At 37.7% G+C, this 288,358-nt stretch overlaps 7 protein-coding genes across 13 annotated transcripts; 4 read left to right on the plus strand and 3 right to left on the minus strand.

The window, feature by feature from the left end:
- Nucleotides 1-13,776: 13,776 nt before the first annotated feature.
- Nucleotides 13,777-15,760, minus strand: LOC131986245 (LRRN4 C-terminal-like protein). The gene is made up of 2 exons (XM_059351099.1): nt 15,670-15,760; nt 13,777-14,465 (listed from the first exon to the last, which is right to left on the minus strand). The coding sequence occupies exon 2, from the start codon at nt 14,455-14,457 to the stop codon at nt 13,777-13,779; it is 681 nt and encodes a 226-aa protein (XP_059207082.1). The 5' UTR covers nt 14,458-14,465; nt 15,670-15,760.
- Nucleotides 15,761-20,530: 4,770 nt separating this feature from the next.
- On the plus strand, nt 20,531-24,154 carry si:ch1073-224n8.1 (zinc finger protein 70). The gene is made up of 2 exons (XM_059352194.1): nt 20,531-21,669; nt 22,978-24,154. Exons 1-2 carry the CDS (start codon nt 20,970-20,972, stop codon nt 23,922-23,924), a joined length of 1,647 nt encoding a protein of 548 aa, XP_059208177.1. The 5' UTR covers nt 20,531-20,969; the 3' UTR covers nt 23,925-24,154.
- A 10,892-nt stretch (nt 24,155-35,046) lies between these two features.
- Nucleotides 35,047-88,590, plus strand: ltbp3 (latent transforming growth factor beta binding protein 3). 3 transcript variants are annotated; one of them, XM_059352027.1, is made up of 28 exons: nt 35,047-35,644; nt 55,590-55,853; nt 57,710-57,873; nt 57,950-58,055; nt 60,260-60,346; nt 60,527-60,643; nt 62,022-62,177; nt 63,240-63,347; nt 63,434-63,508; nt 65,090-65,167; nt 65,903-66,031; nt 67,539-67,670; nt 67,765-67,893; nt 68,029-68,148; nt 70,264-70,386; nt 70,485-70,607; nt 72,466-72,585; nt 73,431-73,559; nt 73,849-74,019; nt 76,292-76,372; nt 76,590-76,718; nt 77,153-77,290; nt 77,944-78,084; nt 82,627-82,755; nt 84,449-84,610; nt 84,699-84,788; nt 85,442-85,570; nt 87,520-88,590. In XM_059352027.1, exons 1-28 carry the CDS (start codon nt 35,404-35,406, stop codon nt 87,669-87,671), a joined length of 3,723 nt encoding a protein of 1,240 aa, XP_059208010.1. In that variant the 5' UTR covers nt 35,047-35,403; the 3' UTR covers nt 87,672-88,590. The 3 variants fall into 3 exon arrangements, with proteins under 3 accessions (XP_059208010.1, XP_059208011.1, XP_059208012.1); XM_059352028.1 differs by having other exon boundaries at nt 65,906-66,031; XM_059352029.1 differs by lacking the exon at nt 82,627-82,755.
- A 15,812-nt stretch (nt 88,591-104,402) lies between these two features.
- On the plus strand, nt 104,403-165,764 carry sptbn2 (spectrin, beta, non-erythrocytic 2). Of its 3 annotated transcripts, XM_059351018.1 has the most exons (40): nt 104,403-104,833; nt 116,358-116,545; nt 135,926-136,077; nt 137,151-137,324; nt 137,667-137,758; nt 137,915-137,995; nt 139,088-139,203; nt 139,560-139,672; nt 140,068-140,255; nt 140,375-140,492; nt 140,738-140,896; nt 141,559-141,861; nt 145,210-145,363; nt 145,484-145,878; nt 146,520-146,783; nt 146,871-147,082; nt 147,446-147,583; nt 147,677-147,896; nt 148,039-148,575; nt 149,235-149,437; nt 149,532-149,622; nt 150,150-150,296; nt 150,499-150,762; nt 151,142-151,366; nt 151,457-151,546; nt 151,713-151,991; nt 152,074-152,204; nt 152,819-153,023; nt 153,132-153,506; nt 153,602-153,846; nt 153,949-154,087; nt 154,248-154,332; nt 155,301-155,497; nt 155,641-155,765; nt 156,484-156,559; nt 157,912-157,989; nt 159,121-159,299; nt 160,514-160,687; nt 161,867-161,909; nt 162,008-165,764. In XM_059351018.1, the coding sequence occupies exons 2-40, from the start codon at nt 116,389-116,391 to the stop codon at nt 162,218-162,220; spliced, it is 7,137 nt and encodes a 2,378-aa protein (XP_059207001.1). In that variant the 5' UTR covers nt 104,403-104,833; nt 116,358-116,388; the 3' UTR covers nt 162,221-165,764. The 3 variants fall into 3 exon arrangements, with proteins under 3 accessions (XP_059207001.1, XP_059207002.1, XP_059207003.1); XM_059351019.1 differs by lacking the exon at nt 157,912-157,989 and having other exon boundaries at nt 104,404-104,833; XM_059351020.1 differs by lacking the exons at nt 104,403-104,833; nt 116,358-116,545; nt 157,912-157,989 and adding an exon at nt 121,891-122,449.
- A 3,685-nt stretch (nt 165,765-169,449) lies between these two features.
- dpf2 (double PHD fingers 2) lies at nt 169,450-183,079 on the plus strand. Of its 3 annotated transcripts, XM_059351976.1 has the most exons (12): nt 169,450-169,494; nt 174,379-174,539; nt 174,997-175,104; nt 175,375-175,553; nt 175,640-175,732; nt 175,835-175,913; nt 177,582-177,623; nt 180,056-180,193; nt 180,299-180,430; nt 180,549-180,661; nt 180,743-180,824; nt 182,108-183,079. In XM_059351976.1, exons 1-12 carry the CDS (start codon nt 169,463-169,465, stop codon nt 182,188-182,190), a joined length of 1,242 nt encoding a protein of 413 aa, XP_059207959.1. In that variant the 5' UTR covers nt 169,450-169,462; the 3' UTR covers nt 182,191-183,079. The 3 variants fall into 3 exon arrangements, with proteins under 3 accessions (XP_059207959.1, XP_059207961.1, XP_059207958.1); XM_059351978.1 differs by lacking the exon at nt 177,582-177,623; XM_059351975.1 differs by lacking the exon at nt 177,582-177,623 and having other exon boundaries at nt 180,549-180,824.
- A 5,886-nt stretch (nt 183,080-188,965) lies between these two features.
- LOC131987194 (sodium/potassium/calcium exchanger 3-like) lies at nt 188,966-226,444 on the minus strand. The gene is made up of 17 exons (XM_059352380.1): nt 225,784-226,444; nt 211,399-211,509; nt 201,528-201,604; nt 201,344-201,418; nt 200,669-200,753; nt 199,808-199,911; nt 197,884-197,958; nt 197,770-197,795; nt 196,089-196,142; nt 195,596-195,735; nt 194,812-194,978; nt 193,906-194,143; nt 191,461-191,627; nt 190,982-191,096; nt 190,769-190,881; nt 190,547-190,612; nt 188,966-189,666 (listed from the first exon to the last, which is right to left on the minus strand). Exons 1-17 carry the CDS (start codon nt 225,884-225,886, stop codon nt 189,556-189,558), a joined length of 1,827 nt encoding a protein of 608 aa, XP_059208363.1. The 5' UTR covers nt 225,887-226,444; the 3' UTR covers nt 188,966-189,555.
- A 13,186-nt stretch (nt 226,445-239,630) lies between these two features.
- zmp:0000001168 (signal-induced proliferation-associated protein 1) lies at nt 239,631-270,116 on the minus strand. The gene is made up of 15 exons (XM_059351257.1): nt 268,731-270,116; nt 267,625-267,749; nt 267,350-267,538; nt 265,919-266,093; nt 264,278-264,381; nt 261,958-262,115; nt 260,799-261,405; nt 260,442-260,716; nt 259,272-259,700; nt 254,101-254,227; nt 253,865-253,988; nt 251,664-251,762; nt 250,662-250,734; nt 246,430-246,508; nt 239,631-243,294 (listed from the first exon to the last, which is right to left on the minus strand). The coding sequence occupies exons 1-15, from the start codon at nt 269,836-269,838 to the stop codon at nt 243,151-243,153; spliced, it is 3,816 nt and encodes a 1,271-aa protein (XP_059207240.1). The 5' UTR covers nt 269,839-270,116; the 3' UTR covers nt 239,631-243,150.
- Nucleotides 270,117-288,358: the final 18,242 nt, after the last annotated feature.

Genomic DNA, 288,358 nt, shown 5'->3' on the forward strand with positions numbered 1-288,358 from the left:
TTCCAGCAGTCAAAGCCGACAGATTGAGAAAAGCTGAGTGCTATTGTGAAACTCTTCAGACATATTTTAAAGCATTAATTGATTTCTAAATGGATTTGAGATGAGTCATTTAAGAGCACTGACACTCTAATGAATCTTTTTTTGACCGTGCAGGGCACTCTAAGGACGTGGAAAATCTACCTCAGCAAATCCACAATCTCTGTAGCGCTGCAGCACATGATGTTCCAGATCCTAGTGTGTAATTCCTGCCACATGCTTGCATTGTTTCTTGCTGTTTTTATGGGAGCCAGTGTCAATATTGCATGACGCAGAGCTTTTCTGTGTCCTGAAGACTGAAGGCTTGGATTTTTAATGAACAATGTGTGCTCGGTGCTAAAGCAAAGAGAACTGGAGCAAGAAATTACAAGCGTTCACCACTCCTCCCCCCTCTTCCTCTTCCTCCTCCTCCTCCTCCTCCTCCTCCCCTCTGCTTCACTACCTGTGTTTCTCAGCGGATTTCACCACCACTGGAGGCACGTTCACTTGATTCATGGAGCAGATAAAAGAGGTGCGTGTGGATTGCAGCCTGACTCTTGACACATGAACACAGTGCACATTTGCGACTCGGTGTGTCTCCAGACGGCTCCTCCTCTCATCTCATCCCAGCCAGAAAATGACCTAGATTCTGCAGGCTGCTGCTGGGTGTGTTTACATACACAGCACACTGATGACATTGTCAGTCAGACAGCATCGCTCTCAGCTGCGAGGAGAGGGATGCTCTTACAGTAACTAAAGCTCCAATCTGCCTCCTATCATGATGAAATTCTCTGCAGAGCCACAGATCCCTGCTGTCCTCTGACTGCATGCATGATGGTGTTAATGGTTATTGATCCCTCTGGCTGGCAGGCGGCCAACATATCCTGATGTTACTCCTGCTAGATATATTTATTTTTGTACTGAATCACAAGCTGCCCTTCGTTATTAGACTCCCCAAAGGTTCCAGGGCTCAGAAAAGCTTTACATCTCTCTCTCGCTCATCATGAATATTCAGAAAAGGTCAAGTCCTTGCTCTCCTCTCGAGCTCTCTATCCCCCCGTGACTGTGTCCTGAATAATCTGTCCCTGATTCATCTCTTGTTCCAGTGCATGTTCCTGCCCCAGCTGTAGTGTTTTTTTTTTTATTATAGCAGAGATGGGAGGGGTAATTGGGATTTGTTTTGTTCAACATCTGGCCATGCATCAGTCCTAGATTCTGCTTAATGCCTCACGTGTATCTCTAAAGGTATTCTGTGTGTATCTTCATACAGATTGGACAGAAAAATATTTTCCCCCGTGTTGAATCTGTTATCCTGCACCTGGCCTAAATACAGGACAGAATGTGCAAAACTACCTATTTGCATCTAAAAAAATTCCAGTTGTCACATTGTTACACAGCCTCAGTTCACATGTTTTTCCACTTTAATAATAATCATGCATTTTATTATATCAGGCTTTTAATATAGAGCCTTTGCTTTGAAATTGTATGTGTGTATTTTCCGCACTGTTTTCTAATGTTTGGTGAGTAAGATGACTGCTGTGAAAGAGGTCTAATGTAAAACCAACCCGGAAAAAATTAGATTTCAAGAATTTCAAGAACTTTTCTATCTTAATATCTATAATAAAAAAATGTTTTTAATTTTAAACTTCAACTCCTATAATACATCTATAAAAGGACCAAAATGCCCCCATTGAAAACCATTAAGAAAACATTTTTTATGACTTATTTTTTCTAAATTAATGTAATTTTATTGGCAGATTTATTTATTTTTTAGTTACAAAAGTTCAAAATCAACTTTTATAATATGTTTATTAAAAAAACCTTAAGGACCAAAAGGCCCCCATTGAAACCCATTAGAAGCACTTTTTATCCCACGACCATTACAGCATTAAGTCATGCATTTCATTATATCAGGCTTTTAATCTAGAGCCCTGGCTTTAAAATAAAAACTTTTTTCCCCTTTGTTGAATCTGTTATCCTGCACCAGGCCTAAATAAAGGACAGGATGTGCAAAAAGAAAAAAAAAAAAAGATCTATTTGCATCTAAAAAATTGCAGTTGTCATAAAGTTGCAGTGATGCCGACGAAGAATGAATGGCATTCAGCTTTAGGACTTGACTGTGCTTCAATTCGCATGTTTTCCCACTTTTAATGAAAGTTTCCTCCCGCAGTTCAAAGTGGAATGGAGATTGACTGGCAGCCTGTCCAAAGTGTCTCCTTACCTTCATCCAAATGCATGCTGGGATATGCTCCAATGCCCCCCTGACAAGGAAAAGGAAAAAAGCAGGTAAAGAATATAAATGTGGAGGAGAGGTACAGTCAGAATGATGCAGTCACACACTGAGAGCTTTAAACTGTGAGATTGTCTTTGTTGCATGTTATTTATAAAGAGCATTAAGAGTCACTTCCTCCGACCAGCTGAGAGGAGCGGGGAGCGGAAACGGTGCACCCTGTTGGGAAAACTACTCAACCTGACAGGGTTAAATACAGTACAGCTCCTACATAAGATTCAGCAGACGACACCTGAGCAGGAACTGCTTTTATAAACTTTATCACACACTTAAATACAAAGCAAACATACTGATTCTAGTAACAGAACAAATTAACCCCTGTGCTTCATTTGGAACAGATTTGATTTTTTTAATTGTTTTTAATTTCAATAGTTCAACCTCAACTCCTATAATTAGTCTATAATAAGCTTTGTAGCCAAAATACAGAAACTTAGACCCTTGAGGACAAAAAACTTAAACCCACTAAAAGCCCAATTTTTGATTCCATGGCCATACTGCAAAAAAGTATGCATTATTATTATTATTATTATTATTATTATTATTATTAACTTTAAAAAGTAAAAGACTAATTTTCTCACATTTTGCCTGTCAAATTGCCAAATTGAAACATGAAGAATGTAGTTTGACTGAAAACATATATTCAAATTTGTTTCTTGAGTTTTAAGAAAGTGAAAATATACATTGAACATCAAGTAATATACAAAACATTGCGACCCTATGGGAGACTGGTCCATAAATAGTAAAAATAATTTCATCTCACAAGCATTCATTTGTATTTCTTGCTGTGTATGCATTATTATAACTTCATCGGTCATCGCTCTCAAAATCATTACTGCATATAATCATTCCTTTTATTATAGCAGGCTTTTAATCTAGAGCCCTGGCTTTAAAATTGTAGTTTTTTGTTCTATTTTATCATGTTTGTCATTTCAAAATCTCTGTTGTGAAAAACATCTATTGCACAACAAATTGAAACGAAGAAAAATGAATGCTATATCAGCCACCATAAAAACCCTTTACCCTCTTTAAGTGTTTCAAGCATCCATATCCTCTGGACACTGAAATAGATTTTTTTTTAGATTCTCTTATCAAAAGGAAAATGTCATGATTTCTGGCCTGTATAGGGCATGTGACGGTTGAAAGAGCAGGCGTGTGTTTGTGTGTTTGTGTGTGTTTGTTTGTGTGACAGCGCTGATGCCAAAGTGATTGATAACTCTCCTCTCCTCTCCGAGCTTCAAGCTCCGTTTCAACCTCCTCAACTCTGTCCTGTATAATGCCAGGTTGCCATGGTTACACTTGCTCTTCATACAAGGAAATGAGGAGAAGAAGAAGAAAAAAAGGAAGATTTTCTCCTTTATAATACTTGCTGAGCTATCCTGTGGAGTTCAGAGGAGTCGTTGGCGTTTAGCTGCTTCTTCAAACCACTGACATGTAACTAAGTACATTTACTCAAGTACTTAAGTATTTTGAGGTATTTGTACTTTACTTCAGTATTTCCATTTTATGTAACTTTACACTCTACTTCACTACATATTGAGGCAAGTATTGTACTTTTTACTCCACTTCATTTAGCTGCCAGTTTTAATTAATTTTCATGTCGAGATTTAACATAAAAACATGATACATTTCAAGTGATTAAACTTTTTTTTAAATTAAATCTCATAACAGTTTATTAAGTAGTTAAAATGAGCTCTACCTATGTAAATAAATGCATCAATTATAATAATCCAAAAATATGTACTTCTGCTTTTGATGCTTTCATAGCCTAATCATAATCAGAGTTATTTATTTTGTAAGTTTAAGGAGTTTTCTGTGGTGTATTATTGCAAAAGTACTAAATATGAATATAGATTAAGGAAACAAATACTTTGAATCAAAAAACAGCAGCATAAATAGAAAATATGAAGAATAGAAAAAGTAAAAAAAAAAAAACAACATTTAAAAAATATATATAAAAATATGCATTTTACATTTTTTTGTCAGTTTTTTAATCTAGACCTCTGGCTTTAAAGTTGTATGTGTTTTTTATTTTTATTTTTCATAAGATTGAGCCATTTTGTCATGTTTGACAATACAAATTGAAACATGAAGAAAAATAAAAATAATTAATTAAATAAATAAATAACATAAAAAATAACATGTATTTCTATGAATTTAAGTATTTCCTTTTTATTTGTTCTAAACCAATTGAATTGAACTTAAACATAAATTAATTAAATATAAATATAAATGTAAAAAAGTACATTTGGATGCTGATTCTGAAGTAAGTTTTGAATGCAGGACTTTTACTGGTCATGGAGTAATTTCATTAATACTTTTACTTCAGTAAGGGATCTGAATCCTTTTTTTCCCATCACTGCTTCAAACACAAACCCTTCATTCTCCGCTGCGCTGTGGAAATGTGGCCGAGCTGATTACCGCTGCAAACTCATTTTCATCGTTATTAGAGCAACTAATTTCCATTTCCACTACATTATCGCTGAGTGCATGCCAGGGGTGGCTTTGATTTTCACTCTGCTCTTTGTGATAATGACCTCTAGTGGTTCCTGTGAAAACAAAATAAAAAGTAGCTCTGACTCGCACTGAGCTGAACCTGTTTCCAAAGAGATGTCTGGATGATGAAACATGTCACACTTTTTTTTTTTTTGAAGAAGAAGAAATGTAATCTAACACACGCCTTGTTGCATTTGCATAAATCCTCACAGTGACATGAGAGTTACACTGTGAGACAGAAGTTAATCTTTTTATTTACAGAGTCGTGGTGTGAGCCAAGACAGACAGACACAGTGTAAGACAGAACCGGAGTAAACAGATGAGACGCCTGCAGGGGGGGATCAGCTCTACAACCTCCCACTTAGACCCAGAGTTTCCTGTGATGAAGGCCGCAGCATGGCCCAGAGTCCTCCTGTAAAAAAGCAGCTTTTAACTCCAGTTAGATTTAGCAGGGATTCTTTGACTGACATCCTCTTTATTTGCTTTTCTTGTTATATTATACTTGTCTACAAAACAGCTCAGAAGAGCAAAGAAGTGGAAACCTTTTCTACGTTTGAATAAAACCCGGTACACGTCTGTCTAGATCCAATAATGGGCGCTGATGGATGCCTGACCCACTTTGAAGATTTCATGCCCTGTAAAAGCTGACCCCAGCGGGCAGAGAAAGCAGCCATTAGTGCCCCTGCTGGTGGATTACTAATAATAAAAGCTGACATTCATTTTCCCAGCAGCAAATGCAAATTAATTTTTCATGAATAATTAATTGCATGAAAATGAATGAGTGTTTTGAATAGGTACCGGTGTAACGTTATGAGTATCACAATCTCTTCCATTGCAGTAAAACCTCTTAAAGCCTCGGCTGCAAAATACATTTTTTATCTAGAAGTGAAACAATCACTGCCTATTCAATGTAATGTCTTATTCGACACACGGAGTAGACACAATAAAGCAATCACTTTATGAAAAATAATTTAATTTTGCTGCAGAAGAGGGTCATGTTAGGTTGCCAATTAACGTTTTTTCAACCCCTTTTATATAGTTAATTCATCATATTGCTGACAATTAGTCTGATTTTTCTTTGTTTTTCAGGATTTCTATTCAACTTGAAAATACTTTTTCACAGAGGTGGAAAATTTACTTGTATACACAGTTTCTCATAAAGTTGGAATAAAAATATTTTTTACGTCTTTCCATGAAATGATTGTGACAATGTGATTTATTCCTGACAGATAAAGTGTGTTTTTTCCTCAAAACTGTATTAATCAATCTCTTCCAAACACATCACAATGAAAATTGTGGAGGATTGTGGCTGAAAACAAAATCATTCCAACTTTTTACACTCAAGTGTGATTTATAAGAATAAACAAAATGCTTCATTATTTCCATTTTATAGCCCTTTACTTCACTGAGAGGAATATCACACTTTTTAAAAACATTAAACTTTTACATTTAAGTGTTGCAGCTTAATAGGGTTAATGCACATATAATTTTTAAAGTTGGTGTGGCTAATTTATTAGCTTTTGTGCTGTTGTGTAGCTTAATCCATATTAATAATGTATTATACGTCATTTATTGATATTTTGTATTAATCATTTGAATCTGAAAAGCATTTCCCTCTGGAATATAATGGAGTAGAAGTATAAAGTCACATAAAATAGAATAACTCAATAAATTAATTGTGCTGATATAGATTACATGAGTAAATGCACTTAGTTACTTTACAACACTGTATTTCAACCTGTTTCAATGTAAAAATGCTGCAAACATGTTCGTGCACTGGTAACATATAATAAGACACAGACAGTTGCTACTCTGCATAAAAACATGACTTTCCTTGTCTATATAGGTACATTTTGCTGATAATATCTGTGAACCTCGCTTAAAGTAACATTTAAAACTAGGAATTATACTTGTACTTAAGTATTCATACTTTTAAAAACACTTTTAGGTGAAAAACTGAAATACTTCTCTTTTTAAATAGAGACAAAACTGAGATTATTATCTTTGAAGGCTCTTGACATTTTTTACTCTTTTAAGTCAAAAAACAAAGTTGGAAATCTATTTTTTGTTGGTATTATCATTGATTCAGTTCTCAGTTGTAACAGCCACATCAAGTAAATAACAAAGTCAGCTTATTACAATCCCAATTCCATAAAATTCAGGATGTCTCAAATGTAAATATAACAGAATGTAATAATTTTTTGACATACACTACCGGTCAAAAGTTTTAGAACACCCCAATTTTTCCAGTTTTTAATTGAAATTCAAGCAGTTCAAGTCAAATGAACAGCTTGAAAGGGTACAAAGGTAAGTGGTGAACTGCCAGAGGTAAATAAAAAAAGGTAAGCTTAACCAAAACTGAAAAATAATGTACATTTCGGAATTATACAAGTAGGCCTTTTTTCAGGGAACAAGAAGTGGGTTAACAACTTAACTCTATGGAGTCTTGGGCTATTTTGTCCATTTTTGAATTATTTTCATGTCTTTGTAAGTCATTTTGTGTCTTTTTTCGGTCATTTTGTGTCTTTTTTTAGTCATTTTGTGTCTTTTGGTGTCTTTTTTGGTCATTTTGTGTCTTTTTTAGTCCTTTAGTCCAACATAAAATGTGATTTTGAATCTTTTTTTTACTTTCAAAACACTATCATGTTCAATAAAGAATTTTAAATGTAGCAAATGTGCATTCATTTCAGAGTACACTGAGACATTAAACTGTATAATTTTCAATTAAATTCTGGAAAAGTTGGTGTGTTCTAAAACTGTTGACCAGTAGTGTATATTCAATTGAAACTGTACAAAAACCATTTATTTTATGTTCAAACTTCAGTTTTTTGTGAATGTAGACGACACTGATTTCTTAATTTGATGCATTCTGTTTTTACTTGCATTTTACACACTCTAACTTTTCAGGGTTGCATCAACTTAAACATGTAGCGTGACTTTGCAGATACATGTCAAAACAGGATGTAGAGTGACTAATTCATGCCGTCATCTCAAGTAGAATGGACGACTGTAATGGCTTCTTGAAGAAAGCTCTCAGAGATTTCAGCAAGACTGTAAGAAAGCTCTCCGAGTCCACCAGTTGTCAGTTATAGACCTGATTTAAAGTTACTGCTGGTTGTATTTAAATCATTTAATGGCTTAAATATATTTCTGACCCACTTCTTCCCTATCAAACACGATTAATTTTTGTTGGGATATTCCAGTTTAAAGAAATTATCAAAATCAAAGCAGACTTTTAGTCTCTTCATTTCCCATGATACAGCTTAAAAGCATCTTTCATGGAATTGCTTGCAGATAATCAGTTTCTACAGAAAGCTGCTGGATCTAACTAAAGAGGTTCCTCTTAACCCTGAAATTATAAATTATGCATTTTTATTATTTTTTAAATTTTGGAAATTTTAATTTTTAATTTTTTCAATTTCCTGGAGGGTGAATGATGAATGATGGATAATAATAATAATAATAACAATAATAATAATAATAATAATAATAATAATAATAATAATGATGATGATGATGTAATGATCTTACTGCTAATAGGGCTGCTTTAAAATAATAATAATAATAATAATAATAATAATAATGATAATAATAATAATAATAATAATAATAATAATAATAATAATAATACATTTGATTTTATTATTATTATTTATTTTATTTTTTAATAGTTCATACATATATACATATATCTATGTGAGCGACTCATTTGGTAGAGTGGTTATCTATTGATCGGAGGGTTGGTGGTTCAATCCCCGACCATGGCAACCATGTGTTAATTACAATAGTATAATGCACTTTTTATAATGTGTTTCTTGTTCCTTCTTGTAACTGACAATAAAGGGTTGTTGCATAACCAAAAATTGTATTAAAATAATGAATTATGAACTCCAAACCCCAGTTTATGATGTGTTTTAGTTTCTTTTTGAGTGCAGGTGATTTGACCACTGTTGACATCTGTTTTGTGTCATGTTGCAGTAAAACTTTGCATTTCTTTGAGCCGAATATAATTTCATTTTCTTCCTGATTTTGTTTTATTTCTGCCCTTTAGTGCAGCCAGACCTCTTTGCTCAGGATTGAATGTGACCAGCAGAGGGCAATAAGGTGACTGTTGTTCTCCACGCCTCGGGGCATGAACATGGAGCTCTGGAAAAGGTGCTTTTGTCTTTATTTGGAAAATTGCCTTGGATACTGAGGAAAATCCTGGATTACTTAATGCCCCTTAAAAATGTCTAGTCTGCTTAGTGACTTTGTTGACATTTGCGTATTTATAGAGCTAATTAGGTGAGTCATTTCTCGACTTGTGTCAGTTTAATCATCATTAGCATCATAACATGATGCAACACCTGCAGGGGGAGAATCCAGAACTTCACAAAATCATGTAAAGCAGAAGCTCAAAGACTAAACAAATTCTCAGCTTACACAAGCAAAGTGTATCGTCACTGTTAATCATAGTTTTAAAGAAAAAAAAAATGAGGTAGCAGGTAGAGGCAGAGATTCACTGTTTTATGTTTGATCTCTTTACCAGAAAAGTAACATGAGTCACTGCGTTTGCTGAATGAGATAGCAGTGATTCAACATGACTGTCCTGTACACAAAGCACGTCCCTGCTGCTGCTGACCTTGTTGTAAATTCTGCCCGCAGTTACAAAGAATTCACGTTATATGTGAGATTCATTATGATCTGTTTCTGTTTCCTCTTTGTTTGTCATTTCCCCTGCACACATTCTGCACATCACACTGAAAACCTCAGCAGGGTCGTTCCACACAATCATCATCAGAAAATGATTAACAGATCATTTTTTAGTCTGTGTGTCTTCTTCATCCCTCTGAATCATATGTTTCTTTAACAGATAGCAAAAAAAGAACCGTTTGTCTTAGGAAGAAACCGTAAAAACAGGCATTATTGTCGTAATTTGAACTTTTTCCAACAGTCCTTCAATAGATCTTAGGTTCCATTAGTTTCCATTAGAAAAAATGATCAAAAGAAGGCTTAAAATTGTGATATTTCTGTCAAAATCCCTTTGTTCTACATGTCTCATTTAAATGTTGTTAAAAAAAAAAAGATATATGGAATAACTAGATCCTGTTAAAAACATTAAATTCTGCTCCTCAGCAACACTGTGAAGCCATGATTGATTCTGCTGAGACGAACGGTCATGTGACAAATATTCACTGAAAGTCTGTTTACACAGAGCAGAGAGGAGAGGACAGGAGAGGCTGTAAAAATGCAAATAGTTTAATATGTATAGCATTTGGAGACCCTAGTTTTTCTAATATTCATGACACTTGTGGGCACTTGGGAAAGCAAAATGGCTTGGGTTTCAGAGGGGAGAAACCAACCACATAAATATAGATAGATAAATATTAAAATGCTACACATATAATTGGATTCAAACGTCATTGTTCAGGTCTGAAGTTACATTTAAAATTCAAATTTTACGTCCATTTTTTGCTTCCATACCAGCATATAATGAGGCTCTTTTGAAGAGAAAAAGGGGGTTTAATTCATGCAACTTTTATGTCTTATATATCGAGATTATCCATCTCTGGTCTCTACATTCTTATGATCTCAGAAGAAATCAGGAACATTTCAACTCTGAGGGCAGCTGCAGAGGCAGAGAGTATGACTGGATACCAGCCGGCTCATTGAGATGTTTTTAACGTTTTTAGACTTTTTAGAAACTGATTTTGAATGTTCATTTAAAAACTAAAATCTACATATCACACATAGGTAGATTTTATTTTTTAAATGAACATTCAAAATCAGTTTCTAAAAAGTCTAAAAAAGGCAAACCACATTTATTTCAAAATAAGATGCATAAGTACATGTTCTGCCCAGCACTGCTCTGCTGTTAAAAACAGGCCACTGCTGCTGCGGCCACATGATATTGTACACCCATGTTTTGCGTCTCACACTGGCCCATTCATGTCAAGATATCCCTCCCAGTTTGAGAGCGACTGCACTCAGCCTGAATGTCTGTCATAAAAGCAACATCTTGAGGCAATTTCAGCGACTGAAATGAACAATCTGTTGTGTCTCCAAATTACAGATGTTAGATGACTTCCATGCAGCTCAGTGCGATGTAAGTTGTGCAGTGCAGTTGGAATAAGAAAGACGCCAGGAGCAGTGGAACAACTCTGTGGCAGCAGCAGCCAGAGCAGAAAGGAATTATAACATGGCTGCGAGACATGCAGATGGAGGCTTGAACATGAGATAAACTGGGGGGTGGGGGGGGGGGGGGGGGGATTTAAATATTGGACTTTCTTCTCTTTTTCATCATGGCAAAAAGAAAGAAGAAGCCTGAAGCTTCTCACCAGTTCAGTGCTGCTTGACTGGAAGTCTCAGCTGGAATATGAGACAAGCTTCACAAAATCTATATCCGCTGAAAGGGCTATTGTATGACAGCTGGAAAAACAGCGCTGAACACTTGTGCTCATGCAGCACGCTGACACAACTTCCGACAGACACACAGATGGAAAAAACACACCCATCCCAAAGCTGGTATTATATTTTAGCAACTAAGTAAATGTTTTACTTGAGAGGTCAGACCTTTAAAATACAGATGCAGTATAGTTTCAGTCTGAGCAGTCAGTCGTGTTCTGTGTGCTTTTTAGACTTTAGTTTGTTTCTCCAAACTTGTATAAATTTAACCATTTAAACCCATCCCGCTGGCTGGATTTAACATTAAAAACAGGCATTATCGTTGAAATTTGAACTTTCCAACAGTCCTTGAACAGATCATAGGTTACAAAAGTTTCTGTTAAAGTAACCAAAATGAAGCTTAAATTGTGATATTTCTGTAAAAATTTAATTCTGCGTGTTCCATTTAAAATAAACCATTTGTGATAACTAGATCCTGTTGAAAACATTAAATTCTGCTCCTTAGCGACACTGTGAAGTCATGATTGATTCTGCTGAGATGAACAGTCGCATGACAAATCTGTTTACACAGAGCAGAGAGGAGAGGACAGGAGAGGTATATATATATATATATATATATATATATATATATATGTGTGTGTGTGTGTGTGTGTGTGTGTGTGTGTGTGTGTGTATGTATAAGCACAATTTTTCCAATATTCATGACACTGAAACGTGTTGTACCGTATATATAAATTCCATTTTATTTCAAATTTTAAAAAATAATAATTTAGCAAAGAAATTCCACTTGCATTTTTTTTTCTTTTTTTATTCTGCACAAAAGACATTTTTGAGTTGTTTCCATTTCTAGACATGATTGTGCTGATTCCATGGAGCTGCAGGAGGTAAAATTCAAAGCCACAGAGAGTAAAATGTAAATCGCCCTGAAACAGCTTGCAGTTCAGATGGTTAAAATACATATGCAGTAGTTTCAGTTTAAATAGTCTTGTTTTATGCGCTTTATTGTTTGTTTCTCCAAACTTATATAAGTTTAAAGAAACCTGTCAAATCAAACTCTTAACATGTACAAGGTCTACGGCAACAAACCATAAATACAAAACATGATACAGCACATTATTCACTTTCACTCCTTACAATTATAATAAATCCATTCACTCTTTAATTAAATATATTCAATGAAAAACTCTCACAGAGAGTTTCAAAGAAGCATCACTGCACACAGTCTTTTCTCCTCTGAACACAACATGTTTTGACATGTCAACAACAGCTTACTAATCTTTAATTAAATTATTCTTAACTGCAAGAAAATGATTCAAAAGCATTTTAACCTTTTAACCCCTCAGCTGTTGTCTCTAGTTTTTGTCTCTATTGTATTTCAAAACATCTTGTATTCATCATTTGACCTCCACAAATCATGTATGCTGACAATATGATTCACACTTCAGGTGATAGGCACTATCTAATGCTAACATTTGGTGAATGAAGGAGATATATACAGAGGCAACTAGACAAAGTGAAGGATAATTTTTCCTTCACACCTAAATGTGAATTTTGTAATGTTTTCTTTGGTTGGGAAATAGTCCGAAATCTCAAAAATGTAGTCTTTGTCTGAAGTGTCATGCCTTAAATTCTTCAGAAAACCTCAGAAGATTTTGCTATTTACTCAGCTAAATAAACCTGGTAAGCATTCATTGGATTACAAGACAAATGCATTAATACAAAGCTGAAAAGCTCATTGTGCTGGAGTGTTTTATTGAGGAATGAACCAACATATTAAATTCCCTGGAATCAGGGAAAAAGAAAATACTTAAATTATAGTACTGGTATTTTTCGTTCTCATTTAACTAATGAGCTACATTAAATTTTCCACTCAAGTCCCAAATTTTACAACTTAAGTTGTAACTTTAACTCACTTTTCACCAATGACTTGTGACTCTACTTGGACTTTTAACTTGAAAATACTTGATACCCCCCGAGTCATGCTACTGTATATGCTTTGAAACTGCTATGCTATGTCAGTGTAAGCACTACTTTTTTTATTATTCAGTTCATCTTTTTAATAAATGTTTTAATTAATAAATACAAATTAAAGGAAGAAATCATGATTTTTGTAAATTTCAAGTATTGTCTGCATTGCATTTAGTGAAGAATGCATTAAGCAACTCAAAGTTTATGTCTTACAGGTTGTGATAGGGGCTAGAATGCTAGGACTTGGTAAAGGATACTTATGGCTTGGTCCCACCTCTGGGACAACATGCTGATAATATCCTTGCAGTCTTGAGAGCTGTCCTCCAAACAGCTGATTTTGCGATGCAAAAAAAAAAAAGCACACCATATGCATATTATGTGTCTTGTCCCAATCTTGTCTTCTCTTTTAAATGTTCAGAAACCGTGGTGAATAAAAGCAATATTTTTCCTGCAGCTGGCTTTCAAATCATCGACGTGGGAACCTCCTTTTGCACGCCACTGAGGGGTTTTCAAAATAAAAGCCAAAGAACTTTCCAACTCCCTGGGCAATGACGAACCCAGTTTTGTCCTGCATGTTGAAGAAGACAGTTTGTGCAGAAAACCTCTTAGTGAGTCTTAATTTCAGTTCACTGTGTCTCCACTGCGTTGTGCATAGAGATGCTGGCCTCCTGCTTCCTTTGCCTCCTGTGCCGACAGAGCAGGACGGCCAGCAAGAGGAGCAACAGGAAGCCCAGAGCTCCTCCGATGAGTCCTGCTGTCAGAGGCAGGCTGCTGGCCCTGGGCTGGTACATCAAACAGGACTCTTTATCTCCAGCATCATTCACTGCAAACACACAAACCTCTGTGATGTGCTCCACTTCACCCACTCCACCGCTCCTCTGGTCCTCCCTGAACGTCCGCCTCTCTTCCCCCCCTACTGTCACAACATAACGTGTAACATGTGAATAAGGTGCACACCACTGAACTACAACCTCCGTCCCGTTCCAGGACACTGACTTCAGCTGTGGAGCATCTGGAACCTGATTATGCAAAGTGGAGCCAGGACACAAGCAGTGGGTGGAGAGTGATAGATTAGCACAGGGGACCTGATTCTCACGACAGGGATCGTAATCACATCGCTCTTTGGTCCCCCTATGTGTAGTCACTACACTGGGCACCGTGGCAGTATAGTCGTCATAATCTCCTGTGTTGAGCACCAAGGCCTCGGTCAGATGTCTCATGGGAATCTTCCCTGCAGATTGGGAGCCTCTGATGAGAACCAGGCAAACGATCATCATGGGGATAGCACGGTCCCTGCTGGCAGCCATATCGCTGTCTGTAGATCATAGAGAGCAAAATTCCATCAGTTAGTTGGAAAATCTGTTTTTTGCATAGGAATAGTAACTATTAGCCCCTTGGGTTCCAGCCATATGTACATCCAGAGAAACACTTTTTGTTTTTTCTTGCATGAAAGCGGCTGAATGAGGACACACAGTTATTCCTCCCCTGATGCTGTGTCTTTTACAGACTCTATGGCTGCACAGGGAATGAAATAAATGGCTTAAATGCGAGCTGAGTTTCTCCTGAAAAACAGAAGTATAAACTTTCTTTCAAACCCAGAGCACACTGCTTTTTCTCTCCAGCAGTGGTGGGATGTAACTAAGCACATTTAGTAGTACTGTACTGTGTACTTAACTTCATTATGTCCATTTTATGTAACTTTTTACTTCTACTTCATTACATTTAGATGCAAATATTGTACTTTCATGTCAAGATTTAACATAAAAACATGATATATCAAAAGTGATTAAACCTTATAACAGTAAATTAAGCAGGTAAAATGAGCCTTATCTTTGCTAAAGTTAAACACTGCTTGTATAAATGTCTCAATACAAATAATCTGATAATATATTTAGAATTTATAAAACAATATGAGTGAATCCATTCTGCAGAATAAGTACTTTTTCTTTTGATACTTTAAGTACATTTTGCTGCCGATACTTTTGAATGGAGGACTTTAACTTGTAGTGAAGTAATTTCACGGTGTGGTATAAGTACTTTTACTGAAGTAAGGGATCTGAACACTTCTTTCCACCACTGCTCTCTAGTAAGCAAATGACAGCAAACTGTGGCCACTTAAACAGTCGAAATGTTTAATTCTGTGGCATGTTTGTCGATGATTTATGGCCTTGTATACAGAGCTGCTTGGAATAATCCTCACTTTGTAAAGCTTTGCAGACACTTCACACTAATTCAGCATTCCAGGCGGTATTGCACAACAGGTCCAAAAATCCCTACACACCCATGATTCAGCGCAGACCTCTCAGCTGGATCCAGTTCCACTGAAAGCTGCTTGTAGGATTTCCACAAAAATCCACACAATCCTGAATACCTGAAATGTGCTGTGTCATGGACGTGCACAGGGAGATAACAATAAAGCTCATTCATAAATCTAAAAAAAGCCTATTTTTACTGCAGTGGAAACAGAGACTGTTTTTGCCACTGCTTTTTATAAGAGAATGTGAAAGATTTCTACATACCTGTTGCTTGCAGAAGTTTGTAATCCTCCTCAAAGTGTGATTGAGCTCCTTTTCTCCTCGTCTTTCCTCCACTTGCTTCCTCTCTCCTTCTTTATATGCTCCCCTTCTCCTGAACAATCACCTCCTTCTTTCTGCCCTCCCTCAGCCCCCCCCTTCATTCCCGACCCTTCTGCACCAGCTCCACCTCCGTCCTAACGGTTTAGCAATGTGACTGACTGACTGAGGGAGTGAGCGTGCTGTGGTATTACTACAGTCTGCTATTAGTTACATCACTGCTACCTAATTTCCTGGTGAATTGAACCACAAAGAATTCTGTTGCATTCCTTCACGACGTGCAGGTTCCTAGGAGCGTGTCTCACTTGTTAATGAGCTCTTGTTTTCCTTTTAGGGCTGAGGGAGCGTTAATAGGGTCGGGAAATCTCTGCGTCAGGGTGTTCATTGGTATTTGTCATCCTAACATATGGCAGACAGCATGTCCCATCTTCTCCACACCCTAACCTCTCACCTAAATAAATCTAACTAAGTACATTTACTCAAGTACCCTACATAAGTATAATTTTGAGGTCCCTGTACTTGAGTATTTTTATTTTATGTAACTTTATGCTTCTACTCCACCTCATTTTGGGGCAAATATTGTACTTTTTACTCCACTACATTTAGCTTTAGGTTCTTTTCATGATACACTGATACATTTAAAATCAATATACATTTTTTTTATTATAAATTTAACCTCATAACAGTATATTAAGTATTTAAAATGAGCCCTATCTACTAAATTAAAATGCTCCTTATATAAATACATTAATACAATGCACAGGGAATAAACAAATGGCTTAAATGTGAGCTTAGTTTCTCCTGAAAAACAGAAGTATAAACTTTCTTTCAAACCCACAGCACACTGATTTTACTCTCCAGCAGTGGTGGAATGTAACTACCGGTAAGTAATCCTAGTACATTTACTCAAGTACTTTACTTAAATACACTTTTGAGGTACTTCCACTTGACTTGAGTATGTCCATGTTATGTAACTTTATACTTCTACTCCACTACATTTAGATGCAAGTGTTGTACTTTCAGGTCAAGATTTTACATGAAAACATGATCAATTTAAAGTAATTAGACGTATAATTAGAATAAATAATAAATATAATCTTAAAACAGTATATTAGGTAGTCAAAATGAGCCCTTTCTTTACAAAATTAAAACAGTGCATCAATCCAAATAGTCTAATTATATATGTGGAATATATAAAACAATCTGAGTGGGGCCATTCTGCATAATGAGTACTTTTACTTTTAAGTACATTTTGATGCTGATACTTTTGTACTTTTACTTCATAAAGTTTTGAACACAGTGTTGTATTAGTGTTTTTACTTATGTTAGGAGTCTGAATCCTTTTCCACCACTGAATAAAATGTGTGACTCAACCTCCAACTTAGCAAAAGTGAAAGAACTGAACATGTTGTGCAGCTGTTCACCAGAAGGCCGGAAATCAACCTGACTGGACTTGTCAAGGAATGATTTGCAGGCCGATGTATCAAATTGCCACGCGGGTACTTTTCTGACCGAACTGAAATGATGCTGTTAAAATAAAAGGTAACCGAACAACTGAGGGTAAAATATTTGAGATACCAGCAACATCACAACAAGAAAACCCCACTCAGCACTTCCAGGGAGGAAAAGAACTGAACAAGATGTTTTGTAAATGTGACAATGGGGGCTTTTTTTTTTTTATTCAGCTTTACGCTCACGTCTCCACTCTGATTTTTTAGCTTGGTAAGCAAAAGATTGGCCACAATTAGCTGGTATTGTTCTGCACCAGAAGAACTGTCAGCTCTAACAAAACGTCTAAAATCTTAAACGTTTGTATGAGTCATAATTCCTGCTACAGTATGTAAATATATTGCTTTTCTTCTTTCTGTAATTCTGCAGGAACATGCAGCATGTTGACCGATATGACATCATCAATAACTACTTTTTATCCAAGAAAAATGATTAAATACTTTTTTTTTTTTTTTTACACCATTACGGTATTTCTATGTATATTTCTATAGTCTGTCTCCTTATTATATTTTCCTTTTTATTGTTTAGTTACTTTGTCACTTTGTCCTTCTTTGTCTTTGTCTGTTTATTCTTCTATATTATATCTTACATTTTTACTGATGCCTTTAGTCATTGTACTACCCCATTTGCTGTTATTCTATCTTATAGTATCTTATCTTATATTTTATTTAACTGTACATTTTCTTTATTTTCTTTCTGTGTCATATGGTAGAGAGTGTGGGTGTGTAAGTGTGAAGAAGATGCATATATTTGCATTAGGGTTTGTTTATGTAATGTGCAATATATATATTCATGTATTATATTTGAATCTAAGATTGAGAAACATGTATGGATTCTTTGCCTTATGTCATACTTCATGTTTATGGTAAAGTGAGTCGGACACACAGACTTCTTAATAAGTTCCTCAGAACAACGAGGCTGTGTCAGGCAGCATGAGCGAGTTAGAGAGTACGAAATATTTCTGATGTGACTCTGGAAGTGACACTAATACGAGCAGATGGTAACTGTTAGATGGTTTCTTACATAACCCCACAATGCCCCTCTCTGCCATGGATCACGTCACTCTCCCCGCAGCCACTTCGAGGCTGGGATGGGTCTGCTTTATTCATCAGAAATGAATGCGTATGGATCAAATTATTTTTATTTTAGCAGATCAAATGAAAACAAGGTCTTGTTATTGTATTATTAAATATCTATAGTGTTTGATTTAGCCAACATGCATGGTAAGATTTAATAGCGGCAAGTTATTTATTGCAAATTCCATCAATTAATAATCATGTAAAATCAATTATTGTGATTTTTCAACTGGCTAGGGGGGAAAACAACAAGCTTTGACCAACACTGGTTCCCTTTATGTGATCCATAAAACTAACAATTACCTAATTGTTTCTTTACTTAGTTCATTTTTAAATTTCCATGTCATTTTTTAAAGATCCAGCTGCAGGAATGAGGCAATGCAACACTTTTTTGATCATGTTGTAATGAATTCTGCAGGCAGTTTCCCGTAAACTGCATTGTTTCATGATTTGCTACATGTTTCTGGACAAATAAATAGCGAATAATGATTAAAGCATGCACTTTAATGCCAGAGTGATTAGGTGTGTTAGTGTTAGGAGTCTTTCCAAAGGAAGATCTTATCTTACCTCAGCATGACAGCCTAAAGCAGTCTACAGTGCCTCCTAGAGCCTAAAATAATATCACTGGACCAAAAAAAATGAACAAGGGTGTATCAAGCAAATAGCCAGGCGGGGTCTGTGTTTTTTCAGTTACACAATTGGGTGTGGGTGACATTAATTAGTCTTCATGATGAATTCCTTCATGATTCATCTGCGAACCATCAGAAAGTTCATGATCCGGATCCAGAGCATCCCGCAGCAGCAGACTGTTACTGTGGGACAAACTGCTATCTTCCAGTTTCAGAGTCTCTTTGACCCCGGAGAGGTCCATGACCTGCGGGTACTTTAGGTTTATAAAGCCTGGAAGTATAATTTTAGATTGAAAAACGGGGACTTCAGTTTTTTTTCTCCGCAAATGGCTGCTGCGATGCCAAGAAGTTTGGGTCACTTTCAGCCCTGAATTTGAACTTGTAGGCTGCCAAATATTAAGCGATAAAACAAGACTTTATTTATTCCGTCTTTATTACATATAGATCGCTCTCTCTCGCTCTCTCTCTCTCTCTCTCTCTCTCTCTACATATACATATATATATATATATATATATAACAAAACTATATACAAAACTATATATGTGTGTGTGTGTGTGTGTGTGTGTGTGTGTGTGTGTGTGTGTGTGTGTGTCTGTGTGTGTGTATGTGTGTGTATATATATATAACAAAACTATATAGTTTTGTATATAGTTTTGTTATATATATATATACATATATACACGCACACACACACACACACACACGGACACACAACTATATGTGTGTGTGTGTGTGTGTGTGTGTGTGTGTGTGTGTATATATATATTTGATCAGACAAGCAACAAAACTCAAAATGCTGCAGATAGTCCTAATGTTAAAGAATAAAATAAAAAATGCATGACGTTCATTTTCAAAAACATATAATACATTTTGAATGAATAAAGTACCACTTTGATTGATTTTCTCTTGATTGCAAAACAAAAGGACACAATTTAGCACAATTTTATTATTAATTTAATTTAAAATGGTGATATATCTGTCAAAATCACTTCATTATATATGAAACATTGCCAAAAATAAACTGTTTGGAATAACTATATCCTGTTAAAAAACCTTAAATTCTGCTCCTCAGCAACAGTATGAAGCCATGATTGATTTTGCTGAAACGAACGGTCACATGAAAAATATTCACGTAAAATCTGTTTACACAGAGCAGAGAGGAGAGAAAAAATAGTAATAATAATAATAATAATATATAAATAAATATAAATAATATATAAAGCATGTGGTGTCCATAGTTTGTTTGTTTTTCCAATTTTCATTACACTTGTGGACACTTGGAAAAGTGTTCATATAAATTATATATATATATATATATATATATATATATATATATATATATCAGATACATTTAACTTGCATGTTTTCTATGTTATCTATGATGTATGTCATAATAACTTTGTTATTTTAAGTTGGTCCCACTTCTAGCCATGACTGTGCTGATTCCATAGAGGTGCATGACTGCAGTAAAATACATGGCCACGGTGAGTAAAATGTGAATGGATCAGGAAAAATAGGGTTAAACTTCCTTCCAGTCCACACGTAGGGCACAGAGAACCATCAGTGCTTCTTTAGTGAGGTCATAACTGTGCGACGGGCCTCAGCTTACAGTAGTTCCTGCAGACAGGAGCTGGATATGGGTGAGTCGCTGCGGAGGGCCATGCTATCAAAGTCTCTGAACAATAATTTACGGACTTGAATTGCGCCGTTAAAGAGCATTTGCACGTTTTTCTTGCAGAGTCTGCGTAAGTGCAGAAGTGCGTCTCTGGCCGACTGTTAGTTTTTAAAGCTAGCGGGCTAATGTTAGCTAGCGGAGGCAGGCCCAGCGAAGAGTCTCAGAGTTTACAGTGTTTTTATCAGCCACGGTAATTAAACAGCTAATGAAGTAGATGTTATCGATGCCACTTGACCTGTCACTCTTATATCCCAGCAACAAAACTCTCACAACTAATCCAGCTCGTTAAGATTTTGGGGGTGTTTTGAGGTTAGCATAGCTTATTAGCGAACTGAATTAAAAGCGACATTAAAACCATGACTTCCAGGAGGACAGGCTATGCTGGTAGCATGGACTCCTCTCCTTCAAACAGTGGAAACCGTAAACAAAGTATCATTAACATCCCGGAGAGGAGCGGCGTGGAGTCCTCCTGCTACGATCGGAAGGGGGACAAGGCTGGATACGGAGCTCCGCAGGGCGGCATGACTGTCACGTCGCTAAAATCACGCCTCGCCCCGACCATCCAGACTGCCATGTCCGCCGCGGTGGACACTCTGCTGGGCGAGGTGGTGCTTGTGCTCAACGAGACTCAACAAGAGCTGCTGCACAAGGAGCAGGAGAACGAGAGGCTCAAAGTGCGTCTGGAGGTGTCCGAGAGGGAGCTGAAGACTCTGCAGGAGTGTCTGTGCAGCGCCCAGAAGCTCATAGACCAGCTCCAGATCTCATACACGGGCCCTCAGGCCATCAGTCAGTCCGTTTTCGCACCATCGCTGTCTTCAATGGCTTCAATGACATCAGGCTTGGACCGGGACCACCAGAACGCGCGGAATGTGAACGGGGCCGGGGTGGACCTGGGTCTCGGCGGCTCCGTGGATGACTCGCTTCACGGCTTTGAGCCAAGAGATGACTACAAGATGTGCCAGCTTTCAATCCAGCCAGATGGATCTGTGACTAACCACGCTCTGGACTCCTTTACTTCTAACGCATCTCACATGTGCTCCGATTCCAGCAGACCAGGTAAATATAGAATATGTACTGTGTTTCTTTTTACATTTTACTCTCTGTGTCCTTGTATTTCACTGCAATACAAAAGTCCTGCAGCTCTGTGGAATCAGCACAATCATGGTGGGACCTATTTTAAAATGTCTTTTGTGCAGAATAACACAGTTATGACATAAATCATAGAAATAGAAAGTTGAATTCCTCTGATATTTTTTTTAAACATTGGAATAAAATGTTTAATGAATATTGAAAAACAACTTGGATCCCCACATGCTATACCTATTGAACTTACCTATACATACCTATTATTTGCATTTTTGCAACCTCTCCTGTCCTCTCCTCTCTGCTCTGTGTAAACAGATTTTCAGTAAATATTTGTCACGTGACCGTTCATCTCAGCAGAATTAATCATGGCTTCACAGTGTTGCTCAGGAGCAGAATTTAATGTTTTTAACAGAATCTAGTTATTCCAAAAAGTTTATTTTTCGTCACATTTTCAATGAGAGATGCAGAATAAAATAATATTTGCGAAAATATCACATTTTATGCTTAATTTTGGTTCCTTTTTCTAACGGAAACTTTCATAACTTGAAAATGATCTGTTCAAAGATTGCCCAAAAGTAAAAATTTCTGCGATGAAGCCTACTTTTTACAGTTTCGTTCTATGATAAACTGTATTTTTGGCGAGCTTGTAAAGAAAACATAAGTTTGAGGTTCAGAGGTCAACAAAGTTTTTGATTTTGGAGTGCCACCTGACCCACAACCTGTAAAATAAGACAACCCAGTGAGTTTTTGTGTGATGTTGAGATCAGAAACAGGATTCAAAAAGTCAAATTTGGCTTCCACATTATTTATTAACTTAAACAAATAGTCAGTGAGGTTAGTGTTGAGCATGATCAAAAAACATTGTATGGGATCTTCATTTCCCGCTGAAACAACTGATGAAGCTGTGTCTAAAAATGTTATCTTTTCTTCCCCTCAAGAGTGGGAACATAAAAGTGTTATGATGGCAGTATTAACCAAAATCCTTAACAATATAATTATCCTGTTATGATATTAATGTTATAATGACTCCAGCTTTACCTCCATATTCATCCTCGCTGTTTCGCACATTTTTGTTGCAAGCCAATCAAAGCAGACTGGGACATGGAAGTTTCAAACAGAGTGAGGTCATGACATTTAAAAAGACACTGTGAGAAAAATAAAGTTGTATTGGTAACATTAAACCCAGAATACAAGTATGAACCTGAGAAAGAGCGTGATGTATCCGCTTTAGTAAAGAAATGCTTCTCCATTAACCATCTCTATTTGTTTTGTCCTTAGATGACAGACAGTCTCAAGGACCAGGTGGGGCGGCCAGGTTTGAGGTTAAAGAGGAGCAGGGACCTGCTTCAGGCTCTGGTCAGCCCAGCAGGAAGGAGCCTGGGTTGCGTAATGACAACAGAGTCGGGGACGGAGACCTTGGCTACGTCCAGGTGGAGGGGGAGGGAGGTTCCCAGCGGCCCTTTACTCACCCGCTGCGTCACCAAAGACCTGTGCGGGAATGCAGCGGTGCCTTGCAGCAGGGCGGACTTGATGGACAGAAACAGTTGGCGAGGAGTTCTGGAGCCGTGAGAGTGGACAGTGTTTCACCGGGCAGAGCGGAGGACTCTGCGGGACCTTCGGCCTCTGACACGGTAGGGGAGCCCTCCGGAGACCGTCCTCACCACTGCTTAGAGTGTGGAAAGACTTTCCGGCTGATCTCCAGCCTGAAGAAGCACATCCGCATCCACACAGGAGAGAAGCCGTACCCGTGTGGAGTCTGTGGCCGCCGCTTCCGCGAGTCAGGCGCCCTGAAAACCCACCTGCGCATACACACGGGCGAGAAGCCGTACTCTTGCTCCGAGTGTGGGAACTGCTTCCGCCACCTGGACGGTTTGCGCAAGCACAGACGCACGCACACGGGAGAGAAACCGTACGTGTGCGCCATCTGCGGGAAGCGCCTGAGCCGCCTGCAGCACCTTAAACACCACCAGCTGATCCACACCGGAGAGAGACCGTGCTGCTGCCCCTTCTGCAACCGCAGCTTCAAGGAGCCCGCGGCGCTGCGGAAACACATCCGCACGCACCGGGAGGAAGGCGGTCACATGGGGTTGGGCGCCAGCGACGACACGGACCCAGACGGCATGGACGACATTAACAACCTCCACCCGGCAGCTCCGTCCCCTCAGATGAGGTTTGGGGAGTGGGGGGCCGAGGAGGACGACAGCTCGGTGGTGGACTGCGTGTAGAGCACCAGTAAAGGAGAAACTGTCTGCTGGTATTTTTACTCCGGGTGCAGAACGTGGAACAAGCTGTTTGTGTAGTTTGTAAACACGATGGATAAGGTCATCTCTGTTCCATCCTGTTGAAGTGAAGAACGAGGCTACATATAACCCCAGCCTTGGAGCTTAGTTTGTATCCGACATTTTCATGCTTTACACTCTTAGATGTAAAAATAACGTTTAAAATATCCTCTGTACATTCTTCACTGGTGAGTATTTATTTCTGGACATTCATCAGGCAGCAGCAGCAGTCGCACACAGGTTGTTCTTGGCACAGGGAGCTGTGGGTTCGCTAACTTCCCGGCAATAATTTGGGAAATTGATGGCAGAAGTGGACAAGAGCTGTTTCCTCACTTTAAAAATATAAGTGCCTTGAACACTCACTAAACTATAAACCGAGTCGCTGCTGCTGCTGCTGCTGCTTTTAAGTTAGTTCACAGTCAGGACAAACTGTTACATTACAACTCCGGTTATGAGGTTTTTTAATAGTGTCACGCATTAGAGAGCTCGGATTTGCTGTTGAATTTAGTAACTGATTAGGCATGCTTTTGCCAACAAACTGAGCTGCTCAAATAGATAGAAATGGATCCACGGGGCTGGTTCACGCTTCATGTGTGGACAAACAATGTGCATTATGTAGCTGGGCATTAATGACAATACCAAACATCACTCTATTTTTGTTTGATTTTAAATGTTTTTAGCTAGGGGTAGTTTTTACACAATATTTATTAACAAATAGTTAATCTGGTTAGTGTTGTGTCTGACATAGAAGGCGCATCTTTATTTCACTCAGCTGAAACAACTAATCAAACTGTGTCCATAAATTGGATCTTTTTCACTTTAATGCACCCTTAAGAGTTGGAAAATAAAAGTTGTATGATGGCAATTTTAACAGATACAATATCTTTCTCCTATTATGATATTGATGTTATACTGAGCTTTTTTTTTTAGTATTCATCCTGAATGGTCTTATTTATTTTGCTAATTCTATATTGCAGCACTGTCTAGAACGATTCAAGTTTTTTAATGGTTCATAACAGGACATTCTGGACTTTGACATATAAATTAACACGTTACATTCAAACCTTGCTTGTATTTCGCAGTAAGGAGTCGTGCTGTCTGTGGTGACATTCCTCAGCTTATTTATACCATGAACAAGTAGCTTATTAAATCCACAACAATGATGTTTCATGAGCAGTACACTTTAACCAACCGTCTGTACTTGTTGAAAGGTCCTCATAGCTTCTTTTTCTGGCTGTTATTGGTTCCACGATATGTCAGTCTACCTGTATCACCTTGACAGAGAGGAAGTGACAGCTAGGCGTATGGCAGAAATTCCAAATAAACGTCCCAATAAAAGTTCATGCTCAAGATAAAAATAGAAACTTGGCATTCAGAGGAAGCGTAATGCTCATCAGTCATGAGCACGTCAACAGTGTTTGTGAAATTACTCTCACTAGCCGTGTTTCCATTAAAGTTGAAGTGAATTTTTAAAATGTCAAATAAAAGAAAATGCATATTAAGGACATTTACATCAACTAACGCACCAAATAACTGTTTTTGAAAAAGACAAAAACCACCTCAAGCGGACGTAAAATCTTTTTATGCACATTTTTTTAAAGTTTTAACAAATTTTTGTGTTTCCATCAGACTTTTCTCATGTGAATCTTCAAAATGCGCAGAGAAATGAGTTGATGGAAACATGACTACTGTCAGAGGAGGGAGACAGAACTTCTGCACTTTAGCTTTAAGTTAAGAAAAAATTGTTAAAATTGTTTTTTCCAATGTTTTTCCTGCTACAAGTGGATGCAGTCACATTCAAAAATCTAGTGCTTATGAGGGACCAAGGCACATGTCAACATGATTTTCAGGTAGTAATAAATGATGCACAAAATCTGTGTTTTGGTGCAAAAATTCCAAGTGAAATAGAATTGCCAGCCTGGTACTCTACCCTAATGAGGCCCACCTGCCAGCTAAATATTTTGACTACATTTGCTGCTGTGTGTCTTCATGAAACATGAACCAGTTTCAGTGGACAGTGTCCCATCCTGCAGCCCTCATCTTCTCCGCCTTATCTCCTTATCTATATGTGGCTGTACATGCTTTTATCTGCTCAGTCTGAAGAGAGCACGGTCAGTTGGCATCAGCATGCACCCAGATCAACAGCTCCACTTTTCTGTTTCTCCAGTCTCGGTAATCATCTTTCTCTTCCGGACCATTCCTTAGCATTCCGTTTATTTCGTTCAAGCTGCTACTATTTGTCTAGAAAGCCTTTTTTCCTTTTTCTGGACTTATTACGTATTATTGTAACCAGCCAGTCTTTAGCAATTCCTAGCGGACAGATTTTGGTGCTTGCATGTGCATATCTGTTCCTCCGCTGGCATCGATTGCCTCCCGGCTGTTTTCTGTACATAAGAATGTAGTTTTAGCCATTTTATCTGGATTAATGAGGGTTAACATTTGTGGAAAAGTTCATGTGCAACAATTACTTCTTTTTTTTTTTTTTAAAACGTAACGTGCTTTGAAAACATCAGTATGCTAACATAAAATGTAATTATATATAATCTTATTAAAGTTCTTCCTGATGTTCCTCCTGATGCATCGGGGTTAACAGCAGAGCTTCATCTTCTCAGCCTTTTGAGCTATACTGTAGATCTCTGGTGTCATTTACCATGTATACTACTATAACGATCTCAATGTAACTATTCTGTGTACATTTACAAGTGTAAGTCATTTTTAAAAGGCACCCAAGATGTTAAATATCTGTTACTGTAACCCCAGAATACGACTTGCCAAGGTAGTCTTGACCCCAGATGATCATATTTATTGTTTTTTGTATTACATACAGAGGGGGCCTTTGCATGTAGGTTGAAACAGAAATTCTTCCTTCAAAAGTCAGTGTTAAATGTGAAATTGATAACTTTTTTTTATGCATCTGTGTTCAACATATATTCCCCCCACATCACATTCACCCTGTTACCTGCTGTAAATGTTACTATATTAAAGGGCCTTGTTTGTACTTCTGTCCTTTCTGCGGCTGTTTATTCCACTTACCCTCTTAACCCCAACAAGCCATTTCAGGGTGTTTATTTGTTGTTTTTTAAAAAAATGTCTCACTGTGACCATGTATTTAACTGCAATATAGAAATATATAAGCCCTGCAGCTCTATGGAATCAGAACCATCACAGTTAGACACAGGAACCACTCAAAAATGTCTTTTGTGCAGAGTAGTTTATGTGATAAATTATTTTTTAAAAAGTTGAATTTCTCTGATAAATAGTTTTTTAAAACATTGAAAGAAAATGGAATTTATACACAACACTTTTCTAAGTGCCCACAATCTTCATCTTCATCTCCAATATTCATGACTGAATATTGGGGGAAAAAATTGGCCCCCCACATGTGATATATATTGAACTATTTACATTTTTACAGCTTCTCCTGTCCTCTCCTCTCTGCTCTGTGTAAAAAGATTTTCAGTGAATATTTGTCACGTGACCGTGTTGCTGAGGAGCAAAAATTAATGTTTTTAACAGGATTTAGTTATTCCAAACTGTTTATTTTTGAGGCATGTTGAAATGTGATCTCGACCAAAACCCCCCATCAATTTTAAGCTTAATTTTTGTTGCTTTTTCAGATGGAAACTTTCTTAACCTATAATCCGTTCAAGGACTGTCAGAAAGTTCAAAGTCTGACAATAATGCCTGTTTTTACAGTTTCTTTCTACGATAATGCTGTATTTTTGGTGATCTACTTTTCAGTAGAGAAAATTCTCTGCTTCAGAGGGTTAAAAAGAGGTTCCTTTCCAATTTGTAACCACGTTAAATTATTAATTGCGTTGACAATGTGCCAATTTGATATAAGCTGAAGCCACAAGTACGTCCTAATTTTAGCTCATCCCGTCTGTTTATCCGAGCGTTTGACTTCAGTGTCAGTCAGTTCATTTCATTGTATCATGACAGGAAAACCACATGAACCCTGGAGGAGAGATTTCACACAGACTGAAACGTTGCCAAACAGATTGTGTAGGTGCTGTTGACACACCCAGAGACGGGTCTCAAATAACACCTTAACTCTTCTCCCGATGCTGAGTAATGACACCTGTGTTCATACTCACAAGCTGCTATTTGAGGTGGTATGATTACATGAAACTGGAGCTGAACTTTTTGTTGTTGCTTCTTTCTGTTTTTTTGCAAATGCACCTTTTCAATGTTGTTTGGACAAATGTATTGTAATAGTTACAATAGCTGTGTGATGATATTTTGTAATCATAGAGACTGACTCATTTATTTTTTAAGGGAAAATTTACTAATTGATATGAGGGCTGACAAAGTGAATTTTAGAGCTGGAATGAAAATATTTTTATGTGGATTGTTTGCTGATTTATCATTGAAAATACTTAACTTTTTTAAAAGAATAACAATATTTTTGTAAATTTAATTTTAATTTACCTTAGCATAACTTATTCCAAAAAACAAGGCATGATACAGTTATGATATACATATGATAACCAAAAAATAGACCACCCAAAAACAAAGCAAAGAAATTAAGAATATTATTATACAATATACTTGCAATGTATTACATTGTTAACCAATTCTAGAAATGAAAAATAAATAAAAAATAAAATAAATGGCTTAGTAAACACCACTACTGTATGTTCTGTCAGTCAACTGCTGACCATTTAAATAAAGAATAAATACAATTTGAATAAATAAATAATGCTTTTTCTAAATCACCCAAGCTTTGTTTCCTGCATTCTATCTTCAGTAATAGTTTTCATGTTGGTGCCTATTGGACAACATCTACACTGATACTGTTACATCAGCTTATAAAACTGTTATAGTTTTTTTTGTTATTGGTATAAAATTGACTGATAAATAGGTTGAGTTTTACACATTGTAAATTGTTTATATAACTGGAGTGTTTGTGTTTATTTTTCAGTGGAACAGGTGTTGCAGAAATATCTGAAGCTGCTTCATTTTATGCTGTAAATCTGATTGAAATAAGGCACATCAGTGTTTTTTTTAACTTGTAGAACTCAGGTACAGCGTTAGGATCTACATTTGGTTTATCTAAAAATGAATGAAGTTATGCTGAAGACTCACGTGGAAGAATGCAAACTTGTTCCAACAAAACAGACCACAAATTGGAGTTCTGATATCAAGTTGAAGCAAGTGCTGCAGAAGGTGCACAAACATAATATTTCTCCATAACACAAAAGCGGAAATTCACACAGTGCAGGCAAAAACAACACAACACGGTAAATCACCTCTGTGCATCTAAACAAGTCACAACAGCAATTTTAGGACTGAGAGGGAAAAGGAAATCTCAGAAAACACTACTGCAAAATACACTTCCACTGCTGTGAACTCAAAATATTTTCTACCTTTTAGCCCTTTATAGGGCACTCCTGGAAAATGAAAACGTCAACCCTGAAATGTTATTAGAGGATATTACAAGACTTTTTGCAAAATGTTTCATTTTTATATTGCAAATCGAGATCAATTGAGTCATTATTATTATATTTATTATAGTCTCTTTCCCACAGCAACCCTAAATAGACAATAACACATCATTTGCATCCGTCACCACTTTATATTTTATCTTCAAACTATTTTATCTTTTTAGTCTACTTATTACATATCGTTAGCTTCATAGCATATTTGCCTAAGTCATATTTGAACATTTTTGGGAAACAAGAAAAAACACAATTTTTAGTAAGCCCATTGGTATTTTTAATTGATATTGTAACAGTAAGTTCAAAAAGGAGTGTGAACAAGTTTGCATAAAAAATTAAACACATCGATTTCATAACAGATAAAAGTGACTTAGGCAGAATATGCCCTGACTAAGGCAATTTTTCTCTTACATATAAATAATGTAGTTTGGTTTGTATGTAGCGGCAAAAATGCCTAAGTCAAGGAGATGACTAAGGCAGAAAGTGATTTTGGACTCTAACAAGTGTTCTGATAGGTTGAGAACATAGGCAATAAGGCAGAAAGATGCAGCAGTGGTAGGAGAGTAAAGTTAGGCAGATATCACAATTTGGCCAAAAAAGGACTTAGGCAATTATGCTATGAGGCTAACGATATGCATAATGTCTGAATGTCTTTTTTAAAGCACCTTATATATGAGAAGCACACGTAAATTTTGTTTTATACTTTTTTAATACAATGACAATAAAGGAAAGCTTAAATCTTGTGTGATTTACTGATTGGTCAGATGCCACAGTGTCACTATCTGTGATGTAGAAATCCATGTGGTTCTATGAGCTCACGGAGAGCGAGGAGACCTGTTATAGATGTCCGCTCAAGTTACCAAATATGGTTCTTTGCCTGATAAAGGGTTAATTCCAGTATCTGATGACTATTATACATCTTCGTATTGGCAAGTGAACAAACTGAGGGTAAATTACATGTCATCTTTACACTTCAGTGGTGTCTATTTTCCTCCACTTATTCAGGGCCGGGTTGCGAGGGAAGCAGACCAAGAAGGTATCCCAGACATCCCTCTCTCCCCAGCAACGTTTTGCAGCTTTTTCTGAACCCGAGGTGCTCCCAGGCCAGACAGGATAAATAATCTCTCGGGCGTCTTCTGGAGCTACCTTGGGGCTTCTTACCAATAGGAGGCGCCCAGGAGGAGTCCTGACCAGATGCTCGAACCACCTCTGCTGGCCCTGTTTTTACATGAAGAAGCAGCAGCTCTACCTTGAAACTAATTTCAGCTGCTTATATCAGTTTTTTTTTTCAGATACTACCCAAAGTTCGGGAACGAAGGTGAGAGTTGGTATGTAGTTTGACTGGTAAAGAGAGCTTTGGCTTTAAGTGCAGCTGCAATGTCTGCATGACATCTGAAACCGCCAGTTCATCTCATGATCTTTTCTTATCTTTCTCTTAATTATGAACCAGATCTCAGGATGCTTAAAATCCTTCGCTTGGTGCAGTTACTCACTCCAAATCTGGAGGGAACAATCCACTGTTTTCTGGCAAAATGTGACAGAAAGTAGTGTCTTAGTAGAGTCTGACATATATATCAGTTGACTGATATTTTTTCAGTATTGGTGTATATGCTGTCTGATATGTGCCATTATTATTATATATACATTTTTGCACAAAATATAATTCAGTTGCTTTGCATGATTTAGAAATGGTGTTAGCAATTAACTTATTAATAGTAAGCAATAGACTGAACCTGAACAGTGATGATGTTTATCTTTATCCTAATTTTCTCAGTTTTCATTTATAGAACAATCTGACAATGTAATGCATTGTTTGCAATATATAACATCATCTATGTTAGTTTTATGTTTGAGAAAGTAGCTCTCTGTGTACCTTTGCAGAATGGTGCACAATCCACATGCATAAAATCTCTCATTCCAGCTCAAAAAAATACTATATCAGCCACTATATCAGCTATCAATGATATTCCCCCCTCTAAAATCAGTACTTCTACTTCTTCTCTTCTAGATGTGAGAAGTAAATGTTCTACTTTTAACTACACTTTAATTGCATTTTATGTTTATGTTATGTTTTATGTTTAGGAACATTTGCAATATTTTTTTGACCACTTTATGATTTATTGATAGTGGCAGAGTGAAAGGGGGAGACGGGAAGACATCCAGGAAAAGCTCAGAACCAAGAAAACTATAAATTCAAGTAAACGGGGAGCAGCATTTAACAGCAGCAAAACTACATCAAAAGTGTTTACATCTCTCACACAACTTGTTCAGTATTATTTGAACTTCATTTATCCAGTCGTGTGCTCAGAACTTCTCAAACACATGGCTTTACACTCACACTGGCACGCCCACGCAAGTGTGAGATGGTTTATGCAGAACTGTTGTAAATAGTGTGATTTTAGCAAAAATACATGTCTTGGAAGTAGTGAACATATGACTGAAATTAATAAAGCCGACTTGTATTTTTTGCCCTAAAACAGTGATTTAAGTTGGTAGAAATTACTGACATTTAGGGTAATAATGTAAGTTAGCACAACAAAGGAAGCCAGTTGTCTGCTCAAAAACAAGTTGGTGAGTTGTTGTTACTTATATCTTTAAGTTGGGGTTCAAAACAAGGGACAATAGTTCTGCTAACTCTTATTTCTTTGTTGTGAAATTTGGTCATTAGCGAAAGCTAGCGGCTAACTGATGCTAGCGGCGCTGCTTGTTACAGCTACAAGAGTAGCCATTAGCGTATCAATGCTAACTCAAAATTGTGGTCACAACTGACATTCATAGCGGCGTTACAATCGTGCCAGAGAAATTCAGAGTTAAGCAAACTCAAAAACAAAACTTAAAATATTTAGTTTTAGAAAAAAAATTTCAAGTCTGTTGCCTTGAAATTTTGAGTTCACCCAACTTTTCTTTTTTTGCAGTGTAGAGAGTACAAAAGTACTTACTTTTGACATACTTTTAGACAAGTAACATTTTTGAATCCAGAAGTTTAACTCATAATGGAGTATTTTTACATTGTGATATAGATCCTTTAATATAGATACTTTCAAAATAAAGTCATCTATCACATATCAGATAGACTTTTCTCTGTAAGCAGCTGGTTTTATCTTTAGGCTGTGTGAGACGCCTGTTTTAATTCTCCTTTCTGTTCATCTGCTGCAGTGAGTGACACTACAGGGTTTCAGTTTTCAGAAGGGAAGTAATTATATCGTACTAATAATAATACTTAGGGATGGTTTCTGTGTGACCCACAATGTATTTGCATTCTGTATGTGTGTGTGTGTGTTTCTTGGCAGCCGATGATGCAGTGATGGCGAGTAGCAGAAATGTGAGAGCGGCCTGTGAACTCTCTGTAGGCTTATGCAGTCATTTCCTCAGCGACTGAAGGTAAACACTCACTTTTCGGAGAGGAAGTGACTCAATTCTCTCTCTCTCTCTCTCTCTCTCTCTCTCTCTCTCTCTCTCTCTCTCTCTCTCTCTCTCTCTCTCTCTGTGACCCCAAACACTGGCTGACCCCTGTGATCCATACAGTGGTGTAGCTTTACATGAGGAATTACATGAGGTGTTTGAGAGGATTTCTGCTCTATAAAAAATGCATTTCATTACATTATTATTTTATTTTCTGCAAATTATTTATTTATATTCTTTATATCATTGAGAAAGACATTTTGTACTCATTAAACTGATCTGACATGGAGTAATAACCACAATAAAACATTCATGAGGCTTTATTTATACATGGATGTGTGCTTTTCTCAGCACTAAAGCTTTTACTTTTTTTGATTTGTATGTAAGTTTGACTGCTTATAACTTTCATTTAGGTGAAAATTTAAGGACAGACCTTTTGGTTTAAAGCAACTATAAGCGACTTTCATGTTGTGTCGTTTTTGGCGCCCCCTGTGGACAAAACCGGTAGTGTTAATGTTTCCATGAGGAACACCACCTTAGACCACCACCTCTTAGAGATCTTAATCTGGCTGTGCCTGCATTTGTTTTGGAAGTGAGCAAAATAAAGATGCAATTTATTTTTAATTCTGTCGTTTTGGGTTTGCAGAATGTATGTACTGTAAAAAAAATAAAATAATAATAAATAATAAAAATACATTTTATATATATATATATATATATATATATATATATATATATGTACAATAACAGAGATTTTACAAGGTTTTTCCTGTTTCTTCTCTACATAAAGTGCAAAAACATAAAACATTTAAATTACTTTTATTACAAATATTAACCATAAAATAAAAGTTGAAATCCGTAAATTAATAAAAATGGGACATTATAGATTTTTTTACAGGGTTATTTAATTGCCTCATTTTCTTGAATGTTAAATTTCAGTAAATTCTTTGAAAAAATAAACATCACATTGCTAAATATAAAATAAGGCAACTTTCTGCCTTACAACTTTAAATTGAATTGTAGAATGAAACCATATTAAAGAAGAAAAAGAAGAAAAAATACTTGTGTGTGCGTGTGTGTGTGTATATATAAATGTATATATATATATATATATATATATTGTATATACTTTATTGTATATACTTTAATGAAATGTGTAAAATAATGTAATATGATGTAATAATAATAATGTAGAAAAATGTAAACCATTTTGTGGGTAATCATACTCGGGGACAGACCTTAAGAATAACCATATAAAAACAACTAATATTTTTGCTGATGGTATTATTTGCTTATGGAGATCATATAGAGGCATCAAGATTAAATTGAAACTGTGTCATATTCAGTTAAATACTCTTTATAGCTTCTTTAAATAAGCATGTGAGCACTTTGTCTATTATAAGTGGGAAAAAAGGTGCTTATGTCTTTGATTTGATACGTTGAAAAGTGCGACACTAATTACGTTTGACGTCATAAATGTACAGTTTGCACGCAATAAATAAACCGATATGATATGCGATATGAGATAAACGGACCTGTGAACTCCTCACATGTTACACACGTCTGTAAAGCTGTAGTGCAGATGTCACATATTTTTCTCTCCAAAATAAATGTTGAACTATCATGAGACAGAAACCAGATGTCCACCTACAGCTGCCTCCTTACAGGTGGAGGAACTCCTGATGCTGACCTCAGCACGACCCCGATGACCCATATCACAAATGTCTGCACATCTGATAAATCTATTTCTTTTCATGATATATTTACTGGATGTTTGGTATCAACACCATGCTGAACAAATAAGTTTTAGTGAAAAAACACAGATAGTGCAAGGCTTTAATCACACATAAAGAGCTGTTTGAGTGTCCACAGCTAAGTCACATGCTCATTTTAAGGCCTTTATACATCGGAAACTAACCAAACACAAAGGTGTATGCAGCAATATATTACATGTCAGTATTTTTTTATTCTCAGAGTGACACACACAGCTGTGCAGCAATGATTTGCAGAGTGGAGTGTGTGCGGGGGCAACAGAGGAGAGCACAGGAGAGGAGGGGTGTTAGGAGAAATAACCAACAAGGAAACCACTTTCAGCTTTGCTCCTGCACCGCCTGGCTGGCCCGCTGCCAGGTTTCTCCAGAGAGGGTTGGCTCACCCCTTCTCCTCTCCTCCCTTCTTTCTCTCCCAAACCCACATACGCACTCTCTCCAACTCCCCAAAGCAACAGGCCGACAAGAAGGAAGAAGAGCGATACAAAAAGCGAGGAGCGAGGGTAACTTTTTTTATTTATTTTTTAAAAAACCAACAACAACTTGGGGGGCGAAGGAGAAACTTCTTAAAGATGTCAAACGTGTCGGTTTTGCAGACGGATCACTTGGGTACGCGAGGGAAGTGATTTTTCTTGGAGAAAACAGGAGTGGGGAGGACGCGCTTTTTTTTTTTTTTTTTCCTCTCCTCCGCCGTATGAGACGTCAAAAATCCGCCTCGGTTAACAAAGCAGGCGCCTCTGAGCTGGAGCTGAACCCCCCACCGTGTGGTTTAATGTCCCCGGGTCTCTGTGGAGGGCAGTGAAGGATGCCAGGATGCCCACTCTGATCTCCCATCTGCTTGTCATCTGGCTGAGCGTCCACAGGCTGGTGTGGTGCACGCCGGAGCGCTCCTCCACACGGGAGCGCTTCAAGGTGGTCATCGCTCCTCTCATCTGCAAGCGGATCTGCCTGAAGGGACAGTGTCAGGATACCTGCGAGCAGGGCAACAACACCACGCTGATCGCGGAGAACGGGCAGGCGGCTGACACGCTCATCGGACAGGGCTTCAGGGTCGGTGAGTGTGAAACAATGCTGTTTATTTAGGAGCGGATATAATTAGGCCGCTGCGATTAACTCATAGTGCTGCTCTGACCTCTGGGTTTCTCCTCTGTGGTGCACTTTTTCTATCAATATTATAAAAGTTGCACAAGATGATCATACTCTCACACTACTGGCAGCATTTCTGTTAGTTATTCTTGGGAAATAACTACTTTGAATTGTTCATTTAGACAATAAAAGTGCCAATTAGTACAAGGAAACTCCATAAAATGCTCAGAATGGACCCAGTGTTTAATTTTACTACAAGGCAGTTGTGGAAAAAGTGTAAAAATGAACTAGCCTACTTAATGAAGTAAAAATGGAAAATTGTGCTCCTTTACAAGGAAATAAAGTCTTCTTACAGTAAAATATAGTAGTATTTAGAGCTGCAGCTAACAATTATATTCATGATTGATTAATTGTTTGATTTTTAATATAGAAGAAACTTGTTATCAAAATGTTCATCCCAGTTTCTCCACGGTAATGTCGTTAAATACCCTGTTTTGTCAGTCAAAAACCCACAGATGTTTAATTTATTGTGATATAAAACAGAAAAACTGTAATTTTTTTTAATTTGATGGGATGAAAAAAGTTTTTTCCTCTACTTTTTTGAAAAAATACTGGATTATCAGAATAGTTGGTGATTATTTTTCTGTCAATAAACTAATCCATTAGTTAACTTATTGTTACAGTACACCTATAGTACTATTATAAAAAAGTAAAAGTACTGCCTAAAGAGCATATTTCAGTAATTGATTGTCAATAAAGTGAAACTAAAGTCTGACACAAATCTGCAAAAAAAAATATGTAAAAATGCAACATATTTCATGGTTTTATCATAGTTTTAATATATAAAAGACCTGCAAAGTAACTTGTATCTACAGCTGCCAAACTAATAAATGAAGTCGTGTAAAAAGTACAAATTCTGCCTTCTTATTTTAGTGAACTGAAGTCTTTTTAAAGTTAAAATACAGTGCAAATACTGTACAAAATGGCACTTGATTATGTCAAGTACACCTGATACTTTCACCTTTATCCTCCTAAAAGGTCCTCTCTTCTTTATAGCTTACATCAGTTTAACACCAGCTGCTCACATCCACCATGAATACATGTCATTAAGATTTTATGTCAAGTGGGAATAAACTCTGCTCCGCAAATAAATAGGTGGCTAAGAAGAGGTGAGCTGGGTTTACCCTCCACTGCATCGCTGGAAACTGTTCCCATATTCCACTTTAATTACTGAGGCAAGGCTCATTACATCGCATATAAATGTACTCTTAAGATCTATACTTCCCCTCTGACTGCAGTGTCTGGTTGGCATGAGTGGAGCCTTTCTGCGCTCTATCAGATCAGCTGTGGTGAGACGTGGAGCCTTGCAGTCTACGTCAGCCTCCAGCCCAGATCTGGATTTCGCTGCTTCTCTTTTCTCTGGCTCGCTCATAGAATAAGATGCTAAACAACGAAATTACAACCTGATTGATCATACCGGCGTATCTGTAGTGGTGTCAGTCCCCCTTTTTATATCAGCAGATGTTGTTTCTAAGTCACTTAATCCCATTTGTTCCTATGTCTATAATAAATTATAGACCAAAGCTGTGCTTCAGAGCCAGCATACTGTGATGCAACAGCTTTGTGTTTCTGTGGACATCACATTGGTGCCAGAAACCTCTTCTTTTGTTTTGCAACTAAACTACAACTCAAAACTTACTCAACCTTCATTGTGTCCTGTAAAATATTATATTGTGATTTGTCCATAGTTTACCACCCACTCAGGGTGCTTGCTAACGCAAGACAATGTTAATACACTTGATTATAACAAGATTACAAGATTTACAAGATTTGCAGCAGGCAGATTGCCCAAGAAGTAGTGTAGTTGCGTAAAAAGTAAACATTTGTGACTTGGATTTTATGCATTTAGTGTTATTTTTACTATGACAGTTTTAGTAAAATTAGATGTAAAAAATGGCAATTTATCAACTTGCTTACAGTATCCAAATAAATTGCACTATATTGAATTGTAACCCTTGTATCATGATACACAGCTCTCTGAACCCCTCCACCATTGAAAAGTATGTTTTCTTTTAAAGATCGCCAAAAGTACACGGTTTATCGCAAAAAGAAACCATAACTACATGCATTATCGTAGAAATTTTAACATTTTTCGACAGTCCTTGAACGGCTCATAGGTTACGAAAGTTTCCATATAACCAAAACAAAGCTTAAAATATTGATATTTCTGTCAAAATCACTTTAATCTACATGTATCATTTAAAACATTGTCAAAAATAAACTGTTTGGAATAAGTAGATCCTGTTAAAAACATTAAATTCTGCTCCTCAGCGACACTGTGAAGCCATGATTGATTCTGCTGAGAGGAACGGTCACGTGACAAATATAAGTATAGTATGTGGAGACACATTTTCTTTTTTTCAATCTTCTTGACACTTGTGAGTACTTGGGGAAATGTTGTATATATAAATTCAAGTTTATTCCAATTTAAAAAAAAAAAAAAATCAGAGAAATTCAACTTGGGTTTTTTCTTTTTTTTTCCAAATGTTTTTTTTTTCATTATAATTGTGTTATTCTGCACAAAAGGCATTTTTTTTAATTTATACTCACTTCTAGCCATGATTGTGGTGATCCCATAGAGCTGCAGGACTTATATATTGTAGTGAAATACAAGGCCACAGTGATGTAAAATGTAAAAAGATCAAAAAAGGCCCTAAAATGGCTTGTTGGGGTTCAGAGGGTTAATGCTTTGGATTTTCAAAGGAGAAGCAAGGATGCATTACTTGAAAGCCAATAACAAAATCATTCCAAATAAATCATCAACAAGTTATTTTCTTGCAGGGTTGTGGTGCTTCTTACACACAGTTTTGCACAGTGAGGTCATACTGATGTAGCCTGTCCAGCTGTTTTCATTGGTTTAACTATGTGGAAGTAGAAAGGCTGGATTTAATCGAGGTCAAGTGAATCCTACTTGTAGCGCGAGTGACACTGTTCTTCCCCCTGAGAGTCAGAGAGTTGGCTCGAGCACCATTCCTCCCTCTTCTCCCCCGATTTTCTCTGTGGTGCGTCATGTTTTGGAGCTTCTGTGTCAAATAATTCAAGAGAGACATTTTAGATTCCTGGAATACCTCATGCTGCTTCACATTTGGTCTGGATAGAGGAGCACTACAGTCACCTGTCTCCTGGGCTTCGCAGGCAAAGTATCTGAAAAGATCTTAACTTGAGTGTATGAGAGGGTTTTTTTTTCTGCAGCAGGGGATAGAGGGTTCAGCCTGGAGAGGAGACGTGCGTTGTTCAGTGTGAGGGCTGGAATGTGGTGTGGACAAGTGGAAATTTCTCTCTCCCGTGTTAAAACGGCCATGGCTGTAGCAGCAACAATATGAAGACTTTTCCATATTTGAGCTGCTGTGATGTCAGCACGGCGAGGCCCAATCTGAGCAAACCTTTCCTCAAAAGAAATGTAGCTCAGTGTGTGTGGAAGTGCAGGAATATCTTCAGTAAGGATTTTTTTTACAGTAAGTAAAGTTATTGTCTGAACTCAGCTGGAACTCGGTGGACTGTCCGGCCGAGGACCAAGAAACAGTCAGGTTTTAGTGGTGATCTGGGTCTGGGATTTCTGCCAACAGATGAGTAATTTTTATAGCCATTGCTTTGAAAATAAGAGAGATAGAAAGCTCATTTTGCAGGTCAACATGATAAAGTGACCAAAAGCCAGAGATAAAGAACTGTTGGTGTGCATCTGCTCTGAAAACGTACATGTGAAAGATCATATTGCACCTTATTTGTTTCATAGCACCAACATTTTTATACTGTATATCCATATTTATTTATTCTGCACTGGAATTCTATTCTACTCCTTAATACACACTCCTTCTTTAGACACTTTATTTTTTATTGTATTTTATTGTATTTTTATATTTTATTGCTTGAAGTATGCCTAGGTTGTTCTTTTTACTTAATTGTGTTGTCATTGTCTCTGTGTGTAATGCTGCTGCTACGCTGTAATTTCCCAGCTTGGGATAAATAAAGTATATCTATCTATCTATCTATCTATCTATCTATCTATCTATCTATCTATCTATCTATCTATCTATCTATCTATCTATCTATCTATCTATCTATCTATCTATCTATCTATCTATCTATCTATCTATCTATCTATCTATCTATCTATCTATCTATCTATCTATCTATCTATCTATATGAATGAAATCGCAGGGTGAAACAACCGCACAGTGTCAGTGTTGGCAATGTTTGCTCTTTCTGACCAGCTGTCCAAAAAGCCAAAGCTTTCTACTCTCAGTGATATGAGACAGAGAAAAGCCCAGATTTTAATGACTGATATTTTTAGCCATGTTTGCTGTGTGCCTCTGCAGATGGCAGTGTCTGTCTGTAGGTCAGTCGGTCAGTCCTCCTCTCTGGTCAAGACTCAGATATCTCAACAACTATTGGATGATGGGATAGTTTACCCCAAATTAAAAAATACACATTTTCCTACTACCTGTTGGTCAATCTATCGGTCTAGATTGTTTTGGTGTGAGTTGCCGAGTTTTAAAAGTTGAAACGCTGTCTAAAACATAAGTAAAACATGGTGTGATCATTGTTAACTCCTTTCTGAGGAAGAGATATATTTATATATATAGTAGAAAAATAGCTAAATAAGTAAGTAAGTAGTTTATCACAAATATACACTCATTCTGAATTTTATGCCTTCAACATGTTCCATGAAAAGTTGGGACAGAGGCATATTCACCACTGTGGTACATCACCTTTTCTTTTCAGCGTTTAGGAACTGAGGACACTGATTCTTCTTTCTGTACTACTTCAGTTGCTCAACAGTCCGGGGTCTCCTTTTTTTGTCTTTTGTACTTTATAATGCAGCATACTTTTTCAGTTGGTGACAGGTCTAGTAGCTGCAATATTTTCCTTTGAAGCCATTATTTATCATGTGCAGAATGTGGAATTGTCTTTCCAAAACCTCTTTGTATCTTTCAGAATGAATGGTGCCCTCACAGATGTGTAAGTGACCCATGATACCATGGCACTAACTCACCCATAGACCATCACAGGTGCTTGCTTTTAAATTCTGTGCTGGTAACAATCTGGATGGTCCTTTCCTCCTGGACTCATCAGACCACGGCACACTTTTACTTTCCTTCAGTCCATCTTACATGAGCTTGGTCCCAGACATGTTGATATATGGCTTTACTACTACCGTGATGTTGACATTTGCATTTCTGAGTACAATACCTCCGTAAATTTTGGATGGATTGCTATGAAACATGTGGTGCAGACATTCATGTCCCCCTCAGGATGAATTGGCTGGACCTTTCACTGAAAACAGCCGCCTGAGAGCAGTGAGAGTGACCCAAAACAGTAAATTCATGAGCCAGAAAACCATGTACCTGCTGTACATGAGGACAAATCACCTGAACAACAGGCAAGAGACCTTACACACAGACAGACGGAGATTAAAGAAAATCTGTTATGGTTTAGTAAGTCGACATTGGACTCAGTACTGGTCTATTTAATATATTCTGTATGCCATACATCATAGCACTCCGTATATGTTATCATTATTTAACCCTCTGAACCCAAACAAGCCATTTCAGGGTTTTTTTTTGCTCTTTACTCACTGTGCCCTTGTAAATATAAGTCATGCAGCTCTATGGAATCAGCACAATCATGGATAGAAGTGGGAACAACTCAAAAATGTCTTTTGTGCAGAATAATACAGGTATAATGACTAACATCATAATAAAGAAAACACAAGTTGAATTTCTCTGATATATATATATATTTCTCTGATGAGGCTGTTGGTGCGTGTTGGTGGCGCATCTGTGCATCTTACGCCCAAACTATAACTCCAGAGGATTGTGAGTGAGAAGACTAATTTTCCTACGTTTCTATGTATAAATTATTTCTGTAGAGTGGAATTTGCGGCCAGGAGCGCAGTTTTCAAATTTATTTTTTGACAGTTTTACCTCTCCCTCTACACTCTGGCGATGATGTCACCCACTGTGACACGAACATTCCGTGCAATACACACCCATTATAATCTCAGAATTTCTCCAAAAATGATCATGGTCATTGAACAGGGATTGATAAAAAAACTATATGACCTATCGAAACGTGGATTAATACACCGATACACAAGACTTGTGTCTACTGTTTAAAGTTTAAATGGAGTCTCTAGGTGAAATTATGCCGGAGAAGTAGACGTTTTAAAAAAGACGTTTTCCAATTATTGTTCTTTTTCGCTAATTTTTTTTCGGCCGTCCCATTCATTTCAATGCAAAATTTTGGGCAGTTTTTTGCAACTTATGTCGCGAAAAATTCGTATTCTGTAGAGAAAAGTAATAGCACACCGATCCCGATCAAACTGCACATTTTGATGTATAATTTGTCCTGCAACTCTTCGAGTTGTAGGACTAGTAGCGGGACGAAATTGTGTCCGGAAGAGGAAGAAGAAAAAATCCACAGTATAACAGAAGTGCTTGGGGCTTTGCACTGGTCCCTAAAGCTATTGCTGTAGAGGCCAGTGCTCGGTGCGATTGCCCCGTGGCCCTAATTATGCAAATTCAGTAGACATTGCCCTTTTTTGGGTTGGTGTTTTGGCCTAACGACCAACTCAAAGCATCTGTATTTGACACATCACTGCAATGAAGGTAAAATATGTCAGATATGCTCCGGCCGTATGTTTCCAGGGAATCCTCATGTCATTAATACATCTGTATTTCAATGCACACTTCCTAAAACTGATGAAAGCATGGAAACTTGAAAGCCTCCCAGGCATGTTGGCAAGCACAGCTAAGTTGGCGTTTACAGCCCGATATGCCTTTTTTCTTGGATTCCACATCGTATCTGCTGTATGTAAGTCATCATCGGGCTCTGCAGGGGCGCTGTTATCATTTATGTCAGCAATGAAGAACGACTGGTTCTGTGAGAACGTTTGCAAGTTTTTAAATCACAAAGTTGTAAAAACCTTGACTGAACCTTTGCATGTCTCTATGGAACCTGAAGCTGTTTACCGGCAGATGAAGACTGTCTTTGTAATTATCTCCATGTGTTTGGCTGACAAAATGTCCAACGGCCAACTTCTTTTTTTTTTTTTTAAATACTTTTTTAAGCACTTGAAAGCATGGTGTAAATTGGGATAAGGATAGGGTGAGGTAGAGATGCTTATGGGGAGCTCTTGGAGACTGGATGTTTTTGTTTGGCATCTGTCTCACACTGTGTGAAAGGAAGAGTTGAAGATATCCTTTCAAAATAAAGTGGGTGCATAATATCACTTGCCTTGTGTTATTTTCAAAGATTTAGCCCGATTTTTTTGCTCGCACAGAGGCATCCCATCTATCAGCCGCACTGACAGCAGCTGCTCCACTCCCAGAGTCTCGTCTCTCTTCTGCATCTCAGCAGCATCTCTTCTTTATCAGGCCTCCAGACGTCCAGGCTACTCTAGATTCTCATCTTTTCCTGGAATAACTAAACGCATGGGGCCTCATGTTGCACAGGAAGTGGTGTTATCATATCCTGGTCTGGGCTGGTCGCCCCTAAAATGGGCATCATGAGAAGTGGATATGGCTATTTCAGGATTTCCCATGTGGTTCTTTATTTAGAGTAAAGTGACAGTAGTAGCCCTGTGGTTTGTTTTGGTTTTCCCTTGGCATGGGTCAGAGGTCCATGGGAGCCTGAAAATGAAGACAGTCAAATACAGTAGACAGAGCCCATTCTGCTTTCTCTCTATTTAGGAGGTGGGTTTATTTTACCTTTCAAAGCCCTCTGCTTTTCCCCACACACTCTTTTTTCCTCTCGTGCCAGACTTTGGAGAAAGCGGTCTAACACGGGCAACCAAAAACCTGCAGCACTCTGTGTTTTTGCCACAGGCTGGACTGAACTCAGAGGCGAAGCTGGGCACGGCTCCCGTACTCACACCCTCTCAACACAAACACTCATGTGTGGGAGGCTCATGCACATTTATTTGCAGCTTATTCATTATGAAAGCTTCTTCCTTTTGATCCCATCACATTTATCATGCGTATTTGCAAGCTGATCCTTTACAAGGGAGTGTTTAATATTTATGGATGCACATTCTGTCACCTCTCCCTGTCTATTTATGCATGTTGGGAAAATAACATGAGGTTATTTTGGGTCTGACGCTCTCATTCACCTTTTGCCACGGTTTCATAAGTGGGATGCTATCCTTATGGAGATCCCTATGTAGCTAGACTGCTTTGAAAGGTTGCATAAACATGTAATACACTAAGGATATCATAATTCTCCAAATCCATGAGTCAATTAGGTTCTCTATTATACTTTTTTTTGTAAAAATTCTGCACTTGTTTGACTTGGGACTGCATTCATAAAGATCAACATATCATTGCTTTTATCAACTGTTATTTACAATTACACATTCTGCTTTAAGAAGATAGGCCAAGTGTGATATAAGTGCCATATTTCTTTTAATGTACCAATATAAGGCCACATGGTCAAATTTATGTTTTTGCCGATTCCTTTTGATTTCAATAATTGAAACTGAAAGCTGATTTAGAAAGACACCCCTATAATAAACTGTGGACGGCACGTGTTAACTGAGGCTTTCACATTAAGATCATAGGCTCATAAGATATGTAAATAATCACTGTCAATAAGGTAAAATGCTAAAAGATGCTCGCAGCCATTACTACTCATAACTACGTAGCCATTTCTCAATTAATTTTGGTCCCATATACTTAGGCTTACACCGACATGATTCCAAAATAAGAAAGATGTAAATATATAAATTTGATTTGCAGAACTATAATGCATCAACCTAATAAGTTGTTTATCTTATCCGTACATATTCAAGGATTTATAAGCTTTCAAATTGTAAATCGCAGGAGTGACGATCAGGTAACAGTCATTGCTAAACTCTCAATCCAGATTATCAGCAGAATCTGTGTAACGTTCATAAAAAGTTTTAAGGCAAAGTCACTAGATTATATTAAATTACAGTGTGGGTCAATCCATCTTTTGTGGATCCGTTGACCATGACCAAGATAAGTTTAGTCCACACCCTGACTACAACAACAACAACAATATGATTGAAACGTTGAAAAAATATGATGAATAGCCAATCTAGCCAATCAAAATCCTTCTCACTTTTCAGGACGTCATGTTAAAACACTATAGGCCTAAAATAATAAATAAAGTGTTAATCTCTCTATCTTTTTGCTGTAAGGCACAGCAGCAGCTGCTTTTCAACTGTTCTTATTAATAAGAATAATGATAAATAAAAGCTAAATCAAGTTCGTTATCATTCATCACTGTAGAAGCTCACATTTTTGTTGTTATTGTTATATTTCTTGGTGTGGATGACCCTAAAAAAGTTTATAGGAGTATTTTCGTAGCACCTAGAGCTTATAATAAAAAAAAGGACATGGAAATCTCACTTTTTTTTTCAATATTTGACCTTTACAAACATGGTGTAGCAGCCTGACAGCCTATCAGCAACAGATTTATGAAAACTTGTTGTTAAAAGGGTTAAATCCACAGTCACTTCTGTCAGGACTGCACAACAAAACTCTTTTAGAGAGAAAATCGACATCATCTGAGCAGGAGTTTCCCATGAAATCAGACTCCTCCATGTCATCACTTTCTGCAAATAAAAAGCCAATTCTGCTGTGCAGCTCAAAAAAAACACAGCAGCAAATGAAGTTATGAAAACAAAACAGTAATTAGATGTGTTTTGTAACGTCACAAAGGGAACAGTGTGTATATTTGCATGTGTGTGTGTGTGTGTGTGTTTGGTGCTCAAGAGCAGTGTACTGAACCCAGCTCAAACAAACAGCCTTCTTTGCCATCTTTAACACTCTCCTCCCATTTGCTTAGCGAGGGGGAGAAACGGAGCAGTTATTTAAAGCCGCGCAGAGGAATGCGAGCGCTAGGGACTGCACCCACACCGTGCAGGACCCTGTAGCTGTAGCGATTAGCCAGGGTAAACAGAATAACACGGCCTCTGCCAGCGCTGCTGCCTGCCGCCACGGCCCCGAGACTGTGCAGCCTGCAGACATTACCTGCCACGCGCTCCAGTGCTGAGTGCTGAGGATCCCGCAGGGCAGGTATCTGACATAATCTCAGCAGAGCACTGTCAGCACTCCTCTACCTGCCTGCCCTCCGGTCCCTATAGCTGGGGCTTTTAGACAGTCATTATAGTATGACATCATCTCTATCGGTGCCAGGATCCTGTCTGACTCTCTGGCTCTCTTTCCACAAACATCTCTGCCAGAGGGGAGTGACAGGGCAACGCTGGACTCATGCCCACCCAAGAGTGATGGAAACCACACCGCATATTTCCATGACATGTGAAAATCACATTGTGCAAGGCCCGGTTTGATTTAGATTTGGATAATTGTAAAGCTCCTTACTCAGATCTGATCCTCCCTGATGATGGTTTCTCAGGAGAAGTGTGCTCAACGCCACCATCCTCGTTCCTGTTACACTGTTAAAAAAAACCTGTTTAATTTACGGTAAAATACCGGCAGCTGTGGTTGCCAGATCTTCACCGTAAAAAATACAGTGAGTGGGTTTTCTACTGTAAATTTAAATGTAAATATCAGCAAAAACTGTTATTTAGACTGAATAATCCTGCTTTTTGTGACATTATGGTATTTCTCCATTAATTTTACATACATTTTTTAAAATATTTTTACAGTTTAAGTTTTGTACTATTCCTTGATTTACGGTAATTAAGTGTCTACTACGGTAATATACAATTTTGTGTTTTACACCTTATTTCTGATGCAACTTGACAGTGTTTTACTGTAAATTCTACAATGATTTTTTTACAGTGTAAGGTTAATAAACTGTTGTTTTAGGCGCACTGTGAGGAGTAATGAATGACTCTGGTGACAGTGGTCCACACAAAGGGCAGCACCATTGTTTGGATTGCTGAGGCCGAGGCCGCTCAGAGTTCTGCTGCAGGGGGGAGGAGGAATGTGTACGCAGGTTTGTGTTTTCAAAAGGCAGTGATTATGTCATTTACTCCCAAAGTCTGGCTCAGCTGCAGGAGTCTGACCCACTTCATGCGCTGCTCTTTCTCACTCCGTGTGGTATGTGGTCTCACTGTGCCAGTCGATGGTAGGCGTATTTGGGGACGCGGTTTCCTGCTTTGGAGCTGATGGTAAAGGGAAGCACGTCATATGGTGATTGCCTTTTCTTTTATAACCTTGGGTGTAGCGGCGACAGCATTTACAGTTTATGGGACCCAGTGTTGTTTAGTCATGTCACCTTAGGTCGTTAAGATGGTGATGGATAGTAGTAATATACATCTATACTATATATGCGGAAATACTTTTTTAACCTAAATTAGCAGTCTTATACTGTAAAAAAGGAGATTTCCGTGTCTTATTTTATTCTAAAGCAGGTCTATGTGCTGTACAAATACTTTAAAAGTATCAAAACGCTCAATCCCCAGACAAATGCACACAGCCAATATTCAGATGGTGCCTCTAAACGAGCTGTCAGGACAATCTAAGGTTGTGATTTCACAATTATACTTATATATATATATATATATATATATATTTTTTTTTATGCTCACAGCAGTATGAGTTGTATTGCTTAGTAGTGAGTTTTAACCCTTTGAACCCCAACATATGTTTTCTTTAATAGATCGCCAATAATACACCTTTTGTTGTAGAAAAAAAATCTAAAAACAGGCATTATTGCTGAAATTTGAACTTTCAACGAAAGTTTCCGTTAAAGTAACTAAAATGAAACTTGTTGACAGTTGAATTTTCTGGCAGTCCTTGAACGAATCATTGGTTACAACAGTTTCCATTTGAAAAAGTAATTAAAACGAAGCTTAAAAATTTGATATTTCTGTCAAAATCACTTTATTTTACATGTCTCATTTAAAACTTTGCCAAAAATAAACCGTTTGTAATAACTAGATCCTGTTAAAAACATTAAATTCTGCTCCTCAGCAACACTGAAACCATGATTGATTCTGCTGATTCACTGAAAATCTGTTTACACAGAGCACAGAGGAGTGGACAAGAGAAGCTGTAAAATGTGAATAGTTCAATATGTAAAACATATGGGGACCCAAATGTTTTTTCCAATCTTCATGACACTTGTGGGCACTTGGAAAAGGTTTTCCAATTTAAAAAAAAGGTTTATAAGTGAAACGGAACGTGTTTTCTTTACTTATTATTTATTTCATTATAACTATTATACCAAATTTTTTTTGAGTAGTTCATACTTCTATCCATGATTGTGCTGATTTCATAGAGCTGCAGGACTTATATATTCCTCTGAAGTACAAGGACACAGCGAGTAAAATGTTGAAAGCAAGAGTCTGCATTATAACAAAGCTGATACAGTTACTTTTTTGGTTATGATGAGTTATGTTTCCACCAACCTGGTCTCACAGAAATCCGTGAAATAGCCACGGACTTCGCTTAACTCAAAATCCGTGGAATAGCCACGGAATCGCTCAAATTTCCGTGAAACTGACACGGATTTCGCTACAATGCAAGTTAATGACAGTCATATCCCGTGGCTATTCCATGGATATTTGTTCCTATTGGTTTGTTCCAAGTCACGTGACTTTCAAGGTTCCGGCGGTCAGAACAAAAAACATGGTGGACAGTTCTCTCATTTTTAGTGAAAAAATTAATATTTTGACTTTGTTTCTGCATAAAAATGGATTTTGATCACATTTCTAGCGAGAAATTTATGTTTTATTTTCTAAATATTCACTCAGTGAATGTACATAATCACTTTGTGGTGAAGATCTCGCCAGAAAAATATGACTGTCATTAACTTGCATTGTAGCGAAATCCGTGTCAGTTTCACGGAAATTTGAGCGATTCCGTGGCTATTCCACGGATTTTGAGTTAAGAGAAGTCCGTGGCTATTTCACGGTTTTCTGTGAGACCATGTTGGTTTCCACTGGTGGAGTTTTCTCCACCAGTGGAAACATAAGTCATTGTGAATGATCACATTTTTAACCCAAAAAGTGTTTTTTTTGAGGAAGTGGATTCAGACTGGCACTGAATCATAGTGAAGTCAGTCAGTGAGTCTTGCAGACTGGGTAAACTGTGTAAAATGTGACTGTGTTCTTAAAAAAAGGGACAGATCAGGCTTTAGTAACATCTGTATGGTGAGAGATGATGTAGCCTTTCAGCTCAGTGAGCCGGGGAGCTTTTGAGCGGTTTGTCAGGCTGTAATTTGTTGTTTTTGTGTTGGGAGGGTGCGGCTGAAAAGACGCTGTGAAGGGGGGGGGCTGACGATGCGTCATCTCCAGACAGACAGACAGACAGGAGTAAGTGAGTGGGTGGGTGGTCACAGGGCACTGGGAGGGCAACCTCTTTCTTTATGTCTTTCTTTCTCTTTTTGTCTTTCTTTCTCTGCCTGTCATACACACATATTCATGCCTGACATTTTCTGCTCAGCTTCCGAAAAAGACTATAATTTCCCCTCTACCAGTTATTACCTATAATTTGTTTAAAAATGTGCTATATGTGTGTCTGAGTTTGTCTTTATGTGTTTACATGGACATACATGGTGTCTTTTTTTTAGGCCTGCTTACTTAGCAGTTAAGGAATGCATAGTATGTTTTCTTTTAAAGTAAAAAAAAGGTTCTGGGAATCACAATAATCCCCCTTGTAACGTCACATTATTTCCTATTCTCTGGATTTCACATCTCGGCCTGGTTCTGCTTCATTCCCTCACTTTCCCAGATATGTGATATACAGATATGTTCCCCCTGCCATCTCATGCTGAGAGTGGATCTGTCTTTCTCCTCACCGAGTGAATCTTGACATTATGAAGAAGGAGCTCTCACTCGTATGTCACATGAAACACTCTACTGAGAAGAGATTTTAGACAAAGACTTTTTTTCCTTTCTTTATGTCTCATTTTTCACTTTAGTTGTGGAGAGAGTGCTGCATGGGAAAATGATATGCTTCCTTGCTGTCTTGGAACGTACCTTTAAGCAGACGTTCACTATTAAACAGGACATATTATGCTCATTTTCAAGTTCATACTTGTATTTGGGGTTTCTACCAGAACATTTACATGCTTTAATGTTTAAAACACTTTACTTTTCTCATTCTGTCTGTCTGAATATACCTGTAGTCACCCTATATCTGAAAGAGCCTGTCTCTTTAAGGCCCACTGCCTCAAAAGTCCAGTCTGGTCAATGTTCTGCATCTCTGCACCATCATTGCCGCCGGGGAATAACTATAACAGCTGTAGCAGCATTTTCTATGTATAGTTGAAGCTTTGTGCAAACTGAACATTTTACTCTCCAATGTGCTGCAGTTTAACAAAGAAGAATATAGAAATGTAGACAAAACGGATCCCTGCTGTCAACAGATTACTTCCTGCTCTTCGAAATAAAATCATTTCTGTCACTACAATCCATATTAATGCTAAATTATCATCAGCAGGTAATATTTCCTTAGTTCCTTAGGTATTTTGTACACAACAACGTAAATTACATAATTTAGTTACTTGAGCTATTTGAGTTCAAACTAAACAATTTGCAACATATAGTAAAGAAGTCATGATGTTTTGTTTAATTAAAGGCACAGTTTTTTTTATTGTATTTTGGCTGCGTGTATTTCTCTGTAGATTGAGAATGAGAATTAAATAACACTTACCCTATTAATATAGCACCGAGACCTAATTTTGTGTAAAGTTAAACTTTTTCAATGTGAGAACTTTTAATCCTCTGAACTATAGGTTGAAACGGGTTGAAACATTTGTTTTCTTCAAAAGCTCGCCAAAAATACACAGTTTATCGTAGAAAGAAACTGGCATTATCGTTGAAATTTCAACTTTACAATAGCCCTTGAACAGATCATCACGACAGTTTACATTAGAAAAAGGACACCAAAACGAAGCTTAAAATTGTGTCAAAATCACTTTATTTATTAAGACTACATGTCTCATTTTAAATGTTGTTTGTCTAAAAGATAAATATGGGTCGTATTTTTTTGCCTGTACAAACGGCCTACACTGCAAAAAAAGAAAATTTGGGTGAACTCAAAATTTCAAGGCTACAAACTTCGATAACATTTTAAGTTGGACAATTAAACTAAATATTTTAAGTTTTTGAGTTTGCTCAGCTCTGAATTTCTCTGGCACGATTGTAACGCTGCTATGAAATTTCAGCTAATGTTGTGACCACAGTTTTGAGTTAGCATTGATACGCTAATGGCTACTCTTGTAGCTGTAACAAGCAGCGCCGCTAGCATCAGTTAGCCGCTAGCATCAGTTAGCCGCTAGCATCAGTTAGCCGCTAGCATCTGTTAGCTGCTAGCTTTCGCTAATGACCGAATTTCACAACAAAGAAATACGAGTTAGCAGAACTATTGTCCCTTGTTTTGAACCCCAACTTAAAGATATAAGTAACAACAACTCACCAACTTGTTTTTGAGCAGACAACTGGCTTCCTTTGTTGTGCTAACTTACATTATTGCCCTAAATGTCAATATTTTATATTTCCAAGTTTTACCAAATTAAATCACTGTTTTAGGCCAAAAAATACAAGTTGGCTTTTGTGCAGTGTATGGACTTGTTTTTGAGGGGAGACCAGACTGAATGATAAATCTAACACTGTAGGTCTTATTTATCCATTTGTGCCTATTGTTGTTCGGCGTCCTTTAGCAATCCCCATGATGCCTTGGGTCGATCAAACAGAAGCTGTGTTTCTGACTGGCCATGTGTCTAAAAACTCTGCATACACTATGTCTTCATTCAGATTGCTTGACATATACAAAGCATCCCTTCCCCCAACATTCAGCCTGTTCATGCCTCACATTCATTCAGACCACCAAATAACTCTTAGGTTTGATTTTTAATAACACACCACCTCTCGTCTCAGGAATGTGTTAGATCCGTAAAGACAAAAGGCGTGGTGCAACACACAGGGAGGCTGCCTCCGAGACGCTAAGCTCAGAGTCAGTGAGCGAATTCGGATCATAAATCCTGCTAATGAACTCCGAGTTGATGATTTAAAGGGAAAGTCCGCTGGAAAGTAAAATCCTTGTTATGATCTCAACTTTAAAGCGTTTTTGCTCCTTTTTAGTATGTAATGTGGTGGCGTCACCTGACCGCAGAGGCTCTCCAGGAGACAGTACACCCTCCACTTAATCGCTCTCACACACATACACACGGACGAACACGCCCATTCACATATAAGATCTGCAGAACACATTAGCCAGTGAGCTGCCAGTACTGCTGGAGAACAGCCACTGTATGTTATTATAACAGAGAAATGATGCAGCCTCCTGGAGCTCTGAACACAAACAGACATGAGACAGCTAATTTAAACAGAAGCCAATAATCAGGATAATATTGGCATGAAGCGTACTTGTAATACCACCTGTTGTCCAAAGCTTTAGTTTGATTGAAAAAAATTAAAGGGGAGCGTAGGTGCTGTTGTTGTATTCGCTGTATTATTATGACTCCGTGTACAGACTCAAAAAACATAATGGTTATTTAAGAAGAACATGATGAAAGACAGTAACACAGAAGAAAAAATAAAAAAAACAAAAAAAAAACAAGCAGCCTAGCATATTAAATTACTGGATGTCTGTGAAGCAGCTTGCCTGAACAGAAAGAAATATTTGATATTTAATATGGGATAATCCAATAATGGGTTTGTAATGAAAGCTAAGACCTCATGAATACTCTGACACGAGTCAGAAGTTGTGGTTTAGTTGAGCTGTCATGTTACCTTGCACAACAGAAGTATATTTCTAAATATTTATCCCATTAACATACAGGTTATTGATTTAAACACTTTTTATTGATTATCTTTATGGCACTTTATGACCTGACTCCAGATTATATTTAAACTCTTCGTCAGGAGAGGTTGTAAATACATTTTTTTTTTTCAATATTGATGACACTTGTGGGCACTTGGAAAAGTGTTGTATATATAAATTCCATGTTATTCTATTATTTTTTAATTATCAGAGAAATTCAACTTGCGTTTTGTCTTTTTTATGATTTATGTTATTATAACTGTGTTATTTTGAGACAATTTAAAGTTTTTCACACTTCTTACCATGATTGTGCTGATTACACAGAGCTGTAGGACTAATTGCAGTGAAATACAAGGACACATTGAGTAAAAAGAGCAGAAAATGCCCTGAAACGGCTTGTTGGGGTTCAGAGGGTTAAATAACATATGAGAACGTGTTCATCTCCTGCAGCCTGCAACCACTTATCCTTATTAGGGTTGCAGGAGTCTGGAGCCAAGGCGGTGTGCACCCTGCACAAATTATTATTATACTAATATTACATCCTAATTATTATTATACAGTACTTCACTGTTGCACACAAATGGGTTAAAAGCATCCTTTCATCATAACATTTTCCTAAAACTAAACTGCCGCTCATATCAAGATGTAAAATGACATAAAAATGTTTGTTTTTTATGTGTTTCCTGTTTGTCTCGACTCATGACGTGGATAAATAAGCGATTCATGAGTCATGCTGAAACTGACCAGATGTAGCAATAAAGCCATGAGCCTCATGTTACATAAAAACAACTGAAATGTGTTCCACATGAGATTTTAAATTTGGGGGAAAAGAGAGCAAGTGTATCAGATGGGTGCTCTGTGTCTGCAGGTGTCCTGTGCTGATGGATGGCGGTCTATATCCATCAGCATTGTAGAAATAGGTGCAGCTGTGAGTTGTATGTCATGACACTGGATTCATTTTTGCAAAAGGGCTTATTCCCACGGCCCCCACCCTCATCCACACCCAAGAAATATTAGCCAAAACCTGGAATATGACTCCCCTCCTGTGCTTTGTGTTCATTATCGTGGCACTGACCCTGACTGTGCTACATCAGAGCGACGTCTCATTCAGACACCTTCCCAGCCAGACGGGGCCTCAGCCCAGACTTTCCCTCCAGTCTGCCGTCTCTCCAGTCTCTGTGGGTTTAGATTGTGTAATCACGTTTGGAAAGCGGTTCTTTTTCTGTGTCTGCTATCCTAATTTCCAGCCCCCGCATCTTTCCCCGCTCCCTCTCATTTCTAAATCCAGTACTGAGGCGAAATCTGAACCCTGGAAACTGGAGCTCGTATGCTGACTTTTCTGCCTTTTTTCAAAGTGTGCCGCTCTCGTTCTTTTTTGTTCCTGCCGTGCCTGAGCCTTTCCAGCTCCATTCTGCATGCTGCTGCCTGCTCTCAGTCCTAGTGGTTAAAGACCAGTGTCACAGGCTGTTAGGTCGTGGAAGGCTGCTTCTGAAGTATCCTCTTGCTTCAGATTTAAAAATTGTGCCTCACCAGTCGGGTGTTTCATTGATGTCCTTTCATTTTTCTGCCAGACTTTCACTATGTGAGGATGTCCCTGCTGTGTTAAAAGTGATCTAGTCCCCCAATTACACTGCAGCCCAGACTCCTTGGCAGTCCACATCTAATTACTTCCATGTGTGTACACTTGGCTCGGCAGCAGAAAGAGGCCTCCTCTCCTCTCCTCTCCTCTCCTCTCCTCTCCTCTCCTCTCCTCTCCTCTCCTCTCCTCTCCTCTCTTTGATATTATGGATCATAAGTTTCGATTACAAAAAGTAACCAAAACAAAGCTTAAAATTGTTATATTTATGACAAAATAATTTAAAAAATCTTCAAAAATAAACAGTTTGGAATAACAACATCCTGTTAAAAAGTCTTCTCTTGACCGACATTGTTAGGCCTTGATTGATTCTGCTGAGACGAACGGTCACATGACAAATATTCACTCAAAATCTGTTTACACAGAGCAGAGAGGAGAGGACAGGAGAGGATGGAAAAATGCAAATAGTTTAATATGTGTAGCATGTGGAGATCCAATTTCTTTTTCCAATCTTCCTGACACTTGTGTATACAAGTGTTGTATTCAACACTTGTATACACAATAAATACAAATTTATTCCAATTAAAAAAAAATGTATCAGAGAAATTCAACTTGCGTTTTGTCTCTTATTATGATTTATGTCATTTTAACTGTGTTATTCTGCACAAAATACTTTTGAGTTGTTCCCACTTCTAGCCATGATTGTGCTCATTCTATAGAGGTGCAGGACTTGTATATTGCAGAAATACCAGGATACAGTGAGTAAAATGTGAAAAAGAGCAAAAAAAATGCCCCGAAATGGCTTGTTGGGGTTCAGAGGGTTAACATACATTTAAAGTAAGATATCAAAACACACTTTGGTCATGATACTAAAGATTCTGGGATGACTGAACTTTCACTATGACTTCATAAACAGTTGTTAAAGTATTGCAACTAACATTGTTTGGTTTCACTTTTCTCTCACATCTCTCCATGGTTTCATTACTTCCCTGCAGTTTTCCCCAAAGTCCAGCTCCTTCTCTTTCTTTCTTTGCTCTGATTGTTCTATTGTGGGAATTTCAAAAACAACTGGACTTAACATAAACACAATGGGAGACCCAATAAAACTGCAGTGAAAATGGCATATGCTATGAATCTCTCTCCAGTCAGCAGCTTTCCCATAGATTTGGAGATCTTTCCCATATGTCAGAATCAGGCTGTTAAACACATCAATGGCTCTACCTGCTTTCAGACGCTTCTGCTGCTGACTGGCTGGAGGGACCTGTTAGTCCCTCAAGCTGATGTGACTTTTACAATGGTGCAGCTCAGAGTGAATATCATGCCCCAAACTTCTCTGTCTGTCTGGCGTATGTATGTGATATAACACTAAATCATCAGTCTGTCTCTGAGGATCTAAAATGAGCCATTCCAGTCTGCTGAGGCTCATGAATAACTCTAATTTTTGTGTTTTTATGACCTATTATTTGCTTGTGTGTAAACTTTTCCTCTGATTTGATGATTCACAGCTTTGAACTGTTGACCCTCTCCCCGTCAGCTGTATGACAGCTCTCCCCCCTCTGTCTCTGTCTCCACAGTTGTGTGTCCCCTGACGTGTATGAATGGAGGAGTATGCAGCTCGAGGAAACACTGCCTGTGCCCGCCGGGCTTCACCGGTCGGCTCTGCCAGTTTCCACTCCAGCAGACGCAGCAGGCTCAGGCAGCACGAGGGAACAAGCAGCCCGTCTACCCCCTATCTCTGAAGCCAGGCGGCCAGAAAATAGTGGAGCAACTAAGCATAGGGCGCACTCTGACGCAAACACACTCTGTTTTCACCCTGCCCATGCCTCACTCAGCTGAAGGTATCTACCATTCACAACATGGTCTAACAGAAATCCGTGAAATAGCCACGGATTTCGCTTAACTCAAAATCTGTGGAATAGCCACGGAATCGCTCAAATTTCCGTGAAACTGACACGGATTTCGCTACAATGCAAGTTAATGACAGTCTTATTTTTCTGGCGAGATCTTCACCACAAAGTGATTATGTATATTCACTGAGTGAATATTTAGAAAATAAAACATATATTTCTCGCTAGAAATGTGATCAAAATCCATTTTTATGCAGAAACAAAGTCAAAATATTAATTTTTTCACTAAAAATGAGAGAACTGTCCGCCATATTTTTTGTTCTGACCGCCGGGACCTTGAAAGTCACGTGACTTGGAACAAACCAATAGCCACGGGATATGACTGTCATTAACTTGTATTGTAGCGAAATCCGTGTCAGTTTCACGGAAATTTGAGCGATTCCGTGGCTATTCCACGGATTTTGAGTTAAGCGAAATCCATGGCTATTTCACGGATTTCTGTGAGACCATGTTGACCGTTCATTACAGTGAAACAGGAGTTTTTGAAGTGAAGTGTTGTTGCATGAGTTACTGATCCATTGTTGGCATCTGAAGGAATAATTCAGGCCCGGTTAATATGGGATTTACGAGAATGATAGCAATCTTCGAGGGGAAGAATTTCAGTAAGACAGCAGATATAATTAATTTTTTAGCTGGAAAGACCTTTTCCATGTGGATTCTGCACCGATTTTGCACCAATATAACCCTGCAAAGGTACTCAAAAGAATGTAGAAATGCATAGTTTTTATTTTTATTAGATAATATGTGTTTTGCTCTCACTGTAATCCATGCTCTTGTCAAAGCTGCCAAACCCAATTGACAAAAACACAAATGCCTCGCAGAGGACTGGAGTTACTGGTTGACCGCTGCTTCATTCAACTAATTTGTTTGTGTTATTGTGTGATTTTTAAATGGTTAGTTTGGATTTAGCAAAGTCACAAAATAACACTAAGATATAACTGATTGAAGCAGCAGCAGACCAGCAAATCCCTTGTTCTGTGAGATCAGATCACTGTTTTTAAATGTAGTCGAGTGGCTTTGTAGAAAGCATAGATTAACTGTTTAAGTTCCCTCTCTGTAAACTTAAACTTAGGCTGTCTGACAGCAAGCTGCAACTAGGAAAATATTCTTAATATAGCGTACACTTAAAGTGATATTGTTTGCTTTAAGAAGGCGTTTATTTAGGTGGCTAAAATATGTTTTTTTTTCCCCTGTTGCCCTTATCCTCAACATTGCTTAGCTTCTGTGTCTTCAGACAGCTTGCTTCTTCAAACTACAGGCCTGCCGACCAACTTCTGTAGGTGATGCACTTAAAGTAGTCGGGTCCATCAACAAATTTCCATGTGCATTTTGAAGAGAAAAGCTTGATGGAAACACCAAAATTCGATAAAAAATTTCGAAAAAAAAATAATAATAATTACGCTCGATTGAGGTGTTTTTTTTTATCTTTTTGGAAAAATAGTTTATGCGCTAAACAGGAGATGGAAACGCTTTTTCTGAATAAGTTCTGACAAAGTGAACATTAAATCACGTGACTGATTAGATTCTCTTCTTTGTTGTTGATGTTTTTTCTCTACTTCTTCTCCTGTTTTCCTGACGGATTAGCCTACAGCAAGTTTGTTTATGCAGCTTTGTTTATTCACTCTGGAAACATCCCTAACTTGCATTTTCTTTCATTCTCAATTTCAAAATGAATGGCCAATGAGTCATACATCCCCACTTATAAAATCTGAACTATCAGTTTAATGCCGGAAAATACATTAATGCTGCATTTTGTTCCTCTGATGTCTCCCGTTTCTTTATTCCAGTGCAGTTTAATGTACGTGTTCACCACACGCCAGACACCTCTGTCGTCATCCAGCCCATCGACCAGTCAGAAGTGAAGCCTCCTCTGAAGACGGGGCCGCGCCCGATCCCCACCAGACACAAACCAAAGGGGCGCTGCTTCCAGGAGACCACGCCCAAGCAAGCTGTGAGTTCAGACACACACTGCCAATCCTGAAAGCTTTTGTTTTGACATATCCACTTATAACTTTTCTCTGTTTTAGTGCAACAGCACCCCACTTCCTGTTCTGACCAATCAGGAGGATTGCTGTGGCAGCGTGGGGAATTCATGGGGACAAAACAAGTGCTATCAGTGCCCGAAACTACCCAGTGAGTTACAGTATAAGCTTTGAAGTTTCTGATTCTCCCAGCTTTATACATGCCATCCACTATGTTTACTTTTTAACCTACTTTTTTTATTTAGCAGATTCTTTTCTTAAAGTACTCCTTGTTAGATTTGTATCCAATCTCCATCTTGTGTGTTCTTGCAAATAAATTATTGTTTATTGAGCCAAAAATGTCAAGCATTCCCTGCAATTTATCCTTTTCCACCTTGTGAAATGATGGCCCTGGATTAAAAAACGATCACTTCACCTCCTATAAAAACGTGTGTGAGTGTGTAGGTGAAAGTTAGTGGTGAGCTGAGGTGGGGTAGGGAGAAAACGGAAGAAATTACGGGAATTACACACAGACAGTGAGACACAAAAAGAGAATGTGGAAAATAACCCTCTACTTAAGCATGTTCCTATGGGCCTGCCCAGTGCAGGACTGTCATCACATTGCTGGAGATTGAATTTCAAGAAAATCTTGGCTACTCACGTTTTTCCACTCCGCTATTATTCCGTCTCTCAGTTCTGAGTCAGACAATGCGGCCTTTGACAAAACCTGATACAGTGCGTCTGGTAAGTCTTTAGTCAACTGGATTCCTGCCCAGAGTGCTGTCTGTTTTGTTACATTTAAACTCATTTATAAGCTCCTTTTTTGCGTGTGTTTGTTTTGTTTTTTAATGAAAATAGCAAAAGCGAGCTGTGATCCTTTCCTTTCCCGCTTTTCATTGTGCAGTCCTCCCACAGCTCTCTAATAAAACTGCATTACATGTTTTTACTCCCTCATGGAAAGAAGAACATTCTTCATCTGTGTTCGGGCTCATTTAGTGTAAGAACAAGAACAATGGTTCAAACCTCATGAAAGACTTTACTATTCTTTGACAAGCTACACCCCATCAAAAGGCCTCATTAAAAACTGGTAATACAAAAGAACAAGAAAGGCAAAGAAAGAAGAAAGGAAATCTTCGTTTGCCTAATCGGAAAAATGGACCCAAAATGTGTATTTGGACATTTTTGGAAACAAAAAGTCTCTTTTTGGTGAAGAGTTAGATGAGAACATTGAAGTATGAAGCTGGCAACTTTGTAGCTTGCCGGGTTTTTTTTCTGTTTCAAGTCTTTATACTGAGCTAAGATAATTGGCTGTTGGCTGTAGACTTATAGAAAGATATGAGAGTGCTTTCAGTGCTCTCATTTGAGTCTGTTGGGTTTTTTTACAGGGATTTTTTAAGTTCAAACGCCCCCAAAAAGTTAATTACTTTCATTACAAATATTAACCATAAAAAGGAAAGCTTAAATCTGATAATAATGTAATGGATATTCTAGATATTTTATTTTACAGTATTATTCAAGTGATTATTAGTCTTGAGCATTAAATTACAGTGAATTATATGTAAAAAAATACAAAAAATACTTTCACTTTACTTGAGGATTTCCATTTGATGTAACTTTATACATCACTACATTTTAAGACAAATATTATATATTTACTCCACTACATTTAGCTACCAGCTTTAGTCACTTTTCAGGCTGAGATTTAAGATTTCAAAAAAACATGATACATTTAAAATAAGTAGACATTTAAAAAAATAAAAATAAACCTCATAATAATATATTAAGTTGTTATAAAATATATATAATTTAATAATATATTCAGGATATATTTAACAATCTGGGTGGGGCCATTCTGCATAACTTTTACTCTTACGTTTGATACTTTAAGTACATTTTGATGCTGATACTTTTGTACTTTTACTTTTTGTAAGTAGTAAGTAGTAAGTTTTGAATGCAGGACTTTTACTTGTAATGGAGCAATTTCTCAGTGTGGTATTAGTGCTTTCACTGAAGCAAAGGATCTGAATACTAAGTCAGTGTTGTTGTTGAATTGTCTGTTTAGAGAGCTACAAATATTGTCCATTGTACCTCCGATGCTGTGAATTCAGGAAAACACCATGCGGGTGCTTCGAGATAAGCTTAAAGTTTCCTGACATTGTTTAACCTTTAACTTTTCCAGAAATAGAAGTTGTGAATTCTTCGTACTCACAGGAGTTATATTAAGTCCTCAAACTTCTACTACAACTATTTTTAAACTAGATTATTGGGTAGAGCTTTTACGGCTTTATTTTTGTTAGTATCATCCACCCGCAGCTCTTTTCACTCCATGAAACACTATTTTCACTCATGCTTTTTTCACCTCTTCTCCTCCCTCAGATGCATCAGTCAAGCATACCATTGTGGAAGACTCGGGCTCTACGTGTCCGCAGGGCTATAAAAGATTCAACAGCACTCACTGTCAAGGTAACACAAGCTGGATATGGATTATATAAAAGTACAGAGCTTAAGTTTTGGGGGTTATTTCCGTATTTTACTGTATTGAAACTACAGTTCCCATGTTTGAATTTCTAAACAGATATCATCCTTTTCAGAATAACAAAACAGTATTTTTTTCCTTTTATGCACCACCTCCTGACCCTGAAGATATCAACGAGTGCTCCATGCAGGGCATCTGTCAGAACGGAGACTGTCTGAACACGCTAGGCAGCTTCAAGTGTTCCTGCAAGGCTGGTTTGGTGCTGGACAGGAATCGATGTGTCGGTGAGGAAAGAAGCCTCTCTGCCTGTCACTGAATATCCACTGAGTGACGCCTTATTTTAACCATCTGAACCCCACCATTGAAGCCTGTGTTTTGTTTTAGTAATCGCCAAGAATACATTGTTTATTGTAGAAAGAAACTGTAAAAACAGTCATTATCGTCAAAACTTGAACTTGCCGGCAGTCCTTGAACAGATCATAGGTTGTGAAAAAAGACATGTAATCAAAATGAAGCGTCAAAATCACTTTATTCTACATGTCTCATTTAAAAATTAGCCAAAATATACAATTTGGAATCACTAGATCCTGTTAAAAACATTAAACTCTGCTCCTCTGCGACATCGTGAAGACATGATTGATTCTGCTGAGACGAACAGTCTTATGAGAAATATTCACTGAAAATCTGTTTACACAGAGCAGAGAGGAGAGGTCAGGAGAGGTTATAAAAAATGCTTCAATATGTATAGCATGTGGAGACACGTGGGAAAAGTGTTGCATGTATAAATTCATTTTTTTCCAATTTAAAAATATATAAATATATTAGAGAAATTCAACTTGCGTTTTTCTTTTTTTCGACCTATGTCATTATAACTGTGTTATTCTGCACAAAAGACATTTTTGAGATGTTTCAGCTTCTGTCTCTGATTGAACTGATTTCATAGAGCTGCAGGACTTATATATTGCAGTGAAATACAAGGACTCAGTAAGTTAACCCTTTGATGCACAACATAATGACACCCCTTCTAATTCACAAGATGGATCAAATATGATCCACATTCATTTCCCATGTTATTTAATGCTGCTGTGTGTTTCTGTGCTCTATCTTTTGATATCAACTTATTTTATGATTGAATATTCCAAGTATTCTTTAAATATCTTGTTTTTGATAACAACAGATCATTATTTCATTATTATTTAGATTTTGTATTATTACATAGCTTGCTACTTGGCTAAGTAGCTTGCTAAGCTAACTTCTTAGCCAAGAAGTTAGCTAAGTAGTTAGCTTAGCAAGCTAGTAAGCTAAATACTTAGCCAAAAAGTTAGCTAAGTAGTTAGCTTAACAAGCTAAAAAAGGATATGGGTCATTTTTGACCCATGTTGTGCATTAGAAGAGTAGTGACACTAAAAGGGATTTATTTCAAAAATTAATAAAGGAAAACATAAAAATTAGGATGTATGATGATCAAAAACAAACGAATTGAGGAAAACCTGGAATACTGAATGATGAAAATAATTTATTGCAAAGATATACAACACAAAAACTCTGCCGGGTCACTTTAGACCCATGTTGTGCATCAAAGGGTTAAAAAAAAGCCCTGAAACGGTTTGGTTGAGAGGGTTAATTCACTGATCCCAAATGAAACCCTGTTGTCTTTGTCAGAGTCTCCAGCTGAGCAGGCTCAGTGCTTCCTGCTAGCGTCGGACACCCGGGGCTGTGAGCACCCGGTGCTCTCCAGCATCACTCAGGAGATGTGCTGCTGCACGGTGGGCAAAGCCTGGGGCCCCAACTGTGAAAGATGTCCTCAGGTGGGCACAGGTGAGTGGACAGAGACAGAGAAGAGCAGCTGCAGGCTGAGAAAATGTTGTAACTATTTTCAATAAATGAAATCATTCATGAAAACATGTTGTAGTCAGTGGTGGATTGTAGATGTTTTTCTGTCTCTCTTTAGCCAATTTGCTTCATGTTGTTGTCCTTTGTAGTAATTTTGAGTCTTGTTGTGGTTGTTTGTGTCTCTTTTTAATAATTTTGCTCCTCTTTATGGTCATTTTAAGTCTTTTTATGAACCTGGTCTCACAGTAATCCGTGAAATAGCCACGGATTTCGCTTAACTCAAAATCCGTGGAATAGCCACGGAATCGCTCAAATTTCCGTGAAACTGACACGGATTTCGCTACAATGCAAGTTAATGACAGTCATATCCCGTGGCTATTGGTTTGTTCCAAGTCACGTGACTTTCAAGGTCCCAGCGGTCAGAATAAAAAACATGGCGGACAGTTCTCTCATTTTTAGTGAAAAATCAATATTTTGACTTAGTTTCTGCATAAAAATGGATTTTGATCACATTTCTAGCGAGAAATATATGTTTTATTTTCTAAATCTTCACTCAGTGAATGTACATAATCACTTTGTATGTTGGAATAGCCACGGGATATGACTGTCATTAACTTGCATTGTAGCAAAATCCGTGTCAGTTTCACGGAAATTTGAGCGATTCCGTGGCTATTCCACGGATTTTGAGTTAAGCGAAATCCGTGGCTATTTCACGGATTTCTGTGAGACCATGTTGCTTTTTATAGTGTCTCTTTGTAGTCATTTTCTGCCTCTTTAGAGGTTTTGAGTCTTTTTGTCTATGTTTCTGTGTCTCTTGGAAGTCGTTTTGCTTCTCTTTGTAGTCATTTTGAGTGTTGTTGTAGACTTTATGTGTCATTTTGAGTCTTGTTGTATACCTGGAAGTAATCTGTATTGCCTGCAAGATTTAAAAGAGCGGCTGGAATAACTTTCAACGGCTAAGAGTATTTTTTGCAAAATGTGAAATTGTAAAAAAATAAAATAAAGTAAAAGGAGTCTAATCCCCTCCTCTCTCCATGTGGTGCTCAGCGGCCTTTAGCAAGATCTGCCCTGCTGGGAAAGGATACTTTATACAAAATACAAGAGAGACTGTGGCCTTCCCTCCCATCATCTTTCCCCGCAAGCCTGACAAGGAGGGTGAGTCAACTAACACTCCCAAGTTTTCAGACATTTCTGCATGTGAATTCATAGCTGTAATACCCCTCTATCTCTTTTCTTTTCAGAAACAAAGCGACCTCCAGAGACGGTGACTAGTGTGCAGCAGTCTCCCACCAGCACCAGCAGTCCTCGTGTGCCTGGTAATCTCTCCTCTGACCTCACTATCAGATTCATACTCCATAACTGCAGTGATAGGACATTGTTGTAATGAGGAGGAAATGTATTTGCTACTACTCAGTGCGGCTGTCACAACAAGGGGAAAGTTTCTGCAACAGTGACTAGTGAACATGGGCGGATTATGAGACGATGGGCCGCCGGGCACAGACAGGCAAAAGACACAAAGAACTTTATTGTTCATGGTGGAATCTTTTTGTAGTGTCTTTTTGTAGTCATTCATCTCATTGTGTGATGTCTTTGACATTCTTCATAGTTGCAGTTAGTCTGTTGAATGGTTTTGCGTCTCTTTGTAATCATTTTGAGTCTTGTTGTAGAAGTTTTGTGTCTCTTTGTAGCTGTTTTGCATCTCTTTCAAATCAATTTGTGTCTCTTTGTTGTTCTTTTGTGTCTCATCTGGGGTTTTTTTGCAACTTTTCTTATTTGTAATTAGTCTGTTAGTGCCTCTTTCTCTTTGTAGTCATTTTGTCTATTTATTGGCATTTTTAGGTGTTGTAGATGTTCTGTCTCTTTGTAGTTGTTTTGCATCTCTTTGTAATCCTTTTGTAGTCATTTTGAGTCTTTTTTAGTTGTTTCTTTTCAATTGTTTTGTATGTCGTTTTGAATCTTGGTTTAGATGTTTTTTGTCACTTTGTAGTTGTTTTGCATCTCTTTGTAGTTTTTCTGCAGTCCTTGCAGTCATTTTGCATGTCTTTTCTCCTTTTCACAGCCGTTTTTTGTCTCTTTGTGTATCTTTGCATCTGTTTTGGTCTTGTTGTAGCCTTTTGTGTCTCTTTGTAGCTGTTTTGCATCTCTTTCAAATCAATTTGCGTCTCTTTGTTGTTCTTTTGTGTCTCATCTGTGTTTTTTTGCACCTTTTCTTATTTGTAATTAGTCTGTTTGCCTCTTTCTCTTTGTAGTCATTTTTTCTCTTTATTGGCATTTTTAGGTGTTGTAGATGTTCTGTCTCTTTGTAGTTGTTTTGCATCTCTTTGTAATCTTTTTGTAGTCATTTTGAGTCTTTTTTAGTTGTTTCTTTTCAATTGTTTTGTATGTCTTTGTAGTCATTTTGAATCTTGGTGTAGATGTATTTTTTGTCACTTTGTAGTAGTTTTGCACCTTTTTGAAGTGCTTTTGTAGTCATTTTGAGCCTTGTAGTTGTTTTGCATCTCTTTGTAGTTGTTTTGCATCTCTTTGTAGTTTTTCTGCAGTCCTTGCAGTCATTTTGCATGTCTTTTCTCCTTTTCACAGCTGTTTTTTGTCTCTTTGTGTATCTTTGCATCTGTTTTGGTCTTGTTGTAGCCTTTTGTGTCTCTTTGTAGTAATTTCTAATAATTTCTGCTTCTCCTCCTGGTTGGTATGTGTGTCTTTGAATGACATTTTGTAGCTTAGAGCCAGGGGGGCCCTTGACAATTGTGCCCGGTATGCCCATTTAGTAATCCATCCATGCTATCGTAGAGAAATGTTCCCCATGTGTGGTGCAATTAAAAATGTCAGGACTAAAGTTCAACATGTCATGTTTCCTCCTAAAGCGTGTCCACCTCATCTCTATTCTGTTGGATCCACAGTTGTTAAACCCACCCCTCCAACAATCGTCAGAATGACCCCAGGCAATGACCCCTTCGAAACACAGACAAAAGTCTTGCGTGAGTTCTTCTGCAAACTGACTCAGACATCTATTCTGCTTATGGAGAGTTTCTTCTGTAAAGGCTGGTTCATGTTTTGTACGCCTCAAAAAACGAGAAACAGCTCTCCACATTCCCCAGTAGGAGAAGATTCTGTGATGAACTTTGGGTCCATCACTCAGAAATGACATGTTGACTTTCTCCATGTAATAAATATTTTTTGAGAGCATGCAAAAGACTTATTTACTTATCCTGAGGCATAGAAATAGAAGAGTCCAGTTAACAATAAAGTTAAAGCTAGTCCGATGCATGCTTCTCTAATGCTTGACTGACGATTTTGGACACTTTGCATGTCGTGTCTATTAAAAAAAATAAGGCATGAACCAGCCTTAAGGCTATGTTCACACTCTTTTTGTTTTATGGAAGCAAGTGTTGCCCTGCTGGTATCAGAGAGCAGGTTATGTAAGAGACTTTGTTTCTATAAAAAGAGGAAAAAACATTCCTAAAGGAGTGTTGGATATGTTCTTGTGTGTTCATTTAGATTTCTTTCAGAAATCCAATACAGTTAAAAGCAACTTGCTCCGTCTTTGTGACTCACACCTGTCATTGGCTTTTTAAAAACTTGAATAGTGTGAACATGGCTAAAGATACAGTAGAGGGATTTAGGTACGGCATGAGCTTCAAATACACATATGAATCTATATATATATATATGCATATATGCATATATATGATGCCCGTGTTCCCTCTTTGAAGCAGAGACAGATGAATGCAGGCTAAGCAGGAACATTTGTGGTCATGGAGAGTGTGAGAACAGCCTGAATGGCTACATCTGTCACTGTCATCCTGGCTACCATCTCAACCAGCAGAGGAACATCTGTGAGGGTAAGAGGCATGGTAGCAACATGGTCTCACAGGAATCCGTGAAATAGCCACGGATTTGCTTAACTCAAAATCCGTGGAATAGCCACGGAATCACTCAAATTTCCGTGAAACTGACACGGATTTCGCTACAATGCAAGTTAATGACAGTCATATATATATATACATATCCCGTGTATATTCACTGAGTGAATATTTAGAAAATAAAACATATATTTCTTGCTAGAAATGTGATCAAAATCCATTTTTATGCAGAAACAAAGTCAAAATAATGATTTTTTCACAAAAAATTAAAGAACTGTCCGGCATGTTTTGTGTTCTGACCACCGGGACCTTGAAAGTCACTTGGAACAAACCAATAGGAAAAAATATCCATGGAATAGCCACAGGATATGATATATGTCATTAACTTGCATTGTAGCGAAATCTGTGTCAGTTTCACGGAAATTTGAGTGATTCCGTGGCTATTCCACGGATTTTGAGTTAAGCGAATCCGTGGCTATTTCACGGATTCCTGTGAGACCAGGTTCCATGGTAGAGACAGAGGAGAGAGGAGCTGGTGATAGATCCTGACAAGAAATTTCTCCTGAAGTTTCTTATGCATGTGCAGCTTTTCCTTCTCACAGATAGATACACAATCGATAGAAAGGAGGGCGACTTAACAATGCATGACTTTTAATCAATGGCTCTACCGAGTAATATATGGGTACTGCCTCAAGATCAGCATTATAAATAGGACATGCTAATGTTGGATCTAGCTGGAGTACCCTTTTTAAAAACATAAATATCATTTTATTCTCTAAAGCCCAAGCCATTTCATTGCTCTTTTTACATTTTACTCACTGTGGCCTTGTATTTCACTGTATATAAGTCCTCCAGCTCCATAGAAGCAGCACAATCATGGTTAGAAGTTTGAACAACTCAAACCGTTCGTCTCAGCAGAATCAATCATGGCTTCACAGTGTTGCTGAGCAGCAGAATTTAATGTTTTTAACAAGATCTAGTTATTCCAAAAGTTGTTTTGCATAATTTTAAATGAGACATGTAGAATAAAGTGATTTGACAGAAAAATCACAATTTTCCTAACAGAGACTTTCATAACCTATGATATGTTTATGGAATGTCGGAAAGTTAAAATTTCATGATAATGCCCGTTTTTAGATTTTTCTTTCTTTCTCGGTTAATTAAGTAAATTTGAAAGTACAAAACAGTATGAAACACATTTTTGCCAAAACAACAGATTCAGGTTAATTGGTTAAAAATAATGTTTTATGTTTTCCAGAAATAACTACAAGTCTGTACAAAAAATACAATAACTTAGTGATTAAGTCTTCCTGGAGTGAAATAAATGTATTTGTAAGGTTAGCTGTGTAGTTTTTCTCACCCATGTGAAAGGATCTGGTAGCAAGTGAGAAGTAGTTGACTGTCATTGCTGTCATTACATTGTCACTGTAATTTTAAACACTGTTTTTATTATGGTTCGTCATTGTCTTTCTCTTGTGTGGTCCAGATGATAATGAATGTGACTCGGAGCCGTGCGGCCACGGCAGAGGCCTTTGCGTCAACATAGAAGGAGGTTACAAATGTCTCTGCCGTCAGGGCTATAAACACATGGTGCAGCACGGGAGACTCAAGTGCATAGGTAAGTTATGCTCGGTGATTTCTAAGTTAAAGTGTTTTTTTTTCTTTGAGAAATGATCAGATCCTGCATCTGCTCTATCCTGTCTGTTTTGCAGATGTGAATGAGTGCTCCAAGCAGGACATCTGCGGTGTCGGAGGCCAGTGTGTCAACCTGCCCGGTTCATATAAATGTGAATGTCACAGCGGCTTTAGGAGCAAGTCACACCGACACCCAGCCTGTGAAGGTACAAAGACACTGATTATTATGGCTGTGCATACACTGACAAAACACTTATTATATGTGTGTCACTATGATATGTCTGTGTGTCTGCGTGCAAATCCATACCTGGGTACATGACACTTTCTCTCACTTGTTCCAGATGTAAATGAGTGTTTGAACCCAGACACCTGTCCCACTGAGCAGTGTGAGAACACACCAGGCTCATATGAGTGTGTTCCTTGCTTGCCTGGTCACGAGGCCCGCTCTGGAACCTGCTACGGTGAGTGCAGTTATTATGACAGAATTATTTTAATGCAAAAAAAACCCACCTTTAACCCATAAGAACCCAGACCCAGTTATCCTTAAAGGATGTGTTCTATAAGTGGACCACATAGAACACATTTTTGATGTTTTTAAAAAAAAAATACTACCCCTAAATGTCAAAGATCTGTGATGTGACATATACATTACAATGGGTGTTTATGGTATTTATGTTTATGATTTTTTTAATTTTAAAATAGAAAAAAACGAGACACATTTTTGCTTACAGAGACACAAATTTGCCTTTTTCTTTTGCATCTCCATAACATATATCAAAATTGTTCATTTAATTTGTTCAAGAAATTTGGTTAGAACAAATTAAATGCAACACAGGACAAACTATTAACGGAGTAGAATTGTTAAATGGGTTTAAACTCAAAAATAAGCTTTTTAAAATTAGCTACTTTTACACATTTCTGTTTCAAGTCACACAGTAGGGATTCAGGCTTAGGGATTTGATGAGTTAAGGTGAAGCATAAAGATGAATATGGGAGATTCTAGAAGATTTAAAGTGTTTGTTACACAGGTGTCACCATGGGTTCTTATGGGTTAAACAATCTATAGTGTTTATCTTCCTTTAACCCCCTGGCCGATCAGCTGGCCTTTATATTTTCCTCCTTCAGAGGCTCTTGCAGACTCAATATTATAAGGCAAACACCACATAGTTTTTTCATGCATATATTTTTGCCAATTGCATATGCATCTTTCTGCATATTAGGGAACTAAGCAGTCTGTGAACTGTATAAATTTGGCATCACTGTAGAGCTGAGACTCTGGATTCAACAAGCCCGATTTTATTCATGTGGGATGCTGTTAGTTCCCATAGTAGCCAGTTCATTGCAGTGGGAGCATTTCTTGAAATTTGACCTCACTGTATAAAATGAGTTGCTGTGACCTCTGGATGATCACAGCATCATGAAACTTTACAGCCACAAACTAAAGACATAGAGCATTCAGAAGACATATAGCTTTCATCTGAATTTTGTCAATGGGGTTTCTCAGCAGTTTAATGAACAGAAGTGCTTGCCATCCAATCGCCGAAAAGTTTTTTAAACCAAATTACAGCATGGATTTATTGATGTTGTTCCATTTTACATTTGGTGTAATGATGTAATATTCTAGAGGAGTTTTGACAGTTTTTATTGATTCTTGATTTTTTTTTTTAAATGGCCTTATTCAGCACCAAATGTATGTAACAAATGATATCAACCCCAAATGATATCAAAAGTGCTGCAACAACTCCTGAACCCTTAAATGCCTATATGGCTTTCCCAATTGATGCATTCTGTGTTTTTTATAAGAGATTTATGCCCAGAACAACTTGACACACAGTGCTGAGCTTCATCTCAAATTAATCTTCATGTTCCAGCTTTCACATGATGCACTTCACTTCTATGTTGCATTTATTGTTGCCCTGCTATCTTCCCCTAAAAATCCACTGTGCACAAACCCCAATTCTCATTAAAAGGGGCAGAATGATGAAGAAGAGAGGTTTTAACACCCTTCAGTGTTGATCTTCCTTTAACCCATAAGAACCCACGGTGACACAGGTGTAACAAACACTTTAAATCTTCTAGAATCTCCCATATTCAGCTTTATTTTTCACCTTAATTCATTAAATCCCTAAGTGACTGGAAACAGAAATGTGAAAAAGTAGCTAATTTCAAAAAGCTTATTTTTTTGTTATAATTATAACCAATTTAACAATTCTATTCTGTTAATATGGTGCACTTTATTGGATTTAACCCATTTAACAGCACTAATAATGTCACAATTTTAATATATGTTGTGGAGATGCAGAGAAAAAGGCAAATTTGTGTCTCTGTAAGCAGAAAACGTGTTGAATTTTTTTATATTAAAATAAGAAATATCATAAACATAAATACCATAAATGCCTAATGTGACATACATGTCACATCACATATCTTTAACATTTAAGGGTAGTATTTTTAAAAAACATCATAAATGTGTTCTATGTGGTCCACTTGGTCTGTGGTAGATCTCCCATAATTTTCTTTCAAGGATAAATGGGTCTGGGTTCTTATGGGTTAATGTCTCCTCCATGTTTCCCCAGACATTAATGAGTGTCAGAAGCCTGGGATCTGTCCTAACGGTCGCTGTGAGAACCTCCCTGGTACTTACCGCTGCCTGTGCAACGAGGGCTTCCTCCCGTCTTCAGACAGCAAAGGTTGCAGCGGTGAGTAATGCTTACTTAACCTTTACATGACATTGCATAGATCGCCTGGAATGAGAGATTTTATGGCCATTTGATTTTTTTTTCCTTCTCTCAAACAGACATTGATGAGTGTGAGGACGTCAGGCTGTGTGCTTACGGCCATTGCATCAACACAGAAGGCTCCTTCCAGTGCCAGTGCTACCCGGGATACCAGCGCACACAGGAAGGCAGCCACTGTGAAGGCAAGTGTTATTCAACACACCATGCACTTTAACCCATAAGAACCCAGACCCAGTTATCCAGTTACCTGGTTGATCCTGCCAGTAGCATATGCTTGTCTCAAAGATTAAGCCATGCAAGTATAAGTACACACGGCCGGTACAGTGAAACTGCGAATGGCTCATTAAATCAGAAAAAGTTATGGGGTATATACCACCATTTCTGATGTGTTTTCAAAAACACTATCCCTAAATGTCAAAGATCTGTGATGTGACATAAACGTTACATTGGGCGCTTATAGTATTTATGATTATAATATTTATGTTTATAATATTTCGTATTTTAGAATTTAAAAAAACTAGACACAAATTTGCCGTTTTCTCTGCATCTCCACAACATCTATCATATCATAATTGTGACATTATTAGTTCTGTTTAACAACAAATTATTTTTTAGATTTGTTTTTAAGTAGCATAATAATAAAAAAAATCGATAATAAATAAATACAAATAACCATGTGTCTTTTTGTTTATCAAAATTGTGACTTTAATTTGTTCAGGGAATATGGTCAAAACAAGTTAAATGCAATACAGGACAAACTATTAACGGATTAGAATTGTTAAATGGGTTTAAACTTAGCCTAGTAACAATAAATAGAAGATTTAACGTGTTTGTTACACGGGTGTCACCATGGGTTCTTATGGGTTAAAGCTACTGCAAGGAACTTTCATTTCAGGGGGATTTTGGCGGCCCCTGTGGACAAAAACGGTAGTTAGCACCACCACTTTGTGTCATGAAGATCTTGACTTTATTAGGGCCACGGGGCAATCGCACCGAGCACTGGTCCCATACAGCAATGGCTGCCCCGAGCACTACTGTTATACTGTGGATTTCTTCTCGGTCCTCTTCCAGACGCAATTTCGTCCCGCTACTAGTCCTACAACTTGAAGAGTTGCAGGACAAATTATACATCAAAACATGCCGTTTGATCGGGATCGGTGTGCTATTACTTTTCTCTACAGAATACGAATTTTTCGCGACACACACACACACATTTTGAGGTTAAAGGGCATAGTTTGAAATCTCTGAAGAATCTCATCATAGTGTACACACACCGGCAGTAGCCCCCGTGGCCCTTTCAGAATTTCCCCAGAGGAAATTTTCTAGTTTTCAAAACTGTATTTATTTAAAATTTAATTCAAACACAGCTTTTTGCATGTATTGTATTTAGCTTCTGTTTTAGCTGTTTCTTTTTTGTTTTTGTTTTCATTTTAATTTTAATCTTCTTTTTAAATTTGTTTTTCTGCCCTTTGTCTTGGTGCTTTTGATGTCTTGTAAAAAGTACTTTGTTGTTGAAATGTCCTATATAATTAAACTTGCCTTGCTTATCTAGTTGTGGCTATGATTAATTATGGTATCAAAAACCAATTAATTATTTTGATTAGAATAAATGGGATAATGCTTTTGGCAAAATTCCTAGATCATAATGTAAATTTAGCAATAAAAAAAAATTAATTTTGTTATTTCACTGAAGGACGTCAAGCAATATCTCAACCTGATTTTCAAATTCAACAACAAGAAGGCCTTTAAGATGCTTAATACATTTTTGTGTAGTCTGATAAACCCCCTGGCTATTTTTGTTATTGTATACATATTTTGAGGCAACAGTCTCATAAGCAATTTAAAACTCCCTGTATCTGCTTTATTAGTATTCATGCAACCAAAATGCAATAATTCATCACTCTGAAACTAATTTCATTGTCACTTGATAACTAATCAGTGCTGGGACTGTCCAAATAAAGTGTGACCGAGTTCATATAATTAATCCTGCTCACCACATGCTTCGCATTCCAACATTGTTTTTGTTTCCTTCCCCTTTAGATATCAACGAGTGTGAGAGGCCATCAAACTGTCAGAGGGGCCGCTGTATCAACAGTATGGGCTCATACCACTGTGAGTGCCAGAAAGGCTACACGCTGGTCGGAGGCAGGAGATGCCAAGGTCAGTCTCCTCAAATCTCCATGGTCAGACCTTTATTAGGAAACAGGAAGCTGCCTGTTATTTTGATAGTAACTAATTCACATGCAAGAGAGGGTGAGCACTTTAAATCTTTGTTTTATTGCAGGATCTTTATTTATTTTTATCCTCTGAACCCCAAAAGAAATGTATGACATTCTATTCTGCTCTTCAGCGACACTGTGAAGCCATGATTAATTCTGCTGAGACAAACGGTCACTTGACAAATATTCACTGAAAATCTGTTTACACAGAGCAGAGAGGAGAGGACAGGAGAGGCTGCAAGTAGAGTTTGTAAAAAAGGCAAATAGTCCAATATGTATAGCATGTGGAGAGCCAAGTTTTTTTCCCAATATTCATGACACTTGTGGGCACTTGGAAAAGTGTTGTAGCCTATATATAAATTCCATTTAATTCCTATTTAAAAAAATGATTTAGCAGAGAAATCCAGCTTGAATTTCTTTTTTTTTTCATTAACTGTTTTATTCGGGACAAAAGAGTTGTGTTTTTGAGTTGTTCACACTTCTAGCCGCCACTCACTGTGTCCTTGTATTTCAATGCAATATATATATATATATATATTGCATTGAAATACAAGGACACAGTGAGTTAAAAACGCCCTGAAACGGCTTGGGGTTCAGAGAGTTATTATATTGCATCTTACACCATGTGAAGCATTGCATTGTGGGTAAAACGTAGCGTACATGCTAGGGACACTTTATTTACTCAGTGACCAAATGTTTTCTTAATTACTTTTCTTAACAAAAACAGTCTATTTGTTTGTTACTCAGATGGTGTTTGGATTGAAACAAACATGATTTCCCTTTCAGACATAGACGAATGCGCCGCAGACAGAAGTCTCTGCCAGCCCTTCGGCTCTTGTGAGAACAGACCGGGCTCCTATGTGTGTGCCTGCAATCACGGTTTTGTCCTCTCAGAGGACAAACACAGCTGTGAGGGTAAGCCAGCGCTGATTCCTTCTGGTTTACTGCAGACCCACATTTATCCCAGAGCTTAAACCAAGCCTGAACATTTGATCCCTGCCTGTCCCCAACCCAAAACATTTCAGTTCAGACCAATCTGAGGGCCTGAAAGCCAAACAATTAAAATTGTTGCTGATATATAACCAAATCCTATATACTATAAGTCAAAACATAAATAAAATTACAAGAACTGCACATTTGAGGTCCACTGGATTTACACTTCAGAACCTCTGTTTCTTAACCTTGGCCGTGTTTGCTCCTGCAGCAGTTCGAGTGATGACAGATGAGAAGAAGGAATGCTACTTGAATCTGGACGACACTGTGTTCTGCGACAGCGTCCTGGCCACCAACGTCACCAAGAAGGAGTGCTGCTGCTCCATCGGAGTCGGGTGGGGAGATCACTGTGAGATCTATCCCTGTCCTGTCTCCCAGTCAGGTACATTTACAGTAAAGTTCACTGTACACACATTCAACTTGGTGGGTTTGTAGCTCACTCTGGACAATAATGGTAACATTTTAATATTGAAAAGTTGTTGAGGTAGTATAAAATCAATCAAATCAAAATTACTTTATTTATCCCAGAGGGGAATTTTAGTTAGTCTGACACAGTCTGAGACAGTCTGAGACGGCCTGATGTAGGAACGAGGATCTTTCAGGCCCCGTTCACACGAGGACGCTCGCGGGTAAAAACAACAAAATATTTTATCGGAAGTGCCTTTCATTTAGACGGTGACGGCGTTTTGGGGGCTTAAAGACGCAAAAATCTGTAATCACCTTCCAAAGTGGAAAAGTTGAATCCGCTCCTCCGTAGCGTGTCGTCTACACTGACAAAACACAAAACTCTGATCTGATCTGCTCACGTCACGTATGTGTTTACGTCACATACATGCTCCAGTACAGGAAAATAAACAAATGTGGGATTATTTCCATGCGTGGGACCTTCAAGCTGCTCTGGCAGCTCTAATAAACTTACAGGAGTCTTTCCACCAAATGTACAGGATATGTACAGATAGTATTACTGAACAGAGAAGGATCTTTAAAAACCTCTATCACATTTTGGATGCAGCAATTCGTCGGAGGCGAGCCAGACGGCTGTAAACGAGACCTGGGAGATCTAGTGATGGTGGAGAACTTTGTGGAAGGAGAAGCTGATGGAAATGTGTGGCGTGAAAACTTCTGCATGCCCAAAGATGCTCTTATGGCTTTAAGTGATGCTGCCTGGCTGCATACAATCGAATTTCACACACTTTTGCGTCACCGTATGCAGCAGATTTCCTCCCGAAAATGCTCGTCTAAACGCGGAATAAAAAGTGAAGACGCGACGCCACTTTTGCGTCTTCTGTTCAGACCGTCCTCGTGTGAACGGGGCCTCAGTTAGTCTGAGACAATCTGAGACGGCCTGATGTAGGAACGAGGATTCTTTCAATCTCTCCGTCCTGCAACGAAGCGAGAGGAGCCGTCCATTGCTGTTTTTTTGGTCCATACATGTTTTGTGTAGCGGATGCTCCGGATATTTCAGGATGGCCTCCAACATGTTGACGGTGCATCTCTCCACCACCTCCTCCAGTGTGTCCAACCTGACTCCAACCACTTCATATTTCATTCAGATACTTCATACTTTGAGAACTGTGGCGTTGATAATTGAATCAGAATCAGATTTACAGTGGTGTGATATAGTGCAAATTGTAAGGAGATTTAATTTATATTTACATTTCAAGTGTACAAGTGTGCATCATTTACAACAAGTATGTACATTAAAAAACAGAGTGCAAAGATGCATAGAGGTCAGAGGTTATTGTTTAGTTCCATTTCTGTTGGGTTACGCAGTGCTAAATAAATTAATAAATGCATCTGTATCTAAGTGTATATTTTACTGAGGGCTGGGTGTTTAATCCCAATTCATTTTTGATAAGGATTTTGGCTTCCAGTAATAATGAAAGCAGGATAGTTGGGATAAAATGTTTATTTTGTGACATGCTTAAACATTTTTGATCAAATGTATTTCTGTCTTTTAATCTACAACTTAATTGATTTTTTCATTTATTTTATTTTTCCATTTAAATATAGATAGTTCTGGTCTAACTTATTTTCATCTACAACTTAAAGATTTATGCATTTTGTTATTTTTATTTCATACATTTTATAATTTAAAACATTTTTTAAAATATATATACTTGTGACATTTATATTATTTGTCTTTTAGTTGAAGAAAAAAAGAGAGAAAATCTGTTAAAACTGTTAAAAAAATATTGATGAAGTGATTATGATTCTTTTTTTTTTATATATATATATATATATTTTATTGGAAATTAGCATTCATAAGCATCAGTACAAGACATAACTTATTCCACAGCTGTTTTCCACATTTTTGTTTTTTAAAGGGTACATCAGAACAAAGAACCACAAAAGAAAAATAAATACAAAACAAAACAAAAAACATAGTATTATAATAATATATAATATATAGGGAGGCAAAAAAGCAGAGAAACAGAAACATTAACAATTATGCTAATAATACCAATACATAAATAAACACAGGATGCCAAGTATGCTCATTAAAAAAAATAAAAAAAGATTTTTAAAAATACCTTAATAAAATAAATGAAAATCGGATGCATCAGATCAACTCAGTTGGATGATTATGATTCTTGCCATTATCAAGCCTTATCTTACTGTTTATTAAACTCTGCCTCGTCCTCTCCACTCAGCCGAGTTCCACTCTCTGTGTCCAAACGGCCAAGGCCTCTACAATGATGAAGGAGTCCTGTACAGTCTGCCTGTCTACCATGGTAGATAATACACAACATGTACAGCACATATTCACATGCACAGTCTTAAGATCGTCCTGCATTTCCACTGAAATTCTGTGTTAAAATGAAAAACAAAAATATTTTGGTACCAAATAAGTTTTCAGTTCTTATCAGATTCATCATCATTACCTCAAACAACTTAATGGGAAAATAATCATCGGCCTGTTCCTGAGAGACTTTCCTTCCTTGTCTGCAGATATCGACGAGTGTTTTTTGTTTGCTGATGAAATCTGCAAGAAGGGTCGCTGTGAGAACACGCAGCCGGGCTACGAGTGCTACTGTCAGCAGGGATTCTACTACGACAGTAACCTCCTCGAGTGCATCGGTGAGTGTTTGAAATGGCACCAAAACAACTTCTGTACAAAATATGTGTCACGCTCCATTATAATGTTCTTCACTGACTCTATATCTTCCTGATTGGATCAATATTGTTTATTGGGGGATTTTACAATAATTTGCGGGCATTTAAAAAAATTCCAAAATAAGTTTTTAGAAATATATTTGTGCAGTGACATAGAATTTCATTTCCCATCTCACCATAGCCAGATGATTTCTGAAAATAATTGTTGCATTCCATTTGAAAAGATCACGTATACTCTCAGAAATGAATGCAACCCTTTTTTGATTATTTGGCAGCCTAACTTGACTTACATAGACACCTTTCCAATCAGATTTAATCTAAAAGTGTTACTAGAACATAATTTTGTGTATATATATACAGATGACTTTTGTCTTTTACGGTTGCATGTTCCTCCTCAGATGTGAACGAATGCCACGACGAGTCTCTGTGCACTAACGGCCACTGCGTCAACACCGAAGGGTCCTTCTACTGCAACTGTAACCGACCCTGGACTCCAGACTCCAACAAGAAGAAGTGTGTGATTGCAACAATAGCAGGTGAGTGAAATACTGCAGAATAGTCTATATTAATGTACACTACCGGTCAAAAGTTTTAGAACACCCCAATTTTTCCAGTTTTTTATTGAAATTCAAGCAGTTCAAGTCAAATGAACAGCTTGAAATGGTACAAAGGTAAGTGGTGAACTGCCAGAGGTAAATAAAAAAAGGTAAGCTTAACCAAAACTGAAAAATAATGTACATTTCAGAATTATACAAGTAGGCCTTTTTCAGGGAACAAGAAATGGGTTAACAACTTAACTCTATGGAGTCTTGGGCTATTTTGTCCATTTTTTTAATTCTTTCCATGTCTTTGTAAGTCATTTTGTGTCTTTTTTGGTCATTTTGTGTCTTTTTTTAGTCGTTTTGTGTCTTTTGGTGTCTTTTTTTTGTCATTTTATGTCTTTTTTTAGTCCTTTAGTCCAACATAAAATGTGATTTTGAATCTTTTTTTTATTTTCAAAACACTATCATGCTCAATAAACAATTTTAAATGTTGCAAATATGCATTCATTTCAGAGTACACTGAGACATTAAACTGCATCATTTTCAATTAAATTCTGGAAAAGTTGGTGTGTTCTAAAACTTTTGACCAGTAGTGTTACTACCGGGGGATTTATCTTGAGCTGTGAGTCTACCTTTTCATTCTGCAGATGTGAATGAGTGTGGGGACCCGGCCAACTGTAAGAACGGTCACTGTGTGGACACTCCGGGGTCGTACTACTGCATCTGCTCCCCACCCTGGACCCTGGCCACCGACCGCAACAGTTGTGTGACTCCTGAGGAGCAGGCTGGTGAGTGTACAGTAAACCCTGTGGCTATAGAGAGCAACAGCACAAAGACAAAAAAATAGTGTTGGCTGTCTGCACTTGTGTGATGCAGTGTTTGAGAGAAGAAAACTGATTTCCGTGCCAAGTTGAACGAAGAAGGTGAACACATTTACTAACCTTTCTGTAGGCGTCATTGAACTTTACGGAGGCGAGAATAGAATAATGTGTTTTCTTCACATTTTAAATGACTAAAGAGGGTTTTTACAGATTTTCTTTGTAGCTTTGAGTCTGTTACTGACATTGATGAGGGGGCAGATTACAGAGGAACAACAGTACATACAACACAGTGATGGCAAAAGTCTTTTAGAGCCATCCTGAACAAAAATCACTTAAACTGCACAATGTAAAGACATTCTTGTCATTTCTAATGAGGTAAACTAATTAAGAACATGCATTTTAAAATCAAGGTCAATGTTACAGATAGTGAACGGACAAAGAAACATACTTTCATACATAATCTACATGTTGTATGTGATGATAAAAATAGTTGCATTTAACTTATAGAGTATGATGTCATCTGTTGCATGTTTATGCAGCTCAGTTTGTTTTTGCTGTAATTAACAAAGAAATAGTTGTATTAAAATATCTCACATATACCCAGTTTGATTAAGGCTTACATATTCTATTACCTAACAATAGTTTTCCTTTTTTATTGTATTTGCTGCCTGAATATCTTGTGGATTAGATGTAAATATTGAAAAATATCAAATGTCAAATCTCCATTCACATCTACAAATAATCCCTAAAGTGGCCACTTTTTTCCAAATCAGGGATTTTGTGACGTTTGCTGAAAATTTTAGAAAATAAGGAGTGGCTGTGGACGTCATTGTGGTTTTATAAAACCTGAAGCCAATGCTGTGGTCGTGTGAATGAAGAGGCCAGGTTGACGCAGTCATTGAGTCCCAGTTTGCTGATTAAATTTTGATAAAAAATTCTGTTTTAAACTTGGAGTTAGGTTTTTCTTCGTAGTGGCCAGAGGTTGGAAACGTGCAGTAAAATGTCCCTCTGTAAAAACAAAGGAAGGCTGCAACTGACATACTGTAAAGGATGAATTTGAGAAACCCATGTTCTGATCATGTTGGTATTTTATAGGAAGTGTTGTATGCAAATGTGGCAAACCTTTGTTCCTTCACCCTTAGAGTCAACCTGGTCTCACAGAAATCCGTGAAATAGCCACGGATTTCGCTTAACTCAAAATCGCTCAAATTTCCGTGAAACTGACACGGATTTCGCTACAGTGCAAGTTAATGACAGTCATATCCCGTGGCTATTGGTTTGTTCCAAGTCACGTGACTTTCAACGTCCCAGCGGTCAGAACAAAAAACATGGTGGACAGTTCTCTCATTTTTTGTGAAAAATCAATATTTTGACTTAGTTTCTGCATAAAAATGGATTTTGATCACATTTCTAGCGAGAAATATATGTTTTTATTTTCCAAATCTTCACTCAGTGAATGTACATAATCACTTTGTATGTTGGAATAGCCACGGGATATGACTGTCATTAACTTGCATTGTAGCGAAATCCGTGTCAGTTTCACGGAAATTTGAGCGATTCCGTGGCTATTCCACGGATTTTGAGTTAAGCGAAATCCGTGGCTATTTCACGGATTTCTGTGAGACCATGTTGCTTAGAGTGGGTGATCTTTTGTTTGTCATATTTATGGACACACCTGAGCCGAGGACTGGAAGGCTCTGGTCTGAAGATGATGCTGATGATTTAGTTTGTGGCCATCAGGGTTTACTGCAGCAATTTGCAGCTGAGTGTTATGCAGTTGGGACAAAAAGCTTTGCCTCTGAGTTTGGGAATGTGGTTTAGGAACTTTGGCTGACCCTGTAGAAGGCTGTGATGTTAAAGATAGAAGTAAAGGGGCTGATGAATCAGTTTGAGCCTCACCTGTGGTCAAAAGCTTTGGGTTGTGACTTCAGTGTGGATTAAAGGAGCCATAATAGGATTTCCTCAGCCACACAAGTCATGTTTCCATAAAAACATTTCTCTGCCTATTTTGAAGAATTTGTATGAGAAAAGCTTGAAGGAAACATCAAGATTCGATAAAACTTTCGAAAATGCTCATAGAAGTTTTTACGCTCGTTTATTTAATGCACTAAATGGGAGATGGAAGCGATTTTTTGATGATCTGATCAACTGATTTTGGTCTGCGGGAAAACCCAAAAGAAGAAGAAGAACAAGAAGCTGTTTCCTCTGTCAGCGTCTTCCTCAAGACTTTTCTCCATTTTCTCTCGTTGGTGGACAAAGTTGTCCAATTAGAACCTCTTTTTTGTTGTCGGTTTTTCTCTCTACTTCTACTGTTTACTGACGGATTATCCTACAACATTAGAGCGTTTTTATATACAGTCTGTCATAGACTGTATATACAATATACATACTGGTTAGAGCAGGGAAGTAATGAGCGCGAGTATTATCTTAAACATTAGCCCTAGCTGTCACTGACTCGGGGTCTGCGTTGCTACATTGATTAATTAATTTTTAATGAATATGAATGAATATTTATATAATATTAGCCTATTACTATGCTCACCTTATCTCTCTTCATGCAAGTTTTGTCCTCTTTTGGGACAGATCTTGAAGTCAAAAAGCTCTCCAAGTCCTCCTCCATTGCTCCTCTTCTTTCGTCAGTATCTCGGGATCTCGCAAAAGTATCTCAGGATCTCGCAAAAGTATCTCGGGATCTCGCAAAAGTATCTCAGGATCTCGCAAAAGTCTGTCCTTTTTTTTTTTTCACCCATCATTTTTTTTTTCACCCATCTTTTTTTTTTCCCCGTGTCCCCTGGGGGGCTCCGTAAAAAACACAAGCAAATTAAGAAAACATCTTCATCAAATTGACAACACATGCGCAGCATTTAGAAAACACACTGCAAAGACCACAACACAACACAATAAGAAAAAGCAATACAAATAGATGCAACACAACACATTAATCACATTTTCTAAATGCTGTGCATGTGTTGTCAATTTGATGAAGATGTTTTCTCAATTTGCTTGTTTTGTGTATTTGCATGTATTTTCTTAAGTTGCAGTGCCGTGAGTCCTCAGGGCTTCTGTAAAATAGTGTCAGAAGGCAGGGTCTCAAACACCTCTACACACTTCTAGTGTCATAAGTGACAAGGGAGACATCAAGTATTTAGTCATTTTCTGCATGTTATATGTTTAAGAAAAGCTTTAAGTACAGTTCTTCTTTTCTTGGAAATAAACCTTACAGTTTGTTCAATATCGATGTGATCGCGGCTTCAACAGAAGGTCTCACAGTCTTCATCTCAAACAACTTCGTCTCATGTTAGATCAACTGTTGTGATTGGCCCGCCATGTCTCAGGGTGCTGAAAATCAGTCCAAAGCGGAAGGAAACTAAAAGCATCTGCCAGAGAAAATAAAACACAAGCTCGCAGTTTCTTCTGCTTCTCAGGCAAGGATTTCCCCACAGCATGGATGTAAAGAGGGACCTCCATATCAAAGCTGCTGCATCTTGACATGGAACGGCGCCACGTGTGAAGCACCTGGAAAGCCTTCTTTTGTCTGAAATGAAAGAGATGCAAAACTAGAAAAGCTGACAGATAATGTGTTTAATCTCACCCAGGATAATTATTAAAAACATGAAGTATGGCTAGCTCTTGTCTCCATGAAAAGTGGCGATTACTAGCACTCATCACTTGGACTGGAATTGTTTTTGTCAAAAGTCTTTGTTATGGACTAGGGACTGAATGAATGTGTTTGTCCTATAATGGCCTGGATTTTGAACAGTTGGACTTATAAATAGGTTGGAAAACTTGCCTTCTAGATGCATACTGGACTCTGATTTTTAAGATCAGAGTCTACTTACACCATACTTGGTTTATTCAAGCTTCCAGAAACAACTGATAACAAGAACAAAGTAAACTTGCTACATCCACATCGCAGTACACACTGGCCTTTATGGTGGTATCATTTTCTCTGCAAACTGCCTGCAAACGTTTTCTTATCTCTAGATAAAAGAATAAAGTGTTGCTGCAACCATGCTTCCTGTTTTAACCTGCAGCCTTTTTGCAGATATCACAGAGTGGTTGCATGTTTTCTAAAGACCAACTGCAGTGTTGTGCATGACCAAAGCTTATTTTGTCTGAAAATTGAAAATTGCATGCAACATTGATAGTAGAAACATAGAAAGTAACAGGTAACAGGACATACAGGGGTGGACACAATAACAGTAATAATGCAATATCACTGCAGCTTCAAATGTTCAGTTTTTGATGGGATGGTGTCAGATTTGACTCTCTGCAAAAAGTTCAATATACACATTTGTGACACAGTCTGAGGAAAAACTGAACATTGTGCAGTTAAGTTCACTAAAGCAGTATTTATTGCAGGATTATTGTACTGAAATTCATGATGCAGCAGAAGTTTTTAATTTAATTTAATTTAATTTTTAATTATTGTGTCCACCACCTGCAGACTAAGAGCTGGCTCCAAGCAGATGTTCATACTGTAACCAGTGTCTGTGGTGCCCTTTGCAGATGTGAATGAGTGCCAGGACCCCTCGTACTGTAAGAATGGGAGGTGTGAGAACACGCCCGGCTCCTTTCACTGTTTTTGCGACCCTCCCCTCACCTTCAGTGCAGCGCTGAAACAGTGCGTCTATGACGGTGGGTAAAAATCAGCGTCGGCTCACCTGAGCATGACCAATCAAAATGAGTTTTGGCTTACCTCAACATCTGCCACTCATGTTGATCTTTGTAATTCCCAATTTGTGTCCCATCTCGCCTGAACTGGCTTCATGTTTCCCCTCTTACCAGCTTTACAGAGACAGTTTCCCACTCTATGGAGGGATATTTCTTTGTGTAGTTATTTAAAATACATATCGAATGTATGCATTTATGCACACAAAGCAATATCTGAGCATGTTCAGTGTGAGAAAAAGTGATTCCTTTTAGCATTTTCTCTGCATGTCTAAATCTCACTTTTAAAAAAAATCAGGTTGTGTCTGTGTTAATGTAGATGATAACATTTATTTGTTCTGGTTGAGAAAAGACAAACTCAGCATTTGAAAGCTGTTCATGTCCTGAGTTCACAGATAACACTGTATGATAAATATATATAATTAATGGTAAATTGATAGTTAATTCATATTAAGTTAATAGTTATTTTACTGTTAAACTATAAAATGATCATTCATAATGTTTAATGTTGTTTAGTATTTCTATAATTAATGGTATTTTAACAGTTGTTGCACACTTATATAACATTTATATAGTGTATTTATAAATGATTACCAATTTATTCAAACATTATTTGGATGGACATTATAAAGTTGCAACTGATGACTAAAATACCTTATTAAATGGTTTATATATATATATATATATATATATATATATATATATATGTACATGCAAGCATAGAGCACCAATTAAAAATATTTCTTTAATAGTGCCAAGTTACTTGGTGCTTTCAATTGTAAACATGGCTTTTTAAGCTTTTTAACTTTTTAAAAGTTAGGTAACTCTAGATTTACATTGTTTATTTTAATATTTGTAAGTGTGAAAACATATTATGATGTACTAAAGTGTATTATCTTCAATGTGCCATGACCAATTCTCCAAACCACACAAACAATACCAAGCCAGTTTATTTCGGCTTTTTTTAATTCCGTATCTATTACTAACAGAGGACACATAAGCTGTATGACAACTATACAGATACACACTCTTTTATGGGACAGACTAATATCTGCACTTTGGCTCATAAATGCTTGGAAAGGCTCCTGATCTTTGTTAACTATATTAGGCATGTGTACAGAATAAATGGATGGGTATACTTTTTGCACTTATTTTCAACTTCACTGGGATTTATAATTTAAAATGTGCATATTGTTGTTTAATTTATTTGATAATGCATGTAAATACATTATTAATATTTTTTTTTTTTAATTATATAAACTAACATGAATCGTTTGTTTTGCATTTTTATTATTTTATAATAAAATTTTATAATATATATTATTTTTTCCATCATCCATCAGTAGATTAAAGCTGTTGTAATGATTTTTCCCCCAAGCGAAATACTGTATTTATTTATTTATTATGGCTTTACACGTGTGAAACACTTTACACTTTGTGACATTTAATCTTTAAAATTTACATTCACTATAATTTTTATGTTATGGCTTTTATCAAAAACACTGTTCCACAACCTGATATGAATCTTAAAGCTCAGACACCGGCCGATTGTGGCTTCCTGTACTCAAAACACACATGCAAAGAACTTTAATGTAATTTGACAGTTCCCACATTTTTACCTTTAACCTTGTGCTTTTTTTATTCCTCCTTTTTTACCCAGATCGCACTGCAGCCCACAAGGACGTGTGTTTCCTGCAGGTTGACGAGGGCTTGATCTGCAGCGAGCCCAGGAACGGCCTGGTGGTGACGTACTCTGAGTGCTGCTGTCACTACGGTCGAGGCTGGGGGCCCGAGTGTAACACCTGCCCACCCAGAAACTCTGGTGATTATACTGACTACTTCCTCTTTGACTGCCGGCTTCTGCTTCTTCTGTCTCTTGAGCTAAACATACATTTATTCCTCGTGTTCAGAGATGTTCAGTCGACTGTGTGAGATGCATCTGGAGACCGAGTCCGATGGGGAGCAGGATTTCCTGGCAGCTTTCGCCAATTACAACCCAGGTAAAACTACGACATGCACTACTGGTCAAAAATTTTAGAACACACCAACTTTCCCAGAATTTAATTGAAAATGATGCAGTTTAATGTCTCACTGTACTGAAATTAATGCACATTTGCAACATTTAAAATTCTTTTTTGAGCATGATAGTGTTTTGAAAGTAAAAAAAAGATTCAAAATCACATTTTATGTTGGACTAAAGGACTAAAAAAGACATAAAATGACCAAAAAAAGACACAAAATGACAGAAAAGACACCAAAAGACACAAAATGACTAAAAATAGAAAATCAAAAAAAATTCAAAAATGGACAAAATAGCCCAAGACTCCATAGAGTTAAGTTGTTAACCCATTTCTTGTTCCCTGAAAAAGGCCTACTTGTATAATTCTGAAATGTACATTGTTTTTCAGTTTTGGTTAACCTTACCTTTTTTTATTTACCTCTGGTAGTTCACCACTTACCTTTGTACCCTTTCAAGCTGTTCATTTGACTTTAACTGCTTGAATTTCAATAAAAAACTGGAAAAATTGGGGTGTTCTAAAACTTTTGACCGGTAGTGTATTTGTCAATATACAATCACACTGTACATAAGACACTCTCATCTATATGCCTCCTTTTCTTCTCACATTTTCTCCTGTCTTTTTGTCCTTAAAAGGTGACAGTTCAGAGGAGGATTCGGATGAATGCAGCTGTGCAAATGGCCGCTGTGTCCGCTCCTACCTGGGCACCATGTGTGAATGTAACCCAGGCTTTAGGCTGGACCACTCCCGCACCCGCTGTATAGGTTTGCACTTGCTAGTCTTACAAAAATATTTTTTTCTCTGTAACTTGTTAATTGGAAGGAATATACAATAGCCAATAAAGGTAAATGCATACTGTAATATGTATATTTAGTAACTTTATATTAAGCACTGAGCATTATTTCCTTTTTTACTATTTACTATGAAAGCCCTGAGAGGCAAGTGAGAAATCAAATCTATTTTCCCTCCTGTGTTTATGACTCAAAAATGGGTTGTTAAGAAAAAAGTTTGCAAGGATTATTTTTCAGTAATGCTTTTTTCTCCCATCTTTTTTTCCACCTGCAAAAACAGATGTATTTCTTTTAGTTTTGTGTTTGTTGCTGTAATACTCATTTTGGCCACATGAGGCTGGCGTGCAGCACTACCCCATGTTCTAAATGAACCTAAAATCACTTCCAGATGAATTTTAATTTCTCCATTCACTCTAAACTCCAGTACTTAAACATCACATTAGTGTCACGTCTTGTTAAAACGTTAGTCCTTTTTTGAACATGGGACAGTGCTACACTTCTGCCCCTTGTGGCCAAAATGAGTAATACAACACAAACATTTAAAAAATAATTTTCCAAAACTTTTTTTCACCTGTTTTCACAGTTGAAAATAAAAACACAACTTGAAAATGTTTTTTTATCCTAGAATATTTTCTTCTATTATCAGTTGTTACCCTGAAAAAAATATTTTTTTGTTTTGAAAAGAAAAAAAGTAACATCGAAAAATTATCCTAGCAAACTTTATTCGGTAACACTTTACAATAACCATCTAAGTGATGTTTATAGATGGTTTATAAACCAATTATTATTAACCATTTACAAAATTCTATACATATTTAATCTTTAAATGTTTTCAAGCAATTTCTTAAATCATTTTGAAATCATTTACATACTTAATATGGTGTTAAAAATGTTATAATGAGTGTAAAGCTATTAATAAACTAATAATTATGCTTGTTTATGGTAAAGTAATCTATTTGGCATTTATAAATTATAGTTCAACATTATTACATTTTCTATTCACCATTCTAAATGGCCTATATACGGTTTATAATGATGATTAAACATTAATAAACTACCTGTTTACCATTTATAAATGGTCTATTTACCATCTATAAATGATGGTTATTGTAAAGTGTTACCCTTTTTTCCCTCTCCCGTTTCACAAATGGAAAAAGAATTCCGGAACTTGAAAATATTATCTTGCAAACATTTTTTTACACCTGAGCTTAAAGGAACACTCCACCGTTTTTTCATATTAAAACATGTTATTCAGGTAAGTAAGACGAGTTGATACAGACCTCTTGCGTCTCAATGCGTGCACTCAATCGCCCTGGCGCGCGGAGCTACTTGGCTAGCACTTAGCTTAGCCCAGTTCATTCATTAGGATCCACACAGATGGACAGTTAGAAGCGACCAAACTCCTCCACGTTTTCCCTATTTAAATACAGCTACACGAGTAGTTAAACGACCAAGTATGGCGACACAAAATAAAACGTGGCGCTTTTCGAAGCGGATAAAAAGGATAACTATAATGTATGGCGGAATAGCACTTGGGAGCACTTCGACTCGGCGCAGTAATATCATCACTCCTGACGGAAGTGAGAGGGAGCGGAAGTGATGATATTACTGCGCCTTTACTCGTGTAGCTGTATTTAAATAGGGAAAACGTGGAGGAGTTTGGTCGCTTCTAACTGTCCATCTGTTTGGATCCTAATGAATGAACTGGGCTAAGCTAAGTGCTAGCCAAGTAGCTCCGCGCGCCAGGGCGATTGAGTGCACGCATTGAGACGCAAGAGGTCTGTATCAACTCGTCTTACTTACCCGAATAACATGTTTTAATATGAAAAAACGGTGGAGTGTTCCTTAAAACTATAAACCACTGTCAAGCAACGATTTGTCTCCTTTTTAACAGCTTACATTCATGTGTTTTTTGTTTCCAGACATTGATGAGTGTGCAGAACCAGGAGCTCGAGTCAGTCCATGCAAGAACGCTCGCTGTGTGAACACGGCCGGCTCGTACAAGTGCTTCTGCAAACAGGGCTTCGTGCTCACACGCAGGCCAAACACATGTGTCCGGCGCAGAACTCGGTAACCTCAGCGTGTTTATCCCTCTATCTACCATATGCAACACAAACAGAAACAACCATGCTATACACACACACACGTCCGTCTCTCAGTACGAACGTGGGACTGTGTGTGTAGGCAGAAAACCTGAAAGCCAAATCATAACAATGGCTCAAATGAAATGTACAAAACATATCATTGTCAGCTCCTGTTTCACTCCCCATTTAAAGAAATAATCAACACAGACAAGGAATATGTTTATTTGTTTGTTTGTTAAACATTTTGTAATTATTGTTTTTTAACTGTTTTTGTTAAGTTTAAATTGTGCTTTTTTAAAATAATATTTTTCATTATTCTCCCTTGTTTCATTCTTAATTTGAATCTCAGAACTTTCGAAGTCTTTCAAAGACCTGTCTGGTATTCCTGTAGTCTCATTCAGCCCATTTAATATTTGCTTAGTATAGGAACACCATGAGGATGTTTACATGTGATTGTATTCCCCTTTACATTCCCAGTTAAGTCCACATTCTTTCACGTTTAATTCTAAATTGACGTCATCTGCTATTGTATTTTCTAACAACACATTGTTAATGTTGTGTTATTGTACAGTTTGTCTGATGGATCAACTGCTTCTGTAAGAATGGTCCCTGTCCTCCCTTCCCCTGTTTATTTGTTGATGTAAAATATGAGAAACCTGAAGTTTTTGTATAATTTGACATGTGCACCTAAGTGACTTTAAGCTGGAAAAAGGGTCATGCACTTAGCAACGAATAAAGTGGGAATATTTGCTAAATGTAGCTTATTTCCTGGAAAACCAAGAAAGTTTGACATCTATTGTCACAATTGCTGCATCAAAGTATTTAGAAAAACCAAAGACGCTGTTGAGATAAGAAGAAGAATTTGATTAAAAAAAAGATGTCAACCAGTCATGCATTTGTTTTTCTTGCGTTTAGCGTTTTTTGCTTTGTTCACACATATGAAAGGCAGACAGACACATTCAGAGTTCACATACAGTCAGTTTGGGGGATGATTCAGTGCTGCCGTTCAAGCACGCCTAGAAAGCAAATAAACCACCTCATGGCAGGGTTTCCATACGTCTTTCTGTGCTGTTTTGTAAAAATATTTATCAAACTTTGGTCATTGGCATGCTGTTGTTTGTATTTTTCCTTCATGTAAATCCTGCAGCATTGCATTGGTGTTTTAAATCATATTTTGGTAGACATTTGCTGGGTTTTTTGTGCTGCAAGTTGTTATTTCCTGGATATTTTCGTACTTTGTTGAACCCCACCATCCTGCCGGCATAAAGATCGCCAAAAATACTACGTTTAGTGTAGAAAGAAACTGTAAAAACAGGTATTATCATAGAAATTAGAACAGAAAGAGGCTGCTAGAGGTTGTAAGAATGCAAATAGTTCAATATGTATAACATGTGAAGACCCAACAATTTTTTTTCAAATGTTCATTTAATTTATGGGCGCTTGGGAAAGTGTTGCATGTATAAATTCAATTTTATTCCATTGAAAAAAATATACAAATTCAACTTTTTTATGATTTATGTCTATGATTAACAGTGTATTTGTTGCGATCTCTTAAAGACATATACGTTTCAGAGAGTTCAGGTTAAATTGACTTTATAAAACTAGAAAAAGCTTGAAAATACTAGACCAAACATGTACAAAGTTACAAAATAAGACAAATGGTGAAATGAATATGGGAGAGTAGATCACAAAGCCCAGGAACGACTTCAACCACCTGAAGAACAGCGCCATCTTGAGGTCTCTTTGTGTTACCAGAAATCTCAGGAATCACAAGCTAGTGTTCATCTTTGTGGAAGGTAATGTAAAACCTTTATTGTTTATTTAAAGTTTCCAGATATTTCACACAAATTCGAAAAAGAAAAAGAGGATTATTTTACAGAAATGTACTGTATTATTTTTATATTTTTTATTATTTTATTATTTAAGTTCAAATGCCATAAAAAAAAGTAAATTACTTTTATTTCAAAGTTTACCATAAAATAAAAGTTTACAGGTGTAAATTTATAGACAAGGGCAATATAGATACATTTTCTACAGTATTATTCAGTTGCTTAATGGTATTGAATGTTAAATTACAGTGAATTCTGTGTAAAAAAAAAAAAAAAAAAACATCATATTGCTGGGTGTGGAGCTCAAGCAATGTCCAAGCATGATCCAGTTTAAAAAGCGGTACAAACACATGGTTTTCACAAGGCACAGGGAGGAAGAAGGGCTTCCATAAATGATAAATTATTCATGTACTTGTTTATTTAATCTATTTATTTTCTATTTTTTTGTAAATATGTATTATTTAAATATGTATGTTTAGGAAAATGTGTTAATTGAGTAGTGGAGAAGGGTAGGTTTAAATAAGCATATGCTTCATCCTACTCCTTTTCGGACATGTTGCGTTCACATTATAGCTTTTGTTTTGACTATTGCTATTTTTTTTTATTTTTTTTTTATTATTCTCATTGGATTTGTTTGTTTTTGAGTTTACTTTGTTGTGTTACTCGTACATGTTCGAAATAAAAGCTGAACTGAGCTGAACTGAACTGAATGTAAAATTAAGGCAACTTTCTTTTAATTTACAGTAAAACAATAAAAAAAAAAATGTTACTAGGTGTTTGGCAACTTTTGCTGCCAGACAATTTGTTTTTTACAGTGTGTCACAGCCACACTTCAAACAATATCTCATTGTACACAAAAGGAACCCAGAATGTTACATTGTATAATATTTTAACTCTATGGAGTCTTATAGGGCGATTTTTCATGTCTTTACATGTTTTTGTAAGTCATTTTGTGTCTTTTTTGGTCATTTGTGTCTTTTTGTGTCTTTTTTGTATCTTTTTTTGGTAATTTTGTGTCTTTTTTGTCATTGGTGTCATTTATGTGTCTTTTTTGTGTCTTTTTTTGTCTGTTTTAGTTATTTTGTGTCTTTTTTTTAATCATTTTTATGTCTTCTGTGGGTTTTTTTGGTTATTCTGTCTTCTCATTTTGTGTCTTTTTTGGTCATTTTGTGTCTTTTTCAAGACATTCATAGATTTTGAATGCTTAAATATCATCTTTGCCATTTTTTCATGTGCTAATGTGCCCCTCTGATTAAACACTGGCCCCTCCTTGGCCCCCACAGTAAAATTGGTCTAGAACCGCTACTGGTCACAGCAGAGTTAGGTGATGGTGTTGCTCACTGAGATGGTGATATAAGTGCCAGTGAGGTCAACTGTCTCTGTGTATCTGATTCTCTCTGTGTTGGAGTCACCATGAGGCCATTCAGATGCTGCTCATCCACAGACAAGACTCAGGTTCATAACATACTGAAAATTCAAGCATTTTCCAACATGTGTTAAGAAATAATAAGCTTAATCTGTGAAGGTTTACCCCATTACACGTATGATAATGTGCTGTTGGGTATATAGCAATGGTGACATTGGATTGTGTGTAATATATACACTACTGGTCAAAAGTTTTAGAACACACCAACTTTTCCAGAATTTAATTTAAAATTATGCAGTTTAATGTCTCAGTGTACTCTGAAATGAATGCACATTTGCAACATTTAAAATTCTTTATTGAGCATGATAGTGTTTTGAAAGTAAAAAACAGATTCAAAATCACATTTTATGTTGGACTAAAGGACTAAAAAAAGACACAAAATGACCAAAAAAAGACACAAAATGACAAAAAAAGACACCAAAAGACACAAAATGACTAAAAAAAGACACAAAATGACCAAAAAAAGACACAAAATGACTTACAAAGACATGAAAAGAATTCAAAAATGGACAAAATAGCTCAAGACTCCATAGAGTTAAATTGTTAACCCATTTCTTGTTCCCTGAAAAAGGCCTACTTGTATAATTCTGAAATGTACATTATTTTTCAGTTTTGGTTAAGCTTACCTTTTTTTATTTACCTCTGGCAGTTCACCACTTACCTTTGGACCCTTTCAAGCTGTTCATTTGACGTGAACTGCTTGAATTTCAATAAAAAACTGGAAAAATTGGGGTGTTCTAAAACTTTTGACCGGTAGTGTACATCTGTTGGTTCATCTTCCACTACGCCTGCTATAAATGTACACATCCTGTTAATGCTGTTATCCCGACAGATATTTTTTCCCTCATGATTTTAAATCATATGCAAATATTAAGGTATGGCAATTACTTAAAAAGTCACAAGTATGAAATTTGGCAGGGAGTATCCTGATACAAAGGGGAAAGTAGCAAAATAAGATACTGGGGCTTTTTTCGTCTATATGTTTAAATTTTATATCACCCACAACATCTCAAAAAACACTGTTAGCTTCACAAGTTCTCATCAAAAATTATTAATTTCCAGCACTTACTGTTCGTCTCTCACTCAGGTTCCTACAGTAACTATATCATGGTGTACGGTTAGAATTTAAAATCGTTTTGTAGCAACAAATTACCCCTAAAATAGGCTGTAAAAAGGCGGACACAGGAGGAAACAGATGAGGCTCTGCTGCTGCTGAGGCAGCCCATGTGTCACAACACAGCTGAGGCATTTATCTGTGTCTCCCTGCGCTGGGACTTGTCCATTGATCAGTTCTTTTATTTTTCTCCTGCTTGTTTGTGCTCAAAGAGAGATGGCTTGTCTGTGCTCACTCTTGGATGATTGTGTCGTTTTTTTTTTCAATTATATTTTGATACATGTTGTTTATGGAGTCAACTTCACACCTTATTTGGGAATTAATTCTGATACTTTGATGTGTCACAACAGCTTTCTGCACTGTAAAAAAAACCTGTTGATTTACGGTAAAAAAACGGCAGCTGTGGTTGCCAGAATTTTACCGTAATAAATACGGTAGAACTTTTTTTAATATTACGGTAAAAAGATATTTGTACTGTTGATTTCACGTTTAAGATTTCCATTTTATTCCATTTTTTACTGTATAAATAAGTTTTTCCATCAAAAGAAACACTGTTCTGCCATATAATTGACAAAAAAATACTTTATAAATGCCACATAAATTAAAGATTTTACCATAAAATATTTAAGTATATTTATGTTAGAGATATGGTGTTTCGTATATTTAACATTGAGAAAAAGTATTTTTTTACAAAAGAGAAATGCAAAAATTACAGTGACGCTTATATATATATATATATATATTTAATATTTAATACATATTACAGTGTATTTAACATTGGAGTAATGTATTTTTCAAAAAATAAAACTGTAAAAAATACTGTTTTGGCTGATATATACATTTACAGTGTTTCATTGTTACTAAAACTGAATTAACCCATTTATCATTTTACGGTCAATGTAAAATCTACAGACATTTTTTTACAGTGTGAATCAAAATTAGCTAATAATATGTTGTACAACAAATACCCTAAAACTGTATTGTACAATTCACAAATGCACAGTGCCAAACCTCTGTGAGTGCTTTACTATATATTATTTTAATTTGTTGAATTATTTAAGCCGAAGATAGTGTGAGAAGTGTAACCAAAGTGTAAATAAACTAAATCTGAAGCTACATAAAAAGATAATATCCTATTTTATCCCTTTATTGTATTGTTATTTTAATTGTTTTGTTATTGATGAAAATGTAAGGTGACTTTGTTATTATATTGTCTTTGTAATGGTAGAAAAATCAATAAAAATGTAAAAAAGAGGAAGAATATTCACTCATTTAACATTCTCATTCATTTATTTAATTCATAGACATCATAGTGCATGCATCATTCATCAAACATCAGAGCATAAACCCTATTAATTGCCTGTTTTTGCAGCTGGTTGGAGCATAACATAACTAAATTGCCAATGAGGAGACAATCTGCAGCAAGTCGGTTCATATGGAGACATTAGAGGTGAGAGTACAGACCATTTATCAACACAAACCTGATGCACAATCTTTCATTATGTTTTACACGATATGAGCTATGTCACAATCAAGGTTATAATAGTTTTGGATTTTTCATTAGTTTTAGTTTTAATTTCGTTGTGAATTTTTGTTTTCAAATTCAGTTAGTTTTAGTTCGTTTTTAGAGTGAATTTGCTAGTTTTAGTTTAGTTTTTATTTTTTGAAAATGCTTAGTTTTAGTTTAGTTTTTATTAGTTTTTGTGTTAGTTTTAGTTATTTTGTAATGGGTATGTGCCTTCATTTCCTTTGGTTTATTCATCTCAGCCCCAATAAGGTTATTAACTCTTACAGTTTGGGGTGTTTTGTATTTTGGTTGGAGTGTAGACATCCCAGTCTCAGTAAACATATTCACCATGTGTTCCTGCATGTTATAATAGAAACATTGAATTATGTATGAAAAAAGTTGACAAAGACGAAAACTAAGGACATTTTCACGATAATTTTAGTTAATTTTAGTTAGTTTTGTAACCACACAATACAGTTTCAGTTAGTTATCTTTTTTTAAAAAACTCTTGTTTTTATTTTTATTTCAGTTAACGAAAATCTTTTTTTCAATTTTAGTTTTCGTTATTTTGTTAGTTTTCGTTAACTATAATAACCTTGGTCACAATCTGTCCCACAGTGTATCATTATTATTATTATTTTATTTTATTTTTTACATAAAGTGATCTATTTAATGTATTCCTTTCTACACTTCCCACACATTTTATTTTCCATGTCAAAAACAGATTTTTTTTTTTAAAAGGGGCAAAAATTATCCATTAAATCTTCCACTAGAGGGCGCTGCTTGAACATCTGGACAGTCCTTAATCTGCTTTCAGTCCATCTAACTGGGTCTTCACCATCATCATGGCTGCATATTTTTACATGTGAATGTCAATTATAAGAATCCCAACGCTCCTGCAATACATTTAATGCATAATTAATGGTAATTTATATTTACCTTAGTGGAGGAAACGCACAGTAGATGTTTTATTCATGTGTAAAATCCTCTTTTACAGATTAAATGTACACTGCTGAAGTTTTTTTTTAAAAACTAGCAATAAATTATTTACGGACAATAACCTATTTTGTTTTTTTCCAGACATTTACAGACATGCGGTACCCATATGGTAAAAAATACACACCTCATATTGTAATGCATACAAAAAGTTCTCTTTGCATTTTCCTAAAATAAATAAACCAACATTATTTTTGATTGTTTTTCCCTTGAGTGCACAATACAAAATGCATGATTTGGGGAAAAATAAACAGCCCCTCAGTAGCTTGATTGATAATCCCTGGACAGGAAAAATAACAGAAAAATAAATATTGAATTTTTCTTTTGCAAATAAACTCTTCAAAGTCATTAAATATTATCACCCATTGTGTTTTCTCACTGCACCGTCCAATGTGCAAAAAATAAATGAATAAATAAACATAACAATAAACAAAGAAGCCTCAATTTATGAGCTTCAATATCACTAAAGATATGAATTACATGTATTTTTATTTCTGCCCATTATCATCAAAATGGGTCTGAATGCTTTCAGAACAATGGCTTTGTTTTGTCTGACGTAATGAGCATTATAAGCAAAACTTTGAGTCATGAGAGGTGGAAATGATGTGCTTTAGCCTATTAATCTTTAATTCCCTCGTTACCACTTCAGATTTGTTTTTCCTGATTATTTCCCTCCTAGAAACGCTCTCAAGCAGAATATGAACCAAACCACAATGATATCATGTGATTCATGTTAACTGCATGTGAAACATCTCGTCTGCTGATTTGCACGCCAAGAAATGGGTGTAATCTCCCCATGGTTCTCATCCTGTGAGCTCAGTGAGTCACGTTGCACCGTAGTGGCACCACAGCTCCTCACTGTCCTGGTTTCATTCTGTCGAATAATTATATAATTTTAAAACTGGAACAGCAGGGTGACCTCCAGCAACTAGTTCAGGGAGAAAGAGAGATAAGAAAAGGGACAAGAGAGAGAGCTGAGACAGAAATAGCATGGTTGTCCTTGGGAGATGACTCAAAAAAGTGGTTGGGGGGATATAAATATATTTTAGTAGGTCGCATTGACCGAACTATAACCCACTAGGTACCGCTGGCTGCAGACAGCAGCTACCAAACTTTCTTCTTTGTTGGTCAAATATAGCTTGGAAGTTGAGGGACAAACATGACAAAGCAAAGCAGGATAAGGATGTAATGACTTGCATATTTAACATCTTATGGTTTAATTAAATGTCTAATTTTAGTCACTGTATCTTTAAGACAGTCGAGCTGTCACTTCATATCAGCATCTCTGTCTTTCTTTATACAAAGAAAAGAGGGAAACTGTTGAATTCTGAAAGGGTAATTTTCTTTACTCCATTCAACAAGTCTTATCATTTTGTCTTTGAGCTTGTGGAGCATTTTGCATCTGTTTTTGTGGATTCCTGGATACACAGCGGTTGATTCATATTTACTATAGATTGTCTATGTGAGCCAATGCTGAACAAAAAAGGCAGCAAGAAGTAATAAATAAGTGCATTTTAAGATTTATCACCAGTGGTGGAATATGAGTGTAAGTATAGTATAGTATAAGTACATTTACTCAAGTACTGTGCTTTAGTGGAATTTTAGCTGCCAGCTTTAGTCACTTTTGAGGTCAAGATTTAACATAAAACATGATGAATTTAAAGTGATTAGACATTTTTTAATTAAACCTCATAACATTATATGAAGTAGTTAAAATGAGCCCTATCTTTACAGCTGCTTACATAAATGCATTGATAATAATAAACTAATAATATATTTAGAATATTTAAAACAATCTGAGCAGGTCGATTCTGCATAATGAGTACTTTTACTTTTGATACTTAACCCATTGAAGCCTGGAAAGCGTTTACGTCGTTTTGTAGTATTTATATAAGCTCTCAAATACTTTTTGAATTTAATTTCTATCTGCTACAGAGGCTGAAAAGTCTATTATTTAGTAGAAGCATTGACACTTCTGATGAATTTCCAGAAAAACTTCAGGTTTTAGGGGCTTATTTTAAAATCGCCCAGAGGTTTTACAGGAAGTTTTAGGCGTCAATGGGTTAAAGTACATTTTGAAGCTGATACATTTGTACTTTTACTTGAATACGTTTTGAATACAGGACTATTTCTTGTAGTGGAGTCATTTCACAGTGAGGTATTAGTACTTTTACTTAAGGAAGGGATCTGAATACTCAGCTCATCTGCGTGAATGTTAAAGGATGCCCATGAAAGATCACATTTGGAAGAGAAACTGCTATCAGAGCATCAGAGAGGTGGCTAATAAGGAAACAATCCCAGCAGGGCAATATATTAATATAAAAAAGTCTGTCAATCAAAATGTACAATTAAATGTAATGACTGTATGGAATATGCAGCTCAGTATTGCTATAACATGGGTTTGTTTATGCTTATCTATAAAAGCAGCAGTGCTGGAAAAAATATTAAAATCAAGTACTAATACCACACTATGAAAATACGCCACTGTAAGTAAAAATCCTGCATTCAAAACCTGCTTAAGTAAAAGTTTAAAAAGTATCAAAATGTAATTAAAGTATCAAAAGTAAAAGTACGCGTTATGCCGAATGGACCCATTCAGATTGTTTTCTATATCCTAAATATATTTATAGATTATTTGTATTGATGCATTTATTTATAGGGAGTGCCTTATAGGGAGGAGGCACATCTGATCTGCTAAAATAAAGTAGCATGTAAAGTGAGCTACCCAGTGATAATAAGTAGATCTTTGAAGCAAAGTGAAGTTTAATTACAGGGCTGCAACTGTTTGAGCTACAGGAGGGAGTGAAGTACCAGTGTGTGTTGATTTGATTGTGAATTGTGTCTGTCCCTGCCTCAGACACCTTATTTAAGGTCAGCACAGAGACCCCCTCCATTACCCAGGAGAGGACTCATGTGATTCAGATTTGAGGCTGGGAATATCAGTCACATTGTGCTGGAGGGAAAAAATAATAGAGCTCATGTCCACCCGGCTGTAAAGCTATACAGTCACACCAACATTAGCAAACACAAGCCCCCCCAGCTCCACCCTGGTCACTGCACACACTAATGATGACCCCACCCACCCAGGTCCCGTCTATAGTGAGCAGACAGAGAGGGGGTTTAGCTCAAACTGCTGCAATCTGCAGAAAGCACTGTGCTGGACACACTCTGGCAGCCAGTGGCAGCCTTATATCCTGCACTCAGCTCTTTCCCTTTGTCACAGTGGATTGTGGATGAGCTCTCTGCTGGGGTGTGGGTCTGCGAGCAGGGGTGGGGACTGGGGCCAGGGGCGTAAACAGGTTGTGTGTGCTATCACACAAACCCACAGTCCAGATGAGTGATTACTGAAGCCCCAGGGACTTTTTTTTAGCCTTAAACACTACTGTATATGCAGATATTTACACATGAACTCATGAAATACATTTAAATCTACCTTTTTCAGGAGTTTTTCAGGAAAGGTTGTACCAGACTGACACAAGTCAATAAAATGTCAAAAGTATAGGTCTTTTTCTATTGCTCTGGTGCAACGTAAAATTAAAAATACATTTATTTTACAGAAATTTACTGTATTATTTACAGGGTTTTTCTTTTTTTCTACATTAAGTGCACATGCCTTAAAAGTAAATTATTAATTATTATTTTTACAGATATTAACCATTCAAATAAATGTTGAAATCTGTAAATTAATTTGATAGATTTATTTTTACAGTATTTTTTAATTCATCATGATCTTGAACAACAACAACAACAACAACAACAACAACAACAACAACAACAACAACAACAACAACAGCAAAAAATACAAATACAAATCATATTGCTGAATGTAAACATATGGAAACTTTCTATTTTTTTAACAGTAAAACTAAATATTATTTGAAAAAAAATGTAAAAAGAAATTGTTGTATTACCTTTTTACCTTTCGTTTTTTTTTTACTTTTTTTTTTACAGTGGGGTAAAGAAGTATTCAGCTCCCTAATACCACAGTGTGGAAATACTCCCAAATACATGTCATTCTTACATAGAAAACCTCACTAAAGTAAAAAATATATACATGTATGTTGTTGGTTGACATGTACGTTGTCTTTAAGATCATCATAGCGTTCCTGTCCTGTGAGAACCACATCTCTCTAAAGCTCATCTTTCCATGAGCTCTGTGAAACAGCCCTGTGACGATGCATCCTCCAGCTGATCCGGGAGCAAGAGTTTATTAGTTCGAAATAACGCATGAAGGAACACTTTATCCCTCACTTTATCACAAACAAAATGAAAATCACAGCATCTGGAATTATATAGTTTTAACCGGACACAAAGGTTTGGAGAACTGTGATCTGAAAGTGACGAAAGCTGTCAGATAAATGTTGTAAAAAGTCAAATATTTCCTTCTGAGAAGGTTGGAGAAGAATTATTGTTGCATGAAATGCAAATACTCAAGTAAAGTAGAAGTGAGTCTAATTTGTACGGTAAATGTACTCCTAGCACCGATGACACCTATAAGAGGCTTATCTGTGCAGTCATGCTTTAAAGACTTCCAATAAAATAATATTAGATAAGAATAATGAGGCAATTAGAGAAAATGTCAGATATGAATATAGATCAGTCTCACTGAAGAGTAAATGAGGCAACGTAAGATTAAAGTATGTTAATATAAAAAAGTCTGTCAATCAAAATGTACAATTAAATGTAATGACTGTATGGAATATGCAGCTCAGTATTGCTATAACATGGGTTTGTTTATTCGTATCTATAAAAGCAGCAGTGGTGGAAAAAATATTAAAATCAAGTACTAATACCACACTATGAAAATACGCCACTATAAGTAAAAATCCTGCATTCAAAACTCGCTTAAGTAAAAGTTTAAAAAGTATCAAAATGTAATTAAAGTATCAAAAGTAAAAGTACGCATTATGGCGAATGGACCCATTCAGATTGTTTTCTATATCCTAAATATATTTATAGATTATTTGTATTGATGCATTTATTTAAGCAGCTTTTTAATTTTTGTAACGATAGGGCTTATTTTAACTACTTCATGTACTGTTTTACATTTTTATTTGATAACAAAAAAGCCTAATCATGACAAATTGATCATGTATTTTCCATGTTAAATCTTGACCTGAAAAGTGTCTAAAGCTAACGCCTAAATGTGGTGGAGTAAAAAGTACAATATTTGCCTTAAATGTAGTGGAGAAGAAGTATAAATTTACATATAAAGTTACATTAAATAGAAATACTAAAGTAAAGTAGCCAACAAGTACCTCAAACTTGAAAAGTACAGTACTTGAGTAAATGTTCTTAATTACATTCCACCATAGCAGCATTATGTTATCTGTGTGTGGTTTTAAATGGTTTTAACTGGGTCATGGTACTTTATGTGGGGGGCCATGCCAGTGAAAATAATGATAGAGAGTTGGAAGTCAATGCTTAGAGTATGTGATGTTTCTACAAAGTTCAATTAATCATTTTTAAGAACAGAACTGCAATTGTCTCTAACAACAGGGCTTCATTTGTGTGACTGAATGTAAAGAAAAAGCTTTGTAACATACATATAACAATACGTCAACAATGTCCTTGAGAACAAAATCCCGAAACTTCTGTTAACATAGCACCTTCATGTTATCAGGAATGTGTCTCCCTTTTGGGGGAATGCCCTGATCACAGTTTCACATCTTTAGACTGTCCATAACAAAAACAATCTGACCTGGTGGCCTCTCAGCAGCACTGGTGGAGCGTTGGCAGTTAAGGAACTTTGCTCAACAGACCCTCTTCAGAGACATGGGCCCATTTCATTTGATTTATAGAGCTTAGACAGTAAGTTATAAAGTCATAAATGTAGTTATATGGCTTAAAATGTAAGACAACAGTGTTCTTTTTGAGGTACAAGGTCCTTTTTTAAACTGTCCCTCACCTCAGTTCAACTGTCCATCAAATCCACTGACAAAGTCTGTTGAGTCAGGTGCTTTGTGCAAAACATATTTTTGAGCAGCGACAAATGTGTTGATAGTGCAAATCAATAGCAACCATTGAGCTGCAGTCTAACAGATCCTGCACACTCGGAAAGCTTCAACTACAATAATACGCTCACAGCAAAAATGCAAAATACTGGAACCTCACTAACAACACAGCAGAGCTTTTTCATTACCACTAACTGCTCATAATGAGTAGCATGCTATTTTCCAAACTGCCTTGCCCTCCCGACGAGACCCATCATCCCATAAAGCCCTCGCCACTACCACTTTGTTGGTTCAGCACCACCCATGCTCACAGATACACACCCTTTGGGGAGACAGACACAGTGCAGACAGAGAACACAAAGGCACAAATATATTTTAGGTGTTGGTGTTTGGGTGCCTGTTTGCATGAATGAGTCCCACTCTAGAGTCTGGATCTCTTCTAACTCAATTCAAAAACCATGAAATCACTGCTTGCATTACTTTACCATGCAACAGTGAAAAGCCCATGGGGAAAACACTTATCCTGGTCTGGAGGGTCTCTTGCACGAAGATCTTCCAGGGCTTTATGAATAACCCAGATCTTGATGACTTGCTTGATGTCACACACCAACCAGGTGCTACATAGCGTCTCAGGAATAATTTAGTGAAACGGCAGTTCGAAGGGATGAAATGCTAAAACGAATGGAGGAAAACCTGAAAAAAACACACCATGGATTCATGGATATATGATTTCTATAAAGAATATGTGACTGATATGAGTAAGATCAACATGATGTTATCTTGCAGTATAATGTATGCATGTAGTAGGATACAAAAAATGTTTTTTTTTTCAATTTTTGAGTGTCTTTTTAGTATTTCCTCGCCAATTCATAAAGAAGTTTGTATGAGAATTTTAAGCTTTGAGGACCAGTGAGATAATCAAATTGCAAACCCATGTTGATTAAAGGGGTGCATTCAATGTAAGCTTATTTTGCATTTGTTAAGATACTGTAATGAAATCAGTTAACTGATTTTTTAAAAAAAAAAAAGCTGTTTTGGGACACAAAACTGATGTAACCCTGCAATGTGATGCATAAAAATAGTAGGATATAAACTGTATTTGTATAAAAGACAAAATATAAAACTACTGTTTTAATACCATTGATGTATTGAATGAAAAAATAATTTATCCCTGCCAGTTACAAAGGGAGAACTTGGAATGGGTTGCAAACCCGTGTGGATTGAAGGTGATGCATTCAATGAAATCTAGATATTGCATTTTATAGAATTGCCTCCTTAAATTCATTAACCCATTGCAAAAGTGATGCAATCCTGCAAAATGATGTATGGCTATGGTATGATCCACAATGTGTAGGACTATTTGTGTAAACAACCAGGAAATGTTTTTAATGGCACTGATGTTGTGAATCCAAAGAGTAGACACCACGCTGTTGTCTCCCTTTTAAATGCATTCTCATCAGCAATAAAGCAGAATTTTGGAGATTTAAGAATGGGCTGCAACCCCATGCAGATTGAAGATGATGCATTCAATGCAATCTAGATTTTGCATTTTGAATATTTTCCTTATTACATTAATTAACTCACTGCGAGGAAAAAAGCTGTTTTGATATGCAAAACTGTTGTAACCCTGCAGTTTGATGTATGGAAATAATAGGCTTTATACTATATTTTTGTGTATAAACTAGGGACAGTTACTATTTAGATCCTTCTTTTAATATATCCTTGTCAGTTACAAAGGAAATAGTGAGTTAATTTGAAGATTTGAGAATAGGCTGCAAACCCATGCAAATTAAAGGTGGTGCATTCACTGTAAACAAGATTTAGCATTTGTAGAATTTCTTCATCTTCTACATCAATATGTCAAGACCTTTGGAACAACATAGACAACATGCTGAGATTTGGGTTCAAAAAACTTTTGTAATTTTGAAGATTTCTGTATTTTCAGCAATTGGATTACCAGCACTTCTGTTCTTCAAACTGCTGAAAAAGCTCTGGAAGCTGCACACCCTCTAGCTCAGTGGCTTAAATACTTTGACCTAAACCTAGATCAGTGGTTTTGAAGCCTTAATTCAATGAAACTGCAGCTTTTTTTTCTTTGTATGTATAATTTATTTTCTCAAATCCTCCGCGGTATTGGTCATTTTGACCGAAAGCTTCTATTGGTGGTTTTAGCAGGTGCAAGTGACGTTGATCAGCCAAGCCACAGCACCTCCATCTAACTCTTTTTGTGCCTTAAGCTAAACAACCTGCGAACGCTTGACAACATTAACCACCTGTTTAAAATAGCAATTATTACATTTAGGTATTAGGACATGATGATCTCCTGCTGCCAGTAGCAGGCACTCATTTTGGCAATACTGCTGTGAGCCATATTGCATTAATAGTGTATGGTTGTCACAAAACTCCATGGCACACTTGGACTTGTCTGATGGCACACTGATGTGCCGCAGCACACTTTTTGAGAACTACTGCTCTAGATCTCTAGTTTATGGTTGTAAAGTTTCATGAGGCTGTGATTATCCTAGAGGTCATTTTATACTATGAGGTCAAGGCTCAAGAAATGCCCTCACTCCAATGAACTGGCTACTACTGATGACTGATATCATCCCACATGAAAAAAACTGGGCTCATTGAATCCACAAGAGTCTCAGCTTTCCAGTGATACCCAGTTTATTATTTTACTCTCCAGAAAAAAACAACAACAGCAATACACAAACAACCTGCCGGCGAGCCATTGGAACACTTAACACTAAGTATTTGTGAGAATAGTGGGAGAATTTAAAGATTCTGGGATGACTGCAAGCAAAAAGCTGTCTTGGGATACCAAACTAATGTAGCCTAATCCAGTATGATGTATCAAAAATAGTCTATATACTATAGGATTTTTATGTTGTGAATCCCCAATGAGAAGCCACAAGCCTATTTCGATTCTATTTTTAATATTTCCTAGCCAGTTACAAAGGAGATAGTGGGATAATTTGAAAATTTGAGAATAGGCTGCAACCCCATGCAGATTAAAGGTGGTGCATTCAGTGTAAACTAGATTAGGCATTTCCCTCAATGATGGATTAATTGATTGCAAAACTCAATTAATCCTGCACTATGATGTACGGAAACAGTTGTCTATACACAGTGTATTTTATATAAAATACCAGGGAAAATCCAAGGATCCATCACAACGGTCTGTTTTTAATATTTCCCTGCTAGTTACAAAGAAGATAGTGGGAGAATTTGAAGATTTAAGAATGGGCTGCAACCCTATGTGGATTGAAGGTGATGCATTCACTGTAAACTAGATTAGGCATTTATTGAATTCCCTCAATGATGGATTAATTGATTGCCAAACTCAACTAATCCTGCACTATGATGTACGGAAACAGTTGTCTATACACAGTGTATTTTACATAAAATACCAGGGAAAATCCAAGGATCCATCACAACGGTCTGTTTTTAATATTTCCCTGCTAGTTACAAAGGAGATAGTGGGAGAATTTGAAGATTTGAGAATGGGCAAATGCAACCCTATGTGGATTGACGGTGATGCATTCACTGTAAGCTAGATTTTTTCCATGCTTGCATTCGAAGAATTTTCTAATTAAAATGAACTGGTTGCAAGCAAAAAGCTGTCTTGATGTACAAAAACTGAGTGGTAAGTGAATGTCAGATTTAGCACCAGGGACAGCACCAGATGCAGAGCAGCTACTGAGCATCTTCTTCTCTCACTGTTTTGTGCAGTTATTGTTGAGAATACTGGAAAAAATGTGCACAGTGTTTCCCATGTGACTGTGAAGGGTCAGCACCCACCCACACACCCACCACCCACACCCCCCCTACGCACACCCTAACTACCACCACCACGTCCACTTTGTCTTCCTTCTCCCCTGTTGAACGGGAGTACCTACCTACAGGCAGCGGGAGTGAGTGAGGTAGATAGCGGACGGCCCTTCGGATGCTCGGCCGCGGGGGGAAGAAGCTGCTGCGGATATCCGTCTCATACCTGCCTCAAAACGGGCTCTTTTCTCTCCCTCCTCCTTCCCCTCGCTGACCGTTTTGTGTGAAAAGCGAGATAATAAAAGCCTGGTTTTGGTTTCGTCACGCGCTGCACCGGTAGCAGCGCGGAGGAAAAGATCTTTTTTTCCGAGGATGCGGATTTAACGGAAAGACGTTATCTGTTACCTGGGATTCTTAACGGTTAAAATTCGAATTAGCTTCGTCGCACGCGCCGATAGCGGAGGAAGATATTTTTCATGTCTGCTGATATTTCGCACATACTGACGCGGTAGTAATAATATCGACAGCTTCTGTAGCAGAAGACAAAATAAAGGGGTAAGCGTGATTTATTTTTTTTGTCCTTTTTATTTCCCACCACCAGTAGGCTATATCCACTAATAACAAAGCTAATGAGAGGGGGAGTCTGTGATATTCAGGTGACTGCTGTTAGCTTAATGCTAGTAGCTGTCCAAGCAAACACATCACGTTATTGTGTCCTAGCTAATGCCGTTTGTGAAACTCTGAAAGAGATGCTGGATCAAATGAACTCATGTATAATTCTGGTGTGTTAGCTGCCTGGTTGAGTAGTGAATGTGACTGCAGCGCCTCACGTTACTTGTTGGGAACCATCCCCTCTGTATGTCTGTGTCTTCATGCCTTTGTTTGAATCGATGTCAAACGCAGCCACATTTCATCTGCGTCTTGTGTAAAAACCAGCCTGTGGATCTTTGATTCAGCATCTGCTATTAAACCAACCGACGGACTGTTGCCTGCCCCGTTAGCCAGGTTATCATCGGTGTCTCACCAAAATGTGCTCTTATGCTGGCATCTTGCAGGTTTTTTTTTTGCTTTCGACATTGTGGGCTGTGTGGTTATGTTATGATAGGATGAGATTTATACTGCGTGCCTGGCCTAGACTGTGAGTCATAGCAGGGATGCATCAGGTAAAAAAAGTATGGCTTACTAGCAAAGATCATTAAAAAACAAAGTCCACTGAACAAGTTGTTTTGGAAAGTATACGTTTCCCACATCAAGCAATTTTGCAAATATTGAGACCTGACATTTGCCGGCTACCACGTGTAGAACCATGTTTTATGGCCCAGAAACATCAGCCCATTGAGAAAAAAAATTGTTATCGTGACAGTAAAGAGAAACACATGGAGTTTGCTTAGTAATGGAATTAAATATCATTCTTCATAACCCGTTTTAATTACATTTTTTATTGTTTATGGATGGAATTTAGAGTATGAATTGGTAATGAGAGGTTATATATTATAGGGTGGTAAATTATTTTATGGTGGTTTTCTGATATCAAATGGAGGAATTTAGAAAAAGAGAGCAGTAGTAGAGTAAAACTGTACAGTAGTAGATTAAGTGTTGGGTGTAAAGGGATACCACTGGCTATGGCCAAGTGTGAAGCCTCTCTTATATGACTTCAATCTCTTGGCTAAAACACCTAATAGTGGGTGTTTGTTTTTGCTTTGACTGTTTTGTGGAACTAAACCTATGTCCTCTCCGTACAGATGGAATTTTCCAACCTACGTTAGTGGTTCTCAATGCAACACGCATCAGGATTTCAGGCCACTTTATATTCAGTGACTGATTTACACATTGATTGCTGAATGCAATATATTCGAGCCATCAAGCTAGTGAAATAGAAAGCCAGAGGTTCTTTTTTTTTTAAATTCCTCCTCCATCTCCCCCTCCCACCTCCTTTCCTCTGTGGCTAGGAAACTGGTTTATATGGAAGACTAGGTTTGACAAAATTATGTAATATCAGTTATACCAGTATCTCAAATGTCTCAAATATTTTTCCTGTTAGAGGCTTGATTACAGCTAAACAAGTGATATAGTTCCCATAATCCTATAACCTATTACATTAGACAAACTTAAATAATAAAATTTAGTCTTGGTCCTCATATCCACATTGCTAAATCACTATATCACTTACATGTTCTTTTAGACTGAAGTTTCTATAAAATTAACAATAGCCATACCCAAAATGTTGTCACAGCATTAATACTGAGGCAATAATTTCAAAGTGTTCAAATGGTTTTGTTTAATTTCACTCGCTTATCACATTTGCCACATTCATTGTCAAGCATATGCCAATTTATATTGGACAGATTTAATTTTTCAAATGATTTACAGATCAGCATTTTTTTAATAATGTATATGTAATAAACCTCAAGTAAATTAATGAAATACAACACAAATCCATCTAGTTGCTCAAAAAACAACTTATCAATGGCTTGTTTGTTTAATATATTTGTTAAATGTACACAAAATTCCCCACAGAATAGACCAGCCCTGGTTTCATTCAGCTCGAAATGTTACCACCAGAGGGCGACATAATGACTTTCCCCTATCACCTTGTTGAAACGATGCTCATGGAGCATTGTCTGCAGGCAGCATTAGGTGTACAGTTGAAGCAGGCCACATGCAGTATGTTTAATAATTTAAGATGTCCCTTAGGAGCTGTGGTTGAAATCTACCCACAGACACATGCTGTGATATGACTAACCACCAAATGGGGAGATTACAGGGAAAATAACACTGTGTAATTGTGCATCAAAACACACAGTGCACTTGGAATAATTTATCAGCCATTGTTCAGTTCTTGTGTTTCTTTGTCTCTTTCATGGCTTACCCAGGCATTGGACATAAGGAGTCTTCCTTCCCATTTTAATTGACAATCTGCCACTAGTGGCACATGAGACTGAATCTGCCTGGAAGGAGAAATACAAATACATTTCATTGCAGTTGATAAAGTTGTGGATAACATGCAGATTTATCAAATATATCCATATTAGCACCTCATGCTGCCGTGCAGTCTTGTTCTTCATGATAATTAAACATGCTGGCCGATTAGCATATGGTTGCTACTTGTATTTTTCAAAATTATTGATTGCAACTTATGGAGATGAGCACTTATTTGTAGGATGTGCATTGTGTGATGCTTTGATAGATGTTCTCTCAGATTTCTATATAACATCCTTTTGTTAGACTGTATATAGTGTGTTTGTTGATGATTCTTTCTTCAAAAAAGTCCTAGTCAAATCATGCCTTATTGTGGTTATGGCCACAGGTTGAAATAACTGTAGAGCCTTTTTGATGGATAGACAGAGCGTTTGTTACGATAGACAGGAGAGATACGGCTGTTAGCTGGCTGGCTAGATGAACAGCATTCAACAATGGAATGGGGCTGTGAATGTGGGCCCCCCATAGTGCTGATTCTCAAAATCCCTCTTGAACAAGCTTTTTTTCAGTTCCTGCCATTCACACTTTCATTGTGCTGCAGTGAACCATATCACCAACCCAGCGTACGCCTCGTGTAACTCGTGCTGATATCTGATGTGCAGTTTTTCATTTAACTTTTCGTTGTTTTTCATTTTACATCTGTAGAGTTTAAACTTGGTTTGATAGTTATTTTCTGCCTTCATTTATCCAGTCTTTCACATGTGGTTATGTCAAATTTAAACCTCCTGAAAGCAATGGTGTTTGCATGTTTGCCTTGTGTTGCAAGGCCAGAGACTGAGATTGATGATGACCTAAGGTTGAAATGCTTTGTTTTAATCTTCTTCCATAAAATAATGAATTGAAGGGGCACTTGGCATTCTTTATTATGAGAGCCATAACCGTTGAAAGGAAAATAGACACACATTTTTCTAAAAATAAGATGCCTATAATAAGACTTTCTGTAAAATACACTCTTCATGGTGACCAGAAATTCCTACAACCGATGGTTTGTCAAGATAACACTCACATTCTGAAGATACATTTGAGGTTTATATAGCAGTTTAGTTTCAGAATTTAAAAAAATTGGTCAATAGCATGAATATAGCATCTTTAAAAATAATGCAAGGCAGTATTTGGATCATCAAAATGACCCCATTACAAACATAACTTAGATTGAGATTTATTTATCTTAAAACCAACTGGGCCCAGATAAACTGAAGAAATCTCTTGAAGAACTGTGTCATCTGCATAAAATATGCGTTCCGTTTTTTAGGATAGTTGTGTCATTAATATAAATGGCAAATTATCTTGCATCTATAATTAAGCAGCAGCCAATGGGTAAAGTAGATCAAAAGTTTCAGTGCTTTAATAGCATTTGCGTTCCATAGAAAAACATAGTTGGTCTCCAATTTTCTGTCTGTACTATGTATTTTAAAGCACTTATGTCCTGCTTTCCATGATAATTATTAGAACTGTAGTCTGGCACTGAATGACACACAAAGTTGGAATCACAAACAAAGGCTAAAGGCTCAGTAGTTCAGGGAGAGGGCACTCCACTCATCTCCTCTATTTAAATTATGTAGAGCGGGGGAAAGAATAAGGGCATTACAGGGGCACTCATGGCAGCAGCCAGGAGCTGGACATAACCGCACAACCATCTAAATTTTATGTACTGACATTATGGAACTTCATGTACTATGACAGGTATATTCACAGTATGCTACTAATAAATAAATCCACCTTTTCAACGATGAAGTCATTGGAAGGATTTGTTTTAGGTTCAGTGCCTCTTGCGTGGGCAGACTTTTCATGCAGAGGCAGAAATTTTGAACAGTTGTTGCACTTCTGCCTCACAGGGTCCCAAAATGTTGCACGCCCCCTCAGGAATATGAAAGTGCAACATCTCACTGCCAATTCAATATAGAGCTATGCCAAGCAATTCAAAGATTTCAGATTTTGACCTGAGGCAGTATTTGACTATTTGGATACTCAGGAAAAAGGATTGGAATGCAATTTATTACATCTCAACGCAAATAGTGCCATTTGTTGTTTGGGTTCAGTTGGTCAGTGTTAACCTTTTTGGGTTTAGACTACTCTTAAATTGCAATTGGTAACAACAGTATTCTTAATGCTGCAAAACTTAATTAAGGCTCATGAGTCACAAGTCATTACAACATTAAAGCAGCAGCTGTTTGACACCACGACTACAGAGCTACAGAGACTCAGGCTGGGGATTTGAATGTTGCCTCGGAACTTTAATGCATCCTCCAGTCCATCCCAATATTTCCTGTTTTATTCTACTGTTAAATGACAACCAAATGGTCCTATTTTATGATATTTTCTAAGTTTTACAATGAGTGTATGGAGAAATTGTGTCAACTCCAATGAACAGGATCCATGAGGATAAAGGAAAATACAACTTTTTCATATTGCACCTTTGTTATAGTCTAGGAACAGAAAAGGAAAACAAAAATATAAAGCACCTGAGATACAACTTTATGGAAAAACCTCCCACACGTGTGTATGTGTATGACTGTTGGAGCATTAGGGTTTGTGGGGATCAACAGATGGATTGAGTGTGCCTTTTGATCAACCATGCATCAGCTCACCACACACACCAGCAGACCTGTAGGCATGCTGACAGTGCTTACTGTATGCTTGCACTTGATCTTGTGTGTTTTAAAATGGAAAAAGTCAATCCACAGTGGATTAGCCTGATCTGCATGAATATTTCATTCACTGATGTTTTTAATTTGGATCTCTGGCAGCGCTGGAGATTGATGCTGCCACTGTGACTTCCAGCCAAATGTACTTCAAAGCACAGAACTCATTCAGCAGCAGAGACAAGGCAGGAGCAGCAACCACTATAACTTTTGGCTTGCTTTGTCCAAGCTGTGGCAGTTCTGACTCTAAATGTAATAAAGCAGACCTAATTATAAATAGGGTAGTGCTTTCGGCAGGCCGGAATTGCCAAAGTAGGAATACGGTTATAAAGATGTATCAGATGTACTTTAACTTCCCTATGAAGCAATGTTACATCTCTTTAAACATCCGAGATGTATTTGTATCAAGATAATTGTTACAGATGATTCCACTAGAAATGCTTTTTTGCCAGATGAGTCTGGTCAGTCTCCCATTCAGACTGATTTACAGGCTGGGCTGGCCAATCATAAATGTGTATTTCATATAAGGCGGGTTAGATAGGATGGTTGATGTTCAATATAACTTGGGAAACTCAGATCATACTGTCAAACCAGGCAGCACTGATCAAATATGAATCAAGATTCCTATACTGTGTTGCCTTTTTTCACCCCAAGTGCACTGTTTACCTGTAATTTAAACAGTTTGTGACCCGGCTCAGCCTACTTGAATACGGACCAAGAACCACCACAACTTGCATGTGCCACTTAACGCTTTGTTTCTCCAAATGGTTGGGGGATGAAGTTTCGTTACTGTGGTTGGTTTGGAGTCCCGTGCCATTGCCCTCATTGGTTGTTGATCTATTAAGAGGCATTTTTGTCTGCAGCCGTTGATAACGACTTTTGGACATCAGCTGCTAGCGCAGCATGGGTATGAGGTTTGGATAGACATTGTTTACAATTCCAGTGCTCCTTAATTGTTCATGGAATAGCAGTATCTCGGTGTGATGTCACAAGAAGTCTTGCCTATTCCCTTGACTGTTAAGAAAGTTGAAAATCAGATTTTGGTTAAATTGTCCAAGACTATAGCAATATTTGAAATGTTAAAGTGAATGGTATTGGCTTTGTGACAAAAGAGAAAATTTCCCTTAATGTTCTTTTCTGTAGAGTTTTTTTTTTTTAAATCTGGTGTAATTTGAGCTGCTGCCCCAAATCAAAGTAATATGTCTATGTTCGTGTGTGGAGGGCATGCCGGCCGCTTGAGTGTTTGATGAATGTGATGCTACAGGTCAACAAAAGACCTCTGCTGTCCTATTCAGCAGGGCATTCAGGCCAGGATCAGCAGCCCGTGGAGGGCCTCTGATGCATATGTGCCTCTGGCTGCCTCATCTCTGCAAACAGGAAAGGCTTGAACGGCTGGCCTCAACTCTCTGCTGACTCCTCCATTGTATGGGGCCAGTTCGGCGGAGCAGGCTTTGTGCGATGCATTTTGGGATCTGCCTCCCCACCCTCCAGGCTTGTATGAGTATCACAGCCAAGCAACACCGAGGTGCCACCTCAGCTTGAACTAATTAGATTTTGTTTATGTGAAGCTCTAGTCTGCTTTACAGCCATAATGATATGTTTTCAGAATTTTTTTAAAAACTTAATAATTGTGTATTTTGAATACCAGTATCATGCTGTGGCTTTTGGTGAGAGTTGTATGGCAAGAGGGATGGCTCTTTTGTCTGGCATTTCAGGGTGTGGTTGTGTGTGTGTGTGTGTGTGTTTGTGTGTCTACCCTATTCCCCTGGTGCGTGGTGGCAGTGTGGCTGGCTAATGTGCACAGGCCTAAATCCCTGCGGGCGACTGATTGTGAGCTCTATTTCTCTTTTCCTCTCTGCCTGATTAACGGGTGCAGTGACAAACAGACCAGCTGGGCAAAGGGAAGCAGCTCTGGGAGGGGAGGAGGGATGGCGGAGAGGGAAACAGAAAGAGGTGGTGGCGCTGCCTATCATGCTGCTGGCTCTGCTCTGCTTTCTTTACTTGTGTCGCTCTGCTGTGAGCTATAGTCTGATGTGCGTCTGCCCATTCGGATGCTGGGGTTTCGCCTTGAGGCATTCCACGGTGCCCCACTTTCAGTCCTCCCTTTCACTCTTCCCTTTTTCAGAAGCATTATTCTTCTGAACAGTCACACTTGCGGTACATATCCCGCTATCCTATTTTGAGTTTAGAGAAGGCATAGTGCTGTCGTGTTTGAAAAGGTTAGACTCCATGTAGGCCATGCCTTGCTACCCAGCTTGGGGGTATTTTATAATAATACTGACAAGATACTTTTATTGAATCTGTGTTGACTCTACTTAAGCATTCCTTTTGTTTACACAGCTCTTCTGTATTAGTTTTATTGGTCTTGACTGCTCTAGTGTTTGGAGAGTCATTTTTTAAAATGCATATGAACATATGAAAGATACGTGACAGATCTAAATCTTTCATTACATTAATGTGTGTCCTTTTTTCATGTATTTGTGGATTAGACCTTGAGGGGATTTTCTTTCATTGAACCTCTTTACGCCCCCCTTTTTTGTGCCACATCTGTCTGGCTGCCTGTCTGTCTTTGTCCTGATATGAGCAGCATTTGACTCAAAAGGCTCCTTGATGCTTTTTTAGCTTTGCAGAGTAAGCCTACAGTGTAGGGGTTCTTTCCTGTCTCTGATTCTGTTTCTTCCTCGGAGGCAATGATTGTAGGTGTTGAACCAACCCATTTTGTGTGCTGAATACTGATACACACATGCTGAGTGGGTGGATTTGTATGTGCGCCTTTTAGAAACTGTGTGTGTTAGTGTATGAGGGTTGGTGGTGAGGATGTAATAGGTCAGCTCAGCTTGCATGTGTGGTTTCGTGCCTGTTGTGTGTGGGAGGATGAGTACAGTAGGTTGTATCATAGTAGGTCAGGGGATTGTTTGTCTGATCCATTGAGGGGCGATTAGTGCAGACACTGAGCCGAGCCTCTTCCTACCGACAATAAGGGGAGGATTGCCCTCGATTTGCCACTGCCAGACTCTTGTGACCTCACTGGTCAGCCCCCACCCTGGTCCACTCCCACAGACAGATTGTCATGGACTTCATTGCTGCCAGGCTTGTCCTGGATAGTGTGCCCTCTTTGTGGCTCTTGCTTTCATGCCGTGATGTTTTGGTATTTTAAGCTGCATGGAAATCTTACCAATTTGACAGCCCACTACACCACAATCAGTTGCACGGTATAAAAGCTATTATTTTTTATCCATTCTTCGCATAATTTGACCCAGTCAAGTTGGCAAGGTTATAAAAGGTGGGAGTTGTCAAAATAGATGTTTGCAGACTGACTGTATGATTATTGTATTTTATAGAATAAACATGCTAGCTATCACTTAAGGGTTCAGTTTGAATCATCCCACCACGGCATCGTCCATCACCCCAACCCTAAAGTACACCATCCTCTGTCAAAGATAAGTCAAACAAGTTGCACGCATTCTACCTAAAACAAAATAAAAAAAAGCTTGGCAAATCCTATTAGTGGCAGATTAAGAAGTGGCTGGGAATAGAAACTAAATGCAAGGATTAGAGAAGAAGACAGAACAACGCCTCCACGCTGCCCCCCGACCGGCCACCTCCCTACTCACTGGCACCCCAGGACTTGGCTAATGCCTTTACCCCCCTGAGAGTGTGTACGTGTGTTAGGGCTGAAAGATGTGGAAGGACAATCTAATTGTGAATATATTTACTTTTTTTTCCTCAATGTGAAAGACAATTTTTTGTACATGGTGGTCTAGTTGATCTAAATTGAGTAGTCTACCTGGTTTAATTGTGGCTTTTGACCTACTCATCATAACATCCCCCACTTGTGTCCTGTCTGTATCTATTCTGTAAACTATTCAGTTATCCACTATCTGAAAATTGCCAAAAATGTAATCGTTATAAAACAACAATAACACAACAGCTAAATTATCATGCTCAGTCAGACATTAAGATGCCCCTATACAGCTGCAGATAATTACTAGTCTCTCTCCTTTCAGTTTTAAAAAGGCGCAGTTAACACAGTGCTGCAAAAGGATGTTTGAGATTTTGCGTTGACATTATGCTTTTTATATCTCCAGCACATTATTCCCCTTCAGGCAAAATCCTCATTGAGCATTGTGTGGGTCTGTTATGTGTTTTTTGCACTTCTGGGCCGAACCAAGCTGTACACTGGCTTTGTACAGTATTAATAGGCATTGGTTCTGGCAGCTGTCTGTTATTGATTTTCAGGTTTGATTTAGAGGATGCATTGACTTTGATGACATGACTATTCCAAGAATGGTCCAAGCGGACACATTACTGACAGCTTTACATTAAACCAGATAAATCTGTCATCAGCTGTTGCTGTATTTTTCAGTCGCACCTCAAGGAAAAGAACAGAATGAATACATTGCCTCATTAATGTGGGATGTGTTGCATAGGTGGCCTACTTATTGTCATGTAGAGCACCACCATGTTTCTTCCTCTCTTTTAGCATTTCACTGGAGTAATGTAATCTAACCTGAACTGGACTAAATGGCAGACATGATGGAGAGAGAATGAATTGAACCTTGAACCAAATCTCAGCAACTAGACACAACAAAAGATAAACTGACAGGTATTAGCAAACTGACTACTCAACCTTGTCTATTAATCTGTTCAATGCTCTTAAACAAATGGACCCCAGTTCGTTAATGGGTCTCTTTGGTGGGGGATAATCTCAATGTGGATCCCCCATTGGGTGTCAGTGCATAATACTATGGAGAGGATCTGTCTGGTCATGTGCAGTTAGTGTTTAATTTGTTAACAATTTCACTCCATTGTTAAAAAGAAAACATCCAACACTATTAATAATTAAAGTTAGATATCCCTACAGGCATGTAAAGAAACTAAAAGAAATACAGTGCCTCCAGGGCCATAGTTCAAGAAATATGCAATATACAGGATACTGAATGAACATGTTTGAGGTGTGATGTATCGGAAATCTATTCAGACTATTTTCTACATGGATTTAAAAATATCCGATTTTCTTCCCTGCTGCTGTCAGTTGAACCATTGGGATAACATCCCATCTGTGTGAAGCTGAGGATCCATCACTATTACCAAGCGTTTAACACTTTCCTTGAAGGCAAGAATATATGTTGTGAGAATGTTGTTTTTGACAGCATGGTTTAATGGGATGGACTGAATTTTTAGTAGAAGCAGCTATTAAGGAGTGAACATGCATGGCTGTATTACATTTCTTGTGCAGTCATACAAGGATTTGTAGGGCAATTCATTTCAATAACTGTCACACACACACAGCATTAACATGAATAAAGAGGACAATATGCAATTGCTTCTGGCTAAAGTTAAAATATGTCAGCAAAATACAGAGACCCAGCCATGTGGAGAAAGGGGTGAGACTGACCTCCTTGTTTATGAAGTATTGATTGTTGCCATATGAGGGTACCCTTGTTATTATAATTGGGTGCTGAGTTGGTTCAAACTGCAGGATAAGAGGGATGTCACATGGCGAGCAATAAGTGCAAGGACTGAGAATATAAAGTGTTTTATTCTGGAGGAGTTTTAACTGAAAGGGAACCACAGCTGTATGAATCATACATCTACAAAATATCAATATTGTGACAAGCTTGTATTATCTGGGGATTTAGTTTTTTGTAATGCTGTGACATTTATAGTTAACATTTCCTCTCTGATGTTAACAAACAGGCATTTACTTTCTTTTTTTAACTGTTCAAGTTGGGTGAACAAACTAAATAATGACTCTTACTGTTGAGGCTTTGACATTTCTAATAAATTCTGTTGCAAACTTTAAAAAAAAGAAAATATCTTTCAAAGCATCAACATGCATCCGTTAATGTTGCTGCATTGATGCAGTACATATTAATTGACTGGCTCTAGTTTAGTCACTTCTGATACTTGATTCTTTCAGTACTGCACAGGTCTAATTCAGTCTGCAGAGTGTGCATGCATGCTTGTGTTTTTTCTGCTCAAGTCAAGATTTAATCTGTTTAGATTGAGGTTGATTCTGCCATCAACACTCAGGCTAAAATGAGATAACTGGAGCTGCCCTGGCTTACAGCAGCAGTTATACTCAATTATTGGTTGCCTAACTGAACAACTTCGTGACAGTTGCTGAACTTATCTCAAAGTTTTTTTAATCTCTTTATACACTTTGGCAGTTGCACTGTCTAAGCTGCTATTTGCATATGACTGTCATTTAAGCACACAGAACTTGAGTGCAGCTGTGAGGCTGTGAGCAGAGTGTGGGTGATGTATGTTAAAGTGCATCATCTGGCTTTGGATAAAATAGAAATAGATTCTCAGTTCCCATCCTGAATCTTCCAAACTTTAGCTCACAAACATTTCAAGGGTCAGTCTTGTACATTTTCTGGTGACAAAGCAATCTCCTCACCCATCTCTGTATTCACTCACTTTGGATGCTTTTGTGTCTGTCTGAATTGTAGGTTGAATGTGTTTTCCTCCAGCCTGGACACCATGAGCACCATCTCGCCGACGGACTTTGACAGCTTGGAGATCCAGCAGCAGTACAATGACATCAACAACCGCTGGGACCTGGCAGCAGAGACTGACTGGGACAATGAGAACAGTTCAGCACGCCTCTTCGAGCGCTCACGCATCAAGGCTTTAGCAGGTATGTTACACTTCAGGCCTCAACAATGTAGATGTTTGCATGGTGAAAGCATGCACCTATGTGTGCTGTAGGTGTGGTATAACATATTGACAAAAACTTGGTTTTGCTTAAAGCATCATTCTTCTGTCGCAATTGAATAAATTGTACAACGGTAATGAGGGCCTTTAGAAGGCTTACACTCCCTTTTCAAAATTTCTTCACTGAACTTTACAAAAATGTAATATTAGAGATGCTTATTTTTGAGGCTGCAGTTAATAGTGTTGTTGCTTTGAAGGACTCAATAGTTTGTTGGGTACACCACTAATAACGGTAATTACAGAAGGAATGTTATCCTACTATAATTTGCCATCCTGCAAACTAGAAATGTTTGAATATTGAGTTTTGGCATTAAATATACTGTATATGTACCAATCTAAGTCTCCACTGCAAAGTTATAGCGAGTAGCTAAATTAAAGGGGAAAAAAAACCTTATCAAACCATTAGCTATAACTGATGGACAAATTGCACTGCATGCTCCATTAAATCTTGCTGAGCTGAACAGTATGATGTGATTGTTATGACATTTCATATAAAGACTTAACAAGTGCACTGTCAAATGCAAGCCAAAGAAACATTCTGCAAAAATTAGGTAATTTGACTCCATCAAACAAATTAATGTGACTGTTAGAGCATACTGATTAAAATACTACTGTGCTTTGTATAAAGTCATCACAGCGTAACATTTAAAGGGGACTGATGGGTTGAAGGCTTTTAATTTTTTTATTTGTACAACAAACATTAAGCACTAAAACATATGCAGCGTGGGTTTAATTTTATTATTTGTAAATTCCTTCTGCATTTTACCACCACAACGAGAAACTGAATTAAACAGTGGATTCAGATGTTTGGTAATGCCCAAAGCTTTTAGCTGTAATACGGCTCTTTTCTATTCTTACTTTGTTTCTCAGTCACATACTGCACACTCTTGTGTCAAGCATTTGGTGGCAGCTAGATTGGGACCTCCAGGAATACTTCTTAGACTGTTAGCATTTTTAAGACGGGCCGCCATGTTTCAACATGACAGTCTTTGACAGCACATTTCTTGGAGGCTTGACAGATTACTCTTTCCGGTCCATTTCGGTGGTGAAGTATGGAGGAGATGCTGTCCACTGTGGCAAGAAAAGCCATATCGTGAGTGGATATTCCGAGGGCTCACTGACTCTAGCAGGCACTCCATAGATGGGCAGGTCGAAACTTGCTGTCCTAGCAGCAATAAGGCTAGAAACATTATGCAACACATGTTAAATAAGATTTGATAAGATCTGTGTTTGTAAATGCTGTGGTTCTTTAGTATAATACCTCTTTATAACACATTTTCTTAATATAATCATTGATTACAACATTTTCTTATGTTTTGGCCAATATGATAAGTGTTTTTAAAGTATCTTTTGAAAATATGCAATAGGAGTTTGGGGAACAAGCAACATTTAGAGACAAAATCACCTACTAATAGTAATTTGCACAAATCTAATGAGGCTCAGTAGACCGAGGATCCAACTTTATTCTTTTCTGTCCCAAAAGGCACAATTCTCTCTTTATAGGGCAAGACAGAAATACTTCTAAAAGGAGGACAAAGCCATGCAGCAGTATAGTCAATTCACCACAGAGCAATAATCCGTGATGGAATGAGGTGGAAAGACTAGACTTAACGGCTACTGTAGGAGTGGTGAAAATCCTCCATCAATAAAGGAACACATAAAGATAAATTAGCCTTCTAAATGTTCACAACGCTAGTCTGTTCTCTCTGTTGGAGCTCTCAGCATTGGCCCCCATGCTGTGCTCAAACTACTAAAATTACTGAAATTAATGAGGAGGCTGCATTTTCTGATACAATGTTGGTCTGAATGCAGCTTTATTCCCCACCATACTTGGCTACCCTTGAGTCTTGACATCCTTCCAAGCTGTGCAAGTGCATGTCTATAAGCCTGCCTGTGCTGTTGGAGGCTCCAACTAATGTGACCCCGGTGAAATCCTGATGGCTTGTGGCTGATAGTTGTTGTAGTACATCAAATGTGTATGTGAGTTTTTATTTAACTATCCTGGTGTCACATTCTATAGATACAATATTAGTCAAAACGCATTGCAGTGTCATGGAGAACCCAGCAGAGGGGAGCAACAGGCAGGGACACACAAAAACACAGAAGCACACACACAAAAGCAGCAGAAACCACATGCTCTGGTGATCTTGAACACTGCTGTAGTCAAAAGTATTTCTGAAAGATAAACCTCATTTCACTTACAAATACAACCTAACTCATTGCCGTATGCCAACAGGAAACGCACTTTGGGTGTTGCCTGCTTGACAATGTACTGTGTTTAAAGATATACTGTATCTTGCGGTCGTATAATTATAGAAAGCAACAGAGCGCTGTAATACTATTTGTTCAAGTGTGTCCAGAGTAGACTGTGTGTAGGTGTGTGTATGTGCTATTCTCCCACATGAATACCTGTGATACCACCACTGTTTGGCAAGTGTGGGCTTGATGTGCACATTCTTTGACATGCTGTAGCAGCTTTTCCCCCTTAGGCAAACCCACCTTTTACAACTCATCCCCTAAATGTCAAGACCTTTAGCATGTTGTGAGCTGCTCCTTACTTACGCTTCTTTTTTTTTTTTTACAGTCTCTCTCACGTCAACTTACTCTGCTTTTCTCTCTGTAATATAATTGTCAAATTTCTTAGTTCACACCTCTTACATCCTTACAGTCTATTGCAGTCATTTGACTTCTGGTGTAACAGCAGCGGCTGCCACTTGTTTCACAGTAGAGAGCTTCCCCCGTGTTAAGATAATTGTAATTTGCATAAATAACCACTTATCTACACGCTTCTTCTGTGTGGGTAGCAAGGCAAAGGGTGCAAATTTGCCTTTTTTTAAACGGCACCCAGCTTCATACTCAAACCGTTGCATGTATTGACTTGTGGAAGCTCCCACACTAGGAAAGGGCACAAGTCTTCTTCACTTTGAAATCATCCATATATATCCTTGTATTAATTGTATATCTACATCTGAAATATATCTAAATCCGTAAACCACCAATTATGATGCACAGACCCAGACACAGAAGATATACAATCATGGAAAAAAAAAAGAAAACAGTCATGTTTTCTTCAATTTCTTCTTCTTTTTAATGCCTGGTATAACCAAAGGTCCATTTGTTTGGACAAATATAATGATAACAAAAATAGCTGATAAAAGTTTTATTTAAAACCTTGGAGATTTGGCTGATTGACAATTCAGTGAGTCACACAACGACAAGTGTCGGTTGTTACCTGCTTCCATTGAAATTCACTAGTAACCTTTTGCTCTGTCACTGTTAGAGTGAACACAGCTTAAGACTCAAGAGATTGTGGGTCTCTCATGAGAAATCCACTCTACTTGCTCCAGAGGGATTCCCCTCTGGATCATATATTTACTGCGAGCGTTTGGAGTATAGTCCATCCTCCCGTGCTCCCCCGGGTCCCTTGAAGGGGTTGTGCTCTAGGATGGATAAAATTGCATGCTCAGCAATAGATCTCTCCTTTCTCCCTCTGGTGGTTCTTACTCCCCCACAGCTTCTGTCTTTTCTCTTTCCTCATCTGTGTTAATTCACCACACCAGGCCATCATTCATTATCATTAATTCCAGTTTGCTCAATGCAGTGGACTTTCTCCCACTTCTCCCTTTAGCAGACTTTCTCGCTGCTTGTTTTCAAACTGTTTCAAGCTGTCAACCCTATCTGGAGTGTTTATTTATCAGTATGTACAAAAGACTGATGGGTTGTATAGGGAGGGAACTGCCCCATGTTATATGTTAAGATGCAAATGCCAGATACACGAAACATCTGCCTCTCATGTTAATTGGGGTTGTGATGTTTGATATATGCCCAATGGGATCCTAAATGGCCATTACCAGTTTACCAGGTCTCTGCTCTTCATTTCTCACTGCATGTGACCACTGCCTAGCCTCTGTTCCTCAGAAGGAAGTGTGTTCTCTTTGGATCTCATTAGTCCAGTCCCCCCTCCATAAACACCCAGTCGCAGAAGGCCAGGGGCATTTGGTCCTCTAATGAGACCCATCCAGATGCTCCCTGCCCATCAGGACAAGCACAGATCAAAAAAACAACCAGTCCTTTTAAACCACTTCCTCCGGACCACACTAAAATCCACCCGGTTCTAAAAAGGGTTGTGACCTTGGTCCTCGCTGTGTTTACAGTCTTGTGTAGTTTTTGCACACATTTAGTACATCTGTAAAATGTACTGTTGCATTTTAGAGTGTTAATTAGAGAAAAGAGAAAAGAGTAAACCTAAGTTAATCAACTCTCAAAATGTGTTCTCTTAACACGTAGTTTCTGCTGGGAATGTTATTGGCGTGTACATCAATTTAAATACTGCTGTATTATTGGTGTTGCATTATATAGCATAGTCACGAAAGTCAAGTGTACACATACTTGCTTGGGAATCTGAAGTATGTACCGAAAGACAGTAATTACTGTTGCTATGATATGGTGTTCCTTTGTTTAGTGATGGAGGAAAAGTATTGTTTTGTAACTCCCATCACAATTTAAAATTTACCTTCAGTGTTTGCATGCAAACAATCGCTTAATTTAACAGTGGAACAGAAAATGAACTTCATGTATATTTAAAATGGCAAAAAGAAACATTTGTTTCTTTAATAAGTTTTACCAGATCTCATTTTTATATTTGTCCCGAAGACATAAAATGTGTTAAAACTGTGTAATTCTATAATTATTTCAGTGAGGTAATGACTCACTTCCACCCCCACGCCTGCCTTACCATCTGCCTGACAAACAGACGCACAGGTTCATAATTTCAAATCTTGTTGAGGCAGGAAAGCGCTTGTTGTGTTGCTGAGACGTTCTCAACAACTTCCTTCCTGTCTTAACGCCTTCACATTGGCGACCCCATGTACAGAAAAAAGGATCAAATCTTGACTCAGAGAACTGATAGAAATAAGAACCACACAGCGAGACAACAGGATAAGAGGATGTGATCTGAGGGGGACGTGATATACCTTCTTGGCAGGCCACACCCCGGTGCTCCCTGGAATTAAGGTGGTGTTAAATAATCCGCCTCAAGCTACACTGTACAAAGAACTCTAATGGTTTAGTCCACCTCTACACCTCCTCCCTCCCTCATCCTTCTACCGTGTTCTCCCTTTGTGCTCCTCCCTCAAACACACCTTATGCAAATGACACAATTTTCAGACAGCACAGCAGGCTTTGTTTACACAGCTATCCGACCGCAGCCGGTTAGCCTGCTCTGCTCTGCTCCAGCAAACGCGCGTTCAGAGTTTGGAGGGAAGGAATAGCCAGCCTTGAACCACAAGGGAGTGCAACCAAAAGTTTTTACTTTGCTCAGAGGCCACTAGTGTGGTGAAATTCTTCACAGGAGGAGGTGAAACAAGAGAACATTTTGTTCTTCAGTTTTGTTTGAAATGATTCTTTGAAAAACCCCTCCACCGTTGCACTGCTGTTTTTTCATTGGACAAGGTGGGACCTACAGTAGAAGAAGAAAGAAACAGGCGGCAACATTTTCAAGCTCGTGTTGAGCTTTACTGAGGCACAGCCTTGAGGGGATCTAGAAGAGGAGGAAAAACGAAGGCATTTTGGATATACAAAACTTTTAACTTCTGGGAAAACTCCCTCCAGGTTTTGAAACATTTTTTGGGGGGAAAGGTTGCCTCTGCTGTGCTATGCAGGAGAACTCCCATTCATTCTGTATCTGAGAGGATTATTTAGGAGAGATCCAGAAAAAAGGCCATGGAGTATGAGCGCAGGGACAGAGAGCCCTGCTTGTCCCCAGCAGCATTTGTGAATCAGGTGCAATACTCTAACATCCTGGAAGGAAGGTTTAAACAGCTGCAAGGTAAGAGGCATACTGACCTGTCGATTATCTTGGAAAGGCAAATTCCATTCTATTTGTAAATTTGTAATATGACTTTATCCAATTGGTTGTTTAGGTGAGCTTAACCTGTCTATATATATTACATTTATGTATAAAGTTCTTATGGAAACGGTTGTTAATTTTAAAAGTTACCGACAGGACTATCCTGTTGTTTGTTGAAACAGGAAATATTAAGTATAACTGGACTGTTTGGCTGCTGCTGTATAGTCTACGTGCTACAGCAGGTGCTCTGGTTTGTAAATGAGTCCCCAGCAACTGCTCAGCATTTTTCTGGCATTACCTGTGAGAGATTGAAGACACTTCTCTCAATTCAGTACTATTTTAGAGCTTAATGCTGAGCGAATCCAAGGAGAGCCATAGTAGACACACAGTAGGTTTCAGCAGGCTTCAGCTCAGCTCTAAAGCAGGCAGTCTGGCACCTGATCACTGGGCCACCTGTCCTTTCTTATCTTGTTACAATGCACGGCTCTGTCTCTGGCTAAAGTCTGTTTGGTCCTGCAAACAGAAATCACAGAGGCCAGTGGTTGTGACACACGACTTAATAAATGATGTAGTAACTAAACTTCAAACCTCTCTAAAACTGATTTTTTTTCTTTAGGGGGTGCTGTCACTCCTCCTTTTCTCAACTAAGATCTGTTAAGATTTGTGTTTTAATAGAAAAGGGTTTAGAAAAAACCCCTCTTTTCACTGTGGTTTTTGTTTGATCACCATGTGTACCTGTTAGAATTCTCAGTATGACCATGTTGCCATGTTAGACGCCTTAGTTGTAGGCCATGAGATATTTGTATTTGCATGCAGTAGCAGAACGTGTATGAAACTGGCATTTCAGTCAGTGGTGTGCATGAAGATCAGTGTTTTGCTTGTTTCCGGTCCCTCCCTGGTTGCTGTCTGGAACAGAGAGCTGTCTTTAGAGTTATTTGAGGGGCAAGTCTACTCTGTGCATGTTTGATATTTTTGTAGTGGACCCAACAATATTGCACCTCAAATAATAAGCTATATCTTTATTGAAATTGGCCGACTGATAGTACGCGCGTGTGTGTGGGTATATGTATATGTATATGTGTGTATGTATATATATATATATGTGTGTGTATATATATATGTATGTATATATATATATATATATATATATATATATATATATATATGTATGTATGTGCGTGTGTGTGAGTGATAAATTAATTAAAAAATGTCTACACCCCCACACTGATGGCAATATTCTTGAGTGGAGATAAGACCAGCAGCAGAGATGCTATCTTTTCCTTAAAGATTTACGACATTGTCACTTTCAACTGCAACCTCACGCAGAAAGAAGCTAATTGTACATACCTACCTGTCATTTTTCAACTAGCCTGGTGAGAAAACCTTTAACTCATTGTGTAATTTTTGGGGGTCAGGGATCAGTCACCAAATTTAAGCTGACAGGATTTATTCAAACTTCCCTACAACAAGAACATTGTGGAATAAGGTCCACTTCAACCACAACTCTATTTATGAATATATGCGTAGGGGAATTAAGATGACAGAAGTGTGATACAACTTATTTTCTTTATTAGTCATTTCTGCACATGGATATGCTCTAAATGGAGTTTGCTGTAAATATACTAACGTGCACATACTCAGACACACAAACACATTTTTGGCAACACCCACTTGTATTTCCAGTTTGACTACCCTTGAGGCTCATTCCTCGTGTCACTCCCTCCCTGTGTTACACATGATGTCTGCTGATGAAATGGAAGATGTGCACATGCAAATCATACATTGTTTTCATTCATTCGAAATACTTGTCATCTTTATGCATGCAGTTAGTGCAAGGTCAAGGGTTAAGTTTTGTTTTTTTAAACTAAACTTTGATCTCTACAATATAACTGAATTGAACATTTTAACATCTTAAACATTTAACATCTTAAAGGAACACTCCACCGTTTTTTCATATTAAAACATGTTATTCGGGTAAGTAAGACGAGTTGATACAGACCTCTTGCGTCTCAATGCGTGCACTCAATCGCCCTGGTGCGCGGAGCTACTTGGCTAGCACTTAGCTTAGCCCAGTTCATTCATTAGGATCCACACAGATGGACAGTTAGAAGCGACCAAACTCCTCCACGTTTTCTCTATTTAAATACAGCTACACGAGTAGTTAAACGACCAAGTATGGCGACACGTGTAGCTGTATTTAAATAGGGAAAACGTGGAGGAGTTTGGTCGCTTCTAACTGTCCATCTGTGTGGATCCTAATGAATGAACTGGGCTAAGCTAAGTGCTAGCCAAGTAGCTCCGCGCGCCAGGGCGATTGAGTGCACGCATTGAGACGCAAGAGGTCTGTATCAACTCGTCTTACTTACCCGAATAACATGTTTTAATATGAAAAAACGGTGGAGTGTTCCTTTAACAGAGAGATTTGTTGAAAAAAACATTTGGCCAACTCTCAGACCTGTGCCACTCATGAATACACTGAGCACATGTAGCATTATCTGACTCACTGGCGAATGATAAGTCACTAAATAACCACAACCGGCCGAGACGGGTTTAATGGAACACTTGGCCACATGGTTAAATTGAAGTGAGAGGAAAAACCTTCATCTTTATACCATGGAACAGTCTTTAATGACAGATGGAGCGACAGTTGCTGTTTTTAGTAGCTTTTTGTATTGTGACCCACCCTCACATTATACTTTAGCCCATAAAATTATGACCAATTGAGAGAATATACAGTTTATTTCAAACCGTGGCATTTTCTAGTACCCCCAAATCACACTATGTATATTATGCAATCTTACATTGCCTAGAGGGAAGTAGCGTTTATGTTGCCTAATACTTTCAGATGGCGCCAAGATTAATAGTCAGTTTGGTTTGATGTCTCGGTTCATTGATACAAACAGTGTGTTACATTAGACTGCAGGGTCACTGTCCTGGCTACCTCCACCCTCTGAGTCAATTGCTTGGACTTTAGTTTGCACTGTCACTCAGCAGGCATTAGCAGTATGACTTTATGTAAATAGACATTGCTATTGCACAACCAGAAGAAGGGTTGGAAGGACTGCCTTTGACTTTTATGATTATAGTTATGAATTATTTTAATTCGAGAGTCAAATCACGACAAAGAGGATTTTTTTTTTTTTCTCAATTCATTCTCAGCTGTCGAGATCATAAGGATTTTTCTTATACTTTATTTAAGAATCTGAATTAATATTGAAAGAGATCAATGTCAGGTTTTGCGGTCAAGTTTCATGTCTCGTGGGACACTATGAATTGAATGTTGTAACTTAATATTTCTAACACTGAGTGAAAGCTCTGACTCTGGTGGCCTCCAGCTGTAACTCAGAGTCACATTACCTTGGTGAGGGTTCATACACACACACACACACACCAATTCCTTTTTGTTTGTACAGTTTGACCAATATTGACAGTTTCCTATTTGGCAGGGTAACACGACAGTGCTGTTTTTGAGTCTTCCTTAGAACAATTATTGTCTCCTTGACTTTTCACACACTTTGTCTAAATGTTATGGCTAAGGGGTGCCTTTTTCTTCCTCTTTTCTCATGGGATTGGCCTTGGCCATTCCCCTCCTCCTATATCTTCCCCTTTATCAGCCGCAGCTGCAGATGGCACAGAGGGGCATGACCTCTGGTGCATGTGCAGTGCTTTCACTGCCTTTAGAAAGGCAAAGAGAACTACCATATCAGATGTCTCTATCTTATTCATTGTGTCAGTTTATGTCTCTGTTAGAATGGGCAAAACACATTGTCTTTCTATACTTGTGACTGCAAACTGTTAAAAGTGTAAAAATAACTCATGCCAGATGGGGCAAGGCGGCGGTTTTACCACAGACCTACTTGCAAAGTCAGAAGTAAAGGAAGGGCAGTTCCGCTTGTCAAGAAATGTCAAAACATGTGCATGCTTTTGCTCACTTAGGTTTTCACACATATACTTTGTTACAGTTTGACTTATTTTTATATCAAATACTTTGCCTGATGATATTCAGGGATGCCTATGGAAACTGTGGAGGTGTGTAACCCTGGGGCTAGATTTTCAGTTTCCTACCGATATATGTAAATTAAGGTTTAAATAATATTTTCACTCATAGATTTGACAGGGGATGGTATAAACAGTATAACCCAATGTAGCTACTTCCTAATAGTGTTTTTATCTAACTAAACGCTTTAGATATGTTCTAAAAACTAGAACACAAAGATATTCAAATACCAACCCTCGTACTATGACTCTGACATGCTTTATTTCCATTGTCTGCATTGCTCATTGCATCCATTTAGTGTCATACAGTACAGCCGTAGAGACTCTTGGCCCAAACCACCCACTGGTGTCAATAAATAATGGTAACCACTAACCACAAAACTGCAAGCTGCTTTCGACTATCTGATTTTTTTTCTTCTCAACACTATGTGATAAATAACAGACTAAAATACAAGATGTCAAGGCCTTCCGTTAATGAGTGCCTTTGGTCTACTCTATAATCTCTGACAGCAAAACAGTTGGAAGCTGATGGTGAGAAAAAATTCTTGAGCCTCGTTTTGAGTCACAGAGTGGAAGCATTGGTGCTACTGTGATGCTACTGTGATTCCAGCATCACAAACGGCTAATGCATGTGTCCTCTGTAGAATCAATTGTCAGTCTTTCTCCCATATTGAGTCTTTTTCAAATATGTATTGTCTCTGTTTCTGGAAGACTATACAGATTTGGCTATTTTCTGTTGCACATGTGAAATTATGGCAAATTAATGAATTGAAGTGATGCTTGTACTTGGATTTAGGGGTTTACATTTTCTACACTAAAAATAACCTTTCATCTGTATTCAAACACACAGTTTCATGGTCATGTTCACATTTTCAACAGCGTTTGTTTTTTGTGCGTCAGATGTCTCCACTAATGCAGCAAAGAATGTAAGATGCCTTATCTTCTTAAGATACTGCATGGATTCAGTGGAGAGACACCAGCCATGATCAAGATTTACCTAAACATAGCAGATATTAATGTAAAACTAAAATGTCCATTGATCCACAGATACATTTATACCGTAGACATCCATACATACACTCCTATTGCTAAAATTATGTTATCACAACTATCACTCGAAACAAATTTACACATTTTTATACCTTTAACATTCTGATTTTGCAATAAAAACATTTAGTAATACAACAATCTAAGTTTGCCATATTAGCAACATAGAATGGTTTTCATATTTCATATATTTCAGATTTTTTTCTAGCTAAGTGAGAGCAGAGCTGAAAGTGAGGGAAAAGTAAGACTCCCAGTGATGAGTGCCTCTCTCTGCAGCCGTTGGCACCAAACCATAATCTTGTCTGTGTGGGAATGTCCAAGAGAAGGTCATTAAAGCAGATTAAAGTAGACAGATTGATGGAAGCAGTTTGCTCATTCTTTCTGAGGACAGGGTGACCATAAGCAATCATTACGCAAGCTCAGGGTGGGTGAAGAAAACTGATGTCAAGAGTTTACAGAGTCAAGGGCAACCTAGAAATCAGTAATGGTAAGGGAGGAAGGCATGACCTGGGCATGGCATGACATGACATGACATTGAATTGTTAGCAGCACTTAATGATTACCAACCTGTACTTACATTTTCATTACTGGAGTCAGGAAATGATCACAAGACAGCAGTCCAATGTGTTTGACAGTCACTGGTCAGGGAAATAAGAAAGTGGACAAAATCTGCACTATGCATTATTTGCTGTTGTGTGAAGTGCTTACCATGGTAAGCTATTTATGGTTGGAGTCACTCCTTGTCCTCTGTGCTGAAGTGACGCCAGTGGGAGCCAAAATGCAGTGTCATGCAACACAGCGAAGGGATGCAGGATTCATTGAGAAGACAGTGAGCTATATAGGAAACATTCAATAGGAAGAATCTCTCTCTTTCTCCCTCATTAATGCTTTTTTTTGTCTCTGAAATGCACAAATCAGTCATCAGTCAGGATGTAGTCAGGGGGTAAGGAACAGTGCTGTGAGCCAGTGTCTACTGTGTATCCAGCAGCACACATTACTGTCAATGAGTTTAGCTTAAATAAACAAAATTAAGCTTCATTAGAATTTGAACATTGTAAACACTGAAACTAGTGGATAAAATCCTCAATTAGTGATGATCAATGATCTTTGAAGTTGTTGAGAGCTGATTGAGCAATTAAATGTGTCTGTGTTTTTTCCTAGCCTCAATACAACTAATGGCTGTTTCAAGTAGTTGGAACATTTTGTATATTTATGCAGTATGGAGGGGCATGATGCATAGAGGCAAACAGAAAAAAAAAGAGTGACAAATACTGGTTGGCATGTTATTGCCCCGGTCTTAAGCTAATTACACTTTGTACTAGCAGGGCACTGTCTACTAAAATAAGACTGTGCTTCAATGACGCACACTGCATGATGTCTGTGTTTGGATTGTTGACAGTACAGGTTTAAATGCGTTTTACAGATTAAATATACAACCACCAAAAACAACATAAATGCATTTCTAAAAAATGTCACTATTTGAATTCAGAAAAAAAATAACTCAGAGCTCAGAGTATTTTTTTAAAGACATTCCTAATATGGCAACCCACTTTACAGACAAATATAAAATAGCTTGGACCCATAGCCGGGCATAGTGGCTTTATTCATGTGTATTTCATTGCATCAATCTTCTTTCTTTTTTCACATGCATGTTGTATGATCTGGTGTGCCCCAGGGGTCAATCCTGGGTCCTCTTTTGTTCTCGCAGTACATTATTAATGTTTGTGATAATGTATCAAATGCCTCATTTCATTTTTATGCAGATGATAGTCATTTATTGTTCACCCCCTTCCCTAGTTCAGACCCTTCAATACCAGCAATCTGCTTTCGATGTGGTTCAATCCCATCTAGCTGAACTCAGATTGGTATTGAATGCGGAGAAATCAAAACTAATGATCTTTTCAAATGGTAAAGACTTGACATCCAATTTGCCAAAGATAATTACAGTACAAGGTGATGAAATTGAAAGGGTCACGGCTTACAAATATTTAGGCATCACTATTGATCTGAAGCTGTCTTTTAAACCCCATATTGAAAGCCTTGTGATGAAACTGAAGCTAAAATTAGGATTCTCTTTCAGGAACAGATCTTGTTTCTCCTATCGGTCAAGGAAATATTTGACTTCTGCAACTATTTCTACTGAATTACGGTGATCTACTTTTCATGAATGCAACAATTCAGAGCCTTAAGAAGTTGGATTGTGTTTATCATTGTGCTCTACATTTCATTACTGGTTTGGGAAATCGTACACATCATTGTACTCTGTTTGCCACGGCAGAAATGTCATCTTTGTATGTTCACAGGCAGTCTCATTGGTTAGTTTTTATCTATAAATGTATTCTTGGGCTGCTTCCCTCTTACCTGTGTACATACATGTATCGGACCAAAACTAAACATGGTCTACGCTTGCAAATCATTGTACAGATGCTGGTGCCAAGAGTAAGAACTGAATTCGGTAAGAAAGCTTTTAGTTAGGACGACTCTTTATCATGGAACTATTTTCAAAAGGAATTGAAATTGTCTGAGTTGATCGCAATCTGTGAGTTTATGCTTAGTTGAGGTTTAAATCGATTCTAAAGGGTAGAGAAATAATTTCCCTTGGTCCTTGTGATTGCTCCTAATGTCTCTACTGAGGCTTCTTCAGTGTGTTGTTTATGATCACTGTGTTTAAATGTTGTAACTTGTCTCTTTTTATGCTGCTTTCTTGGCCAAGTCTCTCTTGGAAAAGAGATATTTTTAATCTCAATTAGACTTTTACCTGGTAAAATAAAGGATATATATGATCTGATGTGAAAAATGGGGAAATACTAATTTCTTAACACTTTTTATACTGCAGCACATATTTCCAGGTACAAATAAGTGGTATTGTTTTACTTTATAGATGTGCTTGAGCCTTGGCCCATCGATTCATTGTTCTTGTTGTTTTCTGTCTCCATTTTATCATCAAATATGATCCTAGCCACTATGAGCTGCACAGACAGGATTAAGTCTGGCGGCATATTTTAACAGATTACCTGCAGATATTCATCGTTACCAACAGGGCTAAAGTTTGTTTGAGGGTTAAATAAGAAAGCAGCAGCAAGCTAAACCGCAATGCCTTCAACAGTAGAGAAGGCACCGGCGTAGCCAAGCCCCCTCTCCCCTCCACCACCTTGACATATACTTAGAGCTCACTATCAGAGAAAAACATGTTCAAAGTGACTGGACATGCCTAAATATGCTTCTGAAACATCCAGTGATACCTCTAACCACTAGTTCTGATCTGCCATTAGTAAACAAAGGAGCAAAACATGTCATAGAAAATCCTAATCGCTTGTTTTTCCAACTCACAGACAAACAGGCTCAGGAAGGACATGTCAAGGATAGTCAGGCCAGTTTCAAAACCATTTTGAATGCTCACCTAGGTGAACATATTGAATTGTATTCCTAGGGCGGTTTAAGGCATATACTGTAAAGTATGTCAGTGACAGTCCAGTTTTACTGTTTTAATTTGTTTTTATTGTAGAAATAAATATATATTTTTTTTTCTTCCAACAATAGTCACAATTAATGGAAGACTTGGTAAGCCCAACTAGTAATTGCAAGGCTTGCTTTCTAAAGGTCATATTTTCAACTGTTCCCTTTTGTCCCGTATTGTGTAATTGTGCAACAATGTTAGCAGGCTCTGCAGGTATTTTGCATGACGCGAGACGTGAGACATCTGACAACATGCAGGAGGCATAATCTGGGTTTCTTTCCTCATCTTTAGCCATCAGAGTACTGTCTGTTAAATATGTAATAATCTTTTTGTTGCTGAGCATTCCTCTGGGTTAGTAAAAAACAATACATCATTTAGACGTGGCTGTACAAACAGTCCTCCCGTGCACTAACAACAAAATCCACACATTGTTAAACAAAACAGCTGCACCAGTTTTGCCCTTATCCACTGTCGCCACAGCTGATGACAAGTTTGTGTTTGCTCACCATAATGAGCAAACACGTCAGAGGCTGATGTCTATGTTTGTCTGTCTTGTGTTCCTGCTCAGTAGCCTTGTTATTAGCAGCTCGGCAGCAGCAGGGTTGCAGCATTTCTTCTTTAGGACCTCTGCCCACTGCCCCACATCCTCCTCCTCAGTGCTGGGTGCTGTCACAACATGACCAAGTATCAGGAGGAATGTAGCTTCTTCACTGTACCTCACCTGCCAAGTAATCCACCTCTGCTGGCTCATTGCTCAGTGATCCTTTAATAATGGTATAATCTGTCATTTGAGAAGAAGGTTTAGTGAGAGTCACTTTTTAAAAGTTAAAATGAAAATGGGATAAATCGCTACCCCCCCCAAACTGAAACAACCAGCATACCCTTTTATAATATGTAGAGGACCAACCAGGACTTAACTGAAGCAGGGCTATTAACCATTAGTAGCTGTGTGAGGGTAATGCCATAGTATTCTCTGGTTTGTGTAATATCTTCGAATTAAAAAAAAAAAGAAAACTGTGCAGGAGACTAGAGGGCTGATAGCATTGATAGCAGATAAAAACTGTCACAGCTCCAACCCGCCACATTTGCTGATAAGCCATGGCTATAGTCACCAGCTTTGAATAAACATATCACGCCTGTAAAGTCTAAAGTTGAGACTAATATTTCAGTGTGTTTTCGGGCCATTTCATAGTCTTGAAATGAAAAGCTCAGGGATTGTAATATCATAAAAAGAAATCACAAAAACGTGTTTGTTGTAATCTTAGCTCAGTGATAACATGCCAAAGCACTGTTGATCGCCCACCCTTGTTTTAGTTGCTTTTCTCCTGACTGCAGCGTCTGCCAAAAAACACTCACCAACAATAAGATAAACGATACCGGAATATATTTCTATTGTTCAGTAAACAGTTTGGCTGTCCGTGTTCAGCACCAGAGCTGAGGGCAGCAGAACGGCACATGGAAGCAGTAGGAGAAGAAGGAAAGGGCATTAAAACAAAGGAAGCAAAAAGACAGTGAAACATGGGGCATTGTTTTCACTGGACTACTAAGTCACATGAACCTGCTTGTAGTATTAATGTACATGACAGACTATTTCGGTGTAGTCTTGTAGAGCACTGTATCAAGTTAAAAACTACATTTTTTCAAATATTAACTTGTTCTTATAGTGTCAACATCTCACACAAGACTGCAAAAGGAGCATGTGTTCAAAGAGTAAACTACCATTTATAGCCGTGTTTCTTTTAGGGGAAAGTCTGGCCGCCAGGAAAGTCTCATGCCACGTCCTCTCAAATGTCCGCTCACTCTGCGTGTCTCCATTACAAAAAGGCCTCAGAGCAAGACTCCAGAGGTGACGTATGGTTTTCGATCGTTACTTAACCGCTAAGCAACAGTTTCAACCGTGATCATATACACAACGGATTAAACACGGGAGACGCAAATGTGGCCGCCGTCGCTAACTGTGCATTATGTCAGCAGCTGATCATAAACAAAGCAGCATGGCTAATTATGTACAGCGTCTCCGCTGATCATAAACATCGTGATCATGAATTAACCGGCATCGCTAACTATGCACAGAGTATACGGTGCTTGTTGTAAACAAACAGAGATCGCTAAGTGAATAACTAACTGTTAGCCTATTAGCAATTTGCAGACTGGACACTAAGGGGTTAACATTCCCTCCGGCTCTGTGACTGCAGCTGGGAGAGACTGCTGCGGGAGGACTGTGCCACCTCAACTTGTTCTTAAATCTCCAAAATACCAGAAAAAGTCACTGGATTTACATCCAGTCGCTTTTTTGAAAAATAGTTGCTAGGGGGGTCTGAAAGTAGCGACAAAGTAGCTAAGTTGGCAACACTGCTTCGCCGGCTTTTACAAATGACGCGTTGTTGTGGCGTCGAGTACTACGTCACATCCTGCTAAATTAGGGGCGTTTCGGCAAGTGAGACTCTCCTCATTCCGAGTGTTGGACTGTAATGGAAACACCCCTTATGTCTCACTCTGACCTACCTCTTTCATTGCCTGCTTGGGTGCTTTGTAACAATTGGGGAGGCCACAGACAATAGCAGATCAGCACATATGTCAAACACAGCACAATGAGATGGTTGCTCTTAAAGATGTTACTATCTGACCACTGTAACTATGCAGACAGATGCAAAGAGATTACAGTAAGTACCTGCCAAAGTATGCATACACATAAATCGACCAAGACAGTTTTTTCTTCCTTGCACATGTGCAGTATCAATCTGACTGTAAGAATCAGGTAGTGAGTAACAAATATTGTTGTTTCTGTGTAGTGTAGATGAGCTGATAGATTATATGATGGTTATATGAACGGTGAAGGATTGTTTGACCTTAAAGCCATCGGACTGGCTTGCATTTTGCCAACCTTTCTTTCAGAGGATATAGTGGGCTCTGTTTTAAGCAGTCTCAATGCATGTGACTTTTTGTAAGCATTATAATGAAACGCAAACAATATTTCCATATTGTTTGTGTTTCATTCTTACCTACTCATTAAAAGATTACTGTACAGTACCACTAGAAGTCAAAAACTCCACAGGGTTCCTTTTTAATACCTGAATTACAATGATTAATTAATTGAAGATTAATTTCTGTTTGATGTTAAACCACAAGATTACAAAAAGCTATCTGTGTTTCAAAAGAGGACCTCTGTAGTAGACTAGTCAAACAGGGGAAGTACCTTTAGCTCACAAGAAGTCAAGCGTTATGGTCCTGTGGTATTTCTTCATCCTAGAAAGCTTGAGTGGAATTTCAAAATCTGTTCTTTTTTAGCTGACAGTTGGTAGTGGTAATTTTCACAACATGCTGCCCTTGTAACCTTACAGAACTCACTCACTTTTTTTTTGTAGTGACTTGAATGTCCTTTTTCCATCAAAGACGATGATCTGACGGTGATTCAGTAATTTCACAATCTCAGTGATTATTTTTCTCATTCTAAGAACTGGCAGTGCACTGACCTTGTGATTTTATCTCTTCATATGACTATATTCACCTTGCTGATCTTCACAATCTCTCTGTTACATGAACTGCCTAGATATTTGAACCTTGGATTTAGGTTGAAAGTCTCAGCTTTCAATAGCGGTGCATTTGAATGTTATAGTAGTTTGCAGTTGCGGAACTCACCTTCTCTATGAGCTTTTTTTTTTTAGAAATCAGCATATTGTATAATAAATATAATTAGTATTGGTACATTCATATCCTCTCAAATAAACCACTCTGTCTCTCTGGCTTTTACTTCAGTAGAACAAGACCTTTGGCAGCATTTAAGTACTTGTTGATGGGCAAATTATATGTTAGTAGTAGCAACATAGTTACATAATCGTGTAATGATGCTTAGAAGTGAACATTAGGTTGAAGTGAATAGGAAGAAGGAGCAAAGGCAACAGAGTTTTCATTCAAAGTCGTGAATCTTCTCCAGGTACCTGACTCCTCCAAAGCTACTTTCTGCTCCATAAATCACATTTCTACCTTGGTTGTTTCGATGCAGCATAAGCTATAGCTTTTTGGTTATGTTGTGACACCAAGCTGCTTTGAAGTGTATTCTGGAAGGTGTGGTGTATATTGCACCATCAAAGATTATTTTATCATATGCTATGTGCAATGAACACTTTGAAGTTTACTCAACATTTATTGCTATTTATGGTTCGGTTTGTCAAATGCTAAAGATAAAAGATATGAAGGCTTTGCTACTTTGCATTGTTTAAGGGAGACATCCATCTTCACCACCATTATATTTCATTTCATGCTGCTGCAAGTAGGCTTTGTTTTTTTTTTTAACTCCTTATTACAGAGCTGCTCCTCTGATCTATTTTCTGTCTGCTTCAGGGTTTTTCTGTGTGGGCTTGTATTAGCTGCAGTGCATTAAGTACAATGCTAGTATAGTGTTTTCAAAAGGCAGGAAGACCTTGTGTCCTAGAAATGAGGTCACCTTGTTAGGTGGCAGAGCAGGATTAGCTTCTTACTCCCCTGGTCCATATGTCTGAGCTGCTGTTAACGCCTCATTTATTGTGATTCTTTACCTTTAAGTCCTGCTAAAATGCCATTGTCTTTATGTGCAAATTTGCATTGTAACTTTTCTCTTCTCAACTCACATCATTAGAGTAATTAGCAATGCACACTTTAGCAGAGCCATCAGTAAACTTTGGACTGAGGAGTGAAAACCTCACTAAGCTGTCAATACGGTGATCCTAGAGAGACTTAATGGCATAGCTTATCTGTGAAATGAACTGCTCAGGACGAGGGCTTATGTCCTTATGATTAACTGTCACCTGTCTGCTCCCAACAAAGTTGTTGACTGAAAATGTGTTCATTCTTTGTAAATAACCATTTTCCTCATAGCAATAATATTGATGTCAGTGGCATCTCAGGCAACAAAGTCAACTGTGATCTTGGTGTAATGTGAGTTCGGCTCCTCTTATTCTCTGTTGTTTGATTTGCAGATGAGCGTGAAGCAGTACAGAAGAAGACCTTCACCAAATGGGTGAACTCTCACTTAGGCCGGGTGACTTGTCGCATTGGTGACTTGTACACCGACCTGCGCGATGGCCGCATGCTCATCCGCCTTCTGGAAGTGCTCTCAGGAGAACAGCTGGTCAGTATCACACAGAAATGGCCCCTCCCTGCCCTAACCCTGACCCAGGCCCTGAGCATGACCCTTGCCCTACACCACAAGAATGGAGGAAGCATCATGCGCTCCATTTCTTTCTTTTAGTGTGACTTACTTCTCCTTCTTCTCCTGTTTTTCTCTTTTTAGAGCAGCCACAAGGAACTTTTAACTGTGTATTAAACCATTTCATATTGATGCCTATATATGACCTACATAGGCAAACGAGACAGCTCACAGCATAATATTATCTATTTCTATTAGATAATACTGATTTTGGAGGGGGGAATTTGAATTTTCTATGTTGATTTTGGACCAATGTGACTTTGCAAAGGTACTCAGAAGGCTGCTTTCTTAAACATATAACTTTCCTAAACCATATTTAACATTATTATACATTGTACCTACAATATATTACATTTTCAACTCCATCACTGGCTTTGGAACTGTAGTCCCCCTCCTTACTGCCTGTTTTCTGTTGCTTTTGAGCTATCTTTAGGTGATGGAAAGAACATTATAGTTGTCTAATGATAGAAACCAACATATCCATGATAGGCCAACATCATCTTGCTCCAATTTCTATATAGTTATTTTTAACGACTGTCATAGAGCCATTAGCTTGGATCCCAAAGAAATCTGATTAAATCATGCAGGTTCTTTAGAACCTCCTTTAACTCAGACTCCAGTGGGGCCTCTGGCAATGACCAGACATGGAGTTATTGCCGCCTGCAACCCACATTTGGCGCTCAGGTGTGAGGCATCAGAGCTTCAGGGGGAGGTGGAGATCTCCGCAGCTGGCAGCAGAGGCTTCTCCCCTGGCTCCATGCTGCTGGAGGCCCAAGTTTTTAGCAGGGCAGACTGTCATACCCTACTGCAGTAAAATGAAAAGCAGTCTGGTGTTCATGCAAACACAAAGTCACCATTAAACTCAACATAAAATGAAAGTTTATTGCAGTTGATTTAAATTCCTGCCTTCATTTCCTCCATATATTCATGTGGTGATCATTCTTGCTCAATCATTTTAACAAAGGTCTTCTTTCTTTTCCTTCTGCTCTCCACAGCCAAAGCCCACTAAGGGCCGCATGCGAATCCACTGCCTGGAGAATGTTGATAAAGCCCTGCAGTTTCTCAAGGAGCAAAAAGTCCATCTAGAAAACATGGGCTCACATGACATTGTGGACGGGAATCACCGTCTCACCCTGGGTCTCATCTGGACCATAATCCTTCGCTTCCAGGTAACACGCAGTGAGCATTATGGAGCGTATGCAAAAAAAAAATCTTTCACAGAGCAAGCTTGGTTTGTGGACATCAGGTCTCTGCATGTAACCCAGCCCATCCTCAGGCAAACTCACAAAAATGATAGGTTTAATGCAGCTGTGTATGATTTACAAGGTCATTTTTCATGCTATTATTTTGGTTATGAACTTACTGTCATTCTCAGAGCCCTTTCTGGAATTTGGTATAAAATACAAAAAAAATAATGTATCACAGTAATAATATCGCTAGGTCTAATCCTCTGGCAATTCTCTAAAAATGATGCAGGCACAGTGTGAACTGAATACATTCTCTGCTGACAGATCCAAGACATCAGTGTGGAGACGGAGGACAACAAGGAGAAAAAATCAGCTAAAGATGCTCTGCTGCTTTGGTGCCAAATGAAAACTGCTGGGTGAGAAAGGAGTGGGAGAGAGAGCATTTATCACAAATAAATACTGTTAAAGATATATTTGACTGTGTATGCTATGCATGGATTTAATGAAGCGGTTACTAATGATATGTGCTGTGTTGAGTTAATGATTAATGTCTTCTGATCTGGCCTCTGCAGATACCCCAATGTCAACATCCACAACTTCACTACCAGCTGGAGAGATGGACTGGCGTTCAATGCCATTGTGCACAAACACAGGTCATTGACTTCTTCCTGTACTTGGTGTTACCTCCTACAGTAAAACTGGCCTCTGTTATGCATATACTTATGAATAATTAATTACAACAGGTCTTTTCTTCAAAGTGTGGATATTAGATAGTCATCCTGCGTATCAAAAGGGTGTCCAGTGTCTTCACGCCGTCATTTATCTATCTTTGTTAAATGAGGAGCACCTGTCGCAGTACCATCACACTTCTCAGGGGCGTTTTTTTCCCCTTTTCTATTCAGGTCTCCTCCCACTCCTCCCATCCTTCAAACAGTCTGCAGTATGGCTGAAAGGATGAAAATAAAATAGGGAGTAAGATGACCTAGATCACAGAAATAATAACCCACTTATTTTCTATGAAGAGCCATGCTTGATAACTCACTTGCACACCCTGCTGTTCATTACAATGAATGCCTAAGGTGATACTTGATACATGAATGCAAACACTGCTTTCATTAGAGGCACTGAACCATGGGATATTCATGTAAACCATGATGCTACTATTTACATGATGAGGCCCCTTTTCAAACTACAGATGAGGCACCACAGCAGGCGATTACAATATGCAAAGAGATCACATTGTTAAAGTACCTGCATCAAAACTGTGTATTTTAAATAAATTAAGAACATGCTGTGGAGTAAAGGGTTTAAGGATCATGGATACATTTCAAACCTCTGGATGTGGTCACTGGACCCTATTAAGAAAATACCCATATTTGTTCTCACCACCATATTTTTAGGAAAACTAATTCTTACTAATTGGTCATTAAATCTAATGATATATATATCATCCTACACCAATTTTACACTCCTCCGATGCCAAAGTAAGCTCATAATCAGGAGCAAAGAATAAGCAGTATTTGGCAGGAACAACTTGCCTAATCCACAGATCAAAAGCCTGTTTGCATGCAAATGAATGAATAAAATGCAATGGGCTATTTAATGCACCCTGGTCTGTATGTTCTTTCTTTATACCAAAAGAAGGTGATGCTAAATGTCTATATGTCAGCCTGAATGATATTGGCTTGCACCCTGCTCTGCAATCTGCTGTTATTAAATCCATAATTGTTCCCTGGCCATTGCAGACCCGACGTGATTGAGTTTGACAACCTGAAGAGGTCCAACGCTCACTACAATCTCCAGAATGCTTTTAATGTGGCTGAGAAGGAGCTGGGGCTGACCAAGCTGCTGGACCCAGAAGGTGAGAGTGTAAACATGAAGCATTCCTGTCACAAGTCACGCTGACAGCCTGCCACTGTCGCCTAAGGCACTCAACTGTTGCCTGTTGTCTGAAACAGATTGATGGCTGTTAGACTCTGGAGGATTACTGGAATTAATTATAGTTTCGACAACACCACATCACATGTCTCCTACACTGACATCACATAAGTATATCCCAAGATAGTAACGGGTTGGCACCTTTTAACATCCGTATTCAGGCTGGTTAGAGCCAAACTTTACACTATTTGTTTTTTGTGCGTGACAAAGATTATAGCAAGTAGATCAAAAAAGGGCTTGGAGTTCATATGCAAATGGATCATGATTTTTGTCTTTCAGATGTTAATGTTGACCAGCCTGATGAAAAGTCCATCATTACCTATGTGGCGACCTACTACCATTACTTCTCCAAGATGAAAGCCCTGGCAGTGGAGGGCAAACGTATTGGAAAGGTTAGCTATTATCTGTGTGTGTGTGTTTGTCTTCATATAGTTGTGAGGACCAACCCTTGGCAGAATACCAACATTGTGAGGACATTTGTAGTTGTGAGGACATTTTTCCCAGTCCTCACAAAGAAAATGCTAGGATAGCCTCTAAAGGCCTTAATTAATCATCTGTATGAATTTCAGGGAAGGTCCTAGCAGAGATGGTAAACCCTGAAATGTGTGTGTTGGGCTAGGGGAAGTGGTGGTCCTCACAACTATTAAAGACATGTATGTATGTGTGTGTGTGTGTGTGTGTGTGTGTGTGTGTGTGTGTGTGTGTGTGTGTGTACATTCAGGTGTCAGTGATTGTGTGTACATTTACCCACCTGTTACCTTGATTGACAAATCCCTTTTGGTTGCAGGTACTGGACTATGCTATTGAGGCAGACCAGCTGATTGAGAAGTATGAGACCCTGGCCTCAGAGCTGCTGCAGTGGATAGAGCAGACCATAGGGACGCTTAATGATCGGCAGCTGGCTAACTCACTGAATGCTGTGCAGAACCAGCTACAGGCTTTCAACTCTTACCGAACTGTGGAGAAACCTCCCAAGTGAGTAACAAAAACAGGGGTTACTAAAGCCAGAGAATGACCATGTGCTTGTTATCCATTATGGTCCAAAGTGTGAAGCTGTACAGGATGTTAAACAGAGGTGGTGTCTATCTCCGCAGATTCACAGAGAAAGGAAACTTGGAGGTTCTCCTCTTTACTATCCAGAGCAAAATGAGAGCAAACAATCAGAAAGTCTACATGCCAAGAGAGGGCAAACTCATCTCAGACATCAATAAGGTTTGAGTCTAGAATTTATTTAACATCTAGAAATGTGAAAACCATGTTTAATAAAGTGATGTAATCAATGTGTTAAAAATGATTTTCGGTAAATTATCCGTGCTGACTTAAATGTTTTCATAGACCACATGATTTCCATCTACTATATAAGTTAATGGAGTTCAACAAAATTGACCTCATCATGTATGGAGTGTTGGTATACTAGTTGTATAATGTCACCAACTTCCTGTGTTTTCACCTGGCAGGCATGGGAGCGTCTGGAAAAGGCAGAGCACGAACGAGAGCTGGCACTGAGGAACGAGCTGATCCGCCAGGAGAAGCTGGAGATGCTCGCTGCACGTTTTGATCGCAAAGCAGCTATGAGGGAGACCTGGCTGAGTGAGAACCAGAGGCTGGTGTCCCAGGTAGTAAAATTAAATTAAATAAAAATAAGAATGGACTAGGGGTGTGCCATATCGTATCGTTCACGATAATATCGGTATATTTTTTTTATGGTTAAAAAAATGCATATCATGATATTGGCAATGTTCTTACTTCTTGATGTAGTGGTTAAAGTTGTTTTAATCACAAAAACCTACTTACTCCCTGTCGCTAAACACATGCAGCTTTCAAAATAAAAGCACAGTGTGTTAAGAGAATCCACCACATAATTTACAAGAAGACTGTCAAAATAAGATGCCTTAAATAAAACATACGAGAACCTTTATTCTCCTTTACAAAATTTAATTAAAATATGCCCCCGGAACCCCTAAATGGTTATTTTTATTATTTGCTCATACTCAAGAGTCAAGAGTACATTTTTTGTATTTGGCAACTGTTGAGATTTGCACTTCACACTACATTTTAGATTTTTATTTATTTATACAGACTAAAAAAAAATCATATTTTCTATATCTTAAGTATTTCCTAGTATCGTCAAGAATATCGTTATCGCAAAAATAGCCTGAAATATCGTGATATTCTTTTAGGGCCATATCGCCCACCCCTAGAATGGACCTACAGATGCGTTCATTATTTCTACATGAAATACTTTTACTGTGTTAAACTCACTTTTCTCTGTTACCAGGACAACTTTGGAACTGACTTGGGGGCTGTGGAAGCTGCCACCCGTAAACACGAAGCAATTGAGACAGACATTGGGGCATACTGGGAGCGTGTTGCTGCTGTGGAGGCTGTTGCCAAAGAGCTGGAAGCCGAGAGGTACCACGATGTGAGGCGCATACTTGCGCGAAGGGATAATGTGCTACGACTCTGGGAATACCTGAAAGAGCTTCTGGCTGCACGAAGAGAGCGGCTGAATGCCCATCGTGACCTACAGAGACTGTTTGAGGAGATGCGCTACATAATGGACTGGATGGCAGAAATGAAGGTAAGGAGCCGCTGAAAACAACACAAGCTAACACTATTGTGCTCACATTGTTTTAAACTGCTGCTTCGAAATGATACATCACGCTGGCTTTGTTTTTAATCAACAAAAAGGAATTTCGTAATCCTCTCAATTAAGTTAGCTGTTGTTCACATATGTCTTTAGCAGCTTTGGTGTCTGCGCTTATCAGAGGACCATTAACAGTGGTAATTAGCTTTTTACAGGCCTAGCCTGAGCTGTGTTGCCTCTCATTGCTGTCTTTACTGAGGTCGGCCGAGGTAGACTTCATTCACTGGGAGTCTTTTTCTCCTTACATGGTTAAATCTGGGTCTTAATTTTGGTGTTAAATCAATAATGGTTTTCAACTTGTGAACTTCAATCAATTGCATGTGTTTAAAAGTGCGATACATGTCTACTTGAATCAAATATAGCACTGTTTGCTGCTTTAAAGCTTTGACCTGTTCTCTTGTGGTTTTCTTTACATTTCTCAATTGAGAAAGAAGTATAAACAGGTGTTTAATTTTATGGCAGGCAGCTGGGAGATGTATGTCTGCGTTTGTTTGTCTTGGGTGGAGTTGATGAGGACATTAATCCATTTCTCCTGTGATTTTCAGTGGTTGCTGGAATCACACTGTTAATGTGTTGGTGATTCAATCAACCATTACCATATAATTAGAATGCTTGTATACAGTTTATTAGTATCTGTTTTTTAATTAGGGCCCGAGCAGGCAACGACCTGCGAGGTCCCTATTGTATTTCGAATGATTATTTATTATTATTTTTATTCTTTGTCCAAAATGATCGCATATTTCACTGCCTGAACATACCCCAAAACTCATGAAACTTTAAATATAACTCACAACTGGCGAAAAATTTTATAATCTATTGTCATCCTGAATTTTCACCACTAGGTGGCGCTATAATAATGGAAAGTGCGTTTTGGCTAATAACTCCCACATACTTCATCGCACATTCAAAAAACTTATATCCACGCGTTCACTGAGTTGTGCTGAATCTCGTGATATAAGCCACGCCCATTTTCGCCTGGAGTTTTTTTTCGCAAATTCGCAAAATGTCGCAAACCTACTTTTTCGAACTCCTCCTAGGCAATTTCATCGTTTTGCACCAAACTTTGCACAGAGCATCTATGGACCCTCATGACAAAAAGTTATTAAAAGAATTTTGATTACCCAAAGAATACTCAAGTTATTAAATAACAACTTCCTGCAGGTGGCGCTATTTTCAACACAAAACACGAAATGTTGCATATCTCCTCATTGGTGTGTCTGAATGACATGAAACTCAGGTTACTACTTCCCCATGAGGCCCTGAGGCTCGCCGCAAAATTTTGGACGATTACCACTAGGTGGCGCTCTTTAAATTGAAGTATTTTATATCTCCAAATCGGTTGGTTGGATTAACACCAAACTTGGTATACTTATTGTCAATGCCCTCCTGAGGATAACCCTTGAAGGTTTTATTGATCGGCCCCTAGGTGGCGCGCTGGCGGCAGTTTAATTTAATAAGTGTCACTGTGCCCAGACCATAAGACTTAAGGCAATGAAATTCATAGGGGTGGTATAGACTGGCCCCTGTAACGCACAAACCCCGACGGCAGCATGCCCCAACACGCGTGTACTGCGAGGGCCCGTTCAGTACTGCGCGCAGTCCTAGTTAGGGACCGAGCACTAACGGTGCAAGGACCCTATTGTAATTGAAGGGATTATTATTATTATTCATCTCCCAAATGAATCGCCTTTTTGGGGCCTTTATCATATTCAAAAACTCCTGATATTTGGAATATACATAAATCTCTTGTGAAATTTACGTATTCTAGTGGTTGCGGGAATGGGCGTGGCACAATGGCTCACCAGCGCCCCCTACAAACTTTTCTACCGTGAAGGCATTACTCCTACCCATTAAACCCTATCCACTTCTAACTTGGTCAGTGTCATCATGAGGCCTTTGGGATGAAACATACTCAAAATCTTGACTGACCGTCACACTATATGGGCGTGGCATGGCGGCAAAATATGAAAACACGAGACTGTATAACTTGACTATACATTGTCCAATCTGTCCCTAATTTCTCACAGGTGATGAGGGTCCACCTCTGAACACACCCACATGTCAATATTGATACACTGTCATTGCGCCCCCCGCTGGCAACAGGAAGTAACAACTTTTATGCCTAGCCCCAGCAGCAGGTTTCACGTACAGACACGAAATTTGGTACACACGTGCTTCATGTGTAGACGCACCAAAAAGCCTCTTGGACCCATACCTCAAACCAAACCGGAAGTCCGCCATCTTGGTTTGAAAATCGCAGCATTCATTGTTTTTGGCCATTTCCATGTCGTATACTTTAACGAACTCCTCCTACAGATTTCACCCGATTTACTTCAAACTTGGTCAGTAGCATCACAAGGCCTTTGGGATCAAAAGTTGTATAAATCTTTACCGATGGTCACACTATGTGGGCGTGGCATGGCGGCAAATCATGGCGTCTCGCCATCTAACACCAGACTGTATAACTTGACCATACATTGTCCAATCCGTCCCAAATTTCACACACGTGATTAGGGTCCATCCCGGGACACACCCACATGTCAATACTTACACACAGTCATAGCGCCCCCTGCTGGCTACAGCAAGTATTATGTTTTACACCTACCCCGAGCACAGTGGTTGGTCGGATTAACACCAAACTTGGTATACTTATTGTCAATGCCCTCCTGAGGATAACCCTTGAAGATATTATTGATCGGCCCCTAGGTGGCGCTCTGGCGGCAGTTTAATTTAATGAGTGCCACTGTGCCCAGACCATAAGTCTTAAGGCAATGAAATTCATAGGGGTGGTATAGACTGGCCCCTGTAACGCACACACCCCGACGGTAGCATGCCCCGACACGCGTGTACTGCGAGGGCCCGTTCAGTACTGCGTGCAGTCCTAGTTGTGTTTGTAGCACAATGTCCTGTTGTCATTTAATGGTCTTCTGCTCTAATGGCCCAGATTAGGGGAATTTTCTCTGCTGCTGTTTGAGTAAGACTCTCCCTCTTTGTTCAGGTTAATGGTGTGAAGCCACAGCTTGTTGAAATTCTGCTGTCAGCTATTATTATTGGTTGCTAGTCATTTAAAATATCACCAAGTGCAAGGCATAGCTCATGAAAGGGTTATGATTCAAAATGTATAAATATCTGTTCTGTTTAAATGTTGCCCACTCTACATACATCCTGTTGGTGCCCACAATATCCTCCGATCTTGTGTGTGCTGTTGCAAACAGATTGGGGATTTTCTTTTGTTTAAAGATGAAATAATCCAATAATCTATTGAACTGTGTTCTGTTTCAGGGCCGTCTGCAGTCTCAGGACAGTGGCAAACATTTGCATGATGTGTTAGACCTATTGCAGAAACACACTCTGGTAGAGGCTGACATTTCAGCTCAGGCAGAGCGGATCAAGGGAGTGCAGGGAGCTGCACAGCGCTTCACCTCCTATGAACAGGGTGAGCCTTCCGACATGTTTTTACATATTCTTTGTGCAATTCAAGCGGATTGAGTCTCTCTATTCTTTATTTGTGCACATAATGTAAGTACCATGTACTCCTGCCTTTTCTTATTACCAGCCTACAAACCTTGTGAGCCGGGGCTAGTTAGTGAGAAGGTTGACCTGCTGGGTCAGGCCTATGAGGAGCTCGGCCAGCTTGCAGGGAAACGTAGAGTGCGCCTAGAGGACTCCCGTCGCCTGTGGCAGTTCCTGTGGGATGTTGGAGAGGAGGCAGCCTGGATCAGAGAGCAGGAGCAGATACTGGCCAGTGGAGACTGCGGCCGTGACCTCACTTCTGCCCTTCACCTGCTCAGCAAACACGAGGCCTTCAGGGATGAGATGGCAGCCCGTTATGGCCCCCTGAGTAACAGCATCGCTGCTGGAGAAGCTTTGATTCAGGAGGGACACTTTGGAGCTCCAGAGGTCACAGAGAGGATTCAAGACATCCGTGGGCAGTGGACGCATCTGGAGGAGGTGGGTGGTGATTGTTGTATTTATACAATATAAAGCTATTCCAAATCTTTTTTTGTGCTTATAGATAGATAGATTGATAGATAGATTGATTGATTGATTGATTGATTGATTGATTGATTGATTGATTGATTGATTGATTGATTGATTGATTGATTACTTTATTCATCCCCAAAGGGAAATTCGGTTGTCACAGCAGTCCGGTATTCAAGTACAATAAAATACAATAGAATAAAATACTTAGGTAGCATAAGTAAAAACAACAATAGAAAAAAACACAGAATAGAACAAGGACACTTAAGAAGTTAAAGAAAGAACATCGGTTGGTAGGATGGTTGACAAGATGAAGGTAATTATACTGGTGATATGATGGCAACAAAGCTATAGTGACTAGACGGTATATAATAATAATAATAATAGTACAGTATATATTATATATAATATAATATGTAATAATAGATAATAAACAATATAGAAATAAAATGAAAAATATAAATAAAGTAATTATAAGTAAAATAATATGATATATAATATATAATAATAATAGTAATAATAATAAATAAGGCTGGTAAGGCCGGTATAATAATAATAATATAATAATAATAGTAGTATATTACAATGTTCTTGTTTTATCTGCTCCCCAGACAACTAAGCTCAGAGAGCAGAGCCTTAAGGAAGCAGTGGCCCTGCACCAGTTTCAAACAGATGCTAATGACATGGAGGCATGGATCATGGAGACACTCAGACAGGTCTCCAGTCAAGAGGTGGGCCATGATGAGTTCTCTACACAAACTCTGGCTCGCAAGCAGAGAGAGATAGAAGAGGAGATACAGAGTCATCGCCCCGGCATCGACTCCCTGCATGAACAGGTTCAAGCACTGCCACCAGCCTATATAGATTACCCTCAGGTATGTGAGCTTCATACTACTTTTCATGCTTTGTCAGTCATGACATGCTGTTTGTAGTACCAAATTATTGTTTCTGACTGACTGTAGGTGGATGGCCGCCTACCTGCTATTGAGCAGCGCTTTGAAGAGCTGGAGTCTCTGTCAGCAGCTCGGCGCCAGGCTCTGGAAGGTGCCCTGGCCCTCTACCGCATGTTTAGTGAAGCTGATGCCTGCCAGCTCTGGGTGGAGGAAAAGGAGCAGTGGTTAGATGGTATGGAGATCCCAACCAAACTGGAGGACTTGGAGGTGGTGCAGCAGAGGTTAGTCTGGGCGTGAAGGAGGGGAAGAATGTTTGCACAGAAGATTTAGTTTATAAGAAACATGATGGTGGCTGAATCCTAACCATAACCCATTTAAAAGTTGTGAAATCATTCAAAATCCATTCGAATTATATTTGTGAAATCAAACACATGAGGTCGTGTTTATAAAATTCCCCAAAAAAATACAATTGTGATATCATTCAGGAATCATTAATACATCATCTTGTAGCTCTAATGTTCCTAAAAGTATACAAAATGTCACTACTTCCTCTCATATAAGTTTCTACTGAAATATCTAGTCTAAAGTATATTAGACATTTCGGAATGAGTGAATTGATGCTTGTCTATCATTTATGGCTGCAGATTTGAGACACTGGAACCTGAGATGAACAGCTTAGGAACTCGTGTCACTGATGTGAATCAGGTGGCCGAGCAGCTGCTGAGCTCCGACAACTGCAACAAAGACCAGATCCACCAGACAAGAGACAAACTGAACAACAGGTCAGAACTAACTTACTGTATGAGGCTCTGTACTTTATACAGAAACATATCTTTAATTTTTAACTTAAATATTGCATTTTGTGTGTTTCCAAGGTGGAAAGAGTTCGAAAAACTGGCTAGCCAAAAGAAACTCGCCCTTGAGTCGGCCCTTAACATCCAGAACTACCACTTGGAGTGTAATGAGATCCAAACTTGGATGAAGGAGAAGACCAAAGTGATTGAATCTACCCAGAGCCTGGGCAACGACTTGGCTGGTGTGATGGCACTGCAACGCAAACTCACTGGCATGGAGAGGGACCTGGAAGCCATTCAGGTATGGAGAGGTCACATACAGTGGTTTATTAGTGGGGCATGAGAAAACAACAGACAATGTAATAATGTAAAAATATAGTAAATAATGTTGAGGTATCTTATCATCATATGTGCATTAGAATACATTTTGTATGTACTTTCAGGGGAAACTAGATGAGATGAATAACGAGGCTACAAAGCTGGACAAGGAACATCCAGATCAGGCTGGAGAGATCCAAGGACACCTAGAAGAGATTCAAGAGGTGTGGGATGAGTTGAACACCACCATGAAGCGGCGCGAGGAGTCACTGGGCGAAGCCAGCAAGCTGCAGGGCTTCCTCAGGGATCTGGATGACTTCCAGTCCTGGCTGTCCCGCACCCAGACAGCCGTGGCCTCAGAGGACATTCCCACCTCTCTACCTGAGGCTGAGAGTTTGCTAGCCCAACACGAGAGTATTAAAAACGAGGTGGATAACTATAAAGAGGACTACGAGAAGATGCGTGCAGTGGGTGAGGAGGTGACCCAAGGTCAGACGGATGCTCAGTACATGTTCTTGGCCCAGAGGCTCCAGGCTCTGGACACTGGCTGGCATGAGTTGCGCCGCATGTGGGAAAACCGCCACAGTCTCTTGGCCCAAGCCTTTGACTTCCAGACTTTCTTGAGAGATGCAAAGCAGGCAGAGGCTTTCCTCAACAGCCAGGTTAGAAAATACAATGACTAATATTGTGGCCTCATTGAAAACAAAACATGCACTATTGGTAGAATCTATAGTCCAGCAGTCAGTGACAAATTCAATGCCAAATAACTGTGTATATCTGAAATACTTTTTATTGTTTTAGTGCAACACAAGTATGTAATTCTGGTAATCAGAAATATGTTTAGCCTCATGTTTAAACTCAGTGTTAACCCTAAACTAGTTATTATGGTTGTGTGGGTGGTTGCTGTTTGTGGCTAGGTGTGTGTTTTTACAGGCTCTCAAATCAGAGCAACTGAGAAGAGCATGGACAACATTTGGGCCATAGGCCTTGTTCTGTATTGTGTAGGTCACTGTGTAACATTAGGGGTATGGTAATAGTAGACCTACTACCTTAGTTTTTAAGTGGCACAAAAATAAATCAAAAGGAAATTAAAGTTCATTCAAATGTCAGGAGTATGGATTCAAAGAAAGTTACAGCAAAACTGCATTTGTAGCTTGATGTAGTTTGAATCCTTTGGGGGAAAAAACTCAATTTGCACTTGTTATAAATGTGTTTTGTTTCAATAAGTCACTTACAGAACTCACTTAAAAAAATCATTGGAATTAGATAATCAGACATAAGAGATATAACAGGAAGTAACATTCCTTTCCCCTCTGTGTAGGAGTACGTGCTTTCCCACACAGAGATGCCCACCAGTCTTCAGGGAGCAGAGGAGGCCATTAAGAAGCATGAAGATTTCCTCACCACCACAGAAGCCAGTGAGGAGAAGATAACTGGCGTGGTGGAGGCTGGACGGCGCCTCATTAATGACAGTAATGCAAACGCTGATAAGATCCAGGAAAAAGTTGATTCCATCCAGGAAAGGTTAGAGCAAACCACTATTAATTTAAGTTTTTCCTTCTTAATTTGACATTTGAAGAACAGAAGTTCATTCAGCGTTTTCTATCATTTTCTCAAGGCATCTCAAGAATAAGGAAGACGCAAATGAATTGCTGGGAAAACTTAAGGATAACCGCGAACTGCAGCATTTCCTCCAAGATGGACAGGAGGTAAAACAAATATTTAAAAAATGTAAAAAAAATACACAATACATACAGTACAGGCCAAAAGTTTGGACACACCCATCTCATTCAATGCGTTTTTCTTTATTTTCATGACTATTTACATTGTAGATTCTCACTGAAGGCATCAAAACTATGAATAAACACATATGGAATTATGTACTTAACAAAAAAAGTGTGAAATAACTGAAAACATGTCTTGTATTTTAGATTCCTCAAAGTAGCCACCCTTTGCTTACTAGAATATAAGACATGTTTTCAGTTATTTCACACTTTTTTGTTAAGTACATAATTCCACATGTGTTCATTAATAGTTTTGATGAATTTACAATGTCAATAGTCATGAAAATAAAGGAAAAACATTGAATGAGAAGGTGTGTCCAAACTTTTGGCCTGTACTGTATGTGAAATGTACCTAGTACTGTGAATAGAAATGGCTTCCTTAATCATAAACTATGTAGAACGAATTATATGTTCTATATTAGAAATAATGCTCTTTTTTTTTTTTTTTGTAGCTCACATTGTGGATCAATGAGAAGATGCTGACAGCACAGGACATGTCTTACGATGAGGCCAGAAATCTTCACAGCAAGTGGCAGAAACATCAGGCCTTCATGGCAGAGCTGGCCTCCAACAAAGACTGGCTGGACAAAATTGATAAGGTGTGGTAATTTTTTGTATTCATTGCTGTCAATTTTTCATGTAATAAAATAGTGCGTGGACATTATTACGTTATTGGGCATGCTAATCAGTAAGGCTAGATAGCATTTCATTAATATTTTTTAGCCTGAATCTGCTAAAACATGCCTGCCTGCCATTACCAAAGCAAAATAATGTAAATTTAAACTTTCATTTCACCAACAGGAGGGTCAGGCACTGGTGGCAGAGAAGCCAGAGCTGAAACCTGTTGTTCAGCAGACCCTCGAGGACCTCCAGCGTCAGTGGGAGGAGCTGGAGGGCACCACCCGCACAAAGGCCCAATGCTTGTTTGATGCTAACAGGGCCGAGCTCTTCACACAGAGCTGCTCTGCTCTGGATGTCTGGCTGAAAAACCTTGAGGGTCAGCTGCATAGTGATGACTATGGCAAAGATCTGACGAGTGTCAACATCCTGCTGAAGAAGCACCAGGTAAAACACTGCAAGCAGACCGCAATATATGCCACCTATGCTGTCAAGGAATACTGACTGAGTCTCAGCTGAGTCATTAATCGCTCCATGATTACATTGAGATAAGCAGAATTGAATGTTTTTTACAGGATCGGGTTAGTCCAAACACTCTAAAGTTTCACTTGTAATTTTGGTCCTTTTTTTTTCTTCTTTTCTTTCTTTCAAACCTGTTGGCATGCTGTGGGTTTAAGGGTGTTAAATGTACTGAAAAAGCAACTGAATTTATTGCATAAATCCTGAACTTGCTGAGCTGAGTGCAGGTGGTGATACTGGCCAAATCTGTTAAGAGGAGATAGCCAAATGTCACATCTTCTGACATCTTTGCACCGTCCCTGAATAGATGCTGGAGCACCAGATGGAGGTCAGAGAGAAGGAGGTGCAGTCCCTCCAGTCTCAGGCTCTGGCCCTGTCCCAGGAGGATGCTGGACTTGCTGAAGTAGATGGTCAGCAAAGACGCGTCGCTGACAGCTTCTGCAACCTTCAGGATCCTCTCCAGCTTAGGAGAAACCGACTACTCGCCTCTAAAGAAGCACATCAGTTCAATAGAGATCTGGAGGATGAAATTGTAAGTCTGATTACCTGACTGATCGCATAAATTGCATATAAAAGTTTGGAGTAAGTAAGTGTTTGTAATGTGTCCTGTCTTGTTTTCCAGCTATGGGTGAAAGAGAGGATGCCCCTGGCCGACTCCACTGACCATGGGAAAGACCTGCCCACCGTACAGCTGCTAATCAAGAAGAACCAGGTACAATTACTTGTGAACAATGTTCTAATGCAGGTTTATTAAAGGTAAAAGAAAGGTGAATTACAATTGTTGACATCCCTCAATTAAAACACCCTTACTGAGCATACACCATAGGTAAATGTGAGTTGCAGGAAATGCCAAACAACCTTCTCTGTTTCTGAATAAGACGTTGCAGAAAGAGATCCAGGGCCACCAACCTCGCATTGATGACATCCATAGACGAGGCAAGACTCAGAGCCAGGTCGATGGTGAGAGGCAGTCTGTCCTAGAGGAGCGCCTTGTTGAGCTGCGGGACCTCTGGGACCAGCTGATTGCCGAGACAGACAAACGTCACGCCCGTCTAATAGAGGCCAATCGCGCCCAGCAGTTCTATGCTGATGCAGCAGAGGCAGAGGCCTGGATGGGAGAACAGGAGCTACACATGATGTCGGAAGAAAAAGCCAAGGTAAGATGAGACAAAATACAGCAGTTTTGCTCTTAATGGCTGCTTTTTTGTTTTGAGAATTAATTTCCAATTTGTCTACCAGGATGAGCAGAGCGCACTAGTGATGGTCAAGAAGCACCAGACCCTGGAACAGGCACTTGAAGACTACGCCCAAACCATTCACCAACTAGCCAACAGCAGCCGCCTCATGGTCACCAGTGAACATCCAGAGAGGTGAAAGAGCGCTCATAGATCTGAACGTTGAAGTGCCAGCTGTGACACAAGCCTTCTTTTTTTTTTATTATTTATTTTTTATTGGTTTTTAGTGTCAAACATTTCCACATCATTCATCATAGTTTCTGTGTGTGTGCTCACCACTATGACTTGAATAGTACAAATTTGAAAAAGTCTCTCAAAAGCACACACATATCGACACAATATAGTAAAGAAATAAAATTAAAGTAGAAAGAACAGTAAAACAGTTAGGGGGTAGTCTGTTTGTGAGATGATTAGCTATCAGTGAAAACAAAATCAGGCCTTTGGGGCATTACAAAGTGAATCCACTTTTTAAAGTATGAAGTAAATTGCTCTGTTTTATGATTGACAAATGCTGTTATCTTTTCCATTTTGTAAATGTCCATTGTGATGTCCATCCATCCATTTAGAGTTGGGCTCTCCTGCGATAACCACTTCCTGGTTAAAGCCTTTTTAGCTGCAACCAACAGAATGTTCAATAAGTATTTGTCCTTTTTCATCCAGGTCTTAGGTGTGACACAAGCCTTCTAATGAAAAAAAGTTGTGCACATGACCCGCAATCGATCATCTGTCTTGTTCTTTTATTCCCACAGTGAGAGAATCACCTTACGGCAAGCCCAAGTTGACAAACTGTATGCAGGGTTGAAAGACCTGGCTGAGGAGCGTCGCGGGCGGCTTCAGGAGAGGCTGCGGCTCACCCAGCTGAAGCGAGAGGTGGATGACCTGGAACAGTGGATTGCTGAGAGGGAGGTGGTTGCTGGCTCCCATGAATTAGGACAGGACTATGAACATGTCACAGTGAGTTTTTTTTTTCCTCTGTCACTTACTTTGGAGACATTGAAGCTCAGGGAAATGTAGCTGAATTAATTATGTTTTCCACTTCTGCCCTGGTTTTTCTTTCTACAGATGCTGAGGGACAAGTTCCGGGAGTTTGCTCGTGACACAAGCACCATCGGCCAAGAGCGCGTAGATGGTGTAAACGGGCTGGCAGATGACCTGATTGAGTCGGGTCATCCTGAGAACGCCAGCGTGGCCGAGTGGAAGGATGGGTTGAACGAGGCTTGGGCCGACCTGCTAGAGCTGATCGACACACGCACACAAATGTTAGCAGCCTCCTATGAGTTGCACCGCTTCCATCAGGATGCCATGGAGGTGCTCGGACGTGTTAAGGAAAAGAGAGAGGGGCTGCCATCTGATCTCGGCCGCGATCTTAACACCGTTCAGCATCTACACAGACAGCACAACACTTTCGAAAATGACATCCAAGCCCTCAGTGGACAGGTCAGCTGTGTGTTATTAAAAGATCTCATATGAGATTCCAAGAGAACTTTGGAAAAAGAAAACTGAGTGTCCCCTCTTCCTCTTTGACCTTGTAGGTGAACCAGGTGCAAGATGACGCAGCCCGGCTGCAGAAGGCGTATGCTGGGGAGAAAGCTGACGACATTAACAGGAGTGAACATGCAGTGACTTCTGCCTGGGAGGGTCTGCTTGAGGCCGGTCAGGCCCGCAGGCTCCTCCTGCTGGACACTGTGGAGAAGTTCCGCTTCTTCAACATGGTGCGAGACCTCATGCTCTGGATGGACGGCGTCAACCTGCAGATAGACGCACATGACAGCCCCAGGTGAACGTCATCTCATGCTTACTTTTCCAGTTACTGTAGTGAATGGTGTTATGATCAGTGTGACAAGTAAATCTCACCTCATTCTCCTTTCTCTTGTCGCAGGGATGTGTCCTCTGCAGGGCTGGTCATTGCCAATCATCAGGACATCAAGTCTGAGATTGAGACCAGAGCAGACAGCTTTACTGCCTGTATCGAGATGGGAAATACTCTCATCAACAATAATCACTATGCAGCTGATGAGGTATTGTGCAATGGACTGTTTTTACTGTTATCTGCAGTCATATTAATGCCTGTTTACATGAAACAGCGTTGAGTTAAACAGTAGCACACTCTATGGCTCAGTGTGAGTTATTACTTAATGCCATGTGTCCCCTTGTCACTGAATGTTCCTTGATTTACAGATCCGGGAGAAACTGGCTCAACTCCAGGAAAAGAGAGAGAAGATCAACAAAAAGTGGCAAGACAAGATGGACCATTTACAAATTGGTATGCATGCTTAACATTTGAGAGTCTGTATACGGCCACATTAAATCTCTTAGTGCTATGGCAAAATAAATGTGAGGGATATTTTGTATTTTATCTGCTACCTATACGACACCAAACAGTGTGGGCAGATTTCTTAGCTGGCTTCCAGAGCGATGCTGCATGACTCTGCCATGAAATCATCTTTAATGTGACAGTTGCTGGATCCTTTAATCTGCAACTAAACAGAGGGCATCTGCACTTCTACTTTGCAGGCTGACATTTTTTCTAAATCTTGGATGAAAATTGCAGTTGCAGTTGATTGTAGCTATGCTAGGATGTCCCATTTCTGGTAACACTTTACAATAACCAACTAAGTAATGTTATTAGATGGTTTATAAACCAATTATTAACCATTTACAAAGTGCTATACATATTTGATCGTTAAATGTTTTCAACCAATTTCTTGAAGGTATATGAATAATTTTTAAATCATTAACATACTTAATATGGTGTTAAAAATGTTATAATGAGTGCAACTAAAACTATGAATAAAGCAATAATTATAATGTAATTGTTTGTTAATGGTAAATTAACTATAAACTTACATTAATATACCATCTATCTAAGTATTCATAAACTATGTAGTTAGTTAAACATGAATAAATTATGTATTTATCATTCTAAATTATCGATATACGGTTTAAAAATGATTATTAACCATTAGTAAACTATCCGTTTACCATTTATAAATGATGGTTGTTGTAAAGTGTTACCCCGTTTCTTGCTATCGAGTATTCTCTCTGACCAATCAGTGGCCTGCAGTGTTTTAACTTTTACGAGCTATTTTTGGTCTGAAACGTCTATAATGTGCACCTGACTTACTACTAGTTTCTGAAGCTGTTTATACTGTTTTTCTTAATGTGTCATGATTTTTTCACTCTCTCTTTCTTCCATTTTGCTTTTCTGCTCCACTCATCTCTGCATCTCAGTGCTGGAGGTGTTGCAGTTCGGACGCGACGCCTATGTGGCAGAGTCTTGGCTGGCAGGGCAAGAACCGCTGGTGCGAGCAGCAGAGCTGGGCTCAAATGTGGATGAGGTAGAGAGCCTAATTAAGCGCCATGAGGCCTTTGAGAAACTTGCTGCAGCATGGGAAGACCGCTTTGTGCTGCTGGAGAAACTCACTACAGTAAGTAGAGAGATCGCAACAATTTTTTGTGCATTTGAGAAATGTTTGGATTGTCATCTATAAATGAATGATGGCATTGATTGTTATTGTCTTACTCATGAAATTTTAAGTTTAGATGGCAATACTGACTTCCCACTTTTCAGCTTGAAGAGCATGAGATCCAGAGGAGGCGAGAAGAAGAAGAGAGAGCACGGCGACCGCCCACACCACCCCCAGCAGAAGTGGCACAATCGGAGACAGAAAGTCAAGCAAATGATTCTGCAGCCAGGTAAACCAAAGGGGAGGTCTCTAACGGTGTGTTCAGACCGGACGCGTAGCGAATATTTCGCGCGACAAGATTACATACAAAGTCAATGCAAACACGCGAATAGACGCAAATTTTTGCCGGCGGCGCGAATCGCGGGTTTCGCGCGACGCGATTGACGCGAATGTCGCGGCGCGAATGAAACAACGCGAATTTGCGTGAGTTCAATAAATTCAACTTTGGCGGAATATTCGTGTGACGCTGTGTCGGGACAGCCTATCAGCGTTGAGATTCTGGACGACAGTGTCCGAGATACATACATGAGAGAGAGGAGAAAAGAGGCAGGAAGGAGGAGTGGGTCGGCAGGAGGGAAAAAGGTGGAAGTACTCTGCGGTCCTCTCTCCGTGCTGAGTGCGCCTCCGGATGATGTCACTCACCCAGACACGACGGCGTGTTTTCCGACGTATCTCGGACTTCCAGAGCAGGTACAGGGACGCTATGCTTGTCATGGTTGATGACAGAATGAAATGGAGGGAATTATTTGGCGCTAAATAGTCTCTTGGGCGAAAATTCGCGAGTTATTTACTCGCGCGAGTGACGCGAGTAAATTCAATTACTCGCGCGAGTAACGCAACGCGAAAATTCGCTACGCGTCCGGTCTGAACACACGGTAAGAGCAGAACAGTGTTGGTGTAAAGTATGTTTTTTTTATTAACATGCTTTCCCTTGCTCTCTAATGCAGAACCAGTCTGGACCAGACCACTCTCAATCAGTCGGTGCCAGTGATTGAGTGTTACAGTGACAATGACACATCGCAGGTAAGTGTTGCACCATGGAGCAGTCTTCTTTTTTTTTTTCTTAAGTTTCCAATGTGATTATTTCGTTTTACCTTAGGGCTCTGGCACGTAATGTCTTTTCCATATTATACACCTCATGTCCCACATTATGACATGGATTTGTAAGAATCATATTCACTCCTTTAGTCAATCTGTGTTTTAAGAAAGAAACATTGCATTCATGTCCGCATGAGATATTCACATCTAACGGCAAACAATGAATTTCCATGATTTTTATTGAAATATACAAGTTGTAAAAGTGTCTAAACCTATCTCATACATAGAAAACATGGTGTAACTGTATGCAAGTGTGTGTCCCAGTCCCTGTTGGTTTTACTCCAATCAACAGTCTTTTTTCCATACATATTCACTTGTCAAATAATGGCATTAACTGCAATTATCCAGTTGAAAGAATAATCTATTTTTTTTAACAGAGAGTTGCCATCAAGTCTAGAGCCCGACCGATATGGGATTTATGAGAATGATGCAGATACTGTTTTTAGAGGGGGAAATTAATTGATAACCGATATGATGACTGATATAGTAATTTTTTTTACCCTATTTTTATGTGGATTGTGCACAATATATACCCTGAGAGCTACATTCTCAAACATAAAACTTTATTAGATAATATTTGACATTATCATACATTATACAAACAATGTATTACATTGTAATCCAATTATATAAATGAGAACTGAGAATGGAAAATGAAAAAGGAAAAAAATAGCTAAATAAACATCATTACTGTTCAGTTTCAGTCAATTGCTGGCTGTTAATATTAATATCAGTCAACCGATATATCTGTCGGGCTCTAATTAAGTTTAATTTATGTTTATTTAAGTACAATACCTCGAAATATTAATATTATTCTAAATATTATACAATGGATAAGCAGCAAAGCTTGCTGGTATTATTGATGATACTTAAAAATATTTGTTTCTAGTATGAAAGTACTTTTTCTGAAAACAATCAGTGCCACTCTGGGTTTGCAGAGGAAAGAAACTCACCTGCCACCTCAGGAATCCTGACTCAGTTGTTCAGAGTGGGGTGGCAACATCCGGATGGGATACATTAAACTTCCATGCATGTTACACGATCCCAGTGAAACGCTTCTTCTTCACTGGCAGTTGAAAATAAGCACCATGTTAAAAGCCGTAGTGAACTTATGTTTATGACTCAGTCAAAGAAAGGAAGCCATTTCTGTCTTATTTGATGATTTAATCCACACAGCTGTTGAAGACTGTTGAAGCCAATCATGTGTTTGGAAAAAGTTCTAGAAGTGTAACCCAGTTTCCAGTTTCTCTTCTAATTTCTTATTGCGTTTTTATCAGCAGTCATTATCGCTATCGTTGTCAGTGGGAAAGAAATCAGAGCCTAAACGTGTGTGTAAGCCAAAGCAGCCGGAGCGTGTGAGTACCAACGTAGCCGTGGTCGCTTTGTAGGTTCCCCACCGTCACCCACAGCCTCCGCTCAGCTCCTGGTCAACTGCAGTGCCTCTTTTCTTCTGCTGAGAAGCCATCCGCTCTCTGTGACAGATGCAAACCATTGCTTTTATTTATTCATGTTTCATTAACGAGTCCCATCGCTGTACGAAGGCATGCTGCAGATTCATGAACACATTGTTCTTATGGATCTGACTGCTGTTGTTTATGTGCTCATATTGACCAGGACAGGAGTGACTGTAAATGTGAAGTCTGGAGTTGTAAATGTGGTAATGTGGTGATAGTTGTTCAAAGCTGATTTATATGTAGCTTGTTTTAGTCGTTCCCTGTATGTGTACACTCCCTGTGATGAGTGTAAACGTCATGCAACAATTCTCTGAGGACAAAGAGTCTCATTAGCTGATAAATTTCTGTTATTGTCAGATACATGTGGTAAATGAAAGCCAGAATACTTAGAGATGTGGAAGGTTTAGACTTGAGAGTTAAACTGTAATTAAGAGTATGTTTTTGTCTGTGTTGCAGTGTTGTTATGATTTATTCATTTACAGTCAGAATCAAAGAGATCTTTATTGTTATTTTGTACAATAAAGTTGTATATACAAGTAGGAAAAGGCAAAATAGCAGCTTAAAAATAAATCTAGATTATTTCCATAAAGTTATTTACAGGGAGGTAGTTGTTGAAAGTTTGATTTAAAAAAGCTTTTATTTTTTTATGTAAGAGGCAAAAATTACCTTAAGAATAGTAATATTTCCATCACAATATTTGCCTCTGTTTTAAACCAATAATAAATCGGATTCCTTTAGTAACTTTTTAACTCCAGATCAGTGTAGCAGGCATGCATGTGTGCTTATTTTAATTGTATGCATTACACACATGAGTGACTGTAATTGTCCTGTTTAATATCAGTGTACTGTGTGATTATGTGGACCCACGCCATGCTCTTACCTCAGGTAATCATATAGTGCCGTCAAAGCAAGCGTCATCATGGCTTTTCATGTATGGCTGTGAATGGCTGCTTTGCTGCTCACCGCTTCTATCCAGCCGTGTGTTTTTCCACCTCCTCACCACCATTCATGTTCTGGTTTTCGAACCCACAGGGCTCAGAGTCTGAGTCAGTGAACGGACCGGGCAGGGACAGCGGGCTGGCTTCCTCTCGCCTCGAGCCTTCCGCCACGTTACCGAGCAGGGGGGGAGCAGAGTCTGAGCCAGACACCATGGAGGGGATGCTCTGTCGAAAACAGGAGATGGAGTCCCACAGCAAAAAGGCAGCTAGCAGGTCAGTGTTATTATGAGGGGAGTTGGTCAGGTGCATAAAAATAGACGTCAGGGGGACCAGATTTCTTTTTAAAATGAGTTATTTATTTCAACACCTTCCAGTTCAGTTCAAAAAGGAGATGCACCCAAAACTGAAAGCATTCTGGAAGGAAGTGTTTGAAACAGTTAATAAAATATTTGGTGGAAATATTACTATGGATCCAATGGTGGCCCTACTAGGTCTATTACCAAAAGGCATTGAAGGAAGAGCCAAAAAATATCTTTTACAGATATTACTAGCAACAGCAATTAAATGCATTACAGTAAGGTGGTTGAAGCCTGACCCCCCAACATATAGTATGTGGTCTGAAAAAATAAAGGAAATATACCAAATGGAACAAATAACATACTCCTTAAGACTTCAAAAACATATATTCACTAAAAGGTGGAGCCCTGCTATGGGTATACTGATATAATTTTATTTATTTTATTCCATTTTAATTTATATTTTTCTTTGTCATTATAGTCTCTGTATTTTTTCTGATGTATCATAAGTGTTACCATGTGTATGAAACAGCAGATATGTTGAATATGATTCTGTACACGATTGTGAATGAAAGTTAAATAAAAACTAAGTTCAAAAAAAAAAAAAAGGAGATGCATGTACAATTACACTTTAAAATAAAAAAATATGTTCTGTTCTAAAAAAGAAACAAGGTGCAGCACAGGTCCATGGAGATGATTAACACAGTAGATACATCTATGTAACAGAAATTATAGCTCCTCGCCTATTATTAGTTCATAAGAGGATTGGGTCAAAAAAAATAATGAGAGGACATATTTCACAAGTCGCAATTTTGAGAATAAAGTTGAAATACAATGTTGAGAAACTCTGTGTTTGAAATATCTTTCCAACTTTACCAAATTCAAAAAGTTGACTTTTTTCTCGACACTCTATTTCAACTGTGCAAATGCATAATGAAAAAAAATCATTCTAATTTTTTTTCCCTGCCAGGCCCTAATCCTCTTCTGTACGTTAGAGAATTCATTTTACAACATTTGTAATTTCGTTCAAGCAGCATCACAAGACAAGCGTAATAAGAATCATAAACAAAAAATAACAGCAATAGTATTAATTATAAAAATATTATAAAAATAAACAAATTATTACTAATTACTATTGCCTGTATAAATACATTTGTTGTATGTCCTAATCCCATTTCTTTGCTGCTGCAGGTCCTGGCAGAACGTGTACTGTGTCCTTAGAAAAGGAAGTCTCGGCTTCTATAAAGACGGAAAGAGTGCGAGCAACGGCATTCCATACCACGGAGAGGTACCGATCAGCCTCGGAGAGGCCGTGTGCGAGGTAGCCAACGACTATAAGAAGAGGAAATTTGTATTCAAGCTCAGGTGAGAATAGACTTGGCAACTAAATCAGCTCAGAGCAAAGAATTCCTGATCCAGTCAAGGAAACTATAAAAGAAGGATCGTTAGATCACTGTGAAGCGTGTTGACACACATTGGTGCAAAGCAGCGAGTATTGTTTATGTATTTGATTATCAGCAACTAAGTAAGCATTGATAATATTAACCCTCTGGACCCCAAGCTGTTTCTATCCTTGTATTTCACTACAATATATAAGTCCTGCATTCCAAACGGTTTATTTTTGGCGACATTTTAAGTGATTTTGACAGAAATATCACAATTTTAAGCTTCGTTTTGGTGACTTTTTCAAATGGAAAGTTAACAGTTAACAGGGTTCAGAGGGTTAATAAACTGACCCTTATAATTACAGTCTGGTCAATGATGACCTGGTTTTACATCATGATGCAGTTATCTTGGACCAACAGGCTTGAGTTTAGCTACATGCAGCTGCAGGACAGAGCCATGATCTGTTTGAGGCCAATGACAGAAAATAAAATGAAATGAAGATGTACTTTTAGATTTCAAAAAATTATGTTATGGGTTAAAGTGGGAGTTTTTCATGCCCTCCCCATTCCTTTAAGTAAGGCTACGGTCAGACTGCAGCCTGTAGTGACCCAAATCCGATTTTTCGCCCCTATGCGATCTGCATCTGATCTTTTAATGACAGTCTGAACGACACAGATCCGATTTTTTTAAATGCGATCCAGGCCACTTGGATATGTGGTCCTAAAACCGATACATATCTGATCTTTTGACATGCGACTCCAGTCTGAACGGCCAGGTCGCATTCATCATACATAGGCTTACTGCTGGCGGCCATGTTTTCTGCTACTTCCGTAAACACTGAGCACGCTCGCTGCGTGTGACGTCGTCGTGTCCTCCAATGCGCATGCGGGACACTTTTGGTACGTTTAAAGTTCACACTGGAGATCACATACAAGTCGCATGTAATTGGAAATGTGTACGACCTTGCAAAAAAATCGGATTCCACAAAAAAATCCGAATTGAGCATTAAGCCCTGCTGTCTGAACGTAGCCTAAATTGGCAACGGTGCAGAATTTGAATGCTTCACAATGATGTTAAGATCCTTTTCCCTTTTATAGTTTCCTTAGATAAAGTACGGTTTTAACATGTTTTCAAAATCTTTTCATGCTGTGTCTGCAGGCTAGGGGATGGAAAAGAGTATCTGTTCCAAGCAAAGGATGAGGTGAGATCTAGAAGAGAATTACTTAACAAATAAAAGGTTTTTGTGTTTGTGTGCTGTGTTGATGTCGAGGTCTAATACATGTTTTTGACTGTTTAAAGGCGGAGATGAGCTCCTGGATCCGCTCCATCCTCAGCTCCATTCCAGCAGGATCGGGAGACTCGCCCGTGGGTCCGCGGGCCCTCAGCCGCGCCATGACCATGCCTCCCATCTCCCCCAGCTCGGGCGAGGCCGGAGGCGTCACCATGCGCAACAAAGACGGGAAAGAGAAGGATCGCGAGAAGAGGTTCAGCTTCTTTGGCAAGAAAAAATAGAACATTTGCAAGAAAGAAAAATCGACGGAAACTACATTTTTTTGTCAAAATTTCAACAAACTGATGCAGGCAGAAAGCAAAGTACAAACAGGTCACACAAACACACTGCTCTCAGTGCAGGCCCCGAGGAATTTGTCGACAGCTGCAGTATGTGGCTTACAGAGAACCTTGTTTCTTTTCTTTCTCTCCGATTCTCTCCCTCATCAGTTTTATCTGTCATTTACTTTTTCGTTCACCCAAATTCACATTCAGCTGCACCCGACAATGAAAGCCCTCATCCAATCAGAGCCAGAGCTTATTAGTCAGTAACAGGTGTGGTTGGCATTAGCAGGGATTCAGGCCCAGTTCCAATCAAACCAAAATGGCCCTCCCTCAGCATGAATATTTTCTCTCCAGTGAGTCTTGACTAGCTGAGTCGTTCGGATGCCGTGTCACTAATAAAACGATGGATGGAGGCTTTCCACTGTGGTGCACGCTGCTTTTTATTTCCCCACTTTAAAACGCTCTCTCTCTGGGAAGGATCGCATCAGTCTCTTTTTCTGTTCTTGGTATTGATGTTATAAACCTGACCAATATTATTGCTATTATTATTATTATTATTATTATTATTATGATTATTTATCTTTTGCTATTGCTGGTTTGAGAAAACTAATTAATTTGCCAGTAGATAATCTTAATTCATGTTGTGGAGAGAAACACATTTGGTTAAACTAGTGGAGAATGTTGGGCTTGCCCTTGTATGTATTTTTTTTTCTTTCTTTTTTTAGGAATGACAGTTGAGGTGATTTGAGAAAAAAATAAAGCTCATTAAATTTTAGCAGTGTGCTGTAAGTGATCACAAGTTTCATTGGGAAATGATATATATAAATATATATATATTTAATAAGTGGTTTTATTTTTTATTTTGTCTCTAATTTTTCCTGTACTTGATTTTTTTTTTTTTTTTTTTTTTGAGTGATCTTTTCTGCTTGATTTTCGATTTTTTTTTTGTCTGTACAAAGCAGAGAAGATTAGTTTTCTAGTGTGCGTGTGTGTGTGCGTGTGTGTGTGTGTGTGTGTGGTGCCGTGGATTTTGCACGTTTATGTTATTCCTGATCAAACGTGGCCAGATGAATGCTGCTTTTCGGCCCGCGAACGCAGACGAAAACCAGACACAAACACAAAATAATATTACTGGAATGATTTCATAAAATTAGCTTTTTCTTTGCTTCTGGTTTTTCTTATATGTAAGCTGACATTACCAATGAAGTTCCTCCAGACGGTTTTTATTATTTCTGTTTTAGTCTTCTAATATTTTATTTCCGTTCTCTCTCTCTCTATCTGCTGGTGTGAAGGCATGGGGGCAGTTTGTAGATAAAAATCTGAAGCACATTTTCTGTGGCAGACTGCAGGGATGCGAGCAGGACAGATGGACAGCTGGACAGGTCTCATTAGGTGAAGTGAGGGGTGTGGAAGTGATATTGGACAGGCGGTGAGGAATGCGCTTTATGTGCGACCTGACGGAGAGGTGTACTGAGCCTTACTTGAACCCACAACAGATACACTGAACCCCTTTATACAAACCCACCCTCCATTCGAACAGTTTTAAAGGAAGCTTTCGTGGTACGAAAATAAGAATGTTAAAATGTGCCCTGTGGCAATGATCTAATGTATGTCAGTGGATTCTATATGCAGGTACAATAAAAGCTCTGCTCACTCGCGGTGGCAGAGATGGGGGAAGGCCTAAATTGTCTCTTAGACGAGCTTTGTGCTCTTGCATATGTGGCATGACTTCATGTAGGTTTATACTTGTGTGTGTCTCATCATTGCCATCTATTCTCTTCTGTCTCGATGTACTCTGAAAATCACCTCATATTCAGGGTCGGAGAGCAACTAATCATTTGTAATTGGCATTTGCAGTAATCCAAATATGGCAATCCAATATAGTTAATGTAAAAAAAAAGAAAAGAATTATAGGTGTTTATTAGTTTCCTCTAATAGGGTGAATGTTTGAAAGGCAGTTACAGTATATTGTGAGACTGTAGGCTGTAGTGCAATGTATTACATAAATTGGTGTCCAAGTTTTAATTTGCCTTTTCTAACTGCCAAAATGCTACAGGAAGTTACTGGGAAAACAATTCTGAAGTTAGGAGTTTTACAGATTATTTTATGCAAGTAATTCATTATTTGTGATTTATTACACCTTGAAAGTAACTCCTTAATGCTGGTAATTGCCTGGATGCCTTGAAGGGCTCATTCGTCACACCTGTGATAACACAAACAGCTGGAAGTAAACAGTTTAAACAGCCTTATTTATCAGTCCCAAATGAATGTGGAACCAGTGGTGTAACGCTCAAATCAAAGACCCTCCAAAGCCAGAGAAGAGAAATATCTCAGCATCCACTTTGAGACGATTGACGGCACCTGGTCCAAACTTTCTCAAACTGACTGCCTTGTTTCTGTCAGTGGGATTTTGTATCTCAGATGTATTTCCCAAGTTTATTAGCCTTTAAACTCTGCTGCGATCTGGGAAACTAGTCAATAAATGCATACATAAGTGAGCCAACGCAGTTACCGTACATTGTGCACAATTTCGAATGGAGGAGTCACCCATCCCCCCTGTGGATGAGCCGTTTCTAGTGATTATTGTTGCTACCTTTTCTCTGCTCTGGACATCAGACACAGCATCCAGTTGATGTTAGGGGACTTCAAGTTTAAAGGTCACACAGTGTATTTTCTTATCAGCTCATTTGAATGTGAATGATTCAAATTAGTTTGGCCAAATTGGTCATGTGAAGCAAAAATATTTCTCATACTTGACGTACTCTACATGAGCTCTCTCTCTCTCTTTCACACACATTAACACTGTACTGTATATTTAATGCAGAATGACCTTGGCAATCCAGTCTTGTGGAAAATGTCCTCAGCTGGCTGTTACTCGATGTTGCATATGGCATCCTTTTTAAAAATAGCATTGTGCTACTGATGAGCTTTGACCAGAAGATGGGAAGTAATGTATTATTGATGTCAAAGAGATGAGGTTTTGGTTATGAGAGTACTTGTAACAATGGAGTGCTTAATTAAGAAATAAAAACAACTTTTACTTGTTAAGTATTAGATATGGGTGAAAACAGACTGGTGACAATTTGAGCTTCCTTTTTTAGAAGAAGGCAGGATATTTGCTGTCTAGTGGGAGCTTGTATTTTTTCATCCAGTGGTCTGTCTTGCAGCATTTGATAAGCCTGTCCTCCTACCTTCATTTCTCATTACTTTTGACAAATGTCTGTTCCTTCCTCTGTAATTCAGAGTTGTTAATACCACTACTACTATTAATTGCTATTATTATCATTATTGCTACTGTTACTATTACTACTACTGTTACTAATGCAACTTATTGCAAAAATTATAACGGCTGTCCATTTTCAGGTACGTGTCTGTAATACCAGACCCTTCCACACGATGTCAGTGTGCTGTGGAGCATTTTCATTACAAATCGAAAATAATGTTTGTTGACTTGTGTATCTACATCTAATATTAGGAATAATAAAACATGGTTTAATCAAAATCATGACATTGCTTGGGATTTTTTTTTTTTATGAAAAAATAAATAAAAACTGTTTCCCACAGCTCCAGCTTTTATTCTACAAACCTGTTTCCAAAAATGTTGTGATGCTTTAAATTCAGAATGAGTGTATATATTATTTACAAAAAACAAAAGTTACCCAGTTTGAGCTTTAAATACTGTGTATTTTATCATTTAATTTACAAATAATAAATTAAATTTCTATAGCTCTTTAAAGGGTGCTGTAAGACAGTTTACATAAAAAAAGAAGCAAGAAACAGTAAACAAAATTGGTATAAAAACAGCTACAACAACAAGGACAATAAAAGCTGTAACATTAAGAACAATCTAACAATATCAGTAAAATATTCATTAATTTATTATTACAACTTTTTTCGAATCGGTGTGTATTAGGTGCACAAATAAGGACAAGTTGGATATTTGATTTATGGTCGGTTGACAAAAAAAATGCAGATTTTTCATCCATGACTCAAACTGTTCAAATATGTATTTCAATATACATCAATTATATTTAAAAATCAGTGGTTTTTCATAGTTTTGAAAGTATTATTATCATCTTTTTCCAGAAAATCAGATAGTGGGACAAAGACTTCAGAAAGTCAGAGGAATCAAAAAAGCTGCAAAAAAATAAGAACGGTCAAAGATATCCTGATTTTTATTCCCTCGTGGGGGTCAAGATCCAAAAAACATGGATTGTACATTTCTCATAATATGGCTCAATTTGGAATAACTAGATCCTGTTAAAAAAAAAAAAAAAACTCGGAGCAGAGAGGAGTGGTTGTAAAAATGCAAATCATTTTTTTCCCCAATATTCATGACACTTGAAGAAGTGTCGTATTAATTCCATTTTATTCCATTTAAAATAATAAAATTCTCAGGGAAACTCGACTTGCATATTTTTTTTTTGTGATGTGCTTCATTATAATTGTGTCATTCTGCACAAAATACATTTTTGAGTTGTTCCCACTATATTTCAGCAAAATACAAGGTCACAGTGAGTAAAAAGTTAAAAAAAAAAAAAAAATTTAAAAGAGCAAAAACACCCTGAAACGACTTGGGACTCAGAGGGTTAAACAGCACAAGTATAACAGCTTCAAATATGTGGAGAAGATTCCTCTCCTTCCCTCCTACACCTGTTCTTGGAATAAACTTTTAGATTCTTCTTGTCTCATTATTTTCTCTGACCACCATCCCCCGGCACAGAGATTACAACCAAGGCACAGATTTCTCAAAAGAACTCTCTCTGCTCTTTAGACGATGTCATCCTTCCCAGCATCCACTGATTCATCAAACACCTCCTGCATGTTAGTCATCACTCGATCATCCCTGACCTCATTTGCTGCAGTTGCATCAGTAATTCATTCATAATGACAGCACTGCAGCAGCCATCTTTCATCTAACATCCTCCCCACCCATACTGCAGGAACTCCAGTTCACATGTGGGCTGCTGTAGTAAAATGTGAACACAGAACTGAATAAAAATGTACTTGCACCAACACATCCTCATGGGTGATACATTAAAATAATTCTCACTCCTCATAATGTATAGTGTTGTTTTTTAATGAGTAATGCTTAAAAGGAGGGAATTTTTTGATCTCACATGATGTCACTGGTGTTGCTTTTTGGGTGGAGCGACTACTATTTTATATTAATACAACTGGAATTTAAAATTGGAAGTTTTATTTATTATTCTGTGTTTGCAGCTACTTGATCTTAATTGTGCCCATTTAGTTTGACTTGCTTGCATTTTTAAAGGGGAACTCCGCTGGTTTTACACACAAGGTGAAGTTTATTCTTCAGTGTGTTTATCAGATAAAAAACTCAGAAGAGAAAGACTGACAGCAAGTACACTTTTAAAAAATTAAATGAACGGTGAAAAGTCTGGTAGCAAAAGTTGCCAAACACTTACCATTAAATAAGATAATTCCTTTACAAATAAGGATAATATACAGTACATATTTCTATTTTTAGTTTTTTCCCCTTTTTTTTTACTGTAAAAACCCCAAATAGTTATCTTATTTTTGAATTCAGCATTGTGATGTGTATTTTTTTTCTTTTTACATATAATTCACTGTAATTTAACATTCAAGACCATTAAAGAAATTGAATAAACTTTTTTTTTTTAAACTATAACATTGTGTTATATTAATCTACAGAATTGAACTTCTATTTTATGGTTAATATTTGTAATATAAGTAATTTGATTTGTATAGTTCATTTTTTATAGCATTTTCACTTGATGTAGAAGAAAACAGGAAAAACCCTGTAAAATAACACAGTACATTTCTGTAGAATTTCTCTTCTTTTTTTTTTTTACGGTGTAGCTCAAAAGTTGGGCCGTGAGCGCCCACTAGTGGATATTTTGAGTTCTCTACTGACTAACTGGGGGTGCATGGTTCAGAAGAATCTGCTGCAGCAACAGCATATACAGAATATGAAAAATTTATATTTTGAGTTTATCTGAAACTTGTGAGGTTGGCTCTCAAGTGTAAAAACCCTCCCGCAGACAGAAAAGTAAATTTGTGTGTTCATCTTTTAGACTTTGTGAAACCTCACTGTTGAAAATATCCCTGCATGTATTTATCCCCCATACAATCACAAAATCCTTCCACAACTATAAAAACCCCTTTACACAGAATATAATTGTGTATCATGATAATATAACAATATTATTATTATTTTCATTGTACCACTTTCTTAAACCGCTACCATACCAATGTCCTTGCTAAAAATTCATGTTTTTTTGTTTCCCGAAAACGTTCAAATATGACTTAGGCAACTATGCTATTAGGCTAAGGATATGTAATATCTTTTTTTTTTTAAACTTGTATGTTCTTATTTTATATCTATCACCATGTATGATCTTTGTTTTTATTTTTGTATGAGGTGTATATAATGTATGTATATACCATTTTTAAAATTCTTTATTCTGTATTCATTTTTATCATTTCTGTGTAAATAATTCAGTTTTACAGCTTTGTATCGTCACACTGTTAAAATAATCGCCTAAGTCATTTTATCAGTTTATATTATCAGTGTTTTATTGTTGACACTAATATTGGTAACACTTTACTCTAAGGTGTCTACATAAGAGTGACATGAGCATGGCATAAACCTGACATTAATGCTCATGATACTTGTCATGTCATGTTCCTGACAGGCTTGTGTGACTCTTATGTAGGCAAAAATACATCAAAATAAAAATACTTCAAAATAAAGTGTTACCATATCTTGCTTAAGTCTAAGTCATTTATTTCTCTTAAGTTACATCATTTACACACAGTGTTATTACTATGCCAATAGCCATCCTTTGTTACATCCCTTTTGAGTGAAATTATCAATAAATGTAATATCTTTTTTTTAAAACTTGTATGTTCTTATTTTATATCTATCATCATGCATGATTTTTGTTTTTATTTTTGAAGCACATTGAGTCTGTAACTGTCGTATGAGGTGTATATAATGTATGTATATGCCATTTTTAAAATTCTTTATTCTGTATTAATTTTTTATTGTGTAATTAATTCAGTTTTACAGCTTTGTATGGTTAAAATAACCCGCAGTACCACAAGACAACACCGTGGGGCGCTGTGTGTCAGGTTCCTGCTCTCACTCTGCCTACAAGTCCTGACGGAGGGCATAAATTACCAGCAGCCACTCTCCCCGTGTATCAAAGCAAGATGGCAGCTGTTGTAGAGAATGTTGTCAAACTGTAAGTGTTGGGACTTTTCTACTCACCTTACACCTTGATAATTCACAGAAATCAGAGCGGCTGTGTGTTCTACGTCACTGATCGCGTCGCTAGCTAGCTTAGCAACATTTCCACTGACTTAGTTAAAGGTTAGCTGTCGGACCGTCGTGAGTGTGTGTGTGTGTGAGTGTGTGTTCACATCCTGGAATGGAAGTGTAAGTTAGCACGCAGAGGACATTTCCGAAACACGAATCACGGGTGAGTGTGATAAAACACGCGCCAAGTTGATGATATATTTATTGATAGAGATATTACGGTGACTTGTTGTGTCTTTGTAGCTAAACAGGCTAACGCAGTGCTAACGTCAGTGAAGTAACGGCAGCTAGGTGGCTCCTCTCACGCTAACGAGCTGTGAGTTTTTTTTATTTTTTTATTTATTTATTTATTTATATCGTCACCCTGTTAAAATAATCGCCTAACTCATTTTTTCAAGTTTTGCAGGAAACACAAAAAACTTCACCAAAAGTGTAACATATGACATTTATTGATCATTTCACTCAAAAAGGATGGCTATTGGGATAGTAATAACATTGTGTAAATTATGTAACTTAAGAGAAATAAATGACTTGGGCAATTTTTTTGAACATGCCTTTGTGACCTAAGCAAGATATGGTAACACTTTATTTTGAAGGTGTCTACATAAGAGTCTCACAAGCCTGTCAGAAACATGACATGATAAGTATCATGAGCATTAATGTCAGGTTTATGACATGCTCATGTCACTCTTATGTAGACGCCTTAGAGTAAAGTGTTACCAATATTAGTGTCAACAATAAAACACTGATAATATAAACTGATAAAACTGATAAAATGACTTAGGCGATTATTTTAACAGTGTGACGATACAAAGCTGTAAAACTGAATTATTTACACAGAAATGATAAAAATGAATACAGAATAAAGAATTAAAAAAAATGGTATATACATACATTATATACACCTCATACGGCAGTTACAGACTCAATGTGCTTCAAAAATAAAAACAAAAATCATACATGATGATAGATATAAAATAAGAACATACAAGTTTTTAAAAAAAGATATTACATTTATTGATAATTTCACTCAAAAGGGATGTAACAAAGGATGGTTATTGGCATAGTAATAACACTGTGTGTAAATTATGTAACTTAAGAGAAATAAATGACTTAGGCAATTTTTTGAACATGCCTTTGTGACTTAAGCAAGATATGGTAACACTTTATTTTGAAGGTGTCTACATAAGAGTGACACAAGCCTGTCAGAAACATGACATGACAAGTATCATGAGCATTAATGTTACTTAAAAGTGTCATTAATGTTCATGACACATCCCATGTCAGGTTTATGATACGCTCATGTCACTCTTATGTAGACACCTTCAAAATAAAGTGTTACCATATCTTGCTAAAGTCACAAAGGCATGTTCAAAAAAATTGCCTAAGTCACATTTTATTTTGACTTAGGCATAATTAAATCCGCTTAAGTCACACACTTGACATAGGCCATTATCTTAAATGTGTAAAATCACATGATATGATCAACTGAGGATGTAGGTGATTTTACCATAGGTGGCCGGCGTCATGAGATGATTTAGGCAAAAAAATAATTTTAACAAAAAATGACTTGGCCGATTATTTTAACATTGTGACACAGTTACAAAGAAGAAGAAACAACTTACAGAAAGATAAACAATGAAAAAAATAAAATAGAAGTAAATAATATTTCAAAAATAAAATAGAAGAATAATTAAATGGAAACGAATAAATAAATAATTAATAAAATAAACAGACGCAAGATTACATTTTAAAGACATTAAACGCAGTGCATATGTTGGCCGTCTTCACAGCTTTTTTGTTTTGTAGACAGAGAGTTGAGATATACTGTACAAATTCTGACTTCAGCAAAAAAAAAAAATTTTTTACTTGAAAACTTACATTAGTGTATGTAGTATTTGGCAAAAAGAAAAATTAAATTTATAAGAAAATATGCATCACCATCCTTCTTTTTGTGATCAAAACAGCCAGATATGACATCTTTATAATGTACTTTGCATTATAAAGATGTCATATCTGGCTGTTTTGCAATGTCCTTCCAGAGTTTGTATGTGAATTCACAAGACCAAAATAACTAACGGTGCTCCCTGTGGCGGCTGGCCAGCTGACGTGTGTCCAGAATGAATGAAAAACTGGCCTTCAGGATCACTCATTAATCCTGAGGTCAGAGGGTGACAGTCACTGTAGCTGTCACATTTCTAATCCCAACATAGTAACTCTTTGGAGATGGATGTTAAAGTTTTAGTGAGCCTTAAAACATGCTGCCACTTCCGTTGATTTATTTGGTGCCAAGGTGATTTGTTTTAGATGTTTTACGGTAATTGCAAGCAGTTAGTAAAAGTGGGAATTAGTTCTTGTTGGTAAGAATATCATTGAAAAATTGAGTAATACCAATAATGTAAACTTAAAGCTAAATATAGTTTCTGCTGAACTTTACTTTTTGAACATCTAAGGTAATTCATATGGATTAGGAATGCACAATATTGGATTTTTTGCCCATATCCGATATGCTGATTTTTTTTACAACTCATTTAGCCGATTACCGATACCGATATTTTTTCCCGCACAACTAATACCCACAGGGTAAAATTGGCCAATTTCCCAATTGACATAATAAGTAAACATAACCTGTGTTCACTGGGAACATGTGAAAAGTGCGACTGTACAGCAATTAAACCCAAATTGAATAAAACTACATGTACCTTACAGACTGCTGCTTAAATTCAAATTTAACTTAAAACAGGAGCCCAATATGTGACGACTCAATCTGCACCGTGCAAACAAAATCACAAAAAGTACAAAAAATAAAAGCAGCTTCAGTCCCTAACCAGAACATAAATAAATAGGTGGGCTCAGACGACACTGCACAATTCTATGAGCTACAAACAAGGTGCATCCCTAATATAGATGTCGTTTCACTACTTTGTCACCCCAATATAGTCTCTTTGGAGATGTATGTTAAAGTTTTTAGTAGAGGTGGGAATCACCCGAGGCCCCACGATATGATTTAATGCCGATACTTGAGTCATGATATGATATTATTGCAATTTTAAGCATTTTGAGATATGGTGATTATTGCGGTACAATATATTGCGATTTAACTGTTTAACTGCATTTTGTGTCCACAAAATTAAATTCAATCAAGAATTATTTGGTCAAATAAGACAAAATTCTCTATTCATCTCACTTCAGTCTTTTTATTTTTTCCACAATGAGAGTCAAACCCACAGACTGACCAACAAAGTATTCAGTCAAATTTAACTTAACTTTAAGCTTCACTGCTCTGATTTTTTTTTTTTTTTAAAGTCTAACTTCCTGTCACACATGGTGCCTATAGATTCCATTGATCTTCTAGTTTCATATGAGACCTCAAATGTATTTTTAAAAGTGAGCCCAATACGGCCTCCGAAAAAAAACAGCCAAAATACTGACTGCCTGCCAGCTAAACATTGATACATGGCAGCCATGAATTAATATAATATATATCAGTTGACAGACATTATTGTCCGAAATGGACCTATTAAAGGCGAATTGGTATCAGTGTATATGCTGTCTGATATGTGCCTTTTTTGAAAACCTTTTTTTACACAATATATAATGCAGAAAAAAATTGCTTGTCGTGATTAAGAAATGGTCTTAGCTTTTAATTATTATTTTTTTAAATAGTGTTTTTTTTTTAATTGACTGACACTGAACATTAATGATGCTTATTTAGCTATTTGTTATTCCTATTCACTTTTTAATTTCTCAGTTATCATTTATAGAATTGGCTGACAATGTAATACATTGTTTGTATAATGTGTTATCATGTATAACAGTGATAACACTAAGATTAAGATTAACACTAACATTAAATTGTTCTCTGGGTACCTTTGCAGATTAGTGAAAAATTTGTGCATAATATCCACAAAAGATTTTCAACTCGATACCGATACTCAGGAAAATATTCAATACTCGATACCATTTTCGATACCACAAGGATAAAAACAAAGACCCCAAAATTTAACAGAAATATTTTTATTAACAAGAAAAATGCAACATGTAAAAATGTACAGAACCACAGGCTAACAATTTTTAATAAAAAACAGTTGTGCATAAAGAAACTGCAACTATGATAACAAGCTTCAGATACTCAATACTTTTGAAAATGAGTATCGTATCCGGATACAACGTTTTAGTATGGATTCTTTTTTGAGTATCGATACTTTTGACAACCCTACTATGATTTATATAATTTCGTATCTCAATAACAAGATGGATGGAATAAATAGAAACGGTCACTGCTTTGGAACTATTATACATGACAAATGCCTGTTTCCATTTTATTCTTGACCAATTAGCAGATAAGCAACACAGATAGATTTACAACATTATGCTGAATTATTACATCTTCACAATGAATGAAATTATGAGCTCTGTCATTAACGTTTGACGTGAGCCTGTTTGTCTCACTCAGGAGAGATGCAGCACTTTTTGAGTATATTTATGTTGGAAACACAACGTAGTGACTGTGTTGACTACCAAGCTCTTTGTTGTTGATGTACCAACAAAAGAGCAGCTGCTGTTGCACTCTCACTAATGATTTAGGCAGAAGTACAAAGACATTGTCTAGTGAGAGAGAGCAGTTTTTCAAGGTGGCTGCACAACAGAAGAAGACGACAGGCTTTAAACTGTCGGAGAGATGAAAGTTTGAAATAGTCATTTGAAAAACGACTTGTTTTGACGTACCCACACCTGCTGATTTTTGTGTTTTAACCATAATGGATTATGGAATGAATGACAAGCATCCGGCTCTGTTTTGTGGCGTCAGGTTGGGAGAGCAGTACTACAGAGATGCCATGGAGCAGTGTCATAACTACAATGCAAGGCTCTGTGCCGAAAGGAGCGTCCGAATGCCGTTCCTCGACTCTCAGACTGGTGTGGCTCAGAGCAACTGCTACATTTGGATGGAAAAGAGACACAGGGGACCAGGTGAGTCCCACAGCATGTAGTGTGCACTGTGTGCATCTCTACAGGATTTACATTTTAGTGTTGAATTCTGCTAAACATTTTTAGAAGACTAATCTAGGTTAAAGATGTGTTCAGGGCCATGAAAGTGTATTTTTCAGATATTTACTGAATGGATAAATGGGAAGAGAGGGTGCAAATTTGTAAAGATTGTATATTTTAGCTTCTACTGTCTCTCTTGTAGAACTTTCAGAGCATGCATCAAATACAGCGTCTTATAAAAGTTAACTTGATCGTCTGCAGAGTGAAAACTTTGTTTTCAATGAACCGAGTGTAATTGAATCAAGCTTGAAGCTAAATGTGCCCTTTTCATTTTAAAGGGGAAATCCTAATTATGCTAACATGCTTTGTCAGTTTGTCAAAAAGCTTTATTAAAATAGGTTCAGTGTTATGTAGATGGCTCGTTGTGATGTCCCATTAGGCATGGCTCCGGGGCAGCTCTACACCTACCCAGCCAGGAGGTGGAGGAAGAAACGGAGATCTCATGCTCAGGAGGACCCCCAGCTCATCTTCCCTAATGTCAAGTCAGGTACCACATCATTCAGCTCAGCTCACAAAAGGTTTTCCACACATTAGAAGAAAAACTGCTGTCGGGGGGGAAAAATATATATATTTTGTTGTAATATTTTGTTAGTGGGAGGTTTTGCCGTTTTAAAAAATAATCTGGAACTTTATTCCTATCTGTGAGGGCAATTGCCTTGTCAGAAATGAGAAGCACTGCTATTTTTTTGTTTCTGTTAAAAGATACTCCTAAGTGTTTTCATGCTTGTGTCTTAACTCATTCATGATTTAATCACAGAGGTGGAGATAGGACTGAAGAAGGATGCTCTGTTACCAACGGATGGCAGCAGCCTGGAGGCCCTGCTGAAGGGGGAATCCATGGAAAAACGGACAACCACAGAGCTCCGAGGCTCTGAAGAGGATTCAAACCTGAGTGACTACAGCGGAGGCCTGAACCCTGCTGCTCGGATTAGAAAGGTGCTTGTTTTCAGCATGAACCACAAGAAACGTTTGGAGTCAAGAAAAATGATTTGACTTTTCTTTTTGTCATTGCTTAAACACAGAGAGTCCTCGAACCAGATGACTTTCTGGATGACCTGGATGATGAAGACTATGAGGAAGACACGCCTAAAAGAAGAGGGAAAGGGAAGGGGAAGGTAAAAACACAAACTGCTCCGTATACACGACCATTCAAAAATTCATCCCAACTCTGTGTGGGTGTAAAAGCTTGTGTGTCTCTTTTTATGTGGTGTCCTCAGGGCCGAGGAGTGGGCAGCAGCAGGAAGAAGCTGGACACAGCAGCACTGGAGGAGCGAGACAAGCCGTACGCCTGTGACAGTGAGTCCTGATGGGGGAGAGTAGAGCATGTGAGCTCGGGGCAGGGTCACTGCAGATTTTAAAGAACCTGGTCTCACAGGAATCCGTGAAATAGCCACGGATTTGCTTAACTCAAAATCCGTGGAATAGCCACGGAATCACTCAAATTTCCGTGAAACTGACACGGATTTCGCTACAATACAAGTTAATGACAGTCATATCCCGTGGCTATTGGCTTGTTCCAAGTCACGTGACTTTCAAGGTCCCAGCGGTCAGAAGAAAAAACATGGCGGACAGTTCTCTCATTTTTAGTGAAAAAAATCAATATTTTGACTTAGTTTCTGCATAAAAATGGATTTTGATCACATTTCTAGCGAGAAATATAAGTTTTATTTTCTAAATATTCACTCAGTGAATGTACATAATCACTTTGTATGTTGGAATAGACACGGGATATGACTGTCATTAACTTGCGTTGTAGCGAAATCTGTGTCAGTTTCACGGAAATTTGAGTGATTCCGTGGCTATTCCAAGGATTTTGAGTTAAGCGAATCCGTGGCTATTTCACGGATTCCTGTGAGACCATGTTGATTTTAAAGGTACTATGTGGAAGTTTCGGACAACAAGGACATCAGCCAATGCAGCTTAAACCTCAATATCACAATGTATTTAACATGCTTTGCAGTAATGTTAGCTTAGCTGTAGCGTTGGGTCCATTTCTGGTTTTGTTGAAACTGGTTTGATCAGAACCCTGTGCCCACAGCGTCATGGTGCTAAATCCAATTTGTACTTGTACAGAGACTTTAGCTGGGCGGGCCGACACTGCATATTCATGGCTGCAAAAGTCCCATTTAGTATTTTTAATTTATATATTTTTAATCCATTTGGGAGTATGACAGCATCCACAATCGATTAAATCTTCTCACTGTAACATAAAAAAGGAAAGAGAGATGTTCTGTGGTAACATTAGATGATGCGAACATGGTGCAATATGACACTGATTAACATTATTAGTGTTTATTAATGGACCAGCTGAGCCTGTTGTGTCTGACTGATCATTATTGAGATGAGCATGAGATTGAAAACTACATTAAGATTTGTCTCCCCTTCTTTTTGTTACATGCAGGCTCATTGGAAGATACTGTTGCACATCTGGGGGGAAAATATTTTTTTTTTACATTAAAGCATGCTTTGATAGAAAACCAACATACAAATACGAACCTGAAGTATGAGTTGAACATAATATGTCCCGCTTAATACACGTAGATTTCTTCACATAGTACCTTTAATATCTGTAACGTTGTAGTTTAATCAAGCAAGACTTTGCCCAAGTTCTCATCCTTTATCACCTTCCTTTTCATCCTCTCCCCTCTCTTCATGTTCCCCATCTTCTGTGCTCTTTGTGAGCATTTATAAAGTTTTTTTTTGGCATTATGATATCATACATTTCTTTAACTTGCAATTAAAATCTCTCCATGGCCAGGCAGGAAACATTTCGTCCACTTCTTTGCTGTTGTCAGACCATGTATCTGTACTGCTTGATGTGTTTTTTTCCCTCTTTTGTAAAAGCATTTTCACTTTCAGCTGCAGTTCTCAGTAGTGCTGACTGACTGAACTATGTCAGTCTATGAGCCTGTTTCTCTGAGTCGCTGTCTGTGCTCTCTCTTCTCCTTCTCTGCTCTCTTTCAGACACTATCAAACAAAAGCATATTTCAAAACCTTCTGAAAGAGGTATATTTCTCTCATTTCTTTTTACTCCTGTCTGCCTTGTCTTTTGTCTTCACTGCCTGTTTTTTTTCTGCCCTTGTTACCAAGTAGATTTACTCTCTGTGTATTTTAGTTCATGGGTTAATGTTTTGGTCTAGGCAATTTACTTAAATGCGATTAAATGGATTTATAATTGGCCAAGATCATGTTATTGTACTCACCAATTAAACTGTAGTCTGTAATCAGCTGAAGAAATGAGCCGTCTCGGCTTACAAAAGATAAGCTGTGGCCGTTGAAAGTATATTTTCCATTCATTTTGGCCCTGAACGTCACACAGATTTAGATAAGCTAGAAGCTGGATCCTGCTGCTATTTTTTCACTCAGTTTTTTTGTCTTTTGTCTTGCTTAATATGTGTGCAATTTCCCTGCATTGCATTTTCCCCGTATTCCCCTTCACCACCCCTGCACTATGTAAAGTCTCATTCCATGCACCATATTTCAATGTGAATTGCTTCTTTGTTTTTGAGTCCGTTTGATGCCTGTTTGTCTTTTTGAGAAGTGTTTTTCAAATCTTTCTGCCACTGCACTCAATCACTCTGCATGTGACTAGCTGTGTCATTAGCGCCTTTGCTAAGATGCCCTGGAGGAAACCCTCCTAAAGACTTATCACTCCTTTAGATGACAGTTGAAGAAAGAGAACATTAGCCTTTGAGGAAATGAAAATGAGAGAAAGTATGGAAGTGAAAGAAGAAGTAGTTTGTCTCTGGGCGTTATCTTATGACAAAACCTCAAACATCCCCTGTGACGAGTCGCACACAGTGGCATCTTTGTCCTTCCTAAAGTCAGTAAATCCTCCTTACTCAATCCCACTGGCATCTCTTAGTCCACTGATTAATGGAATTTAAATTCAGATCAGAAACATGAGTATTCAGAAAAATGTCCTTCAGAGGTCATTCACACTCAAATCTAGTTTCAAGAAAGATGTGTATATATATATATACAGTACAGGCCAAAAGTTTGGACACACCCAACTCATTCAATGCGTTTTTCTTTATTTTCATGACTATTTACATTGTAAATTCATCAAAACTATTAATGAACACATGTGGAATTAGGAAATAGTTTTGATGCCTTCAGTGAGAATCTACAATGTAAATAGTCATGAAAATAAAGAAAACGCATTGAATGAGAAGGTGTGTCCAAACTTTTGGCCTGTACTGTATGTATATAAAGTGAAATTGTTTTTTTTAACGTAACTTGAAGAAGTAGTGCTTGTCACCGACTTCCGCTGAATTGAAGAAGTTAAGACCAATAGAGGTTTGGCTCTTTCAGTGGCTAAGATTTTATCTTAATGCTCTGCTTAAATACATGGCTATCTCAGAAGTGCAGATGTGATTACGCATGGCGTTGCCGCAGTCAGTCATTAACGGCTTCATCATTTTCCATCTTCCCTCCAATGTCATTGCTGATATATCATGGCATTGTGATGATCCAGATATTAAACAAACGGCAGGCCATCACTAAAAGAATTTAGATTTTTAAGGGACTTCCCCAGCACATCATCACTTCACCATAAACATAACTTTTTTATCCTCACAATGTATAGTTATAAAAATAATCATATTGCGTCTTTTTCCATGCATTCTTCTTCCTGGTCAAAAACTAAATTTCTCTCCAAAACCTGTAAACAGAAAAATGTGTAAAATTGATGAATTGTGTAAATAGACCATGCTCATGTACAGCTACTGTAGGACTCTCTAAAGTCCCTGCAAAGCCCCCCAACATCCTTACAAAGACTATAATCAACAATCTGGAAAATAAAAATGATACAATGATTTCTCTGTAACACTTTACTTGAAGGTATCGTCATAATAGTGACATGATACTGTCATAACTGTGACATGACACCATCATAAACGTGTCATAAACATTTATTTATTTATTTATGACTGCTGTCATTAAGTGTCATTCGGTTTTTGTCATGACAAGTTGACATTCCTTGGGTTTTCTTGATTATGACAACTTGACTTTAATCAAAGTGACATTACCAGAAAATGTCTTTGTCATGGCAACTTGACATACAAAAAATATGTTTCTATATTTGTGTTTATGGCAAGTTGGCATACTGATTATTATAATTAGATGTGCAAGGTTACAGACCAATTCTAGCACTTGGTCATAGATGTTTGACAGAATACCGACAAGATACCCAAAACTGCTAGAATTGGTCTGTAACCTTGCACATCTAATTATAATAATCATTATGTATCATGTCACTATTATGACGATACCTTCAAGTAAAGTGTTACCGATTTCTCTTACGGTTAGTTGTACTATTAATATCTTCTGTTCAGAAATTAAAATCCTTCCAGAGTCATCACCACTCTGACTTTGTATATAACTTGGACAGTATTATTTGTTTTTATACGCATTGTGTTTTCTGGTTTTGGTGGCAGTCTGTGGAAAGCGCTACAAGAACCGTCCCGGCCTGAGCTACCACTACACCCACTCCCACCTGGCTGAGGAGGAGGGTGAGGAGAAGGAAGAGATGGAGATCAATGAGCCTCCTCTGCCGATACCCAATGAGCCGAAAAGTAGGAGATTGTTCCCTGTCCGTAGAGATTTCACCAGGAGAGACCTGGGTTCAATGTAGAGCTGAACACTGATGCTCTCTTGGGTGTTTTATTCTTGTTCCTCAGCTCCCAAGAAAGGCCCAGATGGTCTCGCATTGCCGAATAACTACTGTGATTTCTGCCTTGGAGACTCAAAAACCAATCACAAGACCGGCCAGTCAGAAGAGCTGGTGTCCTGCTCCGACTGCGGACGCTCAGGTACAGTTGGCTACTTGAGAGTGAAGTAGCAACAGGAATAAAAGATGTTAATTCATGTCCCAGAAAGAGAAGGAATCCTTACAGCAAAGTAAAGCCATAAACTTTATTCTACATGCAGGCCACCCCTCCTGCCTGCAGTTCACCCCAGTAATGATGGCCGCAGTGAAAACGTACCGCTGGCAGTGCATAGAGTGCAAGTGCTGCAACATGTGTGGCACCTCAGAGAATGACGTAAGCTTACCTACATTCAGATATGGTATGTGTTGTGCAGTGCTGATGTATAAAGTAATGTTGTTATCCCGGTTCTTCCAGGATCAGCTTCTGTTCTGTGACGACTGTGATAGAGGCTATCACATGTACTGCCTCAACCCGCCCATGGCTGAACCTCCAGAGGGTAAGTTCAAAACCTGAGCAAAGTGTATCAAAAACTAAATGTAGAATTATATACACACACACAACTTTATGTGATTTATTATTACTATGTGGGACACTTTTGGCTATTCAGTCATTCAAAGGTTAACACACAGAACATTAGAGTATTACGGAGCTAAAATGTTTGAGCGTTTTTTTTTTTTTTGGAAGGACGTTGATTTTTCTGAGCACTTCAATAAAAGGAATGAAACAATCTCACTGTGCAGAACGAACATATTCAAAACAAAAAGTATTGCATGGCCAAGATTTATAAGTTTTGCTTGTAAATACGAGCTTTATAACAAAACAGAGGCTCCATACGGCAAACTTTATTACCTTTTACAACCTTCACAAAGGCAGAACATACCAGATTCACTTTAGGCTTGGGTATTATCATTTTTTTCATACTGTTATATACGTTCCTGAGATTTTTGATATTTGTGTTTTAGTCTGGCACATCTTTATCATGACTAAATTCAAAATACTCGCAAATCGAGGCATTTTACTTTGAATAGTCCTGTAAGTCGGCATGTTTCTTAACTCAGCTGCCTTTTCCACCTTTAGAGACTGACCCCTAGTGGCGGGTACTATGAACTATAAATACAAAAAATACAATCCATCTGTCAGGTTAATCCTGTGTTTTTGACGATATTGACAAGCATACTGTCAGGGTTCCTTAATACCCTGGTAAGCTGCAATTCATCGACATCTTCCAAGCCTTATCCACTCCTTTTTTTTACCTTACCTTCCACAATAAAAGCCCTAGGCATATACATTACTTAACTGTTTAGCAAAGGGTATCTTAGGCTATACAACAACTTTCTTCAGACAGACCAGACTCCAGATCTTTTTTCCTGCGCAAAATGAATGTTTTGCAGCTAGTATTTTTGGTTTGACCGGGCCTCAGTACTTCATTTCATACCTCATCATGTGCATGCATGTGTTGTTGGTATGACAATAGAGAATTCTTTAATCTTTAATCTCAATTTTGCATTTTTTCGTGTTTATTCTTCCTGTTGATTAAAGGCCCGTCAGGCTCAGTAAAGGAGAAAGAATATGTGCACATAATAAGTCTTTAACAGAGAAAAAACGAGCTTGTAAAACGTTCCAGATTGATCCTTGATGTTCAGTCAATACTCAGCCGGTAGGATGGCTTTCCTTCATAAATCAGTTAGTGGGTTGCAGCACCTACTTTAGTTCTTATGCACACACAGATTGAAACGTCATTGACCTTATTTGATTTTCTCTGTTGTTTTTGGCCCTCAGGGAGCTGGAGCTGTCATCTATGTCTGGACCTTTTAAAAGACAAGGCATCCATATACCAGAACCAGAACGCCCCACCTTCGTGATGGCCGCCTCCCCCCTGCTCACACTCATTACTCAGCCGCAGCGCAGCAGAACGGTTTACCCCTCGAAGTGGATGAGAGAATCCCGGGACGAGCCGACCTCGGAGGGAGTGTGTTCAGAACAGACGAAAAATTGTAAAAAGGGAAGTATCCCTTACCAAACTGGCCTCACTTAGCTTCATATATGACTGTTACACAGTTCCAAGCTCAGATTCAGCCCTGTCGGTTTTTATTTTCACCTCTTTGCCACATAGCCAATTTGAGCAGTACTGAATTTCAACAAGATACACAGCATAAATAGCCAAAATCTGACTTCCTGGTCAGGTTTTTTTTTAAACACATACACCTACACAAAGTTGCTTCTCAGTCCCGCAATGTACTTATTTTATGACTAGAGAAGAAATAAAGCTTGTTTGAATCAAGTAGCATGCCAGTGCTTGCTCATCGTTTAAAAAAATAAAAAGATTTTATAATATTTATATATTTCTATGGTATATAATAGTGTTAAGTATGTACAAATTGGGGGGAAAAAAGAATGGTAATGTAATGGTCTTTTTACGAGTGCCCATCTTATCATTATGGAAATATCCACAACCACATGTTCTTTTATGGCACTGCTGATATTTGGTGATTCTGTTGAGCGTCAGAGGGATCTGCTGAGACTGTAAATGATTTTATATCTCATCCACTGCCACTGAAACGTCAAACAAATCAGGAACTATGAATAGAAACCCTGACGTGCTCGTCAAAGTGGCTCCAAAGGCTGAAGGACTTCCGGGATGGCAGGTTAGACCTCAGTCTGGTTGTTGACTCTTGTGTGCTAGCGGCTGATTGAGCTGCACAGAGCTCGAGAGGATGCACAAGGACTATAATTTGCATGTTTTATTCAGGCTTTGGGGCCCTTTTGACAGGAAAACTGTTTTTAATCTGTGCACCTGGCCCTTGTTTGAAAGATAATGTGATGATTATTCTAGTCAAATAAAAAAATATCCTGCTTGCATTTTCAGCCAGTTAAAGGGATAAAAAGCCTTCATCGCTGTGTTTTAGCAGTTTGCTAATCATGCACACAATATCTGTTGATGTTGTGACACCACTAGACTATTTTTAATGTAATTGAGGACTATAGATGGTCACTTACTGACAATGTTAAAGCAATATACAGTAAGAGCTCCTGCAGGATGCTGGAATGACAGGGACAAGGAGTCAGCTTAGGCAATGTGCGATACTCAACATTCATTTTCTCAGAAAATGATATTACAGACAGGGGACTGTGGCAACAAATATGGATGGCTCCATATTAAATAAGAGATTATAATGTGTATATGTATAGTCCTATGGAGAAGTGGCTGTTTTTGTTACTGCTTTCATAGTTTTATTATGCAATGGTTTCCTTCTGTGGCAAGGCTGAAACAAAAGGTTGCTTTACCTCAAACAGAAACAGTATTTTAAGGGTTGAAACATGCTGTTGAGAGATGGGACAAAGGTAGAGGGATACATAGTAAAGACAGCTGCAGTGTCTGCTTCAATAACTGCATATTCTACAGGTAAACAAGTGCATGCTCAGTAATCGTCTGCACTCTCATATTCTACGTAGTCGTCTCAGCGTTAGGTCTGCAAAGGTGTCGGGAAGTGGTGTAATATAAATTAACCATGCTATCATGTTGTTTCAATAGCCAACTAACGATTACTAAAAACATTACACGAGTATAACTTGGTTTATTTTCTCATCACTTTTAAACTTAGTTGTTTAGAGACAGTGGCTACTAGAATATTTTGCTGGTTGTTTTTGTATTCATGGATGATGTTTGCGTACCTGATGTGTGGGACATTTTGGGATTTAAGTGGAAGTTGCTCTCTAGTTAATCCTGTGATCCAGGTCTCAACTCGGCTGCTCTCTTCCATAGCTCGAAACAAGATGCAAAGCCCATAATGTGATTATGTCAAATTCTTGAGCTGCACCTTTGACACTGAATGGTTAAGTAATGATGGAAGCAGTATCCACCTTCTAGGCTGCACACAAGTAAACAAGAAGGAGTTCTGCCTGTTTTCATATTATAATTATGCTTTCTGGTCTCGAGCTTTGGGAGGGAAGTGTTCATGACAGCAAGTAATGTTTAAACCAAGATTATAGGTTTGCATAATAGGTGAATTTACTTCGGGTGGACTTTCATTTGGATTGTGATGGAATGTTTTATTGTACGAAATTTGTCTTCAGGAAATAAAATACTAGGCACTATAACCTGCTGATGTTTTTCTTTCTTTCTGTCTTCTTCAATGAGCATTTAAGAAATGACTTATAGGTTGGAAATATACAATATTCAAAATAAATATACTATGAGGTTTTTTTTCATGACGTACCTTACTGTAATTCGGGCCACGGGGCATTCGCACCGAGCACTGGTTCCTGCTCGGGGCAAAGCATACTGTTATACTGTGAATTTTTTCTTCTTCCTCTTCCAGACACAATTTTCGGACAAATTATATATCAAAATGTGCGGTTTGACCCCCATATTAAAAGCGCAGGAAGATTTCTGTAGAAAAGCATATTTAACAGTTTTTCAGATGACTCTAACAAAGCTATTTCTTAATTTTCCTTCACAAAAAACACATGTAGCTGTTCAGGAAGAACTCAGGACCCTCAAAGTGAAGTCGGATCAATGATAGGTATTATGGTTTTGCCAAAAATGCTTTCTGTTCGACTTTTTTTTTTCGTCCAATTTTGTTAATTTTGGACAAACTTTGTTCTAGTATGTATCAACAGACTATAATTGACCCATTTTAAGCATTTTTAGGCGTTTTAAAATGTGACCATTTTTGACAAAAATCGACATACTATAGTATGACTTTTTTTTTGAGGGGGTCATTTTTGCTATTTTTGGACAAAATATACTACTACATGTATCAACAGACTATAATTGACCATTTAAAGCATTTTTAAGCACATTAAGTTATTATGTATTTCAACAGAGTATAATTAAACACATTTTAGGCATTTTTATAAAATGACCTTTTTGACAAAATTGACATACTATAGTATGGCTTTTTTCTTCTTAAAATTTTATACATCCTATAATATGGTGTTTTACTGTATTTTTTGGACATACGATTATATCATATGTATCAACAGACTATAATCAGGCCATTTTTAGGTATTTAAAAAAATTACCCTTTGACAAAACCTTTGGTTTTTTATTTTGAATTGTGTTGTGCATTGTGGTCCAGGAAGTTATGCCAAGGTAGAACTGTTAAATTGTGCTATACATCAATCAATGTTTCTTAAATCTAAGTTAAAGTATGCTAACCTGAAGTTGTAATGAGTTCTTAAAATGTACAGAGGGTCTAAGTTTTTAAATTTAACTCCCTAACTATGTGGCAGTCACGAACCATCGATCCATTCACTACCACTGCTTCGTACAGAAAATAAGTGAAAGAGATGAATTGTTATTGCACTTTTTTTTATTGGTCGAGATACAACAGTCTTCTATGATCCAATACGACCTCTAAACAATAAATTTCAACTCTAAAACATCCTCTACCTCCAATATCACAGCGGAATAAAGTGAATATTTTTTGAAGTACTGGAGTTCAGCTGTTTGCTTTGGTGCTGTTGTGTCTCTCGGCAGCCATGACGAGCGCATTGAGATTATTACTAAATTTGAATACAAGAGATTACAGAAGAGATTCCGAACATTGGAGTGAAAATTTTTAACACATTAACATAACGACCTGCTGCGAATCTTCTCCCGGCAAAACACAATTAGTTACTGATGGACGAGGATGTCTAACAAGGATGGAGACAGGGAGGATATGCAGAGACAGTTTCTACTCCGAGAATGCAAAAAAACAACTGCAAAAAAATAAAATTAACAATTATTTTCACCATCAATTCATATGTAAATTGTCCCAAACAGAAGAGAAACAGAGAAGCAGCAAATCATCACATTGCAGAAGTTGCAGCTGGTGTGAGTTTGACATTTTTGCCTGAAAAATTGATCAATTAAATGGTTAAATAACTTTGAAATAATTGTTTTCAGTACTTCTCTACAAGCAGTACGCACTGTTACAAGGTACCTTACGTATTGAAGTGTAGCTTTTATGTTTGGGACATTCATAAAATAATTATATTTCCTTTTTATTTTTTGCTCCACCTGTTAAACGACAGATCCACTCTCCAAAACTCCCATTAAGATGCATTGATGGGATGTGGTGAAAAATAAAAGTAAATAAAAAATCCTGGCATGACATTTCAGCAAATCTGATCAAATATATTTAAATGCTACTAAACTTTTAAACTATCTAAAAGAAAAAGTATGAATTACAGGTGTAAAAGATCGTTTTAGGGCAATTTAGTACAAAAAGGGAAAGAACAAAGCAGTATTTCTTCAAATTAAAAAAAACAAATTATTCTTACTTAATTTAAACCTGTAAACAGGAGCTTCATGTTCTGTCTTCCCCATGAAATAAGGTTGGCAATGAATCAATACTGAAATAAAAAAGAAAATCTTCGTGCTGAAAAGTTTTTAAGACACGACTGCAACTAAATTAAAAATAAATGGAGTGCCAGTCTGACGTTACAGCCTTCATATTCCACCAAACAAAATATGCATTCACCCTGTTACAATAATTCACAAGTAGGCTTACATTATGTATTTTTCAAAAATATCAAAAACGCCACTAATCTAGTCTCTGTCAGACATTCATTTTTGTAAAACTATGTCAATTATTTAACATTTACAAACAGTAAAAAGTATTGTCAAGTAGACAATAATAATAATAATAATAATAATAATTATACAGCCATTTGAAAAAAAAAAAACATTTCTCAATCCCTTTGGTGGAACATTTGGTCTTGAATTTGTCCAAATTGATGTTTTTTTTCCATATAAAAGGACAAAGAAACAGCAGATTTATATGGATAAAGAATATGCAGCATTATTTGCCATACCACACACACTCAAATACAGTATATGTGAGTATAAGGGCTGTTTCTGTCCTGATCTGGGTAAAAATGTTCCACCAAAGTGAAATAATCTCATAAAATGTACAAGAAACATCGATTGTCGTACCTAAACTTGAAGTTTTACTACTAACCTGCACTCAAAGTCATCAAAGTGTGTGACACTCATAGAAGAACATTATATATTAGATTTCATAGTAATAAGACCTCTAAAAATACTGTAACACTAGGTTAATCTCTTTACGTACATTAAGCTGTACCAATACTTTCTTATAAGTAGCTTGGTAAAATCGTCAAAATATTGTCACAATGATGTGCATTTTCATATTAATATTCTAAAAATTCTAGTGATACATACATGGTGTCCTTCTTCGTAGGACTAAAGTACCTCACCGTCTGTTCAGAGGTTCTTCGCTGTATTCAGTGCTGCCTGCTACATTTGAATGCATGTAAATGTTTTCACACTAATGGTAAAGTCAGCTAGGTTGTACATTCAATACATACAAGGGTGTTCAAACCTAAGGCCCACAATATTAATCTGACCTTCTTTTTTTCATGAACAATAGGTCCAAGCATGGCATGGCAGATTAAAGTATCATTTTATAACATCTGCAGAGAAACGATGGTTCGACCTTTTAACAGTTAGCTGTTCATATAAATAGGTCCAGGCTTAATGAGTTCTTAAACCTGGATGTAAGTTAGCATGTTAGCATCCTGGGGCGTCTCCTCTCAAACTCATTGAGGATTTTGATTGTGTTCAGGCCTGAAATAAGGTCTGTGGTTAGCGCAAGCTTAAAAGACTTTTGAATTTTGTTGTAATGTGAATTTTGGACTTTTTCCTTAAAAAGGTAGTTGCTCACAAGTGGCTAAATGAGACTACAGTGGTTGTCTGGGACATTATATCCCTATCTTACTATGTTGTCTGGCTTGCTTGTATTTTACTGTAGGTCCATGTTTTATTGTCTGTTCTTGTCATGATGCACTGTCTGTCTTATTGTTGTAACTTTTAACCCTGCTGCTGTCTTAGCCAGGCTTCCCCTGAAAAGAGGTCTTTGTGTCTCAGTGGGACCGACCTGGTTAAATAAAGGTTAAATAAAAAAAAAAAATGTCATCATGCCAGACATGGATGGCAACTCTCTCACTAGTCCGATGTATAGCCTCTAATTGTGTTTTTCAGTGCTCTTGCAAACTCTTATAGATTGCAAATTATGTTACTAAACAATTTATTAGGCTACAGAGCTACGGATTCTCTAGCATTCAAACCCCCTGGTTATTCAATTCAATGGTTAGCTTGCCGCTAACAGCTAAGTAACAAAAGCAGATAAAGCGTTCTTATTTTAAAGCATTTTTTCGACACCTGCCTAAAATTTTTGCACATTACTGTAATATATATATTCTTCTTAATAGAAGAATATATATTCTATTAAGAAGAATATATATATATATATATATATATATATATATTCTTCTTAATAGAATATATATATATATATATATATATATATTCTTCTTAATAGAAGAATATATATTCTATTAAGAAGAATAGAAGAATATTAATAGAAGAATATAGTGGGAATAAAGGCAAGTCCAGAAAATGATGATATATGTCTACCTTTTTTTTTTTATTGGATCGTTGATTACTGAATCGATAAACTGATGTATTGTTACTCCCCTAATGCACGACCATACAGATAAGAGGAAAATGTGTTTTTGACTTTGTGGTGAACTGTCCCTTTAAATCCTTCAGGTGACTTTAGTGTTTAGTTTAGTTTTTTTAAATGAACAGAATATCTTTTTAAATTTTTTTTTTTTAACCATTGCCAATACGTACAATATTGAAGACTCCTCACAAACAGAACGCTATATTTAATGTATTATTAGATTTATATGATATTTCATTATAAATCATTTTTGAGTGACTAAATAGTCAACAAACTGACAGTGATCCTGTATTGTTTAATATAATAAATGAATTAAAACAAAGCTGCAATAATGGGAAGAACAAACTACTTTAAATCACTGTAAATCTAAACTTCTAATGGCTTATTGCTTTAATTAAATAGGACACAATTTATTAAAAAAAAAAACTACATATATATATTTATATACTTCCATCTGCCATGTCATTAAATATTTTGGTATGTCACCCAATTTGATACTTTAAAGACTGTTTTCAAACACTGCACTGTACGAAAAGGAGAAAAAATAAACTGTGCTACTGATAAAAGACTTCAGTGTGTATCTGTGTAGTTGCATGTGTAAAGTATCACCCTAGCGGGTCCTACAGGAGGTGCACAGAAACTCTCACAAGGAAACACAACAACGCTGTCACTCTTTTTTTTGGCTTCAGGAAAGAGGACGTGTGGTAAGAAAGTAGGTAAGCATCATGTTGACCTTTGACCTTTAAGGCCTCACATCCGTCCAAAGAAGATGGAGCAGAGCAGGAAGATGGCATAGAGAAACAACAGACCCAGACCCAGCCTGCGATCCAGCCTCCAGCGGTTCAGATGAACACTGGTCACCTAAAAGCAGAGACACAGCTTTTCTATAATGGTATTGTTGTATTAGATAAGATAAATACATTTATACATAAGAAAAGTAAATCAATAATAGGGAAGAAAATAGGAAAATCAATGAATAACTTAATTAATCACATTAACTAATAATACATAAATAGAAAGATAAATAAAATTAAAAGGGGCAATTAAAAAATGTAATTAAATTAATATATATATAGCAGTGAGGAGGAGAGAAAATATTCACTGGAATACTGTATTTAAAATGTATTTTTAAGCACTTTATTTCTGAAATTTTGAACTTTTTCAACATGAAAAACAAACAAACAAACATAAATCATAATTATTTTGGGCAATATTGCAATGTTAATGTAATTTTTAACAGTCATTTTTAACATATAAACACACATTAAAATGGTAAAGTTAGTGTACTTCCATAACCTTCTGAAAACTACTAAACATGCATACAAATATATAAAATATATAAAAATAAATTACTTCAAGTATTTTATAGTGCACCGCAACAACAAACATACATGTATCTTTTTGCAAGCCGTATTTAACATATTCCAGTCAGAAAACTTTCTTGTGCAACAAGCTGTAAACAGCAGTGAAAAGAAAACTGCATGGTGAAAATATAAGACCTCTAAAAAGAGGATTTTAATTATTTTTTTATAGAATTTAAGGCCTCCAATATAAATCAAATTATTTCAGAAGCTATTTCTATTCTTGCCTGTTCACACTGAACTAGTGGCCTGGGAGATAAAGGTCTTAAATGACAAAAGGTCTTTTTCACCCAGTGACAGTTCAGGGTGTCTTAAACTGAATTAAAATCCACCTCTACTGATTTATTTTCCAGACTGACAGATATTAAAACGTTCCTCACCGTCAGAAACACAGATGCCAGCAGCAGGACGACAGAATACACCAGTCCTTTATTATTTATGGAGACCTGCAGGTGGGAAAAGAGGAGATTTCATTATTTTCTGACGATCTAACAGAAGTAAGAACCCAAAATCTCATTTTTATAGCTCTCTCACACACATGCAGACATCAGTAAACCACAGACTGAAGGCAAAGAGATTGTAGGTAGATAAAGTGTGCATACTGATGATCCATGGTCCACCACAAGGGTACGCAAAGCCCAGGGAAAACCCAAACCCAGCAGGATATCAAAGATATTGCTGCCTATGGAGTTAGACACCGCCATGTCCCCCATGCCTGAAAAGAGACAGGAAAAGTGACAGCGAGGTGAAGCACTTGCACCACAAAGATAGAACAAGAAAAAAAAGCTTGGGAGATTCAGAATAACGAGGTTTACCTTGTCGAGCTACAATCAGACTTGCCATGCAGTCCGGCACGCTGGTCCCTGCTGCTAGGAAGGTTATTCCCATGATGTAGTCTGGGATGTCTAGTGTGTAGCTGATGATAGTGACCTGATGGAAACATCAGTCAAAGTCAAAGTCAAATTTATTTATATAGCGCATTTACAGACGGCTGAGCCGCACCAAAGTGCTTCACATAAAAGTGCAAAAAGTGCAATAAAATAGAGAATTGACAAAAGTAAAAAGAAACAAAACAAACAAAAAAAAAAACTTTAGTTGTAGGCAAGAGAAAAGAGGTGGAAAGGGGGAATTAATAAAAAGATAATTAAGTTAATTAAAAGGAAAAATTAATTTAAAAAAGTACATTTAAATGGATATCCATTTATATCACAATGTATCACTTCATGCCTATTTATTTTTGATAATATTTTGTTTCTATTGTCTGTCTTCACTGCATTAAATTGTGCCTCCTTACCATCCACACCATGAGGTAGGAGAAGATGGCGATCCACAGGGTGGAGGCCACAAAGGTGACCATGAACCAGCGGTGCCAGCGTGGCAGAATACAGTTAGGCACAGTGCAGTAGAGCAGGAGGCCCAGAGGCCAAGTAATCACCCACTTCACCCGCGCACAGCAGCTACCTGCAGGAACACAGACAGGAGGGAAAAATGTTAGTCAAGACAATCAACTACTTCAAGGACTCAACCAGGGACTAGCTACATGCATAACAAAAAACAATAAAACATAAAAAAACAAATACTTTGCTATGCTATTAATATTATTACTGTTATTATTATTATATATACTGTTGCTGCCATTACTATTATTACTATATACTGTAATATACTACTATTATTATTATACCGGCCTTATTTATTTATTATTATTATTATTATTACTACTATTATTATTATATATCATATTATTTTACTTATTATTACTTTATTTATATTTTTCATTTTATTTTTATATTGTTATCTATTATTACATATTATATTTTATATATATTATATACTGTACTATTATTATTATTATATACTGTCTAGTCACTATAGCATTGTTGCCATCATTTCACCAGTTTAATTATTACCATCATCTGCCAACCATCCTACCAACTGATGTTCTTCTTTTTAACTTCTTAAGTGTTCTTGTTCTTGTTCTATTCTGTGTTTTTTTTTTCTATTGTTGTTTTTATTTATGCTACCTCAGTATTTTATTCTATTGTATTTTATTGTACTGGAATACCGGACTGCTGTGACAACCGAATTTCCCTTCGGGGATGAATAAAGTAATCAATCTATCTATCTATCTAAATACTTGCAGGTTAAAGTTTGAGGGCTTTTATGCTCTATTACATTTTACTCCGTTATTTCACTGTAATATAAAAGTCCTGCAGCTCTATGGAATCAGCACAATCATGGCTAGAAGTGGGAACAATTAAAAAAAATGTATTTTTTGCTTAATAGCATAGTTATTGGAAACTTGGCGTAATTTAAACTAACTGTATCATATCCAAAAATAAATATAAACATTTTGTTTTGTCATAAACATCCATGCAAAATACAATTAAAAAACATTTCAACAGATTTATTTGTAAGTCAAACTTGATCAAGTTTTATTATTGGTTGTTAATGAACAATCAATTCTTTCAAACAACAAAAATATGAATGTTGAGTTAAATATTACTTAGTCAAGATTATGCTAAAATACATTTTCCCCAACTATATTTAATTTCCCTGTTAAGGGCCAATGTTTGATTGTATAAATTCCTGGTTTATTCTCATACATTCCTGTTAATTCCCATGTAATTCTTTTGCAACCCCAGTCCTCAGTTCAGTCAGGAAGCAGACAGGAATGAAGGCATGATGACTGTGTGGTCTTAGATAACTCTTTTAGCTCCACAGCAGGACATTTGCAGTGTTACAGCAGGAAAGCTGACAATGAAATAACAAAAAACATCAAATACATTTTTTTGCTTAATAGCACAGTTATAATGCCAAAAAAAAGGAAAAAGGAAAAAGAAATCGGTAACACTTTACTTGAAGGTATCGTCATAATAGTGACATGATACTGTCATAACTGTGACATGACACCATCATAAACGTGTCATAAACATTATGTCAATGTCATAAACGTTTATGACTGCTGTCATTAAGTGTCATTCGGTTTTTGTCATGACAAGTTGACATTCCTTGGGTTGTCTTGATTATGACAACTTGACTTTAATCAAAGTGACATTACCACAAAATGTCTTTGTCATGGCAACTTGACATAAACAAAATATGTTTCTATATTTGTGTTTATGGCAAGTTGGCATAATGATTATTATAATTAGATGTGCAAGGTTACAGACCAATTCTAGCACTTGGTCATAGATGTTTGACAGAATACCGACAAGATACCAAAAACTGCTAGAATTGGTCTGTAACCTTGCACATCTAATTATAGTAATCATTATGCCAACTTGCCATAAACACAAATATAGAAACATATTTTGTTTATGTCAAGTTGCCATGACAAAGACATTTTGTGGTAATGTCACTTTGATTAAAGTCAAGTTGTCATAATCAAGACAACCCAAGGAATGTCAACTTGTCATGACAAAAACCGAATGACACTTAATGACAGCAGTCATAAACGTTTATGACATTGACATAATATTTATGACACGTTTATGATGGTGTCATGTCACTATTATGACGATACCTTCAAGTAAAGTGTTACCAAGAAATCTATATATACAAGTCTATACGAGTCACCCATGGCTTCACAGTTGCACTGAGAAGTGCTGATTGTATGTTTTATTACAGAATCTTCTTGATTCTGTAAATGGACCGTCTGTAATTTTACATTAGCACCGATATTCCTTTAAACCCAGCAGCTTGTGGGGTTAAACAGTTCAGGCTGGATCTTCCTCACCTGGTATGCGCACAGGACTGAAAATCCCATCATCATCCTCCTCTTCCTCTTCTGCCTGGCCCACCTTGGCGCCTGGCTTGTCCCCTGACTCTGCGTCTCCCGTACCGGGTCTCCTGCCTCCGTTCTCCAGACTGCAGGAGCCCGACCTCTTCAGGCTGTTGCTGGTGGATCCCCCTCGAGACCCGGGGCCGGCCTCTCCGTCCCGCTGGTTCTTCGAACTCTGGATCAGCCTCTGTCTCTGTGAGAGGAGATGAGGAAGTGTTTTGTTGTTGAGCTCAGAGAAGATTGTGTTATAATGTGCAATATACACTACCGGTCAAAAGTTTTAGAACACACCAACTTTTCCAGAATTTAATTGAAAATTATGCAGTTTAATATCTCAGTGTACTCTGAAATTAATGCACATTTACAACATTTAAAATTTTTTATTGAGCATGATAGTGTTTTGAAAGTAAAAAAAAGATTCAAAATCACATTTTATGTTGGACTAAAGGACTAAAAAAAGACACAAAATGACAAAAAAAAGACACAAAATGACAAACAAAGACCAAAAGACACAAAATGACTAAAAAAAGACACAAAATGACCAAAAAAAGACACAAAATGACTTACAAAGACATGAAAATAATTCAAAAATGGACAAAATAGCCCAAGACTCAATAGAGTTAAGTTGTTAACCCATTTCTTGTTCCCTGAAAAAGGCCTACTTGTATAATTCTGAAATGTACATTATTTTTCAGTTTTGGTTAACCTTACCTTTTTTTATTTACCTCTGGCAGTTCACCACTTACCTTTGTACCCTTTCAAGCTGTTCATTTGACTTGAACTGGTTGAATTTCAATAAAAAAACTGGAAAAGTTGGGGTGTTCTAAAACTTTTGACCAGTAGTGTATATGCATGAAATACCTCGCTGATGAGCATGCGTCCTGCCATGGAGAGCCTGGTGCGGGGGGAGAAGTGTGGGGTGATCATGATACGCAGGCCAGCGTCGGAGAAGGACAGTTTGTGGGGGTTGAGGATGAAAAGCTCATCCACCATGATGACTGGAGGAGCCTCCTGACTGTTTCCTTGACCTGTGAAAACATTGTAGATTCATAGATTAACCCTTTATCAGGCAAAGAACTATATTTGGTCACTTCAGGTAATATTTTGAGAAAAAAGTTGCAAATTTACTAAATTAAAGTGGCAAATCTACAAGAAAAAAAGTGGCAGATTTAAGAGATTTAAAGTGGCAAATCTGCGCAAAAAAATTTGCAGATTTAAGAGAAAAAAGTGAGAAAAAAGCTACTTTTTTTCTCCCAGATTCACCACTTTAACCCTTAATAGGACACTCATTGAAATACTTGCAAATTCCAAATTTCAACCCTAGTGAATATTGGAGGATATTACATACAGCCAGAATGTGTTAAAAAAAACAAACATATGAAAATAATATTTTGAGAAAAAAGTAAGGGATTAAAGTGTCAAACTACGAGAAAAAATGCGCAGATTTATGAGATTTAAAGTGTTGAATCTTTTTTCACGTAAATCTGCGACTTTTTTCGCACAGATTTGCCACTTTAAATCTAGTAAATTTGCAACTTTTTTCTCTAAATATTACCTGAATTTACCAAATAAAGTTCTTTGCCTGATAAAGGGTTAAACAACATTTCTTTTATACATGACACAGATTCTTCAAACATCTTCTGACCTTTGTTGAGAAGCACCATGGAGGTGTTGCAAGCTGAAGCATCTTCTCCCATCTTGTCCTCCCTGTTCTCTGATCCAAAGCAGCACGGCCGGGAGGTCCTGAGCTGACGCGTCGCAAACGCCAGAAGTTGGGAGTTGAACCTGCAACCAAAAACAAAACATACTGTTTGCTTACATCCATATACTAATATACCATAAATACAGTTTGTCCTAAGTAGCGTTGCAAAAGGGTGGAACATTTCTGGTAGATTGAATTGAATTGAATTTTTCTTGATATTTACCAGATAAATATCAAGAAAAATTCCATAGTAAGTTAAGCTGTGGAATTTTGGAAATATTCCAAAACAGAAATTTTAAACAGGAATTATGAACATTTATGGGAATTTATGGGAATTAACTGGAAACTTGGGGTAATTTAAACTGGCCGAATAGTTGAATTCACAGTATTGCACACAAATATTGATATTGCTTTTATTTTATCTTGGTAAACTTACTTCATAATTATAATGTAGATTCCATACATGGTCATGAGGAGCAAGGACTCCCACCTGCAGAACAAATCAATACATTCAGGTTAGTCTTGTAAATAAAAGTTGCACTTCAGTGTTATTTAATTCTACTGTAAAGGCAGTCCATTAACCCGACATCTCCCTACATCTTTTCCCCTCATAGTCCTGTCCCCCAGCGACCCTTATCCCTTTTCCTTCAAGCCTACTTTCCTCCAGCCCCTCGGCCCTCCCCTCCCTCGTTACTCCTGAAAACACTTGAGCTGCAGACTCGTATCTCAGATATGCGGTGCATGCAGTGATTTGGCAAAGAGAGCCGAGACACAAATCTGACAAAGTGTATTTAGAAGAAGAGTGGTGAGGTGAAATACAGCAGGAGAGCTTTGGCTCGGCACACTACGATTCAATATACAGCCTGCCGTATATCACTGATGAATCCCCTGCTGCAACCCACATTAAAGTCATGAATACATCTGCTCCTTCATTTAAAACACTGACACGTACAACAATAAAGAGCTGCTTTTTTTCTGTGTGTTTTTTTTTACAAGGGCCGCAGGTTGACAGAACAGAAAACATTTAGGGCGGGCAGCTAAGAAGCTCAGAACGCTCCGAGAGCACTGAATGAGCCTGTTGAAAAGGAAAAAGCTGCACAGAAGAAATCAATCCACCAGCTAAGCCTCAAATCACTGATCATGTGTGTGACGACAGAAACCTCCTCCACACAAATGAATCGATGAAAAGAAGCTTTAGTGCAAATTTCATATCGAGCTTCATCCCCCCTGCTGCTTCTGAAATGAGCCGACTGCAAACACATATTTAAAAAGTTGTGTTGCCTCGGAGTGTGAATCAGGAGCCAAATCGATTTAACACAATCACTGATTGTTGAACCTGTTGACTCCCTCATCTTCATGATTATAATGACAGTCATTTTGTGGGAGAGAGGTAGTTGACACCAATCAGAGTGGGGCAGGGGATGCATTTGCATATTTGTGGCATTAACACAGATATCTAGTGTAGGAGTGCGTCTACGTCAGGGTTGTCAAACTCAAATACACAATGGGCCAAAATTTAAAACTTGAATAAAATCGCGGGCCAACATTGAACAAATAAACCTTTTAATATATACCAAACATGTTTTGCTTTAACATTGAATATGGAACCAGCAACGCTTATAAACATACAATATATAACTAAATAGTGCAGACATGCAAAATCAAATTTCAAATAAAAAACACATCAATGTCATTCATTTATTAAATAAAAAATAAATAAAAATCGTATGCCTCTTTTCTATTTGCATCCTTCTGATTTAAATATCAAAATAAACTTTTTCAACAGGTTAATAAATTCTGCATTTCTTTTCGGGAATTTTTGGGAAGGGGTAGCTGGGAGACAGCTCTAGCTTGAGGTTGCTATGACGACTGTCACAGGGGAGCGTTTCTGGGTCCTGTCCTGATTGACGCGCCAAAACAACAGCAGGGCATTGTGGGATTTGTAGTATTATCTGTAAATGCGCCGTATAATACCAGTGGGTCAGCTTTTATAGTACAATAATTATATAATAATTTGGTATTGCTTCGCGGGCCAAATAAAATTACACTTTGGCCCGCGGGCCAGAGTTTGACACCCCTGGTCTACGTGATCGTATGAAAATTGAAACAGAACTCACCAGACAACAGTTTCATCGTAGATAACCTGAAGAGAGGAAAAATAGATTCTTCAAAACAGAATGTGGAGGTGTGAAAGATTCACAGACAATAATTAAATTGCAACAAAAGCTCACCATGATGAGAGTCAGTACAGTGAGGATGTAGTAGGAGGAATCTCTAAAAAGGGACCACCACGTCAGGACCACCGTCTGCGGGAGAAAAAAGGCAGAAATCAGAAATGCCACGAGGCCTCCAAACATTAGTCTACACTACCGGTCAAAAGTTTTAGAACACCCCAATTTTTCCAGTCTTATATTGAAATTCAAGCAGTTTAAGTCAAATGAACAGCTTGAAAGGGTACAGAGGTAAGTGGTGAACTGCCAGAGGTAAATAAAAAAAGGTAAGCTTAACCAAAACTGAAAAATAATGTACATTTCAGAATTATACAAGTAGGCCTTTTTCAGGGAACAAGAAATGGGTTAACAACTTAACTCTATGGAGTCTTGGGCTATTTTGTCCATTTTTGAATTCTTTTCATGTCTTTGTAAGTCATTTTGTGTCTTTTTTTTAGTCATTTTGTGTCTTTTGGTGTCTTTTTGTCATTTTGTGTCTTTTTTTAGTCCTTTAGTCCAACATAAAATGTGATTTTGAATCTTTTTTTTACTTTCAAAACACTATCATGCTCAATAAAGAATTTTAAATGTTGCATTAATGTGCATTAATTTCACACTGAGATGTACACATGTACACTGAGACATTAAACTGCATAATTTTCAATTAAATTCTGTAAAAGTTGGTGTGTTCTAAAACTTTTGACCAGTAGTGTATCTAAAAACTCCAATAGCAAGGGCTTTACTTTGAAGCCTTTCATGCACAGAACAGGAGTTGAACAACATTTTAAAGAACTATAAGAAAACATTTATAATAGAATAGAATATCTTTTCTTGTCATTATGCAATGCATAATGAAATTAAGTGCAATACTCAGTGCAGGAGTACAAAATATGTACTATGTAAAAACACATAGTATAAAACATCATTTATATTCTATTTCTACATAGTTAGAATGTAAGAGACAGTCCAACTGCTGGAGGTGTGTGAAAAGTACTGGTACACTTTTGCTGCATTTTGAAACAAAATTTTGAACTGAGCCATGTTGGTTTTGAAAAAGCTGACTCTTCAGAATGAAACAGATCATTTTTCAAAATGCTGTGGTCCTGCCGTGCACAAACGTTCTTGTCAGCTATACACAAGAACATCAAACTAATTCTTAAATCAGACATCCCATTTGTTTTAAAGCCTCCCTATAGAAAAGGTGGACTGGGTCCCTCGTGCTGGAGAGAAAGCCAGGCTGTGGTTTTCCTAATTGGGTATTGTGGAGGCACACATTGGCCTCTCTTTTAGACTCATCAACCAAGTGGAGAAATATTCGCTAAGTGTGAAATAACGGACCCAACTTCACGTTTTAGTTTCTATAGATTTTACTTACTACTCTGTCAATGCACCCAAGCATGAATCAGACTTGTGCAACTCCACAATTCTCTTCCTGATATCTTGGTTGATTTCTTTTGACTTTCCCGTGATGTTACACAAAGAAGCAGTGTGTTTCAGGTGTGCCTTAAAATACATCCACAGGTGTGTCTCGAATTAACTCAAATGTTGTCAATAAACCTATCAGAAGCTTCCAAAGACATGACAGCATCATCTGGGCTTTCCCAAATTGTTCCAAGGCATAATAATGTTAGTGTATGTAAACTTCTGACTTTGAAGAAAGCAATAAAAAATTGTCTAAAAAAATCCTTCTCTCATTATTCTGGCATTTAGCAAATAGAAATAATTTTGGTAATCCTAACGGACCTAAAACAGGAAAAGTGATTGTCTGATTTCATGTCAGACAGTGAGAAAAAAAGCATATGTGTCTTTTTATATAGTGTATGTAAACTTCTGGTTTCAACTGTATGTCATTTTGCTTTGTTCATATAAAACAATAATAATTGTTGACCACAAAAAAAAAAAAGGAACGAGAAAAGAAATGTCAGTGTTTGTTAGTTCTGCCCACCTGGCCCGCAAAGATCCCACTCAGGCCGATGATGACCAGGATGTTGAAGACGGCAGAGCCAACGATGGTGCCGACTCCGACGTCTCCTTTGGTGATGAAGACACCTGAGGGTGGGGGACACAGAGGGGGACAGAGGGGGAGTGACGTGTGTGCATCTGGTATCTGGCTTTGTTTGGTTTTTAGATTAGATGAAATCCCTGCAGTCTGTCATCTCCTATTGCTTCCGTAGGCAGAGAACAGCACGCCATGCAGCTTTATATTTGGAGTTCATTAGTCACTAATCTCTAAGAAAATACCTAAAAATAAGGAACATCCCTTTTGAGGTTTTGAATTAGACTTTGCTGACATCTGCTGGATGGGTTTGATACTGCAGATTTACATTTAGTCATTTAGCAGATGTTTTTATCCAAAGCGACTTACAGAAAAAGGGAAACAATCAGATGATACAGATGCAGATGCCGTGAAAACTATTAAAAATGAGTAAAAATGTATTTTGGACCCAGGGTTTTTTATTTTAAGGCTGTACCAAAATAATTGAATTAATTGAATAATTAATAACATATATGGGAAAGCTCGCAATCTGGATAATCTGAGCCCAATCTTGTAAAGATAAAGAATACCTCAATACATATTTGTTTTTAATTGAACGGCTTTGTGTCTGAGAAGCTGTTCTTTTTTACTATCATGATTTTGTGTTTTAGAGTATGTTTTGGCTGGCAAGGCACTCATTTGTTTGTTTGTTTGTTGTTGATGTATCCCGTATATAAAAGTATAAGAAAATCCTAATAAATACATTGTTGAAAAAACAATAACTTCATAATTTTATAACTGTTTCTGGTAATGATTAACTGAGCTACCAACCAATGAGAGAGGTGAAAAGCTCGGGAGCAGAGCTTCCTGCAGCCATGAACGTCGCTCCGGCCACATCTTCACTGAGCTGCAGGTTCTGAGTTATAACAACAAAACAAAAAACAGCTCAGTATTCAACCTGGTCTCACAGAAATCCGTGAAATAGCCACGGATTTCGCTTAACACAAAATCCGTGGAATAGCCACGGAATCGCTCAAATTTCCGTGAAACTGACACGGATTTCGCTACAATGCAAGTTAATGACAGTCATATCCCGTGGCTATTCCAACATACAAAGTGATTATGTACATTCACTGAGTGAATATTTAGAAAATAAAACATATTTCTCGCTAGAAATGTGATCAAAATCCATTTTTATGCAGAAACTAAGTCAAAATATAGATTTTTCACTAAAAATGACAGAACTGTCCGCCATGTTTTTTGTTCTGACCGCTGACCTTGGAACAAACCAATAGCCACGGGATATGACTGTCATTAACTTGCATTGTAGCGAAATCCGTGTCAGTTTCACAGAAATTTGAGAGATTCCGTGGCTATTCCATGGATTTTGAGTTAAGCGGAATCCGTGGCTATTTCACGGATTTCTGTGAGACCAGGTTGCAGTATTACATGAGAACAATCAATTTAGGAATTATATCTGAAGGTTGTGTGGTGCTGTTTGCTCACCTCAGATATTTTCTCGAGGGAAGGGACAAAGTAGTCATCACAGACGATGGCCAGAGCGTAGAACATGTAGATGGCCTGGACAGTGAAGAAGAGTGTGGATAAGAAAGGGGAGGGACACATGCATACCCTACGTATGTGCTGGCTTCTACATATGCACATTTCAGGTGATATATGAAATACTCACACAAAGTGCATGCAGACACACAGCCCCCTTCTTCCTCTGCTCCTTGGTAAAAATGTCTTCTGGGAACTCGTGGATGGCTGCAGGGGGGGAGACATGATGACATACACTACCGGTCAAAAGTTTTAGAACACCCCAATTTTTCCAGTTTTTTATTGAAATTCAAGCAGTTCAAGTCAATTGAACAGCTTGAAAGTGTACAAAGGTAAGTGGTGAACTGCCAGAGGTAAATAAAAAAAGGTAAGCTTAACCAAAACTGAAAAATAATGTACATTTCAGAATTATACAAGTAGGCCTAAGAAATGGGTTAACAACTTCACTCTATGGAGTCTTGGGCTATTTTGTCCATTTTTGAATTCTTTTCATGTCTTTGTAAGTCATTTTTTGTCTTTTTTTGGTCATTTTGTGTCTTTTTTTAGTCATTTTGTGTCTTTTGGTGTCTTTTTTGTCATTTTGTGTCTTTTTTTGGTCATTTTGTATCTTTTTTTAGTAATTTTGTGTCTTTTGGTGTCTTTTTTTGGTCATTTTGTGTCTTTTTTTGGTCATTTTGTGTCTTTTTTTAGTCCTTTAGTCCAACATAAAATGTGATTTTGAATCTTTTTTTTTACTTTCAAAGCATTATCATGCTCATTCAAGAATTTTAAATGTTGCAAATGTGCATTCATTTCAGAGTACACTGAGGCATAATTTTAAATTAAATTCTGGAAAAGTTGGTGTGTTCTAAAACTTTTGACCAGTAGTGTACATACAGTTAATTTAAATTTCCACTCAAAAACATCTGTATTCTGCAAGCTGGGAATATAATGAAAGGAGCGTTAAAGCTATTTGACGTCAATTCACTAAAAAAGCAGAAAAAAATTAGAACAAACAGTCCGAGATAATATTTGCACTCTTTGAACGGTTGTCCTTAAATTAAGAGAATAAATGACACAAGTTATTGTCCTCTTGCTAATGACACATTTTTTTACCAAATTAAATTATGCATATCTTTGAAATTACAAGGCTTATATTTTAGGTATAAACATCTTAAATTAAATCCAGCCTTTATAAAAAAAAAAAAATAAACTCAAAGATATAAAGAACAGCAGTCATTTTTGCTTTTCATCATTTTATGTTTTCATCTTAGACAGCATTTCTTTCAGAAACGTGGTAAAAACCCACAACAACAGCTTTGCACTGAATGCACCGAGCGAGACAGGAAGTGAGGAGGAAGTGAAACTGGCAGCTGCTTCCTGTCTTCTCTAAATTGAAAAAGAAAAAAAAGAAAAAAAGATGTTAATGACAGCCTATCTTGCTCCCCTGACGTTTCAACACAGAGCCTCGAGAGTGTGGTGCAGCTCCAATTTACAACTTGGAGCCGAGCTGGATGAATTTAAACTAGTGGGGAGCATGGAGCTATTAATAGCTCTTCTGCTGTGTGAGACAACAGTGGGTAGACAAGCACACAATAAGCACGGTGCAGCCGTCACGATGCACATTGCATCGCGGCTGCATGGAAACTGAACAACAGACTACAGGATTAAAGAGAGAGGGTCCCTTGTGATCAGGGATATGAGATTTGATCTTTGACACAGCAGTGTCACAGAGTGAGAGGAGGAGGCCATATGGTCCCGGGGAGGGGACAGTAATTTGGCTATGTTCAGCTAGAAAATGTAAATGTTTGTGCAGTATGTTTACACATGTGTGTCTGTGCCAGAGTGCAGCACTGCCTGCCTGCTTATTGTTGCAATAAACTGCTTCTGGTGCATCAGAGTTGAAGTGAGTTTCTGAAGGTTTTCTCTTCTCTTACAGGAGAAAAAAAAAAGCCTATTTTCTGTTTGCCAGCTGTTAGTGCGGGGCAGGGCTTGTCTGCTAAATCATCGGGGCTTAGCATGTAAACTTTCTGTCATCTTATCGCACGAAAGAGGCAGCCTGAATGTGAAGCGTCTTCTCTAGCGGCCCGTCAAGCTGATCAGCTGTCGGACATCTGTGCTCTCTCTTTCTCTCTCTGTCGCTTTATTTCTTTCACCTTCTTCTTTGCAGCCCTGGAAGCCTTCCAGTCTTCCTTTCTACCCCCAAAACATAAACTCTCAGGTTATTCTGCTCCTGGAAACCGAGGGCTGCAACATGTACCTCACATGGATGCTTTGAGGAGTTGCTCTGGTGAAGGCAGTTGCTATGCGACACTCTCCCCGGGGGCCTTTTTTTTTTTTTTTTTTTGATGGGTGGCAGTAGGAAGCCAAAGGCAAGACGATTGCCTGAACAGTGAGAAAGGGGGAGGTGAATATGTGTTTCCCATGGTAAGGGTTCATGAAAAATGAAAAAAAAAGAGAAGTGACAGCAGCTCTGGACCGTAATGTCTAAAAATATTTATTTTTCCTTACAAACCCTCAGGAGAGGTCTGAGAGAGCGAGCGAGGGAAGGAGGGGGGAAGAGATACACAGCCGATCTCAGCGCACTGGTTTACCGAAGACTACTGGACAGGAATGTGCTTTGCCGAGACTCTTATAACATGATTTCACAATGCAAGCACCACAAATTGAAACACACGGGTTCAAGATGATTGCACATCTGCAACTTCCCAAATCAGGGATTTAAGCCAGATGTGCCATGAGCTTGATAAAGTCGGTAGTTTTGTAATCAGAGATGGAGCTGCAGAGTTGATGTGACTCTGACAATACAAGTCCCTCTAACATCACTCCTCTCCGTGCTCTGTGTCTTTCAAATGGCAGAATCATAAAAATATTCCCACAACTAGTTCACCTCTGATCCAGTTCCCTCTGTCACAGCAGCTCATATGTCTTTATTTCATCCCTACACAAGCTGAAGTGCTCTTAAATATATAATCCACAAGTGTAAATAAGCTCCATATATTAACTGAATTCCGTCACAGTTATTGCACATAAAATACTGCTGCAAAACATGGAGGAAAACACAGACAGAGGGCAAATTAAATCTGCAAAAGAAGGAAATATATCTAATTTCCTGAACCAAGTTTTCAGTTTGTTTTGTTTGTTTGATTACAGAAAAATTGCTCATCCGATTGTCATAAGACTTGGTGGAATGGTTGGCCGGGATCCGAAGCATGGGGCCACAAATACACAAATCATTTTCCCTTTTCATTAACATTGTAAGACAGAGCATGCACTCTCAGGGTGCCTTCCTAGTCCACCATTTCTAATTTTGTACAAATAAGTCTGAACTCAATTATTTTAACAACAGATCACTTGATCTGCAGGACGACTGTCACTGCCTCATTATCAATCCTCCAGCTACACACTCCATACATTTATACTATAGCTCATACCTATCTATAGACCCTCACCCACTTATACTTATATCACCTGCTCTATAGTGTATACACGTATCATATGATACTACATCATAGACGTAATATACCTTCAGCTGTTATTCTATATAGATGACTTGTACTAACGCTTTCTACACTACTTTTTTATACCTATCTGCACTTTTAAATGTGTTCTACAGTATATATCTTATGCATATTCATAACACTATTAATAATAATGTCCATATATAGGTAATATAAGTAATATTTGCAAGATCGCTGAAAATACACCATTTATGATATATAAAAACAAACTAAAAACATTGTTGAAATTTGAATTATCAGAATTGTAAGCTTTGTTTTGGTTACTGTCTCTAATGGAAACTTTAGTAACCTATGATCATTACTGTAAGAAAGCTAAAATTGCGAACTTTTAAAGAAAACACACATTGAGGGTTAAATCTGAAAGCTGAAATCAGTTGCACGGATGAGTGTTTCACAGTACAGATGACAAATCCTTTCTTATGCTTATTTTAGTCCAGATCTATTCAGCAGATTAGATCTTCTAGTATAAGGTCACTGGCAAGCTAGTTCTTCAGAAGGCACAACAAGAAGAGAAATCTCCATTAAGTGACTGCTGATGTGAGGAGCTGAGCTCTCTCTGAGTCAACCGGCTGCAGGGGGCTTCAGTGGAGCTGAATGAAGGGGCAGTGGGCGGTGCAGAGTGGTGTTATCGATCTGAGAGTCTGCAGGGCGTCCTGGAGGTATCGACCTATCATGCATCAACCAAACCAGCGTTGGGAGCATCGAGGACACACACACAAACACACACAGACCTCTGCATCGAGCCTGCATTTTTCATGAGGAATCAAAAATAAATATTTCATCCAGGTGTGTAATGTAAATTCAATTATGCATCCGTTCTTTGATATGCTTTCCTTTGAGGCAGTTTGAATACGACGCTGATGAAACGACCGCAGGGCTTCAAAACGCACCAACCACCTCGACTATCAATAAAAACACTTAACATCATGTTACGCTGACAGTGTGACAGAAGTGATTAAACAAACACCGTCAGTCATCCTCTTCATCAGCTTGGTGGGTGAGGAAAAAACACATAAAGTCAGAGGAAACCATAGGACAATAAAGACTTTTTAACCCTCGGTATGTAAGCTTTCTTTAAGAGATGCCAAAAATACACCGTTTATCAAAGAAAGAAATTGTACATAAACAGGCATTATCACAGAAATATGCACTTTCCAATGGCCCCTGATCATAGTTTAGGAGGGTTTTCATTAGGAAAAGTAACCAAAACAAAGCTTAAAATTGTAACATTTCTGTCAAAATCACTTTATATTACATGTGTCATTTAAAACACCAAAATAATAACCCATTTGTAATATCTAGATCCTGTTAAAAATATTGAATTCTGCCCCTCGGCCACACTGAAACACTGATTGATTCTGCTGAGAGGAACGGCCACGTGAGAAATATTCACCGAAAATCAGACAGAACTGCAAGCTGTTTAGACGGACCTGAGAGGAGAGGACAGGAGAGGATGTAAAAATGCAAATAGTTCAATACGTATAGCAACTGAAAACCAATTTTTTTCCCCCTAATATTCATGGCATTCATGAAAAGTGTTGTACATATAAATTCCATTTTATCCTATTCTTTAATAAATCATTTATCAGAGAAATACAACTATTGTTCTCTCTTTTATTATGATTTATATAAGCATAACTGTGTTGTTCTGCATTTTTGAGTTGTTCCTTCCCTCTTCTAGCTCTGATTGTGCTGATTCCTGTTATATTACAGTGAAATATAATGCCACAGTGAGTAACATGTATTACTATTACTATGACAACAAGCCTTAACCTCTGCCTTTATTCCTAGAAAGTGAAAAAGAAAGTTCTTCTGATTTTCCAAAACATCACTTCGCTTAAAATAATGGTCACATGAACTGCTGTTTGCTTTGTGTGGCATCAATAATCCCACTGTCTCACCATTTGAAGAATATTAGATTATCTGCCAGCTTCTCTTTCCCAACTATTTATCAAAACCCCCTAAAATACAGCTGTGGAAAAATACTATTCTGAGCTGACTGCTGCTCGCCAAAATAAACAAAACAACAAGCCTCGACGACACACGCAGTATGAGCCACTTACTTCATTTAGATCATTTAGATTCACCCCACCCCCTTCCTCACGCTCTATTTTTAGCTCTTTGGACTTTTAATGCTTGAAAGATATAATTGTCTGGGTTTCAAAATTTAGCATTCAGTTGCCTAGCAACAACAGTCTCTGAGGCTTGTCAGCTGGAGGCGGCTCGCACCGTCTCCATCTTGTTAAGCAGTGCAGGGATAAAAAGAGAGAAAGAGAGCCTGGGGCTGGACGTTACTGTGCAATCCCCAAGATAATATCCCCTCGAGGTCCAGGCCAGGCTTTTTAATCACACTACAGATTATGCAATCACTGTCAGATGGCCCGCTGAGGAGGAGGGCGACAACCTGAGCCTGGAGCCGCTCTTGCTGGCCTGTCTTATACTACATGTCCTGCCCTTTGTTAGGCTGCTCCTCTCCACTGTATTACCACAGTGAAGGATCTCTCTGCTGCATGCTGGTGTCTTTGTGAGAGATAATGAGGGAGATCTGTTTGCAGCCAGGAATTCAATAAAGGTTAAGTGTGTTATCAGGTAGCAAAACACAAATCGCTGTATAGAGCAAATGGAGCACCGTTACGAGAGAGACATGGAGTCTCAGTTTCTCACTCAAAGATGGAAAAAAGATAAAATACGATACTCAAATGTAATGGAGAGGATGTCCGGTGTATTAAATGCAATTTAGGGACGTTTCCATCAGCTGTTGGCAGTTTAGAGCAAATAAACAAAGCTGCATAAATGTACTTTGGTCCAAAGGTAGCAGTGTAATATGTTGCTGTAGGCTAATCAGTCAGTAAACAGTAGTAGAGTCTGCGTGAGGGAGAAAAAACAACAACAAAAAAGAGGTTGCTAATCGTATAACTTTGGCCACCCACGAGAGAAAATGGAGGGAAGTCTTCAGGAATTGGTTTCAGTTGGGTAACTTATAATTCTTATTTCATGTCAGAGCGGAAACAGCTGATCAGTCATGTGAGTTAAGTAAGTTTGGTACATCAGAATTTATCAAAAAATCATTTCCATCTCCCGTTTAGAGCATTAACTATTTGTCAAAAAAGACAAAAACCACCTCAAGCGAGTGTAAAAACTTTTATGCACATTTCAGAAAGTTTTATCAATTTTTGGTGCTTTTCTCAAGCAAATCTTCAAAATGTGCATAGAAATTTGTTGACGGAAACACAACAAGTGAGGGGCATGTAATGTGTGAATTTAAAGATCTGATTTGATTTGAAGATACAACCACTGAATATTTTGTAATGTCGCAGAGCTGTAGGAATATTTTTCCAGATCAGATTATCAGGAGCTAAAACGGTTTGTTATATAGCTTTTTAAGATAAAAAATGGCTTCGAGAGTTGAGGTTTGGTGACAAAGTCAACAATAAAACATCTCTATAATGCACCATAAGCTTTGTAGAATATAGGGTGTTCTGTTTTAAAGAGGATTTTTTTGCTATTACAATGCATATGTACTAACTGACTTTCATAGATATGGAACAAGATTTAATCAAAAGAAGGGCGTTTTGGGGAGATATAAGTAAATGTATTATTAAGTCAAACCTTGCCATAAGTTAGTCCATAGTTAGTGCCAGATGCACATTATGTAATCTTGTGTTATTTGACAAATAAATAAGGATGCCTTGATACAATCCAGGGCACTTTTTAAACATCAAATTCAAGGTCTTTTCAATGACTTTCAAAACCCAATTCTCTCCCTCTAAAAAAGAAAGAAGGACCCAACACAGCAGAGCTTGAATCACTGCTCAAGGTTAATTACTGATACAACAGGGAACATTTTTCTAATGAGAACTCGTCGGCTTCACAGACAACAATTAAAGAGAGAGAAGCTGCAGGGGACACACATGCAGACAGCTGAATGTAGACCATATAAAAATAAAAAAACCTTCTATTTCTATTCTAAAACATGTAAATTTAAGCATCTCGTATTCACAAACGTTCAAGAATTTCAAGGACCTGAGGAAACCAGAATGCTCTTTCTCAAACTGCTGTGACAAACAGAATATATTTTTTTTTAAATGCTGCAAGGACTCTGCATGAGATTTAGACATCCCTGCTTGCAGGAGATGTCAGGAACATTTCACTCAAATCTATTTTTAAAGAGGTTAAAATTATTCATTGTGTGCAGGGGTGTTTTTTTTGCACTCCCTCAGCAGGCAGAGTACTTTTAAAAGGTGGTATTTAGGAGGGTTGTCTGAACAGTCCATTTGCATGCTATATAATTAGCATAACTCGATTTGCATAAATTTCAGTGAGAACACAATAACCATGCACTTTGCATACAATACCACATTGTGACTGACAGCCTAATATTAGCACTGCTGCAGAGTAAATGCAAATTATGTGAAGACAGGATTGTATTCTGTCAGAAGGGTGAAAGATTATTCATTTTATCTACTCTGTTCTACTCTCTCCACCAACAATACAGAGATTTCCTCTCCGATCTGAATTTTTAATAATAAATCTGTCAGCTGTGATGAATGCGGCTCATGTCAGCCAGCCGGCTAATCAGCCTGGGAATCGGAGGAACAGCGGTCTGATTATGGCTGTCGATCGGCTGCGTGTCTCTGTGATAATAAGGAGCGGTTTGAATCTGCTCAAACTATTCGGGGTGCAAGCAGACTCAGGAAACAAAGAGAGGTAACTTGGCGCCTGCTAAAAACAGACTACCTTAGAAAATCTAATCTGACTCTCACTCTGGCAGCCTCCTCTCGTGTTCTCCGTCTGTCTCCTCGAATCTGTCGGTGCGTGAGCTTGACACTGACTACACACTCCTGACAACTGACACAATGCCGCATGACCTATCAGTTCACCTGCAGGGGAGAGGCAGAAATCTCTGGTACACTCCGCCTTCTTTGTTTACAGGCACACACCGCACACATGCATGTATAAACATCGCTTAAGCACTTCTGACTCCCGACATATGGAAAGACAAAGCATCCAAATGAACTGATGCACACAGTACTTCTTTTATGGTCTTGTGTTTCTATAACTCCAAATATTGTAAATGCTCAAATAGGAATGGGTGTTATAGGTGTTTATATTATTTTTTGCTTTTTTATTACATTTTACTCGCTATAACCTTGTATATCACTGCAATATAAAAGTTCTGCAGGTCTGTGGAAACAGCACAATCATGGCTAGAAGTGGGAACCACTCACAAATGTATTTTGCGCAGAATAACGCAGTTATACTGATATAAATGATAATAAAAGAGGAGATGCAAGTTCAAGATCTCCGATAAATTATTTCTTTAAGAATTCAAATAAAATGTAATGTATATATATACAACAAGTACCATGGATATTGGAAAAAAATATGCTTTACATATTGAATATTTTGCATTTGTCCAACCTCTCTCATCTGCTCTGTGTAAACAGATTTTCAGTGAATATTTGTCACATGACCGTTCATCTCAGCAGAGTCAATCATGTCTTCACAGTTTTACTGAGGAGCAGAATTTAATGTTTTTAAACAGGATCTACTTACAGTTTTAATATTAATTTTGTTTATTTTTTTAGCTGAAACTTTCGTAACCTATGATCTGTTTAAGGACAATTTCAACAAATTTCAATGATAATGCCTGTTTATACAGTTTCTTTTTACAATAAATGTTGTGTTTTTGTAGCGTTTTTTGGTGATTTCTTAAAGAAAAGATACATGTTGGGGGGTCGAGAGGGTATATCCCAGTAGGCCAACATATCAATATTGTTCTATACAGTAATATGCTACACTGTGAAAGTGAAAGACATATCACCCCCCCAGACACATGACATGGAAATGTTGCAGATAGGCCGGCCGATTGATCGGTAATATAACCGCCCTCGATAATAACCCCCCACCAGCGAAGCAGTGCTCCCAAATTTGTTGGTAAATTTAGCAACTTTTCAGACCCCCTTAGCGACTATTTTTCAAGAAAGCGACTGGAGACAAAAGCGACTCCTTCTTACTCTTCTTAACGAGCCAAAAGAAGAAGAGCCACAGTTAGCTACAGTTAGCTCTGTAGCAGTACAGTGTGTATGTGCTTCTGCTGCAGGAGGTGTTCACTTAGTGATCTCTGTTTGTTGACAACAAGCACCGGACACTCTGTGCACAGTTAGCGATGCCGGTTAATTCATAATCACTATGTTTATGATCAGCAGAGACTGTGCTTAATTAGCCATGCTGCTTTCAGCTGCTGACATTGTGAAAACCATACATCGCCTCCAGAGTCTCTAAATTACTCTAATAAAATAAGATTCAAACATTGAAGGTGTATGCTGTGAGTTATAAAAAAAATTGGTATCGGCCAAAATCGGAATCTGCAGGTCAGGCTTTTTAAAAATCGGTGATCGGCCAGAAAATTGCAATCGGTGCACCCCTAGTTGCAGACAGATTTTCTGCTTGGACCTGGAGAAACAGCAGCATCTAGCCAGGTGAAGATGAGTGACTCACCTGCTCGGGGCTCATCCAGGCTCTGGTTGTCTGTCTTCTCCTGCATCAGCCGGCGACTCCATCGCAGCTCCTCGCCTGTCTCGCCTTGCCGAAACCCAGAAGACTCGGTCCCTGTTAATAGAAAGAGTCATTGTGGCTCAAAATCTGCAATTTTTGGACAAAGTAACTATTTATTATGAGTTAATGTGTTGTATTTTTTTTTCAAAGATGTTGCATGGGCCAAGGAAGTACATGTTCAATTTTGGAGCTCATCCAAATCAGGCGACAGATAATTAAATTACTTTTACCTTCTGTTAATAATGTGAGGTAGGGCTTGTGGTGTCTGAAGAATTGGAAAAATAAGTTCCTGATTGGGAAAGTTCACATGAACGCCCCGTTTAGTCGGAACAAAGAAGTCGGAAAGTAATTGGAAATTTTGGTTTCATGGCTCACCTGATCTGTTAACTTTGCTCTTTGTTATCACATATCAGAAACAAGAAAGATCCACTTCCTAACTTTGGAAACGGGACCATCGGAGGAGCATGTGAATGCATCATTAGCCCTGACAGAGGTCTTGCTCTCCGAGTGCCATTCTTTAGTTTGATTGATTGTTGGATCAATTAAATGTAGAGCTGACATGATCAGTCGATAAACATAAAAGCCATTGACTCAACTAGTCATGATTCAAGCTTTTATTTGTCTTTATAAAAATAGACTGAACATCTTCAGGGTATGGACTGTTTGTCAGACAAAACAAGATATTTCAAGACGTCAAATTGCTTGATTGGTTGTTTGTCATTATATTCCAAACAATTAAATGATAAATCAAGAAAATAAGTTGGTGTCCAGAAAAATATAAAGAGAAAGTGGGGAAAAAGCCTGATGCTGGGTCTTATAATTGCTTGATTTGTCCAAACAACAATGCAAAACCTAGAAAAAATTGTTATTTTTGTTGTATTTCATGCCTTAAAAATGATTCATTTCAATAAGTCATAGAATACTTTTTTTTTTTCTTCTCTCTCTCTTCTCCCTTTCCAGTATAGTCCCCATGTGAATTTTTTGTATGTTGTATGAGGTGCAAATTCATATATGTGAATTAGTGTATTTTTCATTTTGCAGTTTGGTTATATATGTCTGTGCTGTATGGTTCATTGTTTGTTCTTGTGAAATCAATAAAATATATTACAAAAAAAAAAAAATGATTCATTTTAGTTTTTTCTTGAAGAGCTAAGCAACTAATCTTTTTTCTACTTGAATTTATTGCCGTCAGGAGCTGTTCACAATCACAAAACTGACTGATTGACTTTTCAGTCAAAGAACCTCTGAGTGAACTTTAATAACCAGAAAATCTATTTCTTATTTTTCTAGTTTGGTTTATAGTATTGTTACTTGGACCTTTTTTGTCCGTGCAGTAATTGTCTCCAGAGTTATTCCTGGCGACTCAACAGACGTTAGGTTCATGTTTCTGGCTCTGGGAGATAGCGGCATGTTAAGTAATTCAGTCCACGCTGCCGTCAGCTGTCCTGAGCCATCAGCTCAGAAATCTTTATGGTGTGCATTCAGCTTTGTATTTCATTCCTTGATAGCTTATCTCTGTGTGGGTTTCAGTTTTTACGACTTTACTACGCTGACAGGCGAGGAACTCCCTGCAGATATATCTGTCTCATCTCTCCCTCTGGGAAAAAAAATACAGATTTCCTCCACCGCCACCCACAGAGACCTTTCCACTAGTGCAGAGAAGATAGTGAGGCAGTTATTATTAGGCTCTGTACAACACACTGCTTTTTTTATTTATTTACGAGGCAGCTTGGTGTCTGTGTCTGATGCATTTCGTGATTGCCAGGCGCTGTAGTGTCCCTTTGTACCTTACAGCTCAATGAGCCCATTTCATGAGGGCAGCGGTCGTGGCTGAGAGGAGACGTGAAGGCTTTCATGTCGAGGCATCAAGAGGAGCTCCAATCGTATGAAATTCAAATGGGTTTCTGCCACAGATGGCTGTGCAACATTTTCACACTTATAGCTGAGAGTCTCTCGCACCCAAACCACATCTTGTCTTATTAAAAGGAGGGACAAAAACAGGACGTAAATTGTATTTCTATTATAACTTTAAACAACATATAGATTATAAAAACGGACTGTTAATTTAATTCAGTTTAATTCAGGGGTGTCAAACTCTGGCCCGTGGGCCAAATAAAATTACACTGTGGGCCAAATTTGGCCCGCGGGCCAGAGTTTGACACCCCTGAATTAAACCAACAGTCCATTTTTATAATTTATATGTTGTTTAAAGTTATAACAGAAATATAATTTACATCCTGTTTTTGTCCCTCCTTTTAATAAGACGAGATGTGGTTTGGGTGCGAGAGACTCTCAGCTATAAGTGTGAGGCAATACCAAATTATTATATAATTATTGTACTATAAAAGCTGACCCGCCGGTATTATATGGCGCATTTACCGCTAATACTACAAATCCCACAATGCCCTGCTGTTGTTTTGGCGCGTCAATCAGGACAGGACCCAGAAACGCTCCTCTGTGACAGTCGTCATAGCAACCTCAAGCAAGAGCTGTCTCCGAGCTACCCCTTCTCAAAAATGGCGAAAAGAAAGGCAGAATTTGTTAACCTGTTGAAAAAGTTTATTTTGATATTTAAATCAGAAGGATGCAAATAGAAAAGAGGCATACGATTTTTATTTAATTTTTATTTAATAAATAAATGACATTGATGTGTTTTTTATTTGAAATTTGATTTGCATGTCTGTACTATTTAGTTATATATTGTATGTTTATAAGTGTTGCTGGTTCCATATTTAATGTTAATGCAAAAAATGTTTGTTTAAAGGTTTATTTGTTCAATGTTGGCCCGCGATTTTATTCAAGTTTTAAATTTTGGCCCATTGTGTATTTGAGTTTGACACCCCTGGTTTAATTGATGAGGCAATGGACGGAAAATCAATTAAGAAAAACAACTTGGACATCTGATTATTCGCTCTCTGGTTCCAGCATCTTATGTGAAGATTTGCAGTTTTTTCAATTTCTTTTCATTGTTGTTCATTTAATTGGATTTTGGATTGTTTATGGTCTTGTGATTGACATTTTTATTCAATTAACCTTCTGAACCCCATCCCACTGGTGGGCAAACCTATGTTTTTTTTAAAGGATCATCAGATACACTGTTTAACACAGAAAGAAACTGTAAAAATAGGCATTATTGTCCAAATTTGAACTTTCCAACAGTCCTTGAACGGATCATAGGTTATGAAAGTTTCCATTAGAAAAAGAAACCAAATCGAAGGTTAAAATTGTGGCATTTCTGTCAAAATCCCTTTATTCTACACGTCTCATTTAAAATGTCACAAATAATAAACTGTTTGGAATAACTAGATCCTGTTAAAAACGTTAAATTCTGCTCCTCAGAAGGAGGAGAAGCTCCTGTGAAGCCATAATTGATTCTGCTGAGACAAACGTGACAAATATTCACTGAAAATTTCTTTTCACTGAAACAGAGCAGAGGAGAGGACAGGAGTGGTTGTAAAATGCGTTCAATAGTTCAATGTGTATAGCATGTGGAGAAACAATTTTTTTTCAAATATTCCTGACACAAAATGTTGTATTTAATTATAATAATATATAATAATCTTATTTATAATATATAATAATTTTATTTCAAAGTTTTAAAAAGATTTCTTCCAAAATTCAACTTAAGTTTTTTCTTCTTCTTTTTTTTTTTTTTTAGGATGTAAGTCATTATAACTGTGTTATTCTGCACAAAAGACATTTTTGAGTTGTTCCCACTTCTAGCCATGATTGTGCTCATTCCAGGACGTATATATTACAGTGAAATACAAAGCCACATTGAGTAAAATGTAAAAAAAAATAAAATAAAATAAAAGGCTAAAAAACCTTACACGGCTTGGGGTTCAGAGGGTTAATATAGAAATGATCAACAGATTAACCTTCAAAGTGAGATTTGCCACTTTTTATGTGAATGTCCACTCAGCGTTGGTAGTAAATGTGGTCAACTGGAGCGATAAATTCCTCAGTGTGTGCCATTTTGGCAGAGAAAGCTGAGTGGGCAGCTGCAAAATCTATTTTTTTCTGCCTGCATCCAGCACCCTCATTTGACGTGACAGGGACGTAGTCGGATGCAAGGAAGAGCTGCAGGCTACTTCAGCTTGGATTTCCCTGTGTAACCAGGGGGCGTGTTCCAGCTGCCACTCATAAACGTCCTTGTTCTCTTCACTGGCATCCCAGAATAAATGCAGAGGATGTTATGCACGAGGAGACATCGTACAGTGTTGTGATTGACTCAGATTTTCGGTTCTATGTATTTGAAATGCAGCAGAGAAGCCAAGACTTCAGCTGTGGCGGTTTACAGTATTTTACAGTATTTTGTTAATTTAATGTCCTCCAAAGAGGGAGTGAAAGCAGCTGCTCAGTGGGCATACATTGTAGTACATAGCAAGGTTATTATAGTTAACGAAAACTAACAAAATAACGAAAACTAGAATTGAAAAAACACATTCGTTAACTGAAATAAAAATAAAAACTAGAGTTTTTAAAAAAACGATAACTAACTGAAACTGTATTGCGTGGTTACAAAACTAACTAAAACTAACTAAAATTATAGTGGAAATGTCCTTAGTTTTCGTTTTTGTCAACTTTTTTCATTCATAATTTAGTGTTTCTATTTGAACATGCAACACATGGTGAATATGTTTACTGAGACTTGGATGTCTACACTCCAACCAAAATTCAAAACAGTTAATAACCTAATTGGGGCTGAGATGGATAAACCAAAGGAAATAAAGGCAAAATTTATTATGACCACTTTGAATCTCGCACCCAACACATAGCCCATTACAAAAAAACTAAAACTAACACTGAAACTAATAAAAACTAAACTAAAACTAAGCATTTTCAAAAAATAAAAACCAAACTAAAACTAGAAAACTCACTCTTAAAACTAACTGAATTTGAAAACAAAAATTCACAACGAAATTAAAACTTAAACTAATGAAAAATCCAAAACTATTATAACCTTGGTACATAGGCACTTTCTCTGTCAATAAAGCGCATACAGGAATTTATCACTTCAATTCACATTTTCCACCAACACTGGCTAGATATCAGCAGGGAAGGTGGTGACTTGCTGCAGCCCATATTAGAGAGAGAGCAGAAAAAAAGGGTGACATACATAAGTGACTTGTAACTTTTGACAGTAAATACTTAATCTGAACATTAATAAATTGCTTAACAATACTTTCAAGTCCTTATTCTCTAAGCTTGCAGTTATAAATTAATTCTACATGTGATCTCCGTCTCCCAGACGGTTGTCATTATAAAAGTTATCTGATCACTTTCCAAGCCTTTATATCTCCCAGGAAGATTGAGGGTCTGTTGTTGCTGACACTAAACAGGGTTTCCCCTCAGGAAATAGTTTAGCTGAGGTGGTAAGCCACCCACATCTTAGCGCCTCTTGCTTTGTGATCATCATGATCAACAATGACGTTAGTCAATAAAGGCCTAAACGACAGCCACACTGATTATATATGGCATTTGCTGAGTCAAAAAGCCGGTTTGCCCCATTTATTATATATAAATAATATGATGATGTAGAATTGGTGGTTGTGGATTTTTAAGATATCAGATGATCAGTTAATGCCACATAGAAGTCATGTACATCATCTAAAGGTAAGGATCTAAAGATTAATTTGAGATGCAGCTCTGCACTGTGTGTCCAGTTGTTCTGCTCATACATCTCTAATAAAATGACTTAATAATATAATAATTAAAATTAATTAATTAAGTAAACCTATTAAGGCGTATAAAGGTTAAACATTGATAACATTAACGTTTGGCTTTCTGAAGACCATTTCCAGCTCATTTTTTATTATGTCCAAGGTGTTGCAGCATTTTTTTTTTGCTTGATACCATTCGTTACACACATTTGGTGCTGAATCAGGCAGTTTTCTTCAAAAACCCTCCAGAATATTACATCAACACATTAAGACCTTTGGAACATCAAAAATTTTTGACATTTTGGAGATTTCTGTATTTTTCACATTTGCATGATGGGCATTTCTGTTCTCTAAACTGCAAAAATCTTGCAAAAACAAAATTTTATTTACATTTTTAATTGATTTTATTATATTTTTAATTGATTTTATTCTATTGTTGCACTGTGTTTATGTATTTTAGTATTTTAGTTTTTACCGTATTTCCTGCAACTGTGATATCTGTACAGCACTTTGGTCAACCCCGGTTGTTTTAAATGTGCTCTATAAATAAAGTTTGACTTGACTTGACTTGACTTGACTTGACTTAGAAACCTCCTTGTTGTCAATGTATCTCTGGAAGCTTTACATAAAAAAAAATGGCAACGAAATGAGATTTTTCCACTGGCAGGTCAATCAACTGCTAACAGGTTAAGGTTTAAACCTATAAACTTTACACTTCTGTTGTAAAAGGATAAAAAAAACAGTTTACTGCTTTAAAAGTGCTGAAATTTGACATAAAGATAACACTGCTGTCACTCTGACCCGGTGATGTTGCTGATAATTCCAGTTTTCCACTGTGTTTAAGATAATTGTGAAGTAATTGTCCTTCAAGATTAGAATGTCTGCTAAAGGCCAAGGATATAAATATAAAAGCGAAGAGGTTACGGAAAGAGCAGTGAAATATGAAATGTGTTTGTATGGAAATATCTTAATCCTGCTGCCCCATGGCTCACAGACACGCTGGTTGAGTGCAGAAGTGTAAATAGCATAATGTTAAGTGTAAATACCATAACCCATAATTCCTTTCTCTACACATCACTGTGATCATGTAAACTGTGGGGAACCTGTGAGCTAAATGCTCATGTTGTTGACATTTATTCCTATTTTTTGCAGCAAAAAAATAGAAACTAATCCATCTTGTTGGCACACATGTTGAACAAAAACTGCTGCAAATCATTAAACAACACCAGTTTGATTTTCACGAGCCTCGAAAGCGAAATCTTCTTTAAAAGTTAAAATCCATGCACGGTCATCTGCTCCCTTCAGGAGAGTCAAACCAGTGTTACCTCCCTCTTTAGCAGAAACAAGACATTTGATCCCATCAATCACACATCGACTGGAAAGACCGGCTTCCTTCGGTCTTACCCCAAACAGGTTCACTGCCTCCACGGGACACGACTGCAGTCCGTGTTGTCTCTGACCGTGAAATACTCAATAGTGGCGCTGCAGATAAGCACTGCTGCCTCTGAAACCTGAGTCTTTGGATATTACTTCATAAAAAAAGATTGAACATTTACGAAGGGTCATGTTGCAGTAAACAGAGAGCTGATGAACATTTGATTTGATTTGACCCTAAAACTAAACCACAGTTATATAAATCTGAGCGTAGGCGAATTCAAATACCCCCAATGTGGTGCAAAGCTGGAATCACGACTCTGTCATGAGTGCAAAAAACTAAAACTACTGGCTCCAGTTTGATCGTGGTTAATCCCACCGTTCTGGTGGTTTAATTGATCAAAAGTTGCTGAACAATTGGTCATCTCTTCTTACTTTACACGGTTCATTTTTATTTTTTGGGAGCAGCTGCTTTCCAGATTCTGAAACATTGTGTCAATAGAGATCCGCTCTGAATGTATTTCCTCTCTATAAACAGGACAACTTTCATATGACCAATGTTCCTGCTATTCTGATGGCATGTGAAAATTTCGTGTGTAGAAAAATGAGTCAGTTGATGCAATGTATGTGTCATCTCCCTGGGTGCAGGCCCACTGGAGGGGGAGGCAGGGACACAAATGGCCAAACTCTAAAAATAGTGACTTTTAAAGTGGTTACAAAAAAATATGACCCAATCCCACTGTCCAATCACTCGTTGCATTTAAGGTGCGTTCCTGCAAAGGCTGCAAGGGTTTAGAGCTGTCAGGTGCTTCAGGGCTCTCTCTCTCCAACATGATCTCACAGAAATCCGTGAAATAGCCACGGATTTCGCTTAACTCAAAATCCGTGGAATAGTCACGGATTCGCTCAAATTTCCGTGAAACTGACACGGATTTCGCTACAATGCAAGTTAATGACATAGTCATATCCCGTGGCTATTCCAACATATAAAGTGATTATGTACATTCACTGAGTGAATATTTAGAAAATAAAACATATATTTCTCGCTACAAATGTGATCAAAATCCATTTTTATGCAGAAACTAAGTCAAAATATTGATTTTTCACTAAAAATGAGAGAACTGTCCGCCATGTTTTTTGTTCTGACCGCTGGGACCTTGAAAGTCACGTGACTTGGAACAAACCAATAGCCACGGGATATGACTGTCAATAACTCCGTGTCAGTTTCACGGAAATTTGAGCGATTCCGTGGCTATTCCACGGATTTTGAGTTAAGCGAAATCCGTGGCTATTTCACGGATTTCTGTGAGACCAGGTTGCTCTCTCTCTCTCTCTCTCTCTCTCTCTCTCTGTCGCTCTCTCTCTCTCAGATATTTCAAGGCTTTATGCACACTTTCCTTAAGTTTGCATTTCTGCAGATTTACTACAATTCAGTGTTTTGACATTAGTTTATTCCACCATTTATTTTTTTAACACTGTTTTGACAAAAGAGTAAATTGATTAACTGACAAATTTCTCTCGTCTAATCTATAAGTCAAGAAGATGTCCTGGAAGATGTTCAAATCATGTTTGAATGCTTGTTTTATAGCCCGCAAACTTTAACTTTAGCCACACCACCGTCAACTGTTTATCCTGTTGTAACAGGAACCAACACATTCTCATTCCAACTCGCCAGATAATGAAGCTCTGTCACTGTCCATGACGCACAAAAAACCCCTTCACTTCAGTTTTGGACGGTGAGACACATCCTGTTAGTAACTTGCATATGGACTTTTCAAAATAAACTACCATGTTTAAAGGCAACTGTTAACTTTAGGTCATAAAACCACTTTACTATGATAAAGGTAAACAAATAGAGTTGGACTTTGCACTTAATCTGACACCTAAACCACATCTTGTCTCATTATAAAGGAGAAATAAAAACAGCATGTAGCTTCTATTTCTATTACAGATTCTATTAACTCAACACATTTAAATGATTAAGCAGTGGACAGAAAATTAATTGGAAACAACTTGGTCAACTGATTAATCATACGTAAGTGTTTTGCCAAAAATGGAGAAAGACTCTCTGGTGAACATTTGCAGTTTCTTATCTATTTAATTTCATTGTAATTATTGGATTGTTTGTGGGCAAAACGAGTAAATTCCAGACTTCACCTTGGCATATAAGAAGTTGTGAAGGACACTTTTAATCAAATAATAGAGAAATTATCAATAGATTAACCTTCAAAGAGAGATTCTGCATTTTTTATGTGGCGGTCCAATTAGTGTTGATAGTAAATATATTCAATTGAAGCAATAAATTCCTGGTGTTATGGACGTGTCAGAGACGCATCCAGACAGTAACATGCATAGGGGCTTTTCAAAATAAACTGCCATGTTCATAGGAAACTGTTTACTTTAGCAGTGGTGGAAAAAGTATTCAGATCCCTTACTTAAGTAAAAGTACTGATACAACACTGTGAAATTACTCCACTACAAGTAAAAGTCCTGCATTCAAAACTTACTGAAGTAAAAGTACAGAAGTATCAGCATCAAAATGTACTTAAAGTATCAAAATTAAAAGTACTCATTATGCAGAATGGACCCACTCAGATTGTTTCATATATTCTAAAAATATATTGTTGGGTTATTATTTTTGATGCATTTATGTACGGACCTCTTTAATTTTCTCAAGGTAGGGCTCATTTTAACAACTTAATATACTCTTATGATGTTCAATTTAAAACATGTTAACATGTTAGCAAACATTTCATATTAATTATGTTTTTATGTTAAATCTTGAACTGAAAAGTAACTAAAACTGGCAGCTAAATATAGTGGAGTAAAAAGTACAATATTTGCCTCAAAATGTAGTGAAGTAGAAGTATAAAGTAACATAAAATGGAAATACTCAAGTAAAGTACAAATATCTCAAAATTGTACTTAAGTACAGTACTTGAGTAAATGTACTTAGTTACATTCCACCACTGTACTTTAGACATTAAAAGGACTTGACTAAGGTTAAGGTAAACAAACAATTGGGTTTAAGAACGACTTCTGCACAGTTAAGCAGGTTGAGTCCCAATGACAACATTGTACGTTGGGACACAAACGCCGGTCTGCTGGGTTAAAATCCGGGTTTTGTTTGACCCATACACCTCCTACTCTAGCCCACCTTGTGAGGGCTCTAAAACTTATATTTTATATTCATATTACATAATTTGCTCTATGACGGCATGTGTGTCAGTATCACACGCCAAGAGCTGTGACAAGGCGTCAGTATTTGACAAGATGAGACAGAGAACAGGCTGGTTCAACATAGGTGAGAATTTAACAACTACAGAATCAGATATTTCCCTGGTGAAACAGAACTAAAAGGTGTATGTATATTAGGGGGGGAATTATACTTCGATATATTGATTCATCTGCACACGATCAAGCTGCAACGATGCAATAACGATGTCGTTATTTTCACAATCTCCCTGTTTTTTTTTTTTAGAAGTAAACTGAGCACACATATTGGAAATGGTCTATGTTCATAAATAAAATATCATCACAGGATCTTTAAGTTAACCAATAAAAAACATTTGCACTTAAATGGAATGTGGCATTCTATAACAAACAGAAGGCCTATTTTTAATCTTTGTATTAAAAAAGAATGGATTGTTTTTCATTTAAATATCTGGAATCATATGTCTGTTGTTTTTTATGAGTTGATATCAATGTAAGAGGTTGATTGCTGGTCCCTGAATTGAACCGGATCAAAGTCGTACCGTTGCAAACTTTGTGATATCTGCAAATATCGTATCGTTGTCCAGTGAATCGATCTAATATCATATCGTGATGGAACCCACGATTTACGGTCCGAGTGGATGTCAGACTTAAATTCATCAGGATGACAAAACAACATGGTCTCACAGAAATCCGTGAAATAGCCACGGATTTCGCTTAACTCAAAATCCGTGGAATAGCCACGGAATCGCTCAAATTTCCGTGAAACTGACACGGATTTCGCTACAATGCAGTTAATGACAGTCATATCCCGTGGCTATTCCAACATACAAAGTGATTATGTACATTCACTGAGTGAATATTTAGAAAATAAAACATATATTTCTCGCTAGAAATGTGATCAAAATCCATTTTTATGCAGAAATTAAGTCAAAATATTGATTTTTCACTAAAAATGAGAAAACTGTCCGCCATGTTTTTTGTTCTGACCGCCGGGACCTTGAAAGTCACGTGACTTGGAACAAACCAATAGCCACGGGATATGACTGTCATTAACTTGCATTGTAGCCAAATCCGTGTCAGTTTCACGGAAATTTGAGCGATTCTGTGGCTATTCCACGGATTTTGAGTTAAGCGAAATCCGTGGCTATTTCACGGATTTCTGTGAGACCAGGTTCTGACAAAAACAGGACTCCAAAGGATGCTAAAGTCACTTTGTGTCTGCTGGATGTGTAAATAAGCAACTATTTGGTATGTCAGTTTGTTTCCACAGTGCCCAAAGCTGCTCATTTTTGTCTGTGTGAGCCACATCTGTTGAACCTCTTCAATCAATGCTAAACTCCAGTGTGTTGTCAGACGGTCGTGACAGGGGACACACAGGGGAGCCTGAAGTATCATCTGTTCGTGCTGCTGCCTTTTAGAAATGCTTTGAAAGGAGTCCACCACTTGCTTACAACCTACCTTTGTAGATAAAATGTTGTGAGGCTTGAAATGCCCAAGTAACCTCTTCTTCACTAATGTATTCCTTTAAAAACACCTTTTTAAGGTACCTCCTAATAAGACAACTTACTATGGATGGTTAATGGATTCTGAAAGCTGAAGACCTCATGTTTTCCAAACAGTACATCGTTAATAGCTTCCATTAATAGACGATTATAAAATATGGGTTTTTCATGAGTATTTAATGCATAGTTAATCTTCAGTTTGCAAACATGGAAAATAATCATCTATAGTAAGAGATTTGATTAATTTAATCATTGCTGCAGCAATTGTTGCTTTTTCTTCTTGGAGAGGGAAAACCAATTCAAGTGGCATAAATACTTATTTAAGTATAAGTTGTATAAATTATGTTTTAAAGGATCTACATACCTACACACTGCACATTAAATAAATAACATCCTATAGTGGCCCAAACAGCAGTGAGCTTTTTATTCCACATTTGGATATCAAAACCCAAGATGAATTTCTCTGATAACCTAACAACCTGTCCTCTCCTCTCGGCTCTGTGTAAACTGATTTTCAGTGAATATTTGTCACGTGACCATTCGTCTCAGCAGAATCAATCATGACTTCACAGTGTCACTGAGGAGCAGAATTTAATGATTTTAACAGGATCTAGTTATTACAAACTGTTTGTTTTTCGCAACGTTTTAAATAAGACATGTATAGAATTAAGTGATTTTGACAGATATATCAAAATTTTAAGCTTTGTGTTGGTTACTTTTCCTAATGGAAACTTTCATAACATATCATCATTTAAAGAACTGTTGAAAAGCTCAAATTCCGACGAAAATGCCCGTTTTTACAGTTTCTTTCTACGATAAACTGTGTATTTTTGGCGATCTGTTAAAGAAAACATACCTTTCATAATGAAATATATACTCAGATTTAAAATATATGTTGAAAGCCCTATGTTACATATATTTTTTCAAGAAGTTGGTGCCGTTATTGTGATTGTAATATATTTTTTGCATATCAAATCCTGTTAGGATTTTTGCCTGAATCAGACCTTTACTGATACAGAGGGTTGGATCAGCACATCCATAAATGGTTCTACAAGCTGTGGTATTCAGGATGCTACAGTATGTGTAATATTTTCCAAACATTGTGAGAGTAACCTGCCTGTCGCCGTTACAAACAGCAGACCACATGCCTCGCCCCGTGCTTTTATACGGTTTAAGTTGAGCTGCCTTGATCTCGGTTCAAAAAACCTCTTCTGGTTGATGGCACACTCATAATTTAAAGGTGAAGTATAAATATTAATGCCACAGCTCATTCACTGGGACGCTCTTTCACGAAGGCCCTGAGCTTTCAATACTGGATTAAAACCACTCCTGATAAGAGATATTACACTCATTCATATCATGATGATGCAGAGAATGACATTTTGGGTGCTGAAGCAGCTGATGTGTGTGTGTGACAGTGTGTGACCAGAGCAGCAAAGGTGATGAGAGGATAATAAGCTGGGAGGGAAATAAATGCCTTTAGGTGCATTATAACATCTATAACATCTATTAATATAATAGAGATTTAGAAGGAAATGTAGTGAGTGTCAATCAGATGTGTTATATTGTGTCATGGATGGAAAGAAGACAGTCTTAACTACAGTGACAGTCTGGAAAAAAGGCCCGAAATTAAAAGGGCAAGCAGTCTATTTCAGGATATGTCCACAAAAAATTAACATGCTCAGTCATATGCAGCATTTCTGCTGAGATGAATATGAAAAGTCAATCTGCAATAACCTATAACTGAACTTTATCCCTAATGATTGGATTTATATGTGCCACAATTTTCTGTCTGCTTTATGTAATCAACAAACTGTCACCTTCCTGCAGTGTGAGGGAAGTGAATCATGGCCCGGAGACAGTTATATTTGAAACTACTGAACTATGATTTAAATATTTAGAACAGTGATTCAGCACTGTTTGTGTCTTTGGCGTCCAAAAATGTTGCACAGTTATCACAAATGCACTTTCAACTTCTGCACCTGCACTCTCTCTCTCATTTAGACGATTAAATGTTATAATTTAACCCTGCTTGAATACATTTTGATGGAGAATGCAGCTCCTGTCTATAGAAATATAACTACAACAGACACTGCATATGCATATACTGTATATATATCATATTTTGATCCATATAAAAGACGATTTATGCAAAAGGGGAAAGGGGGGAGGGGAGGTGTACTGGATATTTGCTCCAAATGAATAGATTATACTCTGACTATATGAAATATGCTGCATTTTATGCTACTTTAAGGCTCCTTATTGAGACTAATACTTGTATATGGATGTTTAAGGGTATTTTCTTTACAATTGTCCTTCCTTTTAATTGGATTATTTAATATTTTAATTCTAAAAAAGGACATTTAATGGGTCCTGATGGCTGCATTTCTCTCTCCAAACAAAAAATATCTATAAATCCAAACAGTGAGCAATATTCTTCACACTTTGCATATGCTAGGGGGGGTTGATATATTATTCATTTTGCAATGTATGTCTAAAAATGTTCATAGGATTATAATTAATGGGCACGCTCGCAGGCACGCGCAGTTTGTGTGTCTATATTAAGGTCTCACCTGGTGTCTGGATGACCTGTGCGAGCCAAATGACGGCGAGCAGCCCGACTCCACAGCAGCAGAACCGCTGGAAGGGCCGCCGGTGCCTCGCTGCTGCTCTCATTCCTCAGCCGGCCGCATATCCACCAAAAAACATCTGTTGCTCTCTTTCTCACACTTGTTTCACACTTTCTCTGCAAACAAACAAGCTCCGGCAGCACAAGCACAGCAGCGAGTGACTTTCTCTGCCAAGTTGGGTCACAAAAAAATTGTAAAAAAAAAAAAAAGAAAAAAGAAAAAAGAAAAAATCCCCCCGCAATGACAAGCTGGTTTGCCGCTCCGGACTCAGAGCAGACGCGGTGCTGCTTCACTCCGCCAAACCTCCGGCTCGCTCATAGCGAGGAAACGCGGAAAGAAAGCTTTCTGCGTTCATGTGTTCAGTCTGAAAGGTCGACAGCAGATCCCACAGTGAGGCGCAGCAACAGGAGGCGACATGCTCTCTCTCTCTCTCTCTCTCTCTCTCTCTCTCTCTCTCTCTCTCTCTCTCTCTCTCTCTCTCTCTCTCTCTCTCTCTCTCTCTCTCTCTCTCTCTAAGTGGCCACCAGACGGCGACAAACCCAGGACTGCCTGTCCAGAGAAAATATTTCACTTTTTTGAGCTTGTGGACCCCTGCTGAGATGTTAACAATGTATTACAACATACACACTTAACCCTCTCAACCCCAAGCAGTTTACTATTCAATTCAATTCAATTCAATTCAATTGGCTTTATTGGCATGACGTAACAATGTACACTACTGGTCAAAAGTTTTAGAACACACCAACTTTTCCAGAATTTAATTGAAAATGATGCAGTTTATTGTCTCAGTGTACTCTAAAATTAATGCACATTTGCAACATTTAAAATTCTTTATTGAGCATGATAGTGTTTTGAAAGTAAAAAAAAGATTCAAAATCACATTTTATGTTGGACTAAAGGACTAAAAAAAGACACAAAATGACAAAAAAGACACATAAAGACTTACAAAGACATGAAAAGAATTCAAAAATGGACAAAATAGCCCAAGACTCCATAGAGTTAAGTTGTTAACCCATTTCTTGTTCCCTGAAAAAGGCCTTCTTGTATAATTCTGAAATGTACATTATTTTCCAGTTTTGGTTAAGCTTACCTTTTTTTATTTACCTCTGGCAGTTCACCACTTACCTTTGTACCCTTTCAAGCTGTTCATTTGACTTGAACTGCTTGAATTTCAATAAAAAACTGGAAAAATTGGGGTGTTCTAAAACTTTTGGCCTGTACTGTATATATTGCCAAAGCAAGCATCAGAAAAAAAGATAACAAGATAAGGAAAGCAATATTTACAATAAATTATTATATTTAAAAGAAAAGAAAAACTAATAACAATAAAAGATAGCAATATTTACAATCATTGAATTACAATCAACATATCATTTATACAATCTAACTGTCCCATCAAAAAAAGAAGAAAAAATAAAATAAAAAAATAAAAACAGAACAACCAACAGCTGTCTCTCAGTGTGTGACAGGCAGAAACATAGACTGCTGCTAATCTACAGCTCTACTAACTGTGGCCTTGTATTTCACTGCAATATATACGTTTTTTTTTTTCTTCTTCTTTGCTGGGACAGTTAGATTGTATGAATGATATATTGATTGTAATTTAATGATTGTAAATATTGCTTTCTTTTATTGTTATTAGTTTTCTTTTCTTTTCAAATGAATAATAGAATTATAATAATTTATTGTAAATATTGCTTTCAATATTCCTTACTGTTATCTTTTTTCTGATGCTTGCTTTGGCAATATATACAGTGTTATGTCATGCCAATAAAACCAATTGAATTTAATTTAATTATAAGTCCTGCAGCTCTATGGGATCACCACAATCATGGCTAGAAGTGGGAACAACTTATAAATGTATTTTGTGTAGAATAACAGTTAGAAAGACATACACCTAAAAAAAAAAGTTGGAATTAAATGGGATTTACATATACAACACTTGTCAAAGTGCCCACAAGTGTAATGAGTGTTGGAAAAACACAATTAAGTCTCCACAAGCTAGACTTATAAAATGATTTGCATTTTTTTCAACCTTTACTTGCAGCCTCCCCTGTCCTCTCCTCTCTGCTCTGTGTAAACAGATGTTCAGTTAACATTCATCATGGGGACCCTTCGTTTCTGCAGAATCAATCATGGCTTCATAGTGTCGCTGAGGAGCAGAATTTAATGTTTTTAACAGGATCTACTTATTTATTTTCGGTAACTTTTTCTAATGGAAACTTTTGTTACCAGTGATCTGTGGAAGAACCGCCAGAAGGTACAAATTTAGATGATCATGCCTGTTTACAGTTTCTTTCTACGATAAACAATGTATTTTCAGCATTTTTTTAAAAGAAAACACAAGAAAACAGTTTATTTTTGGCAACGTTTTGTAGAATAAAGATACTGCGACAGAAATATCACAATTTGAAGCTTTGTTTTGGGTACTTTTTCTAAAGGTTCATGATAAAGGGTAGACAAATGTTTAAATCCCGCTGGTGGTTCAATAAAGCACCTGTAGGTTTTACCAGTGGTGCCTGCTATAAATCCCTTTTCTCTCTCTACTCTGTCACACCTGAGCAGCTTGATTACCTGATCACACCAGATCCTGCTATTTCAGTCTGAAGGGAGCAGTGAGAGGATTGGCACTGCTAAATGCAATGCATTATTTCAACTCAACTTGTTTATTTATATAGCACATTTTTAAAAAAGCAGCAGTTCACCAAAGTGCTTTCCAGTTGAGGCAGAGGACTTAGTGCCAGGGTGGGAAGTTATTCCAGAGTCAGTTTTACATCAAGCCCAGGGAATGTTTATTTATTTATTTAATATCATTATTATCATTTAAGCCCAGGCAACCTCACTCGTTGAAATAATTGCAAATTCCAAATTTCAACCCTAGAGAATATTGGAAAATATTACATACTGCCAGAATGTGTAAAAAAAACATACGAAATAATATTTTGAGAATAAAGTTTACAAGATTAAAGTGGCAAATCTACGAGAAAAAAAATGCATAGATTTATGAAATTTAAAGTGGTGAATCTGGGAGAAAAAAAATTGCTTTTTTCCCACTTTTTTCTCGTAAATCTGCAACTTTTTTCTCGTAGATTTGCCACTTTAATCTAGTAAATTTGCAACTTTTTTCTCGAAAAATATCACCTGAAGTTACTAAATATAGTTCTTTGCCTGATAAAGGGTTAAGCTACTTTGACATCACTATGACACCATGTGTTATTTTTCAGATTTTACTATTCTTTTCCTGTCTGTTTTCAGTAGTTGAGGACTCTCCATGATGATTAAACTATATCATGTAATGATAACAAATATTTGTGTGAAATTGGTTGAGTTCCTCTTTAAATGTGCCCTGCAGAGTTTACTTGTAAACAAACAGAAGTTAATATGCTTCATTCATTGTTTCTCACCAGAAACATGTCGAGTTCTTTTTTTTCTTCCATATCAAACATTTGTGAAGCAGAGTTTTTAAAACTTCTTCTTTGCTTTTCTGGCCACATTTCCATGCTTTCTGTGCATGTTACTGCCGCCAACATGTAGACCATTGGGATTGCGTATGTATTGGTTGGTTTTATAATAATAATGAACTTTATAGCACTTTTCTGAAAATGGTTACAAAGTGCTTTATCAAAGGGAATAAAAGCAGATAAATGAGAATAACAGGAAATAAAGACAATAAAACGAATAACAACAATTTAGATTGAAGATATAACAAATATTTTCACGTTTTCACAAAGAAAATCATGTTTTTAAAGATTTAAAAGGAGCTAGAGATTAGTGAGTTCAGTGGGACAATTTGAAGCATATTGAGACAGTGTGCAATATTTAAATAAAAAATTGTACCTGCAGATTTTATCCCACCAAGAAACACTGCCAAGTACATTTACTCAAGTACTGTACTTATGTACAGTCTTGAAGTACTTTAACTTTCCTTGAATATTTACATTTTATGTAACTTTATACTTCCACATCACTACATTTTAAAGGCAAATATTGTACTTTTTACTCCATTACATTTAGCTGTCAGCTTTAGTTACTTTTCAGGTCGAGATTTTAGATTAAAAAAATGTAGGCAATTCAAATGCTTACAAATTAAACCACATATCAATAAAATGAGCCCTACCTACCAAATGCTGCTTACATACATGCATAAAGGTTGATAATCCAATAATATACACTACTGGTCAAAAGTATACTGTGTACTCTGAAATGTATGCACATTTGCAACATCTAATATTCTTGATTGAGCATGATAATGTTTTGAAAGTAAAAAACATTTTATGTTGGACTAAAGGACTAAAAAAAGACACAAAATGACAAAAAAAGACACAAAATGACCAAAAAAAGACACAAAATGACAAAAAAAAGACACCAAAAGACACAAAATGACTAAAAAAAGACAAAATGACCAATAAAAGACACAAAATGACTTACAAAGACATGAAAAGAATTAAAAAATGGACAAAATAGCCCAAGACTCCATAGAGTTAAGTTGTTAACCCATTTCTTGTTCCCTGAAAAAGGCCTACTTGTATAATTCTGAAATGTACATTATTTTTCATTTTTGGCTAAGCTTTTTTTTATTTACCTCTGGCAGTTCACCACTTACCTTTGTACCCTTTCAAGCTGTTCATTTGACTTGAACTGCTTGAATTTCAATAAAAAAACTGGAAAAATTGGGGTGTTCTAAAACTTTTGACCGGTAGTGTATATATTCAATATGTAAAAGAATCTGGGTGGGGTCTTTCTGCATAACAAGCACTTTTTACTTTTGATACTTTAAGTATATTTTGATGCTGATACTTTTGCACTTTTACTTTTACTAATTTTTGAATGCAGGGCTTTTACTTGTAGTGGAGTAATTCTGCAGTGTGGTGTTAGCACTTTTACTGAAATAAAGGATCTGAATACTTCTTCCCTCCACTGCCAGTACCAGATGGTTTTACAGCAGGTCAGGACATTCTCTGCTCTCCCTGGTGATGATGGGAGACGGTAATAAAGTCAGAGCCATAAAACCATATAATGCAGTATGATGGAGTGCCATCAGGTGCAATTATTGTAGTAGCATTTTTCTGTTGAGACTGACTGAGGATAGATTTTAAAATCTTACTGCTGGTCTACAAAGCTCTGAATGGTCTCGGACCAAATTACATGCTTGATCTGCTCCCTCTCTACGAAGCATCCAGACCCCTTAGGTCATCTGGAACTGGCTTGTTGCGTGTCCCAATAACAACATGGTCTCACAGAAATCCGTGAAATAGCCACGGATTTTGAGTTAAGCGAAATCCGTGGCTATTTCACGGATTTCTGAATAGCCACGGAATCGCTCAAATTTCCGTGAAACTGACACAGATTTTGCTACAATGCAAGTTCATGACAGTCATATCCCGTGGCTATTCCAACATACAAAGTGATTATGTACATTCACTGAGTGAATATTTAGAAAATAAAACATATACTTCTCGCTAGAAATGGGATCAAAATCCATTTTTATGCAGAAATTAAGTCAAAATATAGATTTTTCACTAAAAATGAGAGAACTGTCCGCCATATTTTTTGTTCTGACTGCTGGGACCTTGAAAGTCACGTGACTTGGAACAAACCAATAGCCACGGGATATGACTGTCTTTAACTTGCATTGTAGCGAAATCCGTGTCAGTTTCACGGAAATTTGAGTGATTCCGTGGCTATTCCACGGATTTTGAGTTAAGCGAAATCCGTGGCTATTTCACGGATTTCTGTGAGACCAGGTTGCAAGAACTAAGCGGGGTGAGGCAGCTTTCAGTTATTCTGCTCCTCACCTGTGGAACAAACTACCTGTAGATCTGAGGGTCAGCTCCTTTAAATCAGGACTAAAAACACTATTGTGTACTGAAGCGTACTCTTAACTTTAACACTTATCTGCTCTACTCTACTGCCCTTACTTTTTAACTACACAATGTTTGACTTGTGCTTTTTATTATTTTATCGCTTTTTTATCCTGCTGTATCTTCCCTGTTTTAATTGACTGTTTTTACTGTTTTCAATTGTGTCTTGCTGTTTTTAATGTGTATGTAAAGCACTTTGAATTATCTTGTGTTGAATTGTGCTATACAAATAAACTTGCCTTGCCTTGCCTTGACTAATAGGTAAAAAAAAAAAAGAAAAAAGAAGAAGAAGAAGAAAAGACAGCAAACTGTACATTAAAAGTTATATGCTTGAGTGATTTCATGTTTTTCATCTTTTCTCATCTCCAGCTCTTGAATTGTGTCAAAATGATTTGATCTAAATAAAAGCGCCGGGGACCGCCTCACCGGCTGTTTTGAGAAACAAAGACGACTTGTCACACGGAGACCTTCCAGAAACAGGGTGAAGATTAAGAAACAGTGCTGCAGCACTGTCTGCTAATAATCCACTCTGCCAGTTTCCAAGAAAGTACCAGAACGTTCACAAACCCTTTGGCGTAAAAGTGCATGTAGTGTACAGTAGAAACAGTCTGGTTAATGTCTCATATTAAAAATGTAAGTCTTAAAAAAGACCCTAACTTCTGTAAAGTGAAGAACAAAAAATAATAAAAAGTCAAAGTGGCCTCACACAATATCAGTGAGCCTGCAGTGTTGTGGTGTTTTTCATTCTTTAATGTTTAACTGAGTTTATGACAAGAGGGCAGGACTCTGATTAGTTCATCATTCACTTACGTGGAATATTATATGACATGAATCAATTATTAACAAGTTGAATGCTTTATGTAACTTGTTTTTCTTTCACGGCTATAAGTTAAATGTGCATATTAGTTTGTTGCAAGTTTTGTCTTTTAAATCGTTGATTTAGTTCCCAGTTCTTTTAACTTGTTGATTTAATTCCAAATAAACTAAGGGGTTTATTTATACATTTAAAGAGTTGTTTGTATCTGTGTGCTCCCTGGCCTGCACCTGCAAAAAGTCACACAAAGCAGCAAACACATAGCAGCCAGGACGATGAACAAGAGATTAAAACACCTATGAAGAACAAAACGGCTGCAAAGGGACAACAAAAGGCTCACAGTGAGTATGGAAGTGTTCAAAGTAACCACAAAGAGACTTAAATTTACTAAAAAGTAACATGATGGCAGAGATAAAAACCACTACAAAGAGTGAAACAGCTGTATAAAGAGCACAAAGAAGCTCACAATGAGAATCAAAAGGTACAGAACAACCACAAAGACAGTTAAACATGACTAAAAAGAGGCACAAAACAATTACAGAGAGATGTAATATGACTAAAAATGACTATAAAGAAACATGATGACCAAGATCAAAACAAATACAAAAAACAGCTGCACTGCAAAAAAAGAAAAGTTGGGTGAACTCAAAATTTCAAGGAAACAAACTTTGATAAAATTTTAAGTTGGACAATTAAACTAAATATTTTAAGTTTTGTTTTTGAGTTTGCTCAACTCTGAATTCAGATTTTTGTCAACTCAACTGTAAGTTGTACTAACTTATAATTTTACATTGTAATAACTTTTAATCCTTACTTCTGCTAACTTCTGCAATGTGCTGAATTGGCACGATTGTAACGCCGCTATGAAATGTTAGCTAATGTTGCGACCACAATTTTGAGTTAGCATTAATACGCTAATGGCTACTCTTGTAGCTGTAACAAGCAGCGCCGCTAGCATCAGTTAGCCGCTAGCATCAGTTAGCCGCTAGCTTTCGCTAATGACCGAATTTCACCGCTTTCCTGCATTTGACAACAAAGAAATAAGAGTTATCAGAACTATTGTCCCTTGTTGTGAACCCCAACTTAAAGATATAAGTAACAACAACTCACCAACTTGTTTTTGAGCAGACAACTGGCTTCCTTTGTTGTGCTAACTTACATTATTGCCCTAAATGTCAATAATTTATATTTCCAAGTTTTACCAACTTACATCACTGTTTTAAGCCAAAAAATACAAGTTGGCTTTTTTGCAGTGTGCAAAGGGACCACAAAGAGGCTCACAGTGATATCAAAAGGTGCAAAACAACCACAAAGAGACACAAAACAACTACAGAGAAAAAAAAAACTACTAAAAGACCAAAAGTGACTCAAAATGACTCACAAAGAAACATAACTATATAACGATGACATCAAAACAACTACGAAAGAGCGAAACAGCTGCACAATGCTGCTCACAATGAGTCTGAAAGGGTTCAAAACAACCACAAAGACAATTGAAATTAATAAAAAAGAGACTGAAAATGAGCACAAGGAAACATAACTACAAAATGATGGCAGAGATCAAACCAACTACATAGAGCGAAGGAGCTGCAAACAGACCACAAACAGGCTCACAATCAGTATGGAAGGGTGCAAATCAACCACAAAGAGACTTAAAATGACTAAAAGGAGACAATAACGACCACAGAGACACATCAAAACCACTACAAAGAGCAAAACAGCTTCAAAGAGAGCACAAAGAGGCTCAAAAATGAGTATGAAAAGGTTCAAAACAACCACTGAGGGTCTTGAAATTCCTAAAAAGAGATACAGAAAGACCACATAGAAACATGATGACAGAGATTAAATCCACTACAAAAAGTAGAAACAGCTGCAAGGAGACACAAAGTGAATCAAAACTTTGAAAACAACCACAAAGAGACACAAAACAACAACAATGAGACAATTCAAAAGTGACTTAGAAGACCACAAAGGACACAAAATGATGACTGAGATCAAAAGAGCGAAACAGATGCAAAGGAGACAACAAAGAAACCCTCAATGAACATAAACAAACAAACAAACAAACACAACCACAAAGAGAATTGAAATGAATGAAAAGAGACTGAAAATGACCAAAAAGAACTACAAAATGATGGCAGAGATCAAAACACACAAAATAACCACAAAAAGAGGGAAAACCAGCATAGACAAAAAATAACTACAAAACCACCAAAACACTTGACTACACAAAACAACAACAAAGTGTGTTGTGGCCTTTTGTGTGTCAGTCTATCTCTTTATAAAAATCTGTGTTGTATGGGGGAACAGTAAACTGTAAAAAAAGATAAACAATAGCTACTCAATAAAATTGAGGCAACTGATTGCACGCAATATTATTTATTAAATCTAACTACGTTACAAGTTGAGTTAATAACAACTAAAATTCTCTTGATTTAGAATAAAATACACATAAAGATTATATTTAATGTGACCAAAATAAGTAGATTCTATCTCAAACATTTTTATATTAAAGTTACTTAAACAACTGCCTCAAAATCAAGGACGCCTTTATATTTAATACATTTTATCAAATATATTAAGTACAATTAAATTACTACATAATGATTTATTACAGTGTAGCCTGGTCATTTAAAACACACACACACACACACACACACACACACACACACACACACACACACGCACACACACACACACACACACACACACACACAAAATAACCACAAAAAGAGGGAAAACCAGCATAGACAAAAAATAACGGTAACACTTTACAATAACCAACTAAGTAATGTTTATAGATGGTTTATAGACCAATTATTAATCATTTACAAAGTGCTATACAATTTTAATTTTTTAATGTTTTCAACCAATTTCTTAAAGGAATTTGAATAATTTCAAAACCATTAACATACTTAATATGGTGTTAAAAATGTTATAATGAGTGCAACTAAAACTATTAATAAACTATTAATTATAATTTACTGGTTTGTTAATGGTAAAATAACTATAAACTTACATTAATACACCATCTATTTGTCATTCATAAATGATGAAGTTAGTTAAACATTAATAAATAATGTAATTACGATTCTAAATGGTCTATAAACGGTTTATAAATGATGATTAAACATTAATAAACTATCTGTTTACCATTTATAAATGATTGTTGTAAAGTGTTACCAAAATAACTACAAAACCACCAAAACACTTGACTACACAAAACAACAACAAAGTGTGTTGTGGCCTTTTGTGTGTCAGTGTATCTCTTTATTAAAATCTGTGTTGTATGGGGGAACAGTAGCCTGGTCATTTAAAACACACACACACACACACACACACACACACACACCAGCACATGGCCTCTGTATTTACAGAACACGGATGAGTCAAACTGGCGCTAAGCCCTTGAGCTGTGTGTGACACATAGCCCCTAGTGAAGACTCCGTCCTGCGCTCCAACCCCAAATAAAGACATAGGCCAGCGCATTGTTGTCATCAGCTCTCCTCCTGCTGTCAGGGGAGGGAAGATGAAGCGCTTTTCTGCGGCTGGTGTTTAGGAAAGCCTTCCAGAGGACAGAGTCCTGGCAAATGTTTGTATGATGTTGTCGTGCTTTATTATGATCATGGAACAAGCTTTGGAAAGTGTATTTGTCTTACCTCATGCTGCATCAATCCAGGGAGACGGGAAAGTGCATCCCATCAAACATAAATCTGTATTATCTCACTCTGAATCTCTATATGCATTTAAGTTGAACAGGCTGGTTTTATTTACAAAGAAACTGCAAAAAAAAAAAAAAAATCTGGCAGAAAAAGTTATACTTACCGTCAAATACCAGTTAACAACCAGAAATTATTTTACAGATCGTTCCTTTCAAAATACGGTTAATAATATAGCGCATGTATTTTTACTAAATGTGGCAACATTTTATACATCACCTTATTACGTGTTTCTGTCATTTGCTTATTTTATTTTTATGTATTTACTTACTTATTTAGTTATTTCTTCAAGGCAGATATGCACAGAATGTATATCAGCAATAATATTTGTATTTGTACTTAATAAGAGGTTAAAAAAATACAGATAATATACACTAAACATCTGTACTTTTACATTCAGCAGCTATATATATATATATATATATGTATATATAGAATTACATAGAATTCACTGTAATTTAGCATTCAAAAAAATTAATAAAAAATGTAAAAAAAGGATGATATACAGTAAATATCTGTATATCATACATAAAATATATATTATATTTAAAATATTTAATATCTATCTATATATGTAATTCTTTATTTTTACTTTCATATGATGTTATGACTTTTTACCATTAAAAATAAATAAATTGAAAGTTCTACGGTAAAAGCAAAAAAGTCGCCTTAATTTTAAATTCAGCAATATGGTGTGTATTTTTTATTTTTTTATTTTATAATTACATAGAATTCACTGTTTTAGCATTCAAGACCATAAAGTAATTGAATTATACTGAAGAAAATCTACAATATCCCATTATAATAATTTATAAATTTCAACTTTATTTTATCATTAATATTTGTAATAAAAGTAGTTTCCTTTTTTTCATCTTTTCCCCACATTTTTGCCATTTGCACAATGTAGAAAAGACAAGAAAACCCCTGTAATATATAGATCAAAGTTAAGGTTTTTTAATTTTTTTTATTTATTATAATTTACAGTTTTTATGGTGTTTGCTGTTAAATTTTGTCAACCAGTATAGTAATTTCAGAACATGAACCAGATTAAATTGAAGGGCTTCTCTAGTTTACTCTGTCAGCATTTTCCAGTTCCCTGTAGGATGTTAAATGAAAGAGAATATCTCGATCAGAGTGACAAACAGGAAGTTAAACCGTCAAGTGTGATGTCACAGAGCTTTTAAAAAAACAATATTTGCCCATATAGATAAACTGAATATTTCTGTTTTAACCTTGCAGTAGTTTAATCAAAGCCGAAGCCTCATGTTTTAGCCTGCTGTCTGAGTAAGTTTCTGTTTATACATATTTCTTGTGCTTTCACTTTGTCAGCTAACTTTTACATTCTTTTCTCTTCAGCCAATCTGATTTGGCCCTGACCTCCATCTGAGACAAATCAAGTTGTTGCTGTCAGACCTTGAAACAGTTTCTTCCTGTGCTGTTGTTTTACCTCCTCCTCCTCCTCCAGCGTTCATCAAAGTTCTGCTTCTGGACAAACTAAAATCTAACTTCCTATAGTAACCAAAGTCATGTAGATCTTCATCATATTTCAGTGATTCCCACACAAGAAACATTATACGTTTACAATACCGTATAACTGCTAATCTCTCTTTCTTTCCTGCTCCTGATTTAAATCATACAAATCAATCAACTCTTATTTTTTCTTTATTACAAACTACCAACTGCACTGCAAAAAAAGAAAAGTTGGGTGAACTCAAAATTTCAAGGCAACAAACTTTGATAACATTTTAAGTTGGACAATTAAACTAAATATTTTAAGTTTTGTTTTTGAGTTTGCTCAACTCTGAATTCGGATTTTTGGCAACTCAACTGTAAGTTGGACTAACTTATAATTTTACATTGTAGGCCTAATAACTTTTAATCCTTACTAATGCAATGTGCTGAATCGGCATGATTGTAATGCTGCTATGAAATGTCAATTTTGAGTTAGCATTGATACGCTAATGGCTACTCTTGTAGCTGTAACAAGCAGCACCGCTAGCATCAGTTAGCCGCTAGCATCAGTTAGCCGCTTTTGCTAATGAATTTCACTGCTTTCCCGCATTTCACAACAAAGAACTAAGAGTTAGCAGAACTATTGTCCCTTGTTGTGAACCCCAACTTAAAGATATAAGTAACAACAACTCACAAACTTGTTTTTGAGCAGACAACTGGCTCCCTTTTTTTACCAACTTAAATCACTGTTTTAGGCCAAAAATACAAGTTGGCTTTTTTGCAGTGTGTATGACTAGCCCATGAGTAAATGCATGCTTCCTTCTGTGCTACGCAGTGATATGGTTGGTCGGTGTGGTTTGGTAGAAAAAATATATATAATATATAATCCAACATGAAACTGTAACATGGTCATGATTTCTCAATGTGTTTTCTTTTGAGCACCGCACCACAAGCACCTTATAGTTAAATAATATTCAAATGAAGGCAGGCAACTTGACAGCCAATATCTCCAAAACATTCTAGTCTGCTAAATAGCACTACAAGTAAGAGAAGAAATATGCAGTTTTGATTTTGGGGTGAACTGTCCCTTTAAGTGATGTTCAATTTAACCAATTAACCCTCTGAACCCCAACAAGCGGTTTCAGGGCGTTTTTTTCTCACATTTTCTCACTGTGGCTTTGTATTTCACTGCAATATATAAAAAATATGTAAGTAGTGCAACTCTGTGGAATCAGCACAAAAAAAAAGAAAAAACTTTTTCTGATGTACTTTTTTTAAAAATTGGAATAAAATGGAATTTATATATACAACACTTTTTCAAGTGCCCACAAGTGTCATAAATATTGGAGAAGAAATTGGCTCCCCATATGATGTACATAATAAACCGAATTTAGTGTTTTTAACAGGATCTAGTTATTTGAAACGGTTTATTTTTTGATAACGTTTTAAATGAGACGTGGAATATGAATAAGTGATTTTGACAGAAATATCACCATTTTATGCTTCGTTTTGGTTACGTTTTCTAATGGAATCTTTTTTAACCCATGATCATTTCAAGGACTGTCGGAAAGGCTAATGCCTGTCTTTACAGTTTCTTTCTACAATAAATGACGTATTTTTGGTGACCTTTTAAAGAAAGTTTCATGGTGTTGGTGTTCAGAGGGTTAAAACACTTCCTTTGAAAAGTGAGCTGTCTCCGCTGTCTTTGTTGGTGAGAAAATAAAAGATTTCAATAACTCTTAACTTTCATTCTAGCCATTTGCTTTTTGGGGGGAATTGTTTATCCTCCATAAACCAAACCAGCAGCGACAGAAATCGACAACATTATCTAGCTATCTATAATTCACTATGTTGAGAAAACATCTGTATCAAGTCAAGTAATGCCCCAAAATGTTCCCACTTTTAAATCACAATCAGATATTTCTTTGCAAATACTCCATTGGATTTTCTGAGACAATTTATTTTTAAATATTTAAATACCAAAATAATCATCCTTTAGAGGAAGCATACGCCATTCAACACATTCATTTCAACTTAAACTTGATTTCAATGCATCATCAGTCATTTTCAGTGTCTTTTTCCCTTTTAATTCGCTTTTAAAAATCATATATTTGTCGGTTTGTTCCTTTCTATCAGTCAGTGGTGCTCATCGAGCTTCCGTGATTCTTCAGACCAACAACACACATCTATTATTATTATTATCTGTTCTTTCAGATCATGTGTTACTCAGTGACTTTTCCTTGCACGGCAGATGAAAGACCAGATGTTGTGTACGGTCTCTAAGAAAATCCTTCATCTGCCGCAAAAAAAACCTCAGTAAGTGCAACCAAAGACAAAGAAATGAGGTCACTAAGCTGGGTTAGCATACATTACATTTTCTGGTAGGCACAAAGTCAGAGAAATAAGCCTTCACATAACACCAGTATGACCAGTTTGACCATCTAGTTTCACTCATTAAGGCGTACCTAATGGTGTTTTAAGACCTATAGCTGAAATAGCTCCATAATAGAATGAAAACCATGATCACATTTAGCAAGATTTGCAGATAGTATTTTGTCATTTCATATCATGGTTGTTGGTTCTCTACAAAAGAAATTTATAACCAAGCCCACCTTTCCTCTCTGCCCTATTTCACATTTTTTCCTCCAGTTTAAACAGCTACAAGAAAATCCACATTTGCATGATTAATAAGTTACATTTTTATACATACACACATACAGAGGGGAGCTTGGAAGTCGCTTGGCACATTCTCATGCTTGACCAACCTCCTACAATCTAAATAACTATACAAGACACAGTAAAACAGGTCTTTTTCTCACACCACGTTTCCCTGTTCAGTCATGAGGCTTCAGCATGTACGGGAGATGAAACAGGATGCCTGCATGGCCACGATTAAAGCCATAGTTTGGATTTTTTTTAAAGTATATTATTTGCAGTAGATGGCGGTCAGCATGCACCCTAGTCTGGAGAAATGCCTGCAACAAAATCAATATCGGTTTAAGTGTACAATTTATTTCGAAGATTTTCTCTGCTTCACTTTTGCCGTCAGACAGCCCTGTTAACTCTACGCAACAGGGACTGAAGTCATAACACTTTCAAATCAAATCAAAGCCACCAGACTCCATTGACAAAAAGGGTAATTTACCTTGCAGAATATAGTAGTTGCTGGTTAAACCACTGTGTCATTCATTCAGTTAGTGGTTTTGACAGTAGCATATAACAGCTTCAGATCTGACCACATAAACTTAAACAGGGCTGTCTGACAGCAAGGTAAAGTGGTGAAAGTATTCTAAATTCAGTGTAGACTAAAACAGAATGATGCAGTTGGTTAAACCAGCAACTTCTATAATCTAGTCTGGTGGCTTTGACTGGAAAAAAGTATTACAACTTAAACATGGCTGTCTGACGGCAAGATAAAGCAATGAAAATATTCTGAATATAATGGTACATATTGATATTTTCGGTGGTAAAATATGATTTCTTGCTGCACTACATTGCTTAACTTCCAGGCCATTAAACATGCCGCTTCTCCAAACTGGAGTTGTGCACACCAACACCTACTGTAGGTAATACACTGATTTTGGATAAGTGCCTCACACAAGCTCACTTTTAAAAAAAACTCCAAACTATCCCTTTAACACTACTCTGCATAATCATCCTGCAAAAGGAGGGCATACACAACCCCAATGCACTAAGTAACATGGAACACTTCAGCTGTACATACAGTATCTTCACATACTGATAAAGTTTCAATTCATAATTTAATCTGTATATACTGTATCTTAATATGCTGGTACCAGGTATTCACAGTGACTCTAAAATAAAATTACAAGAGGAAGTTTGTACAATAAACAAGAGAGTCTGAGTGACTGGCGAACGTTTGGCATCCCTTTTTGTCGCAGTTTGTAGTTTTTGTGGTCAGTTCTGTTTGATTTCTCGGTGGGGGTTCAGGAGAGCTGCCTGGGCTTCTTTTTTCGTTGGCACTGAGGAGAAGCAGTCCGACTCCTCTGAACACACGTTTGTTATTGGTGCCATCAGCAGTGGACACAAAAAGGTGAGGTAAAGGTGGTGTCAGGAGGAGGGGGGAATGAGATTTAATCCACCTTTGTATGTTGAGCGAGACGTAACCTGGGCTAAATAAAGTACAGTATGTGCCCTGTCCAGTGCTGATTTTACAAAAAAAAGTGCAAGAACGACACAGAAACACACACAAACACACATCAGGGTGGAATGGTAAGATTTCACCTATTGTCCTTACCGCTACCACTCATAAGCCATACTAATAAACAATTACCCAAAACAGTCACTGTAGACATCCGCCAAACACAAAACATTTTTTTAAATACAATATTCTGTATTTCACTATTAGTTCAAGGTGTTTTATTCAGACACCTAAAGCTATTTTGCCAGCTGAAATAATAAAAGCTGCCTTTTGGCATTTTGTGGTTCAGGCCAGCAGGAGGAGATCTTCTACAGTATGGCTGCTACAATAGTGAGGTTAGAAGAAAACAGCTACAGGCAATCATGGAAGGAAGCTGAAGCAGTTCTTTTCCTGCCATTGTCTGCGTCTTCAGAAGAGGTATAACCCTTTTTCAGTATCCCTTTAATACTGTTTTCATACATACTTCCAGGAGGGACAGGCATGCTCAGTTCATCTTTTGTGACATTTCCAGTTTATGTCCTTTTTATGTATGTTTTTTTAAATCCAGAGTTCTTGAATACAGTACTTCTGAGAAGAGAAGAGAGCAGAGTTTGATGTCCTTACATAACGGGCCGGTCAGTTAGCATCATTACATCTTTTGAAGTAGAAGGCTGCCTACAGGCTTGTCATTATCATGTTCCCTTTTTTTTTCCTTGTTGTGTTTTGTTTCCACACTATCAACGCCGGCCGGGGCAGAACCACACTCAGACATCGCAACTACACGTCTGGCAAGAGAGGATAGCGATACTACTGTTCACATATATTATTGGTGATATATATATACACTTTTGGTCATTTCAGATAAGACACCACCAAACATGCTATACAGTGTCTCTCAGTCTTAATTGCCACTTTTTATGCAAGTGCTTTTCAGCCTCAGCTTGTCAAGTATTTGAAGCAAGGTACAGTAAGAGATGCACACATACAGGCGCACACACATGCACGCACACATCCACGCACATATCATACACACCAAGAGAAGCGATCTGGCATAGCACACCACTGCAGCAGCCTGGAAGCTGCACACTGGTCAGTCTATGAAGGTCATGGGATGTTAGAAATGTCTTTTCTTTCTTTTTTTTTTATGAGTTGATTTGCATACTCCCTCACCAACAGGCAGGTCCAGGATTTAGGACTGTTTGTAAGTGTGTTTGTGTGTGTCTGCCTTTGCAAGTATGTACGAACAAAATAGAGCGTACAAGCACGTTGTACGATTTGCATCTTTCTACTGATTTGTGTGCGTTTGTGCGTGCAGCTTGGGAGCTAACAGGGCTTGTTGACGTTGCACAGCAGCTCGGTGACTTTGATGAGGCGAGCCACTGTGCTCTGCGACTCCTCCTGCAGCCGCTGGTTGTTCTGCCGGAGGCTCTGCACCTCGGCCTGCAGCACCGCCTTGTCCTCCTTCTCCTGAAAGACATCGGCACACAACAAAACAAAAGCCGTCGCTCAGATCGCTGTGGCAGGAACGGGAGGGGAGCGACAGGTACAGCGGTGGCTTTAAGGAAACTAGTGGGCACACATAAACACAGAGCTTGAAATAAAACAACACAAACAGTGTGGAGAAGCACATCACGCTGCAGTGGGGAAAAGAAACTCACTATCTACAACAGTCCTTCACTAATTAAAGTGATTTCTTTGACAGAAAATGATGAGGCTAAATGGTTATCTCAGTGCTTTGGGGGTTTTAGGCTGCAGGTCAGACTGAGTCAGCAAAAAATTCACAATTTTTTGGTTGAAAATCAGATTTTGATTGGTCAGTTACACATTCTACAGTCAGTTATCAGGGGGGAAACAAACAGTCTCTCTCCATTGACTTTTTATTGAAAGACGGTACCTCCTTGACAATTTCATCTAGCAAAACACAGAAAAATGGTCAAAAGCTGCTGTGTGGTAGCAACTACTACCAACAGGTTAAAGAATCCAGAACTACGTTTTTATAAGCTGATGAACCGAAAAAAACTGAACTTTTAAGAGGACAAAAGTGGATAGAGATGCATAAAGATGTGAGACAAAACTGAGCAACTTTGAACTGAAAAACTGCTAGCAGACAAAATTGTCGAGGAGGCAACTTCAATATCTATATTTTGTTTTCCCCCTGGTGAGCATGACGCGTGGCACTCTGTTTTTAAAAAGACACTGTGCGATCCCTGGGTTCGGGGACAGCCTCCCAGGTTTAAATCAGTATTTTGTGTCAAATATTCGATTTCTTCTATAAAGTAGCTGTGTAATAAGCAGTATAATGTTACAGTAAGCTTGTCATTATTGTGATATAAACAACTAAAGGGTGATTCTGTGACTTTTAAATAGTTTGAACTATAAAATATCAATGAATAGTTAAGAAGGCCCACCAGAGTTGCCAGGATCAAATCACATGACCTCTTCATGACTTCACTACGAGTGTTTCCCTGCCGTCAACTTCCCTCTAAAGGAGGGGTGTCAAACTTGCCAACTGGCCAAATTTGGCATATATATATACCAAATGATTATATTATTATTGTAAATTAATGACATTGATGTGTTTTTTTATTTGAAATTTTATTTTGCATGTCTGCACTATTTAGTTATATATTGTATGTTTATAAGCGTTGCTGGTTCCATATTTAATGTTAAAGCAAAACATGTTTGGTATATATTAAAAGGTTTATTTGTTCAATGTTGGCCCGCGATTTTATTCAAGTTTTAAATTTTGGCCAATTGTGTAATTGAGTTTGACACCCCTGCTCTAAAGTACTGACTTGAAACTCAATGCCAATTTTTGTTTGATGATGATAGGCCAAGTAAAACCAGAGATAATGTTCAAAATGTAGATCCAGCAAGTTAAAGTAAAAAATAATAATGTGAGGTTGTGCTGAAAACAATGACACCAACATGGCATGGTAAACACTTTTTAAGTGGTTTATACAGGCAGAATGAAAAGGAGTCAGAAACGGAAAAAATATCCCAAAATTCCAAAGGGTTACGTTGCTTCTTCTGTCCGACCAACAGTCCAAAACCCAGAGAAATATTTAATCTACCGTTTAAATAAACAAGAGAAAAGCAGCAACTCTTCACATTTAGAAGCTGGAACCAAAATATGTTTCATTTTTGCTTCATAAATGACAAAGACAATTTATCGGTTATATTAAGCAGTTTAATTTTCTTTCTTTTTAAATCAACTAATCAGTTGTTACTTGACCAGTGAACGAGTATCTTATTATTCTGATTAAATGATTCAACAACACTTTAAGGTACATAAAATTCACCATTAACTAGATGCTTGATAATTCATATAAGTAGCATATTGGTTCTTTATTAGTCATTACAAAGCTCTTATGAATGACCTTATTCTCCTAAGTGCTAGGCCATAAACGAATAGTTTTCCCTCAATAATAAGTGTAACCATAAACTTTGTATCAACAGGTATTGGTTTAAATGTCATGTATATGTCATGTTATAACAAGATAAGTAGACAAGAAACTGTTCTTGTTATAACATGACAAGTTAATATATCATAATAACTGTTAACACTTGTTATAACAACTAACTTTTATGTTATATCATCACTAATCAGTTGCCGTTTCTTGGTATGGCAGCAATTACACTTCTTTAACCCTTTAATTTCTGCTTAGAAAAGTAATTCTCTGTATTGCACATTGTTCATTTCTCCAAGTGCAATATTGCAATATTCTCATGTGCAATTATTATGTTCCTATTGGGACATTTTATATTAATTCAGATTTTTTTTTCATTCACTTATTTGATTGTTTTATTGTTATGTGAGTTTTTCCTAATTTCCTGTATTTTATTGTACTTTTAGAGCAGCCTGGCACAATAATTATCTTAAAATATTATAAATCTTATCTTATCTCCTCTTCACACTTAGTAAATCAATTAAAGCACACTAATAAAGAGTCAATATGCATGCTAATAAACAACCAGTTAATGATGAATATTTGTTATTTAATATAAAGTGTTACAGAAAAGGGTTTGGTAGAAATAAATAGTAGACGTTCCATATAATGAGCAGAAATAATATGTATATACATTAGTGTACACACAGACACACAACACAAGCTCCACTTGTTTGCTGAAGAAGACCAGAAGATGTGGTTAAAAGCTCCAGAAACACTGAACTTTGTGTTGAGAATAGTTTTTTTTGTAAAGCAGCTGTTTCCGAAATAACATACAGTATTTTTTTAACAACTACATACATACATTAGTATAAATGTACTAGAAAATACTGACAACAGCATTCAAGGAGTTGTTGTACATACATTTCTTTTAAAGTGTGATATTGGAATATAAAAAAAAATGTACAAATTTACAACATTATAAATAAATAAATGCTTTTTGAGTGTGTTTTTTTTTTTTTTAAGCCTGCTGAGACTTGATATGGCTGAATGGACGGGAGGAGTTGTACAAGAAAACAAAAGCCTGCGTAAGAGAAACAAAACAGCTCGCTCCAGCGACAGAAGCAAATACTTTTTCCTACCTGTGACTCTCCCCGTGGAGCGCACTGAAAATATTATCACAGAGACAAAACATTCATGAAAGTCAAAGCACCTTTTGCAGGTCATCCTGCAGCCTCTTCAGCATGGACTCCAGCTGAGACACCTTCTCTTCTAGGTGGCCTGGAGAGTCACTGCAACAAAGAGAGGCAGTGAAACTTCGTCAAAGGCAATTACAGAATCACACACTGTATAAAAAAAAAGATAAATAATAGCTACTCAATACAATTGAGGCAACAGATTGCACGCAATACTATTAATTTAACTACGTTACAAGTTGAGTTAATAACAACTTAACAGGAAGTGTTAAGTGTCAATTAAAAACGGACTAATTCTATTGTGTTGGATTCATTCAAAATTGTCTTGATTTAGAATTACATACACATAAAGATTATATTTGATGTGGTCAAAATAAGTAGATTCCATCTCAAACATTTTTATATTAAAGTTACTTAAACCAGTAGTTCTCAACCTTTTTGAGTCGCGACCCCCAATTTAACATGCATGTTGTCCGTGACCCCCGCTCACTGAACACAATCTCACACGCACAGTTCAGATCACCCAAAAGAGAAACAAAATGACCAAAAAAGACACAAATTGACCACAAAATGATCAAAAAAAGACACAAAATTACCTAAAAAGACACAAAATGACCAAAAAAAGACACAAAATGACTAAAAAAAGACACAGAATGACCAAAAAAGACACAAATTGACCACAAAATGAACAAAAAAAGACATAAAATTACCTAAAAAGACACAAAATGAACAAAAAAAGACATTAAGTGACCAAAAAGACTAAAACACATTAACACATGAACACTTTAACACAGTGGAGACAGAGCTGACTTCCAAAATGATTTGGCGACCCCCAGAAATCATCTCGCGACCCCAATTGGGGTCCCGACCCCAAGGTTGAGAATAGCTGACTTAAACAACTGCCTCAAAATCAAGGACGCATTTATATTTAATACATTTTATCAAATATATTAAGTAAAATGAAATGACTACAGAATAATATATTACAGTGCACGGTTTGTAAATAAATGTATTTTTTAGGTCACAAATCCACAAGGTGCATGTTTGCACTGATGCATTTTATAGATTTTTTTTTCTTTTGTAAGTAAAAGTTCCCTCTCATGTTATAACAGCAGTATTCAGATCTCTTACTTGTGTAAAAGTACTAATACCACACTGTGACATTACCCCACTACAAGTAAAAGTCCTGCATTCAAAACTTACTGAAGTAAAAGTACAAAAGTATCAGCATCAAAATGTACTTAAAGTATCAACAGTGAAAGTACTCGTTATGCAGAATGGACCTCCTCAGATTGTTTTATATTTTAAAAATATATAATTGTATTATTATTATTGATGCATTTATGTACGCAGCATTTTACTGTCGTCCAGATAGGGCTCATTTTAACAACTTAACGTACTGTTATGAGGTTTAATTAAAAAAAAAAAAATCTAGTCACTTTAATTGATCATGATTTTCCTGTTAAATCTCGACCTGAAAAGTAACACTGGCAGCTAAATATAGTGGAGTAAAAAGTACAGTATATGCCTCTAAAATGTAGTGAAGTAGAAGCATAGAGATACATAATGTAGAAATACTCAAGTAAAGTAAAAGCACCTACAAATTGTTCTTAAGTAGAGTACTTGAGTAAATGTACTTATTCCTGTATAACACATACAGAGTGAACTTTTCAATTTGCTTGATTGGCCGTGGAGCGTCTGTCATTGAGACATTGTCCCTGCTGCATTTAATAAGAGCTGCAATGCTCACAGTTCAATTTACAGTAATTGCTGAGGCTGACAAGCAGACCTATTCTCACTGAGTACAGTCATCCCATGATGCATTTCGTCTGACTGCAGTTAAACATAATGACTCCTGCTCTCCGGTCAAATTAATAATAAAATGATCAATTTATAACAATGAACAATGGAACAATTCTAACCTTTTTTTTGTTCAAACAATATCTCATTGTACACAAAAGGAACCCAGAATGTGAACACTGTATAACAGTTTAACTCTATGGAGTCTTATTGGGCTATTTTGTCCATTTTTGAATCCCTTTCATGTCTTTACGTGTCATGTTTGGTCATTTGTGTCTTTTTTTAGTCATTGTGTGTCTTTTTTGTCATTGGTGTCATTTATGTGTCTTTTTGTGTCTATTTTAGTTATTTTGTGTCTTTTTCTTGGTCATTTTGTGTCTTTTTTTGTCATTTTTATGTCTTCTGTGGGTTTTTTTTGGTTATTCTGTCTTCTAATTTTGTGCCATATACCAAATGGTTTATTTTTGGTGACATTTAGTGAATGAAACATGTAGAATAAAGTGACTTGACAGAAATATCACAGTTTTAAGCTTCGTTTTGGTTACTTTTTCTGACGGAAACTTTTGTAACTTTTCTGTGTCATGATAATTATTGCAATTTGCAAGTTCAGGTTCAAAAACAGACACTAATGAGAGATGATATAGAGTACACTGTACAATTGTTTCTTTTCAGCATTTTATATGGGAGTTGGAGCCAAATTTAAAGGTGAACTAGTCATCAGTGCTCATCACTACAGTGTGTGGGCGGACATAGAGTGCGTCTGTAAATACTTCTTCTGAAGTAAAGCTTCATGTTGGTGTTTACTGATATGTGTTGACTCATTTTCTTGCTTTTGGCAAACAGTTTTGCCAACTTTATATGCTCAGACGCAGCATGGAGGAGAAAAACAAAACAACCACAGAGCTGGTAAACATTTTACAGAAAGATGTTGACAGTGATTCAGACAAGCTGTGAATTGATGTCTGCATTTTTACATTTCACTCACTATGGCCTTGAATTCGGTTATATATAAGTCCTGCAGGTTTATCGAATCAGCACAATCATGCCTCGAATTCATCAGATAAATATTTTTTTTAAATTGGAATTACATTCATTTATATACATAACACTTTTCCAAGTTCCCACAAATGTCATGAATAGTGGATAAAAGTTGGGTCTCCACATGCTATTCAGATTGAACGCCTTTCTGTCCTCTCCTCTCAGCTCTGTGTAAACAGATTTTCAGTGAATTTGTCACATGACCGATGATCAATCATGTCTCCACAGTGTCACTGAGGAGCAGAATTTAATGTTTTTAACAGGATCTAGTTATTCCAAACTGTTAATTTTTAGCGAAATTTTGTTTAAATAAAATTTAATGAGGAAAGTAAATTTAATGAGGAAAATAAATTTAATAAGGAAAGTAGAATAAAGTGATTAAGACAGAAATATTGAAATTTCAAGCTTCACTTCGGTTACTTTTTCCAATGATAACTTTCAAAACCGATGATTTGTTCAAGAACCTTCAAAAGGATCAAATTTAGATGATAATGTCCCTTTTAACAGTTTCTTTCTACAATAAATGGTGAATTTTCTGCATTAAAAAAAAAAGAAAACACAAGTGAACCCCAGTAAAATCTAAATCATTAAGAGAGAATAAAGGAATGTGTGCAATGATTTAGACAAGCTATTCTCAACCTTGGGGTCCCGACCCCAATTGGGGTCCCGAGATGATTTCTGGGGGTCGCCAAATCATTTTGGAAGTCAGCTCTGTCTCCACTGTGTTAAAGTGTTCATGTGTTAATGTGTTTTGGTCATTTAATGTCTTTATTTGGTAATTTAGTGTCTTTTTTGGTCATTTTGTGTCCTTTTGTGTCTTTTTCTGGTAATTTTGTATCTTTTTTGGTCATTTTGTGTCTTTTTTTGATCATTTTGTGGTCAATTTGTGTCTTTTTAGGTCATTTTGTTTCTTTTTGGGGTAATTTTGTATCTTTTTTGGTCTTTTTGTGGTCATTTTCTGTCTTTTTGTGGTCGTTTTTTGTCATTTTGTGATCAATTTGATTCTTTTTTGGGTAATTTTGTGTCTTATTATTATTAAGTTATTACTTTACAAGGAGTCTCTGGCTTGAAGCTGACTGTTACACACTCAGGAGGTCAGAATGGACCTTTAAACTTATAGCAAAGGACTTAGATTAAAAGTAACAATAAAATATAAAAATATATATAAATGCACAGACAGAGAGATGTTTTAGTTGTTGTCTGCTTCATTATTTGTCCAAAATTCGTCGTGTCAACTGAGTTTGTCTGATCTGAACTGTAAGATTCTGTTCAGTGAGACAACATGCATGTTAAATTGGGGGTCGCGACTCAAAAAGGTTGAGAACTACTGATTTAGAAAACAACAAAGAGAAAAACTACAGAGATATTGAACTTTTCTGCATCACCCTGAATAGACTGTATAGCAACCCACCTTTCCTTTGAGTCCCTGAGCTTTCCGTCTGTCTGGTCGGCTCCTGCTTGGGACGGGTCTCCGGCTTTACGGTCTGTGAACATTGGGTAGGGATATGGCACTCAAATAAGTATCTGCCAGTCCATTACGAATACGAATACGAATATGAATACTTTATTTTTGGATAGGGACAGTGCACATTAAGAACATCGATAAACATTTGTAAATATGCCGGATTATAGCAAGGCTGCTAGTTTACATCCGTAGTCCCTAAAAAATTAAAATAAATACAAATATAAAAGATAGCAAGTACATAGATAAGATACAAATAGAGGAGACAACACAACACAAACCAGACCCAGACAGGATATAATTATGCAATAAAAAGGTATGTCGTCTCAAGTCCAGTTAGTGGTCACACTTTGATGTGATTTGAGCCATTGTTTTAGATTTCCTTTAACGTAGTGCGCCTGACACAGGCCCTGAGTCCTTTTCTTTATAAATTCATTCAGCGGCGGTGGAGCTAGACCACGGAGACTTTTGTATACAAAACAAGCAAATCGGAAAGTTTTAAAATGATGGAAACTTAAAAAATTATGTTTTTTAACCCATTGACGCCTAAAACTTCCTGTAAAACCTCTGGGCGATTTTAAAATAAGCCCCTAAAACCTGAAGTTTTTCTGGCAATTCAACAGAAGTGTCAATAATTCTACTAAATAATAGATTTTCAGCCTCTGTAGCAGATAGAAATGAAATTCAAAAAGTATTTTAGAGCTAATACAAATCCTACAAAACGACGTATCCGCTTTCCAGGCTTCAATGGGTTAAGGGTCTTGCAGATATGGAAGGAGAAGGGTTTTTTATAGAGTCTTTGGGGCTTTTTTATAGAGAGATTCTATTAAATCCATAACATAACAGTCATTTTTATATAATGAACTTTAGATTTATCAAACAAGAATTTTTAGATTACTCTAGAGAATTATATTATTTTACAGTAAGTTTTTTTTTTAAATAGTTCCTCACCCTCTCGTGACAAAGCCTCCAGGATGCTGCGGCAGGCGGTGGCCAGGTCAGCGATGGACTGCCACTCCTCCTCAGTCGAGTCTGTCGTCTCTGAGAGAACTGAGAGAAAGAGGTAGAGATGGATCAGCTCTTTTTTTCAGCCAAGGAAAGTAGAGAATATTCTAAATATTGTGACATTTTCATGATGGGAATAATTACTTTCTCCCTGAAGCTTCAAGTAAATAAATTCGAGGAATTATGGCAGAAATGGAAAGTGTATTTCTCCCCAAAATGCCCTTCTTTTTAAAAAAAAAAAATCTTTGTATGCACGTCTACAGATATATTATTGTCTTTTTTTTTTGTTTTACTCTTTAAAAACATAACACCCCATGTTCTAATTTTTATTCAAATTATACAGTTAAAAGTTGAATACAAAAAAATAATTTAAAAAAAGAAGAAGATAGAGAATATAACAGAGACCCCCATCATTTAATTTCAAGTGAATTTCACAACATACACACTAAAATAGAAAGTGTTTGTCTTCTCTTAATGCATACAGAATTAGTATTCATTTATTAATATTAATTATTAAAGCAAAGAATTTTCAGATACGGACACAATAAAAAATATGAAATAAATTGTACATATATAAAATAAATGTATCATATAAATAGATATAAAATATATTTAGATATAATATTTACATATAATATATAATTTTTAAAAAAGCGTACGAAAAAAAGAACAATAATAGGCTTCTATCGGGAGTTAGGAAAATGAAAGGCCTATAAAATAGTTTAGGAAAGTTTGCAAAAATAATTAAGGATTGAAAAACTGGCCTTCGCTACAGTTACGCCAAACCAAGAATAGAAATAAGTAGAAAGTATATATATATAAAAAGTAGAAAAACAGCAAAATATATACAGACTCAAACAAAATAAACAGACTTAAAATACTATTTCTGCACAAGTAAGCAGGTGACACTCAATTATAATAAATAAAGTGTGAGGTGTAAATGTGTTAACATGATTTAAAGTCCAGGTTCAGTCTGTTGACACTCTCAGGGAGGAATTGAAATAATCATATGTTATTATTCATGCATTTGCTCTGAAAACTTTTCAGGGACCTCCTAGCAGTGTCACAGACCCCTGAAGGTCTCTGGACCCCACTTTGAGAGTCACAGCTTCATGTGCGGTGCAGCAGAACATGGGACTGCAGACTTTTCAGCAGCTGTCTATGTTAACAAAGAGCCACCACTGGGGGGCGCTGCTGTGTTAATGCTGTCAGATTTAGAGGGACAAGGAAATGTTAAGAAGCATGTAGGACGTCTACAGATTTCACTGAATTATGTTTTTCTCTTTGTAAGATCTGCTCGGCATTGCTTAAATGGAATTCAAGCCTAAAATACAACAATTAAATCAAATATGTGAGACAATGAACCTTATATGACGATGAATTTTGATAAATTATGCATGAAAAGTTGCTAAAGAATAAAGAGAAATTCAAATTACATTCAAGTGTTTTTTCCTTTAAAGGTTTATAAATGTCTTCGATTTTATCTCTCAGTTCCAAAGTTGTGGTGCATTTTAACAGACTTCCTGTGAAAGAACGTGATGCGAAACAATCAGAGGCCGCCCCCGTGAAAAATCAGATGAGAGGATGAGCAAGTGTGCTCTTATGGCGGTTAAATGATGAGTCTCATAGTCTCAGCGGAGGCAGAGCAGATGGTGTAAGAGGGGCTCCTTGATTTGGGGCTGCCTAAAAAACTCCACCCCTCCCACTACCCATCTGTCCCCCTTTTATCCCAGCCCTGGCAGGGGGTGGCAGCAGAGCAGGGGTGATATTAGATTAGCGGAATAGGGGGCAGCGCGGATGAAAGAGGAGGGACAAAGGGGATGCAGTGGGGAGCAGAGGGAGGATAATGAAGAGAGGGGTTTAAGGCAGAAAAAATCTGGAAAAAAGGGACTATGAGACTCAAATCAGGCAGAGATGATTTGCAAAACATGTGTAATTGTTCCATTTTGGCATCATTTGAGCAGTCGTGTCAGCTGTTGTGTCTGAGAGGAGATTTGTTTTGAGTGCATGATCGGGGTCATAATATCTCTTTGAGCCGGCCTAATTCATTTACAAACATTTATTATTTATTTTTAACAGTCCTTTTGTTGAAAAAGGGGATTATAAATATATTACAATTATATGAGCAGAGATAGGGAAGTACTTACTCTTGGTGATGGAGTTATGAATACTGAGGGCTCGTGAATTTCTTTCAGCTCGGTCTAAACACGACAACCGGGAAGACGAGTCACTCACCGAAGCTTTGTCATCGCCAAACTCAGCGGCCATGAACTGGAGACGTAAGAGACAGAGACAGATAAAGGGGACTGTCAGAGAGAGTGGGATGGAGATGGAGTGCTGTGGAGAGAAACCACTCAGATGTCCTCTCGTCTCAGTCTGTCACCTGTTCGTCCTCCAGGGGAACCTTGGGTTTGACGGCCAGGATCAGATCAGGTGTGGCGTCTCTCAGCTCGCCGACGTTCTCATAGATGTGGCGTCCACCCTTCAGCCCCACGTTGTCGTACACGTGCCTGTCCGGCCGCCAGGGAGGGAGAGATGAGAGATTTCAAGCTTCACTTTGGTTACTTTTTCCAATGATAACTTTCAAAACCGATGATTTGTTCAAGAACCTTCAAAAGGATCAAATTTAGATGATAATGTCCCTTTTAACAGTTTCTTTCTACAATAAATGGTGAATTTTCTGCATTTAAAAAAAAATAATTTTTTTTCAGACAAGCTGTGAATTGATGTCTGCATTTTTACATTCCACTCACTATGGCCTTGAATTCAGTTATATATAAGTCCTGCAGGTTTATCGAATCAGCACAATCATGGCTAGAATTCATGACATAAATATTTTTTTTCAAATTGGAATTACATTAATTTATATACATAACACTTTTCCAAGTTCCCACAAATGTCATGAGTAGTGGATAAAAGTTGGGTCTCCACATGCTTTTCATATTGAACGCCTTTCTGTCCTCTCCTCTCAGCTCTGTGTAAACAGATTTTCAGTGAATTTGTCACATGACCGATGATCAATCATGTCTCCACAGTGTCACTGAGGAGCAGAATTTAATGTTTTTAACAGGATCTAGTTATTCCAAACTGTTAATTTTTAGCAAAATTTTGTTTAAATAAAATTTAATGAGGAAAGTAGAATAAAGTGATTTAGACAGAAATATTGAAATTTCAAGCTTCACTTTGGTTACTTTTTCCAATGATAACTTTCAAAACCGATGATTTGTTCAAGAACCTTCAGAAGGATCAAATTTAGATGATAATGTCCCTTTTAACAGTTTCTTTCTACAATAAATGGTGAATTTTCTGCATTTAAAAAAAAAGAAAACACAAGTGAACCCCAGTAAAATCTAAATCATTAAGAGAGAATAAAGGAATGTGTGCAATGATTTAGACCAGCTATTCTCAACCTTGGGGTCCCGACCCCATGATTTCTGGGGGTCGCCAAATCATTTTGGAAGTCAGCTCTGTCTCCACTGTATTCATGTGCTGATGTGTTTTAGTCTTTTAGTCTTTTTGGTCATTTAATGTCTTTTATTGGTCATTTTGTGTCTTTTTCTGGCCATTTTTCGTCTTTTTTGGTCATTTTGTGTCTTTTTCTGCCCATTTTTCATCTTTTTTGGTCATTTTGTGTCTTTTTTCGATCATTTTGTGGTCAATTTGTGTCTTTTTTGGTCATTTTGTTTCCTTTTTTGGTCATTTTGTGTATTTTTTTTGTCATTTTGTGTCATTTTTGGTCATTTTGTTTCTTTATGGGGTCATTTTGTGTCTTTTTTGGTCTTTTTGTGGTCATTTTTTGTCATTTAGTGTCTTTTTGAGGTCATTTTTTGTCATTTAGTGTCTTTTTGTGGTCATTTTTGATCATTTTGTGATCAATTTGATCTTTTTTGGGTAATTTTGTGTCTTTTCTGACAAATCCCAAAGTATTTGGGATTTGTCTATCTCTGCACGTGCCTGTCCGGCCGCCAGGGAGGGAGAGATGTGGTTGGTGATGGGGGGGAAACACAAAGCAAATCTGCTGTTGATGCTTTCTGACTTTTCTTTTTATCCAATCTAGAGGTCAAAACAGAAACTGGAGCACTTACAGACAAGTAATCTCCAGGATGGCTTGGATTTAGGCCTGATTGATGTTTGCTATCCTACACTCACAAAATCATCTATCAAAGAAATCATATCTGATGTGGTTCCGGCCATATTATTCAGTTAGCCTCACATAACAATAAAAAACAGTCAAATTCATTTTGGTGAGCAGCAGAGTTTAATGTTATCCTCATGAATATTTCCTGTTTGTTGAAGCTGTTGTGGCCTTTTGGAGTTCTGAGGGTGAAACCCACTGGTGTGCTTACATTGTTTTGCCAAGCAGACACAAACGTGTCCCGCTGTTTTTACACAGGGGGTTTTATATTCATTTCCTTTGAGAGAAAACACACAAATGTTTGCGTGACTGACAGAGAAGCACCTTGATATTTAAGAGGAAGAGCCCAGTGCAAACCATAAGTAATTGTTTAATGGAAATAAATCTGCTTTTTGTTAATATTTGCTTAACTTGCTGTAACCCTCAGAACCCCAACAAGCCGTTTCAGGGCTTTTTTACATTTTACTCACTGTGGCCTTGTATTTTTCTGTAATATATACTGCATTTGTGTGTTTTTGTGGTCATTTTTTTTGTAGAATAACACAATGATGATTACATAAATCATTTTCAAAAAGTAGAAATGCAAGTTTGATTTGAATTGAATATTTTTTTAATGGAATAAAATGCTGTACATATTGAACTTGAATTTTTTTAAAACCCTCTCCTGTCCTCTCTTCTCTGCTCTGCGTAAACAGATTTTCATTGAATATTTATCAGGTGACCGTTCGTCTCAGCAGAATCAATCATGTCTTCACAGTGTCCCAGAGGAGCAGAATTTAATGTTTTTAACAGGATCAAGTTATTCCAAGCGGTTTATTATTTGTGACACTTTATAACATCCAATTTTTTTCCTTTAGTATCCGAACACCACTGAAGAATGGCTGACAATAACTTCATAATTCACAAAGAGCAACAACAAGTGTCTCAGCTGTGAGCAATACTTTTTTAGCATCCACTGAAAACTGTTTCTGTTGTGTTGTGCTGTCGGGAAAAGACAGAAAGCCCTTCTTGGTGATGTTTAGGGGCATGGTTTGGGTTAAAATATATAGAAAGCCCCTTAAAGCCAACTTCCCCCATGTGCTTGTGAGCTTCTTATAGCTTTTTTTCCTAAATGCTGCACCCGTCGTCAAATTGCTTCCATTATTTGAACGTGTTTTCCTAATTTGATGTCAAGGCCAACGTACAAATCAGCATCCAGACCAAAAGTATGTAGTCAGGAGTCTCAACATGCTTTTGGTCATGTAATATGAATGCAATTAATAATTTGCCAGTCCACTTGGCGTTTAGCCTCACTCTATTTCTGTATTCTTTTGGCACAGTGGCCCAAAAGGTTACACCAAAACAAGTCCCAAACACAGCAAGATGAAAAGAAAAGAGAATTATCAAAAGAGGATAATTTATGCAGCTTTTTGATGGAAAATTCTGCATAGCATACCTCTAATGAATGGTCTGAAAAAAACTTCAAATCCATTGTCATTATAACTTTTTACTAAAGAGTTAAAGATCTACTGCGCAGTGAGTGTTAACACAGTTCAGTGGAGCAGGGTGACACATTGCTTAGTGTGCTTTCTCCGTGCCGTGTCCTTTGCAGGAAAAGTGACGCACCAACTCTCTGAGATTAAAATGTGATGAGTCAGCTTCAGTTTGAGGATATTTTCAGCCATGTTGGATGATTTAAAAGCCATTTTTACCTGATGGTGGCCTCACGGTGTGCAGATGTAACTAGAAAGATCTCCCCTTCTATCCTCTCTATAATACAGTCTATTTAGAAAAAATATCAGTAACGCTTTATATTAAGGTCCTTGTAATAACCATTAATTAACAAGTAATAAGGCCCTTGTAAGTCCTTACAAGATGCTTATTAACATTATTGTGTGTTTATAAGCTTATATAAGTGTTAATAATGGCATTACAAACACCCATGACCCACCCATTATGTCTTTGTCATGCCTTTATTAATCTTATTTTGTTTGCTTATTGATATTAAAATATACTTTATTGCTCATCTATTATAAGTTAACTATAAGTTAACTATTCTTTTTGCAACTACCAGATCTAAAGCGAGAACAATGCCTTATTACTTGTTAATAAATGGTTATTAAGGACCTTATTATAAAGCGTTACCAAAATATCTAATTGCGATTATTTTGACTGATTCTGCAATTGTAATATGATTCATGATAGTTTTTGTGAAGATTAGTTACCAACCATTTTTTGTAGGATCTCTGAAGTACCACAATACTAATATTCAAATATTTTGCCTCAAATCAAATATTGTCCCACCAGCATTTTGATCATTACACCAGCCGAAATTACAATTTCGATAAAGTTTGCTCCACTGTGCAGCTCTGCTCTATAAAGCCTCCATAACACTCGTCTGTCAGGCTGCGATAGCTTTATTATTATATATACTGTTGCTGCCATTACTATTATTACTATATACTGTAATATACTACTATTATTATTATACCGGCCATACCGGCCTTATTTATTATTATTATTATTATTATATATTATATATCATATTATTTTATTTAAAATTACCTTATTTATATTTTTCATTTTATTTATTTTTATATTATTTATTATCTATTATTACATATTATATTATATACTGTACTATTATTATTATTATATACCGTCTAGTCACTATAGCATTGTTGCCATCATATCACCAGTTTAATTATTACCATCATCTTGTCAACCATCCTACCAACTGATGTTCTCTGTTTAAGTGTCCTTGTTCTATTCTGTGTTTTTTTCTGTTGTTGTTTTTATTTATGCTACCTCAGTATTTTATTCTATTGTATTTTATTGTACTTGAATACCGGACTGCTGTGACAACCGAATTTCCCTTCGGGGATGAATAAAGTAATCTATCTATCTATCTATCTATCTATCTATCTATCTATCTATCTATCTATCTATCTATCTATCTATCTATCTATCTATCTATCTATCTATCTATCTATCTATCTATCTATCTATCCATCCATCCATCCATCCATCCATCCATCCATCCATCCATCCATCCATCCATCCATCCATCCATCCATCCATCCATCCATCCATCCATCCATCAGGAATAGGTAGATAGCAGAAGAATGAACACTTTCACATCTAAAACACATGGATTGATCACTGTGGAGGTGTAGACTTCAGAATGTCAGCTTTTCAACAAAAACTGTCTGTCTGACCTTTGAAAAAGGAGCGTTTGGCTGCTAACGCTATCTATCTATCTATCTATCTATCTATCTATCTATCTATCTATCTATCTATCTATCTATCTATCTATCTATCTATCTATCTATCTATCTATCTATCTATCTATCTATCTATCTATCTATCTATCTATCTATCTATCTATCTATCTATCTATCTATCTTGAATGAAGAGTGAGATGAGCCTTGGTAACTCACCCATCACACGTCTCCCTGTAGGACGGCTGTCTCTCCAGAGAACAGCTGCGTGTGAGCTGCGAGCCGCTGCCCTCCTGGCTCTGATTGGTCGGCTGGTCCTGCAGAGAAGTGGCCCGTAACAACGGTAAGCTGGGCGGCGTGAGGAGCGAGCCGTGACTCCTCTCGCTTTGCCCTTTATCACACGACTGCCCTTCGCCCTCTTCGGCCTCCACTTCCACCTCCGTCATGTCCGCTTCATCGACCCCACACGGCTTCAGCTTATCCTCCTTCATCTCCTCCACCACCACCTCCTCCTCCTCCTGCTCCTCCACCTCCTCCTCCTCCTCTTCTTCTTCCCTCTCGTCTAGTACCCAGGCCTCTCCGGACTGGTTCTCACCCGGTTTACACTCTGCATCCTTGATGGCTTTCTGGTAAAGCTCGGAGAAACTTCTGCAGAACAAAAAACAACAAAATACTTAGTAAGAAGACCGTCATCCTGCCTCTCTTTTCCGTCCGGCTTCTCTTCACATTGTTGAGTCATAAATTAATCCGGAAGCCAAAAACAAAGATTAGATGGAAAACAGTTCTATATTTGTCTATTATATTCCTTTGAGACCAACTTCCTATCAAGAATCATGACATCTTTGCTGTAATTTGTGCTTTGTTGCCACAGAAAAAGCATTTCAGGACTGAAATATAAAAACAGTGGGATTCTCTGAGGATGCTTCTGCCGCCACCTTTGAAATGTTGCTCTAAAGCTGCAGAGGTGTCCACTTTAATATTAGTTTTTAATTATTTTTACAGTTTTGTAGATGTTTCTGCCCTCTCTCTGACTTCAGCTGAGTGGTAACTGTGCTGCTAACAGTGGGACAGGCTGTGCCAGTGTGATTAAAGATCATTAGAGGGATTGATTGGTTGTGAGCCAGCTGGTGTGACACTGACTGCAGGCCGACATCAACAGCAGCGAGCTGTGACCTCTCTTGTTTTCCTGAATGGACTTGTCCCACTAACCCCCTCCTCCTTATTTGCTCTCTCTCTCACCCCTTCACTGGGACTACTCTCCACTTTCTAGAGCAAGCTTATACCCACGAGACCCTTCTCAAGTCACTCCCCGTGTCTGTTGACCCAAATCTGCCCTTGTTAGTGTTCCCTTTCTCTCGTCTTCCTCCTCATACCCGCAGCCTGACCCACCTGCGAGGCTTGCCGTTCTCGTCCGGTGGGATGACGGTGATGTGGATCTTGTGCGCGGTGCGGAGCAGCCTGGTCCTCTCCTCGGGGCTCAGGTGAACCAGCGAGTGTCCGCAGAGTCGCACCACACGAGCCCACAGCTGCAGGCCTCCGCTCTCGGCGTAGCAGAACCGCTGCAGCTCCGTCACAAAGCCCTCCTCGTTCATCAGGAAGCCGGGCTGCCCGACGCCGTCGCGCAGGGGGGTGACCTCAAAAGCCTCGCAGCCCCGTGTCACCAGCTGCAGATGAGCAGAAGATAAATAAATCAGAATGACATGAACCACCCACTGCAACATTTGAAATCCGGATGCAATCACCCACCTCTAGCCTCTGCACCACCTCTTTTATATCCTCCGCCTGGCTCTCCATTGCACTGATTGACACAGAGTCCCCACGCTCATAGAAGATATCCAAACAGGGCCCGCCCTCTTTAGTCTCTGTCACGGCCTTCCAGCCGATGACATCTCGACAGGAGCAGTTAAACACCACCCTGCGCGTGCACCTCTCGATGAGCACCACCGACTCGGCCGACACCCCGAGCAGACAGGGCAGCTTGTGCTCTCCCGCCTCTCCTTCGTCCCCGCCGTTGACCATCACAGCCCACACCAGCGCCCCGGCACTGTGCAGCTCGGCCCCTTTGGCGCCCTTCAGCTTGTCTTTGCGCTTGCCTCCCAGAGAGAGCAGAGGGAACTTGGTGGAGGAGTCGATGGGCGTGGTGGTCACGTAATTTTCAGCCAGGTCCTTCAGGTATTCCTGTCGCGTGCGGGTGGCCATGGAGCGGAACTTTTCCGACTTCTCCGCAGCGTTTTCAGCATTCACCGCCTTGGCCAGGAGGAAATCTCTGAGGGCAGGCGAGCGAGGGAACCGGGCGCCCTTTGGGAACAGCGGGCCAAATAATGGTATGTCTTTAGAGCGTGTCACAGCCACCCTGGGAGGGAGAGAGAAAAACAGGATGACAGAGTAAGAGAGAAGGTGCAGCAGAAACATTCGATCTTTGTCTCGTTTTTCAGGGCTTGACTGTTGTGTAGTGCTCTGCAGAATTACAAACATTTACAGGGAATCTGCTGCGGTGGAGCACAGATTTGTGTTTCCTCCCGAGCTGCCCCACAAGTCTTGCGATTTATGAGACACGTGTGTACAAGTGCACGTAGTAACAGCCAGCTTTACAATGATTTACATGCATATCATGAATAATATGGTGAGAAAATGAATGTGTCTTTTCCTGAAGCCCAGATCTTAATATACATATATAGTGTGTGTGTATATAAAGAGGCTGAGTGCTGCTATGTGTTCTCCTGAATGCCCAAGAGAAATTTCTCCTACAAGAAACAGTAATCTTATCTTTCTAAACTTATCTTTTGACACATAGGGCCGACTGGCTTGCCACAAATCTACTCTATCAAGAGATTTCGGCCTGCAAAAGAAAGGTAAGAGATGTATTTATTTTGAGCAGCGTGTCAGAGGCAGGAGGGAGTCAGACCTGTAATAGGTGTTGTCAGTGCAGGGCTCATGGACCTGAACGATGATGAAGACATGTTGGAAATGTGAGCGGATGGCCTTTGGAGTGAAGGGCAGAGCGCCTGGCTCCTGGAACACGATTGTCACGATGTCATTACCGATGTGTCGCTTCCTCAGCAGCTGACGAAGTAAACAAAACAGAGACACAGAGAGATTTATTAAACAAGATATAAAACAACAGGTTTTGTATCTTCAGAAGCAACTAAAAAATGTTATTTCCTTTGCTGGAAGTATTTTTCTCCCAAAAAGTTAATTATTTGGCTGAAAAGTAACTGTTGTTTTATTGGTATTTATCATATAGAGGTGGGGAAAGTATTCAGATCCCTTACTTAACCCTCTATGGTACGGTGCCCTCAGGCAACATACCCATTTTCGGCCTGTTAAATTTCTACAAGTCATGTTTTTGAGTGATGCGATACTTTTAAAAAGAGGGAAGAGTATAGGGAACCAATAGCAAAGCTTTAATTTGTCACATGATCTACAGGAGGCCATATTGAAACCCTCTTTTGCAGACTTTTCCAAAGGAAACAGCTTTGCCATTTAACAACACAAAAAATCACTCAAAACGTAATTTCCTGGCCCTTTACAATCTGGAAACAAATATATTCCTACTGATAGGTGAGTAATCCTTCATTTTTGATAGTTTCATACACACATTCATTTCAATTGGTCGTTGGTTCAATGGTACAATGTTTCCTGTTGATGTTAAAATTAATTTAAAAAACTTCCTTTTTCACTTGTGCACTGTTATGGTACTATGTTGCCTATGGACAACAAACCCAAAAACTTCAACAACAAAAAAAAATAATTATAATATTTCTTCAGATTATTTTTATTTAGCCTATTTTAAGACAAAAAAACACTCCAAAATGTTTTTCCTAACTGGCATCATAATGCGTACCATAGAGGGTTAAGTACAAGCAATAATACCACACTGTAACTACTGCACTTGAGTAAATGTATGTGATGATTTAGGAGAAAATAGTCGTCCAAAGACTAAATCCAGTATGATAAGAAAATTACAGGGAGCACAATCAAATATTTGGTATCTTTGGTTTTACACATCATGCATTGTAGATCATATTTTATAGAGAATACATTAAACACCATCCGAAACCATCCAGACTTTGACTTTTAATAAAAGTTTAATATTGTAAATGTCACCTTGTACTATTCGATACTTGCCCAAATTACATCTGCATCAATTTCTTAAGACTTTAGACCAGAAAAAAAAGATGTTGTGGCATTTTCTTTACCGTACTAAATATATATTCTTTGGGCAGATATGTGTTAACAAACAAAATCAGTTTGTTTAATTTCTTCAAGTAGTAGTAGTAGTAGTAGTAGAAGAATTTACTTATTTTTTTATATTATCGTTTATATTATTATTAATTTGATCTGAATCTGAAATTTTGAAAAAAAATAATATTGTGATTTCTTATGCAACTTTGCTTGTAGTTCCGAGAATAAGAATATTACAAAAAAATTTTTTTTTAAGGATTTATGTTGATTGTTTAATGTAAAACAAAAAACAAAAATGTATTTGGTATTTTTGCCATCACACATATGCATTTTAGATAATATATCATATTGAAGATATTTAATAAACACTCCACCGTTTGACTATTAATAATAGTGGATTTTTTTTTTTAATGTGACATTGTATTGTTAGCTACTTGCCCAAAGAACATCTGTAGCAAATTCTTAATACTTTAGATGAATAAAAACTGCATTAGGAAACTATTTTTATGACTGAAAAATGATCACTTCTTACTTAATAAAAGAACTGAAACTGAAGTAACTTCATCAAGCTATGAATACATCCAAAGCCGATGTTTAAAGAGGAACCTCTGGGCTTTGTCACTGTCACGTTTTGTTTAATTTAAACCTTTAATCTATATTAGCATGTCATGTCCGGTCTCTTTGTAAGTGACAGCAAACAGGCTTAAACCGTAGACTGCACATAAAGAAGTGACAGTCAGCTGAACAGGAAGCCGACTGTGAAAACCTTCATGGTGGGTGTGAACACTGGGGGGCAGGATTTTTATGTCATGCTTGTTGCAGAGCACAGAGGCTTTTTTCTGAAGCATTTACCAAAGCATGACAGTGTGAACAGAGATGGGTAATGAAGGTTGTACCAAGACTGATGCAATTTCTTTTCTCGAATGGAGGTGAAACGTTTGGGAAAATTACTATTCTGTGGATTCCAAGAGATGAACTTTGAATTCTGCTGCAACACAAAAGGCAAGAGAAGGAAATCTCAAGTTGTTTTTTTTTTTTACCTGTTGTGTGTTGTTGGCTGTGTAGGGCAGCATAGTGGACACATGAAACATAATCTCATAGTCCTGGTAGCGCGTGTAGAGGGAGTGTGTCCCGGTTGAGTCCGCTACACAAGCAGAAGACACACAGAAAAACGCAGAAAGAGACACACAGATCAGGATTTAGCCAGTGGTGGAAGAAGTATTCAGATCCCTTACTTCAGTAAAAGTACTAATACCAAGATGTGAAATTACTCCACTACAAGTAAAAGTACTGCATTCAGAACTTACTGAAGTAAAAGTACAAAAGTATCAGCATGAAAATTTACTTAAAGTATCAAAAGTAAAAGTACTCGTTATGCAGAATGGACCCACTCAGATTGTTTTATGTATTCTAAATATATATTATTAGATTATTATTATTATTATTATTGGTGCATTTATGTAAGCAGCAGTTTATTTTCTCAAGATAGGGCTCATTTGAACTATTTAATATAGTGTTATGAGGTTTAATTTTTAAAAACTTTAAATTTATCTTATTTTTTATATTAAATCTCGACCTGAAAAGTAACCAAAGCTGTCAGATAAATGTAGTGGAGTAAAAAGTACAACATTTGCCTCTAAATGTAGTGGAGTAAAAGTATAAAGTTATATAAAATGGAAATACTCAAGTAAAGTACAAGTACCTTAAAATTGTACTTAAGATATAATAGAGATAATATGATGCTTCTGTTGATACTGTCTCTAGGGGGACTCCCCCCACTTATCTCTATGTATCATATATGTTTTTTTTAAATTTATGTATGATATGGCTTACCCCCTGTGGTTCTTGTTGTTATGGTTGTTATTTTTGTCTAAGACAGCTCTGTTTGTTTGTTTTTGTGGCTGTCTGTGCTGGTTTGTGTAATGTATATTTGGCTACTCATAATGCCATGCTGTATATATGCGAAGGAGCAGAATCTGTACAGCTTTATTTTTTTTTAATACATGTCATAACCTTCCATTCATGTTTCTCCAGCCGATTGCTTTATATTTGTATTTATCTTTATTTTATTTTTTTGTTGTTGTTTTTACTATATGAAAAACTCAATAAAGATATTGAACACAAAAAAAATTGTACTAAAGTACAGTACTTGAGTAAATGTACTTACTAAAGTTTTTTTTTTTCCTGTGCGACTATGCATGTATGTCTGGGTGTGTTTATGTGTTTGTCTAAACTGGGTATTTTGAATTGTACATATTTTTTTCTTTTTATATTTATATTTTTAGAGACTCTTAAATGTTGCACTTACTGGAGAGCACTTTGAATTTCGTTGTACATGTGACAATGACAAATAAAGACCTATTCTATTCTACTTAGTTACATTCCAACACTGGATTTAGCAAAACATTTCTGAATGAGACTTGAAGTGTCGCAGTCAGGGTGAAATCTGTCCAGTTTGCTGCTGTCTGCCGCTCACTGAGGGGAAAACAGCTCTGAGATAATCAGCAGTGACTATGCTATTTTGCAGGCGTTACTCAGATTACATACGGCCAGATAGGAGTTATCTTTGCTCTCAGTGGGTGCACTGATGCCCTTCGGATAACGGTCTCGTGACAAGGTGAGATACAGCCAATAGATGCGTGTGTGTGTGTGTGTGTGTGTGTGTGGTGCATTCAGCTCACTCTTGTTGTCCAGCTGAGCTCGGTATTTCTCCCAGCCCTTCAGCCGTACGCGCCCCCCGAGCAGATCCAGGAACTCCTCGAACGCCGGGCCCGAGCTCTCGTTGTTGTACATGTCTTCCTCGGAGCTCTGCCCGGCCCGGCAGTACATCACCCCGACCTTCCGCTGGAAGTTCAACTGCATGAGAAGACAGAGGAGATCGTAATTAGCCTGCCCCTGGTACAAAATGCTGCTGCACGTCTTTTAACTGGCACAAGAAAGTATGAGCACATTTCACCTGTTTTAGCTTCACTGCACTGGCTGCCCGTTCATTTTAGGATTCATTTTAAAATTATTTTATTTGCTTTTAAAGCTTTAAATGGTCTTGCTCCTCCTTATCAGACAGGCCTCCTCACTGTCTCATTTTAAATCTCTTCTTAAAACCCACCTCTTCTCATTGGCTTTTAACACCACGTAGAGTGTTGATTTTATGTTGATTTTATGTTGATTTTATGTTGATTTTATGATTTTATGATTTTTTTGTTTTTATTGTATTCATGCATATTTTATTTTGTGCGGGCAGTACATTTTACATTTTATTTTATTTATTTTTATCCCATTTTTAATTTATTTTATCTTATTGCATCTTACTGATCTATTGTTTACTACATCTCTTTGTATTGTGTTATGTATTTATTGTTTGTGCAGCACTTTGGAAACCTTGTGTTTGCTAAAATTGTGCTATATAAATAAAGGGGATTGGATTGCCCCAAGACCTTTCATCTTATAGGGTATCTGATCCATTGATTTCTTACTTTAAAGCTCAAAAAGCTTGTCTGAAAGAATTTATGTTGTTATACACCTGCACAGCACACATTACACTACTAATCTTATTAATCCCCTTCAGTTTTTACACCAGAGCTAAAGCAACACATGCAGGAAGCAATACATTTTTTTTTTGTTTGTATCCATGATTTCTTCACATTCTGTTAATACCTGCTGATTTCTTGGATTAACCCCTTTATCGTAGAGTTTTAGGGGGAGATAGCAGGTCAACAATAGATGTCAGATAGAAGTGGTGTACAGTTCTTCTATCTATCTATCTATCTATCTATCTATCTATCTATCTATCTATCTATCTATCTATCTATCTATCTATCTATCTATCTATCTATCTATCTATCTATCTACCTATTAATCTATTAATCTATCCATCCATCCATCCATCCATCCATCCATCAGGAATAGGTAGATAGCAGAAGAATGAACACTTTCACATCTAAAACACATGGATTGATCACTGTGGAGGTGTAGACTTCAGAATGTCAGCTTTTCAACAAAAACTGTCTGTCTGACCTTTGAAAAAGGAGCGTTTGGCTGCCGTTTGTCACTATCTGATGTCTTGGAAAAGCTTTCTGTGTGACAGATGCAGCAGTGTCGGGTGTCCCACTCACCCCCTGCTCGTCCAGCTTCAGTAGGGTGTCTCGGACCTTGGGGGAGTTTGAGGCCAAGCGAAGGCAGTGCAGGTTCAGCTCGGGCATGATGAACTCCAGCAGCCTCTTGGGAGACAAGCCTCGAGGGGTGGTGTGACGAGCGGCAGAAGGCACAGACTCCTCCAGGATGGATCCTCGCAGCGTCTTCATCTGGAGGAGACGATTCACAGTCAAATCAATTTTCACACACGCTGAACTTGAGGGATGCTCAGAGGAGAGAAAAAGTGCCAGTTTACCTCTGTGGTGCGAAAGATGATTCTGTAATTGTACTGAGCTCCGCTGGATGCCTCTTTCTCCTCCCGACGGAAACTAATGGCCACTGGACCGAGGCGATCGTCCATGCCGAAGAAATTCTGGTGTTCTGTGAAAACAATACAGTCGCATAAATACAACAACTACTACAACAGTGTTGGGGTTTAATTATAGTTGCTGTTGTTTGGTGTGTCTTACTAGTAATTTTGTGTCTATTTGTAGTTGTTTTGTTGCTTTTTTTGTAGTTGTTTTGGGTCACAGATATGTTTTTTCTTTATAGTCATTTTAAGACTCTTTGTGGTTGTTTTGTGTCTCTTAGTAGTCATTGTGTGTCTCTTTGTGGTCCTTTAGTGCCTTTTGTCTTGTTTTGTGTTACTTTAGATATGATTTGTTTCTCTTTATTGTCATTTTAAATCAGAGAGACATTTGGTCCCTATATAATATAATATAATATAATATAATATAATATAATATAATATAATATAATATAATATAATATAATATAATATAATATATTAGTGCCTTTTGTCTTGTTTTGTGTTACTTTAGATATGATTTGTTTCTCTTTATTGTCATTTTAAATCAGAGACATTTGGTCCCTATATAATATAATATAATATAATATAATATAATATAAGCATGAATTACAGTCATTTTTTTCCCTTTATAGTCATTTTAAGACTCTTTGTGGTTGTTTTGTGTCTCTTAGTAGTCATTGTGTGTCTCTTTGTGGTCCTTTAGTGCCTTTAGTCTTGTTTTGTGTTACTTTAGATATGATTTGTTTCTCTTTATTGTCATTTTAAATCAGAGAGATATTTGGTCCCTATATAATATAATATAATATAATGTAATGTAATATAATGTAATGTAATATAATATAATATAATATAATAAAATATAATATAATATAATATAATATAGCAAACAAGTAAACATTTGTTCAGTGTTAAAAATGATTGCTTATCCACATTGAAGAGTACCGCTGTTACCAAAAACTACCAAATAAAGTAAAGTTAATCCCTGTTATATTATTCTCTCCATTGACAAAACAGAATCAGTTCAAGTTAAAGTTGACTTGTACTTCACGAACCTTTCATGTAGAAGTATTTGCGATAGTAATGGGCTCCCAGGTCTGCATGCTCTATGAAGTAGTTGCTCTTGCCCTGCTGCTGGACGTGGCTCTCTCTGGGCTCCTCCAGGACCGACACCGCATCATTGGGGGTTCGCAGGCTCGACCAGAGTCCCCGCCCCCCCTGGGATCGACCCAGACCCACCTGCTCTTCTCCACCCGTCTCATTGCGGAAGTGGGGGCAGCTGAGCAGCAGCTCGTTATCGTTGCCGTCGCCTTCGTCCAGCAGCAGCGACTGCTCGGGGTCATCCGCGTTCAACCCGTTCCCTCCCCCGCCCTGTGCGGGTGAAGACGGGGTGGTCTGGGAGAGCGGGCGCAGCTGGGAGGCGGCTGAAGCCCCTGAGGTGATGTTCTTTTTCCGCCCGATGCTGTCTCTGTTTGTGGCCGCCTCGGTTAAATCAAACAGGATGCTCTGAACATCGTAGTGGGCAAAGTTCCTCACCCAGGCTCCGCCTCCGAGGTTGTCGTACGGCCCTGGTTGGGGGATCTGAGGGGGTTTGGATTTCTTACTTAGACCTTCGGGCTTCGGCGGCTTGGCAGGTTTCGGGGATTCCCCTGCGGAGACAGACAGACCCCGAAAGAATCCATCAGGCTCTGGAGGGTTGCCCTGCAGTCCTAAAAGCAGGAAAGGGTCTTTGAAGCGGAGGGCGTTTGGACTCAGGGGCCCCTGGTCGTCTGTTCCCAGCTCCTGGGCCTGAGTCTGTCTCTCCAGTGAGGACAGACTGCCGTATTCCCTGTGTAGCAGCACACCCCCGTCCCCCTGAGACCCTGTGCCCACCTTCTCCCCAACTGCCCGGGCTGCTTTTCCCCCCGCCTTCCCGGAGGAGTCCAGGTCCCCTAAGGTGACATCGCTGTTACTTCTCTGCATGATGTGGCCCCGGCCCACCGACCTCAGCGTCAGCCCCACGCGGCTCGGAGTTAGGCTGTCTACGTCCGCCCCATCAGCCTCCCTCCTGGGCGGCCACTCCACTACACCTGCTTCACGCTTGGGGTCAAAGTTGACGGTGGCGATAGGCGGCCGCATGTTCTGCCGGCGAAACTTGCGGATGAAGAGGTCATCTGACTGCATGGTGCCAGAGAAACCAAGGATCTTTTCTCCACTCTGGTCCAGAGCTTTCTGCTCCCCCAGTTAAATTTCTGTCCTGGTCTCTATGGTGCTGGTGTGAAACGGTGTGTGTGAAGATGGAAAGCAACAAATATAGTCCTCATTCACACCACTAATACGGTTGAACTTTCTCCACCCTTGTTCTCTCATAGATGTCCCTGTGAGGTGCTGTTATGTGTGAAGAAGATTGAGTTGAATATGCAGCTGTGTCTCCCTGCAGGGGTCCGTCCAGGTGTGCAGATGTGTGTCCAGTTGTGGGGTGCTCCTTCCGGTGGAGTGAGGACGAGAGGATCATCACTAGAGCCCGAGTCCTCTGTGTAGGAGAGGCTCTATCAACCCTCCTAACATGGCATCCATTTGTCTGCACTCTTCAGTGCCTGCTGCTTCCCTTTTAGTCTGGTCCACTGGCCACCTGTAGAAAAAAAAAAAGAAGAACTTTCTCAAACACAAGTTTCCAATCGTTCACCCACACAGCGACTATTTTAATCGACAGCTTTATATTCAACCCATAGCAGCTTGTCAGAGTACACAGCACTTTGTGGAGAAGAAAAGCTTTGATAAACAAGTATTGAATTACAACAATAAAGCGGCAGGCAGGTCTGACGTGAGTTTTATTGTTGAGTAATGCCTTGTACCTTTTTTTTTCAGTATTATTCTTTCCTTTACACACTTTCCGTTCCAAAGTTTCCCTAAATAGTTCCATAGCCGACTTAATACTCACCACATCCAGCCTGCACACGCTCACAATAGACAGTATTAACAGAGGGGAGGGGGCCTTCCTGGCTCACTGAAGCTCTGCCAACACACCAGAAATAAGTGTAAACTGTGTCTCTCTCCCTCGCATACGTTCACACACAAACAGACGTGGTTTGTGTTAGTTCACTCCTGCACCAGCAATTAAAAAGATATATAAACAATGTATATAACAACTGAGGTATTTCATGAAAGCTATTATTTTTAAGTCTATTAAAAGGTTAAGAGTCATTTAGAAGAGTTTTTGTGCGATGAGGCAGTGCGCTTCCCCTTTTTAAAAGACCTAATACAATTCATCTTTTTAAGTTCTGTCTGCAACTCACCAACAAAGTGGGTTCTGTTTCACGTACAGATCAGCCAGTTTCTGTCATCATTCGACGCGGATGCTCTGCTTTTGACCAAACTGACGTCAATCAACTCAAGCCGAAACCTTTTGTTGCTCTCAATGAGGTATGAGGCTTCTTCCTGTCTAGCTTTTTCTCATGCATCTCGTCTCTCGTAGTTGCAGCCTAAAGAGCAGGTGCAGTGGTGCAAAGCTGCTACCAGAAAAGCCTCACACACACACACGCACACGCACGCACACACACATAAAAGTGCTATAAAGTGAGGAAGTCACAAAAAAAATCTTTGTTTCCCTTCCTTGCCTGCTCTCACACTCTCTACATTTCCTCGCAGTTAGAGCATTTATAAACAGACGTTTCAATTGTGCTGTGAAAATCCTTTAAAAAGCTGCAAACAAATATGGAAGTTCAGTAATTGTTGTCAGTAGTTTTAATGGTGTGTCGAGATATGCTTATGTGTGTCACTCAGTGGTCTCACTGTAAGCAGGAAGTGGTGCTGACTGCAGATTTAGCCGAGTCCTCTTTAAGGTTTTGTTTATACTGAAGTGGATCATGTCTGCTCTTCAAAAAGAGGAAAAAAGGGCTCGTATAAGGCTTAGTAACACATAACTGCTTTATATTGTCTAATGCAGCGTTTGATCACTTTCTGCGCTGTCTTCTTTCCACTTTTATTCTCATTATAGTCTGTAATAGAACCTGCGAGAAAACTGCAACTGCCATCCAAGTATTTGTTCATTAAAAATGTGTCTTTTGAATGAATAATATCTATTATTTTCAACTATACAACTTTTCAGTCTTTCAGCCTGCAATCTCCATGTACATGTTGGAAGAAACATCTATGAAATCCACATGAATCTAAATGCAGAACACAAAAAAGGACGGTGAAGTTTAAATTACTGGAAACAGGAACAGTGCAGCTTTATGTATGCAGGGTCAAAGCCAGGATTTTTAGAAAAAAGTATATCTGTTCAACCCTTCGAAGCTATCAAAAAACCCCAACACATTTTATATGTTGATTGACTGTTAATTAACTATATTATATGTATTTATGGAGCTTTACAGAATTATCTGCTATGCAAAGAATATAACTCTGGTGGACGATAACCTTGGTGTTATTTTACTGTATTTAGATATCCCATACCTCTTTTTTAATACACATTCTATACACTGTAAGAAATAAAATCTAAAAAAACCCACTAAATAATCTGGCAGCTAAAGTTGCCAATTTACCATCAAATAACAGTAAACAACTTTTAGGTATTTTAAAGATAATTTCTTTTAAAATAGAGATAATTTACATTAAATATACATATATAAAAAAACTAGCATTCTACTATACTAGTTTTATTATTACTTTATTTTAACAGTAAGTTTGACCTTCAACCTTATAGTTCTTCTGTTATAAGGTCTTGGTGTATTGATGTTATATTCTGAAGGGATTTTTGACCATTTTTATTAAAAAAAGAAAAGAAATGGACTTCAGAGAGTCATACATTAATGTTCTGAACCATTATACACCTTAACAGGTTTACTTAATTGATTCATTGATTGATGCTTTTTATTATTCAAGCATAAAACATGTCATGATTGTTGTTATTTGAATATGTATAATATATTTGAATACTTATTAGTCATGTTTTGAGCGATGTTTGAAATGATAATTTAGCCAGAAACAAAAATAAATTACATTCAAATGAAGCATCATACATGCATTTTGGCTTTATAGTTCTTCTGTAATAAGCTTTTCTATTTGAATTCGCCAGAAAATTGTCTAAAATCCCCCCAAAAATGGTTAAAATAATCCCTGTGTGCAAACCATGGCAAGCTCTGTTCCCAAGTGAATGCAGAGAGAATGAGTGAATGTTTATATAAAGGGTTATTGTAACAAATCAGCTGTGGATTGAAAAATATGTGTAATATTGGGCGATAAAATGATGGGAAACTGGATTATGCCATTTTTTGTTTCAAACGATGGAGAAGTGGAGTGATGGATAGAAAAAAGAAACGCCTCTGAATGGTCCAGGCTTCTCTCTCCCGGACAATTCAAGACATTTCCGGCCATGTGTGGTTCCTCCTGAGACACACTGAGCTCTGGGTCACATAGAGAAGCCTCTGTGCAGCGTCTGCATGGTGCCAGGGCTGCTGGCATTAAAACCCTGCTCATGTTTCTTCCTGGGAACCTGCGAATGGACTCAAACATCATTACCCATGTGGGCACAAATGATGTTTGTCTACGCCTATCTGCAATCATTAGGCGCAGCATCATCGGTGTGTTTCACAGCGGGCCTGAAAAGGTGTGAGCAATCAATTTTCTCCACTGTCTTAAAGTGGGAGTGTAGATTATTGGCAGCGGGCTCTTTTTAAAAAAAAACAACAAATAAATAAATAAAAGAAGAAATCACAGATTGCCTTCATGTTGTTCCAACAACAAACTGAACTTCCAGGGTCGGCCAGAAACACTCCTGCTCTCCACCAACACAGAGCGCGGGCTGAACTTGGAGACTTATCACTCACCGCCTGCCTACAATTCACATATTCCTGAGATTCTCGAGACCCTCTCACCCATGAGTCAGACCTAGTTTCCATCGCAACACGTCTAGTGCCACCCTCCTTTTTCGATGTGGTAACCAGTCCACCAGTGCTTTATTGTTTACTCTACTCTAGTGGGTGAAATGGCTCCACTTTTGTCAAACAAACCCACGGCTGGTGATATTTATGTCCGTGAGCCTGATCGGATTCCTCAACAAACGATAACAACAACAACAGAGGCAGAAATATTGTCTTTTCATTATCTAGTTGTCTCTAAAATACAGGATACTGGTGGTTAACGGCATAATCTTTAGTTAAACCCTCTGAACCGTAACCCATTTCAGGGTGTTTTTTGCAAATTTTTTATTTTACTCACTGTGGCCTTGTATTTCACTGCAGTATATAAAATATATAAGTTCTGCAGGTCTATAGAATCAGCACAATCATGGCTGGAAGTTGGAACAGCTCAAAAATGTATTTTGGCAGAATAATACAGTTATAATGACATAAATCATAAAAAAACAAGTAGAATTTGGTGATAATTCAAAAAAGGAATGATATGTAATTCATCAATACAACATATTTCTCACAAGTGGCATGAATATTGGGGGGGGGGGATGGGTCTCCACATGCAACTTCTCCTCTCCTGTCCTCTCCTCTCTGCTCTGTGTAAACAGATTTTCTGTGAAAATTTGTCACATGACCGTTCGTCTCAGCAGAATCAATCATGGCTTCACAGTGTCGCTGAGGACCAGAACTTAATGTTTTTAACAGGATCTAGTTATTACAAACGGTTTATTTTTGGCGAAATTAGACACGTAGAATAAAGTGACTTTGACAGAAATATCACAATTTTTAGCTTCGTTTTGGTTAGTTTTTCTGACGGAAACGTTCGCAACCTATGATCCATTCATTGATTTTCACATAAAAATTACAATTTTAAGCTTTGTTTCAAAGTATGACAAGTAAAAGTACCCACTGTGCAGTAATATGTTTCCTGTCAGTGTTTTACTAAAACCCCCAAAACATTGGGATACTGTGAAAATAAAAACAGAATGCATCAAATTCAGAATAAGTGTGTCTAATTTCGAGAGGGTTTGTAAATTATTTATTCAGTTTAAGAAGTAGGAGAACACATAAAGAAACTGAGATGTAGTGGAGTAGAAGTATAAAGTAAAATAAAAAGTAAAGAACAAGTATCTTAGTGTATTAAACATGATCACAGTATACACAGTAATAACAATATTTATTTAGTGTGAAACATTTTGCTCATTCAAAATTTTACTCACTGTGGCCTTGTATTTTACTGCAATTTATAAAATATATAAGTCCTGCAGCTCTATAGAATCAGCACAATCGTGGCTGTAAGTGGGAACATTTACTGTGATTTTGGTAACTTTATCTACAACCATGTATCTCCGTATACCAGAAGCCATCTAACTTTATCAAACACAGCCTTCTTTCTTTAATTGACACTTTGAACTGTTTGACACCAGTTATATTAATTGGCTGCCTCAAACCCTCAGAAAAGAAACTTTTAGTTCCTAATTAGTTATTATGGCTTCTAAGTACCTAGTGCTGATCAAAAAGTAAGCAAAATACAATTAAACACTAGAAAACTGAGGCCAAAGTGGTCTTAGATGTTGCTGTTTTTTAGGTTGTTAATTGGTCGGGACTTAATTGTAACGAGCTTTGAAGAGGAAGCGCGCAGAACTTTGATCACTACGTTATTTGTTATTCACAGCTACATAAAGTGATTCAGTTTCTGTTACAAACTTATTTTACATCTGTTTACTACTGGTTGAGGGTAATAAACACATTCATTTTGAATCAGAATCAACTGAGGAGCCAAACATTTTAAAAGCAAGATTTTCTTACCATTACTGATCTGTGACGGCTTCAGTCAAATCTTCACTAGTCCACTTATTACACTTTGAAGAGAAACGGTCCTGTCTGTGTTACCGCTATAGAGAAGTGTGTGACGATACACCTAACATACAAGTACAAATTGAAGAGGAACTGAAGTGTTTTTTTTGTCCCTGCCCCCTCAGTTTCAGCTCCATTTATCTGGGAACCCATTGTTTGTTAATATATTTCTGCTAGCCTGACAATTTTAATGTAATTGTACATCCTCCTAGCACAAAACCAATGTTTAAACAACTCCCTTTTGAACAAAACAAAAAAATGCTTCCCTAGAAAAAACTCATTAAATAATTAATAAGCTGATAATGTTTTGGCTGTGGCTTAAACCAAACCCTAATATGATCATAAATGATCATTTTGTAATAGCAGGACCCACTGAGTGCCAATAAAAAAAGAACTTATGAAGGATTGAGATGATAAACAGCAGCAGGAAGCTCTTTCCCAAGGCCTTCATTACAGCTGACTGTAAACGTACATGGCTTCTGATAATGCCGCATCTCACTGGTATAAAAATTGTTTCCAGAACACAACATTTGTCTTTCTAAGTACTTTTGACATGTTGAACTAAAAAGAACATTTTCTATATCTGCAACTTGGTTAAAATAAACTACAGCTGAAAATAGCCTGTAATGGGAGGATTATCTGTCATTATGATTTAGCTGCCTCACTGCAAAAAAGCCAACTTGTATTTTTTGGCCTAAAACAGTGATTTAAGTTGGTAAAACTCGGAAATATAAATTATTGACATTTAGGGCAATAATGTAAGTTAGCACAACAAAGGAAGCCAGTTGTCTGGTCAAAAACAAGTTGGTGAGTTGTTGTTACTTATATCTTTAAGTTGGGGTTCACAACAAGGGACAATAGTTCTGCTAACTCTTATTTCTTTGTTGTGAAATTCGGTCATTAGCGAAAGCTAGCGGCTAACTGATGCTAGCCGCGCTGCTTGTTACAGCTACAAGAGTAGCCATTAGCGTATCAATGCTAATGGCTACAGGTACTCTCAAAATTGTGGTCACAACATTAGCTGACATTTCATAGCGGCGTTACAATCGTGCCAGAGAAATTCTGAGTTGAGCAAACTCAAAAACAAAACTGATAGTATTTAGTTTACTGTCATTATTTCACATCTGATATCCGGTAGTATCCACCATCCTTTCTCCTGAATGAGGAAGCTAAATTTCTGTAGAGTTACAGTTCTATGCACTCGCCCACGTTCACAGCAGACATTTCTCCATGTCAGTGAGTGGAGCAGTTGATGAAACCTGTGCATGACCTTCGATGCTCCCTGAGCCACAGCTCTACCGCCACATCGACACAAAGTTGACCCTTCGCTGGGCTGCTCTGCAGGAACCACTTAAACATTTTGTACTGAATGGCGTCGAGGAGGAACAGCATAGAACTTGATTCGCTGATTTCTTTTGGCACGAAGGGAGAGTTAGAATTTCTTGAAGTAGAGTCGTCTGATGTACTTAACCATAGTGAATTTATTTACTTAGTTTAAGTGTACTCTACAGGTATAATATTTTATCTGCCTTGTTTATGTGAATACGGGTTTTTTTTATTTTTTGTATTTGCGTTTTGATACTTTCATACAGTTTCATGGGATCGGTGTGTTGGAACAAGTGCACTGGCAGTGGACATCTTTTTAAGAAAAAGGTAAAAAACCTGGCTTTCAGAAAATGTTAAAGCTTAGGTTTGTAAGATTTGATAATTTATTTATTTATTATTTATTTATTTAATTTATCTAGAATTTTTACACAGTTGTATTTATTTATATATTTGAGACCAAGGAGCACAATGGAAAGAAGTCTAAGATATATCTATCCTTGATGTTTCTGTGGGATGCAGGTTTGTATTCATTCAGTCTTGTAGTTTAACTAATATCAAATAAAAATCAATCAATCAATTAATCAGTCAATCATTTCACAGTATTTATATAGCATCTAGGTCTGCTTTATATATATATATATATATATATATATATGTTTTTTTTATAATATGGAACCTTTAACATTTCCATTAGTTTAAACATTTTTCAATCCAGACGTTAGGTTTATGCAAGTGGACCTGAAGCAGTTCTATGTTTACATCAAACTCCATTGACAAAAACTGTAATTTTACCTTGGAGTTGCTGCTTTATCACTGCCTCAATCTTTCTGTTTTTGTGTAACTTTAGTGTTTTAAAACTGTTAGTTGGGGGTTACTAAAGTCACACAATAAAACCAGAAACTAACTGATTGAGGCAGCGCTAGACCAGCAACTCCCATGTTTTCTGAGGTTAAATTACTGTTTTTGTCAAAGAAGTCTGGTGGATTTGCGTTTTGACACTTTGCAGTATTTATATAGCATCTCGACATGCATTGTAATCACAGGAAACATGGAAATCTCTCTTTTTTCATCAAATCTTTTTTCATCAAACCCACCAAACTTCATTGACAAAACCAGTAATTTTGCCTTGGAGTTGCTGCTTTACCCCTGCCTCTATCTTTTAGTGTCTTTGTGTTTTAAAAGTGTTGGTTTGAATTTACTAAAGACACACAATAACACAGAAAACTAACTAACTAATTACTGTTTTTGTCAATGGGGTCTGGTGGCTTTAAAAAGTACATCGAAAAGCTTTAGTTTCCCCCGTGCGAAGTTAAACAGGGCTGTCTGACGGAAAGGTAAAGTAGTAAAAATATTCTTAATATAGCGTACACAAACTTTAAGGTGGCTACATTACACCTAAAAAAGAAAGTGCAGCCATCTACTGTAGTTAATACACTGACTATGGATAAGGACCTCATACAACCCCACTTAAAAAAATGCAAACTATCCCTTTAACTCTCCATGATCTGATCTGTTTTGCCATATACATTTTATTGATGTTTCCATATATCATCGGGGTCTCAACAGTCACTCTTCTGCCTTTCATCCGATCTAAATGAAGCTGACGCGCCACATGAATCCAATCATGCATCACATGACATGTATTCATATGGTCAGACTGCTTCACAAAAACAGCTGTTTGGTCAATAATTTGCAGACAGTCGCAGTCTGTGTGGTGCTATTCAAGCACTGCATCAGTTTAAATAATAAACTGAATAAAACTGTGTCTTTGTTTCGCTCTTCTGCCACAGGATCATTCCAGGAGGGATGACCCAGACGTGGAGCTGATGCTCTCCAGGATTGTTTTTAAAGATTTGGAGCTTTCACTAAAACACTCAGTGGAGGCGGCCCTCCACAGATCCTTTCACAGAACCAGACCCGCCCCCGCCCCCGTCCCCGTCCCACAGAAACTCAATAATGCATGTAGATAGCACTGTTTAATCCTGCATCTCAGAGCTTAAAGCTCCGTTCGCAGCCAGCGGACAGTAATTATTTTAGTATTGTGCTCACATGCTCTAGATAAACTCTAGACTTTATTTTAGTGCTGAAAAATCAATTTCTTTGTGTGCAGAGCTCAGTCGTGTCCATCAGAGGTGATAACAGCATCGGGAGCCTCGGAGCAGAACGGGAAATGTGAAGTTGTGGAGCTGCATCGTTTTATCTCTTTCTATAGTGTTGCTTTCACTTTGACAGGCCGGGGTTTGGTTTTACTAAATGAGGCCCACTTCTTGGTTCAGTCCAGGACAAGGTTAATGGGCCCCTGGTGCACAGCGTCAGGACGCAAGCTGAAGTCAGAGGAGATTAAATCTATCTATCTATTAAACACACACCGTTTTGGGGAAGTCATGGTCTCTTGACTTATTTTGCAGCGGCTCATGCAAGTCTGCGTCCTGTGAAACAGGAAGAGACGACTGACTCTTGAACCCTGCAGAGGATGAGTGTCGTCATCGTTTCTACCCAACACTTCCACACCTATGGCAGCCTCACTGCAGCATGAATGAGCAGCTTTTCTGCTTTCTGCCAGTTAACTGGAGTCAACGCAACCCCTGCATCACAATCAACGCTGATGGTGCAGTCATTTGAATGATCTAACAGTGAAAGAAAGATAGTGTCCTTGATGTAGACGATTGGGATCTGCTTTCTCTTCAGGTGAAGCTGCCGAAATCGGCTTAACAGCTTAGCGGCAATTAGATGTGATCAGTGACAAAAGTTTGTGTGCTTTGCTGCAGCCTTATCAACTCTACCACATCAAGTTGCAGCGACTGTTCGTTCAGACATGCAACTTGATGTCGTGGTTGTTTTCTTTCTGTCAGAATTGAAGAGCAAAGTTGTGAAATACGCAGCCTGTCTCCACATGTTACACAAACGGTCTTTCAAAGGAGCCGGCTGCTTTGACATGTGACATTAAAACGAGACATAAAGACGCAGAAACCAGCACTAACACCAACTTCCGTGTTTCTGCACCTCAGTGGATGTCTAACCGACAGAATGCCTTTGGAACATCTCCACCACATTTAATTTGCTCTCTTTTTTCATTGTTCGTTGTTTCTGGTGAAAGGAAAAAAAACAAAATAAAGAAAACAAAAAGATTAAACGTCCAGCTTTTCAAACTGGAGGTCAGTTGCTCTGGTGTCGCTGTCTATCCTTTTAGTTAAAAGCTGCCTTGCCAATCCTTAACCACAAGGTCTAAATCAACTCCTAATAGTGATTGATTTTAGGAATTTAAAGCCAGGCGCAGTCTCACTCTCTTTTATTGATCCATTGCAACCCTGTAACATTTGAGATCAGGTTGCACCCGTGCTCTGCTGCCGAATGTGACAATGATCTGTCCTGGCTGCAGTGCTTTTAAGAAAGTAAACGTGTATTAATGTGGCTGGATCTGATTCAGAAAACGAGTTCACTCCCCCCCTCCCTTTACCACACTGCGGACAGTGAACTGGGCCAAGTCCAGAGGCTGCTAAGTGCATGGCACTGCAGCACTCTCTTTTTTTGTACAGTGTTTTATCTCTCTTTTTCATTCAAACAGTTTGCAAACGTCAGTCTGAGCTATTGGTCCCAGAAGACACATAAGCCTGCTTCCCTGGCAACTGGTGCTCAACGGGCTGGTTTAAAAAAACAGTCAAGACAGGCAGGTTTTTTGAAGGAATTCATTATTGTGAGCAATATTTTGCAGCAACAGAGACTGGCACTCTAGCCAAGTATGACTGTAACTGACAGTTTGATCCTGCCATTGATAATCATTCATTTCCCAGCTGTGCGAGCCACACATTTCAGCCTTAAATATGACACGTATCATCACCACTACTTGCTACTTGCGCTTCTTTTCTTTTGGTTTAATGATGTTTTCACAACACTTTAAGGTGACAGATAACAGAAGAACAGTTACATCATGTGCAGACTGAAGCATCACAACAAACAGCCACACCTTTGTCTTGTCAGTTATGTTGCAGCATATTGATGCTAATTGGATCTTTTAGGGTTCACGGCAAACACATTTGCAAGTTAAATTTAGTTTTTCTATTTCAGAGAAGGGGCTGGATTAGCTCCAAAAAGTCTTGCTTGAAAAATATGTCAACCTGTGGAAATGTTAAAGGTTCTATCTTACAAAAAAAGACAGATTACCATGTCACATTTTTATACAAAGCAGAACAACACGCTATAAAGTATTGTGAACGTTTTAAAATGAAAAAATGCATACAGACCGTATTTATTAACTGTACTTTTAAATGAGCTACAGGGACTATGCTGTATATAGGTAGAAAGTGCAGATCTTAGAAGGTATATAAAGATCGAGGGCAAATTAGCTCCCTAAAATAGAAGCAAAAACATCTAAATTTCCTCTGGTTGGCTGGCTGCAGTATAGGTTAGAAATCCTGCCCCCTTAGTGGATGGAACATGGGCCAAACTAAAGAAAATCATCAATCAAAGTTTGGTTTTAATTTGATGTTACAAAAAGGAGGTATGGCAACATGATTGCAAGTGTTCAATCTTTAGAGGATCGCCAAAAATACACCATTTATCACAGAATTAAACTGTAAAAACAGGCGTTATCATCTAAATTTGAAATTTCTGACAGTTCTTGAATGGATCATTGGTTATGAAAGTGAGTTAGAGAAAGTAACCAAAACAAAGCTTGGAACTGTGATGTTTCTGTCATATCACTTCATTCTACATGTCTCATTTAAAACATCACCAGAAACAAACGGTTTGGAGTATATAGATCCTGTTAAAAACATTAAATTCTGCTCCTCAGTGACACTGTGAAACTATGATTGATTCTTCTGAGACGAATGGTCTTGTGACAAATATTCACTGAGAATCTGTTTACACAGAGCAGAGAGGAAAGGACAGGAGAGGTCGTAAAAATGCAAATACTTCAATATGTATAGCATGTGGAGACACAATTCCCACAATATTTGTGAGACAAAAAGGCAAAAAGTGTTATATAGATAAATTCCATTAAAAAAAAAATGTTAACGTTTTTTCTGTTTTTCTTATTTATGTTACTATAACTGTGTTATACTGCACAAAAGACATCTGCACATTGTTCCCACTTCTAGTCAGGATTGTGCCTATTCCATAGAGGTGCAGGACTTAAATATTACAGTAAAATACAAGCTCACAGTGAGTAAAATGTAAAAAGAGCAAAAAAAAAGCCCTGAAACAGCTTGTTGGGGTTCAGAGGGTTAAAGAAACAGTCGCTAAAATGGAGCGGAGGATGAATGCAGGTTTATTCAGACAGATATGTAAACACGTACAGAAACTCCAAATACAAGTACGATTCTGAAAATGATCATAATATGTCGACTTTAAAAGGGCAGATGGTGAAAAAGAGTTGATAAATGCTGTCTTTGTCTGCGTCAGCTGTGCTGTAGTTCTAGTTGTATGTGGAGGTCAAACCTCCCTCTGAGCTCAACTGCAGGATGAAGCATCATCTCTCCAAAAGCAAATACCTTTTTATTTCAAGAAGAGCTGCCTTCCTTTCAATGTGTCCTTCAAAAAAATTAAAATAAAGTCTTCTGCCTCATAAATTATTAATGAAGCTTGGCAAAAGGGGGCGAGGGTTACCGAGATGTTAATTATTCATTGTTTGGTTGCTCCCTTGTCCACTCTGAAGCAGTCTGAGATGCACATGCAGACACACACACACAAACCAGAGCTGATTTGTTCTGACTTATACCTAAGTGTGTGTCTGACTTCCTTATGCATGTCTGCCTCATGTCTTACAGTAAACCAATATGGTTGAGGTCATCCATGTGACTTTAATGGTGTCTGGTCCAGTTTCAGTTCTTTTTTTGGCTGTTTTTTTGTAAAGAGACGTGGTTTTACAAAGAAAAACAAGTTGCAAAAATGTAGTCATTTCAGACGCTGAGCAGCAAATATGAATGTTGCACAAATCAGTGCATGTAGACATTGTTTTGTTTGTTTGTTTTTTTAAGTCATGGTGGATGAATAATCAGTGGACCTCCCCCTTCAGTAATGCAAAGAGGAAGTATGCTTAGAAAAGCTCCCTCTATAGTATTGTCCATATTAAAACCTAACTTCCTCTTGTAAAAAATAGTACAACCCAACACTGATGCACCCTCGAATACAAATTAAAGCTCTATTGTTTCTAACATAACCTACGTGCTGCTCTGCTACAATGTAAGAAAGTACCTAACTGGAGCTATTGTTTGACATGTTATTTGCCATGACATCAACACTGTGTGCTGGCAGAGCACTGCCACTTCCTGTGTATCTGAAAATACACCTTGTGGCGGGCCATGTGTGTGACGGAAGGACAGGCAGAGAGGTTTAAGGCCTAAATGTGAGACTGTTTGAGTGCATGTGTGTCTTTGTGCGCCTTTGCTGACTCTATAAAAGCCTTGTAGATGAAGCACACTGTCCACACAGTGACAGGAAGAGCAGCTGTCTCTCTGTGACCGCCCTGTGTGTCTGTGTGTCTGTGTGTGTGTGTGTGTGTGTGTGTGTGACAGGGAAAGGAACTGACCCTCAGCTTCATGACTGCATCTATTATGTTGGGACACGATTCACTTTTACTCCTCCGTCATCAGTGTAACCAGCTCTGAGGCAAAGGAAAAAACGATTGCACAATTTTGCTTTAATAGCACTCTGAACTGTTACCCTACCTCTTCTACTTCCAGAGGAAGAGACGCTGACCTCCTCTGCTTCCTCACTGTCCCTAATGTCCGCTGCAAATCCAGCCCAGTGTCCATGAAATGGCTGCGGAGCTAACAGGACCCACACTCATCCCCATTTCTCTGCTAAAATCTTTGTTAATTTGGAGCAAATCTCCAAAAGCTGATGTGCCACTTCTAAGTGATTGCATCACACTTACAGACTACTGGTTCAGCACGTGTCCATTATGAGCTTAGGGGACACAAGTTGCCATTATTGGGCCTCATGCATGAATCATTTGTTCGAGTAATTTAAGATCTTTTGTGGCATTGATCAATACTTTCTGCTTCCCAAGATATTTTTTTAAGAGTGCTCTGGACCACAGGTAAGCTGATACGCACAAAAATATCTTAAGACTCCAGTTTTGATCATAATTATGAAAACACAGAAGAAGAAGTATCGAGGTCCATTGATTTATTATTGTTAAATGTTTGCACTTGTTAAAGGTGATTAGATTTAGCCTAAGCTTTAGTGGGACAATCCGCTTCTACCATAGCTTATAACAGGCGTCAGCAAACTTTCCTATCAAAAAACAAGAAAAAAGATCAGAATGGAGCTGTAAACCTTATTCTGAGCCTTACAATGAAGATAAAACAGCCTACTAAGACTAAATTAGCCTATTAGCCTTTTGTCAGAATGCAATGAGGACCCAAGTGCAAATGAGAGGCTGGACACTGAAGAAATATCTCAGGAGATTTAAAATCAAAGCTAGCCTAGCTGGAGAAACTCAAAACTAGAGATGAAGTTGGCAACATTTAGAGGCCCAGCAGACCCAGCAGAGGGTGGCCTGTATCCACAAACTGATGTGGTGGTTATATCCTAGATACGGCAGGTGGCAAGCTTTTATACACAACTAAAAAAAATGTGTACTGCACCATGGTGAGCCTCCACCCTACCCTACACCACCTGAAGATACGAGGGTGATGTGGTGGTGTTTGTGCACTGTAAAAAATGTTTGTAGAAATTACAGTAAAACACTGTCAAATTGCATCAGGTTGTAAAATTAAATATTGTATATCACCGTAGTAGACACTTTTAATTACCGTAAATCAAAGAATAGCATAAAACTTTGAATTCTACTGTCATAAACTGTAGAAAACACATAGTTTTGCAGTAAATATAAAATTTTCATGTACAATTTATGGAGAAATGTCATGATGACACAATTACCCTAAAAGTAATGGGATTTTTCAGTAAAAAATTACAGTTTTTGCTGATATTTACATTTACATACGCTCACTGTATTTTTAACGGTGAAGTGTCCTGTCCTGACTCATTTTGCCATTTTAACTTGAAAACAGATCACCATTGTTACTCTGTGAGATGACCGTAGCCTAACCTCAAGGCAGACAAGATAGCATTTATTCTGTTTTTTAGAAGCTTAACTTCTGGGTTTTTTTTTTCAGTCTTTGCTGCCGTTTTTTCTTTATTTTCTTCTTTGGTCTGAGTTTAACAATTCCTTTAAAATGCTAGTGGCTTGGATGTTGGTTTGCACACGGCATTAAAGTCTGCTGTTCTTATATGGGTTTATCAGAGTGTTTCCTCATGCTAAATGCAAATTGTCTGTCAGGTGCATCTGATTTTAGGTCAAACACAGTTCGTCAACATTATTGCAGGTGAGAACACACTTTTTTTTGCACACGTTTCATGAATCCCACTTAGGATTTTCTTGTTTTCCTCTTATTATTGATTATTGATATTATCTTATTATCCTCTTATTGGTGTAAGAACCAAAATAGAGAAAAATAAGAAAACATTCATGGATGAGGACCTTTTTTGGGAGAAGGACACCATCATCTTGTGTTGACTTTCATAGTTCATTTATCAGTTAATCATCTACACAAAAAGAAATCAAGGCCTGTGAATATTTTTTTAATTATAAGTCCTGTAAAAATAAATCTTTTATATCAGGCACACAATTACTGATAGATACTGACATACCATCGGCTGTTAATATCAGTCAGGCTCTCGATGAATTATCTAATCACGATACGATTTAGTTGAAAGATGATAAACTATTATATCCACCCAGCCCTATACCCAGAACTCTTGCTTTTGCATGAAAACCTGCAGCTTTACCTTGAAGCTGGTGTAGCTAGTAACAAATAATAAAATGCTCTGTGGGGGTGCTCTCTTTACATCTGCACATTACTGACAAGCACTTGCTGCAGTTTACAGCCTCTCTCCTGCCTGGTGGCCTTGTGTCATTTACACCAGCAGCTCTGCACCTTCTGACCTACATAAAAAAGAGCTGCTGATGCACCAATATGCTAACTGAGGTGGTGCAGACAGCGGCTGATTTACTGTGATACCATGTAAGCTATTGTTATAAGAAGAAGCCGGTTCTTTGAGTCTGTGGCTTTACACCTGTGAATGAAAACACACAGTGTGTCACCAGGAAACTGCTCATGTGAATTGCTAGTGTTCACTAATGTTTGCATGGTGATTCACTGAGCCATCACAGACAGAACCTGCAACGCCTTGAGCAAACGTCATCATTTCTGGTGCTAATTTTTGTGCATAATGTATAAAATTGATGCATAACCGCTGTGACTGCAAGACACATGTTTGTGTCAAATTAAAGAAAGAATATAAGAAGTGGTGCGGTGAATAATTTCAAAATAAAAGCAAATGTGGGAGACTCTGCTCCCCTCTAAGGTCACGTCAGTTTCCTGTGTGCAGACAGACAGTGCACCACTGAAAGGCCTCGGCTCAAACTGCTCTCAGCCTCACTTCTTTATTAGCGCTGCCTTTAGCATGTAAATGAAACGGTTGAGGTTGCAACTTCCTCCTCATAGTTGTGACAGAACAAAGAGGCCTCTCCGCCTTAAATAAATACTCCAATAATCTCATAATATTTCATGCACGAGCCCAAGAATAGCATATACCTCATGTGGGTATTTTTACATTCTCTCAGGGCGGGATGTTTTCTGCCTTTTTTATCTCTATCTGGTGACGTGGTGTGAGCGTGAATGGCTGGTCCTGGTCTGCTTTCAGTGGCTCAGAATACCCTTGAGTGCACTTCTCCTGTAATAGCAACATGAACAATGAGAAGGAGCCACTGCACCGCTTAATGGTTTAATGTATGTATGACATAACTGAGCGGGACATTGTGAGTAGGAACAAAAAGCAGAAAAAATATTATAATTATATAGGACATTTAACAACACGTGAAAGGGGTATATGTTGAGTTGTATACAATTAAATAGATAGATATAAAAAAAAGTGGATGCAACATAAATATCTTTCATAAAGGCAGCAGTTTCCACAAATTTTAGGAATATTATGTCACGGTTTTATTTTGAGAAACCAATTTCTAATGTATGTAATTTTTATTTTATTATTATTATTTATGTTTTATTCTATTTATTCTATCTTTTTGGGGGGAGAGGCAGTTTGTATTTTAGAATGTTTATAAATTATTATGAAATTAATCAAATATTTTTGTGTATTAACAATCTAATACAGAAATAAGAAATACATTTCTTATTTTCTCTCTCCACGGAAAGTACAAAGGGTATCAAAAGTATTACACCATCATTTATTCAAATAGCTCTTCTAAAACATTATTCATCAACAATGATTATGTTCTTTGTACTTGAAGCACCCGTTTCTTTGTGCATCCCTGACTTCACGCTCGTCACAGCCGATGGATTTTGTGAAAGGATATTAATAACTATTATTCCTTTGTGTCATTTTAATCATTTAACAGAATGGTTTTGTGCAGACAGAGGGTGTTCCAAAATCACCCTGGGACGTTTTTTAAATCTTACGAAAAAGACAAGCCATTGAGAATTAGCTCCCCAAATGATAAAAAAAAAAAAAGATCTCACTGTATGTTTGTCTTATTAATTCATCTCAACTGTGCAGTCCTACTCTGCAAAGGACAACTAAAAAAAGGCCTCGGACAAAACCAATAAGGCCTAAAACTTTGAGAGCAGCAGCCAACAGGGGACAGGTGACAACAGAGAGCACAAGCTAAGAGGATCCACCCAGAGGCTTACACTGCCAGCATCCTGCCATTTGATGAGGAGAAGGCTCCGCCTGTCCAACTGCCTTCCTCACTGAGCCCCCACAGGGAGCCTGCCGGGGTGTAGCCATGCAAAATGGCTCCAAACGAGAGGAATGATACGATGCTGACTCAGACCAGAACAAAATCTGCCTAGTAACCTTGCAGCATGTTCATATAAATGTCAGTGTCACTGTAGCAGATCAAAGTCACATTGCTCGTATCTACGCTGGATTTCAGAAAACAAACATAGATGTATGGATCTCCTTGTATTCAGGAAGCATCTCAAACTTTAAAAAAATAACTTTTTTTGTGAGTTTGTATTGTCAAATGAAGACACAGAGAGCCATTTTAAAGTCGCAGTATCATTCTGTAGAGAAACAGAACAAACAATGTGAGCTAAAGTTAAATCCCGGCAGACATTAGCCTGGATCTATCGGCCCTGACAGTGACTCAGTCTTACAGCACGTCTGAGATGCCGCTAACAAAGTGACCTCATCATTATTCAGTGTAAAGCACATAAAGGTTATTCAGTTCTCCACCTGCATTTAAAAGGACAAGCAACAACAACAACGTAGCTCTCTTCTATGATTCTTTGCTTCTCTGTGTGATTTGGTTTAACAACAATAATGATGCTTTTTGATGTCAGAGGTCACGGTTGGCCTCAGCAGGGAGCTTTTAGGATTATTTTAATGGCTCTGCGAAACAAAAGCACCAAAATCTGACACACACACACACACACATGTACTCAACACACTAAAGCTCTCTTGGTTCTTGTTTGGTGCAGGAAATAAAAGTAGGCCGATCGATTCAAGAGTCTCCTCTGACTCTGCTCCCCTCCTACTCAACCTGGAATAGTACCACAGAAGAAGCTTTTCCTGGG

The sequence above is a fragment of the Centropristis striata genome, chromosome 15, assembly GCF_030273125.1.
Source record: "Centropristis striata isolate RG_2023a ecotype Rhode Island chromosome 15, C.striata_1.0, whole genome shotgun sequence".
Classification (NCBI taxonomy): domain Eukaryota; kingdom Metazoa; phylum Chordata; class Actinopteri; order Perciformes; family Serranidae; genus Centropristis; species Centropristis striata.

What these genes read in the sequence shown, in the direction of transcription:
- LOC131986245 (XM_059351099.1), bottom strand. Translation starts at nt 14,457, where the DNA reads ATGGCTGCCAGCAGGGACCGTGCTATCCCCATGATGATCGTTTGCCTG.
- si:ch1073-224n8.1 (XM_059352194.1), top strand. Translation starts at nt 20,970, where the DNA reads ATGACTTCCAGGAGGACAGGCTATGCTGGTAGCATGGACTCCTCTCCT. An exon ending in CTCCGATTCCAGCAGACCAG is followed by an intron (nt 21,670 to 22,977) that starts GTAAATATAGAA and finishes TTTTGTCCTTAG; the next exon opens with ATGACAGACAGTCTCAAGGA.
- ltbp3 (XM_059352027.1), top strand. Translation starts at nt 35,404, where the DNA reads ATGCCCACTCTGATCTCCCATCTGCTTGTCATCTGGCTGAGCGTCCAC. An exon ending in TAACCTCCTCGAGTGCATCG is followed by an intron (nt 76,719 to 77,152) that starts GTGAGTGTTTGA and finishes GTTCCTCCTCAG; the next exon opens with ATGTGAACGAATGCCACGAC. An exon ending in TGTGATTGCAACAATAGCAG is followed by an intron (nt 77,291 to 77,943) that starts GTGAGTGAAATA and finishes TTCATTCTGCAG; the next exon opens with ATGTGAATGAGTGTGGGGAC.
- sptbn2 (XM_059351018.1), top strand. Translation starts at nt 116,389, where the DNA reads ATGAGCACCATCTCGCCGACGGACTTTGACAGCTTGGAGATCCAGCAG. An exon ending in AGGGCAAACGTATTGGAAAG is followed by an intron (nt 139,673 to 140,067) that starts GTTAGCTATTAT and finishes TTTTGGTTGCAG; the next exon opens with GTACTGGACTATGCTATTGA. An exon ending in GATGGACCATTTACAAATTG is followed by an intron (nt 154,333 to 155,300) that starts GTATGCATGCTT and finishes TCTGCATCTCAG; the next exon opens with TGCTGGAGGTGTTGCAGTTC.
- dpf2 (XM_059351975.1), top strand. Translation starts at nt 169,463, where the DNA reads ATGGCAGCTGTTGTAGAGAATGTTGTCAAACT. An exon ending in CTTCCCTAATGTCAAGTCAG is followed by an intron (nt 175,105 to 175,374) that starts GTACCACATCAT and finishes ATTTAATCACAG; the next exon opens with AGGTGGAGATAGGACTGAAG. An exon ending in CATGGCTGAACCTCCAGAGG is followed by an intron (nt 180,825 to 182,107) that starts GTAAGTTCAAAA and finishes TTTGGCCCTCAG; the next exon opens with GGAGCTGGAGCTGTCATCTA.
- LOC131987194 (XM_059352380.1), bottom strand. Translation starts at nt 225,886, where the DNA reads ATGAGAGCAGCAGCGAGGCACCGGCGGCCCTTCCAGCGGTTCTGCTGC. An exon ending in CTGTACTGACTCTCATCATG is followed by an intron (nt 197,796 to 197,883) that starts GTGAGCTTTTGT and finishes TCCTCTCTTCAG; the next exon opens with GTTATCTACGATGAAACTGT. An exon ending in CAGTCCTGTGCGCATACCAG is followed by an intron (nt 191,628 to 193,905) that starts GTGAGGAAGATC and finishes GTGTTCCTGCAG; the next exon opens with GTAGCTGCTGTGCGCGGGTG.
- zmp:0000001168 (XM_059351257.1), bottom strand. Translation starts at nt 269,838, where the DNA reads ATGCAGTCAGATGACCTCTTCATCCGCAAGTTTCGCCGGCAGAACATG. An exon ending in ACTGACAACACCTATTACAG is followed by an intron (nt 261,406 to 261,957) that starts GTCTGACTCCCT and finishes TCTCCCTCCCAG; the next exon opens with GGTGGCTGTGACACGCTCTA. An exon ending in CTCAGGGACTCAAAGGAAAG is followed by an intron (nt 246,509 to 250,661) that starts GTGGGTTGCTAT and finishes TCTTTGTTGCAG; the next exon opens with TGACTCTCCAGGCCACCTAG.